This window comes from Microcaecilia unicolor, chromosome 11 (genome assembly GCF_901765095.1).
Source record: "Microcaecilia unicolor chromosome 11, aMicUni1.1, whole genome shotgun sequence".
NCBI lineage: Eukaryota > Metazoa > Chordata > Amphibia > Gymnophiona > Siphonopidae > Microcaecilia > Microcaecilia unicolor.
In genome coordinates this window covers 35,760,199-36,048,556 of record NC_044041.1, presented here as the reverse complement: position 1 = coordinate 36,048,556, position 288,358 = coordinate 35,760,199, and the positions used below count along the sequence as shown (strand labels likewise).

Sequence of the window (288,358 nt, the reverse complement as noted above, 5' to 3'; positions counted from 1 at the left end):
ACCCGGCCTGCAGCTGCACTTAAGAAGAATATATTTATTGAAACCATGTTTCTTCTTGGAGAGATCTTCAACTGCAAAATGATTTTTTTTTACTATCCTACAATTCAGGAGGGTGGTAAAGCCACCGGGACATACCCGTACCTTTTCAGCCCCAAGCCATGCAAGCATTTTTTTTAAAACTTTATATTTATTGAAACCATTTTTTAAAAAAAATGCTTGCATGGCTTGGGGCTGAAAAGGTACGGGTATGTCCCGGTGGCTTTACCACCCTCCTGAATTGTAGGATAGTAAAAAAAAATCATTTTGCAGTTGAAGATCTCTCCAAGAAGAAACACCTATACATTAAAAGTTAAAGGCTCTCTCCTTTCCCTCTCCCTCCTCCCCCAGTGATGGTATGGTCTATAGTATAACTGGCACATATTCAGAGCGAGCTGAATGGTCAAGCAGGGTATTAGAAAGCTAATATATCATGAATCTCAAGAGGGATGGACCCTTTGATTCTCACCTGTCCTTCATTGTTTTCTTCTTCCACTTCATAAGTTATGGAGGTGGTTTCACTTCTTTCCTGCACACAAAATGAATTTATTTTACGACTTCCCCGAGCAGGAAATTGTCACATGGCTTTCCCTACAATTATTTCAAACTTAACTGGCAAAATAACCATGATGGAAAAAGTTATGGACTCAAAATACGCTGGAGTGAGCTCTTTAGAAGACAGGAGTCAACAGTACAAATTCATAAAGAAACCAGATAGCAACTCGCATGCCAGTTTACTAACCAGAAGAAAGCTGGATCAAAATCACACCTGCTTAGACAAACTTATAGCATCTCAACTGAGGACCATGTTTGCTATAAACCTTAAAATTAGTCAACTATCAGATCTAGGAAGATGCATATGCATAATTAAAAGACACTGCAATAAAATGTACTGGAACTTGTCTTACAGCTAGGAAACAGCTACAAGAACAATTAAAAGGGAAAAGGAAGAGACAGCCCTCCTCTACTGGTGACTTACTGGTCAGCTGATAATAGCAGCCCCAGTCCTCCTGCCAGTACACCAACCAACCGGCTGGGAGACTAGAGGCCACCTAGTTCTCCTGCTGGTCGTGACTGGGGAACCCATAAGGCCTCTGTTTCTCCATATAAGGAGGAAACAGACCCTATTAATTCTCTCTTCCATCCCCCACCTTCTTGCCACTTATTAATTAGGCTGTAAAAGATATAAAAATCATTTCTGTAAGTACAGAATAGTATAGTCTTAAGATATGAGCATGCTACCCCTCTTGGTCAAACCATTCCCTATGATAACAAGTAGGGAGGGGGGTGGGGAAATTCATCATAGTGAATAATGATTCCCTGCAGGATTCAGCAGCCTGCGAGATCCCGGTATGATAGGTTGCTGAATCCTATGATAAAAGAATAACACTGCTTGCAAGTCATCTTGCAAGCAGCACTATATCATGTGCCTGGGAGCATCGGGCCACAAAGCTGCATCCCTATGCTCTCAGGATGCCAGAGCAGGACCCCCACCCCCCACCCCACTCGTACAAGCCCCCCCCCCCCACTTTTATGGGGTCCATGCCCCTTCAAAGGGCTACCTGACCACCATTAGTAGTCAAGGGGGGGGGGGGGGGGAGGGTCCTCTGGGTGTCTCCTGGCAGAAGCAATTTCCAGTCGCTCCTGCTCAATCCAATGCCTCATCCAAAACGGTGATTACTGCTAGGGGTCATGACCTCTCACAGTAGTTGCTGTTTTGGATGCAGTACTGGACTAGGCAGAAGCAACTGGGCATTACTCCTGCCTAAAGACCCCTGAAGACACCCCACTCCCCTTTGAGGGGGCAAGGGGGGGCATAAATCCTGCTCTGGTGTCCTGAGAGAAAAATCGAGACATGGCTTTGCTGCCTGATGCTCCTGGGCCATGAAATAATCCCCGCTTTCACTGTGATTTTTGGGCCCCTAACATTAGGTTATTTGCATAGTAATGAGATGCAAAACATACATTTGCATGTTTTGCATCTCATTACTGCCTAACCCATGGCAACTTAAATATCACCGTGGTATTAGGGCCATTTAAGCCACGTTAAGGGCTAAATAACACGTCTTAAGGCCCCAATGCTGCTTGATGATTTCCCCACTAAATATTTAAAAAGCAAAACAAGTAGAGCCGATTAAAAACCACGAGCTCAAAAACAGTAGTATGGTCTCTCTTTTCACTGTAAGTAATACATTTTCCCTCATGTCCCTCCTAAAAGATACATTTACTATTAAGACTACTGTGTTTCCCAACAAGCTCCTCTCTCACAAGTTTAAGCATCTGGGGTTATTTTAAAACATGTCCTGGTAAAGAAAGGAGTATGATCAGCAGCAAGTCTAGACACAGATGATATTGTACCTGGGGAACTGCTTCATTCCCTGTGTCCTCCCTTTCAGCGTGTTCTCCCTGAGATGATGCCATCGATGGAGAGCTGGCCGAATATGTTGAGAAAAATGGATGTGTAAAAATACTAGAAGTCTGTGACCTGGATGAGTGCACACTACTTGTGTCCATATCATCATCGGCAACCGATCCACAGTGGCACAAAACAAGATCCACCAGATCTTCTTTCTCACGACAGCTTTCTGTTGGGATGTTTCTAAGCATCAAGTACTGGCGTAGATCTTTGATTTTCAGCTGCATTAACTGGGGGCGCTGAAATGCTGTTTCTTGTAATAAGTGACATGTACAGCATCGTCGCAGATTTTCTTGCAAAACTGAGCACAGCGAGCAAAAATCCTGCTTGCATTCACGACATACATGCTGAGGAAATAAATATCAAGAAAGACGTGACATATCATGTATCTCTCCCGAATATGCTAAACCGTCAGGCTAGTTTTTGCTCAATGACTTTTTATGGCTTGCGCCTAAATATATAACACACAACAGAAAAGATACACACAAACCAGCAGCACCAGTCAAAATTACTGTTGCTATTTTTCAAATTCTTTCAGCAGTTCCATTGTGACTCAACCCCCAATCTCTGGGAGCAGCAATTCACAAACTCCCACACACTTACTGCATACGATTTGTCCATATTTGCTATGATGTTACAATTTTTGCATGCCCCGAGTACGTTGTGGGCAATTTGCCTTCAGCCTTTGAGAAGTGCATCGAATTTTTTTTCATCCACACCCTGAAATGGGCTCCTGTGCTCATTAAAAAAATACTAACTCCAAGAAATCTACATAATTAGCTTTTAAATAAAATTAAAAAAAAAGCTAACTTTTACTTTTAATCCTTTGTACTGTCTGCTCAACCAACTCAGATGAAACTTGAGTAAACCTGGAGCACATTGTGATGTCACCAACAATTGTTAAAGGTGTCTTGTAATTGGTTAAAAGTCCCTACAGTGAAGGAGTTCAGTGCAGAGTCATAGGTCAGACACATCGTGTGCTGCTAATCCATTACAGATAGTGCTATGGTTATATTAATGGAACTTTATAAGTACAGAGTACGTAAAAAGAAGGAAGACAATTCAACGACATTTACAACAGTGAGTAAAGGGAAAACAGAAGGTGCCTGTGGACACTGGCTAACATGCTGTAACTTAAGACTTGTTTGGGAGGTCATATATAGCTCTAATGTTCAGTATAAACACTTGTGCAGTATAGCAAAAGTTTATGCTTTAAAAAAAATAAAGCCTGAATAAAACATCCCTGCAGTTTTGCCCCTTGTCTTCTGCCAGTAGTCACAACTCTGGTTTATGCTTAGTAAGAGTCCAAGTAACTGGATGAGGATAAAGCACCAAGTCTTAAGAAACCACTCATTGGACAAACACTGCCATGTGAAAATACACAGCAAAGCAACCCACTCTGCTACCCAACACAGAAAAATAACTGAAGAGCAAATAATTGTTTTGAAATTATACCATGTACAGCTTCTAACAGCAGTAATCCTCTGTGGATAGAGCATTTGCTAGTGTTCCTGTGGGAGCTGTGTGGAACGGGTATAGGCTATAAAAAGGATTGGTTAACAGCTCGTTAGGGAGCTGTTCCTTTAAAAAAAAAAAAAAAACCCCCACACACACACACAACAGCCTTTATGGACCTATTTTGCCAGGAGAATTAAAGATATTGTGTGTAAATTCTATGCAAACCTGTTCATCTTTAAAGTTTTGAAGAAACTATGATTTTAATAAAAGGAGAGAAAAAGTGGTATGTCATTGCAATTTGCACTGCTCTTTAAAGGGAACAGAATACACTAAGGAGAAAAAAAATGTTTATCCTAGTCCAATATCAAAAACAGTTCATTAAACCTCAGGTATGTGCTCCTCTTAAAATCAGCCTGATGCATCAGCTCAATCCACAGCATTACTGCATTGTGCTGTATGCCAATTCATAATGGGCACATCTCATCCCAAGAACAGTATAGAGCTGGCATGACGACAGAGGCCAGAAAGGTGATTAAAAAAACATATCAAAAAGAGCCACAACTCAAAGGATTAAAACACAGCTGCACCAGGTGACACTAAGGCAGTGATTCCCCAACTCTGGGTCAGATCTTGGGAGGGGGGGGAGTCGTAGTCACTGTGGGGATATGTTTACAGGCCTTGCCCCCTCCTCCTCTGTGAGCTTCCTAGATTGCAAACCCAGATAGTGCACTGAAATCTGAGTACACAGGGGCTTGTGCGGACCAACGGCAGAAACTACTGCCACTGCTGTTGCTCATGTCTTCATACTTGGGATAAGTAGGGAGGAGAGAGGAAATGTCTGCTATTTTGTTTACACCATTCTCTTGGCTCCAACTGGATAAAAGCAGTGCTCTTTTACTAAAGTGCATTAAGCAACTAATGCAAATGCAAGGAATTAGGGAGTGCTGTTAGCACATGCTCACAAAAGCAGCTAACATAGGAGCTTGACATTTAATGCACACTTGTTCCTGAATTAAACTGACAAACATGGAATGCCACAGGAACAGTCTTACACTTAGCCTTTGGTGCAGTACCATACATTAACAGCAGATAACACAGATGTGCTTAATGCATGGCCAGTGTAGTGTCTATATTAACTATATAGTAAGATAGTGGGCATTACCCCCCCCCCCCCCCCCCCCAACAGTTACCACACATTCATTTTGGCCATTAACATGTAATAATTGCAAGTTTAAACAAACTTAGGGACTCTTCTACAAAAAAGCAGTACGTTTTGGGCTTAACACGATTTAACCTGTGGCAAGCCCCAAACTAACCCTACATCAAGAAAGGGAAAGGGAATGGGACTTAATATACTGCCTTCCTGTGGTTTTTCCAACTACATTCAAATCGGTTTACATTATATACAGGTACTTATTTGTACCTGGGACAATGGAGGGTTAAATGACTTGCCCAGAGTCACAAGGAGCTGCAGTGGGAATTGAACCCAGTTCCCCAGGATCAAAGAATGCTGCACTAACCACTAGGCTACTCCTCCACTCATTACCACTTTTTTAATTGCAAGTCATGCGTTATCATATACAGATTAACACGTGGTACTCTGCATTAACATGTGGTAACTACAATGCAGTAGCTGGATAACGCTTACATGCCCACACCATGCCCTGAAAGAAATACTCAGTAACATGCAGAAACAGGCAAATTACAAAACCCCTTAATGCGATTACGCAGTAACCATTTCTGCGAATTTACTGTGTGTTAAATGCTTATTGTCATTTAGTAGAAGGGCCCCTTAGTAAAAGGGGGCCGAGTACGGGTCAAATTTAGCACTTGTCTAATAACACCAAATATCTGAACATTTACATATATACATGGGTCAGCATACACAGATACAAGCCAAAATTCTGTTGCTACCTAGAGCTACCGAAATACCAACTTTAATTGAGCACTCCCATCAAGTCCATTCTCTGGCTATTACCAGGAAGAGGAGGCAAGGGCATCAGCAGGGCTTATGGATTCTGATTACAGGGAAAGCCAACAGAGATTTCAAAAGGTATCACAAAAAATGAATACATTTGTTAGCTGGAAGCCAAAACTAGCAAAGGCAACAAGAAACGTTTCACAATTATTCTGTACACAGGTGGCAAGTCCATGCAGAATTATCTAGATATTCTACAGTAGAAATATTTCAACTAAAATCTATAAATAAGCAATTTGACTTTGTACATGCAACCTCGTCACTACATAGTTCTAGAGTAGACTTTTAGTATGTAAACCGCTTAGATGATTTATGAAAAGCAGCATAACAAATGTTTTAACAATGTAAAAGTCATCTGAAGATGGATGCATCTGAATTTTCAAGACATCAATGTTACTACAGGCAGCAAAGAACCCTGTTTCACTATAACTACTTATATTCTGCTATGACTTGGTAAAATGCTTAAAAAAATATGGGCGATTTACCATTGCATTTTGCTGACATTTCTCTGGAACTTACTTTCAAGAATAGGTTACAAAATGGTTTCAAGCAAGAAACTGAGCTCAAAAGAAAAGGGTTGCACAAGGAAAAATATAAATGTATAATATTTCAAGAAACTCATGCTGCAGCTGTAACAAGAGAGGATGACTGTGTCTTCACTGCTACTAAAAGAATTACTTTGCCACCCTGCAAGTCTCCAGTTGTTCTACTGGCTGCTGAGGACAAGTTTGTCCTCACTGTTTCATAGCCTTCCCTGATTGTTAAATAACAGCAGTCTGAATTTTAGCACATTTACACTCACTTTACACTAGGGTTACCATTCGTCCGGATTTCCCCGGACATGTCCTCTTTTTGAGGGCATGTCCGGGGCGTCCGGCGGATTTTGCCTGCACCCACCTTTGTCCGGATTTCTGGACAAACGTGGGCGCGGGTGCGTGTGGGCGCGCGATCGGCGCCATGGGTCTGGTCTCCCGTCCCCTCCCGGTCTAGTGACGTCTTCGGGGCAGGAAAGAGCCCCCTCTTTCCTGCCCGGAGCGCTGCCTCCCCTGTCTATCATCCTCCTCGGTCTGGCTGGGAATTCAAAATGGCCACCGAGAGTTGAACTCTCGCGAGGCCGCTTCAACTCTCGGTGGCCATTTTGAATCCCCAGCCAGACCGAGGAGGATGCAGCAGGCAAGAGCAGGCAGCGCTCCGGGCAGGAAAGAGGGGGCTCTTTCCTGCCCGAAGAGAAGACGCTACTAGACCACCAGGGCTAGATAGTGAGGGGGGGGGAAGGGACTATGTGACGGGGGGGCGGGGAATAGGGGCGGTACGAGGACCCGAATGGGGCGGGGCGGGGCATGAGGCATGGCGGGGGTGGGGTAGGGGGCGTGACATGTGTCTTCTTTTTCAGAGGACACAAAATGGTAACCATACTTTACACCCCCCCCTCCCGCCACCATTAAGAGGTATTTTTACAGGATCTTTGTATTTCTTTTCTTTTTGTTCTTGCTGTTGACCCTCTGCATACTCACCTTCTTCCTAAAGATGGAAAATGCCAGACCACATGCTTTGCACACGATATTTGCCCCTCCTGATGCTGTGGGAGGATAAGCTGGAAAATCCGTATTTGGTGCAAACCTGAAGGGGCCAGTGCCTCCCCCAAACCCAGACTGCTGGCCACGGACAGCACCGGTCCCCATGACTTCATTCAACAGACCACAACATGAAGCCCACATGGAGGAGGCCCCCGCCTGGAAACACACAAGGGAGAGGATTGAGTAACAAAACATATATGGCTGAAAAACTGCTATCCACTATCCAACTCCAAAGATTTGATAAGCAAAAGAAGGGCTTGTTGAAAATATTACAACCAAGCAATACATTTTTAAAAAGTGAATTTTGATATTTAAAAATTTGATCTTACAGTGACATGTAGACCTCATATAACGAAAATACTGGCATCTAAGATATAACAGTGTTATAAGTGAATCCAGGTCATATGGAGTCTATAATGTATGTGTTTCTTGCTTATAGCCTTCTAAAACAAACATTCAATAAAAATCACGTTGAATCCATAAATCTCTATCAAAGACCGAGAAACTTTCATACAAAGATTTTACAATACTAGGTGTGAGGAGTGGCTTATTTTTTTTTTTAACTGGCTTAAGTTTATGCAGAAATCAATTTGACTGTTTCAGTTGAACAAAGATTTTTTGAAATTAATTTCTGTTGTCATAGAATGGACATTTGTAGCAAAGTATCTCCTGGTAAGCTGGAAACTAACACCTATGGAGAATACCCAGAGTTCTTGCAGAAAATCTGCAGCTCTCTCTCTGGTAATTTTCTGGATATAGTATTGAGACTCACCTTGAAAGCTGAAATGCATCTTAAGCAGAAATTAGGTCTTAACAGATAATTTTCTCTAGTCAATGACACCATTCTACACAAATGGGTGTTATGCCTTCCTACCAGCAGGTGGAGGTAGAGAAAACTGAATTCTGCCGGTGACATCAGCATAAGCAGAAGTGCTCCCTGGAACAATCCAGTATGTATCTGCCAAGTAGCAGAAGGTCCCTTTATAATGCACCCATGCCCCATCATCCACTGCAGCTGCAATGATAAAGTGAGCAAAACTCCACCGAAGTGGCACTTGCTACCCTGCTTATAACAGGATATAGCAGCCGTATTACGGGAAACCTGTATGGCTGGAAATCACAAAATGTTTTTAATTTATTTATTTAGATGTAAATGAAGGCCTTTAGTCTGTAAAAGACCCGACATGGTACCATATTTCAGCTATAATGTCTGCCTCAGGAGTCTAAAATAAATGATAAAACATACATGAAAAAAAAAAAACGATAAAATAAAGAAACACATAACACATCAAATATACATTAAAAAATACTTGAGATAAAACCACTTAAGTAATTAAGAGAATGACCAGGACAATATTCTAAGGAAACAAACTGTAAGGCAGAAGGGATCCAGATGGTCTATGTCTACTGGTTCTTGACGGAGCACACTAAGGCCCCTGGGCAGTGGAAGAGGATCCTCCACCAGGAGGCACTGGAGAACCGCATACCATGGCCTGCAAGGCCAGTCTGCCGCCACCAGAAGGATCAGATGAGGACGATGCACAATCCTGCACAAGAGAAGGCCTACCAAATGCCAAGGAAGGAAGATATAGAGGGTCTCCTCCCACGGCCGTCGTTGAACAGTCTGTTCCCTAGGCTGACTGAAGAGTTGATCCTGGACACCATTAGGTTGAACTGAGGAGGGCCACAGTGATTCCGAATGAACTGAAAGGCCCGTTGCTCCAGCTCCCACCCTCCCAGATGCAAGAGGGAGCAACTGAGAACTACTGCCTGTAATCTTGTCCTTGCCCCAAAATGTGGACTGCTGAACAGGCCTGCAGATGGGTCCCTGCCTGCTGATGGATATGCAGCCTCCAGGGCCACTGCCTGACTCCTGGCGCCACTCTGCCATTTATGTACACCACGCTATGGCAGTGTCCATCATCTCTGACTGCCTTCCCCTTGAAAAGTGGCTGAAACTCCTGCAGAGCTAGGCCTCTGTAGACTTCGCAGGACTTTAGGCAATTTATGGACCAGGACACTTCCTAGCTTCACCCAGGTGCCCTGAGACCCCCAGCCATGAAAATGAGCTCCACAACCATGAAGACTTGCATCCGTGGTGATCAGAACTCACTACGAGGGATCCAGAGGAACACCTCTCAGCAGGTGAGCCAGTCTATCCCAATAGTAGGCTACACTGAGCCTCACCTTGGGTGGCAGAGGCAGAAGGCAATGGAAGTCCTGTGAGGACGAAACCCATCGGGACAACAGAGCCCCCTGCAAAGGGCCAGAGGGCAAATACGAGTCCTTGCCCAAGGCACCACCTCCAGCATAGCTGCCACAGAGCCCAAGAGCTGAAAGTAATCAAACCATTGGTTCTGGGAGATTGCACAACCAGTGCAACTGCACCTGAACATCTCTGCCCGTTCCTCCAGAAGAAAACCCATCCCTCTGGCCTTGTCAAAGCAGACCCCGAGATACTCCAGGGACTGAGACAGGGCTGGATGGCTCTTGGACCGATTCATTACCCAGCCCAGGGATTCCAGGAAGGAAATGACTTGCAAGGTAGTCAAAATGGCCTCCAAAGCTGGGTTGGCCCGAATCAGCCAGTTATAAAGTATGAACCTGAATACCAGATGCTAGAGGTGCAGCCACCACCCCATCACCTTGGAAAAACAGTATAGGGCACCTTCGCCAGGCCAAAGTGCAAGGCCCAAAACTGAAAGTGCCGTCCCAACACACAGAAGCGCAGATTCCTCTTGTGATGATCTGCAATGGAGAAGTGGAGGTAGGCCTCCGTGAGGTCCAGGGAAGTCAAGAACACCCCTGGCAGCACCGAGGCAAACAACTGAGCAAAGCGTTTCCATCCGGAAGCACGTATCCACTTCCTTGAGGTCCAGGATAAGGTGAAAGGAACCGCCCTTCTTCAGGCCATGAAATAGATGGAGTACGTCTCCAAGCTACACTCTGCCTGCAGAAGAGATTTCACTGCTCCTATATCGCAGAGATGTCGAAGGGTAAAAGCAACAGCCTGGCACTTTTAGAGTCAAGCCACAGGGAGAGGCCAAGAAGGTGTCCGGAACTGGATAGGCGCACTCCATGAAGTACACCTCTCAACCACCTCCAGAACCCACTGTTCTGAGGTGATGCAGACCTAGTCATTGTGGAAGAGACAACCTGCCTCCCACTGTAAACAAGAGGCCCAGTGCACCCTCACTGGTCGAGTGGCTGCGATCCCGCCTGAGGGACCAACTTGCTTAGGGGCTCTAAAGGACTGTTTAAAGGGCCTACTCTGCTCCTGCCTGGGCTGATGGGCACCGAGTGGATCTGAAATCGACCTGCCCCCTTGATGCCAAGGATCGCTGCGCATCCTTGCCACAGTTCAGGGAGATGGAGAGCCACGCCTCCCCCACATCCTTCATCAACTTCTCCAAATTATCACCAAAGAGCAAGTGCCCCCTAAAGGGCAGCTAACTCAAAAGTTTCTTGGAAGTCGCATCTGCACCCAGTGGCGAAGCCACAACCAATATCGCCACTGAGTGGGAAGTCAGACAGACCAAACGTAGAGGATGTCTACCGAAAAGGGCCACCTCAGCTCCAGGTGAGAAATCTCCAGGGACCCCAGCAACTGCTGGAACCAATGCAGCATGGAGCTATGTAACCGCCACAAATATCAGCCTGAATGCTGGGGCCCCCACCGAAAATGGCAGGCGGAGCTACTGCTCCATTCTTTTCATTGAGCTCCCTAAGGACCAAGCCCCCTTGGACAGGTACAGCGATCGCCTTCATGTCTGCTGCAACCAGGGTGTCTTGGTAAGACCCAACACTTCTTAACCTCTTCAGCAAAGGCATAGACACGCTCAAGAGCCCCAGCCACTCCACCATCATCATGCAGATGAGGGCCGTACAGAGTGGAAAATGCTTCAGGGTCTCAAGGGGCATGCTGTGGGAGGCTTAAGAACTACTCTTCCACAGCCTCCCAACAGGGAGGGTTGTCGGACGTGGAGTCCATGGGGGACTGGGAGCCTGACAGGACCTCCAGGTCCTCCTCTGCTCCATCCAGAGCCTGGACCTTCCGGAATGACCAGATACGTTCTAGGGTGCCAAGACCTCAAAAATGGGTCCCCCCATTAGGGTTAGGGCTAGGATTAGGTTCCAAGAGGACCTGTATAGGGCCTGCTTAACCATCTGAGTTGAGCTCTGGAGTAAAAAAAAAAAAAAAAACACCAAACCTCTAGGATCCCCCCCCCCCCCCCCCCCCCCAATACACATACACAGAGGGACCTGGAATGGGCAGGATTGAAAATGCCGCCGGTCACATGCTCAGGAATTTATTCTCCCTGTGAACTGAAAGAGAAAGGGGGATTCTAATTGGCAATGTGCCTTGGCAAGAACACTGTCAGAGCAATGTATCCATTTCAGCTTAAGAGGAGGGGGGAAGAGCACTTGTAAAATGCTCACTGAGAAAAAAAAAAAAAAAAAAAGACTGAATGAGCCACATTTACACACTCATAAAATTAATTATCCCAGCTCAGCTGCTGACTCTTCACACTGTGCAGCTTGTGCAGATGTGCGAGGGCTTGCCTGACTGCCTCGGCCTACTGTCCCCAGCTTTCTCTGGGTGCGCCTTGAGGGAAATTCTCTACTTAGTTCTTTACAATAGCATTAGCCCCTGACAAAAGGCATAATAGCCAGGCCCAATTAATTTTTTTCTGTATATTTGCTGCTAATGCAAGCACTTTTGGAAAGTCTGGGAACTGCAGAGGGAGCAAATCCAAACAGGGTGAACGGGCAAGAGGGGTGGGGGGTGGGGACCCACACCAAGCCAAAGCCTCACACAGTGACACTAAGAAGTTCAACTGGGGGCTGCGGAGCCAAAGCTCCAAGCTCAATCAGGTACAGTTTCAAGACTGACCTGGTGAGCGGCCATTAGGCTCGAGCACAATTTGCAGCTGTGGCCAGCACAGTGGGAAGTGTAGGGATCTTAGAGGTACTTATATAATTCAGAACACAGTTAAACAGTTATCCTGGACTCGTGTCTAGGGGTGTACCTCTGAAGCCCACTGATAAGCTAACCGTGCTGGAAATGAGGAATGCCACAGGTGGAATATATTTATATATATATATATATATATATATATATATATATATATATATATATATATATATATATATATATATATATATATATATATAGTTATAGTTATTTATTAGGTAGAAAAATATATATAAATAGTTGTGAAGCAAACTGCCAAGCTAAATACAAAAATAACTTGCTAATAAAATTAGATTATCACCCAATATATTATGAACTGATTAGCCTAATGCACTAAGGGGTGATCACACAACCCAGTACAATCATGACTTCCTAATGATTGTAATAAGAACTTATCACACATCATAGGCCATACAGTAATCAGCTGAATACACAGACCCAAAAGTCCTACTGTAAACCTATCTTTCTCAGACAAAAACGAAGGACTACTATCCCATGACTATAGGTAATAAATCCTGACTCTCACCTTGCCGTCTGACAGGCCCCCAATGGTAGAGAAGCAGATTTTTCCTCTGACTCGAGCTGAAGTCTCAGCGAGTCTCAGTGCAGAGATAAGTCCAAGGGTGTATCTGAATGTACATTACACAGTCTTAGATAAGGCCTGAGGTTGTAGCTGAACAGACACTGAGTTTGTTCCACGGCACACAGTTCACTGGTGTTAGGAAAATCAGTGTCTGGCTCTTCCGAGCGTTCTGTTCACCTGCACATCTTCCGGTGTCTCTCTCTTCTGGGCTTCTTCCCACTTCTGTCCTTTCTTGTCCAAACTTTAGGTATCCAAGCGTCAGATAATACCCATGGACCAATCGCATAAGATAACATAATGTCCATCCAGCTTCAAGGCCTCCAGCTTCAAGGCCATGAAGAACGTCTTCATTATAGATGGAATGCAAACTCTCTGACTGATAACGTGCACCTGGAACCGTTTCCCACTCCTCCAATATTCCTAGGAGATAACGGCTAATTGGCAACCAAGAATGTGTCCTTGGATGAAGTAATCTTGCAAGAGTAATTTTCCTTTATTTATTTATTGCATTTGTATCCCATATTATCCCACCTCTTTGCAGGCTCAATGTGGCTTACACTTCATCATGGATACTGGAAATAGAAGAGAATATACATTTGGTTTTACAGAGGGTTTTGGGTTACATGGTGGTGAAATACATGATAGTGTTAAAGCAAAAGACGTTATAAGACATTTCTGGATATATTAAAGATTATACAATCACATGTGCTGGTCTTTGTGATATATCTTGTCGAAGTTCATAGACCGTTTTTAGGTTGCGTGGTAACGCGTTCCAGAGCTGCTTGCTCATATAGGAAAAGGTAGATGCGTGCATTAATTTGTATTTCAGACCATTACACTTGGGAGGATGAAGATTAAGGAATGTGCGAGAAGATGTTTTTGCGTTCCTGGGTGGTAATTCTATTAGGTCTGACATGTAGGCTGGGGCGTCTCCATGGATAATTTTATGGACTAGGGTACAAAGTTTGAACGTGATGTGTTCTTTAAGTGGGAGCCAGTGGAGTTTTTCTCGTAGGGGTTTCGCGCTTTCGTATTTTGATTTGCCGAAAATTAGTCTGGCTGCAGTGTTCTGGGCTGTCTGGAGTTTTTTTTGAGTATTTGCTCTTTGCAACCAGTGTAGAGTGAATTGCAATAGTCCAGATGACTGAGTACCAATGATTGTACTAGACTGCGGAAGACTGACCTTGGAAAAAATGGTCTAACTCTTTTTAGTTTCCACATTGAATGAAACATCCTTTTAGTTATGTTTTTCGCATGATTCTCAAGTGTTAGGTATTGATCAATGGTGACTCCAAGAATTTTTAGGGTGTCCGAAACTGGTAGATTTAGTTTAGGTGTGTTGATGGTGGTAAATTTATTCTTATTGTATTGCGAGGTGAGTACTCGGCATTGGGTTTTTTCAACTGAAATGCATCTGCCCAGGAATTCATGATATGTAGGCTTTGCTTGATTTCGTTGAAGATTTCCCTTAGATCTTGTTTGAATGGGATGAAGATCGTTACATCGTCAGTGTATATATATGGGTTTAGGTTCTGATTCGATAGTAGTTTGGCCAAGGGTGTCATCATTAGGTTGAATATGGTCGGTGAGAGGGGGGATCCCTGTGGAACTCCGCATTCAGGTGTCCATGTAGCTGATGTGGTCAGATTTGATGTCACTTGATATGAGCGTGTAGTTAGAAACCCCTTGAACCAATTGAGAACGTTGCCTCCGATTTCGAAGTATTCGAGGATGTGTAATAAAATTCTATGGTCAACCATGTCAAATGCGCTTGACATGTTAAATTGTAGCAGTAGTATGTTATTGCCGTTTGCTATCAATTGTTTGAGTTTGGTCATGAGCGTAACTAGTACGGTTTCGGAGCTGTGATTAGAGCGAAATCCTGACTGGGAATCATGTAATATTGAGAACTTATTTAGATACTCTGTGAGTTGTTTGGTCACGATACCTTCTGTTAATTTGGTAATTAAGGGAATGGATGCTGGTTTCTGATAGTTACAGATGGATTCAGGTCACAGGCTGCAGAATCCATATTGTTGTATAGGCCAAGACCAGCAAAGGTGAGATCTCAGGTAAATACCCCTACAGAAGCTAGGACAGGAGCACCATCAGCATGACCTACCACCTGCTAAAGGTGGAGAAAAATACTGGATTGTTCCAGGGAGCACCTCTGCTTATGCTGATGTCACTAGCAGAATTCAGCTTTCTCTTCCGCCACCTGCTAGTAGGAAGGGATAACAACCATTTGTGCAGAACAGTGAAACTGACGCTAAGAAAAGCAGTTTGTTAAAATTAACCTGAAATATCTGTAGCAAGTGAAACATGCCACAAGAGTATTGCCATTGTATTTCATCCCCTCTCATTCCCTTTTCTCTTCCCTGCTTACTCTCAGAGGAAAGTCTAACTGCCCAATTTAACTTCAGAGGTACAGACAGCCTTGAGCCTGAACAAACTTACTTTTTAAAGAAAATGGTAGCATAGAAAAGTTTGAAGAGGATGACAATGTCGGTAAACATCACAAAACATTGAGGGGAAAGGTTGAACATAGCAGAACTTGTGGGGCTCTTGCAGGTAACAGCCACCAAGTGAATTGTTAAGATCTACTGACCTTTCCAAAATTGCCACAAGATTTTTCCTAATATTCTAAAGTGCTTTAGAAGAAACAAACCACAAAAAACAAACAAAAGTTACAGGTCCAAACAGTCCCTTCCAAAAACAACTTAAGGATAAATTGGAGCCCCTGGCAATAGTCATTAAAGTGACTTGCCCAGAGAGAGTCAATGGAAAGATCTGAAGCTAGATGCTGAGGTTCCCAGTCCACTTTTCTAATGACAAGGACACCCACTCTCTTCGACTGTCTCTGGAAATGCTAAAAAACAAACAAACCCCACTATACATTTTATCACGGGACTGTGTTATACATGCTGCAAACAAGACAGTGCAACTAAAATCTCATTATAAAATGCTAAAAATGCTAGAAATAATTCTGCTCCTTGTAACCTTTCATCGTCATTACCAGTGTATTAGGTTTATGAACAAAGTTTTATGGGCCTCTTACCAAACTGTGCTAGTGATTCCCGCATAGCAATGTGAACAAAGCCCATTCAAAGTGAATGGGCTTCGTCAGCATCACTGCACTGGGCTTCTTGATAAAATCAGTGAACCACAGATGAATCATCTAATCTAAAAATCTAAAATGACACTTTTATCCCACTTATTCCCAATAAGGTCCGAAGCAGCTTACAATTAAAATCTAAATTACATACATTTATCAGAGACAAAATAAAATCAGCTCAAACAATTAATCATCTAAAAAGTTATATTCCTTAAAAAGAAACATTTTTAAATCCTTCCAAAACAATGAAGAAGAATGATGCTTTATATTTATGGTAACTTATTCCACACTTGAACAGCCTGATATGAAAAAGAACTTTGCAAACACTACACACACATACATATATCTATATTTATTATTTATATGTTCATGTGCCAGTGCTGTCATTGAAAGGAATTTCAGCAGGTTCCTCATTGGGGCTTCCAGCTCAAATCAGAAGCAGGGCTGGGATCCATCAGCATGAGCCTTCATTTATGATTACTTGAGGTAAAACATGAGGGGAAAAAAAACCAACAAACATAATGTGGTCTTTACAGGGACAGTCCTGCGTCAGGGGCCATGCACTAGAGCTTCTTCTAGAACCCTGCAATCACAAGTCTGGAGGAAAAACTAATGCTGTTACCTACAGGAATATAGCAGCCAGATCCCTGGAGAGCTGAGAGAAGAGAGAAAATGGTATGTACCTTGGGGGAGGGGCAGTAGGAGAAGTTCTACAGACTGAGGCAGGCAGGCCCAGTCAGGCAGCCTTGGCATTCCCTAAGAATCATGGGAGTTGTAGTCCCTGGCCTCCAAGGTGTGACGATACATAACAGAAGATGTCTGCATTTGTGGTACTACACAAAGCTAAGTAAATGATGTCATTGTGCATGTGATCCTCTTCCACTGCTCTGAGGTGGTTAACTGGGAGGTAGCGAATGGCACAGGGATGAGGACCCGCGGTAACCGCAGAGCAGGGACACGGCCCAAGGGGATGGGGTGGGGACAAACTCTGCTCCCGTGTCATTCTCTACTTTGAAAACTGTTAATGAACTGAACCGTTATTTATGTTTGAGCGATGCAGACAATGATTTTGATTTTTTTGGAAAAACAAGCAAACATGCTGGATACAACTGGCTTGGGGAATCCTGTACATTCCTGCGCATCTTCTACTGCAGGAAGGACTGTGGAAGACAGGAAAGCTAGACTGAATCCTGAGACTGTTGATGACTTATTTATCCACAAATTAAAAAAAAACTCATAACTGTGCTTCATAGGGCATATTTATCCTGCTAGGTCATACATACTTCCTTGGGGTAGTAGAAGTCATCTGTTGGGGTTGGAAGGGTAGAGGGTGGTGTGAGGGGGTTATTATAATTGCTTGTTATTATTTTATATTTGTGATTTATAAACAATAGTTGCACAGCATATTGTTCCTTTTTATACTTTAATAAAAAGATTTAAATATAAAATCATAATTGTTTGAGGCTTCTGCAGATAAGGACAGAAACAAACTTTGTCCCCATGTCATTCTCTACTGGGAGGTTTGTCTTGGTACCTTCTCAGTTTTATAAGTGTACTTGTACTCTTCCTGTGAGTGATGAATTTCTTCTTTTTTTTCACTCTTTTCAGAGATGAAGGCAAAAATCAGTAGAATCCTGAACAGTCAGACTAATTGTCATTCCTAACCTTGAGTCCTGAGCACATCTGGCAGGCTTCCCCTTGCCTGCTCACATTTGTACCAGAGCTCTGCTGCCACATGACCCACCTTATATGCTTGAACTTAGGAGAAATATGCTGGATGGGAGTGTCCTAAAAACTGACGCTCCCTAAGGTCTGCTCCTTAGGCTAATCCCAAGATCCATTCTAAACAATGGGACAACTTTAGGGATGCTCCTGGAGCACCATATCACTCCAAGACCTAATTGAGGGGGCTCAATTTCCTAGCAGGCTCCTCCTTCACTATCTCTTTATGTAAAAGCTGAAAGATCTAATAAAGGACACCCCCCCCCCCCCCCCCCCGATCAAAACAAGCTTCCTGCCCCAGGGTGACAATTGTTGGCTAGTTCCAACTGGAATCGCTGGCATTACTGGACAGTAGGCTTTCCAATCAGGGAGATTAAAGTCTTGGAGCAGAATGTGATGTTAAAAGAGAGGGAGGCGAGGGAATAGAACAAACAATTCCTGCAGAAAAAATTAATACAGTCTAGATCATATGAAAACCATTCTCCCTATATCAGGAAACAGCAGAGATGAAGAAGTCAAAGGTTTAGCCCAGGTGATATTTAAGGCAATTTGTTGTCCAAAACAGCAGCAAACTGAAATGGATAGTTAAAAAAAAAAAAACCTCCATTGCCTCAGGTACAAACTTAGATTGTGAGCCCTCCTGGGACAGAGAAATATCCAGTGTACCTGAATGTAACTCACCTTGAGCTGCTACTGAAAAAGGTGTGAGCAAAATCTAAATAAAAATAAATAAAAAGTTAAGAGGCCTTATTTCTTTTGAGGTTCTTATGTATGTCTATAATCTAGTATCTGCCTATGAGAGAGGTGTGTGTATGTTAAGTGACTTGCCCAAGATCACAACAGCAGCAGTGGGAATTGAACCGGCCACCTCTGAATTGCAAGACTGGTGCTCTAACCACTAGGCCACTCCTCCACTCCACATTTTAGGTCTGATAAGCAAGAATTACTTCCTTTTTTTGTGTAACTTTGGCAACCTCTCAAAACATCCTAACTTTGCCATTCATAACAATGAATCTCTATACTTACAGAATTGTGGAAGTGGCCACTACCTGTCCAAATTCATGGCTAACTTTACAATCAAAATAAAAAGGTATAACCAGATCTATTTTTGACTTCTCCAAGATATTAGATCACAATCATCCCTGGAAAGCAGCCCTTTTTTTTTTAAACCCTTTTCCATTAAACATTCTAGACCCCTTTTGTATAATTCTTTCCAGCCCATCTGTCTGGGGGCAAAATAAGTGTCCAAAAATTATAATGGAATGGGATGAGACTTGGCATGAAGAGAATACTGGCAAAAAGTCATGCATTCAAAAATAGGGAAATTGGACTAGAGGTTTCAGGACACTAATGCTAAGTAGTAGCAATGCTGTCCCCCTCCCCCCCCCCCAAAAAAAAATGGCCCAGTGCATTCCAATGGGAGAAGATTTCTGTAGCATAGAAACATATACAAAGAAACACAGCAGTTAGGGATCCCTCTTTTCAAATTGCCTCCCTGTTCTCTAATCTCCCAAACTATTTCCACCCCATAAAATGCCCCCCCCTGCACAAACTGCCCCATCCCAAAGAACCACCTCACAAACTGCCGTCTTTCCTAAAGATTACCACCAAAACTGTGTATGGTGCTGCTGGAGGAATCCAGATCTCCGGGCTAAACCTGCATCACAAGCTCAATATGGTGAAATCCAGAGATTCTACAGGCAAAGCATGGCCTCCAAGAACTCTTTCACCAGAAATCACAAAGGCATAATTTACCGCCTGGGATAGAAACTGATCCATCAGTCCAGCAGCCACAGGCTCCGGGAACACCTAGGTCTTGCCCCTGTGCTTGCTAAGGCAACTTCAGACAGAAAAAAAATGAATCTGCACAGAATGTCCATCATTCAGGATTCTCTCCCACCCCTGCCCCCAACACATACACAGCTGAACTCGGACTTAACAAAATCACATTCAATTACATCTCATGTTGGAAAACCACTTTCTATTTATAATCCACTACAGTAGATTACACAGCAGCAGCATTTACAAATCTAAATGTAGACAGAGTGTTTGTGTGTGTGTTTGGGGGGGGGGGGGGGGGTAATCTGCACAGAGTAGCAATTATAACTACTTTACTGGGTAGATTACACAGCCCATTTCAGTCTTTATTGTGTTACTATGAAATAAAACCACTTTCTTGAGAGATGCATACAGAACAGTCCCCTGGCAAAAGCAGAGACTTAAATAAGCTACTACAAAGCCCTCGACAGAATAGGGCGATACAACCTATAGGCGTTATAACCTCTTATTCCATATGTATATACACCATAAGTTTCCACTTTCCCATTCCAGACAACCCAGATAATGTCCTAAACTTGCCTTCCCTAAAGAGAAGGGGGGGGGGGGGGGGGAGAGACACTAAAAGGTGTGAGCAAAAAATCTAAATAAATAAATATGTTGACTAGAGAATAACACGGGGACAGAGCCCCTGGGGATGGGGCCAAACTTTGTCCCCATGTCATTTTCTGCTTTGAAGCCTGTTAATGAACTGGACTGTTACTTATTTTTGAGTGAAGCAGGCCACGATATTTTGATTTTTTGGAAAAACAAGCAAACATGCTGGCCACAACTAGCAAAATTTGCATGGGGGATCTTGTACATTCCTGCTACCAGCATATTTTCTATTGCAGGAAGACAGGAGAGCTAGACCGAATCCTGAAATTGTTGATGACATATTCATCCACAGATTAAAATATCGTAACAGTGCTTCATAGGGTATATTTCTCCCCAGCTAGGGCATACAGAGCATGTTGTATTTGTACCCCTAGGCATTTTAAAGGGGTAATTAGGATTTCTTGGGGTAGTAGAAATCAGCTATTGTTGGAGTTGGAAGGGTAGAGTGGTGGTGGGGTTGATCAATGTTATTGCTTTCTATTCGTGATTCATAAACAACAGTTGCACAGCATATTGTTCCTTTTTCTTTAACAAAAAGATTTAAATAATAAAATCATAAGTGTTGGAGGCTTCTGCCGATGGGGACAGAACCTGCAGGATTGGGGTAGAGATGGAGACAGAACACACGGGGCCAAACTTTGATCCCGTGTCATTCTCTAACGTTGACCTCCGATAATGTGCTAAGACCATGCTCTGGGGTATAACAGAAAGTTCTAAAGTTACTCACAGTACTTATAACGAGATAAAACGCGTCACTAGGAGACAAGAAAGAAAACGGAAGGGCAAAACGGGGCACTGACTGGACCCACAGACAGAAGGCCAGGAGAGGAATAACTAAGGTACATCTCAACTCCTCTGTGGAGCTGGCTACCATAGTCTACCACACCACAGACCCAAAGTCAACTCCCAGAGACAGTGACCTTTTACCTTCATGACAACCTCTTCCGCGGGTTCTCCTCCGGGACACGGCACTCCACCGGACGACCATCCGCCACAGCCCTCAACGTTCCATCGCGACGTCACACGTCACCACGCCTCAACAACGACCCGGACCTCTGGGCGACTGACGGCATCAGGAGCCAGTAAACAAACGACTTCCGGAAACTGGCCAACCAGAGGAGACAAGTGGATCCGCCTTTCCCTGCCCACCAAGGTGGCAGGGCTAAGGTGCGGTAGAGTCTAGAGCGAGAGACCGAGCAGACAGGTGGGGCTTGTTGCCGCGGTAACAGCTCCGGGCCCTCCCTAAGCCAGACAGGTTATTCCAGAAGCTTGAAGAGTTGCTCACCTGGGTGACTTGCCAGCAACGTACCACTGTGGGCTAATAAACTGCGGTGTCCTTAGATTTTCTCCTTCTATAGATGGAGCGGGGGTAACACCTTACTGTTGTTCTCTTCTTTCATTCTGGCCAAGAGCCCCAATAAGCCTGCAAAATGAATGAAAGCCAGCAGCAGCTATTAAGTTGCCTTTCAGAGAAGAAATGCATTAGACTGGATAAAAAGAGGGGATGGCTAAAAACAGGGAAAATGGTCAAGTTTTTATACTATCACTATAATAAATGGGTACTCTTTATATTCAGTTTCTATGTATCAATACATGTGAAACCAGAAACCATATACAATTCAATGCAATCAAATTCAAAATCATATAGACAATATAAATAAATAAATATATAATAGTTGTGTGGTCAGTTTTTTTGTGTGTATATACCAAAACTGCCACACTTTCTAAGGTAGGCAGATACAACTTAACCTTATAAGCCCATCCACACAACTTGCTCTGAAGATGATTATACCTTAAACCATGTCTCCCAAACTCCTTATACTCATCCCCCAGTCTTCTCTTTTCCATCTTCCCTACACCATACCCCTCCCAATCTCTTTCCTTTTGCCTATCATACCTTGTTTACCTTTCCATGTTCAATTCACATATTCTTAAAACCTTACTATTACTATGTTTATTACAATTTGTAATAATCTCCTTACAATACTTTGTTATTGTATTTACTATGTAAGCCGCATTGATCCTGCTGTGTGTGGGGGAAAGCGCGGGGTACAAATGTAATAATAAATAAATAAACAAACTGAACTCCTAAGCAGACGTCATGGGTCATATCCACTCCCCCTCCTCCCAATTGCCATTGACCCAGCCTTACTTCAATAGGCGCAGGCAGGGCTGCCTCTAATCTGTACCCTACTCCGAATCTCTCTAAAGGGAGGGACGTACCGCAAAGCAGACTGTTCAGCGAGCCAATCCTGATTGACTATGCGACAGCACATGACCGGAAACTCGACTGCGGTAGGCCCGGCCTTTTTGGGCGCCGCTCACCGGCACCTCTGAACCTGCGGAAATTGAGCAAGGGAAAGAGACTGGCTGTTTTCGGCCCAGTTATGGCTAGTGTCCATGAAAGCTTGTACTTTAATCCAATGATGACTAACGGAGTGGTGCACGCCAACGTGTTCGGCATCAAGGACTGGGTCACGCCTTACAAGATTGCCGTCCTTGTGCTGCTCAGTGATATGACCAAATGCACGCAGATCAGCCTTATAGAGAAAAGGCGGCTAAACAAATTAATCCTGCCGCTGCTACAGGTCAGGAGCCCTCTGATCGCTTTCTCTCTTTACTACTCAGTTTGTTCGTACGTCTGTCCGTTACCACCTCCCTGCAGACTGCAATGAATTGCCCACAACCTAGTATTCAGTACGCAAAAAATAATCTGTGTGTTCTAGAAGGAGGTGATGTTTATGCAGCCGACTCCCCGTGCATGGATAACCTGACCTGAGCTTTATCATGCTCCTATACTGGGAGACCTGATAATTAGGGCATTTGCATGTGATTATAGCTGTGTTGTAACAGCAAAGCATTTGTAGTTTTGGAGGATTATTCGGCTAGTTAATATAAGACTAGCCAATACTGGGTCAGACCAATGGAAGCAGGGTACTGGGCTAGATGGACCAACAGTGGGCAATGCAGGTCATAAATATCTGTCAGAAACCATATTAGTTGCAACATTCCATGCTACCTATCCCGGGGCAAGCAGTGGCTTCCCCCATGGCCATCTCAATAACAGACTATGGGCTTTTCCTCCAGGAACTTGTCCAAATTTTTTTTTTTTTTAAACCCAGATACGCTAACTGCTGTTACCACATCCTCTGGCTGCAAGTTCCAGAGCTTATCCAGTTGATGCTGAATCTTTCTTTTTACTGTGTACATGTGCTTTATACTATACTGTAGTTAAAACTAAGTCAGTTTTGTTGTGTGGCACATTCTGATTCCAAATCTTTCACGTTTTCATGGGCCAGGTAATACAAATTACCAAAAGGTTAATGGAAGTAGAAGGTGTAATTAAATAGGTTATAACAAATAATACTGGAATTCCAAAACTCATCTTTTAGAAATGTTCAAATCAAGTCAACTTAGTATTGTGAAACCAGAATAGCATTTCATGCTGAAGTGCCCTCTTTCACCAATATTTTGCTTTTGGCAATGTTTCTAAATTAATAGTGGTTATAGAGGTGCTACTTAATAACAAACATATACCAGCTAAATATAGGTTTTTAAAAAATTCAGTGTCACAATGGTTGCCTACCCCATCTTTATTATTGTTTCCTCCAGTATAAAATATTTTACATTTTATCTGCCATTAAACATGTTATGCTATGTTGTTCTGATCCAATTTGTTCTAGCATTGGTCTATAAAATGGAGAATACAAATCTGTTAGGACCTCTTTTATCAAGCTACTTTAGCGGTTTCTGTGCAGCAATGCCAACAAAGCCCATTCAGAGTGAATGGTCTTTGTCAGCATTACCGCACTGGTGCCCCAGTGCTCAGAAGCAAATGTCTGCGCTAGAGGCCATTAGCGCCGGACTAGAGCCTTCACTTGTTACCATCTCATGCTCGGAGGTCGCTAGCACAGTGAACAACAAGCACGCCCAAGGATAGCGCAAGAGGCATTCAAATTAGTCAAATGAAGTAGTTACCCATTCCCTCCCAATGCTCAGAAGAACACCGCACAAACCTAAGCCACCTTACTGCTGCAGAAATAACGCCAACTCGGAGCAGACGTTTGGGTGCTTCTGCCAAGCTAGAGACAATAGTACAAGGACTTGCATTTACAAAATTAAAATAAATTTTTAAAAAGGGGAGGGGTAAGAAAGCTATGATGCTTTGCAAGAAAAATGCTGTAAGATTTTCTTCTCCCACTGCCCGGATAGAGTACATCCACAACTTATACTAAACATGCTTCCAAATAGAACAAGGAAAAGTTGGTAGGGAACAACAGTACAACTGGGGGATAAATGAAATTTGAAATGTGGTGTAGGGAACTTGGGGGAGGGGGACTTGGACCCCTAATGTTGACCCTACCTGGCCCTCCAACTACCGCCCCATCTCCCTCCAACCCTTCCTCTCCAAAATACACAGCCGTTGCATTGATTTTCTCGCCTCTCATGCCATCCTTGATCCGCTTCAATCTGGCTTTCGCCCACTACACTCGACAGAAACAGCATTATCCAAAGTCTGTAATGACCTGTTCCTCGCCAAATCCAAAGGTCATTACTCCATCCTCATTCTCCTCGACCTATCCGCCGCTTTTGACACTGTCAATCACAACTTACTTCTTGACACACTGTCCTCTTTTGGGTTCCAGGGCTCTGTCCTCTCTTGGTTCTCCTCTTATCTCTCCCATCGTACCTTCAGAGTACACTCTCATGGTTCTTCCTCAACCCCATCCCGCTCTCTGTTGGAGTCCCTCAGGGTTCTGTCCTTGGACCCCTTCTTTTCTCTATCTACACCTCTTCCCTGGGCTCCCTGATCTCGTCTCATGGCTTCCACTATCATCTTTATGCTGACGACACCCAGCTTTATCTCTCCACACCTGACATCACTGCGGAAACCCTGGCCAAAGTATCGGCCTGCTTATCCGACATTGCTGCCTGGATGTCCAACCGCCACCTGAAACTGAACATGGCCAAGACCGAACTTCTTGTCTTCCCACCCAAACCCACTTCTCCTCTACCTCCACTCTCTATTTCGGTTGATAACACCCTCATTGTCCCCGTCTCATCTGCCCGCAACCTCGGTGTCATCTTCGACTCCTCCCTCTCCTTCTCTGCGCGTATCCAGCAGATAGCCAAGACCTGTCGCTTCTTCCTCTATAACATTAGCAAAATCCGCCCTTTCCTCTCTGAGCACACCACCCGAACTCTCATCCACTCTCTCGTTACCTTTCGCCTTGACTACTGCAACCTACTCCTCACTGGTCTCCCACTTAGCCACCTATCCCCCCTTCAGTCCGTTCAGAACTCTGCTGCACGTCTTATCTTCCGCCTGAACCGATACACTCATATCACCCCTCTCCTCAAGTCACTTCATTGGCTTCCGATCAGGTACCGCATTCAATTCAAGCTTCTGCTACTAACCTACAAATGTACTAGATCTGCAGCCCCTCCTTACCTCTCAACCCTCATCTCCCCTTACGTTCCTACCCGTAACCTCCGCTCTCAAGACAAATCCCTCCTTTCAGTACCCTTCTCCACCACCGCCAACTCCAGGTTCCGCCCTTTCTGCCTCGCCTCACCCCACGCATGGAACAAACTCCCCGAGCCCATACGCCAGGCCCCCTCCCTGCCCATCTTCAAATCACTGCTTAAAGCCCACCTCTTCAATGTCGCCTTCGGCACCTAACCACTACACCTCTACCCAGGAAATCTAGACTGCCCCAACTTGACATTTCGTTCTTTAGATTGTAAGCTCCTTTGAGCAGGGACCGTCCTTCTTTGTTTAATTTGTACAGCGCTGCGTAACCCTAGTAGCGCTCTAGAAATGTTAAGTAGTAGTAGTAGTATTTTCAGAACGAATAATGAAACAAGGGTTACCTGTAAGATTTATTTAATTTCCCTCCCTAATTATTCTGTGTGCTGTTTTCAATCCTTGCTAATTAGATCAGGCTGCAGGGTGACTTTGTGAAATTGTGCAAGGACAGCCATGTGTGACCCACATTTCTTCTGACTAGACTGGACCCAAAAACATATTTACGCATTTATCATGATTTGTTGGGCAAGTGATGGGAGAAGATGAGGTGGACCCTTGTGAGGGTGGAGACAGTTATAGAAGCTTGCTTAAGGTAATGGGGAGGGAGGGGCGTCTTGAGAATGGAACAAAAACCTTTTTTTTTTTAAATTTTTTTATTTTTTTATTTTTTTTTTTGCTTACCAATGTTAAGGTCATTTCTAGGGCAAGATACTGTACAAGACAGCTTAAGAATTTATTGACTGTTAGCTTTGTTAACAAGCTTTTAGTAGATAATGCATATAGAATGGTCCAATGTAATTAAGATAACCTTTAATGGATATTTAGGTTTTATATTAATCTTTGGGTCAGATTTCCTGTGTTTTATACAGTTTGAAACCACATTATATTTAGATAGTGAAAAGGGGAAGTTGGAAAAGTCTGCTAGCCAACCACAAGGTCCACTGGTACAGCAAAAATAACTTTGTTACAGTTTGGATATGTGATACAAAAAACTGCTGAAGTAGCATGGAATTTGTGAGAAAGGTATGGGTAGGAGAGAAGTTCCATATCATCATGCTGATCAATCCATAGACTGGTGGGTTGTGTCCATCTACCAGCAGGTGGAGATAGAGAGCAAACTTTTGCCTCCCTATATGTGGTCATGTGCTGCTGGAAACTCCCCAGTATGTTCTCTATCTCAGCAGGTGGTGGTCACACACAGCAGCAGCTCTGGCTAGGTCTCCAAACCTAATTTTTAGGTTTTGTTGAGTACCTGGGGTTGAGGGCTCTTCTTGAGCAAGTGCAAACCTGGTGGCGCCAGGTCCCTCCTTTTCTCCCCCCTCCCGCTGGCTCCGTTAAAAAAAAAAAAAAAAATTTGGACGTCCTTAAAGGCGTTTATTTCGACGTTTATTTAAACGTTTATTGCAGCTACTCACTGGGACACCAGGTCGTTACAGCTCGGAGCAAGAAGCAGGTAATTTTTACCTTTTTATAGCGGGCAGGGGGTTCCCCGATCGATCTCCACGTGGCCTATGGCATCGGAGGGCGAGGGCGCGAAGAATCGCTCCCCGGACCGCGTGTGCGCTTCTAGCGGGGATGGTGGGGTCTTGAAGTCTGATTCGCCCTTGTTGGGTGTCAGTTCGGAGGCCGGTCAGTGTCCCGGTTCTCCCTCCGGTGCGGCGGTTTTTCCCGCCATAAACGCCCATCCCCCGCTGCTCGCCTCCGCCATCTTGGCCGGCCACTCTGCTCGGACGGCTTCTTCTTGGACCGCCCTTGAGCTGGGAGACGTTAATGCCATGGCCGCCCTTGATTTGGGCGACGGCAAAAAAGCGGCTAAAGTTAAGCGCCGTTCTTCCCGCGCGGCTCCTTCACGAAGTGTCGCGCCGGACGCCATCTTGGATGCGCAGCATGTTTCTCCCCCGCTCTTGCGAGCGCCGGTTGAGGGTGCTCTAGGGCCGTGGCCCAGGCTGCTGAAGTGCACAGTCTGGGGGGTTTCTCCCCCGAGTTTATTTTGCTGCTGCATCAGGCCTTCCCTCCCCCTTTGGTCTTACGGCCTGGCTATTGAGCGGCAGCGTCTGAGGAGGAAGGGCTTCTCAGACAAGGTCATCGCCACTATGCTGAGAGCGAGGAAGCGCTCTACTTCTACTGCTTACGCCAGGGTTTGGCATACCTTTGCAGCGTGGTGTGAAGCAGGCTCACTTTCTCCCTTCACTGCTCCAATTTCTTCAGTGTTGGCGTTCCTGCAAGAAGGTCTGGAGAAAGGCCTGTCGCTCAGTTCCCTTAAAGTCCAGGTAGCGGCTCTGGCTTGCTTCAGGGGCCGCCTGAAGGGTGCTTCCCTGGCTTCGCAGCCAGATGTGGTGCGTTTTCTCAAGGGAGTTAATCACCTGCGCCCTCCTCTGCACTCAGTGTGCCTGCGTGGAATCTGAACCTGGTGCTAAGAGCATTGCAGAAGCCGCCTTTTGAACCCTTGTCGAGGGCATCTCTGAAAGACCTGACGTTGAAAGCAGTCTTTTTGGTGGCTATCACTTCAGCCAGAAGAGTTTCTGAGCTCCAGGCACAATCATGTCGAGAGCCTTTTCTGCAGTTCACTGAGGCAGGAGTGACTATTCGCACAGTGCCTTCCTTCCTGCCCGATTGTTTCTCGCTTCCATGTGAATCAGCAGCTCTGTCTCCCTTCCTTTCGTAGGGAGGACTACCCAGAGGAATACTCTGCTCTCAAATATCTGGATGTGAGACAAGTCATCATCAGATACTTGGAAGTGACCAATGATTTCCGGAAGTCGGATCATCTGTTTGTCCTGTTTGCAGGTCCTCGTAAGGGTCTGCAGGCTGCTAAGCCTACAGTGGCAAGATGGGTCAAGGAAGCCATTGCGGCGGCTTATGTGGCCGCGGGGAAGGTGCCGCCTATCCAGCTGAAGGCTCACTCCACTAGAGCTCAGGCGGCCTCGATGGCAGAGGCCGGGTCCGTCTCCTTAGAAGAGATATGCAAGGCGGCAACTTGGGCACCGGCCCATACATTCTCCAAGCATTACCGCTCGACTGCGGCTGCTCGGGCGGAGGCCCGGTTTGGAGCTTCAGTGTTGAGGTCAGGGATTTCAATGTCCCGCCCTGGGTGAGTACTGCTTCGGTACATCCCACCAGTCTATGGATTGATCAGCATGATGATATGGAAGGTAAAATTTTGTATCATACCTGATAATTTTCTTTCCATTAATCATAGCTGATCAATCCATAGCCCCTCCCAGATATCTGTACTGTTTATATTCTGGTTGCATTTCAGGTTCAAGTTTAGTCTTCAGTTACTTCAGGAGGACTTCGTGTTCAAGTTTTTTCAATTGGATTCTTCAAGAGTTGAGACGAGTTTGTGTTACAGTGAGCTGCTGCATTCCTCTCCCCTCCGTTTTACGGGGCTGGATTGAGACTTAAATTCTGCCGGCGCTCCCTCCCGCTTCGTGCAGCTGTAGGGCAGCTTTGTACCCCTCCCACTTCGGCGGTGTTAGGGTCAGTCAGCTCCTCCCGCGGTTGCAGGATAAGCCAGATCCCCCCGCATCGGCGGGGTGGTGTCCCTCCCCCGCTCCGCGGGGATGAGCTGGACGGATTCCCCTCCCCCACTTGTGTGGGGATGAGCTGGGTTAATTCCCCTCCCCCGTTTCGGCGGTGGTGAGCTGGGCAGAGTGTCCCTTTGTGGGTGTAATTCTCTAAGTGCTGAGTCCTGCGGATGGAGCTTTGATATTGACATACTGAGGAGTTTCTGGCAGCACATGACCACATATAGGGAGGCAAAAGTTTGCTCTCTATCTCCACCTGCTGGTAGATGGACACAACCCACCAGTCTATGGATTGATCAGCTATGATTAATGGAAAGAAAATTATCAGGTATGATACATAATTTTACCTTACTTGTAGTTGGGCAACAGAAGCAGGTGTGATCAGATGATTGGTTAGTAAGATATGGTAATTAGTTTCCAGATTATTGTGTAATATGTATTGTATAAATATGAGTGACAGACTAGGGTTCGGGGGGGCATCTTTGTTCCCAAGGCAAGTAAACTGGCTTTGAGAAAAAGGGCCTCTAATCATTTCTTTTCTGTATTTCAGACTTGCAATAAGCCTCTGCTTGAGCCACTATTTTACTTGTCTCAAGAATAAACTTTTATTTCACTTCTGAGTAGTAAGTATTATTTGTCTTATTAGTGTAAGAAATCCAGGGACGTGAGCGCTCCAGCTGTAGTCAGCTGGGATAAGTGCACGGGATGATTGTCTAACGTGTGGTAGTCGTAATCAGACCCACAGAGTGGCAGAAGGAGAAAGAGAATATCCAAATATCTGAAGGTATTGCAGTTCTCTAAAATATTAATTTGTGATCAGAAACAAAAAGGAAAAATAAGTTCACAATTCTAATAAGAAATTAGATTGACATACAAGTGTGTTTGCTTTCAACCAGGAACTCTCATATCTTGCTATAGCTGATGCCGGCACTTCTTCTTCCTCCCCCTGCTTAACAGAAAGCTCTTGGGCGCATGCCCAGGCACAATCCTCTTGCAGAAGTCCCTAATGTTGAATTCTAACAATGTGCCTAAATTTGCATGTCATTAGCATTGAGCATGAGGGAGCTGCTCAAATGTGCTGATTGGACGGTATTTCTCTGGCACTGCTTTGCATATCGGACTGTGGGAGCCGCTAGCACGGCTTGATAAAAGGCCGACTGAGAGAAGGCATTTGATCGAGTGGTTTGGGGATTTCTTTTTGCGGTGCTTCGAAGATATGGGATAACTTTTTTTCATGGATGCTGTGTGAACTCTCTATAAAGCTTCTAAAGCAAGATTACAGATTAACGCTGTCTTTTCCTCGGAATTTGAGATTCGTCAGGGGACTCGTCAAGGCTGTCCCCAGTCACCCCTGCTCTTTGTCCTGTCTTTAGACCCATTGATTAGGGAAATTGTTAGCAATCCAGACATACAAGGGGTCAGTATAGGTTCCCAAGAGTTTAAACTTTCCACATTTGCAGATGATTTATTGGTACATATTGTCAACCCCCAAGCATCTTTGGAAACGTTGATGGAGAGCTTTGGTGAATATGGGGATTTCTCGGGCTTTAAATTGAATTTGGATAAGTCCCTGGCGTTGCCTACCAGGCTTTCGGTCAAGGAGAACTGGAGGGGCCTCTTTCCTTTGAAATGGGAGGTTAACTCCTTTCGTTATTTGGGTATTCAGTTCCCTAAAAATACAGCCACTCTTTATAAGGTGAATTTTACAGCATTACTGGATCACACTGGTGTCCAATTGGCTAAGTGGGTACATCTTCCGCTGACAATTCATGGTAGAATTCAACTTTTTAATATGGTATTGTTTCCTAAGTGGTTGTATGTTTTTCAATTATTGCCCCTCAAGTTGTTGAAAAGAGATTTGGTCACGTTACAAAAATTGCTGTCTCATTTTTGCTGGGCCGGGCGGAAACCGAAATTCTTTTAAATATCTACTTGGTTCTTGGAGATACGGAGGATTAGGTCTTCCAAATTTGCACTTATATAATTACGCCTGTCTTCTTCGACACCTGGGGGATTGGATATTGGAGGAGCATAGTTATACGCCGCGCAGATACGAGGCGGGCTTTTATTCTCCTTGGCATGTCCATTCCCTCTTGTATTCCCCAACAGGCCGTTTGCCCTCAAGTGTCCGCCGCAGTGTAATATTTCAGTCATTGAGACAGGTGTGGCATTATTTGATTCCACTTTTGGGAGGCCAGCCTGAGATCTCAGATCAGCTACCGATTTTGGGTAATTTGCAGTTCTCACCAGGGCTTGATAATGTGAGCTTTAGACGATGGGTGGAGAGGGGTTATTTTCTATTACAACATGTTGGATGGGCAAGGTAGGATGTTCTCTTGGAATATATTGCACGAACGGGGGGTTGTAGAGACTAAGGATTTTATGGCATACTAGTAAAAAAAGACCCGTTTCTGGAGCCAATGAAACGGGCGCTAGCAAGGCTTTCCTGTGGGCCCCCCCACCGAACGCACCTTGGTTGTTAGTGACGGCATTGCGCCGCCATGACCGCCGTCGATGTGTGACTGTGGCCCCCCCAACCAACGCACCTTCGTCGTCAGTGGGTGGCCCATTGCGGCGCCCTGGCCGTCGTCAATGTGAGTGAATTGCTCCGCCTCCGCCCTCAACGTCATAACGTTTGACACGAGGGCAGGGCCCTGAGGCTGTGATTTTCTTGGCTTCAGAGCTTCGAACTTACGAACCTTGGCTTCAGTGACGTCATCAGACAATAGAACGTTGAGGGTGAGTTTTATATATATAGATAATGAGGTGAGGCATTATATATGTTCCCTGGATATGTCCGCTGTATCGTTTTCCCTGGGCACATGTTTACAGGCGTTTTTTGATAAGTTTCGGGATGGAGGGCTGTCAGTGTCTGGTTTATATTAAGAACAAGCCGTTGAGCCCATTAAAACGGGCAAGAAAGCGGTCGGAGCCCCGCCGGGTCCAGCCGAGCCCCTGCCCAGGAAAGCCGCCCCGGGGGATGGTGGCAGAGGAAAGTGCCCGGGTCACAGCGGCAGCAGCTCATCTGACCTGTCGGAGTGCACCTCAGAGCTTCTGTCGGACGATCCCAGCCCGGTGCTCACTGGTCACCCGTATCGCATGCGCGGCACGTCGGTCACTCTTCATTTATATAGTAGGATTGCAATCTATTTTACCACCTCAGAAATTTGGGGATCTGAGTGCTAAATGGGGTCGAGATCTGGGGTTGGCAGGCACATCTGTAGATCCATATAAGCTTATTAAGCGTATCCCAGAGATATTGGTGAGTGTGGAGCTGAGGGAATGTCAATTTCGTACGCTGCATAGAGCACACAGGAACTAAGGTGGGGGCAATAGATTCTCCGATTTGTCAAAAGTTCAGGCAAGGTCAAAATTCCTTTTTTTCATGTGTTTTGGGGTTGTCTGAAGATAGGAGTTTTTGGAATGATATATCTATTTATCTTACTAAATTGTTGGGCTGTGTGGTTCCCTTATCCCCTGTGGGGTTTTTGTTAGATAAGTATGAAACTTTCCGCATCCAAAATCGTTCACAGGCTTTGTTTCTCCGCAAAGCAGGAGTACTGGGTAAGAGAATTATTCTAGGGGTGTAGGTAGGGGAGGAGGTTCCCTCCTTTTGGGCTTGGAGGAATCGTCTGCATGCATTGATGCTCTTAGCGCGTCTGTGTGTGAGGTGCTCACCCAAGCGTCTAAAAATGTTTCTTGAAATGTGGGATGTATATATTCGGTCCCTTCCACATCGGGCCAGGAGCTTAATCCTTAATTTTTAACTAAAATTTGATTTGGGGTGTTCTAGTATGTGGTGCGAGGAGACTTCTTTCAGGATAGACTTACTGTGTTCAGGGGAATTGGACCTTGCGCGCCTACATATAAAATGGCAGTGCGCACACCACTCCTTTTCACCTTTTTTTTTTTTGTGCCGTTAAATATGTTAAAGGTGGCTGGTTATTTCGTTTTCAGGGTAGTCTAGGGGGGGGGGGGCTGTAGGGGATGTTTCACTCGTACAATACTAAGGGATATTTCTGTTCTGGATAAGTTTAAGGTTCTGTACGAGGGGCTGCGTTATGGGGGTGGGGCCGTGGGGGTGACATAGTAAAACTTTTGATGACGAGCTCCTTATTTGGCTATTATACTGTTGGTGTTATTTCTAACTTGATGTATGCTGAGCCTGTTGGCTGTATTGTTTGTGATGTCATCAATAAAAAATTGTTGGAACGGGGAAAAAAAAAGGCCCTTTCTGAATTGACATATTATGAGCAAAGGGACAGATGACTTGGCCCTGCAGTACTTTTTTTTTTTTTTTGCTGAATTTAATTATTACATCTGACTACACAATAACAACTTATAAAAAGCTGTTAGAGCTCAGTATTTGTGAAGAGGTAAATAGTCCGAAATGCCTCTGTAAGTATGTGGGAACTGGTTACATAAGACGTAGGGTTCATAATCCTCTTTAAGAGATGTATATCAGGCTGTTGATTATGCAGTGACAAAAGATTAAAACCTGTTTTTGAATCCCCCCCCCCCCCCCCCCCCGTGTCTTTTGTGTTAAAAAAAAAAAGGGCCAATTTAATTTGACATTATTTTCTGCCTATAAAAGGAATAACCAGGTTCAAGGTGGGTCAAGTTTTGACATATTAAGGTTAGGTAGTAAATATATCTTGTTTGCAGCACAGTCAAGGCCAGCCCTTCCATTAGGTGAACTAGGAGGACATCCAGAATACCAAAATTGGGAGGAAGGGTAACAAAATTCTGGAAATCTCCAAGTGCTATCCACCCACTTTTAAGGCAGGAATGATATGGACCTCTAACATTTAAAACTTGCATTGCAATGTCAGATGTGCCAGCTCATCAGTGTTAGAATGTTTCAAGTGACAGTGTTGGGCTGTTAATGGAGCTCATGTTACCAACATCTAGCATGTAGGAGGAGTCCCAGAACTGCAAAAAATAAGAAGGGCTAGAAAGAGAGGGGAATGAATGTTTGGTAGCTGTTGGGGTGGGAAAAGAGAGTGTACTGGGGCAGATGGGAGTGGGTTTAAAGAGGGTGCTGAGCTGGTGGTGTGATGGGAAGAGGGTGGGGAAGAGTAAGGCAAAGTAAAGTGCTGGTTTTGGACCGATGATTGGGTGGAGAGAGAGGTTTCTGAGTACTGTGGCAAGGGGACAAAAAATTGGGGTGATGCTGGTATACTGAACAGGGAGTGGATTGAAGAGAGAAGAGGATGCTGTGGGGAGGAGGGGAATGAAGAGATGCTGAGTACGACGAGAGAGGGGGGGATGCTGAGCGCTATGGGCAGAAGCAAAGGAAGGGGGGGTGCAGGAAAGAGGGATGCTGTGCTAGAGCTTCTGCAGCCATAGAAGGAAACACTGGTTGATTTAGTGGTCATGGCCTGTATGAGGAAGTGCTGTACTAGAATTGTGACTGTTAGGTAAGTTGATAAAGAGGGTAGCTCAAAGCTGAAGATTCATCTAAGGTGCCTAATACCCTTCCATTGACACTGACATACAGTACACCGTGTATTGTGAACATGTTGTAATACATTTTCTTTTAGTTTTCTCCCGTTTGTTGTTTGACCTGTTCCAGTCATTTTCCTTGCAAAATTAACATTTTTATATATAATATACATGAGGCACTCCTTTGAACAATTACGCTGGTTGGTCATTAAACAACTTAATGATAATGGACGTAGAGGAGATGTGTCTCGTGTTTATCAAAAGGAACAAAAATGGATCTTTAAATTACAAACTATGTCACCAAGCATATTTTCAAAGCACTTAGCCTTCCAAAGTTCCATAGAAACCTATGGAACTTTGGAAGGCTAAGTAAGTGCTTTGAAAATATGCCTCCAAGTGGGTTAAATGGCCCATTGGAATGGTAAACGTTCTACTGAATGTAATGTATTTTTTGTAGCTGATCTTATCAACCAATAAGAACTTATTGTAGTTGATGTCATGCAATGGGTTGTCCTAATGTTAGCATCTATTTATCCAGTCGCCATTTTGTTGTCTAACTACATGACTGAAAGATTCTTTTCATTGGTGGATTCCTCCTGAGGCAGAGACGAAACAGGGGGGGCCCTTTGTCAAGGATTTTTGCATGGTGCTACAGCTGACAGATTTGAAGCTAGTCCCGGTTAGATGGTTTTAGAAATCGAAGGCTGCGGTGACCACCCGGGTGGATAAGCTAAGTGGAAATAAATTTGTTCTGTGCACATGTAATAAATTCCCTATAACTTTTTTGATCTTTTTCAGGATGGAGTTGATTTTAACCTGACACATTATTAATATAATTATTTCCTCAGGTTTTTTTTTTTCTCCATTAGGGAGTTGTTTTCCTTTGCAGTTGTTTTCAGAGGATTTTTGAAACCGATGATAGGAGCCGTTAAAATTGGCAGAGACCATCTCTGTAGGCACCCTAGGCTGTTGAGGTTTCTTTTTGTTTAAAATTTATGATATATATTATGTTCTGGGTTAAAGCCAACCTTAGAGCAAATTAATATATGATAGGTTTCTGATGATTTTTTGCTTTCCAGTATATTTTTCAATTTTTGAGTATTCATGTATAATATATGCCATATATATGCCATATGAACAATAGTGAACTCGTAGGCTTTTAGATTAGAGAGTTGCACAGGACAGAAATTTCACCCATCCCCAATAGAATCTAACCCATACCCACCCGTACCCATTAAGATCCATTCCATCCCCACAATTAACCCTTTAGTGTCCAATGTTCCCATCAATCTGTTCCCATATGGCTTATTATGGGAACATTGGACACTAAAGGGAATTATTAATCTCCATTCCCACCTGTACCCATAGGATTCAGTGCTATTATTTACTTGCTCGCAGCCCTGTTTCCTCCCAACCCCAACAGATTCCTGTTGTTTTTGGATGGTATTCACTATTCAACCAGTGAGTGTTCCAAGTTCAATCTGGTGTTCTGGCTTCTCTGGGCATTCCATGCCACATTCTGTCTGCCTCTCCGTACATTCCAAGCCCCATTCTGGTGCTCCAGTTGCCTCTTTGAGTGCATTTCAAGCCTCATTCTGAAATCAACCTAGCGTTTGACTACATTCCCGTGGGAATCCCACGGCAACTGCTTCCATCCCCACAGGATTCCCACAGTACCTTTTTCCATCCCCGCAGGATTCCCACAATCCCCATTCCTGCGCAGCCCTCTATTTTAGATGTACTGTTTTACTGTGGTTTGTTTCATAGTATGACTTCAGGAGACTTTTGTGTGTGGATCCATTTTTGTTTGCTCTGCTTTTAACTTATGTTTCCTTTATCAGGGTCCTGATATGACACTTTCACGATTGCTGAAGGCTGTTGATGAATGTTGTCCCACCTTGGCCAATTCGGTGAAAATAAGGTAGAGTTTGACGATATTAACACCAGGGTGTAGGAAAAGCAAAAGCGAGTTGTATTAAAATAGAATATTTGTTTGATTTCGCCTAAACTTCATCACAGAACCTATGTTGGGAATCCACTTCTCCATGGAGTGTAGTCCCAGGTTAGAATACTGACTTTTGAATCAGAATTCTTGAATTCATTAGTCTACGTCATAGCAGCAATGCATAATCACACAATCCTATATAATAATTTCCAACTCCAACGTTCTGAAGCTGACTCCCGTGGCACTGAAGGGTTCGTAGGGTTCGTGCTACCTGTAACCATCTGTCTCACTGTCCCGCCCTCGCGTCATAATGTTATGACGTCGAGGGCTGAACACTGAGAGGGAAGGGGACGCAGCATAGTTGCCAGGCAAAGCAACGCAACGTCACAAGCATGAGGGTGTCGTCCCTCCCTCCCTCCCTCCCTCCCTTCCAGTTCCAGGCCCCCTACCTCCAATGTTTAAAAGTCATCTTCACTTACCAAGTCAGGGTTATGGCGGCCGGCAGCAGTGGTAAAACGCATGCAGCCTCGGCCCTTTTCTCTCAGCTGTGGTCCCGCCCTTGCGGAAACAGGAAATGAGGGCGGGACCACAGCTGAGAGAGAGAAGGGCCGAGCCTGCACGCCTTTTACCTCTGCTGGCGACCCTGGAACTGGGAGGGAGGGGGGGCCCTGGAACTCGGACAGAGGGAAGGACCCTGAAACTCGGACAGAGGGAGGGACCCTGAAACTCGGAGGGAGGTGGGGGGAACCTGGAGGGAGGGAGGGGACGATCCTGGAACTCGGAGGGAGGGAGGGGGACGATCCTGGAACTTGGAGGGAGGGGGGGCGCCCCTGGCACACACTCTCAATCTCACACACTCACACATTTACTCTCTCTCTCTCTCTCTCTCTCTCACACAGTCACACTCACACATTTACTCTCTCTCTCTCTCTCTCTCTCTCTCTCACACAGTCACACTCACACATTTACTCTCTCTCTCTCTCTCTCTCTCTCTCTCACACAGTCACACTCACACATTTACTCTCTCTCTCTCTCTCTCTCTCACACAGTCACACTCACACATTTACTCTCTCTCTCTCTCTCTCACACAGTCACACTCACACATTTACTCTCTCTCTCTCTCTCACACAGTCACTCTCACACACTCTTTCTCAAACAAACACACTCCGAGGAAAACCTTGCTAGTGCCCGTTTCATTTCTTTCAGAAATGGGCCTTTTTTACTAGTACAATAATATAGTGCATCAATGTTCAGGAATTTCCTCTGCCAGCGATTTTTTGTGTCCTTACACAGTTCCCTTTCTTTTCATAAGTCTCAGTTCGTACAGCTCTAATTGGACAGCACTGTTCTTTCACCTCTAAGTATTGTTGAAGTCCAGGTGTTGAAATGAATGACCACGCTGTCTAATGAAATAAAATGGCAAGCATTTGGGGATGGGGAGTTATAACAGGGGCTGTAATGTACATGGTCTTAATTGGATAAAGTAGGGCGGTGGTCTTTGTAGTCCGCTTTAAAAGTAATAAATAGAAATAAAAGAGAGGAAAATAAAGTGATACCTTTTTGTATTGGACTACCTTCATAGATTTTATTGACTAGCCTTCAAAGGTAGAGTCACCTTCTTCAGGTTGGTTATGAGCAAATGACGACAATAATAACATATATGTAATGAAACATGAAAAGCATTCCAAGGACAGGAGGAGAGGTGAATGGGTAATCAGAAGGTGACAACGCAGTCTAATTTTATGGTGTTTGTAATGTGATAGAAAATCTAGATCCTTGTCAAAATATTTAATCATTTGAACTTCAAAGGTCTTACATTCATGGATTGTTTTAAAAGTTACTGGAGTATTCTGACCATAAGATCATTAATGCGGTGTCCATGTTTTGAAAAATGCTCACCCACAGAGGTGTCACTTCTATTTGCTTTGTGGTTTCTGATGTGGTACCTTGTATGAATTGATTCTTGTCTTTAGCTTCTGGCTTATCACCCCAGTATAGCATCCTTCATATTTTCTGCATTGAATAATATATAAAACATCTTTATTGTTGTTCTTCCTTTTTAGGAAGCATCTGGAAACATTCCTTTTTGAAAAATATTTGACGTGAACTTTTTTTGTCTTGTTCTTTTTGTTTGTTTTGTAATGTAATCTTTTGCTGTGAGTCAGTTTGGACCTAAATCTAGGGATTAATTGGATTAAAAGTGATTAGAGTAGCCTAGTGGTTAGTGCAGCAAACTTTGAGCCTGGGGAACTGGGTTCGATTCCCACTGCAGCTCCTTGTGACTCTGGGCAAGTCACTTAACCCTCCATTGCCCCAGGTATAAAATAAGTAGCTGTGTATACTATGTAAACCGCTTTGAATGTAGTTGCAAAAACCACAGAAAGGCGGTATATCAAGTCCCATTTCCCTTTCCCTATTTGAGATTCTAAATGGAATGTTGAGATTCTGTGGCTACAATTGGAGATTCTACATGGAATGTTGCTATTCCACTAGCAACATTCCATGTAGAAGCCTGCCCTTGCAGATCAGCAACGCGGCTGCGCAGGCTTCTGTTTCTGTGAGTCTGATGTCCTGAATGTTGCTAGTGGAGGAGTAGCCTAGTGGTTAGTGCAGCGGACTTTGATCCTGAGGAACTGAGTTCGATTCCCACTGCAACTCCTTGTGACTCTGGGCAAGTCACTTAACCCTCCATGTCCCAGGTACAAATAAGTACCTGTATATACTATGTAAACCGCTTTGAATGTAGTTGCAAAAACCACAGAAAGGTGGTATATCAAGTCCCATTTCCCCTTTCCCCTAGATTAGAGAACATTTGAGGGAGAGCATGAGTGGGATCATTTATGTCAAATGTTTTTCCCATGTGGGAAACAGTGGGGTCCTGTGATATGTGCTGGCACGATTTACAGTTTGCTAGTGCCTTTCTCTTCTTTTTGAGCTTCTGCTGGGGGCTTGATTTTCATTAAATTTTGCTTTAGATAAAAAACCAGCACTGGTGGAACTGGGAATATCTTTCAGTAATTCATCTTCCCGGAGTAGTAGCTGTAGATACTGTATGATTTTTCTCAGTTTTTGTAGGATAGATATTGTTGAAACTGAAGCAGTTATGGGTTACAATGAATTTGATTAATTTTGTAAGGATAGATGGCATAGCTGCATGTGACAAATTCCTAAAGGCATCTGCATGGGGAATGTTGCTGTTTAGGGAAAGGGGATGAGAATTGAAATACCGCTGTTGCGGTTTACATATTATGTACAGGCTCTTATTCATTTATTTATTACATTTGTATCCCACATTTTCCCACCTCTTTGCAGGCTCAATGTGGCTTACAATACATCTTGAATAGTGGAAACATAATAGAAAATAGACATTTAGTGTTATAGAAGGATCTTGCGCAACATGGTAATGATAAAACAAGATAGTAGTATAGCAAGCAGATATAGTAAGACAGTTCTATAGATATGTGGAGGAGTTGTGTGTGTTCACATTGGTTGATCTTTGTGGTATGCCTTGTTAAAGAGATGGGTCTTCAGCAGTTTGCGGAAGTTTGTTAGTTTGTAAATCGTTTTTGAGTTTTGCGGCAATGTGTTCCATAACTGTAACATAGTAGATGACGGCAGAAAAAGACCTGCACGGTCCATCCAGTCTGCCCAACAAGATAACTCATATTTGCTGCTTTTTGTGTATACCCTACTTTGATTTGTACCTGTGCTCTTCAGGGCACAGATCGTATAAGTCTGCCCCGCACTATCCCCGCCTCCCAACCACCAGCCCCACTTCCCAACCACCGGCTCTGACACAGGCACAGACCGTATATTCTCTTTCTGAAGTGTTTTTATATCATATTCCATCTCTATGCTGTTACTGTTTGTCCTTGACTTGAAGGGTAGATAAGAACACTGCCTGTGCTCCTATAGGTCTGCTTAGAAATCTGGGGTAATTAGGTCACAGTCCCAATGATTTTCAGCTGTGTTGGTCAACATAGATTTTAAAGCTCTGTCTTTCAGAAGAGTTTTCTGGTTCTGTGTCCATGACAGAGCTCATGGGAAGGTGGATGCTCTCTTAATTCCTTCCCATTCTGTTTTTTTTTTTTTCTCTATTCTAGAATTAAACTAATGGCTGAAGGAGAACTGAAAGATATGGAGCAGTTTTTTGATGACCTTGGTGATTCATTTACAGGGACAGAACCAGAGGTCCATAAAACAAGTGTGGTAGGTAAGTAATTATGTTTTACCTCTGAAATCCAATTGTGGTGGGAAGGAAGTATGACATTTATAATTAGGCCATTGTTTAGTAAAATAGGTTTCTTATGATCTTTGACTGCCTCTACTACTAGATTTCATGCCTGTAGCATTATTAGACGTAAACATTTGGACAGTTATTTTTTTTGCCTTTGATGTAGTCTTGGTGCAGCCTTGCTTTGTGCCTTAACAGCAAACTTGAACTAGGCTTCATTAATACCTAAATCTAATTTACATCTGACGTTACCAAGTAGCTATAGGCCTGTTACTAGCATACGTTTTTGTTTTTTACAAAGCTGATAGGCAATTGTTGTTCAACAATTATCTAGCTACTTGGACAAATTCAGCATTCTTCATAGATCTCAGTTTGGATTGATAGTATGGAAAACTTTTTATTGACTCTGATCTCTGAGGTGAAAAAAATTCTAAGCTTGGGTTCTTATGCAGTTCTTCTGCAGTTTGATATTTCATCTGAATCTGATACCATTGATAGCTAAGCTGAGATAACTGGGCATTACTGGTTTCAGAAATTTTTGATGAACTGTAAATATGTATAGTAGCTCAAGGTGAGTTGGATTCAGGTACACTGGATATTTCCCTGTCCCTGGAGGGACACACTCTTAAGTTTTTGTACCTGAGGCAATGGAGGGTTAAGTGACTTGCCCAAGTTCACAAGTAGTAGCTGTGGGATTTGAACCGAGCACCTCTGGATGTCAAGACCAGTGCTCTAAGCACTAGGCCACTCCTTCACTCCCAACTGTATTAAAAAAATTAAAGATTGGGCTTTATTTCAATTGTTGAAGTTGAAAATCAACAAAAAAATTTTTGTGGTTGGGGAAGCATGATGACTTAATACCAGCTACAATTTCACTAAACACAAATGATTATTTGCCAATTGAACGTACTACCAAAGTCTTAGGCATAGTGTTGGACTACTCTTTCTATGGGGCCACAGTTAAATTATCTTATTAAAATTATTTTCTTTAAATTAAAACAATTGAGGACTGTTTAATCATTCTTTTCAGAAGAACACTTTGCATTAACGGTACAGGGTTTAATATTATCTTAGCTAGATTACTATAATTCTTTTTCTTGGAGAACAAACAAGCTTATTTATTCTCACAAGTGGGTGATGCCGACCCGCGTTGCCCGGTCCAGGACTTATAACAAGTATGTGTAAGTAGAGCTTTGTGGAGCGTGAGACATGCTGCACCACATATGCACAAGTGCCTTCCCACCCACCATGAGAACGCAGCCTGCGCAGTTCATTTTCTACTGTGGTGAGTAGAGGACGTGGTTTTTTTACCGTCTCCTCACATCGCTTGGTCCTAAAGAGCTTTTTTTCTGCCTTTCAGCAGATTTTCATCTTTAAATTGTGTTCCCAGTTATGAAACCTGCTCCCTTTTTGTCTTTTCCTTATATTTTTTTAGTTTATTTTGCCCTGTTTTAAGTTTGCTTTCTTTTTCGTCGTCTGGCCGCTTTTAGGCCTTGACTTCAGCCAGGATTTTCCCCTTCATTTTTTTGCCATGCCTTGCCCCTTTTTCAGGCACCATCGCTTCATTTAATTTAGCTGAAGAAGTTTTTCCTTCCATGTCCACGAAGGTTCCCAGTGGTTTTAAGTGCCGTATACGGTGCAGTTGGACGATCTCTGGGAAGGACACCCATTCTTGGTGTCTAGGGCCCGTCCATAACCCCACTAACTGTATTCTCTGTCTTTGCATGAAGAAAAGGTCCCAGGTTTCCAGAGAGGCTCAACGAGAGAGGATTTTTGGAGCCAAGTCCAGTTCCTCGACACTGGCATCTGCATTGACGTCGCGTGTTGAACCGGCATTGGGAACGTCGGTAAGCACGGATCCTGCTAGACACTTAGACACTGGGAGCAGTGAAGCATCGAGTGGGTCTCCATCTGCCTTGAGGCCTCCTGCTGTGCAGGGCCCCCGGGACCATCCATTGTCGGACCTGACCCCAAGGCAGTGTGTGGATTTTATGTCGTCCTCGGCACAGAGGAGCCTCAGTGACATGCTTTGGGTGAAGGTCAAGAAGCATTGTCATCGATCACCCTCAACGCATGGTGCCGGGAGCTCTGGGCATCAAAGGAAATGACTGATGCCACTTCCAGAGGACAAGCTCGAGGTCCTGGACTATACGTCTCCTCCTAGGGAGGCTGTGACTGTCCATCTCCATGAGGTACTTCAGGAAGTCCTTGTTAGGAACTGGGAGTCCCCTTTTTCAATTCTGGTCATGCCTAAGAAGATTGACACCCAGTATCAGATTCACAGTGCACCTGTTTTGATAAGCCTCAGTTGCCTCACAATTCTATGGTAGTGGAGTCCACTCTCAAAAGAGCTAACAGTTCCAGGGACTATGCCTCAGCACCCCCAGGTAGAGAACCTAGAACCGTGGATTCTTTTGGGAGGAAGATGTACCAGGTTTCAATGTTTATCTCCCGAATACAATCGTACCAGCTCTTCACGAGCATCCACTTGTGAAACTCGGTGTGCAAATTGTCTGACCTGGCTGAGCCTCTCCCTCTGGAGCAGGCCAAGTCACTTCGCCAGTTGGTCAAGCAGCAGAAGGCGTGTCAAAAGTTCTTGGCCAGGGCAATTATGACAGGATCTCTGCTCAGAGTATAGCAATGCACAGACTCTCATGGCTGTGTGTTTCTGACTTGGAACATTCTGTTCAGCAGAGGTTAGCGGATGTATCGTGCACAATGCCTAGCCACCCACCTGGGGTTACCTTGCACCCACTTAGAGGGTCTACCCCAGCACAGCTCAGGTCCTTCACCTGCCGCTTGTGCTGTACACTAGCACTCTCCTCCCACTAACTGGGTCACAACCTCTGGGCAAGTCTCCCACTCTCTAGCTATCCCCAGTGATTTCTAGGATTCTCTATCAGTCCAGACAGGCAGAACGAACAAACAAATGTGTTTATTCTCAGAACTTGGAACAGTGAACAAAAAAAATATGCAAACAGTAACAAGAAACTGAAAAATGGAGTGGAGGAGTGGCCTAATGGTTAGGGTGGTGGACTTTTGTCCTGAGGAACTGAGTTCGATTCCCACTTCAGGCACAGGCAGCTCCTTGTGACTCTGGGCAAGTCACTTAACCCTCCATTGCCCCATGTAAGCTGCATTGAGCCTGCCATGAGTGGGAAAAACGTGGGGTACAAATGTAACAAAAAAATGGATCAATTAGAAAACTAACTAAACATTTGCATACTTCCTGGAAAGTACCTGGGGAGATCAGGTCATATATCTGTTCACAGAGCTTCACCAAAGATCTCTCTCGCCCCCCCCCCCCCCCACCCCTCCTCCTGGCCTGCAGCCAGCATCTGCTGGGTAATTTCAAACTCCAGGCCAATCAGAGCCCAGAACAATCACGTTTCTAATAAAAACTGGTTACATCACTACAGGCACTTCCTATTATCTGTGTGGCAACTAAAAGAAAGAGAAATCAGTCCTCTGTGACAGCTTTAAGCATAAATATGTACCATCTGCTGGCCAAAGAGGAGAAATACACTTGACATATTTAAGACAGGGAAATATCCAATACATTTTACAGGCTTAAAACACACTGTTTCTTCACAGTACAGTACTGATACCATCTCTTCTCTCTCCCACCGGGTGCCTTCTGCATCTACCTCCTCAACTAGCCAAGTAGGAGTACCTATTACAATCAGAGAGGTAGGTACAATCCCTCAGCTCGCCAGCCTGTTCGGGGTCAATCCCAGCGTGCTCTTTCATGTCAACAGCATGTGCCAATTGCTCCTTCTGCTCCTCAGCCAAAGCAAGGGACGAGCTTTTGATTAGCTCCAGCAGAGCATAGCCACAGTAAGTGTCCGTCCCAGGTGACTTGCCCGTCGGGGGAGGGGGGGAGTGCTGAAGTTTTTCCATGAAAGGTGACCCCTTTATAACCTCTGACCGGTGGGTTCTTCAAATAGTCCATCTCAGATACGCACTCAACTTTATCTAAAACCTCCAAATTGCTTTGTCAGGACTCTTCAAAGCAGATTTGGCAGAATGCTATTTTGTCACATTTGTATCCCACATTTTCCCACCTATTTGTAGGCTCAATGTGGCTTACATAGTGCCGGAGACGCATTTGCAGACTCCGGTGTAAACAAATACAAAGTGATGTGGTAAGGTAAGGTTCAAACTAATACAAAGTTCCGCGTTAGGAGTTACGGATCAAGAAAGGGATCTGGGTGTCGTCGTCGATGATACGCTGAAACCTTCTGCTCAGTGTGCTGCTGCGGCTAGGAAAGCGAATAGAATGTTGGGTGTTATTAGGAAGGGTATGGAGTCCAGGTGTGCGGATGTTATAATGCCGTTGTATCGCTCCATGGTGCGACCGCACCTGGAGTATTGTGTTCAGTACTGGTCTCCGTATCTCAAAAAAGATATAGTAGAATTGGAAAAGGTACAGCGAAGGGTGACGAAAATGATAGTGGGGATGGGACGACTTTCCTATGAAGAGAGGCTGAGAAGGCTAGGGCTTTTCAGCTTGGAGAAGAGACGGCTGAGGGGAGATATGATAGAAGTGTATAAAATAATGAGTGGAATGGATCGGGTGGATGTGAAGCGACTGTTCACGCTATCCAAAAATACTAGGACTAGAGGGCATGAGTTGAAGCTACAGTGTGGTAAATTTAAAACGAATCGGAGAAAATTTTTCTTCACCCAACGTGTAATTAGACTCTGGAATTCGTTGCCGGAGAACGTGGTACGGGCGGTTAGCTTGACGGAGTTTAAAAAGGGGTTAGATAGATTCCTAAAGGACAAGTCCATAGACCGCTATTAAATGGACTTGGAAAAATTCCGCATTTTTAGGTATAACTTGTCTGGAATGTTTTTACGTTTGGGGAGCGTGCCAGGTGCCCTTGACCTGGATTGGCCACTGTCGGTGACAGGATGCTGGGCTAGATGGACCTTTGGTCTTTCCCAGTATGGCACTACTTATGTACTTATGTACTTATGTACTTATGGTAAGGTACAGTTCATGTGGTACAGCCACATAAGAGAATTGTACAGCGGAAGAGTTGTGTTATGTTCATTACGTATTTTAGTTTTGTCATGTTGCAGAGATTAGGCATTTATGTTGGTATATAGGAAAAACTGGATGTGTAAGTTGACTTGTATTTGAGTCCTTTATAGCTTGGGTAGTGCAGGTTTAGGTAAGTTCGTGTTGATTCGGATGTGTTTCTAGTTGGTAGGTCGATCAAGTCTCTCATGTATCCTGAGGTTTCACCATAGATGATTTTGTGAACCAGAGTGCAGATTTTGAATTCAATTCGTTCTTTGATTGGGAGCCAGTGTAGTTTTTCACGGAGGGGTTTTTCACTTTCAGATTGCGTTTTTCTGAAGATAAGTCTAGCTGCCGTGTTTTGAGCAGTCTGAAGTTTATTTAAGGTTTGTTCTTTGCATCCCGCATAAATTCCATTGCAGTAGTCTACATGGCTTAGTACCATAGATTGTATCAGGTTGTGAAATGTTTCCCTCGGGAAGAATTGTTTCACGCGTTTGAGTTTCCACATTGAGTGGAACATTTTCTTTGTTGTGGATGTCACTTGGCTCTCTAGTGTTAAGTTGCGGTCCATTGTAACGCCGAGGATTTTCAGGCTGTCTGAGATAGGGAGGGTGTAATCTGGGGTGTTGATAATTGTGGATGATAAATGTTGGACATCTAGTAGCCCATAATTCATAGATCTCAACTGACGTGATGGTCTATGAATTTTTAAAGTACAGGCAATAGTTAAATTAATATTGACACTCGACAATCTATTCAATCAAATTTAGAATGTTAAACTTAATGCACCATTCAACATGCAACCAATGCAAAGTTTTCAAAATAAGCTTTCTACATCCAAGCCATCCACTCAATTCTGTTCTGAAATACAAGTGAACCTGATTTAAAGTTGTCTGACTGGAAGTAATATACGGAATTGAATCTTGCTCTGACAGATGGATTCTTTGCTTTTCCTGTAGGTTTGTTCCTGCGTCACATGATCTTGGCGTACAACAAACTGTCCTTCAGTCAGGTCTATAAGCTGTACACTGCACTCCAGCAGTACTTTGAGGCCGAGAAGACAGCCACGAGTGCCACAGCTGCAGCAAATGAAGAGGCAGACATGGATATGACAAACTCTGAGAGCACGGACGGAAGAATGGGGAAAGAAGAGCTTGATCTTCCTTTGAGGTAGCAAGCTATTTATATAGAGTGTTCTAGCTGCAGGATTGCCTTTGAGATGTTGCAATATCATCCACTGGACTGTAAGAGTTTGTAGCACCTTGAGGGTATTTCTATAACGCAGACATATAAATACCAAAATTCTGCCTAAGCACTGTTCAGTAAATTAAATACCTGCATATCTTAACACGGTGCATATTTGAGAGCTGGGCCTGCACATAGGCAGAGCCAGGTCAGAGCGTGGATAACTTGAAAACCTGACTGGCTGGGGTGCCTCCAGGACCAGGATTAGGAACCAGCGGTGTAGTGGCTGTGCCACAGATGCACAGTGCATTAGTGACACTGCTGCCTTCCATAAAGTGCTGGGCATGTCCCCTACATTACTGCAGAGGTTTTGAACTTAAGAAGCAATTTGATTATGTAGTGCTAATATTTATATGCCCTTTACATGCCTAAATGTTTAGAATAATGGCATTTACACGTATGTGTTCACATATGCAACTAATTGCCAGAAGTCCACCTAAACAATATTCTGCAAATACCCATTTAACGTATAGCGTGGGATAAGCAGTATAAAAGGTTTTGTACATTTTTGGGATCTTGCCAGGTATTTGTGACCTGGATTGGCCACTGTTGGAAACAGGATGCTGGGCTTGATGTACCTTTGGTCTTTCCCAGTATGGCAATACTTATGTACTTATGGCAGAGCTTGGGCAGGGCTCAAACTTATGCATGTAACTTACGTAAGTAACTTGGTGTTCTGTCTCTGTCACACTTAGGTGCTAATACACCAGCTCTATGGCTGGCATAAGTGTTAAGGGAAGATTTTTATAAATGGTGCTCAAAATAGGGCACTGCAAAGGTTCGGTGCTAAGCACTGTTCTATAAGAGGCATGCACCCTTTATAAAATAATGCGTAATGCTGGTTTCCACGCCAGATTTACGGCTTCTGAAACCCTGGTGCCCAAGTTGGGCGCAGAAACCCATTATTCTATACCACTGTGTGCAACATTTTGGAATGCCCCTGATCCTCTAATGACCACTCCCCCTTTTGGATTGCGCACAGTGGGATTTAGGCATACCCAGCGTTATAGAATAGCACACAACCAGATGCGTGTGCAAATCCTAAGCGGCAATTAACATCAGTGGGTTGTTATCTAGTTATTGATGATTGGCAGCTCGTTAGCCAATTAAGTTGAATGCCTATTTTGGAAGAGCGCCCAAATCTGGGAACCATATATAGAACCCGGGGGTAAGTGTGGATATACCTGGTTACGCTTGTATTTTCTAAAGAAAAGTAGGCACCTTCTTGCCTTTATAGAATAGACTACTACCAGACCACCTATTATAGAATTACCTTTTCAACACCCCTGCATTTTAGCTGTTGCTTTGTGCTAAGTGCAAACCTTAATGCACTTAAGGATATAGGAGCTGGAATGGTGTGTAGTGTCTGAGCCAAACTGGTTAGAATACTGCAGGCTTTGGCTTATTAATGTGAGAAGTGTTGCTATTCTAGCCCTCCCTCACTCATAAGTCACCAATTACACCTTCCGTAGCATCCCTCCGGTCCGACCCAGCAACTGACTGATGGGTTGTGCATACCTTCCAGCAGGTGGAGACTGAGAATTTAGACTCATCAGAGAGAGCCAATAAGAGCCCTTGCTAGGTTGAAGAATCCAGTATTCTTAGTCTCCAGCAGGTGGAAGGTAGTGAGCCCTGTCAGTCTCTCTCTTCTTTCCCCTTTTTTTTCTGTCTTTACTTTAAAAAAAGAAGTCATATGATATTAACTGCACCTTTTACACATGCCAAATATGATTCTCTGGGTATAGTTTAGAGCAAGAGTTCTTAACCCAGTTCTTGGGACACACCCAGCCAATCATGTTGTCAGGAGATCCACAGTGAATATTTGAGAGAAATTTGCATGCACTGCGTCCATTGTATTCATTGTAGGTATCCGACTGACTTGGTTGTGTCCTGAGGACTGGATTGAGAACCCCTGGTTTAGAGTGACCTTGTTCATCTATAGCATGGGGTATACGTAAGCCCTCTGGTTGGCCATGGTTTTCCCATGGAATCCAGGTAACTTAAACTCTCCTCCTTTGCTACCCGTGTCAGTTGTTGTTTGATTTTTAAATAATGTTTATTAGTAATTAACAGCATACAAAGCATTGTAGCCAGGGCCTATAGGGCCCTGGGCAAACGTTTATGAATGGGATCCCCACCCCCACCAGGGCCAGCCAAGCAGCTTCCTTATCCTCCTGCCGACCAAGCAGCTTCCTGCTGAAACAAGTGCAGTATAAAAGCGCGTAGCTGCTGTCTAGGTCACGCTGTCCGCTGGTTCTGTACTCTAAATCAGGAAGTCCATGACAGAAGAGGCAGGATCAGCAGAGCCATCAGCTTTGCAGCCTAGACAGCAGCTCCACACCTATACTGCTTACTTATTTTTTTGTTGGAAGCAGAGTGGGGGTAAACGGCTGGAGCAGAAGGGAAGGGAGGAAAAATGCTGGACCAGAGTACAGAGAGTACAGAGTGGAGGAGTGGCCTAGTGGTTAGGGTGGTGGACTTTGATCCTGGGGAACTGAGGAACTGAGTTTGATTCCCACTTCAGGCACAGGCAGCTCCTTGTGATTCTGGGCAAGTCACTTAACCCTCCATTGCCCCATGTAAGCCGCATTGAGCCTGCCATGAGTGGGAAAGCACAGGGTACAAATGTAACAAAAATAAAATAGATACTATTGGAGATTCTACATGGAATGTTGCTACTATTGGACATTCTACATGGAATGTTGCTATTCCACTAGCAACATTCCATGTAGAAGGCTGCGCAGGCTTCTGTTTCTGTGAGTCACGTGCAGGACGTCAGACTCACAGCAGCAGAAGCCTGCGCGGCCACATTGGTGATCTGCAAGGGCCGACTTCTACATGGAATGTTGCTAGTGGAATAGCTCAAATAGTAGCAACAGTGGAGGAGTGGCCTAGTGGTGTTAGGGTGGTGGACTTCGGTCCTGTGGAACTTCTCTGAACCTGCAATTAAGAAAAATCAGTTTTCTACCGGCATCGCGGCTTCTTCTCAGAAGCGTCCCGCCTACGTGGAAAATAGGAAGTTGCAGCAGAGTGGGCGGGACGCGTCTGAGAAGAGGCTCTGACACCAGTAGAAGACTGACTTTCTTAATCACCGGTGTCGGAGAAGTATGACGATCGCAGGACAGGAGAGAGCGGGTGGAAGAAAGAGAGAGAGATGTAGGACTTGGACGGGCAGAGAAGGGAGAGAGACATACTCGGACTCAAGGAATTTACCAGTGTGCAACGGTGCAGTTGGGCTCCTTATACGCAGGGGGCCCAGGGCAGCTGCCCCCTTTGCCCATTGATAAAAGCGGCCCTGATTGTAGCAAAGCAACACAATGTTCAAAACCAACACCCAATCGTGCATACCCACTCAAATATCAACAATAGCAAACATATCACTTTCAATAAACATTAATTAAATTATCAATTCTATTAATTTTTCCATATTTTTATTTCCCCCTCTTGTCCTATCCTCTATCCCTCCCTCATTCATAAGTCACCAATTATACCTTCCGTAGCATCCCTCCGGTCCGACCCAGCAAGTGACTGATGGGTTGTGCATACCTTCCAGCAGGTGGAGACTGAGAATTCAGACTCATCAGAGAGAGCCAATAAGAGCCCTTGCTAGGTTGAAGAATCCAGTATTCTTAGTCTCCAGCAGGTGGAAAGGTAGCGAGCCCTGTCAGTCTCCCTCTTCTTTCCCCCTTTTTTTTTCTGTCTTTACTTAAAAAAAGAAGAAAAACTTCTGGGCACCTACTGCTGGGAACCTTGTTTGGAGGCAGTGGTCTGAGGGGGCCTCTTGTTGCATTCACCAATTATACCGAAACAGTGGTTGTTTCTTACACTGTATCTGGCATAGTCACATTATTATTGTTTCTTTCCCTCCCCACCCCCCCCTGCCCCAAGCGGTAGTTCAAAATCCAGCTACGTGGCAGAACCAGGCTCCCATACTTTTTTGGAAGTGTCCATCTTTGCAGATGGTTCCATCCGTCTCTGTATCGCTCCATAATCATTATGGAATATAAGAAGTTCCACCACCGAGTAACATTCAGTGCTACGTCTTGGCACCATTGAAACAAAATACTGTTATGTGTTATTACAAAACCTGTAATATAACAGGTCCTTTGTCGCTGCTTTAAATAGAAATGTCAAAACAGTATGACCAGCAAATAAGTTTAACTGCGGGAGAAACGGAAGATGTAAATCCTAAACCCTCGGCACATATGACAAAATATCTTTCCAAAATTTTTGGATTATTGGCAAGTCCAAAATAGGTACCCCAGGGCCACACCTTCGTTCCCACATTTCTGCTGCCCATGTCTGTTATCTACCTTTCTCTGTGAATGTCACTCGGCTGTAGCGCCTGATGTTTTAACATAAAAGGGGTAAAAGTAACTTCCAGTAAGCCCATCTGGTGCTATGCCATCAATGCTGCTGTTTCTGAGAACTGGGACAGACGGACTACTTTTATTCTTTGTATATTGCTGCGACTAGAAAGCAGATTATCCAACTGGAGTTTATACAGAGTTCTGTAGTCTCTATTATGTGAGGCTTGGAGTGTATGACTGCATTGCACTGGTTACCACGTGAAGCAAAGGTTCATTTTTCATCTTATGATGGTGCCAGGATACATATGAGATGAGAATTTGGTATGTCCATGTTAGATGTTTCTGTCCTTTATGAGAGGCACAGATGATTCTTCCAGATTTTAGGAGAGTTTATTAATAGAGGTGGTTAAATGGTCCTTTTCTTATGAAGACCACTCAAAAAAAATCGCAACTTTAGGAAAAGACCAACTTATTCCGGAAGGCCTACCCCCTGGATCCAACATAAAACCCAAAGTACTGCGAACCAGCATATAATTGGACCACTGTGGACTCTCATACCTTTCCTGCTTTCCCTCGACACCCTATTCTTTCTATCCTCGCTGCCTACTATAATCTATTGTATTTGTTTTCTGCTGGATTGGCAATAGCCTTTTCGGCTTATTGTAAGCCACATTGAACCTGCAAACATGGGAAAATGTGGGGTATAAATGTAATACCTTTATGTATTTCACCACCATGTAACACAAAACCCTCTGTAAACCAAATGTATATTCACTTCTATTTCCAGTATCCATGATGAATTGTAAGCCACATTGAGCCTGCAAAGAGGTGGGATAATTATTATTATTTATTGCATTTGTATCCCACATTTTCCCACCTTTTTGCGGGTTCAGTGTGGCTTACAATATGAGTTAAATGTTGGAAATACAATTTGTTACAGATTGGTTATGGATTACATTGTGCAGAGTTATGCGAAACAATTGAGGTGTCGTTAGGGAATGTAACAATGGAACATAGACATTGAAACTTTGGAAGGAAATAATGGGAGCTTAGAGGGTGATAAAAAGGCATGAGGACATATGGTATATATCTTTCTGTGAGTAAAGGTATGAGTGATGTGATATTACGGGAATGAGAGTTCAGAGGTGAATGTATGATGCATTAATGAACATTAAGTGTGGATTTTATGTGTTTTGTTTCTTTCCGTAAATTTTTTCGAAAAGATGGGTCTTCAATAATCTGCGGAAGGAAGCTTGCTCGTTGATTGTTCTTAAGTTGCGCGGCAGTGTATTCCAAAACTGCGTGCTCATGTGAGAAAAGGTTGACGCGTGTAGCGCTTTGTATTTCACGCCCTTGCAATTGGGGAAGTGGAGGTTAAGGAAGGTTCGGGATGATCTTTTGGCGTTTCTGGGTGGTAAGTCTATCAACTCATACATGTAGGCTGGGGCTTCGCCGTGAATGATTTTGTGGACTAATGTGCATATTTTAAAAGTGACGCGTTCCTTGAGTGGAAGCCAGTGCAGTTTCTCTCGTAATGGTTTTGCACTTTCATATTTTGGCTTTCCAAAGATGAGTCTGGCTGCCGTATTCTGGGCTATTTGAAGTTTCCTCATTATTTGTTCTTTGCAACCTGTGTATAGTGAGTTGCAGTAATCCAAATGGCTGAGCACGAGGGATTGCAGTAGGCTGCGAAAGACGGATCTTGGGAAGTATGGTCTTATCCTTTTCAGTTTCCACATGCTGTAAAACATCTTTTTTGTTGTGTTGTGTTGTGGGATACAAATGCAATAAATAATAATAAATAAATATAGCCCTTAAATAATTAGAATTCTCTTTCTCTGACTTTCAGATCTTGTAGGAAATGCCTTGTTTTTAGGAAATGTGAAACCGTGGTTGTTTTAATGTCCTAATTATGGCATGACTCTAGCTTAATATAGTTTAGTTTTTGGAGCTGTGTTGGGGGACAGTAATTGTTTGAACAATGTGTCTTGTTATTGTATTATTGTATTTGTTTTGTGCTTTTGCTCTTTTTTGTTTGTTTTGGCTGTTTTTACTTTTCATCCAGCCAGACCAGCCCATCTTTTGAGCGGCAGTTTATAAATTTGAAAAAAAAGGTTAAGACGTATCTCTGCTGACATGTTTAAATAATCACATTGCAGTGAAGAAGAGATGACATGTGCTGGGCCCCTCTCCCAAAAGCAAGCAGAATATTTCCTGTCTCAACAGGTACGTTACTGTTCAAACTTGCCAGGAATCTTAGTGCTGAATTGATAGGATCTATGCGGTAAGTGTAGCTACCAACTTCCAATCAAAGGCACCGCAGGGGCATTTAACTATTTTGCCATTGTAAGGTGAAATGTTGTATTTGGTCTGGATCTATGACAGGAATTAAGGGCAAGCTTTGATACAGGGTTATTGTTTGTTTTAATTATTTTTAAATATATGCTTTTATTTATTTTGTTCTGAGACTATTTGGTTTGTATTACATGTTCTGTTATTTTTGTTTAGAATTGATGATTTGTGTGTTGTAATTTTAGTGTGTAAACCTATATTTAACAAAATGTAAACCGCTTTTGTTTATACCACAGAAAGGCAGTATATCAGATGCATGACCCTTTCCTGGCATTGCCACAGTTCCACACTGCATATGATATTAGATGACTGCTTGCTTTTTATGACTGGTTTTCTTTAATGAGCTTGCTTATCACTTTACCTGCTTTATCCTCTTACTTGGTGATTCTATGCTTTACTTCTGAAATTCGCAAGTCAGTGGGATGATGTCTCATGCCAGTGATCATCAATCTGAAAATACCCTAATTTACGCTAAGATGTAGGCTCTAGAAGGATGTGATCTGCCCATTTCCCTTACCAATTGTAATCCTGCAGGTCCTGCTTTTTACCTACTCTTCCCCCTTGGTAAGGAACCTCTGTGCTTTTCCCACGTTATCTTGAACTCCAGCACTATTTCTGCCCACATCGCCTCCCTGGTGAAGCTCAAAGTGATGATAGAACTATAATCCAGTAGTAGTAGAAATATTCAGAACTCCCTCACTCATTGAAAAGAACTCTATTCAAATTGTTATACACACATTTGCAGCTAAAACATGGAATAATGCTGATAATTTAACTGTGATTCTGCTGGTTTGAGTGTTCAAAAATGTTTTCTGCAAGCAATACATTTTCCCCCAGATTCTATATATGGTGACTAAAGTTACATATGCAAATCAGCGTGCATAGCTGATTTCTGTGCACAACTTAATTGATAAGCCAGTCTGCACAATAATTGGCTGCTAACAACCAATTATTGGCATTAATTGGGAGTTATTTGCAAATTGTATTCCATAACTCTGTGCGTGTAATTTCAAAGAGGCAGAGGCATGGACAGGGGGGTTTCAGGGGGTGTTCCCAGAATTTACGCACATTGTTACAGAATAGATCAGTCAGCACAAGTTAGGCATCATTTACGCATTTAATGCTATTCTATAAAAGACGCAGATCCTTTATAGACTAGCACTCAGCGCTTACATTTTTCAGCGCCATTTATAGAATCTAGACCTTAGGTAATCTCAAAACCATTTGCTGTTTTACCTGCAGGCTTTTGGAAAATTATCCACTGTGTGCGCTCTTGCCCACATTTAGTGACAGTATTCCCAGAGGCAGGGTAGGGATCAGAACACAGGGTGCACTTTGTTTTTTTTTTTTTCAAAAGTAGGCACATTTTTTAGTACGAGCATCTAAGTGTGCTGTTTCCTTTATAGAAGTAAAAGTACCTCATGAAAACTGGTGCAAAGTTCCTGGTTAAAAAGAAACTGTGGACTTGCAGCTGTGCAGCAGTTTAAAAATCGCCTTCATATCTTCCAGGGTGTCTGAAGTTTTTCTTCCTAATAATGCTGGTATTGTTTGATTGCAGGCTTCACTGTTAAAGAGCGATGAGAACAAAGCTCTTTCTCCAGCTTCTCTGCAAAAAGAACTGAACAGTTTGCTGAAATTTAACCCAGATTTTTCAGAAGCAGTAAGTCTTTCAAGAAAATGCTTAAAATCTTTCATGCTCGGTTCCATACAGGGGCTCCCAGAGCTATCCCAGAAGCACATGAGTGCTTTTTGCTTAAATTTGCATAACTTTACACATGCTCCATGGCAGGCGCAAATATGTGTATGTACTGTCTGCATGGGTTTTATAAAACATGCATATACTTCACAGCTCTGCCCAGCTGCACCCAAATTAAAATCCCGGGAAAGCCCACATTGTCAATCTAAGTGTAGACACTGTGGGAGGAATTCTGCATAGGGTGCTCAATTGGCTAAAGTGATTATAACAATCATAATTGGCATTAAGAAGCACTTAATGGTCAGTCAGTCAGGAGTTACTCACAGATTCCTATTCTCAAAGACAGGAAAGAAGGATCAAAAATTCCCCACAATGAGGGCTGAAAATCAACAAACCCAGTGAGAAGATGGAGGCACTTTATGGAACCACCAATCTTTATTCCAACCATCAAATCAATGACCCGAAATGGCCGTGTTTCAGCAAGAAATGCTTGTGTCGGGGGGGTCTGAACACATGTAGTGGAGGAGTGGCCTAGTGGTTAGAGCACCAGTCTTGCAATTCAAAGGTGACCGGTTCAAATCCTGCTGCTGCTCCTTGTGATCTTGGGCAAGTCACTTAACCCTCCATTTCCTCAGGTACAAAATTAGATTGTGAGCCCTCCTGGGACAGAGGGCAGTTTGACTTCTGTTGTCAATCGTAACTGAGAAGTTATTGATTGGAACACTGCCTTAATGTGACTGCTGTCTTTTCACCAGCTGTGCTTGTGTTCAGACCCAGACGCAGGCATTTTTTTGCCGAAACACGGCCATGTCGGGTTGTCAACAGTTTGCTGGTTGGAATAAAGATTGGTGGTATACCATAAAGTGTCTCCATCTCCTCACTGGGTTTGTTGATTATATCCTATTCTACAATATGCATGCCTAATTTTTATAGCATGCGATTCCAAAAGGGTCATGGCTGTGAGTGGGTCATAGGCATTCCCAAAATTTTGGCGCAGTGTTATAGAACACCTGCATTGCTGCACCTAACCGTCGTTAATTGGGCGTAAGCATTTACACCAATCTTTGGCAAGTGTAAATGCACCCAAATTTAGAATCCACTAGACACTGAGGTTTCTTTTTCGCTGCACCATTTGTTTGGAATTCCTTGCCCTTAACCTAGCTGTGCTGAACAATCGTTGAAGTAATTCAAAATTGCCTTGAAGACCTGGCTTTTAACCCTGCTTAAAAGGGGTGTGGTGCCAGTCTGTTGAGTTAGCTTTTCTTTTCTGAACCTTTCCCTATACCATGGCTCCCCTTTTCCCTTCCCATGTCAAGACCTTTCTTTCTATCACCCTATTTTCCTTTTGTAGGATTCCTCATGTATGTATGAGATTTTCTTTTCTATCAAAATGTCGTAGTTCCTTTCTTTGTAAGTTTATATTGTAAACCACCTTGGTCTGCCAGTTAGCAAAGGTAAGCGGAAATAATAAATGCATGCTAAGCTATTATTTTATAAAGAAGGTGATGTGCCGTGCAGAACAGCCTTTATAGAATTCATGCTTCGCACGGATCATCCTAGTACCTAGCTTTGGACGACCTAAACAGAATGACCCTATGTGTTTCTTTGTTACTTTTTACCCATTTATACCTCTGTACAGTTTTATAATAGTCCCTTTTTTGTGTAAAACATACTTTTATAGATAGAAAATTCTTTATAAAGTTATCTCCAAATTCTGGTGACGTTTATAAATCCCTCTTGCACTTCACTGCTGAAACTTTAGGGCAGTGGTTCTCTAGGATCCCCCTCCCTCAGCTGGTTGGAGTTTCAGGATATCTATTTGCTTATGACTGCCACTTCCTTAGATCAAGCATATGCAAATATATCTTAAATATATATTAATACTGGATATCCTGAAAATCACAGTGGTTGAGGCAGGTAGAAGCCCTATAGGATTGACGTCAGACCTACTGCTGTAGGACCTTGAATCTTACCCCAGTCTTCAAACTCATCCAACCAGTTTGGTTTTCAGGATATCCTCAGTGAATATGCACGAGGGGTCTTTGCACGCAATGATGATAATCAAAGCCTAGGTACCTGATAAATATTTGAGAGATCGTTAAGTCCAGAGAGAAATGTGTTCATTTTATTTCATTGAAAGACAGGCTTATCCTTTGGAATGCCACGAGAAAACGCTGTTGAATCTTTCTCAGGAGTTTCACCTTACTGATATAAATTGACTGCTCTGTTTCATCTTGGCTTTTAGCATTATTTAAGTTACTTAAACAGTCTTCGGGTACAAGATGTCTTCAGCTCAACCCACAGTCTGCTGCATTACTTTGACCGTTTGATTCTCACCGGAGCAGAGAGCAAGAGCAGTGGCGAGGACGGCTACGGACGGAGTCTGAGATATGCGGCTCTCAACCTGGCTGCCTTGCATTGCAGATTTGGCCACTAGTAAGTTCCCCGCTCCGAACATTAGTTTTTACATTTGAAAAACAAAGGTGGGTTGCCAGCTCGTAAACGGGGAATAAAAGAGAGAGAGATGAAAAATAAACAGCTCTGAAGAGCCACTCTAATGGTAGATTGGGGGAAGAGGGTTTCTCCGCAGCAATAACCAGGCCATATTGCACCAAATACCTTTAAAAACCATGGAATACCATTTGAAATTTAAAAATCAATTTCCGGTGCACCTGCTGAGGCTGAATAACAACATTTTCACTTCCTGGTTCAACGAGATTAGAACTGAGTGAGTGATGTGAAGAGTACCTTTAAAGCCCTAGTGCCAAAAAATAAACTTTTTTTTCTGAATCAAAGGAGAGAGAATGGGTAGGGCTGGTGCAAAGGCATTAGGCTCTCTTGTCTCAGCTCCTCTGGTACTGTCCAAGTCCATTTCCTCTCTCACTTCCTCACCTCACAGCATTGTAACATTAAGTTAAATGTGGCAAGCTGCCATGTGAAAGATTCCTGATGCATTGTTGTGGATCAGTTACGGCTGGAGATGCTGCAGAGGGAACGTTCACAGCCTTGGGGGGCGGGGGGAGGTGGAGAGTTGTGATTCTTACTTAAAGACCATATTCAAGGTCTATGATTGTAAGGTTTCCTGAAGGAGGCCTGGTACATAGATGGCATTCCCACTGAAGTGTTAAAACAATAAGATGTAGTTATTACAATACAACGCTATGCCAGGAAATTTTAAAAGACAACATCATGACCAACCGACTGACCTGGACTTAGACCCTCAATGCAATGACTGGACTGAGGGGCCAATGCTCAAAGCTTACTGTGCTAGCAACGTCTGATTCTAGCCAGTCTAGTGATCGTGTTATTCAGCATCTATTGCACAAAGGGGTTCTGCGTGGTTTTACCATTGAAGGTAGTAGCTAATAATAATCCTATTCAAATGTATTTCAAAGAGCTCATTAGTATTAAAATGAGCATTCAGAGTGATGCACAGAAAGATCTGCCTATCTTTAACATGCCCAATTTTCCATCAGGTCTGGAGCTGTCATTGACTTCCGGGAGGAGCAGTCTTCTTGCATTTTTCAATAGCAAAACTTGTCAGAGAGCAGAGGGGGTAGAGAAACAGCTGGGGGGGGGCTTTCAGCAAGGAGGAGATTTTTTTCAATAGCAAACAGTGTCAGAGAACAGAGAACTTAGGGGTGAAGAAACAAGCAGAGAGTCAATCAGCTGGGGAAAGCCCCTGTGATGTCAGCTATGATGTTAGATTGGGGGATGGGGGTGGAGAAACAAGCAGACAGCCAGTCGGCTGGGGAAAGCTTCTATGATGTCAGCTGGGAAGGTTTCCAGCAAGAAGGAGATTCCCAAGCAAAATCATCAGGGGCAGAGGGAAGGCAAGTAAGCTGCAGGAAGGTGGAGCCAGTACCAGGGCCGCCGAGAGGGGGGGGGGGGGGCAGGGGGGACAAAATTCCCTGGGCCTCCGAGGAGGGCCCTGCGCTGCAGTCCCCAGTCTCATCTGGCTGCCTCCTCGGCTCCGGGCCCCCTGCATTCGAAGCGGCAGTCATAGATCGCCTTCGCTCCCTGTGTCCTGCCCTCACGGAAACCGGAAGTTACATCAGATGAGGGCGGGACACAGGGAGGGAAGGCCAGAAGAGAGGCGATCCGCGACTGCCGCTTCGAATGCAGGGTACCCGGAGCCGTGGAGGCACGCAGGTGAGACTGGGGACTGCAGCGTCGGGGGGAGTGACGGGATGGCAGGGGGAGGGCGGGGGCTGGTTTTGCCCCGGGCCCGGCCTAGTCTCTCGGCAGCCCTGGCCTGCACCAGAGCACTGCAAGGGAAAGGAGACAGACAGTGGAGCCAGCAAGTACTCTAGGGGAAAGGAAACAGAACACCAGTCCTAGCACATGCACAGAATAGGGACACTTACCGAAAGACTGTTCTGTGCATGTGCTAGGCGCTTTCCCTACTGAGCTGCTTGCTGAATTTGCATGCAGCTCATTTGCATGTGATTTTCCTTTTGAGCATTGCTCGCTATTTCCAAATCGGTAATTTCTACTGAGGATCTAAACTCATGCGATTTTTAACATGGACCTTTGTGCATTGGGCCCTAAATTGGGTTGGGAGGGATGTAAATTAAGGGGAAAAGCCACTAAGTAGTTACAAATGAAGGCTTATAGTGCTCGATCCCAGCCCTGGTTCTGACTGAGCTGGAAGTACAAAGGTAACTGCCAGGTTAGAAAAAAATTTAATATTGGTATAAGTTGGAGGCTCTGCTGTTAAGCTTGGCTTTTTTTTTTTTTTTTTAAAGAATAGTCCAGTTCTGTGTGTGGCTTGGCTGATGGTAGCCTATGTGTTATGTTGCTAGTAGAAAAAACATAAGCAAAAGCTGGAGAGAACACGGGGGGAATGTCCTTGAGACGGCCCATGTTGAGCGAGACGTGCATGTCGGGCAGTTGATCCCCTGGGTCCGACAAGTAAAAAGATAATCTAAGCTAAGTCGAAGTGTTTTTGTAAATCATTTGAAGATGTTTTGTATATCTATATATTATAAAAAAGAACCGGTGAAGAATTTGATGTGATATATATCGCGTTAGCCTAAAATTGGCAGCGATTCACATCACTGAGGTTCTTGGGAAATCTTTGTAAGATGAATTGAAAGATATAAGACCTGACTTGAAGATAAGAGTGTTTGAATACACGACACTGATTGTTCTGCAAAGAATGTGATTAAGTCTTTAAATAATTTGTGACTGGATATATAAAAGCCTTTTTGGGATAGATACATGAATCCAGTATTTGAAGATTATATATTTGCCTGAATATTGAATGTTTCTTTAGTCAGCAGGCTGAGCTCGCCCTACAGGAAGCAATCAGGATTGCGCAGGAGTCCAATGACCACGTGTGCCTGCAGCACTGCTTGGTAAGATAGCCAGGCTGAAATGCAGATATGTCGTGATAATACAGGAATCTGGGTGATGGCATCCTTTTGTCTTAGAGGTAACACTTAGCAATGTATTACCTATAGCAGAGGTTTTCAACCCAGTTCTTGGGGCACATCCAGCCAGTTGGGGTTTTCAAGATATCCCCATTTAATTCAATAGGGATATCCTGAAACTGGCTGGATGTGCCTCGAGGACTGGGTTGAAAACCTATGACCTATATTAACCTACAAGTGTTTCTGTAAGAATGCTGATATTTTACTGAGGCTCCAGGGCAGGGTCATACATTTTAGCATTTCTAAACTGTACTTATTTCAGAGAGATGTAAAAAGCTCATCACTCCCACCAATGGCCTTGAAATCTTAGTTAATTTAAAACAGCTTTTGTTTTCTAGTTAATGTATTTCTCCCTCTCTTTCCAGAGTTGGCTTTACATATTGGAGCAGAAGAAGGGCTCGGAGAGCTGTGTTCTCTTAGAACACGTGAAGAAAACAGTACACTTTGGCTTACCGGTGCGTGTTACACCAGGCTGGCTTTTACTCTCTGTTTGAATAAATTTAGTCTGCAAATGTGCCTGTTTCCTCTTCATTCCATCAGACCAGTTTAGACGAGTGGGCTATGCACTCCTACCAGTAGATGGAGACAGAAAGTACTATCCTCAAAGTGAGCCTAGAAGTACCCTGTGCAACCTCTCATTGGCCAGTATTTTCACAGTCTCAGCAGATGATAGGTACCTGTGCAGCAACACCCTCACTAGCTGATTTGCTAGCACCTTGGCTATTAACTTAGTTTCATAACACAACAACGAGATGGGTCTGTAAAATTCTGATGCGGTCGGGCCCTTGCCAGGCTTGGGAAGAGCTATGATATTAACTGTAGACAAAACATCAGGCAATGAATGCGTGGCTATGATTTTATTAAACATAGCTGTTAAGGGGGAGTCACCCTGTCTTTCAATATCTTGTAAAACTCTGCCCTATACCCATCTGGGCCGGTCGTCTTCCCTAATGGGCTGCATTGTATTGCCCAATATACCTCATCCTCACTTAAAAGGTTGTTAACCTTCTGTCTGCATTGTAGATACTCAGTAAATCTAAATTAGAGAGAGAGACTGCTATCCAGAGAGTTTGTAGTGTCTGTACACGAATAATTTTGCAAAGAAATTCCGGAATAAGGTTCCTATTTCCTAGTCTGATTTTTACAATATGCACTTGACTAGGCCCCTGCAATTGTCATCTTAACTTTCCCAATAGCGTCCCACTTTTATTACCGAACTTATAAAGTTGTTACACGTAGTATGTTCCAGATTTGAGCTCCTGCTGATGTAACAACTCATTAAGGGCTGCTTGAGTGGCTGGGTATTGGCTCTTATTATCCGTAGTAGAGGCTACCCCACACCGCCATCTCTCCTGTTGAAGCTGCTTCTCTAACAATTTTACAATCTCTACTTTTGTTTTTATGACTGGAAAAGACAATTATCTCCCCTCCGCAAACTTACCTTAGCAGTTTCTCAGTATAGAATTTCATTGCCCTCATGAGCTCGATTATTAAGTTGAAACTCATTCCACTTCTGGATAAGATAATTCCAAAATTTGTTGGACCCCTTTTTGCATAATCTATTACCTCCCTACCCTGGTTATAGGTCTTGTCCAAATCTGGGTTCATCACTCTGTTGAAGTCCCCTGCAACTATTATAGGTATGTTACCATAATTCTGTAAAGAGGCAAAGTGTGCTCTAAAAAGGTTTAGAATATACATTTGGGGCATAAATGTTACACACTTATCATCAAATGACAGGCTATGGTAAGGTGAGCTATTATATTGCGCCCATCCAGATCCACAATTACAAAATTCATCTCCACTAACAAATCTTTCCAAATTAAAATAATTACTCTTGCTTTCCTTACTACTGCCAGGGCTTCAATGTAATCTCCCACCCACCACTTTTGAAGTGTTCAATGCTCCTCTGAACTCAGATGGGTCTTCTGGAGCAACACTATTGAGGCTTGTTTCCTATTAAGTGCCTGAAGGATTTTCATAGGTGAGGAGATTCCCCCCACATTCCATTAGATGATTTTCAAATGGGTCAAGTTTCTTCCACATCTTGTTTGGTCACATACTTCTGGTACCCCAGAGGCCAATGGGAAGGTCGTCCCAGCTTCCAGCCATTCCCATTCCAATTAAGAACATCCTTTACCATAGACTCCCATTTCTCTACATCTGTCATTTTTATACTCCCTCCAAGTTTAAGCCTTCCTTCCCCTTTCCCATATCCTCTGTCTCATGAAATAACCCCTAACCATCGCTCTCCCACCCACCTTATTCCAGAACGTCCACACGAAAATGTAGTCACATTTATACCCCCCCTTTCCCCACCCACCAAACAGTTCACATATTAAAACACTATTTGAATTCCCCTCTCCCAGAAACCCAGATATTCCTTGAACAAACTTATACAAGACAAACAAGTGTCTAATGTAAGAAAGAATTGTACACCAAGACCAAATAAAAAAATTCATGGCTGGTGGATAAGAGTCTTCACGTCATTCCAACAAAAGAGGTTCTATCCTGCAAAACAAAGATATCAGGACAATTCAATACAGTCCCAGGCCCAAGATTGCAGAGCCCCTATTATTGCCAACTAGTAAATGCAGTTTCTAACATTGCTAACATTTTCCAGTCGAAGGCAGCAGCATAGTTCTGTAGCCCAGGGGAGTTAGATAGGTCAGTGATCCTCCTGAGTGAAATAGGGATGCAAACTTTGCCACTCAGTATCAAACATATAAACGGCGAGTGACCGTACTCATTCGCAAATGCGCAGTAGAGACTTCCCTCTCTGCCCCGCCTTTGCTTCAATACATGATGATGGGGGCGGGACAGAGAGGGATGTCTCTACTGGCATGCTGCAGACGTCGGAACCGCTCCCCCGGAGTCGCTGCCGCCCCTCCATCTGGCCCGAGCACTGTGAACTTGCAGCAGCAGGCACATCAGCAAAGCTGCCGTCGGGCTTCCTTCTCTGCCTTTGTCCCGCCCTCGCCGACGTTATGTCACACGAGGGCTGGACACAGGCAGAGAAGGAAGCCCGCCCCGACGGCGGCTTTGCTGATGTGCCTGCTGCTGCGTGCTGATGTAAGTTTACAGTGCTGCTCGGGCCGGGTGGAGGGGCGGCAGCAGCGACCGGGGGGGGGGGGCTCGGAAACCCCCCCCCCCCCATTCCAAAAGTAGCCCGGGCTCAACGGCTAGTGTTAAGAGAAATCAGAGCAATCTGAAGGAGAAGCAATAAAGAAGCGGCTCCTCTGCAAGCAGAAAGTCTATAAAGCAGCCTGCTCGTTGGTATGCAAGTAAAACCAAAAAAACAAACTGGTATTGCCCAACAATGGCAGGGAAATACATACAGTTCTCTCAAGTAAAACCAGTCTATCCGGTCCATCTCCGTGAAACAGCGAACTCCATTCCATGGAAATCCAGTGGTGTAATTCACCATCTATGCCAAGTGTCCCCATGTTGGCCATCTTATATGTAAACAATTTTTATTATTTAACAGGTATAAACAACAAACGGAGAACATCATTGTTTGGAAATATAATACATCAGCAAAGTAGTCATCATGACATTCAACCCACCAAATAGTACCTCCCCTTAAACTTCCCTCATACTCCTTCCCCCAACACTCTAGAGCACCAGGTCACCACTGCTGCCGTCTACGGTCTGTACTCTTATGAATGTTGGCCATCTTAAAGAAAACTCCATCTGTACCCAGCATGGTGGTTTATTTTCCTGCTGCTGATGGCATATCATCCCGAAGGCCCTGAATTTGCAAGAACCCTTGAGCCTCTGAAACTTAAGTATAGTATCTATTTTTTTCCGTTATAAAGAATTCTCAATTTTGCCAGGTACAAGAATGCAAATCTAATATTGGCCTTTACTAAGAACATGCATATGGGAGCAGAGTCTCTGCACTTTCCAGATACCCTAGTGGAATAATCTTGGAAGCAGAAATTTTTCTTCTCTGGATACATTAGTTTATTTTCTCCCTGGAGCTTACGGAGGATTTCTTTCAGATGGGCTTAGTTGAGGAGTCTAAAAATCACCACTCAGGGTTTCAGGTTGGCCTCTCTCCGTGTGCCTAGCCTATGGGCACATTGTATACTTAAAGGCCCCACACTGCTTTGAAGCTGCAAACTTTGTACCAACCATGTTTCCAGAAAGCTCTGTAGTTCTGTATCCGATATGGATTCTGGGAGGTCCAGTAGTCTTATATTACTCCTATTCTCAAAATTATCGATTTTATCCATCATTTGTAGTTGCCCTTTAAGCAGTTTATTCTCCTGTTCCACACGCTCAACCTCTGTCTCCAACGAGGGAGCGAAGGTCCTGACTCATACCCCCATCTTTTCATCCATTCCATTTAGTTTGTCCATTATTTGCTGACACCATACAGAGAAGCTTCCATCACAGCTATAGGCTCCGTGGTAATCTCGGCGGACCAGGCAGCCCCCCTGCCACGGGAGAAGACAGGCCCACTGAATCTGCCATCTTGGCTTCCCTCATGCTTGCTCTGTCCTTTTTCTTTTCTGGGCGGTTTAGTGGACATCCTTCACAAACTACTTGGTTCCGTGGACTCCGGAGATTTAGGGACGACTGCGCTGGTTCGGATGGGTCTCTGAGAAGGGTTGTTATTAAAGGTGGGTGAAGAGAGAGAGAGAGAGGTCCGGAGCTAAAAGTTCAGCCAACCTCTCGGTTCCACAGCATCACGTGACCTAAATTGTACAATTTTAAAATTACTAATCAATGTGCAGCCCTTGTATTTTAAATCGCATTCAGTGGCTCTGGCTGCCTTATTAGGTAGACTGGATGGACTGTGTGGATCTTTTATCTGCTGTCATTTACTATGTTGCTATTTTGAAGAATAGAATTTGACAATATGGAAACCTTTAAGTACTCTCACAAGCCTGAGGGTACTCCCTTAATACTCTGTTCTCAGTATTTCTAGCACTTTTACCCCTGGATTCTATATAGCTCATGGAAAGCTGGGCACGCAAATTTAAGCACTGATCGCAGGTCCACGGGCAAATTAGTTAATGAGGTACCAACAATTGATGTTAATTGGCACTAATTTAGAGTTATATATGCATCTGCCATAGATGCTATTCTATAAAATCCGCACCTCAATTTCATAGCACGCAATTCTAAATGGGTGTGGCCATGGGAGGGGCATTCTCGGAAGGTGGGTGTGACGTTACAGAATGCTATCAATTGCACGTGCAACTGCCATAAATTGGGTGTTAGCATTTTCATCTGGTTTTAGCAGGCGCAAATGCTGGTGCCCAGAGTTAGGCAGAAATCTGCATTAAGCTAGTATTCTATAACGGGTGCTCTGTGCAGAACCTAACTTTGAGCCCGTAGCAGCGGAACTTCTGCTTATTGATACTAAGAGGATTAATTTCTGTTTTAATTTGACACCTGAAGCTTTCTGTTGTGGGAAGACCTCAGGACAGGGCCGCTGAGAGGGGAGGACAAAATTCCCCGGGCCTCCGGGAGGGGGGGCGGCGCCGGTGCCGCAGTCCGGCCCGCCCTCCGTCGCTCCCTGGCATTGAATTTAAGCGCCTCACCTTCGAAAGCGCAGCAAGCAGCGGCAGACCACTCCTTCCGTGTCCCGCCCTCGCCTGAAGGAAGGAGTGGTCTGCCGCTGCTTGCTGCGCTTTCGAAGGTGAGGCACTTAAGGTTTGTGCAGAGGGCCCGGGGGTGGAGAGAGGGCCCGGTGGAGGGGGGGGGGCCTGGCGACCTCAGGTGGGGGGGGGGCCGGGGGCGGCCTTGTCCCGGGCCTGGCCCAGTCTCTCGACGGCCCTGCCTCAGTACATACCTAACCAGTCAGGTTTTGAGGATATCTACAACGAATATCCATGAGATAGATTTGCATACAGTGGAGGCCGTGCATGCAAACTTATTTCATGCATATTCATTGTGGTTGTCCTGAAAACCTGACTGGCTGGGTGTGTCACAAGGACTGGGTTGAGAATCCCTGCTGTATGGAGAAATAGAGCACAGCTGTAAAAATGACAAAGTAACTGCACTGTTAAGATCTTTGTTAGCCCTCTATAGCAGCACATGTAGAATTCAAATCTTTGTGTATGACTTTTATTGTACTTTATGGTAGCGGTCCATCTTATTTCATTAATACGTCCTAGAACGGGATGGTGTCCCAATTGTCAGATTCATAAGAACAAGTTGAGTTGGCTGTAGTCTCATCTTTGAGGCTGTCAACTTCTTATGAGAAGATATTTAGTTCCATGGTGCAGAGCTTATGGAACACTGGAGAAAAAAAATCCTGGTTGCTTCAGAAGTATTTGCACTAAATCTTTGGATAAGTTCTTCAGTCACGGATAGGCACTTCTCAGAGTTTGAGGATATTTGTTTTGTTACTCTGTTAATTGTAAACCGATCTGAGCTACAGGTTGAGACAGACAAAAATCCATTCTGGTTGTCCTTCAGTATTACAGTGATGTGAGAGGAAATGGTCCATGTGATCTCAAATGTTCACGTGTTCCGTCTTTTTGGTTCAATGCAAAGTGTAAAAGCAAAACCAAAGCTAACGGGGGGAAAAAAAACAGCTTCACAAGTTGAGAATTAGTTAATAATATTATTGTATCCAAAGTGGTCCACATTTTAACTGATGTCTGCGGTGGGGATTAAGTGATGCAAAAAAAAAAAAAAAAAGAAAAGAAATTTGACATCTCCTCTGCAAAGTGTTGTAAAGAAACAAATGCCACAGAAGGATTTACTGCAAGGTGTCAGTCTACTGAGATTCCATTTCAAAGTGCATAAATAACCCTTGGGGTAACACCATGCAGTACTCATAACTCATGAGTTAAACCCTGGTCTTTTGTTTCTGTTTACTATATATGTATTAAATTACGTCTAAAATCTTGAACATGGTTGATAATTCTACTCTGTCTTGTCCTCCCGGATCCACCCTAGTATCTGGCTTCTCTTGGGATACAGTCCTTGGTTCAGCAGAGGGCATTTGCAGGGAAGACGGCAAACAAGCTGATGGATGCGTTGAAGGATTTGGATCTGTTACACTGGAAACACAGTTTGTCAGAACTCATTGGCATTAGCATCGCACAGAAAACTGCAATTTGGCGACTTTATGGTCAAAGGTATTATCTTAATCATCAAGATCTGCCAGAGTGATTTTTCTTATGTTTGTTTGTTTGTTTTTTTTTTTGTTCTTGATATATTGCCTCATTCACAACATTTTATAAAATTGAAAAAGAAATACAAAAAAATGTTAGAAAAGTGACAAAACACAGGACTAGACAAAACAATTGTAAAACTATTGCAAACCAGCAACAACTCTCCCCTGTCATAAAATAATTGTCTTTTAAAGAAATACAGTGTAATTCTTCTCTTCATTTTGTATATATTACTTTTAGTTCAGAGTTTCAGATTAATTGTATAACTGTATTTGTGCAGAGCGAATAGAGAGGTTATAACAGCATAAAACTTAAAGTATACAGACACAAAAAGCACAACTGGGCCTTCAAGACTGAGACAACAGGAGTCCTTTATTAGTGAATGACCCGACACGGGCCGTGTTTCGGCGTCAACAACGCCTGCCTCAGGGGTCTAATAATAAAATATATAGTAACGAAAACATTAAATTAAAAATAATAATAATATTATATTAAAAACATATAATATGAGCATACAAAGCATCACCATGGGAGGTCTGCATAAAGGAGACATATTTAAACAGTGTATGTAAATAAATATATATATATGAAGCATACATTAAAAAGAAATCTATAAAATAAATAAAAATATATACAGGAACAACAATCATTATAAACCAACTATATATATATATATATATGTGTGTAAATAAACAGCCATATTCACTAATAATAAATCAATATATAGAGCTGAATTAGGATTACTGTACTATGTTTGATAGAGTAAACAAAGAAATAGACATATAACTGTAATAAAAGTGAAATCACTTCTTACAAACTTAAAATATATTCCAAAATAATTACTTGGGAAAAAAAAAATATATATATATATACTTGAAAGAATATGTATACATATACTTGAGGAAAATTATATATATCCAAATCTCATGAATTGAAAAATATAACATTCAAGTGATGGATAGAGACATTCAGAGCATCAATCATCATAAATCTATTACATTGAAAAAAGAAAAAGTGGAGGGCGTTCTTACCAAAATGTGATTGTAAAGTGCGTAAAAATGATGATGAATTTCAAATCCTGTGGAGAGAAGGGAAATATGAACGGGAGCTGAAGGGAAATACAGCACTTAGCAGTTTTGATTTTGACTTGATTAAAGAGAATGATTCCCTTTAATCCCTCATGTAAAGCCCGACCATAACAAGCACTTTTTAAAAATCTGCGTGCCTTTGAGCTAGTGGAAAACCAATGTGGATATTTTTCCCCATACACAGGTATTTATTGCCTTTGTAAAATGGGGAGTACACATGTAGATTTTAGTCCCGCCCGTACTGTGCCCCCATAATCTCTGCGTGATGTGCATTTCCACATGTAAATAGCCGCTTTCTGAAATCCAGTATCTACCTGTGTATGCCATACAAAGCATCACCATGGGAGCTCTGCATAACATTCCTTAAACCACCCAAGTACACCAAAAAACACCTCTCACACGGCCTCACCTAACACCTCTCCATCTAAACCCTCTCTCACCTCCGCTTATGATCGACTGTTTTTTTTTTTTTTAAATCATGTAACAACGTTATCATATCTATACTCTGTAAGCCACATTGAGCCTGCAAAAAGGTGGGAAAACGTGGGGTACAAATACAATAAATATATGCATATAAATGCAGCTATTTGTATTCAGATAAGTCAACCCAGCTTAAAAACTTTGTTATAGGTTTTATTTTACGTGCTTACCAGGAGTAGACTGATATGCAAAGATAATCTCAATATTCACTCTTTCTTCAGATGAACTTGGGGGCTAATGTAGCAATTTTGCTAACAGCGTTTCTTGCTTTGCAGTACCATGGCACTTCAGCAAGCCCAGATCCTGCTGAGTATGAACAGTCTGGAGGCTGTAAATGTGGGCATACACCAAAATAACACAGAGTCCTTTGCTGTGGTGCTGTGTCACCTGGCTGCACTTCATGCTGAGCAGGTGAGATGCTGAGCCGGGTAGCCGTCTTGGCAATTGGAGGGGGGGGAGGGATGTTGTCTCCCAGTTTCTAGACTTTTGGTCAGTGCTGGCTGTATGATCATCTTCTTACATTTGTTGCTCTACAATTCCCTCAGTACATTGGGTGGGAGATTTAAAAAAACAAAACAGGATGACCCTGGTAGTATTGGTGCATGAGATCTCTGAAGGGACACAACTGATTTTGGTTTCTTTCCTGTCTTACAACATTTCCCCCCAGCAAGCACTAGTTAAGCCTTTGTGACTCATCATGGAAAAAGAAAGCCATCAAATAGTCTGTAACTTTTAAGCTTAAACTGTACAGGGTGTGAAAATTTATACGAGAAAGCAGCTTAAGTGTCTGAGCTGATGAACAAGGGGATGGGAGTTGATATAACGCTTTTTTGTGGTTATAGTCAAAGCGGTTTACATTTTATATACAGGTACTTATTTTGTGCCTGGGATACTGGAGGGTTAAATGACTTGCCCAGAGTCCCAATGACCTGCAGTGGAAATTGAACCCAGTTCCCCTGGTTTTCAGGCCACTGCATTAACCATTAGGCTACTCTTGAGCACAAAGAGGGCAATTTTCAAAAGCAGTTTTCCCAGGTAAATGTCAGTCTGAAGATCATCTGTTCTTTCCCAGGTAAAAACATTCACAGAGCTTAACAATGCATGTACTTTACCCCTTGGAAGCATAGGTGGACCCAGAGGCCAGGGTTAAATCTGGGGAGCTAAGGACACATGTAGGTTTTTGAGAGAAAATGTATCCATTGAAATCTCTAGGCAGCCTTCAAAGTGAAGGAGGGTTTGTACTTACCCTTTGTGGGACTCTGTAACATTTTTTTTATAGTTTTGAAGAACAGCTTCTTTTTTTTCCTTTTAAAGCAACATTTCAACATAAGTACATAAGTAATACCGTACTGGGAAAAGACCAAAGGTCCATCGAGCCCAGCGGCCAATCCAGGTCAAGGGCACCTGGCAAGCTACCCAAACGTACAAACATTTTATGCAAGGTATTCCCGAAATTGTGAATTTTTTCCAAGTCCATTTAGTAGCGGTCTTTGTACGTGTCCTTTAGAAAACCGTCCAACCCCTTTTAAAACTCTGCCAAGCTAACCGCCTTCACTATGTTCTCTGGCAACGAATTCCAGAGTTTAATTATGCGTTGGGTGAAGACAGATTTTCTTCTATTTGTTTTACATTTACTACACTGTAGTTTCATCGCATGCCCCCTAGTCCTAGTATTTTTGGAAAGCGTGAACAGACGCTTCACATCCACCTGTTCCACTCCACTCATTATTTTATATACCTCTTATCATGTCTCCCCTCAGCCGTCTCTTCTCCAAGCTGAAAAGCCCTAGCCTCCTTAGTCTTTCTTCAGAACTGACTTAAGTTATCTGTGCTGATGTGTTCAGCTACCAGAACTGTCACTGTTCAGCACTGCGCTTTTATAGACAAGAACATCCCACCTATACTTATAAAGAGTATAAAGAGGAGCTTAGCCTAGAATGGGTGGCAGAGCTGGCGGTTGGGAGGCGGGGCTAGTGCTGGGCAGACTTATACGGTCTGTGCTGGGGCTGGTGGTTGGGAGGTGGGACTAGTGCTGGGCAGACTTATACGGTCTGTGCCGGGGCTGGTGGTGGGAGGCGGGGTTGGTGGTTGGGAGGCGGGGATAGGGCTGGACAGACTTATACGGTCTGTGCCCTGAAGAGGACCGTACAAATAAAAAAAGTAGCACATAGGAATTTATCTACTTGGGCAGACTGGATGGACCGTGCAGGTCTTTTTCTGCCGTCATCTACTATGTTACTATGTAAAGACTGTTTACATAACTTTTGCTGTGCTATATGATTATCTTCCTCTCTGGTTCTCTACTGCTTAAACCAACACCAGCTTCTACCTCATCTCCTTTTTGTCTCTTATTTCACCTCTCAACCCTGTTCTTACCCCTGCCCCATATATCAGTCCCAAGCATGCTCAACAGAAAAGCAGGCCTAAATTACGCTTATCGGCAGTGCCACGGTTGCCATTTATGATATTCAACAGTGCTATTTAAGCAGCCGACACGTCCGAATATACAGTTTTTTTGTTTGTAAACTGTTTTAGTGCTTGTTTTTCTGAAAAGGTAGTATTGCATATCTTTTAATGAACAACTAAACCAAGTGCCCACTTTCAATATGAGGCCCTTAGTACATTATGGGGCTCATTTTCAAAACAAAAAAAAAATGTCCAAAAAAGGTCATAAGTTGGCAGAAGGACGTTTTTCTCTCAAAAACATTCAACTTGTGATTTTTGAAACCTGAATTTTAGACATTTTGCTCCACCGTTCATCCAAATTTCAAGGGTGCATAATGAGGACGTGTTTTGGGGAGGAACCTGGGTGGGACATGGGTAGCCCCAAAGATAGACTTTTTTCTGTAATAATGGAACAAAATGAAAACGTCTAGGGCCAAAATTGAAACAGGTCAAGCCAAAAATGCCTTAATCATGACTAAGTGACCAAAAAGTGCCTTAAATGATCAAGTGAGCACTGGAGAGATTAAGGCATAACCCCCTACTTACTCCTCTCGTGGTCACTGACCCCCTTCCGGTCCTTAAGATGTGACAGTACATACCAGGCTATATGACAGCTTCACCTATGATAGCCATTCCTATTAGATCAGGAGTAGCATAGTGGTCAGTTCAGTGGACTGTATAGAAGGGGACCCAGGCCTATATCCCACTCCAGCTAGTACACTTGTGGTGAAATGTGTGAGCCCTTCAAAATATACTGTACCTACATATAGGTGACATCTGCAAGCTTGAGAGTTACTGTAGTGGTGAAGTCAGTAGGTATTTTTTCTCCTTCTGGAAGGTTCATCATACAATATGGCAAGATGTGTACCTGGGATCTTTTATGTGATGTCCACCGCAATGCCTCCTAGGCTGCTCCACTATCCTGCTGTGATGTCTGTGTGGCCAGTCTACTAAGAACAATGGCCACCAGACATCACAGTGGTTAGTTTTTGGGCGTTTTTCTCTTGGACGCTTTATTTTCCAAAATGGTCCCAAAAGAAAAATGCACTGAGCACAAAATGGCTAGGAAAAAGGCAATTTTTGAATCAAAAAGATAGATGTTTTACAGGTTCCAAAATGGCTACATTCAGTACTCAATCTTTGGACATTCTAGCAAAACATCCAAACTTGGACTTAGACATTTTGTCAAAAATGCTCCTCCGTGTGTATAATTTATTATATTGTTTTTAAAACCTACTTTGTAGAAATACCAGAAGGTAGTAATGAGTTGCTGGACAGCATTCAGTTTGAGTTTGAAGGTTTTATGGTGAAATTGGGTCTAAGCAAGAGAGACCTTTCAGAAGAGCTACACTCTGTTGGTCGAAGGCCAGAATAATCCCTTAACTTTAAAACAGTCCCCAGGAGTAAAGGGCTGTTTTGCTCTGCATAGTAGATATACAGAATGTGCAAGTGAGTTAAATAATTAAAAATACACATTTCGTTCTTGAAAACCATCATGGCTAGTCTGAGATTTATACCTTTCTGGTCTACCACAAAATTTGATTAGAAGATTTTTTTTAGTTACATAATTAATTGCCAAATTGGTTGTTTGAAGGTGTGGAACATTGTGGGCATGTTTTAACTGAGCAAGTTTTGGATTTACTGAAAAAGTAATTAATTTTTGTTTGTTCACAAGAAAAGGGACCATGTGTTCAGTGGAATCCCGTTGAGGGTGTCACACTGTGAATTTCCTTTTAGTTTTGTTTAAAGACTTCACCGTAGGAGTGAAGTGCTGTTGAGCTTTGCCAAAGCACATAACTGCAACTTTATATAAAGCAGAACAGAAGTTAAGAGTTCCATTGTTGAGAGGTGTGAGTCATAAAAGAGGAAGAGGAGAAGAAAAGCAAGCTGACTTTTTCCAGAAACAATTCTGATTTCACCTCAGCATAATAAAGAAATAATGGGTCTCATGTGCTCTGCAAACATTGGGATCCTTTTACTTCCCACTCCTACTGCGCTGTCATTTCCAGCGCTACAGAAATGTATTTATTTTTGTAGCGCCAGACTGCACGCGGTAATCGGGCAGTGCCGCACGCTGCCCGGTTAGCGCAGGAGCCCTTACCGCCACCTCAGTGCTTTACTTGCCCCCCGGCCATTTTCTGCAGGAAAGCGAGACCTTCCCTTTTACTAGCTATGGTAAAAGGGGGCCTCAGCATGCATGTAAAACACACGCTGATGCCAGCACTGGCCCCTTTTTGCCGCAGCTTGGCAAAAGGGGCCCATCTATATCGCCTATCTATATTTAGAATTGTCTCTTAATATCTGCTTGTACACTATTATTCTGTCTTATTATCATCATGCTGACCAAAACCCTGCAATACTAAATGTTAATTAACTAACATTCTTCCACTATTCATGATGTATTGTAAGCCACTTTGAGCCTGCAAAGAGGTGGGATAAGGTGGGATACAAATGCAACAAATAAATAAATAAATTATGCCTTCAGTGCATGTAGTACGCAAAAGTGGTTAATACAACAGAATAACACTTGCGTCAAATCAGAGAGACAGTGGTGCCAAGCCTTTGTAACAACTGCTGCTGTTTGTCCAACTGCCAGGGGTGAGGACTGAATCAAGCTAGAACAGAACAGCTCCCACGGAGAGAGCCCCGTAGTTGTCGAAAGCAAGACAGCTTAGCGTATCTGCCTATGGTTGAGAGTCAAGGGTCCACCATACAGATTAGAAGAACACTGATTCCAAGATAATTATTGAAAATCTGACAGTATGATAGCTGAAAATCCTGTTTTGTTTACCAAGGAATGCTCAGTGTTGTGTTTTTTTTGTTTGTTTGTTGCAGGGTTGCTTTGCTTCAGCTTCTGAAATTTTGAAACATTTAAAGGAAAGGTTTCCTCCTAGTAGTCAGCACTCAAAGGTAATGCCCTGTCCGCCCTGTAAAAAAAAAGCTGATAGACTGCACTTCTTGCTGGAATAGCATGGATGGAGGAGTACTTAGTAAACGATAGGCAAGAGTTTTAGTTCCTTCTGGTACAGAGCAGTTTGGGGTAGACACTGCTGGGTGTCCTCTTTGGAGGCTTCCATTTGAGATGTACTACCAGCCAGTAGCGTAGCTATGTGGGGCCTGGGCCCCCTTAGATTTGGCCATGGCCCCCCTGCCGACGATCCCCTTGAACCCCCCTCCCGCCACCAACCCTCCCCCGCTGTCGCCGCCCGACCCGCCGCCGCATCAGGTAACTTGTTTGCTGGCGGGGGTCCCCGAACCACGCCAGCCGAAGAGAGTCTTCTTCAGCGCCGGAATAGCGCCTTCATTGAACGAAGTTCCTGGTTTGATCAGCTGTTTCTGACACCTTACGTCCTGCACGGGGCTACATGCACGGTGCAGGACGTAAGGCGTCAGAAACAGCTGATCACACCAGGAACTTCATTGAACGAAGGCGCTACTCCGGCGCTGAAGAAGACTGTCTTCGGCTGGCGGGGTTCGGGGAGATAATATAGAGATGTTTAAAGAACTACATAACATAAATACACAGGAGGCGAATCTCTTTCCATTAAAAGGAAACTCTGGAATGAGAGGGCATAGGATCAAGTGTACAGCGCTGCGTATGTCTAGTAGCGCTATAGAAATGATAAGTAGTAGTAGTAAGTAGTATGAAGGTGAAAGAAGATAGACTGAGAAATAACCTGAGGAAATACTTCTTCGTGGAAAGGGTGATGAATTCGTGGCATGGCCTCCCAGTGGAGGTGGTGGATACAAAAACTTTATCTGAATTCAAGAAAGCTTGGGACAAGTACATAGGATCTCTAAGGAAGAAGAAGGGACAGGCCATACGGTCTTTATCTGCCTTCACTGTTCTGTGTGTCTTAATGAATCCATAATATTAATGTAGGGAAGGACTAGGACTAGTGCAGGCCAGATATTTTTACAGTTTTAGCCCTGAAAATGGCAAGGACGGATCGAGAGCAATTATGCGTATTTTACATTTATATCATGAGTGTGGGCAGCAGGGGTCTGGTCTGTCTCAGTGAGGGAAAGGCATTGTGTAGTGGAACTCAGCAAGTGAAATGTTGTAATAATAGTATTGGACTGTTATGCTTTGATAACGAATGTGACTGTTGGGCAGACTGGATGGACAATCTGCCATCATTTACTGTGTTACTATATTATAAGCATTTTATTGTTTGTATTTTGCGCCACTCAGGTCCCAATAGATTTGATGGCGTTTTTAACAACTTGCATTACACTAAAATGAAATAAATAAGGATTTCAGTAGGCAAACATTGGTTTAGAGGGTTTGGCAGAAACAGAGGTAGAAGCTAAAACAGCACAAATTGTTCTTGATCTTTATTGTGTAAGTGAATGGTTCTGTGTTTTTGTTTTACTTTCTGAGCTCTGGATGCTGTTTGATCAGAAAATACAATTCGACAAAGCCATGAATGATGGCAAATACCATATAGCGGAATCGCTGGTGCCAGGAATTGCAGCCCTCAATAGTATAGAGGGGATGTACAGGTATGACACAGCCATTGTTCAGCTCAATTTGTACTGAGCAACTTATTGATTGATTTGATTGACTCATTGTTTAATAGTAAGCATGGGGTACATGGGGGGGGGGGGGGAGAGCCAAAATGGGCAGCTGCCCTGGGCCCCACAGCTCCAGGGAGCCCCATGGTTCAGTATCTCTTCCCCTTCTCCTCACCACCCCGGTCAACATCTCTCTCCCTGCCCCGACCTTCTGCTCTACGTTAAAGGGCGTTTCTCTTCCTAGGGGCTCGCCAGCACAGCAGTGATTCAGATACGCTGCCTGCGGCCTCCCCAGCATTTTCCTTCTGCCACATTCTGCCCAGGCAGAAACAGGAAGTTAGGGCAGAGGGAAAGCTATGGAGAGGCCTCAGGCAGCGTATTAGAATCGCTTTCATGCAGGACACATACACACAGAAATACATTTTAAGGTAGATGGGAAGGGAGGATGATGTCAGACCGAGGTGGGTAGAAGAGGAAGAGATGCCAGATGGGGGGGGGGGGGGGGGGGGGGCTTGTAGCACCTGTTTTAAGGTAGACCAGGGGAAATGCCAGACCTGGGGGAGGAAAAGAGGAAAAACTGATAGGCCCAGAAACAGAGGGGAGGAAGGGAGAGATGCTGGATGGCAGTGCAGTCAGGAAGAAGATGTTAAATCCAGGGAGGGAGAGATGATAGGCAATGGGAGGCAGGGCAGAGAGATGGAGAAATATTGGGAAGAAAGTCAAATGCTGGATCAGGGAAGAACAGCAGAAAGAGAGAGGAAGCAATTTTGGACCATGGCAGTGGGGAGGGGGGTGGGGGAGAGATGATGGACCCACAGGATAGGGGAGGCAGGAGGAAACAGGTGGGACAGGAAGATGCTAGCATGTGGAGGGAAAGGGATGGGGAGAGGAGTTGTTGGGCTACAAGCATGGAGGGAAGAGAGATACTGGAAATGGTGGAACCATATGGTAGAGGCAGGGAGTAGCAAGGAGATGAGTGAGAGGAGGATAGTGAGTACAGAGGTAGAAATGTGGTAATGGACAGTAGATGGAAGGGAATAAGAGGTTGGGGAAGGAGTGAGATGGGAAATAGGAGAGCTTGGGCATTGAAGAAGGAGATGAAAAGTTGATAGCTGAAAAGTAGAAAGAAGGAGAAGGGTGAGAAAGAGGGTGATTTTGAGTACACACAGGTGCCTAGATGCACAAAACCTAACGAGCCAGCAACGTGGTTTTTAAACTGGTTCTAGCCAGTTTAACAAGCAAGGAGTACAGCAAGACATACGCAAAAGGGTTGTCCGAGCTCTTTTCTTATCATGGTAGCAGCTAACAAAAATGGAATGCAAAGCTATTATAATGAGCTAATTACTATACAAATGTGCATGCAAAGTGATGCACAGCTGTTTTCCGAACTGATGCACAGAAGGAGCTCCTACCTTTATCATGGAAAATTTAACGGATAGTCCGGAGCTGTCGGTACTGCCTGGCTAGAGCTGTCAGAGCTGCGGACCAGCCAGTCCTGCTGAAGGGAAACCATTTCTTCTTGATCTCCCACTGCTGCTTCTGCCACACTAGTACTATCCCCTCCCCCCGCCCAAATAAGAAACGCCAGTGCGCGAGGGAGGTCCAGGAAACACTGCCAAAAATAAATAAAGCAAGACTCCCCTGAAAGCATCAGAGCAGAAAGACAAAATACAGAAGATTATAGCCACTTTTCCTCTTACCTACAACCAGCTCCCGTGATGAGTAGGATATAAAAGACAAATCGGGTGGGCGTGTTCACTAAAAGCAGCACCTGAGGCTCGTCCCTGCCTCCCATATGATTTCCTGGCCTACAACAGCAACAAAAGTGTAGCCAAAGCTTGCAGTTTGAGTCTCTGGGGGATCAGCATCATGGATAGGCTGATGACCCCCACCATCTCATTCCTGGTACGGAGCAGGAGTGCAGCCACGCTTTCAGCCAACAGAAAGGAGTTGGGTAAGCGGAATCCCGACGGAGGGGTCAACAGGGAGGGATATCATGTGCATAGGGGTGGCACTACTCTGGTGGAGTGCCTGAAACCACACTGCACCTTGTTTTGGGCTGGGGAGCTGCCGCCGCCGCTGTTCCAATGAGGCACGGGCCAGCAGCAGGCACCAGAGTTCAGGCAGCCGAGTGGAAAACAAACAAACAAAAAAAAAAGGCTTTTTTTCATACATGCACAGCAGCCATGCTTAGCGATAGGCTACTCTTCGCATGCTCAGGTGGCCGACTGGCTTTCCCCCATTGCATGCAAATGAGCCCTGTTCGCAAAAGCAGCGGGCAGCCTATTTGCATGGGATTCTCTTTGGGAATCCCTTTGTATTTCCAAATTGGTGATTTTTACCGATTTAAAAATACAGATGGATTCTTAACGGGGATCTTTGAGCATCTGGGCCACAGGCCGCAGAAAAGAAACAGGGAAAGATCAATATGTTAGAGACAGGTGCAGTGAGGGAATTGGAACAAGACAGGAGACAAGAAAAGACAAATAGACTACAGGCACTGGAAAGAGAAGACTGTTATGGGACCTTGCTAGGTACTTGTGGATTGGCCACTGTTGGAAACAGGATACTGGGCTTGATGGACCATCGGTCTGTCCCAGTATGGCAACACTTATGTACTTATGTAGAGAAACTGGGATCAACATGTTGGAAAAATAAAATGTCCAGATAACAAAAGTAGAAAAAAAAGTTTTATTTTTAATTTATTAGCTGGAATGTTATGTTTGGGATGTGTGCATCGCAGATGCTTTTGTATTGTGTTCAGTGGCTTTGGGGGAGGGGGGATGCAGCCAGAGGGGTGGGCACCAAATTATGTACAGTATGAATACCTGAGCTGGCTGGGATCCCCAATCTCTGCCAGCTGAAGATCTCCTCTGGTCCGGCGGCCAGAGCTCTGCAGCCATCAAGTGTCCCCAAGCTGCTCCCGTCACTGTGGCCCATTTTCACTCATGCGTAAAAACCAAACACGGGTGGGGGGGGGGGGGGGGGCAGCAGCAGCTTGAGAACACTGCCGTTGGCTGCAGAGTTTGGAAAGTTCTGGCCACAAGACCGGAGGAGGAAGTGGTCTTCAGCTGGCAGGGCTTGAGAATCCTTGCCAGCTACACCGCTGATTGCGATCAGTACAAAATTAAGTGCATTTCTGTTTTTATTTCTCCTGTGTTGCAGTACTTGACAAGTTTAACTTTGGAAAGTTCCCAGTTCGGTTTTAGCCATTTAAGGTTGTTTTATATGTAATGGTGGGTAGGGAGATCGGGAGAGAGGGATCAGGGGGCATTCTCCTTAATTTCTGCCCTGGACCCTATTATGTCTAACACCATAGGGAAGTTGCAGACTAGCCAAGAGTGGGCTGAGGGAAGGAGATACTTGAAAATGAGAAATGTGTCTGTAACACACTGGCATGCTGCATAGCTTTGATGGTGCTTCATAGAAGAAAATCAAAGTAAAATCAGAGAAAAGAACAATGAACAGATGCGAGGTGGTGATGTATTTATGTAGAAATGGTATTATATACTTAGCACAAATTTTTGTTAATGATTTGATGGCTTTTAGTTTGCGCTCTCTCTCTCTCTCTCCAACAAAGCTATGCAGACTGAAACATAGTTCTTTTTGAGTTCTGATACACAGAAAGAAGCCATTATGGCCCACCAGGTCTACCAAATTGATTTTCTGCTGTAGTCCTCAGTTGATCGCTGGCTTGGCCGTAGGAAATAGGAAGCACAGCACACCAAGGCTCTGATGTCTTCAAAAGCATCTCCAGGACAGTGGAACTAAGTATAGGGCTTCACAAAACCAAGCAATAAAAAAAAAAAAACAATAGCACACCAGAGTCTTCCTTTTCACAAGCTTGCCTTTGCCAACACAGCATCTGGGGTCTCTTTTAGTTGAAATCATTTTTATTAGTTATATATAAAAATAAAACACAACAAAAACTTTTTACCACATTACTTCAGACAGATATATAAACAGCAAGGAGATCATGCATAACTCGGAGGGAGGGGGGACGACCCTGGAACTCGGATGGAGGGAGGGGGCGCCCCTGGCACACACTCTCAATCTCTCTCACACATTCTCTCTCTCTCACAGACACACTCGCACCCAGTCTCACTCTCTGTCACACACACACACTCGCACATTCACTCTCTCTCTCTCTCTCTCTCACACAGTCACTCTCACACACACTGTCTCAAACATACACACTCCGAGGAAAACCTTGCTAGTGCCCATTTCATTTCTTTCAGAAATGGGCCTTTTTTACTAGTACTATATAATTAACTATTAGGGCTAAAGATTGAGTAAGAGAAGTGTTTCAACATTCCAAAACTATGGGGAAAGGCCTTATTTCTTATAGTCTCCCACCCTAATATATCCAAGCCCTTCATCTGTCATATACCTTCCAATTGTCCCCCTTTCCCCTCCACCCGCACCCATCTAAACACCATAATGTCCCAACCTATGAGGATATAGACACATACCTACCATGTCAATGAATCCAAACTGAGTGTTATAAGTGTAATCTAATCAAGGTTAAACTCCTTATTCTCTGAGACAAAGATGACTAAAACAAAGGGGTGTGTCTGCTTAAAAGTAAAATCTGCTTCCTTAGTTTACCACATCATAAAAGTATGTAGCTGATTCTGCCATTGCCAAAATGAGGAACTATCTTTGTGCACCCACTGTTGAAGGATACACTTTTCCCTCACAAGGATCGCCTTGCGAACAAATAACGTGATCCTTACATCTTACTCCTAAATCCCCACAATCCAGAACAACTATCTCAAAAGTAGTCCAAACATGCAATCCCAACAAAGAGTTCAGGTAACTAACAATCTCATTCCAAAAGTTCTGGATTTTCAGACAAATCCAAAAGGCGTGAAATAACATACCTTCATCGTTCCCACATTTCCCACATGTAGGGAAACCAACCAACTTGCTCTCACTTAGGAAAAATAAATTCTGTGCAATATTCTATTTTGGCATCCCTGACAATCAACACTATGGGCTACCGATGGAATCCCTTTCATTAATTTAAAAAAATTAAGTATTCCCAATTGATGATCTACTTCTTGGTTCCAGGCTTGCTGCAGTAATCCATAATTCTTCAGAATACCTAAAGGTTGGTAGGACTTAGGTTGACAATTTCTGGTCTACATATCATTAGCTATGTCTATATTGAAAATTTTCTCAGTTTATTACCTATGGGATGGCGAAGATTGTTCAGGCCCCAAAGTTCATGTATAGTGCACCAACTGTAAGTATGCAAATTGATCTCTCTGGCCTGTTGGTAGTAGCTGTTGAAGATCCTGCAAAAGACTTTACTGTTCCATCCTCCCTTAAAAAATGTTGTTTAAGACTATAACCTTCCCCTTCTTAATGAACAAAAGCCTCATTGTCCAGGCCAGGAACAAAAGCTTCATTGCCTCTAATGGGGAGTTGGTTGATAACTTCTGGGTGACCCCCTCCCCATACTCTCACTAAAGTCTGCCAAGACTTCTGGAGTGGCTTCCACAAGCAACTCAGCTTCAGCCTGCTTGGTAACTTTTTGTAATGGGGTCCCTTTTAATATTTGCCAGTAAGAAAGTTTTGATTTGACAGGGGGAATATTCTGTTAACTGCGTCTGTGTGCATAATGCATCTTCTGTCGTCCTGGCGTTTTACTGCAGGAAAGCAATTGTGTTGAAGGCTCAAAACCAAACCTCTGAGGCGCACAGAATTTTACAGACTCTGTTGACTCACTGTCAGAAAATAAAGAACATCGAAATGATAATTAGGTACGTAATTTGCTGGATTCTGGAATATTAAATTTGATGCTGAAAACCTGCAGTAAGCTTACAAAACATCACTTAACTTTGTCTGCATTTCCTTTGCTGATTGCTCTTTACTCCCATATCGGGTTTTATACTGCAATGCGGCGCTAACACTGTTAATGAAAGACAACGCAATAGAGGTTGTGAAGGCAATAAAATATGAACATTATGCTGTTAAGAAATAAAAAGCATTTTCTGAGACTTTTCATGAAGTAGGCATTGGAATAAATGAAAGATTATTGTGAAATATTTTAATCTCCAGACGACAAGCCAAGACTGTAAGTGAATGTAATTTGAATTAGGACTGAAATAGTTTAACTAGGACATCTGTATTCGGTAATTTTCTCTTTCTGCTTTTCTAGTTTGTCTCCATTTGAGCAATGTTTGTGTCTGAGATCAGTGAATCCTACCATTTTCGTGGGATATATTTTTGGGGGGGGGTTTTGGAGGGGGGTGAGTTGTTTCTTGTTTTTTGGGCTTCCGGTTCAATTAGAACCGAAGCTAGGGTAAGGCACCACACACGTTTTTCATTTGTAACTCCATAGAATTTTTTAAAATCTCCCAGAGCACTTGAGGCAGCTGTGACAACCATAGTCCTGGGCTAGAAGTATGCCCTGGAGCTCTTACTGAAATCCTGCAGTTGTGGGCCCCCAATTCAGCCACCGAGTGATTCACAAGACAGGGGATCTGACCCCTGGCCAGTGTGGGAGAGTGGAAGGCCTTACCCAGGAATCAAACCCGGGTCCTCTGTGTGGCAGTTACATACATGTCACTGATGCTGGGATCCCTTTTTAATGTATAGCCTTTATTTAGGAAGTTTTTCTGATCAGAAATCATTTGCCGAGAATTAGATTTCTAAGCCATGAACTGGGACACATCACATTTACTGAACGGTTTCTCAAACTCATAGTATTGTATTGCCAAACCTGGAATATTTGGTCTGCACTTCTTCAGGGCTCTTGTTGAGGGCTTTTCACAGTTCTGCATTATATAAATAGCTGAGATTAAACAAAGCAAATATATTTTGCAATGAAAAAGACTGAGGTGCCCCTTGAAATCTTGGTTCATTTCTAAGGTAATGCAGTGAATGGTAAATGGCTGAGTATCTGAGCTTACGGTGGATATTCAGGGGATCATTTTATAAGAGGAAAGACACCTAGGGCCTAGTTTATAAAAGCAACATAACCACCTGTGTGCCTTTCCTAAACTAGCTACCTGGAATGAGCCCCAGAAGTGCTCAAATTCACACTTGCTCAAAAAAAAGTATAACCATGTGTGTGTATATGTACGTACACCACAGCTTCCCTTCACCTAGAATACCGACATGCAGATTTGCGTAAAAGGCGCGCATTTTCCACCTATGCAGCTGTTAGATGTTATAAAAGCCCCTTTCTGTGTGTAAAACAGGCTTTAAACATTGAAAAAGCTTTATAAACGTACTCTCTTGTACATACATAGAAACATGACGGCAGATAAAGGCCAAATGGCCCATCCAGTCTGCCCATCCTCCGTAACCCTTAACTCTTCCTTTTCCTAAGGGAGCCCACATGCTTGTGCCATGCTTTCTTAAACTCTGAACCTCCACCGGGAGGCCATTCCATGCTTCCACCACCCTTTCTGTAAATTAATACTTTCTTAGATGCCTCCTAAACCTATTTTCTCTTAACTTCATCATATAACCCCCTCATTCCAGAGTTTTCCTTCATTTGAGAAAGGCTCTCTTCCTGTACTTTAAAGCCCCTTAGATATTTAAATGTTTCTATCATATCTCCTTGGGGACAAGAGATTCTTGGCAAACTCATTCGGTGATGAAAATGTGAGGCCTGTCACACCAGCGGGTGAAAGGAAATTTGGGCTGAACGGTTTGGGCTGAAGTTTGGGGCAGGGTTAGCTTTTACTATTATACTGTATAAAATAACATATATATGTATATAAAATAAATCAGGAAACTTATGCATATTCTTTCCATGGGATAGTTTTCAAAGGGAAGGTATTCTTTCTGTTCCAGGGAAGACCTAAGCACCAGTGTAGAGATACAAGCTGGCAGGCTTAGGGGAAGGCACATTTTTTTTTAAACACTGTCCTTATTGAGAAACTTTTGAAATACATTTAATAAGAAAAAGGCAGGCCATGGTGTCATTCCAATTTTTCTGACAAGGAGCATGCGAATTAACAATTAGAGAATGACACAGGGATAAAATTTGTGCCTGTCCCATCCCTGTGGGTTCTATCCCTGTCTCCATCCCCACCCCATCCCCGCAGGTTCTGGCCCTATTCCCGCCCCATCCCCATGGGCTCTGGTCTCCTCTGCAGAAGCCTTGAACACATGATTTGATATTTAAATCTTTTTATTAAAGTATAAAAAGGAACAATATGCTGTGCAACTGTTGGGTATAAATTACAAATAGAAAACAATAATAAAAATGAGCAGCTATAATAAACCCTCCCACCACCCTCTACCCTTCCAACCCCAACAATAGCTGATTTCTGCTACCCCAAGGAATCCTAATCTACCCTGATAAAATGTCCAGGGGTACAAAATACAACCTGCTCTGTATGCCCTAGAGGGGAGAAATATGCCCTATGAAGCACTGTTATGATTCTTTAATCTGTGGATGAATAAGAAATCATCAACAATCTCGGGATTCAGTCTAGCTCTCCTGTTTTCCACAGTCCTTCCCGCAATAGAAGATGTCTTCTTAGAAGATGTGCTGGTAGCAGGATGTACAGGATCCCCCATTCAAATTTTGCTAGCTGTAACCAGCATGTTGTTCCAAAAAATTAAAATATTGTCACCTGCATCAAACAAAACAGTTCATTAATAGGCTTCAAAGCAGAAAGTGACATGGGGACAAAGTTGGCTCTGTCCCCGTCCCCATTCCTGCGGTTGCTGTGGGTCCCTGTCCCTGTGTCATTCTCTATTAACAATCATTTTGCTTTATAAGTATGTATTATCATCTCAGGCCTGCATCAGTTTTTCCCTGATCTTTTGCACTTCTGTTTACTCATCCTTCCTGTAAACAATTCTCTCTTCCTCACGTACCTAATACTACTACTAATAGCATTTATATAGCGCTACCTGACGCTTGCTGGCAGAGCTCTGAGAAGGGAGCTTAGGACTTCCAGAACTGAGCAAAGAAAACCATAAGGGCAGCATTATATGCAGCCCATCAAAATCCTAGATTCGGGAAAAACCATGATTTCCATAGTAGGTTATGCACACCTGCCAGCAGGTAGTGACTGAGAGTTCCTCAGTTCTACATGAACCTATAATAATCCTGTGCAGGCCCCCCCAAAACTAGTATTTCTCAAGTCTCCAGCAGGTGGGGGGGGGGGGGGGGGTTAGTAAGCCTATGCAGTGTGGTTAGTCTGGTGTGAGATTTTACTTCTCCCTTGTCCCTAAGAGAGAGAGTTGTACCGAATAGCATATTTTACTATTCGGCCAAATACAAATAATGAAAAATACTATTCAGCCTCATATAAATACTGAATAATGAGCACTGAGCTTTAACATAACAAATAAATAAAGCAACATGAAATCAGAGATTGTGTTTATTTCAGTAGGATTTAGCACAGTAAAGCCCCGGATTATTTGTATTTGAATTTAAATCACTATTTGTTCAAATATGAATATTCAGAGCCGAATTGAATCAAATATGAATATTCCGTTCAGCCCAAATATAAAGTACCTTCTCATTGCTCTGAGGCTATGTTGGTATCTGCTTAGGGGTGGAAGCCTGCAGAGGTCCCTTCTGCCTGAGGGTGTTAACACCCGGGGGGTGGCTAGGCCCCCCCCCCCCCCAGTCCTACTGTGTGATTCTTCCTACATTTGGGGCCTGGCAAGACAGCTTGTGCCTTGACTTGATTTTCCTCAGTTGAGATTGAAGAGCCTAGAGTGCCATGGGATCTAGCCTCATCCACAAAAAAAAGGATGCAGCGCTAGTCCTTGTTTTGGTCTGTCCCGAGGAAGGGAACCACTCTGGTTTTCTGGCAGTGTGCCACTGTTGCCTGGAATTGGGGCAATGTTCACTCAACTGGCAGAGAGAATTGTGCTGGGCTGCTTCGGCAGGGCAAGCTGGAAGACAGGGTACAAGTGGCAGCTCTAGCCTGTTTTTGAGGTCTAGGGAGAGGGCAAGACGATATCTTCTCATCTTGAGGGGAGTAAAGCTCATTAGGCTGTCTTGTCGCTTGTTGGTTCCTCCTGGATCTTAGGCCCTGGTTAGCGAGTCCTTTGAGCCCTTGACAGAGAGCATGCTAAAGAATGTTGTACTGAAAACGGTATTTCTCGTAGCTATTTTGTTGATTTTAGAATTGCTGGCTTTGTCATGCAGGGAACCTTTCCTGGTGTTTTCCAAAGAGAAGGTGGCTCTTCAGCCCAGTACTCTCCTTCCTCCCTAAAATAGTATTATGCTTTTATGTCAAACAGTCTTTTGCCATTGCAAAGGTTGGGAGACACCAACAGAACTGAGGAACAGAGACTTTTGCCTTGGTTAAATGTTAGGCGAGCATTTTGGGCATATTAGCATAGAACTGAGGAGTTCCGTTGTTCTGACCATCTTTTTGTTCTTATCAAAGGATGTAATCAAAGCGGTTTATATATTATATATACAGGGAGAGGAAAATCCAGTCTTGCCTATGGGCACCAACATCTTATATCCAGTCCTAGCAGTGTGTGTGATATCTAGATGTAGTGTGCTTGCTGTATGCCACTTTCTGGAAGAAAGCGATTTGGTTTTTACTGTCTTGGGGGTGGGAGACTTTTAAAGTAGCAGCACTAACAAAATCAGTTTGAATGTTTCTAGGCAGATTGTAGTTTAGACAACTCATTTTCTGCTAAGGAAATTCACTACCTGCTCCTGCCAGCAAGGGTCACTGTGGCACCACAAAGTCATCCTCTGTACCCCTTACCTCTCCATCCCCACCCCAAAATAACAAACTGAACATTTTAAATGTTTGTAAACTGGTGCATGAGAAAGCTAAAATAAAATATTTGTTTTGGTCTGCGATCACATTAAAAAACATACAGTAAGTAGTGCCCTAATCCATTCAGAGTAAATGTGGGATGAGGAGGAGTTTATTTTTAATGTGATCGAATCTCTGAAGGTATTAAAAAATCAGAAATGGCAGTTTTCTGAATAAAAGCATTTTCCTATTTCTTGTGATTAGGGTTCTTGTGGCCATTGCACAGCTATATTGGAGGTCCTCTGGCCATACCATTGCTCTGCCGGTCCTGCTGCAAGCACTGGCCCTTTCCCGGGAATACCGCTTGCAGTCCTTGGCCTCTGAGAATATACTGAACTTGGCCTTCTCACAGGTGAGCTGCTCTGTGCTGGAAAACAGAAAATCTACATGGTGTTAATTCAGTTTGGAAGTTTTTTTCACCATTCCAGGTATAAATGTTTAGCTTAAAAAGCAGTCTAAATCTGAAATACTTCAAAGACAATGTCTCCCCTTCCTGTCAGTCTACCTTCCTGATGGCTATTTCACAGTGGACTGCTGTACCACACGAGCTATGCACTTTTCTGAGTGGCCTGGCCTGTTGTACTGTGCAGGATTTATAAGAATGGTTGGTGATTATTCCCTCTGTGGGTGCTGCTTACCTGCCCGACATTTTTGACATATACTGTAGAAATGGACAGAAATCCCCAGTATTGTAATATCCACCGCTTTACTTGTCAGCCTCGCATTACACTGTGGGTCTCAGGTCAGTGAAGTGTACCATGCATACATACCAGGGGCATAGCCAGACCTCGATGGGGGGGGGGGGGGGGGACAGAGCCCAAGGTAGGGCTCCTAGCGCACCGTCATTTCCAGCGCTACAAAAATGTATTTTTTTAGCACCAGAGTGTTCCTGGCGGTAATCGGGCAGTGCAGTGTGCTGCCGGGTTACCACCGGGTTAATGCGGAAGCCCTTACCGCCACCTCAATGGGTGGCAGTAAGGGCTTCCCCCTGAAATGGCCGTGTGGCAAGTGCTTTACTTGCCGCCCGGCCATTTCCTGTAGGAAAGTAAGACTTCCCTTTATCAGCTGCAGTAAAAGGGGTCCTCAGCGCACATGTAAAACACACACCAGCGCTGTCCCCCTTTTGCCACAGCTTGGTAAAAGGGGCCCTAGGTGCTGAAGATTTCTCTTAACTGGCTGTGTTTTCACCTTCTCCGTAAACCCGGAAATTCAGTGCCAGAGTCTAGACATTGTCCGGCATTGAATTTCCAGGGATATCACTGCCAGATGAATATCAGGCCCTTGATGCTTTCAAGGATCATTTCTTCTGCCTTCCTACTTGCCAATAAGGTACTGGGCTGTTGGCCATCAAACAAGTTAGATGCCAAAGGACCCGTGTCATTGTAGATGATACGCTGAAATCTTCTGTCCAGTGTGCAGCGGTGGCCAAAAAAGTGAACAGGATACTAGGAATTATTAGGAAAGGGATGCTAAATAAGACCAAGAATATTATAATGCCTCTGTATCACTCCATGGTGTGACCTCACCTCGAGTATTGCCCTCAATTCTGGTCGTCATATCTCAAAAAAGATAGAGTGGAATTAGAAAAGGTTCAAAAAGAGTGACCAACGTGGTAAAGGAAATGAAGCTCCTCCCATATGAGGAAAGGCTAAAGAGGTTAAGCCTCTTCAGCTTGGTAAACAGACAGCTGAGGAAGGGGGGGATATGATTGAGATCTATAAAATCCTGACTGGAGTAGAACAGGTAAAAGTGCATCAATTTTTCACTCTTTCAAAAAATACAAAGACCGTGAAATTACATAGAAATACTTTGAAAACAAATAGGAGGAAATATTTTTTCACTCACAGAATAGTTAAGCTCTGGAACTCGTTGCCGGAGGATGTGGTAACAGCAGCATATTTGGGTTTAAAACTGGTTTGGACAAGTTTCTGAAGGAAAAGTCTATATATAGTCTCTTATTGAGATGGACATGGGGGAAGCCACTGGTTGCCCCAGGATTGGTAGCATAGAATGTGGCTACTATAAGTTTCTGCCAGGTACTTGTGACCTGGATTGGCCACTGTTGGAAGCAAGTTACTGGGCTAGACAGACCATTGGTCTGACCCAGTATGGCTATTCTTATGTTCACTCTTGAGTGTGGACGAGACGCATCAGATGTTTAGTTCAGAGGGACTATAATCCTTATCCTCTTCCTGTAAAAAACATTTTGAAAGACGTTCTAAAGATCCACAGGTATTAATGAAGTCTTTATCTTTGTGCAGTTAATACTTGGTATACCTGAGCAAGCTCTGAACATTCTGCACATGGCAATAGAACCAATCCTCGCTCACGGGTCTGTACTGGACAAAGGCCGGGCCATGTTTCTAGTGGCCAAATGTCAGATTGCGTCGGCAGCTTCCTGTAGTCCAGAAAAGAAAACGGAAGGTACTGTACAATATATTACACCAGAACTGAAGGTTTGAAATGTGTTGGGATTTTGTAAATGCATACCCCTTAAAAGTAAGTGGGGCAACAAATGTACCTGGTGAATGGAAACCAGCATGTAAAGAAGATAACATCCAAGTGTGAATGGAACTAAGTTTGTTAAGAGGCATAGGTCTGATCTTATGAGTCCATAATTACACTAGAAAGGAGATTCTGCATTGTGCTCCTGACTTTATAGACCCCTGCAACAAGAAAGAAAGTATAAAATCCAAGCACTTTTATTAGAGGTGTATTCAAGTTTTGACTTCAGGGGAAGCAGACATTTGTAAAATAGGCACCAGTGCAAGGCTTAAGGGCCGGGGGAGAGGGGAGGGTTAAAATCTGCATATGCGGTGGGTCGGTGACTCAACTGTTTGGAGAGGCTAAGGTGGGTGAGGTTGGGGCAGGGCGTTAAAATCCTTAGTAAAAGAACAGTAGGGGTAGTTTTTTTGAGCACAGCAGTGAAGGACACCTTCACTGTGTCTCTGATGCAGATACACCAGCTATTTCCTCCTAGTATCTCTGTTACTGATGGTATTATGCACACTGAATACACTCCAGAGAGGTATGTGCCAGAAACATCCAAATAATGTACCACAATAATGCAAATTATGAAACAGAATAGTATTTGCAGTATTGTGGAAATATAAGCAGGTATTCCATATCATCATGCTGATCAATCCATAGACTGGTGGGTTGTGTCCATCTACCAGCAGGTGGAGATAGAGAGCAAACTTTGCCTCCCTATATGTGGTCATGTGCTGCCGGAAACTCCTCAGTATGTTCTCTATCTCAGCAGGTGGTGGTCACACACAGCAGCAGCTCTGGCTAGGCCTCCAAGCCTAATTTTTAGGTTTTGTTGAGTGCCTGGGGTTGAGGGCTCTTCTTGAGCAAGTGCAAACCTGGTGGCGCCAGGTCCCTCCTTTTCTCCCCCCTCCCGCTGGCTCCGTTTAAAAAAAAAAAAAATTTTGAATGTCCTTAAAGGCGTTTATTTTGACGTTTATTTAAACGTTTATTGCAGCTACTCACTGGGACACCAGGTCGTTACAGCTCGGAGCGGACAGCAGGTAATTTTTACCTTTTATAGCGGGCAGGGGGTTCCCCGATTGGTCTCCACGTGGCCTATGGCGTCGGAGGGCGAGGGCGCAAAGAGTCGCTCCCCGGATCGCGTGTGCGCTTCCAGAGGGGTTGCGGGGGTCTTAAAGTCTGATTCGCCCTTGTTGGGTGACAGTTTCGTGACCGATGAGTGTCCCGGTCCTTCCTCCGGTGTGGCGGTTTTTCCCGCCATAAACGCCCATCCCCCGCGGCTCGCCTCCGCCATATTGGCCGGCCACGCGGCTCGGACGGCTTCTTGGGCCGCCCTTGAGGTGGGAGACATTGATGCCATGAACGCCTTTAATTTGGGCGACGGCACAAAAGCGGCTAAAGTTAAGCGCCGTTCTTCCCGCGCGGCTCCTTCGTGGAGTGTCGCGCCGGACGCCATCTTGGATGCGCAGCATGTCTCTCCCCCGCTCTTGCGAGCGCCGGTTGAGGGTGCGTCTAGGGCTGTAGCCCAGGCTGCGGAAGTGCACAGTATGCGGGGTTTCTCCCCCGAGTTTGTTTTGCTGCTGCATCAGGCCTTCCTTATGCAAAACGCTGCCCCTGCTCCCTCGTCTGGTAAAGAGGTTGAGGCCCCCGGAGGTAAACGCCCTCGGGTTGATTCCCAGGCCTTGGAGGACTTTGTCTCCTCCGATGTAGATGAGGGCAGCGTATCTGAGTTCTCCCAACGGTCCTTTGCGGATTCCTTGGAGGAGACGGATCCCCGCTCGGATGGAGAGGATGACCCCTCTGCAGCGCGGCTCTTTAGCTCAGAGGATTTGCCCAACCTGTTAATGCAGGCCATGGGCATTTTGAAGATTTCCTCTCCGGAGGACGTCTCTCCCTCAGCCCCTGTTGGCTCTGCCATTATGCTGGGGACGAAGCGCCCGCATAGAACCTTCCACGTGCATGATGCCATGCACACCTCAATTTCGGCTCAGTGGGATGTCCCGGAAGCGAGCCTTAAAGTGGTTAGGGCTATGTCCCGCCTCTATCCTTTGCCTGAAAGTGAACGTGAGGCCTATCTGTGGCCTACCGTGGTTTCTTTAATCACTGCGGTGACTAAGAAAACGGCATTGCCGGTGGAAGGTGGCACGGCCCTATAGGACGCCCAAGACAGAAGATTGGAGGCGGCCTTAAGGTCGTCCTTTGAGGCGGCTGCTTTAAGTTTGCAGGCCTCAGTTTGCGGTTCCTATGTGGCCAGGGCGTGCCTGACTATGGTGCAGCGGGCTTCCCCCTCGGATCATTCCTTGAGGGCTGATTGGCCGGCCCTGGAATCGGGCTTAGCCTATTTGGCAGACTTGCTGTATGATGTCTTGAGGGCCTCAGCTAAAGGCATGGCTCAGACAATCTCTGCGCGGCGGTGGCTTTGGCTGAAGCATAGGTCTGCTGACCACGCCTCTAAATCCCGCCTGGCTAGATTGCCTTTTAAAGGCAAGCTGCTCTTTGGGGTCGAGCTGGACAAAATCGTGACCGATCTCGGCACGTCTAAGGGCAAGAGGTTACCAGAGGTCAGGGCTCGGGCTAGTGCTCGCCCCGGTACCTCCAGAGGACGGTTTCAGGAAGCCCGTCGGTACCGCCCGGGCAGGTCGGGCTCCTCTGCCCCCTCTTCCTTCAAGAGGAAATTCTCCCCCAAGCAGCATTCCTTTCGCAGAGACCGCCGTCCCGGAGGTGCTCCCTCCGGTCCTCCCCTAGGGTCTCGTACCCAATGACGGGGCCTTGGTCCACGCCCCAGTGCAGATTGGAGGACGGCTGTCCTCGTTTCTGGGCGAGTGGATCACAATAACTTCAGACGCTTGGGTGCTGGAAGTCATCAGAGACGGCTACAAGCTAGAGTTCTGCCGACCCTTAAGAGACGGGTTTGTACTCTCTCCCTGCAAGTCTCCGGTCAAGCTGTGGCAGTGCAGCAGACCTTGGACAATCTGATCCGCCTGGGTGCGGTCGTTCCGGTGCCAGAAAATCAGCTTGGCAAGGGACGTTACTCCATTTACTTTGTGGTACCAAAGAAAGGAGGTTCTGTTCGGCCTATCCTCGACCTCAAGGGGTCAATCAGGCTCTTTCGCATGGAGACCCTCCGCTCTGTTATAGCGGCAGTGCAGGCAGGAGAGTTCCTGGCATCCTTGGACATCAAGGAAGCGTACTTGCATATTCCCATCTGGCCGCCTCATCAACGCTTTCTGCGTTTTGCAGTACTGGGCCGACACTTCCAGTTCAGAGCCCTTCCGTTCGGGTTGGCTACTGCTCCGCGGACCTTCTCCAAAGTAATGGTGGTCATCGCGGCCTTCCTGAGGAAGGAAGGAGTACAAGTCCATCCTTATCTGGACGACTGGTTGATCCGAGCCCCCTCTTATGCAGAGTGTGGCAAAGCTGTGAACCGGGTGGTTGCTCTTTTGAGCTCCCTGGGGTGGATCATCAACTGGGAGTCAGTCCCTGGAGTATCTGGGAGTTCGATTCGACACCCAAGTGGGCAGAGTGTTCCTGCCAGACAATTGGATTGTCAAGCTTCAGGCTCAGATGGACCAGTTCCTAGTAGCCTCTCCTCTTCAGGCTTGGGACTATGTGCAGCTGTTGGGCTCTATGACGGCCACGATGGAAGTAGTGCCCTGGGCCAGGGCTCATATGAGACCACTACAACACTCTCTGCTGCAGCGCTGGACTCTGATGTCGGAGGTTTATGCTGTGCGCCTTCCCTTGGACCCAGCAGTGCACAAGGCGCTGAGCTGGTGGACGCAGACAGACAAGTTGTCTGCAGGAATGCCTCTGGTGACCCCGGAGTGGATTGTCGTCACGACGGACGCCTCTTTGTCGGGCTGGGGAGCCCACTGCTTGGGAAGGAGAGCGCAGGGGCTCTGGTCTCCTGCAGAGGTAAAGTGGTCTATCAACCTCCTGGAACTCAGAGCCATTCGGTTGGCGCTTTTGGAGTTCATCCCGGTACTGGCATTGAAGCCTGTACGGGTCCTGTCGGACAATGCCACGGCTGTGGCCTATGTCAACTGCCAGGGAGGTACCAAGAGCGCCCATCTAGCCAAGGAGGCCATGAATCTATGCCAGTGGGCGGAAGCGAACCTGGAACAGCTGTCAGCGGCCCACATTGCCGGAGTCATGAATGTCAAGGCGGACTTTCTCAGTCGCCATACCTTGGAGCCTGGAGAGTGGCAGCTATCTGCTCAGGCGTTCTTGGACATCACGAAGCGCTGGGGCCAGCCGAGCCTAGATCTGATGGCGTCATCGGCCAATTGCCAAGTGCCGCGCTTTTTCAGCAGAGGACGGGACCCTCGATCCCTGGGAGTAGATGCTCTTCTCCAACAGTGGCCGACACAAGAGCTTCTCTATGTGCCCATGTTGGGCAGGGTGCTAGACCGGGTGGCAAAGCATCCGGGCCGGATAATCCTGGTGTGTCCGGATTGGCCCAGACGTCCCTGGTATGCGGACTTGATCAGGCTCTCAGTGGACGAACCTCTGCGACTGCCAGTGGAGCAGGGCCTGTTACATCAGGGTCCCGTGGTGATGGAGGATCCCTCCCCCCTTTGGTCTTACGGCCTGGCTATTGAGCGGCAGAGTCTGAGGAAGAAGGGCTTCTCAGACAAGGTCATCGCCACTCTGCTGAGAGCGAGGAAGCGCTCTACTTCTACTGCTTACGCCAGGGTTTGGCGTACCTTTGCAGCGTGGTGTGAAGCAGGTTCACTTTCTCCATTTACTGCTCCAATTTCTTCAGTGCTGGCGTTCCTGCAAGAAGGTCTGGAGAAAGGCCTGTCGCTCAGTTCCCTGAAAGTCCAGGTAGCGGCCCTGGCTTGCTTCAGGGGCCGCCTGAAGGGTGCTTCCCTGGCTTTGCAGCCAGATGTGGTGCGTTTCCTAAAGGGAGTTAATCACCTGCGCCCTCCTCTGCACTCAGTGGTGCCTGCGTGGAATCTCAACCTGGTGCTAAGAGCCTTACAAAGCCGCCTTTTGAACCCTTGTCGAGGGCATCTCTGAAAGACCTGACGTTGAAAGCAGTCTTTTTGGTGGCTATCACTTCAGCCAGAAGAGTTTCCGAGCTCCAGGCACTCTCTTGTCGAGAGCTTTTTTCTGTAGTTCACTGAGGCAGGAGTGACTATTCGCACAGTGCCTTCCTTCCTACCCAAGATTGTTTCTCGCTTCCATGTGAGTCAGCAGCTCTGTCTCCCTTCCTTTCGTAGGGAGGACTACCCAGAAGAGTATTCTGCTCTCAAATATCTGGATGTGAGACGGGTCATCATCAGATACTTGGAAGTGACCAATGATTTCCGGAAGTCGGATCATCTGTTTGTCCTGTTTGCAGGTCCTCGTAAGGGTCTGCAGGCTGCTAAGCCTACAGTGGCAAGATGGGTCAAGGAAGCCATTGCAGCGGCTTATGTGGCCGCGGGGAAGGTGCCGCCTATTCAGTTGAAGGCCCACTCCACTAGAGCTCAGGCGGCCTCGATGGCAGAGGCCGGGTCCGTCTCCTTGGAAGAGATTTGCAAGGCGGCAACTTGGGCGTCGGCCCATACCTTCTCCAGACATTACCGCTTGACTGTGGCTGCTCGGGCGGAGGCCCGGTTTGGAGCTTCAGTGTTGAGTTCAGGGATTTCAATGTCCCGCCCTGGGTGAGTACTGCTTCGGTACATCCCACCAGTCTATGGATTGATCAGCATGATGATATGGAAGGTAAAATTATGTATCATACCTGATAATTTTCTTTCCATTAATCATAGCTGATCAATCCATAGCCCCTCCCAGATATCTGTACTGTTTATATTCTGGTTGAATTTTAGGTTCAAGTTTAGTCTTCAGTTACTTCAGGAGGACTTCGTGTTCAAGTTTTTTCACTTGGATTCTTCAAGAGTTGAGACGAGTTTGTGTTACAGTGAGCTGCTGCATTCCTCTCCCCTCCGTTTTACGGGGCTGGATTGAGACTTAAATTCTGCCGGCACTCCCTCCCGCTTCGTGCGGCTGTAGGGCAGCTTTGTACCCCTCCCGCTTCGGCGGTGTTAGGGTCAGTCAGCTCCTCTTGCGGTTGCAGGATAAGCCAGATACCCCCGCATCGGCGGGGTGGTGTCCCTCCCCCGCTCCGCGGGGATGAGCTGGACGGATTCCCCTCCCCCACTTGTGTGGGGATGAGCTGGGTTAATTCCCCTCCCCCGTTTCGGCGGTGGTGAGCTGGGCAGAGTGTCCCTTTGTGGGTGTAATTCTCTAAGTGCTGAGTCCTGCGGATGGAGCTTTGATATCGACATACTGAGGAGTTTCCGGCAGCACATGACCACATATAGGGAGGCAAAGTTTGCTCTCTATCTCCACCTGCTGGTAGATGGACACAACCCACCAGTCTATGGATTGATCAGCTATGATTAATGGAAAGAAAATTATCAGGTATGATACATAATTTTACCTTTTAACACTTGACTCCCAGTCAGCCCTAGCTCCCCAGTCCAGCATCTTCCTGTGAACAGTGGTGATCAGCAGCATTGTAACAGAAATCCTGTGGTCACTGGCAACCATAAAATTATTTACCTATCAAATTTTTTGGTAAGTTGCCAAACCTGCTGGTCTTTAGTTTCCTGCAGAGTTACCAAACGTGTCTGGAAAAAGTATTATCTCTATTAGCTGTATCTAATGGTTAGAGAAGCGGGTTGAGAATCAGGGAAGCCAGGGATTAAATCCCACTGCTGCTCCTTGAGAGCTTGAGCAAGTCGCTTAACTCTCCATTACCTCCACTACAAACCGATCCCCCTGTTTACCAAGCCGTGCTAGCAGCTGCCATGCACTACCAACACAGCCCATTCACTTTGAATGGGCTGCGTCGGCATTGCCACATAGCAGCCACTAGCGCAGCTTAGTAAACAGGGGGTTAAACTTTAAGCCTCCAAACACAGGAAAATGCCTGTTGTACCTGAATGCAACTCAGCTTCAGCTACTATGAGAGGTATGAGCTAAATGCAAATCCAGCATCAAGTACCAGCCATATTGTAAAGTAATTCAAACACTTGCAAAAGTCATTCAGCAACTCTACCATACCATAATAGCACTAATTTCTAGGAATCGCACAACAAGGGCCTACCTAGGAAAAGGCAGCACCGTAAATATTGTAGTGGACACTAGAACATTAATATACCTATTGAAAAAAAATAAACAAACAAGTTGGATTAGTACAGATTGATCCTACACGGACATTCAGTGCTTAACAGAATACCTGGCCTCTTTCACACACAGAGACCCTCATTAAACACAGAATAAATAACCATAACCTAAAAATAGAAATATATAGACAAAAAACTAATCTGAAACCCCAAGAAAGCAGTCTCTGCATACATTGCAACACCAGAGAAAAAGAAACAGTGATGCATGTCCTGTACTATGCAAAACAAAGATAGCAGATGCAGATTTCAAAATCTGACATATTCCAATCACATTAGACATTAACAACAACAACAAAACAGAAAATAAGTTGATGTGTTTCTATTGCACTTATTTAATATATTTCTATTAGCTTTCAAAGGCCAAAACCTCTTTCCTCAGACCAGGGTAGTATAATGCTTTTATGGTATACTGTCCCGACGTGAGGAAGGTGGTATTGGCCTCTGAAAACTGATCAAAAATGTATTAAGCTGGTCCAATAAAAAGTATCACCTAATTTTCCATTTTTTTGTTTTATTTTTATTAACCTTTAAAGTGGATTAACATGGCTATCACACTCATTTATTCTGAATTAAAAATATATATATTTTTTTTACCTTTCTTGCCTGGCCATTTAGTTTCTCTGGTTTCTGCTTTCTTCTGTCTTCTCTTTACTCTCTTACCAGGGTTTTCTGTCTATTTTTCTTTCTCTCTCTCTCTCCTGTCTTCTTCACTTCCTCCACTACATCCATCTGACACTCATCTTTCTCTTTCAGCTTCTTCTATTTTTCTTCCTTTCTATCCATTTAGATTTTATTCATTCTTATTCAGTCTTTAAGCTCCATTTTTTTTCACCAAATCAACCTACAGCCTTCCATATCTTTCCCTCACCCGAGCCCATCCATTCCCCTTTCTCTAACTCTTCCCCTTTGTCATTTCACATCTTCTCTCTGTTTCTATCTCTCTCTCCTTCTCCCCCTGCCATGCAGCATCTCATCTCTCTCTCTCTCCCACCTGCCATGCAGCATCTCCACTCTTTCTGACTTTCTCCCCCTGCCAACCAGCATCATCCCGTCTCTTTCTCTCTCTTCCTTCTGTCCAACATCGCCCCATCTTTCTCTCTCTTCCCCATTATCCAGAATCACCCCGTCTCTCTCTCTCTCCTATTCAGCATTACATCCTATCTCGCTTTCTCTTCTCCATCCAGTATCATGCTCTCTTCCCTCCATCCAGCATCGCTCTGTCTCTCTCTCTCTCCCACCCAAATCAGTATCACCCCATGTATCTCTTTCCCCCATCCAGCATCACCCTGTTTGTCTCTCTTCCTGCCCCCCACCCAGCATCATTCTATCTCCCTTTCATTCCCAAAATCTATCTTTCTCCCCATCCAGCATCACCCCATCTCTTTGTTCTCTGTTTCATCATCATCCTGTCTCTCTCTCCATACAGTCTCCCTTCTCTCTGCTACCCCATCCAGCATCATGCTGTGTCTCCCCACTCCCATCAAGCATTACCCCATTTCTATCTATCTTTCTCCATCCAGCATTACTGGATGTTATAATGCCGTTGTATCGCTCCATGATGCGACCGCACCTTGAGTATTGTGTTCAATTCTGGTCGCCGCGTCTCAAGAAAAATATAGTAGAATTGGAAAAGGTGCAGCGAAGGGCGACTAAAATGATAGCAGGGATGGGACAACTTCCCTATGAAGAAAGACTAAGGAGGCTAGGGCTTTTCAGCTTGGAGAAGAGACGGCTGAGGGGAGGCATGATAGAGGTATATAAAATAATGAGTGGAGTGGAACAGGTGGATGTGAAGCATCTGTTCACGCTTTCCAAAAATACTAGGACTAGGGGACATGCAATGAAACTACAGTGTAGTAAATTTAAAACAAATCGGAGAAAATTTTTCTTCACCCAACGCATAATTAAACTCTGGAATTCGTTGCCGGAGAACGTGGTGAAGGCAGTTAGCTTGGCAGAGTTTAAAAAGGGGTTAGACCACTACTAAATGGACTTGGGAAAAATCCACAATTCCAGGAATAACATGTATAGAATATTTGTACGTTTGGAAGCTTGCCAGGTGCCCTTGGCCTGGATTGGCCGCTGTCGTGGACAGGATGCAGGGCTCAATGGACCCTTGGTCTTTTCCCAGTGTGGCATTACTTATGTACTTATATATATGTACTTATGTACTCTGTCTCCCTCCCCTCTCTCTCCTACCCCATCCAGCATTGTGCTGTGTCTGTCTCTCCCTTCCCCCAAATCAAGCATCACCTCGTCTCTATATCTTTCTTCCCCCATCCAGCATCACCTCATTTCTCAATCTTTTATCCCTCTCCCTTATCCAGCATGACCCCCCTTGTGTCTTTCTCTTCCCGCTAACATCCATAGTTATCCTGTTTCTCTCTTCCCCCTTCTGTCCCGATCATTATCTTACAGGAGGAGAGCAGAAGCAGTATTAGCAGGAAAAACAAAGTGAAAGCACGTGCAGGACCATTTTCCTGCATGCAGTGCTGCAACTTTGCCAGTCATGCTCCTTCTGACCCAGGAAGTTTACATTGGAGGGGGCATGACTAGCAGAGCAGCAATGGCGCATGCAGGAAAATGGTCCCACGTTCTTTCACTTTGTTTTTATAACTGATATCACTGCTGCTTTGCCGCCAAACTTAAAATGGTTTGAGGAGAGGAAAAGAGAGACTGTGAAGGGAGTGGGCCAGCAGCAGGAGAGTTGGGCTCTATTTCTTATTCAAAATCTGTTTGGGGAGCAGTTGCTCCCCTTGCGCCTCCTCTAGCTACGCCTCTGACTTTTATACTGTAGCTTTGACTAGTTTAATTTGAATAAAGCAAGTCGACAGCACTAGTTCAAAGTTTTCAGAAATAGCCTTCCTGTTTCTTAATTCTGCATTCTTAAATCTCCTGCTTTTTTTTTTTCTCCTAACACATTGCCTTTCTTGTGTTTTGGAATAAGTGGTCTGAGCATTTTCTTCACTACCACACTCCTTGGTTTAAAAGGTGCCTGAGCTCTGACCTTTCCTGCAGTCATGCTTTCCTTGTACTTATGACGCCCGAATGGGGCTCTTGAGAGAGAACCACACAACCGTGCCCCATAGACTCGACTCATGAGTGGGAAGGAAGCAATGTAAAAGAGACCCTTACATTCTAATATCTCCTTAGCAACAAAATATATATCTAAATTCCAAGGAGAATCTTTGCTTTACATTTTTGTTCTACCTATAACCAAGTGTCTAAAATTTGACGTTTGTGCTGATATTACTGACTGAGATTAGGGCATCATATGGGCTCCAAGCTGTAACACAGTTTTATGTTGATGCCTTTGTAACTGGTCACACTGGAGCACCTTCTCGAACCATTTTTATACCGTAATTTATCCTACTCGGAGCTTTCAGATATCAACAAGTTCCATGGAACCCATATTCTGGGGCAAAGTTTTCAGGATGTCCAAGAGGATTTTGTTTTTTGAAACACAAGCGGTTAGGACAATAAACCCAAGTCTTCCCTTCAGAAAATAGATTATAATAGTCCTCTCAAAAGGTAAATCATTTGAAGCTTATGAACTTTTTCTTATTTTTATCTTTGTCTGACAGCCCTAAATTCAGCAGTTCTGAATTTGAATGAAGCCAAAACGTATTTTGCTAAAGTGGACTGCAAAGCACAAATCCGTGACGTTCTCTACGTTCAGGCCAGGCTCTTTAATACCCTGGGAAGGATGCAAGAGAGAAACCAGTGCGCCATGCTTTTTCGCCAGCTGCATCAGGAGCTTCCTTCTCATGGTGTATCTTTAATAAACTGCCTTTGAGGAATAAATGTGAAATTAGGCTTTCTTGGATTTTCCTTCTTTAATTGCTTTGTATATTTGGCAAATAAAAAACAATTTGATATCTGAATAAACAGCTACAGTGTTTGGTGTGTATATGATGTTTTCATTAGCCTAGTATTTGTGATGAAAGATAGACTTATGTCATTTATGAATAGTTGTTAAAGTATTTTTGCATTTTGGGCTTTGAGGATATGTACATAGCAAAAATATTGAAAGATACATTTCATGTCAGTGTGGCCATCTTGTCTCAGAAACAGCATGCAAGCCTACATCCTCGACCTAGGGTTTGGCATTAGCGTCAGCCATCTTGTAGTCTGAATCCCAAAAAGCCAGGTAGTCTAGTAAGACTATTGGCAGCTGTGCAGAACTGGCGCCATGGAGGTAGAAGGGAGTTGGAGGACCCTTATGGGAGGTGGCAGGAACATTTCCTTTTGATCCATTGCCCATTCCCCTCCATTCAGTTCCTTGGACCACTAACAGCTGAAAGAGAGAATCGCTCACTGTTCAGAAACCAACTCCTCCTCCCATGCCTTTGTCTCTTTTCCCTTTGCTCCATGCTTTCCTGCTTTTATTTTTCCCTTTTTGGCTCACTGCTGGGTTCTTTGTTTACTTAATTTATTTTCTCTGCCTCTCTCTTGCCCAGATTCCCCCTTCCCCTCTTTTCTTGCGGCCTCCCCATGTTTGATTTGGTTCTCTGGAGCCTCTATGTAAGCTGGACTGGCTTGGATCCGGCTGCAGTTCTGATCATGGGAGGTGGGAGCTCAAGGACAGTACATAAGTGTTGCCTTACTGGGACAGACCGAAGGTCCATCAAGCCCAGTATCCTGTAACAGTGGCCAGATCCCAAAACAGTACAATACATTTAATGCTGCTTATCCCAGAAATTTAATGCTGCTTATCCCAGAAATAAGCAGTGGATTTTCCCAAATCCATTTTAATAATGGCTTGTGGACTTTTCTTTTAGGAAGCTATCCAAACCTTTTTTTAATCCCCGCTAAGCTAACTGCTTTTACTACATTCTCTGGCAACGAATTCCAGAGTTTAATTACACGTTGAGTGAAGAAATATTTTTTCCAATTCGTTTTAAATTTACTACTTTGTTGCTTCATTGCATGCCCCCTAGTCCTAGTATTTTTGGAAAGAGTAAACAAGCAATTGAAGTCTACCCGTTCCACTCCACTCAGTATTTTATATACCTCTATCCTATCTCCCCTCAGCCATCTTTTCTCTAAGCTGAAGACCCCAAGCAGTTTCAGCCTTTCCTCATAGGGAAGTCGTCTAATCTCCTTTATCATTTTCGTTGCCCTTCTTATTTATTTATTTTTGTTACATTTGTACCCCACGCTTTCCCACTCATGGCAGGCTTACATGGGGCAATGGAGGGTTAAGTGACTTGCCCAGAGTCACAAGGAGCTGCCTGTGCCGGGAATCGAACTCAGTTCCCCAGGACCAAAGTCCACCACCCTATCCACTAGGCCACTCCTCCAGCTTCTCTGCACCTTTTCTAATTCCACTATATCTTTTTTGAGATTAGGTGACCAGAATTGCACATACTATTATTCAAGGTGTGGTCACACCATGGAGCAATACAAAGGCATTATAACACCATTGTTTTTATTTTCCATTCCTTTCCTAAATATACCTAACATTCTATTTGCTTTCTTTGCACACTGAGCAAAAGGTTTCAAAGTATCCTCAACGATGACGCCTAGATCCTTTTCCTTGTCGGTGACTCCTAACGTGGAACCTTGCATCACATAGCTATAGTTCGGGTTCCTCTTTCCCACATGCATCACTTTGCACTTGGTCACACTGAACATCATCTGCCATTTGGATGCCCAGTCTCCCAGTCTCGTAAGGTTATCTTGCAATTTTTCACAATCCTCTTGCAATTTAACAATTTTGAGTAAGTTTGTGTCGTCGGCAAATTCAATTACATCACTAGTTATTCCCATATCTAGGTCATTTACAAATGTTAAAAAGCAGCGGGTCCATTTGATAATACTGACCATTTAACCCTACTCTTTGTTTTCTATCCTTTAACCAGTTTTTAAAACAAAATAGAACACTAACTCCTATCCCATGACTTTCCAATTTCCTCTGGAGTCTTTCATGAGGTACTTTGTCAAATATGCCTTCTGAAAATCCAGATACACAATTAGTATCGACCAACTCACCTTTATCCACATGTTCGTTCACCCATTTAAAGAAATGTAATAGATTAGTGAATCAAGATTTCCCTTCACTAAATCCTTGTTGGCTTTGTGTCATTATCCATGCTTTTGAATATGCTTTGTAATTTTGTTCTTTATAATAGTCTCTACCATTTTGTCCCGCACTGATGTCAGGCTCACTGGTCTCTAATTTCCCGGATCACCTCTGTTACTCTTTTTAAAAATCGGCGTTACATTGGCCACCGTCCAATCTTCTGGCACCATGCATATTATTAACAATAGTTCTGCAAGTTCATTTTTCAGTTCTATCAATACTCTGGGATGTATACCATCCAGTCCTGGCGATTTGCTACTCTTCAATTAGTCAAATTGCCCCATTACATCTTCCAGGTTTACAGAGATTTGGTTCAGTTTCTCTGACTCATCAGCATTGAATACCATTTCTGGCACCGGTATCTCTCCGACATCTTCCTTGGTGAAGACCGAAGCAAAGAATTCATTTAATCTCTCTGTTATGGCCTTGTCTTCCCTGGTTGCCCCTTTTACCCTTCGATCATCTAGCGGTCCAACTGATTATTTTGCCGGCTTCTTGCTTTTAATATACCTAAAAAAGTTTTTACTATTCGTTTTTGCCTCCAATGCAATCTTTTTTCCAAAGTCTCTCTTTGCCTTCCTTATCAGCGCTTTGCATTTGATTTGCTATTCTTTATGTAGTTTCCTATTATTTTCAGTCGGATCCTTCTTCCATGTTCTGAAGGATTTTCTTTTAGCTCTAATAGCTTCCTTCACCTCACTTTTTAACCATGCCGTCTGTTGTTTGGTCTTTCTTCCTCCTTTTTTAATAGACGGAATATATTTGGCCTGGGCTTCCAGGATGGTATTTTTGAACAGCACAGAAGAACAAAATCTTTGCAAGTTCAAACACACAAAGAGCACAGCGAAAATGACTCAAAGAGTGGATCTTCAGACGATGTGTAAACAGTTCAATTTATTGATGAGTCCAAATCAATAAAATAATTCAAAGGGACTCGACATGGCTGTGTTTTGGCCAACTGGCCTGCCTCAGGCGTCCTTATACTATAAATAAAAACACACAAAACATTGTTTTTACATATACAGTCATAAAAAACTAAAAAAAGACACAACCAAATAATTTTATACAAAAGAACATAAAAGTAAATAATCCTATGTACAAAAGAACATAAAAGTAAAAATAAAAGATTGAAAGATAAAATGCAACATGATATGAAATATATATATATATATATAACAGAAATAAAATGTATAATATAAATCTGCATAATATTACTTGGGCACAAAAATAACTAACAAATTGGCCAAACAAATCATCATCTCTTATATTGGTAGTCCCATCTTAACATGCAAAATGCTTCAAATAAACTAATATTTAAAATGCAAATCATATTGGATATCAAGGAACACATAAATACCAACTGTGAATAAAAGCCAATTGCTTTTTTTTTTTTAAGGTCTCCTTAATTTACAACTCTTCTGTAAATTGTCATCTACCCTGGCATCCTAAAGAAAAATGTAAACAACAATATAACTGAAGTAACAGCAAATGTCTATATATGAACACTAGATAGCTTACATTGTTCTGTCAAACATTTTGGTCATTACATAACATAGTAACATAAAACTGATACACAGAGACATCCTTTCCTTTTTGCCGTGGATTTCTTTTTTCCTGTTTAAAACAAGCTATTTGGGGTTTTATGTGTGCAGTACCACTTACTGCCTCCTATTTAGGAGGTGTTAAGTGGTCCCACATTAAATCTTCTTATTTATTTATAATAGCGTTTATACCCCACATTATCCAGAGAGGTCTGGTTCAATGTGGCTTACAAAAATAGTTACCAGATAAAAATCTGTTGATGAAGATAGTCATAATTGGGCTCGATTAGCTGTTGAGGGTGGAGGCATAGTGGAAGAGGGAGTTCTCCGAGGACAAGCAGGCTGCTTGTTCTCACACTTGGGTTGACGTCCACGGTGGCCCAGGAACCGGAAATTTTCCTTAGCAAAATTTTAAAAGTTTTGCTAGAGCCTTCTAGCGTGCGCACCTCGCATGTGTGGCTGTCTTCCCGCTCGCCGCATGAGCGTTCCAGCTCAGTTTTTTCTCTTTCCGCGACAGAGAGTGGCTGTGTTTTGCGGTCTGTGTCTCAGACCCAGGAGAAGAGTCTTGCGGTCGGAACCCTCTGGGGTTTTCTTTTTTCTTTTTCTCTAACCAAGTTTTAACAAAAAAAAAAAACCCAAAACCAAATTCCCTATATTTCTTAGTTTTTTCTTTGTCCTTTAAGTTTCGTCACTGTCTTTTTAGCCGTGCGTATGGTTCCCCCCCCCCCCCTTTTTTTGTGCTCCTCTTTTAGGCACAATCACAGATTTTGACTTCACCGCCGCTATTTTTCCGTCGATGTCAGAGGACTCCCAGCGGCTTCAAGAAGTGTACTTTGTGCAGCCAGTCTATCTCAGGCACTGACCCCCACGCGTGGTGTCTTCAATGCCTTGGGCCCGACCATCGCCCAGATGCTTGTAAGTTGTGTCTTAGCTTGAAAAAGCGGACATAGGCGTCAAGAAAAGCTCTTCAAGACTGTCTTTTTGGAGCTTCGAATGGTTCCTCGGCATCGGCACCGGGGATTGCATCGACTTCAGGAGCGCAGGTAATGGCTGTCCGTAGACCAACACACGCTGGGAGCAGTGAAGTGTCGAACGGGTCTCCACCTGTCTAGAAGCCTCCTGCTGTGCAGGCCCCATGGGGACCGACCAGTCTCGGACCCGACCCCGAGGAGGCGTGTGGATTCCACATCCTCCTCGTCGGTACCGAGGAGTCTAGATGACGTGCATCGAGCGAAGGCGAAGAAGCACCATCATCGGTCTCCTTCCAAACATGGTACCGGGAGCTCCAGGGCATTGAGAGATTCGGCACCCGTGAAGCGTCTGCACCGAGAGGATCGCTCACCCTCTATTAAAAGCAGGGAGCTGGCAAAAGAATCAGTTGGACCGCTAGATGACCGAGGAGTAAAAGGGGCAATCAGGGAAGACAAAGCTGTAGCGGAGAGATTAAATGAATTCTTTGCTTTGGTCTTCACCGAGGAAGATTTGGGTGGGATACCGGTGCCGAAAATGGTATTCGAAGCTGACAAGTCGGAGAAACTTAATGAATTCTCTCTAAACCTGGAGGATGTAATGGGGGCAGTTCTACAAACTGAAGAGTAGCAAATCTCCTGGACCGGATGGTATTCATCCCAGAGTACTGATAGAACTGAAAAATACTGAAAGATTGGAGGGTGGCCAATGTAACGCCGATTTTTTAAAAAGGTTCCAGAGGAGATCCACATCCTACCCTCAGTGAACATTGGCTTCAAGATTCTATAGTTTACAAGATACATAATTCAGGTATTCCACTTTATCCAGATTATTAATTCCATATACTCCCAGAAGACCACTTAGTTCTCTCTCACAAAATCAATTAATAATCCCATCATTGGAGGCAATATTTTTTCATTGATATCCTTATAAGTACTTGATTTATTTTGCTGGGTTAAATATCTGTTCTACGTTCCAAAACAGATAAGGTCTTTTCTTGATTTAAAGCATTGATTCCACCAGCTAATCCTATGCTTTTTTTAGAGACCGAAAAATAGTAGGGAAGAATGTAACATTGTCTTATCCTTGTTTATTAAATCCACTGTTTCTATCTCTGCCCCTCTGTAGAACTGAGGGAATATATATTTTTTTATTTTTTCATGTATGATAATTTTTTAAAATATTATGCTTTTTCTCCTTATCAAAATTTCTGTATGCAAATGATACTTGTAATTTTGCATAATTATGCTCAACACCTTAACGGTCAAGATATTTAATGTTTCTGGTCCCTCTCTTTGGAATACAATTCCATCATCTTTATGGTTAGAGACAGCTTTACCTATTTTTATTTATTTATTTTGGTGTTTATATCTGCCTAGACCTAAGTGGTTTACACTTTTAAGAAACAAAAGCTTTTTTTATTCAAAGATACCTTTGGAACCTAGTTCTCTTATCCCTAAAATCCCCCCAACTTGCTGGGTCTGGACTGAGTGACTCCACTGAATATGTAGGCATCTTTATTCGCTAGTGTTTGTTTTATTTTTGCATTTAGAGCTACTCATAACTGTCTAGGATAGCTCTTTTATCCTTTCATTCTAGTCTCTTCAATTTCTTCTTTCCTGTTCTATAAAGATAGCGTTCCTTTCTCTTTTGATTATTTTTTAGTGTTGTAAACTGCCTAGAAGGCTTCAATTGGGCGGTATATTGCATTTTAATTAAACTTTGAAAAAAATATAAACAGGATGGAGTTGGTCCAGAGGGTGGGTACTAAAATTGGCAGTAGTCTTCATCATAAAGCATATGGAGATGGATTTAAAAGATCTCAATATTTACAATTTGGAAGAAAGGCGGGAGACATCTAAATTTTGTGTGTGGCATAAATGCACAGGAAGTGAGTCTCTTTCAATTGAAAGGGAGCTCTGGAATGAAAGGAGGTACATAAGTATATGTGTTGCCATACTGGGACGGACCAAAGGCCCATCAAGCCCAGCATCCTGTTTCCAACAGTGGCCAATCCAGGTCACAAGTACCTGGCAAGATCCTATAACAGTACAATCCATTTTATGCTGCTTATTTTAGAAATAAGCAGTGGATTTTCCCTAAGTCCATTTTAATAACGGTCTATGGACTTTTCCTTTAGGAAGACATCCAAACCTTTTTTAAAACCCTGCCAAGCTAACTGCTTTTACTACATTCTCTGGCAACGAATTCCAGAGTTTAATTACGCGTTGAGTGAATAAATATTTTCTCTGATTCGTTTTAAATTTACTGCTTTGTAGCTTCATTGTGTGCCCCCTAGTCCTAGTATTTTTGGAAAGAGTAAACAAGCGATTCACATCTACCTGTTCCACTGCACTCATTATTTTATAGACCTCTATCATATCTCCCCTCAGATGTCTTTTCTCCAAGCTGAAGAGCCCTAGCTGCTTTAGCCTTTCCTCATAGGTAAGTCGTCCCACCCCCTTTATCATTTTTGTCACCTTTCTCTGTACCTTTTCTAATTCCACTATATCTTTTTTGAGATTCGGTGACCAGAATTGAACACAGTATTTGAGGTGCGGTCGTACCGTGGAGCGATACAAAGGCATTATAGCGTCCTCATTTTGTTTTCCATTCCTGTCCTAATAATTCCTAACATTCTATTTGTTTTCTTAGCCACCGCCGCACACTGAGCAGAGGGTTTCAACATTTCATCAACAATGACGCCTAGAATAGATCCCTTTCCTGGTCGGTGACTCCTAATGTGGAACCTTGCATTACGTGGCTATAATTCGGGTTCCTTTTTCCCAAATGCATCACTTTGTACTTGCTCACATTAAACGTCATCTGTCATTTAGATGCCTAGTCTCCCAGTCTTGTAAGGTCCTCTTGTAATTTTTCATAATCCTCTCGTGATTTAACAACATTGAATAACTGTGTCGTCAGCAAATTTAATTACCTCACTAGTTACTCCCATCTCTAGATCATTTGCAGCAGTCCCAGCACAGACCCCAGGGAAACCCCACTATCCTTCATTGAGAATACTGACCATTTAACCATACTCTGTTTTCTATCTTTTAGCCAGTTTTTAATCCACAAAAGGAAACTACCTCCTATCCCTTGAGTCTCCAATTTCCTCTGGAATCTTTCATGAGGTACTTTGTCAAACACCTTTTGAAAATCCAGATACACAATATCGACCGGCTCACCTTGATCCACAGTTTTGTTCACCCCTTCAAAGAAATGTAATAGATTGGTGAGGCAAGATTTCCCTTCAATAAATCCTGGCTGGCTTTGTCTCATTAATCCATGATTTTGAATATGGGGACAGACTCAGAAATAACCTGAGGAAATACTTTTTCATAGAAAGGATGGTGATTTCCTAGAATGGTTTCCCGGTAGAGGTGGGGGAGACAAAAACTGTTTCTGAATTCAAGAAAGCTTGAGACAAGTGCACCCAGTCTGCGGCTCCTCACTACCTCTCTACCCTCATCTCCCCCTATGTTCCCGCTCGTAACCTCCGCTCCCAGGACAAATCCCTCCTTTCAGTTCCCTTCTCCACCACTGCCAGCTCGAGGCTCCGCTCATTCTGCCTTGCCTCGCCCTATGCCTGGAACAATCTTCCTCAACCCCTACGCCAAGCCCCCTCCCTACCCATCTTCAAATCTCTGCTTAAAACTCACCTCTTCAATGCTGCTTTCGGCACCTAACCTTTCGTGAAATATAGTATGCCCTATTAGACGGACTCTACACTTGTCTTTGACTGTACACTTGTCTCTAGATTGTACACCTGTCTTTTAGATTGTAAGCTCCTTGAGCAGAGACTGTCCTTCTATGTTTAAATTGTACAGCGCTGCGTAACCCTGGTAGCACTTTAGAAATGTTAAGTAGTAGTACCGTGTTTCCCTGAATATAAGACACTGTCTTATATTCATTTTTGCTCCCAAAACGGCGCTAGGTCTTATTTTCAGGGGATGTCTTATTTCGGGGAAACACGGTTGGCCCGCCCACCCTCCCTCCATCACTCCTGCAACTAACCCCCCACCCGAGATGGCCCCCCCACCCGAAGTCGCCGGGCCACCCCTCCGTCGCTCCGGAACTAACCTGAAGCCTCCTTTCACTTGCCTTCCAGTTCGCATCGCAGCAAGCAGCAGGGCAGGCCTCTCCTTCCTTCCGTGCCCCGCCCTCGCCTGACGTTACGTTACGTCAGGCGAGGGCGGGACACGGAAGGAAGGTGTGGCCTGCCCTGCTGCTTGCTGCGATGCGAACTGGAAGGCAAGTGAAAGGTTACTTTCGGAGCGACGGAGGGGTGGCCCGGCGACTTCGGGTGGGGGGGCCATCTCGGGTGGGGGGTTAGTTGCAGGAGTGATGGAGGGAGGGTGAGCGGGCCAACCGTTACTTTCGGAGCGACGGGGGGGGGGCGGCGATCTCGGGTGGGGGGTTAGTTGCAGGAGCGACGGAGGGAGGGTGGGCGGACCAACCGTGTTTCCCCGAAATAAGACATCCCCTGAAAATAAGACTTTGCTAGGCCTTACTTTCAGGGGAGGCCTTATATTTACTAAGGGCACCAAAACCTGGGTAGGTCTTATTTTCGGGGGATGTCCTATTTTCGGGGAAACACAGTAGTAGTAGTAAGTATATAGGATCTTTAAGGAAGAAGAAAGGATAGTAGATGGCACGGATGGGCAGACTGGATCGGCTACATGGTCTTTATCTGCCTTCATTTTTCTATGTAGAAGCAACTGTTACGGTTCTAATGCTCTTGGCTCATATTCTCTGTAAACTGCAGTTCTGGCTAAAAAAAGATTGTCACCTGCAAGGAAAAAACTGAGGGTGATATGAAATAAACAACAACATGTGCTTTCAAGTTAGCTTGAATGAGCACAGCTTTTTTTTTTTGCTTACACAAGCTGATGACTTCAGCATTTATAGACAGTGATTAAGAATATTGTATGGTAGCAGTATGTGAGAAAGAGCCTAAGGCAGCTTTTACTAGAGAGGCAAAAAGGGAATCTTTTTCCCCAGAGGAAAGAACGTAGTATCCATTGATTCCTGAATTGGAAAATACCCGGTGAAGGCTCACCAACCATTAACAGTCCACCACAGAGGACAGAGAGAGACAAACCCTAATCAGTAACCAGGTTCAAACTAAGGAAATACTGCCCGATCAGCGCATGTGAACAACTCTCTCATACTCAGTGTTAATGAGATGCAAATATAGCAACGCCTGGCGCATGTGCTCAAGAGTTGTACATTAAGCACAGTTCATGCCCGGAACACCAGAGGGAGATGTGGGAAGGAGGAGGTAAGTGCAGCTGAAGGCAGGGGCATAGCCAGACCTCAGTGGGAGGGGGGTCCAGAGCCTGAGGAGGGGGGGCACGGTTTAGCCCACCTATCCTAGCCGCCGACTCCCCCCTCCGCCGCCAGGTACCTTTGCTGGCGGGGTTCCCCAACGTCTGCCAGCCGAAGAGTCTTCAGTGCCGGTCGACTCCGGCGCTGATTATCTCTTTCTAACTCCTTATGATGTGCACGCAGGACGTAAGGAGTCAGAAACATCATCAGCGAAGGCGGCGCTGAAGAAGACTGTTCGGCTGATGGGGGTTGGGGACCCCCGCCAGCAAAGTTACCTGAGGGGGGTCAGCGGTGAAGGCGGGGGGTTAAATGTAGAGGGGGCCAGGGCTTAATCTGTGGGGGCCCATGACCCCACCTAGCTACACCCCTGGGTGAAGGGGAATAATCCAGCCCTTAAAAGTTAGGTGGCTTCTCTTGTAATATGTGCTTATGTAAATGACCCTAATGCAGCAGTGAGGTGTGACAGAGAGAAATGAGGCCCTGATGATCAAAACTGAGATGATAAAAATACCTTTTAAGACATAGCTGCACGATTTTCCTTCAGGAGAACAAGATCGTGTCTTGGTAATCAGCTATTGTGTTCTATCTCGTCTTCCGCCAGGGTCGCTTTACTTATACTACCCCTCTCCTTAAGTCGTTTCACTGGCTCCCTATCCGTTTTCGCATCCTGTTCAAACTTCTTCTACTAACCTATAAATGTACTCACTCTGCTGCTCCCCAGTATCTCTCCACACTCGTCCTTCCTTACACCCCTTACCGTGCACTCCGCTCCATGGATAAATCTTTCTTATCTGTTCCCTTCTCCACTACTGCCAACTCCAGACTTCGCGCCTTCTGTCTTGCTGCACCCTACGCCTGGAATAAACTTCCTGAGCCCCTACGTCTTGCCCCATCCTTGACCACCTTTAAATCTAGACTGAAAGCCCACCTATTTAATATTGCTTTTGACTCGTAACCACTCGCCTCCACCTACCCTCCTCTCCTCCATCCTGTACACATTAATTGATTTGATTTGCTTACTTTTTTTTTGTCTCTTAGATTGTAAGCTCTTTGAGCAGGGACTGTCTTTCTTCTATGTTTGTGCAGCGCTGCGTACGCCTTGTAGCGCTATAGAAATGCTAAATAGTAGTAGTAGTATGCTGGAGCTGTCTTTTTAAAGCCTCTTCAGACACCTAACGCTAGCTCTGAGTTGACATTAGGTTCCCGGCGTTAAGGGCGCCCATGTTCAGAGCGCTCTTCATTCAGCATCAGAGGGAATACCAAATCGCCTTCGTTAAATTGTATTTGCATGATATTTACAATATGCTTTGGCGCACTCATTGTTCCCCGCTCAGGAGCCGTCTGTGCATTCTGCAGTAGCAAATGAAAGCGGTAGTTGGGCGCTAATGGCCTCTGGTGCCTTCATTTTCTTCTGTGCCTCAGAGCCTAATTGTTCTACCTACCCTCTGGACTAAGCTGTTCTTTCTACAGTGTTATAAGCACCAGTAAGAGGTGGTATTGCAGAGAACATTCAGCTTAATATCTTAAAGTAATTTCTAAATGTTGACAATAGAAATCAAACAAAATAAAACATGGAAAAGAAAATAAGATGTTACCTTTTTATTGGACATAACTTAATACATTAAGTTATGTCCAATAAAAAAAAGGTATCATTTTCTTTTCCATGTTTTATTTTGTTTGATTTCTATTGATAACCTTAAGAGTGGGCTAACACGGCTACCACACCTCTCTACTTAAATGTTGACACAATTTCCCACCAGAATTACCTTTGCCCATGTAAAGAATTTTGTGATATTTTTTTTCCTCTCACCACTTTTTATAAGCTGCTCTTCAGGTTTTCATTCTAAAATGGCTGCTTTACTGATCTGCTTGCCATGTTAGATTTAACTGGTTTGTTTTGATTACTCTGTGCTGCTGTCCCCAGTCCAGCCTCATTTCCTCTGACAGTGAGTTCTCTGTTTTATTTTCTTGAGTGAAGAATTTAATGCTCAGAGGAATCACTTGGACTGTTTTGTGTTAGTCCTGTGCAGGACTTCCTGCCAGAAATTGCTCAAGTAGATAATATTACAAAACAGAATGAACCAGTGTTCCTCTGTCTGTTTTAACTTTTGAAACACATGTTTCTTTCACAACATACTGCTGTTTCTCAGATGGTCTAACTAGCCCAGTATCCTGCTTCCCACAAATACCTGGCAGAAACCCAATTAGTAGCAACATTACATCAGTGGCGTAGCCACAGGTGGGCCTGGGCCCATCCACTTAGAGCTCAGGCCCACCCAACAGCAGCACATATTTAGTGTTAGCTAGTGGGGATCCCAAGCTTCGCCAGCTGTCCACCTCCCCTGATGGTGCTGAAAACACTGCTTTCCACTTCAGCAGTCTAAGCTTCCTAAGCTGCTGATACTGGCTCATCGCATTGGGGGGGGGGGGGGGGGGGGGGGGGGGAAGGAGAACACTTGGTGCCCACCCACTTCTTGACTAGACCCACCCAAAATCGGCTGTCTGGCTACGCCCCTGCGATTACATGCTACCAATCCCGGGGCAAGAAATGGCTTCCTCCTTGTCCATCTCAATAAGAGACTATGGGCTTTTCCTCCAGGAACTTGTCCAAACCTTTTAAAACCCAGATACAGTAACTGCTGTTACCATTCACTTCAGCAAAGAGTTCCAGAGCTTAGCTATTCTTTGAGTGAAAAAAAAAATATTTCCTCCTATTTGTTTCAAAAGTATTTCCATGTAATTTCGTTGCGTGTCCCCTGGTGTTTGTACATTTTGAAAGAGTGAAAAATCAAGTCACTTCTATCTGTTCTACACCACTCAGCCTTTTATACACCTCAACACCTTCACCCCCATGGCCTATGCTGGCCCGGTAGCCCTACAGGCTTCCCTCTGCTGCATCCTACCCTCAGTGATTGCACTTCCTGTTTCCTGTCTGGCAGGACATGGCAGAGGGAAGCCTCTGAGGCTGGCGCAAGCAGCAGATGTGTGTCACTGGTGCCACCTGCAAAGGTGCTGAAGTAGATGGGGAGGGGGATTGTTGGGCTGCGGCCAAGAGACAAACGCCAGATGCAGGGGTGGAATAGAGGGTGAGAGAGGACGGGGGGGGGGGGGGGTAGTTTTGTAAGGCCAGTCCATCTTAATGGTGGGCTCTCCCAAAATGACAGGTCTGACTACACCACTGCCCTGAACAATCCCTGGTATTTAGTGGCACCCTCTCTAAAACAATCATCCCCTCCCCTCCCCTGTCCTGAGCCCCAAGCCAAATAGTGTCTCCCTCTCAATGTGGGCTCATGTCCCCTCCTAAACTCCATTCTCCTGAATGGCTGGTAGGGTTGCCCAAGCTCCGCCAGCTGAAGAGCTCCGGGGCCTGAACCTTCCTCCCTCCCCTCCCATGGGAGAAAGTCAGCAATGTGCTTTTCAGCTGCTGATGTCAGCATATGCTCCGTTTGTGTGCATGAACTTAGCATGGGCTTGAATGCCGGTGTCGACAGCTTGAAAGCACATTGCTGAGTTCTTCACAGTGGAGGTGCTCTTTGGCTGGAGGGGCTTGGACATCCCTGCTATCAAAGGCAACATTTTTAACGGGGGGGGGGGGGGGGAAGCAGGGAGGGTGCCCCCCCCCCAAAAAAAAAAAAACTGGGCTGTTGGCTATGCTCTTGGAAAAAAAGCAAAATGAAAACCAAGGTAAAGAGAGAGAGATCACTTGCTGCCCCTTGTCAGACTGATGAAATGAACTAAGGAGGCCAGAGTAGAGGGGCGTGCTAGGGAGGGAGCATTCGCAGTCGCACATGCCCAGAGGCTGTTTCTGGTCTCTTCTGGGCTTTGGGAGAGAGGGTCCGGTCTGCTGCTGTCGGGATGACGTCAACCCATATTTGTGGCTGATTTATACTGCTTGTCCATGGAGAATCTTTTTCCCCACTTTCTGTGTATTCAGCAACCTGATCCGAACGGGCTCAGAGAGCTCCATGAGCTGAGCGTAGATTCCCATCCTGTGCTAAACGGTGCCTGTCGCACTGATGGAGGGGAGGCCGCTCAGCATCTTTTACTCCCCCGGAGGAGGGGTTTGGCAGCCAGAGGCGGCGGGGACCAATCGCGGCGCCGCTTCCACTGGCTGCACATCTGGGCTATTCTGGGCAGCGGCAGGAGGCTGAAATCTGACTCCGGGAAATAAGGGGCAGCCAATGAGCGGCCGATTCTCGTCGGGGCCGCAGAACCGCTGCTCCTGGACTGCGATCGCCCGCTTAGCGGCAAAGTTCGGCCACGGCCGCTGCTGGGGCACTGCAGGCAAGGTAAGAGGGGAGGCTGCGATGGTGCCCGTGTTACGCCGGGGGTGAAGGGAGAGCGGATAGGGACGTAGGATGTCCCTGCCTCAGTCCGATCGCATGCAGGTGGTTGGGAAGAAGGGCCTGAGACCGGAGGAGGAGTGGGTAGGGGGACTCTTCGAGCCTGTAGAAAGCACAGAAACAGCCCTGGCTCTGGGTTTCGGGGACGTATCCCCCCTGCTCTAGATCAGGTTTAACCGGCTTTGCCCACTCTCCCCATAATGCTTGTGTTGTGCAAATGATCAGTGTGAAAATCAGTACTAGGGGCTGAACGCCAGATGTTCACCTTTGACTAGACTTTTCAGTGTAAGCTTCTGTATTCTGTAGATATTCACCGGGGACACTGAATCCACCGAAATCACGGCTGAGATTTTATATATTATTAGCATTTAATTGGGGGAGGGGGAGCGTGCAAAGTTTAGATAATAAAGGATTCTCTGCATAGGGTTGTATCTTCCATCAAAAGGCGTTGTTTTTAACGTTTCAGTGTACGCTGCTGAAAGGACGTGGGAGGTGCAATTTAGCATTTGAAGCCCCCACATTGCAATTTTCCGTCTGAATTTCTCTCCGCTATAATATTTGCATATGCACATCGGAAAGCAGCGCGTTCTTTAGTGATTTATTTTGTTTCTAATGATTGCAGTGCATCGTGTGTGTAAAACTTGAGCTCTTCAAATCCTATAGTTATCGAGCACTGAGAAATGTGAGTTGAAAACAGTTTATAGAGCCTGAACTCAGGTCCGAGGACCTGCTAGTGCTGGACAGTGCCATTTAGGCCACTCTATAAGTGAAAGTCTGATTGCCTCAAAATATGGCCTTTATTCCGATGAGCTATTAATGACATTTCTGGAGATTGATGTGCAATTAAGGCACTTACCACCACCAGTTGTACCCAGGTTGTATGTCCCTAGTAGTGTAGAAAGGGATTGAACATAAGTGTTAACTCTCACAAAATACATTTATTTATTAGGATTTCTATACTGCCTGTTTGGAAAAAGAAAAAAAAAAAAGAAAGCATTCACCCATGCCCGCATATTGCATTAAAATGAATGCAGATGAGGCCATTAAAGTATTCTGCAGCAATGCATAGGAGGAACCAGGGAAATTTGAAATGTGGTACTTCAAGAAGGAAGCGTAGCCCAACCTGACTCCCCTGCCCCAATAGCTTTCTGCACCCAGCACCCTGAGCCAATCACCTTCCCTCCCCACCCCCAAAAATTAAAAAAAAAAAGTTCCCTGCTGTTTAGCAATCTCTTTCTTTTGAATATCTTTATTGAGTCAGAGCAGAGGTTTAATACCAAAACATCAGCAAAACAACATTCAAACTGCTTATTACAACACTGTCGCCCATATCCAACAAGTATGCAGAACCAACATCCTTGGTGACTAGCTGCACCCCCTCCACCCAACAAGATCCCCCTTCCCCACCTCTGACTCAAAAAAAAAAAAAACAATCAGTGGTAATCTGGTGAACCCCACCCTGACCCCAACTTTCAAAAACTAAAATTCCTTGGTGTCTAGCGGCACCCGACCCTTCTCCTCCCAGGTAGTAAAGAGGGAGGAGCAATGCCCATTCACTCCCTCCTCTAGTACTGCCATCTTGAAAAATGGAAATGCAGAACCCCCGAGCAGAGCAGGCAGAAAGTGGTTGGGGGGGAGGGGCACTGGCATTTTTAGCCAAAACTGAAGCATGGCTAAACTCAGATTTTGGGCCAGTTTTGGCGTCAAAGCTGAAACTGAAATTTGGTCAACCTGTGGTCAGCACAGTACAGATGACACACCTTAAAAGGCATGCATTAGAAATTCAAACAGCATAAATTTGATACTCATAATGTTAGTACTATACAGTGAAACATCTTGAAATGCTGCCCCCAGGGACAAGTGCAGTTGAAACATATAGATGGGACAAGTCATTGGGATAAATAACATAGTAATATAGTAGATGACGGCAGAAAAAGACCTGCACGGTCCATCCAGTCTGCCCAACAAGATAACTCATATTTGCTGCTTTTTGTGTATACCCTACTTTGATTTGTACCTGTGCTCTTCAGGGCACAGACCGTATAAGCCTGCCCCGCACTATCCCCGCCTCCCAACCACCAGCCCCACCTCCCAACCACCGGCTCTGGCACAGGCACAGACCATATAAGTCTGCCCAGCACTATCCTCACCTCCCCACCACCAGCCCTGCCTCCCAACCACCGGCTCTGGCACAGACCGTACAAGTCTGTCCAGCACTATCCCCGCCTCCCAACCACCAGTCCCGCTTCCCACCACCGGCTCTGGCACAGACCGTATAAGTCTGCCCAGCCCTATCCCCGCCTCCCAACCACCAGCCCCGCCTCCCGATCTTGACTAAGCTCCTGAGGATCCATTCCTTCGGCACAGGATTCCTTTATGCTTATCCCACGCATGTTTGAATTCCGTTACCGTTTTCATGTCCACCACCTCCCATGGGAGGGCATTCCAAGCATCCACTACTCTCTCTGTGAAAAAATACTTCCTGACATTTTTCTTGAGTCTGCCCCCCTTCAATCTCATTTCATGTCCTCTCGTTCTACCACCTTCCCATCTCCGGAAAAGGTTCATTTGCGGATTAATACCTTTCAAATATTTGAACGTCTGTATCATATCACCCCTGTTTCTCCTTTCCTCCAGAGTATACATGTTTAGTTCAGCAAGTCTCTCCTCATACGTCTTGTAACGCAAATCCCATACCATTCTCGTAGCTTTTCTTTGCACCGCTTCAATTCTTTTTACATCCTTAACAAGATACGGCCTCCAAAACTGAACACAATACTCCAGGTGGGGCCTCACCAACGACTTATACAGGGGCATCAACACCCCCTTTCTTCTGCTGGTCACACCTCTCTTTATACAGCCTAACAACCTTCTAGCTACGGCCACCGCCTAAACTGGCTGCCTAAACTGGAGACAAAATTATATGTTTAATTGAATAAGATGTGTGGATCTGGTCTCAGTTACAAGATATGTGGCAAGCTAGTCCAGATGTGGAGTGAGTGGATAACCTGCCTCCACGTGTATTAAAGGTGAGGGAGAAGAACCAGGCTTTCATCTGCTTTCTGTAGTCTTGAGTAGAGAATGACATGGGGATGGGGACATACAGTTAACCACGGGGACGGAGACAGAGTTCGTGGGGACGGGACAAGGACAGAGCCCACGGGGATGGGGCAGGGGCGGGGACAGAGCCTGTGGGGATGGGAACAAACTTTGTCCCTGTGTCATTCTCTAATGCTGACAGCGTTTTGATTTTTTGGGAAAAACAAGCAAAAGTGCTGGCCAAAACTGGCAAAACTTGCATGGGGGATCCTGTGAATTCCTGCTACCAGCACATCTTCTGAGAGGACATTTTCTATTGAGGGAAGGACTGTGGAAGACAGGAGAGCTAGACTGAATCCTAAGATTGCTGATGACTTCTTATTCATCCACAGGTTAAAACGTAACATTTCTTCATAGGGCATATTTCTCCCCTGCTAGGGCATTCAGAACAGGTTGTATTTTGTCCCCCTGGACATTTTAACAGGGTGGATTAGGATTCCTTGGGGTAGTAGAAGTCAGCTATTGTTGGGGTTGGAAGGGCAGAGGGTGGTGGTGGGAAGAGTTATTATAGCTGCTTGCTGTTATTATTGTTTTCTATTTGTGATTTATAAACAGCATATTGTTCCTTTTTATACTTTAATAAAAAGATTTAAATATAAAGTCATAAATGTTCAAGGCTTGTACAGATGAGGACAGAGCCTGGGGGAGATGGGTCAGGGATGGAGATAGAACCCGCGGAGATAGGGCAGGGATGGGGCCAGAGCTCATGGGGACAGGACAAGAACAGAGCCTGCGGGGACATGGACAAACTTTGTCCCTGTGTCTTTTCTAGTCTTGAGTTTGATGTAGCCTCTCTGAGAGTACGTTCCAGGGTATGGGGCTGCTCCTGAGAAGGCTCGCTGGTAGATATCACATTGTACAATTTATTTTGATGTGAATGTGATGTTCTTTGAGAAGGCCTTAGAGGCTTAAAAGTGTGCAGAGGGCTAACTTATTCTTTAGGTACTCTGACCCTTTTCTCAGAACCTTGAAAATCAAAGATAGAGCTTTAAATTCAGCCCTGTAAAGTACCAGTACTCAGTGTAGTTTTTGCCAGTGGCGTAGCCAAGGGTGGGCCCAGGCCCACCAACTTTGGGCTCAGGCCCACCCAGTAGCAGCACACCTATGATGTGGCTGGCAGGGATCCCCAAGCCCCACCAGCTGAAAACTCCCAACAACTGTCTCTCCTGCATACCTTGTAAATAGCAGATCATCACCTGCAGTGGGCAGCGACTGATACATACTGTTCACACCTGCCCCACAGCCTTTCCTCTGATGTATTCTCGCCTACGTAGAAACAGGAAGTTGCATCAGAGGGAAGGGTGTGGGGCCAACATGAGCAGTATGTATTAGTTGCTGCTCGCTACCAGTGAAAATCTGCTATTTAAAAGGTATGCTGGGGGGGGGGGGGGCAGGGTGAGAGACCATGAGGCTCATTTTCAAAGCACTTAGCCTCCCAAAGTTCCATAGAAACCTATGGAACTTAGCCTCCCAAAGTGCTTTGAAAATATGCCTCCATGTTACCACATGGATAGGTGAGAGAGGGAGAGACCAAATCACTTGTGGGAAAAGGCAGAGTTCTGCCCACCCATCTTGTGCCCAGGCCCACCCAAAATTGGGTGTCTGGCTACGCCCCTGGTTTTTGCATGCCACTTACAGTCCTCTTGGAGCTGTTGCAGACTCTTTTTAGGGTGACATCACAGTTGTGACATTATCATGGCCTGGACTGCGTGGTGAGACTCATCTTTTCAGTATATGGAGAGAGATTTTGTTGTTGCTGCAGGTGATAGAAGCAGTTTGTAAAGGTTGTTTGAATTTATGGGATCAAAGTGATGAGTTGAGCAGTATCCCAAGATTCCTGAGATGTGATTTTAGAGTGAGTTCATACTTCCCAAAAGGTATTTTGAAATCAGGTACTTGTTTACTTGTCTTAGGAAGTGGGTTCAGGCAAAGTTTGTTGTTTGTTTGTTCTTTCCTGACATTCAGATGTGTCGGAGGAGTATCCTAACGGTTAGTGCAAGGGAACTGGGTTTGATTCCCACTGCAGCTCCTTTTGACTCTGGGCAAGTCACTTAACTCTACCTTGCCTCAGGTAGAACATAAATAAATAGCTGTATATAATATAGAAACTGCTTTGATTGTAATCACAGCGAGGCAGTTTATCAAATCCCTTTCCCTTTGCTCAAAGCTGTGGGAGGATCTTGTTCAATGTGTATGAGTCATTCTACATATTTATTTATTTATTTGTAGCCCACATTTTCCCACCAGTTTGTAGGCTCAATGTGGCTTACATTTGCCGTAATGGCGGTTGCCATTTCCGGATAACAGAATCACAAATGGTATTGCGTTAAGGTGCATCCATACATGGTAACATACATGGAACAAAATATAAATGGAACAGATCATGGTATATATATTTATATATATACCATGTGCATACATACATGGTAAAGAAGAATGCATTATGGTATTGCATGAAGGTTCCTGAGTAATACATTGGATTGTAACATACATTAGATCATCGACTATAGAGAGACCCTATTCGACATAAGGTTTAAAGTGGTAGTGCTTGATCTTTGAAAGTAAAGAGGTTAAGAGTCACTCGCTAAAAGTTCGGTTTTGTATAGATCGTGTATAATGTTGTTATTTGGTATTTAACATGGATGTTTATTGTATGCCTTCTTGAAAAGATCTGTTTTCAGTAGCATAGGTATAGAATTTTTTGTCCATCGACCAGGCACAGGCTCAGCTAGAGGCTTGAGGTAGATATGGAATAAAAACAGTCACAGTGTGGATCGCTGTGATATACAGTACAGTTCCCAAGCTGATGATGTGCCGTTGCTGAACAGAAATGATTTGTACCATGTAATTACTGTTGCCACCAATACCTGTTTCTGTCAACTGTGCAAGCATGATTTTACAGGGGATGGGACGGCTTCCCTATCAGGATAGGCTGAAGAGGCTGGGGCTCTTCAGCTTGGAGAAAAGGGGGCTGAGGGGAGATGTGATAGAGGTCTATAAGATAATGAGTGGAATGGAACGGGTCGATGTGGAGCGTCTGTTTACGCTTTCCAAAAATACTAGGACAAGGGGGCATGCGACGAAGTTGCAGTGTAGTAAATTTAAAACGAATCGGAGGAAATGTTTCTTCACTCGACGCGTAGTTAAACTGCCGGAAAAGGTGGTTAAGGCGGTTAACTTAGCGGACTTCAAAAAAGGGTTGGACGGCTTCCTGGAGGAAAAAGCCATAGAATGTTATTGAATGGATGAGGGAATAATACAGTATTTCTAGGATGGGTGGGACAAACTGCTTGTTCTTTTGGCTGCTGTCGGTGACGGGGTGCTGGGCTCGATGGACCCTTGGTCTGTCCCAGCATGGCGATGCTTATGTACGTATGTACTTATGTACTTTTTGGGGATCTTGCCAGGTATTTGTGACCTGAATTGACCACTGTTGGAAACAGGATGCTGGGCTCGATGGACCTTTGGTCTGTCCCAGCATGGCGATGCTTATGTACATATGTACTTTTTGAGGATCTTGCCAGGTATTTGTGACCTGAATTGACCACTGTTGGAAACAGGATGCTGGGCTTGATGGACCTTTGGTCTGTCCCAGTATGGTGATGCTTATGTACTTATATGGTGCATGTTGTCGAAGGCTGCTAAGAAATCCAGCAACATATATTTATATTTATTTATTTATTTGTAGCATTTGTATCCCACATTTTCCCACCAATTTGCAGGCTCAATGTGGCTTACATTTGCCGTAATGGCGGTTGCCATTTCCGGATAACAGATTACAAGTGGTAATGCGTTAAGTTGCATATATACATGGTAACATACATTTAGCATAACATATATATCATGTGCAGTACATGATAAGGAAGAATAAATTATGGTAATACATGAAAGTTCCTGAGTAAGAAATTGGGTTGTATCATACTTTAGAACATCGGCTATGGAGTGACCATATTCGACATAAAGTTTGAAGTGGTAATGCTTCTTTATTAATGGCAAAGAGGTTAATCAGTCAAGTGATATGTGGTTTGTTGTAGAATTGCATAACTTGAAAATTAAAGTTATATAAATTCAAAGAATCCCCTCCTTCTTCTGGGATGCCTCTTTTTATATGCTAATTACAAATCGGCACATGTGTTTCTAGATGACTGAAAATCCACTATATTACCCAGCTCTCAATATACTTCAAACATGCTTTTATATTCATGAAAGGGTATTACTTGCATTTTTTAGGATCCTTCAGATTTTCCTATCACCATCACACAGGCTAATAACGTGAGCCAGGCACTTTTGTGGTGGGTAGGTATTCCTCATTTGATCCATTTTAATTTTACTTTAATTTTAGCAACTTTTTCTCTGATATTTTATAAAAATCAAGTTCAAATTTCAGATATTCAAAAACAAGCACTTAGCTTCGAAACTGGAGCATCACTTTACATTTCTTCTTTCATTTCAAAAGATTTTAACACAGCTGATCGCTCATCTCGGAGATTTGCACCGACATGAATTCACGTTTCGCAACTAGTGCTGTATCAAGGTATATCTCCTCAAACGAGTCTGGAAACAATTCCCTGCTTTCTCTTTCATGTTTCAAAGATGGCCGCGGCGTTCTAGCTGTTTAAATAGAGGATTTCTCAAATTTTACGTCAGTATTTTGCTAGCACCAGTCCCTTTCATGAATATAAAAGCATGTTTGAAGAATATTGAGAGCTGGGTAATATTTTGTGAGTTATAGTAATACCCCCTCTATTAAATATAAATAAAAGGGATACCATAGTAGGTGAAAATCCACTATGGCACAGATAAGAAACTTATTTGTGTAACTCCTTGGGTTTTTTTTTTAGTTGGATAAGTGTTGACTAAGTTTTAGAAAATGTGTGCCAGAGTTGGCCCAGTGCTGCTGTATGTGAAAGGTCCTGGATTCAATTGCCAAATGGGTGTTTCAGTCTGAGATCCTCTAGCAGCGGTTTTCACAGTCCCAGGGAGGGGAGGGGAAAGGGAGTTCTGATGGCTGCATTCAGGGTTACAGAAAGAGCCCTGATTCCTTACCCCCAGCCTATCACTGTGATGATCAAACTGAGTGCACTGGGGGTAGAGGGGATATAATAGGATAAAAAAAATAATCTCAGGTAGTTGGAAATGAAAGTTCCTGGCATTGAGATTGCTTGTGACAGAGCTGAAAGTGTGAAGCAGGAGGAGGAGGAGGAGGAAATTGCTCCTTAATCAGAAACAGAATGTGTCCTTAAATATCTAAAAATGATGTGCTTTTGTTGATAAGGAATAACAAACAGTTGTCATGACCACAGGTGATGGACTTTCATCTGCCCAGCAGTTTTAAGCTTAATCATTCAGACATTACATGCTGTACTTGGGGAATAACGTAATTTGAAGGTGGTGTTTTAAGTGTTGTTTGAAATGCCAGAGTGATGCAGAATCCTGTCGCTGGTCCACGAGTGCGAAAGACCATACAAATGTCACAATTTATCTCCTTTTGGATCTTTCTAATTGGTTCTTGCACATACTGTGCTGTTTTGAAACTCCCAGGAACCTAGTATATGTAAGAACAAAGCAGGTAATTACAAGAGGTGAAGTATTACAGTTATGCTGTGCTTAGGAAAGAGAATTATGGCTGTTCTGCAGTCTGTGAGTTTGAACTGAACAAACTGTGCTTCAGGACATTTCTGTTTTGGACTTTGTATGCAATTTGGGCCCAGGCCCTCTACAGTCTGATTTTGGTGAGCCAAGAGAGGATGTTTCAGAGTTGCTACTAATAATTTCTATAGCATTGCTAGACATGTGCAGTGCTGTACACATTGTATGCCGGTACTTTCTCTGTCCCTAGTGGGCTCACAATCTAATTTTTTTGTACCTTGGGTAATAGAGGGTTAAGGGGGTCTTTTACTAATGATTAGCTTATCTGCAGCAGGGCCCATAGGAATAAAATGGGACCTGATGCAAATAACTCGAGCTAACCTTTAGTAAAAGACCCCCTAAGTGACTTGCACAGGGACACAAGGAGTTGCAGTGAGAACTGAACCCAGTTCCCCAGGATTTCAGTCCACTGCTCTAACCAGTCAACAAGAGTGGAGGAGTGGCCTAATTAGGCCACTCCTCCACTCTTGTTGAATATGTCTTATGGTGTCGAATATGTCTTATGGTGTCATGGCTTTCTCATTAATTGATTTTTTTGTTGTTGTTGGCATTAAGGGAGCTCTTTTTTGGAAGGTGGGGAAGGAGGGGCACCTGGCAGCACCTGTTGGTAACAAAATACTGGAAGGAACAGAGGAGACTGAGAATTAAGGTCCATAGGCAGGCAGCATCCACATCATCTGTATAAAGCATCCCATTTTGCTTTTGATAAGATCCGTGAAACTATGGGAATAGGCAGTGCATTTCTTCTAGCGAAAAAGGTGCCGGTACTCAAATGCCAGGCCACCCTTCAGGGGTGGGATGATCACTGAGGGACCCACCCCACAATAGCAAGGGCCCCTACAACCAGTCACAGAATCTATGACAAGGCAGAATTGGTGTGTAGAGCCTGAGCTCTTTCATTAAAACTTGGGGACCATGGGTCAAATTTTAGCAGCCAATGGAAAAGGTGCCGGTACTCAGTACCCCCAAGTACCCCCTCAAATAAAAGCCCTGGGAATAGGTTTCTTCACACAGTGAGCGATTAGGATTTGCTAACAGGCAGAACAAGAAAGGAACCAATTACAAAAAATAGGGCCTCAGTTTTTAAACTGATTTTCATATAGGCACAAACTTTGTTTTTAAGAGAGGATGCATCTGATTCATAAAAAAAAACACTGAAGATGTTCTCCAGGGCCTTGTCCGAGTAAAGATTGTTGTACACTGATGCACAGCTCCTCAATCAACCTTCATCATGCCGTTGGCACTCATACAGCAAATCCACCTCCTTCATTTCACCATAATTTCTTCATTAGATGTCAGTGATATCACTGTCAGAATGGGGGTATGTGCAGATATCTGCCTCCCCTTCTGTCTGAAAGAGCACAGAGCCTTCCACTGGTTTCAATGTACAGGTGTATGACAAAAGTGAAATGAAATAAATTAGAAACACAGCTACTTCTGGAAGCCATGAAATAGCTTTTCTTCTGAGAGAGAGAACCAGCAATACATAAGTACATAAGTATTGCCATACTGGGAAAGACCAAAGGTCCATCGAGCCCAGCATCCTGTTTCCAACAGTGGCCACTCCAGGTCACAAATACCCGGCAAGATCCCAAAAATATACAAAACATTTTATACTGCTTATCCCAGAAATAGTGGATTTTCCCCAAGTCCATTTAATAATGGTCTATGGACTTATCCTTTAAGGAAGCCGTCCAAACCTTTTTTTAAACTCTGCTAAGCTAACCGCCTTTACCACATTCTCTGGCAACGAATTCCAGAGTTTAATTACACGTTGAGTGAAGAAAAATTTTCTCCGATTGGTTTTAAATTTACTACATTGTAGCTTCATCACATGCCCCCTAGTCCTAGTATTTTTGGAAAGCGAGAACAAAAATACTAGTGATTGGATATTCTTTAGCAGACAGATACCAGTGAGGCATATTTTCAAAGCACTTAGCCTTCCAAAGTTCCATAGAAACCTATGGAACTTTGGAAGGCTAAGTGCTTTGAAAATATGCCTCTTTCTGTCCTAAGGTTGTCCAGCAGATCTTTCAGGCTCATCGTTCTAAAACTGCCTGAGCTGAGGAATCCATAACAGGATCAGAAACCCCTTTCCAAATCAGATGGCTTTACCTAAAAGACTTGGCACTGACGGAGAACAGTGCCACTGGGCAGCTCAAGTGTTGACAGTAACTCTAATAAAATGGAATGACATGAATAGCTCCGTGAAAAAGAGCTGATACTAGCTGCTAGCTTACGGATTCCCATACAGGAGAAGGCAGTGAAGGAGAAAGTGCTGTCAGGTGAGGACAGTGAGGCCTAGCCAATCTTAGCCTGTTTTCATTCCTTGTGCGTTGCTGCGGACCCTAGTGATCTGACCTTCTTTTCACAGCTAGAGACCTTCTGTGTGTATCTTAGGCTGTTCCATGTTACCCTAAACACGTTGGTTACCTTACAGTTTTGTCATCTAGATCAGTGGTTCTCAAATCTATCCTGGGGGACCGCTAACCGTTCGGGTTTTCAGGACATCCTTGATTTGCATGAGACAGATTTGCATGCCTGTCACCTCCGTATTCATTAGGGATATCCTGAATAACTGACTGGCTGGTGCAGGGGCGTATCTGCGTGGGGCCACAGGGGCCTGGGCCCCCGCAGATTTCGCCCTGGCCCCCCGCAGATTTCGCCCTGGCCCCCCTCCCCGCCGTCAACCCTCCCCCGCTGCTTACTTTTGCTGGCGGGGGGCCCCAACCCCCGCCAGCCAAGGTCCGACCCGCAATCTCCATATTTCGTCTTCCTCCGTGGCCATGTGCTTCCAGGAAGTAACGCTGCAGTGCTGATTCGTTGAATCCAGTTCACGTCAGACGCCGAACTGGATTCAACGAATCAGCACTGCAGCGTTACTTCCTGGAAGCACATGGCCACGGAGGAAGACGAAATATGGAGATTGCGGGTCGGACCTTGGCTGGCGGGGGTTGGGGCCCCCCGCCAGCAAAAGTAAGCAGCGGGGGAGGGTTGACGGCGGGGAGGGGGTGGAGAGAGGCGGCGGCGGGGGGGGGGGAGGGAGGCAAAAATGTGCCCCCCCTCTCTGGCCCCCCCTACCGCCGGATTCCAGATACGCCCCTGGGCTGGTGGTCCCGCAGGATAGGTTTGAGAGCCCCTGATCTAGAAGATGCTTATTTATTTATTATTACATTTGTACCCCGCGCTTTCCCACTCAAAGCAGGTTCAATGCGGCTTACATAATAATATGGATTGCAGAGTATTGATAGAGAAAGTGTAAGTGGCTATGTGTTGGGTAGATACTATTTACTACTACTTAACATTTCTGAAGCGCTACCAGGGTTGCGCAGCGCTGTACAATTAACAAAGAAGGACAGTCCCTGCTCAAAAGAGCTTACAATCTAAAGGACAAAAAGTGCAGTCAATCAAGATTGAGGCAGTCTAGATTTCCTGGATAGAGGTACAATGTTTAGGTGCCGAAAGCGACATTGAAGAGGTGGGCTTTGAGCAAGGATTTGAATATGGGTAGGGAGGGGGCTTGGCATATGGGCTCAGAGAGTTTAAAGGATTAGTTTGGATCATTTGGGTAGGCTTGCTTGAACAGATGGGTTTTTAGTGATTTCCGGAAGGGTAGATATTCTCTGATAGATTGGATAGGTCTGGGGAGGGCATTCCCGAGTTGGCTGCCTAAGAAGGGGAAGCTGGATCCATGGTAGGTTTTTGTACTTGAGTCCTTTGCAATTGGGGTAATGCAGGTTGAGATAAGTTTGTGAAGTTTCAGACATATTTCTGATGGGAAGGTTAATCAGATTGTTGAGCATATAGCCCGGAGAATCACCGTGGATAATCCTGTGGATTAATGTGTGGACCTTGAATTTGATTCGTTCTCTGATAGGGAGCCAGTGAAGTTTTTTGCCAAAAATGAGTCTTGCTGCCGTATTCTGGGCAGTCTGAAGTTTTATAGCACCTTGCACTGGCCTGAGAGACTTTGATTCCTTAGTGGCTTCTGCAGATTGGACTGGTGAGGGCTAGAGAGCTTGTAAGGCAGAATTTACAGCAGGGCTTTCAAGTTTTCCCAGTTCCAGGAGGGAGATTTGAGTCTGGTCCTGGATTTTTGACAAACTCGTCCTGATGCATTATGGGACTTGCAGCACAGATTTCAATAGGGAGAAATAAAGAACTCCAAGCTCCACAGTGCTTTGAGGATGTATGTTTGAAACCAGGACTGGTTCTCGTGTGCATCTTTCTTTAAATTAGCCACCTTATTCTCTAACTCCTCTTACCTATATTATATATGTTCCATCTTTGCTTATACCCTACACTGTCAATTAAAATGTTCTATTACCTATTGTGTTGACATTGTAAGTAATAGGCTGTGCCATACTTTGTATTGTTATTTGAATATTTTTACTGCTGTAATTGCCTATTGCTCATGTTTGATTTATTCTTACTGTACACCTCCTTGAGTGAATTCCTCCAAAAAGGTGGTAAATAAATCCAAGCAGATAAATTAGTCTCTTTCCTGGGGCTGAGTAACTTGGCAGCTCTGTTGTAAAAGCAGGACCTTGGGGGGGGGGGGGGGGGGAAATTAATATCTGAGTGATCACCAATCAAAGTGGCTTGCAGATAACACGCAGTGACCCTTGCATTTGGAAATTGGGGTGATGCATACCAGGTTCTGAAGGAAGCAGTTGTCTGGGGTCCCTTACTAATGACTGGGGAGGGTGACTGCAGAAGGCCAGGTGCTTCTCATTTATGAATGAAAGCTCATGGTATCATAGCTGTAGTAGGTTCTGGTTTTTGATTGAACTGGAGGAAGAAGAAGCAGGAAGGTGCAGACTGTGGGTTACCATATGGCTCCAGAAAAAGGAGGACGGATTGAGCCAGCCGGGTTTTACTTCCATTGCTTTCCATTGAAAGCAATGGAAGTAAAACCCGGCTGGCTCAATTACTTCCATTGAAAGCAATGGAAGTAAAACCTGGCTGGCTCAATCCGTCCTCCTTTTTCTGGAGCCATATGGTAACCCACAGAGCAAAGAAGACAGTGCTTGGTATAACGGGAACTCTTTTTATTTACAGTACTTCTGGTTTCTTTTCTTTATTTGATCATTTTTGTGGATTTTCTTTCTCTCTGTGTGTTGGTGAACTGCCAGCCTCATGTGGCACCGTGATCTGTTGCAGTTCACAGTTATTAAAACTTCTCCAAGGATTGGCGCTTTTTTAGTCTGCACCAGTAATCCAGAGACTGTAATCCAGATTTATTCAAAGATGAACTCTGGCGGACAAGAGATACCAGACTCCTGTTTTCCAAAGCTTATGCCTCAGTAATCTATAGGGTGCTACCAGCCCTCCCGTCAGGGTCGCCCCTGGTATGTTCAAAGCCAAATCCCTTTGAAGACACTGCCCCCTGAGAGCAGAAGTAGACAGATTTCACAGGGGATTCATGGATGTTTCTGAAAGTAATAAAGGGTTCAGGAGCAGCAGTTTGAAATACCTTAAGCAGTGGGCTGAGGACCAGGGAAGCCCAGTTCAAATCCTAGTGCTGCTTGTTGTGACCTTGGGCAAGTCAATTAACCCTCCATTGTCTAAGGCAGTGGTTTTCAACCCAGTCCTGTCCGGTTGGGTTTTCAGGATATCCACAATGAATATGCATAAGAGATTTGCATGTCAAAAGGCCGTGCATACAGATCTATCTCATGCATATTCATTGTAGGTATCATGAAAACCTGACTGACCAGGTGGTCCCTGAGAACTGAGTTGAAAACCACTGATCTGAGGTACAGACTTGCATTCTAATCCCTCTGAGGACAGGAAAATACCTACAGTACCTGAATGTAACTCGCTTTGAGCTACAACTGAAAAAAGAGAAATGTGAGCTAAATTGATTTTTATATTGATGCATAAAATTATGTGGCAGAATCCAGAAAAGACTTGAACCTCTGTGAGTGGATAGGAAGGACCCAAAGAACTAGTGCTGTCACACCCATCATAGCATGAAAAAGACCAAGTATACAAATCTAATTAAATTGGGGGGGAGGAGGGGAAGAAATGGATTTTAAGGAGTGGAGGAGTGGCCTAACGGTTAGTGCAGAGGGCTTTGATCCTGGCAACCTGGGTTTGATTCCCACTGCAATTCCTTGTGTCCTTGGGCCAGTCACTTAATCCTCCATTGCCCCAGGTACAAAGACTTAGATTGGGAGCCCTCTAGGGACAGAGAAGGTACCTGCATATAATGTGTACGGCGCTGCGTAAATCTAGTAGCACTATAGAAATGATTAGTAGTAGTAGTAGTAAGGCCCAGCCAGCCACCCCACTGGGGACACAGCCATTACCCAAAAGTAGAATTAAACTTCCTGTTAAAAGAAGAAAATGAACCACTTAGCAAACATGTCAGGCCTCTACTCAGACTGGTCCGAACAGTCTTCTGCATGTAGGACTAGATTTTATCAATGGCACCTAAAATCGCTGAAAGAAATAGTGCTTAGCACTATTCTATAAACTATGCTTTTAGTTAAGATGTGGTTTATAGAATAGCACTTGACCCAGGAATTGTGACTACATTTAGGCATGACCATTTACACTAGTGAAAACCTGGTGTAAATAAAGTGCAGATCCTCCTAATTCTATAACAACGTGCATAAATTTTAGGATGCTCCAGACCCGCCCATGCTCCCTCATGGTCACGCCCCCTTTTCAGATCCATGCACTAGAATTTACGCCCACCTGTTTATAGAATGTGCCTAAAAGAATGCATGTGTAAATTCTAATTAATGCCAGTTAGTGCCGATAATTACATAAGTATTGCCACACTGGGACAGTCCAAAGGTCCATGAAGCCCAACATCCTGTTTCCAACTGTGGCCAATCCAGGTCACAAACGCCTGGCAAGATCCCAAAAAAGTTCAATACATTTTATGCTGCTTATCCCAGAAATAAGCAGTGGATTTTCCCCAAGTCAATTTAATAATGGTCTATCAACGCATGTCCAAATTTGCACGCACAACTCAAAGCACCATATATAGAATCCAGGCGATAGGGTGCAAAACTCGAGGACACAACAGAAAATGACCATCTATTGCAAGGGTCCTCAAGGCACTCGTCAGGATACCTCAAGCCAGTCAGTTTTTCAGGATATCCATAATAAATATGCTTGAGAGAGGTTTGCATTTCCTGCCTGCACTGAATGCATAAGTTCATAAGTAATACCACACTGGGAAAAGACCAAAGGTCCATCGAGCCCAGCATCCTGTCCCCGACAGCGGCCAATCCAGGCCAAGGGCACCTGGCGAGCTTCCCAAACGTACAAACATTCTATACAATCAAGCCATTGTGACATCACTAATGAGGTTGGCTCTTATTGGTGGAATGAGCCACTATGACATCACAATAGGTTAAATCACTGCTCTATGTAATAAAAGTGAGCCAAGTAGAGGACCTAAGTACATAAGTAATGCCACACTGGGAAAGGACCAAGGGTCCTGTCCCCGACAGCGGCCAATCCAGGCCAAGGGCACCTGGCGAGCTTCCCAAACGTACAAACATTCTATACATGTTACGCGCTTTCCCACTCATGGCAGGCTCAATGCGGCTTACATGAGGCAATGGAGGGTTAAGTGACTTGCCCAGAGTCACAAGGAGCTGCCTGTGCCTGAAGTGGGAATCGAACTCAGTTCCTCAGGACCAAAGTCCACCACCCTAACCACTAGGCCACTCCTTCACTGTTGCTACTATTTGAGATTCTACATGGATCACCAATGTGGCCGCGTAGGCTTCTGCTTCTGTGAGTCTGACGTCCTGCACGTACGTGCAGGACGTCAGACTCACAGAAACAGAAGCCTGCGCAGCCTTCTACATGGAATGTTGCTAGTGGAATAGCTATAAACTAAAAATATATCAGTAGGAAACTGGTTCAATCTAATAAATCATGAAACCATATAAATACAGAACCCAGTTACTAAATATGAGGTTACTCTTTTCAAATAAAGGAGGAAAAAAAAGGAGGAAAAAACGCCTCAAGAAAAAGCTTTTCCCACGGTTGTGAGTGGGATAAAAGCTATCATTTCATCATCATGGGCGATACAAAAAAACCTCCTCTACTTAATTATTTAAATTGTATCTTTTTAAATTAATTATATTCTTACTATCCACTTTGCCAGAGATAAAGCAAAGATTGTCCACTCTGCCATCAAAAATTGAATAAATTCTTTTACTTAGCTTAGGCAGATCTTAAGTTTTCTCCTTCTGAGACCGAAATAGAAATAGAACTGTGGTCAACAGGTCCCGTTTCACATTATGCTGCTTCAGGACCACAGCTATTTGTTTACTTCTCAAAAGTCTCGTATTCTAAACAAAGGAGAAAAAACAATAAACAAAAAAGGTTTTATCTTAACTTAATCATCTATTAAATTGTAACCTTCCTTACAGTCCGTTCAATACGCCGACGGTCGCATGGCAGTTCAGAATAAACATGGCGGCCTTTAAATAAAGGACGTGACGTCACACGCTGCCAGTGTTATCCAATCATCTTCCTTTAGTCCTAGAGAACACTGACAAATCACAATTCTTCTGACATATATATATATGTGTTTTAGACGAAATATGTTCAAAAAGAAATTTGTTCAAAAGAAATGTATCCACTCAATCTTCCCATTTAATCCTAGAGGAGACATTGACTTTAATCGAAAAATCCATTTTTGTTCTTTTCTTAACAGCCATAAACGAGCCTCTTCTTTTTTGAGACTGCTGTCAACCTGTTGTAAAACAAAACAGCTGAGGGAATTGAAATCATGCAAAAATTCCGTGCAGTGTATAGCTAATGGAGACGTAGTCTTCTTAGTTGAGATGACACTTCTATGTTCTATAAGTCTGACATATAAATGTCGGATCGTTTGTCCGACATAAATTCTTTCACAGGGACATTTAATGCAATAAATTACTCCCTTGGATTTGCATGTGGTATTCGTATACAAAATAAATTTCTGTCCTGTGCTTGGATTCACAAATTCATTTGTCTCTATCATAATGGAACACATCTGACATTCACCACAACGTTTGTGTCCATTATATATTCTATCTGTTTGAAAATTAGATTTAGTTGAATACAGCATCTCTTTTAAGTTATTGCCTCTACTATACGCCATTCTTACAGTTGAATCAATGAAAGCAGGTAAAGTCTGAACAATGTTCCAATGTCTCCTGATGATGTTGGAGACACTGCTGGCTTGCAAGGTGTGCTTTAATACATACGTAAACACCTTCTCTTCTTGATTATCTTCTTTCTGAGAAGGCTGTAGCAACAATTGTCTATCTATGTATTTAGCCCTCTTATAGGCAGACCTCACTACATTTTTAGGGTACCCTCTTTCCAAGAGGCAATCCTGTAATTTTCGTGCTTGATGGCAAAAATCTTTTTTATTTGAACAAATCCTTCGATATCTCAAAAATTGTGCAAATGGTAGATTATTTTTCAGAGGCTTTGGATGGCAACTTGTATAATATAGCAGCGTATTTCGATCTGTATTTTTCTTAAATATTGAAGTATCAAAATGGTCAGATTCTTTACGCACTATTACATCTAAAAATGTAATCTGATCAGACTGTACATTCAGGGTGAATTTAATGTTGGAATGACAATTGTTTAAATAAATTACAAATTGATCCAACAATTTTTGGTCACCTTGCCAAATTAAAAACACGTCATCTATAAAACGTACCCAGATCTTAATACTCTCTTTAAACGTACAGTCATATACATGCAGATCTTCAAATTCTCTCATAAATAAATTAGCTATCGAGGGAGCCATGGTCGCACCCATGGCTACTCCCGATGTTTGTTGAAAAATCTTGTCTTCATAGGAAAAATAATTTTTCTCCATTGCCAGCGACGCTAATGCTATCACAAAGGAAATTAGCTGTTCTGTAAATAGTGAAGATCTGACCAAAAATCTCTTTATTACTGCCAACGCTTCTTTCTGTGGAATAACTGTATAAAGAGACACCACATCCAAAGTTACCAACCTCACATCAGCCAAGGATCCAGACCAATCTGCAAGAATATTCATAAACTGTGTTGAATCTCTTATATAGGATTGTCCTTCTTGAACCATCGGTCTCAGAAATGTATCCACGTATGTGGACAGTGGCTCTAAGACAGACCCCCGTCCAGAGACTATTGGTCGTCCTGGGGGATTTTCTAATGTTTTATGTATTTTAGGCAAGGTGTATAAGAGAGGAATCTTATTCGTTTTGGAATTTAAAAAATGAAATTCTTTCTGTGTTATCAAGCTTGCAGCAAAGGCTTCACCTGTTATTTGCAAAATCTCTCCTTTTAAGCTGTCCGTAGGATCAGTATATAATTCCTTATAGTCTGTCCTATTATTTAATTGTCTGCAGATTTCTCTATCATAGGAGGTACGATCTTGAACTACTACAGCACCTCCTTTATCAGCCCTTCTTATAACTATACTGGAGTTCTGAGCTAATGACTTAAGGGCTTCTCTTTCCTCAATGGGCAAATTAATATGAGAGGTAAAAGGACGTTCTTCCATTGTTAATAAATCCCTTAAAACAACTTGTTTAAAAGTGGACAGAATCGGGTCCAAAGGACCCGGTGGAACCCATGTAGATTTCAATTTTACCCTGGACCTATCTGGGACTGGAGCACTCGATTGTTCAGAAAAAAACAATTTAATTTGCAGTTTTCTAATAAATTTCTCTAATTCTACTCGACTGTAAAATTTATCATGTTTCTGAGATGGAACAAATGACAGCCCTTTCGATAATAACGCTAATTCTGAGTCTGTCAACAACTGAGATGATAAATTGATCACATTAGTTTTTTCTACGTCTGCGACCGTGTTCGCGGGTAAGCTTGTTGATATCCCACACCTTCCATTGGGTCTCCTCTCTGTGTCCCTCTTCGTCCTCTTCTTGTTCGAGCGTTCCACCCTCTGCCACGCCGACCGCGTCCTTTGCCTCTGCCTAAAAAAGCCCCCTCTGCACTTGACGAACTTGATTCAGAGCGCTCTTCATCTTCGTCTTCACCCTCAAAAGGAGGGCGCTGTTCTACAGGTTTGTCCTTGATAAGCCAAGGATAAACTGCTTGATTCTTATAATCTTTTTCATCCCTTTGATATTTTTTAATCTTAGTGGCTTGTAAAGACTGTCTAAAAAGATCTATTTTCATTTTTAATTCCTCATGTTGTTTATTAAAGGTATCAATTGTACTCTGTGTCTTCAAAGATTCAAGCAAACCTTGAATTTCTGTAGTAATTGATGTTGCAACTGATTTCGTTTTGTCTATAATCAAAACCATTAGATCTAATGAACATTTGTTCAGAATGCCCGCCCATTGTGCTAAAAATTCAACATCTTCATTGAACATCTTAGGGGGTTTTATAATTCTTAATCCTCGTGGGATTATTTCATTTCTACAGTATTCAATTAACGTAGCTCCATGCAACTCTGCTCTAGTTAAACGTCTCATTAGAGTGTTAATACCTGTCCATGATACTGATAACGCAATTGACGGGTCAATTTGCATTAAAGAAGGTCCCTGCAGGGTATCCAATATATGTTCAGAAGTGAAACAATGGCCGGTTTTCCATGTCTGTTCTGCCATTTTTTCTCCCACACCTTAATAAATGTATAGATATAAACTAAAAATATATCAGTAGGAAACTGGTTCAATCTAATAAATCATGAAACCATATAAATACAGAACCCAGTTACTAAATATGAGGTTACTCTTTTCAAATAAAGGAGGAAAAAACGCCTCAAGAAAAAGCTTTTCCCACGGTTGTGAGTGGGATAAAAGCTATCATTTCATCATCATGGGCGATACAAAAAAACCTCCTCTACTTAATTATTTAAATTGTATCTTTTTAAATTAATTATATTCTTACTATCCACTTTGCCAGAGATAAAGCAAAGATTGTCCACTCTGCCATCAAAAATTGAATAAATTCTTTTACTTAGCTTAGGCAGATCTTAAGTTTTCTCCTTCTGAGACCGAAATAGAAATAGAACTGTGGTCAACAGGTCCCGTTTCACATTATGCTGCTTCAGGACCACAGCTATTTGTTTACTTCTCAAAAGTCTCGTATTCTAAACAAAGGAGAAAAAACAATAAACAAAAAAGGTTTTATCTTAACTTAATCATCTATTAAATTGTAACCTTCCTTACAGTCCGTTCAATACGCCGACGGTCGCATGGCAGTTCAGAATAAACATGGCGGCCTTTAAATAAAGGACGTGACGTCACACGCTGCCAGTGTTATCCAATCATCTTCCTTTAGTCCTAGAGAACACTGACAAATCACAATTCTTCTGACATATATATATGTGTTTTAGACGAAATATGTTCAAAAAGAAATTTGTTCAAAAGAAATGTATCCACTCAATCTTCCCATTTAATCCTAGAGGAGACATTGACTTTAATCGAAAAATCCATTTTTGTTCTTTTCTTAACAGCCATAAACGAGCCTCTTCTTTTTTGAGACTGCTGTCAACCTGTTGTAAAACAAAACAGCTGAGGGAATTGAAATCATGCAAAAATTCCGTGCAGTGTATAGCTAATGGAGACGTAGTCTTCTTAGTTGAGATGACACTTCTATGTTCTATAAGTCTGACATATAAATGTCGGATCGTTTGTCCGACATAAATTCTTTCACAGGGACATTTAATGCAATAAATTACTCCCTTGGATTTGCATGTGGTATTCGTATACAAAATAAATTTCTGTCCTGTGCTTGGATTCACAAATTCATTTGTCTCTATCATAATGGAACACATCTGACATTCACCACAACGTTTGTGTCCATTATATATTCTATCTGTTTGAAAATTAGATTTAGTTGAATACAGCATCTCTTTTAAGTTATTGCCTCTACTATACGCCATTCTTACAGTTGAATCAATGAAAGCAGGTAAAGTCTGAACAATGTTCCAATGTCTCCTGATGATGTTGGAGACACTGCTGGCTTGCAAGGTGTGCTTTAATACATACGTAAACACCTTCTCTTCTTGATTATCTTCTTTCTGAGAAGGCTGTAGCAACAATTGTCTATCTATGTATTTAGCCCTCTTATAGGCAGACCTCACTACATTTTTAGGGTACCCTCTTTCCAAGAGGCAATCCTGTAATTTTCGTGCTTGATGGCAAAAATCTTTTTATTTGAACAAATCCTTCGATATCTCAAAAATTGTGCAAATGGTAGATTATTTTTCAGAGGCTTTGGATGGCAACTTGTATAATATAGCAGCGTATTTCGATCTGTATTTTTCTTAAATATTGAAGTATCAAAATGGTCAGATTCTTTACGCACTATTACATCTAAAAATGTAATCTGATCAGACTGTACATTCAGGGTGAATTTAATGTTGGAATGACAATTGTTTAAATAAATTACAAATTGATCCAACAATTTTTGGTCACCTTGCCAAATTAAAAACACGTCATCTATAAAACGTACCCAGATCTTAATACTCTCTTTAAACGTACAGTCATATACATGCAGATCTTCAAATTCTCTCATAAATAAATTAGCTATCGAGGGAGCCATGGTCGCACCCATGGCTACTCCCGATGTTTGTTGAAAAATCTTGTCTTCATAGGAAAAATAATTTTTCTCCATTGCCAGCGACGCTAATGCTATCACAAAGGAAATTAGCTGTTCTGTAAATAGTGAAGATCTGACCAAAAATCTCTTTATTACTGCCAACGCTTCTTTCTGTGGAATAACTGTATAAAGAGACACCACATCCAAAGTTACCAACCTCACATCAGCCAAGGATCCAGACCAATCTGCAAGAATATTCATAAACTGTGTTGAATCTCTTATATAGGATTGTCCTTCTTGAACCATCGGTCTCAGAAATGTATCCACGTATGTGGACAGTGGCTCTAAGACAGACCCCCGTCCAGAGACTATTGGTCGTCCTGGGGGATTTTCTAATGTTTTATGTATTTTAGGCAAGGTGTATAAGAGAGGAATCTTATTCGTTTTGGAATTTAAAAAATGAAATTCTTTCTGTGTTATCAAGCTTGCAGCAAAGGCTTCACCTGTTATTTGCAAAATCTCTCCTTTTAAGCTGTCCGTAGGATCAGTATATAATTCCTTATAGTCTGTCCTATTATTTAATTGTCTGCAGATTTCTCTATCATAGGAGGTACGATCTTGAACTACTACAGCACCTCCTTTATCAGCCCTTCTTATAACTATACTGGAGTTCTGAGCTAATGACTTAAGGGCTTCTCTTTCCTCAATGGGCAAATTAATATGAGAGGTAAAAGGACGTTCTTCCATTGTTAATAAATCCCTTAAAACAACTTGTTTAAAAGTGGACAGAATCGGGTCCAAAGGACCCGGTGGAACCCATGTAGATTTCAATTTTACCCTGGACCTATCTGGGACTGGAGCACTCGATTGTTCAGAAAAAAACAATTTAATTTGCAGTTTTCTAATAAATTTCTCTAATTCTACTCGACTGTAAAATTTATCATGTTTCTGAGATGGAACAAATGACAGCCCTTTCGATAATAACGCTAATTCTGAGTCTGTCAACAACTGAGATGATAAATTGATCACATTAGTTTTTTCTACGTCTGCGACCGTGTTCGCGGGTAAGCTTGTTGATATCCCACACCTTCCATTGGGTCTCCTCTCTGTGTCCCTCTTCGTCCTCTTCTTGTTCGAGCGTTCCACCCTCTGCCACGCCGACCGCGTCCTTTGCCTCTGCCTAAAAAAGCCCCCTCTGCACTTGACGAACTTGATTCACTTGACGAACTTGATACATGGAATAGCAACATTCCATGTAGAATCTCCAATAGTATCTATTTTATTTTTGTTACATTTGTACCCTGCGCTTTCCCACTCATGGCAGGCTCAATGCGGCTTACATGGGGCAATGGAGGGTTAAGTGACTTGCCCAGAGTCACAAGGAGCTGCCTGTGCCTGAAGTGGGAATCGAACTCAGTTCCTCAGGACCAAAGTCCACCACCCTAACCACTAGGCCACTCCTTCACTGTTGCTACTATTTGAGATTCTACATGGATCACCAATGTGGCCGCGTAGGCTTCTGCTTCTGTGAGTCTGACGTCCTGCACGTACGTGCAGGACGTCAGACTCACAGAAACAGAAGCCTGCGCAGCCTTCTACATGGAATGTTGCTAGTGGAATAGCAACATTCCATGTAGAATCTCCAATAGTATCTATTTTATTTTTGTTACATTTGTACCCCGCGCTTTCCCACTCATGGCAGGCTCAATGCGGCTTACATGGGGCAATGGAGGGTTAAGTGACTTGCCCAGAGTCACAAGGAGCTGCCTGTGCCTGAAGTGGGAATCGAACTCAGTTCCTCAGGACCAAAGTCCACCACCCTAACCACTAGGCCACTCCTCCATCAGCTTAATGCACGTGAACAAAATGTACATTAACAAATGTGCATCCTTAGTGACAATGCTGCAGTTTGAGGGGGTCTGAGCTTTAAGTTAGCAGAAAATGAGCCTCCCTAAGCAAGGGGAGTTTGTTGCTGAGAGGGAATCTCTCTTGAATAGTATCTGTGTGGGATAAACAGACTGTGCCAAACACACTGAAAACCTGAAAAGGCTGGGATGCTAAGAGCCTGTCTCTTCAGCCAATCCTTCTTGTTTGGGCCATTCAGAAGGTGCAAAGAAAAGCTACGAGAATGGTATGGGATTTGCGTAACAAGACGTATGAGGAGAGACTTGCTGACCTGAACATGTATACCCTGGAGGAAAGGAGGAACAGGGGTGATATGATACAGACGTTCAAATATTTGAAAGGTATTAATCCGCAAACGAACCTTTTCCGGAGATACGAAGGCGGTAGAACGAGAGGACATGAAATGAGATTGAAGGGGGGCAGACTCAGGAAAGATGTCAGGAATTATTTCTTCACGGAGAGGGTGGTGAACGCTTGGAATGCTGTCCCGCGGGAGGTGGTGGAGATGAAAACGGTAACGGAATTCAAACATGCGTGGGATAAACATAAAGGAATCCTGTGCAGAAGGAATGGATCCTCAGGAGCTTAACCGAGATTGGATAGCAGAGCCGGTAGTGGGAGGCGGGGCTGGAGGTTGGGAGGCGGGGATAGTGCTGGGCAGACTTATACGGTCTGTGCCAGAGCCAGTGGTGGGAGACGGGACTGGAGGTTGGGAGGCGGGGATAGTGCTGGGCAGACTTATACGGTCTGTGCCCTGAAGAGCATAGGTACAAATCAAAGTAGGGTATATACACAAAAAGTAGCACTCATGAGTTGTCTTGTTGGGCAGACTGGATGGACCGTGCAGGTCTTTTTCTGCCGTCATCTACCATGTTACTATGTTCCTGGAATTGTGGATTTTTCCCAAGTCCATTTAGTAGCGGTTTATGGACTTGTCCTTTAGGAAACCATCTAACCCATTTTTAAACTCTGCCAAGCTAACCGCCTTCACCACGTTCTCCAGCAATGAATTCCAGAGTTTAATTATGCGTTGGGTGAAGAAACATTTTCTCTGATTTGCTTTAAATTTACTACACTGTACTTTCATCGCATGCCCCCTAGTCCTAGTATTTTTGAAAAGCGTGAACAGACGCTTCACATCCACCTGTTCCACTCCACTCAATATTTTATATACCTCTATCATGTCTCCCCTCAGCCGTCTCTTCTCCAATGCAGATCTATCTCATGTATATTCATTATGGGTATCTTGAAAACCAGACTGGCCAGTGTCACGAGGACTGGGTTGAGACCCCTGATCTGTAGAAAGACACAGTTCTGTAATTGTGTTACACATATAAACACATCATGCCTGATTAATCTAAATTGTCTACTAAACTAGAGATCTGTAGACAGGGCTAAAAGTTATAATTACCCCATCTTTTACATTTCTAAAGGCTGCTCATTAATTTTAATAGCTGGCCCACCCTGAGACCGTTTTGCTGCTACCAGAGACTACAGCAATTAACGTGACAGGAGCTAATGTGAGCTTGTGAAAGCAGTTTATGCGAGGGACAATCTTAGGAAGAACTTCATTTTCTTTATTTATTTGTAAAGTCCACTTTAAATGCTCAGTTAATGAACGCAGTCTTAGAAGCTGAAGACTGAACAATATTTGTACATCTTATATTCTGTATATTACTGTTGTTGTATCTCTCACCCATAAAATTACAAAAGAAGGAAAAAAGATCTCAAATGTCCCAGCATGGCAGCAGGCTATAAAATCTTTATGCCAGCATATTTCGGACTCCAATCATATCACTGGTCTAAAATAAAAATCTCCTGCTAGGTAGTCCTGAAATACCACTGGAGTTGTGGTGACCAGTTTCATTGAGGAACCTTGAGGGGCAGGAGCGAGTGGGGTTCTTTCCTTCTGTATGGACCACTAGACCCAGCAGGGAGGCCTGGGGGGGTGTCCTGCTGGGGCTCGGGGTGGGGGCAGGAGAGGGGTTCTGATAGTGATTGAGAGGGCAGGAGGGGGGTTCAGACGTTGTTGGGGGGGCAAAGGTGAGCTTCAGGCCACCACTGACAGCTATAGAGATACCAGCCAATATGCAGGTTTGGCCCTCAGGTAAGTGACCAAAGCTAAAATTGTTATTTAAACAGTCCTCTTTGGTCACTTAGGTATGTGCACACTGACACTGAGTATTCCTGGCACCCACATAGCTCCTGGCTCCTCCTTGACTCCACCTCCAGAATTCCCTTCTGTCCACTTTTAGAAGGAAGTAACTAACTTGTTAGTCTCACTCACACACACACAAGGAGTGACATGGGCTGCACATACTGCAGCAGGACATGTTTATCCACTCCTACCCTAGCTGAGGTCATATTTAACCATCTCTCTGACTTAATGTGCACCTCTTTTTAAATTAATCACCTTATTTTCTAACTCCTCTTACTCTCCTACCTATCTATATATGCTCCATCTTTGCTTATAGTCTACACTGTCTATTAAAATGTTCTACTATGTATTGTGTTGGCATACTTTGTATTATTTGAATATTTTTACTGCTGTAATTGTCTAAGCTTATGTTTGATGTATTCCTACTGTACACCACCTTGAGTGAATTCCTTCAAAAAGGCGGTAAATAATTCCTAATAAATAAATATATATTTTATTCACCCTTTAGACACACCGTCAGTGATAGCAAACATTAAACATACAGGGAAGAAAATTACAGTAGTCATCCACCCTGTAGAAACTCCCTTTCCCAGAAGCCCCTGCCCACTTTTAAAATGGTTGGTTAGGGTCGATATTTAGCGGCACCGCCCTCCTGAGTGCGACTTAAGGGGGAAGGAGCCTCTCCTGCCCTGCTTAAATCACTTTGAATATCGACCCCATTGTTTTTATGTGATGCATTTCTGTGGATATTTTGGGGCCGATATTCAGACTGGGGGAGGCAGTGAGACCGGGTATTCAATATTGTGTGACTTGGGCATTCCCGTTCTATTCTGTTCTTTTGTGTACTGTGTTGGGGTGGAGGTGGGGGAATTGAGATGGGGTATTGCTTTCGCTACTCAACAGTCGAGGTATATCCCTTGTTGGCGTATGATGTTTGTGTTTTTGTTTTGCTATCACTCTACAAATTGTGGGACCCTTTTACTAAGCCGCATACGTGTCTACGTTCGCCCAACGCGCCAAAATGGAGTTGCCGCCAGACTACCGTGTGGCTCTTGCGGTAATTTCACTTTTAGCATGCTTCCGATACACGCGTGTGAAAAATATTTTTTATTTTCGGGCGCACGTAACGGACGTATGCCAGGTGGCATTTGGCACGCTTAGGTCATTACCGCGTGAGTCTTTACCACCAGGTCAATGGCCGGTGGTAAGGTCTCAGACCCAAAATGGACACACGGCAATTTTCATTTTGCGGCACTTCCGTTTTCAGCAAAAAAAAAAAAAAAAAAAAGGCCTGGTTTGGACCGGTGTGCGCCCAAAACCCGTGCCTACACTACCGCAAGCCATTTTTTCAGCGCACCTTAATAAAAGGACCCCTGTAACTGTAGTCATGGTATGTTTTGGGTATAATTTTCAGTAAACCTATTTTTAAATAAAAAGGGGAGGAGAAGATGGATCAACCACACGCAGAGTTTAAAAAGGAGTTAGATGGTTTCCTAAAGGACAAGTCCATAAACCACTACTAATGGACTTGGGAAAATCCACAATTCCAGGAATAACATGTATAGAATGTTGTACGTTTGGGAAGCTCGCCAGGTGCCCTTGGCCTGGATTGGCCGCTGTCGTGGACAGGATGCTGGGCTCGATGGACCCTTGGTCTTTTCCCAGTGTGGCATTACTTATGTAGCACATCTCCAGCTGTATACACCAGCAAAAATAGATGTGGATTTTGGTCCTGAAAACTGGCCACTGGCTACGTAGCTGACTGAAAGGTTTGGCTTTAAATGTTATGGATTTGAGCAGGGACCTTCAGCCTCCTACTGGAGGAGGTGGAATGGTAGGCTGGACTAGCGTTAGAGGCAGTGTGACATGAGAACAACCCATACACTACACAGAAAAGACAGTTCTTGGGGAAGAAGGGGGCTCCCCTAAATGCTGGGATGGTACGATCATTTGCCACTGTTTGGAACAGCTGGTGCTGAGGTTGGGGCACATGATGAAGAAAGAGGTGGAGGCATCCAGTTTGGCGACAAACAAAAAGAGAATTTTTTTAAAATGTGGATATAATGAGATAGAAGAGTAGGGATGTGTTCCAGGGATATTGTACAAAGGGAACATTTTTTATTTACTTATTTTTATTTTGTAAAACTTGTGCATCACATTCCTGTAAATTATTCAATGCCATTTACACAGACAATACATATATATATTTTTTTATTTAAACAGGAAGTGTTTATTAAAAAGTAAAACTGCAAATGCAAAACCAAAGGGAAAAATTCCCAAATGAACAGACAAAATTTCCATTTTATGTAAAGTTTTTGAAAAAGTAAAACAGACCCCACCCCAAAGTAGAGAAACCCCCCCAACCGAACATACAGATTTAACACATAAACTCTAGAAATCCCCCCTCCCCATACGCTATATGATCCAAAGGGATAAAGATGCCACACCTCAGGCGCTTTGCTATAGTGGAAACAGAAATGCCAGGAAGGGCTAAGACATTAGTTTCACTCTTCAAGACAAATGGAAGCATAGTAACATAGTAGATGATGGCAGAAAAAGACCTGCACGGTCCATCTAGTCTGCCCAAGATAAACTCATATGTGTATACCTTACCTTGATTTGTACCTGTCTTTTCCAGGGCACAGACCGTATAAGTCTGTCCAGCAGTATTTCCCGCCTCCCAACCACCAGTCCCGCCTCCCATCACTGGCGCTGGCACAGACCCCGTATAAGTCTGCCCTCCCTATCCTAGCCTCTCAACCACCAACCCCTCTTCGCCCCGCCACCCAATTTCAGCTAAGCTTCTGTGGATCCATTCCTTCTGCACAGGATTCCTTTATGCCTATCCCACGCATGTTTGAATTCCGTTACCATTTTCATCTCCACCACCTCCCGCGGGAGGGCATTCCAAGCGTTCACCACCCTCTCTGTGAAGAAATACTTCCTGACATCTTTCCTGAGTCTGCCCCCCTTCAATCTCATTTCATGTCCTCTCGTTCTACCGCCTTCCCATCTCTGGAAAAGATTCGTTTGCAGATTAATACCTTTCAAATATTTGAACATCTGTATCATATCACCCCTGTTCCTCCTTTCCTCCAGAGTATACATGTTCAGGTCAGCAGGTCTCTCTTCATACGTCTTGGAAGCGAATTCCAAGTTACTGGCAGTAGAGGAGTGTGGTAGCCGTGTTAGTCCACTCTTAAGGTTATCAATAGAAATCAAACAAAATAAAACATGGAAAAGAAAATAAGATGATACCTTTTTTATTGGACATAGCTTAATACATTTCTTGATTAGCTTTCGAAGGTTGCCCTTCTTCGTCAGATCGGAAATAAGCAAATGTGCTAGCTGACAGTGTATCAGTGGGGTGATCAACAGAGACATACAGCTTTATGGTTTATAATGGGCTAGGAACCCCAGGTCCTTGTTAAGTCCTTTCTGTTGGGTGTTAAAATATTCAATCAATGATCACCCCACCTCTCACCTATCCACACCCATCCTGTTAGAATATCAATGATATGCTTTGATGTCCCCATGCATACCTCCTACCCACCCCCATCCTCCCACCCTGTCAGACTGTCATAGTAATGCTTGAATGTTTTCACTTATATACACTGTCAGCTAGCACATTTGCTTATTTCCGATCTGATGAAGAAGGGCAACCTTCGAAAGCTAATCAAGAAATGTATTAAGTTATGTCCAATAAAAAAGGTATCAAGTTACTGGCACAATCAGTGGATAGGCCTGGGACCTCCAGCATTCGGTGTTCCTGCAATGTAGTCTAGGTGGCTAATATCAGTCTGGGTTCCCCCCCCCCCCCCCCCCCGAGGTACTGATTTCTTCCCATTTGGAGCACCTTAAGAAGCATTACCAGCTTAACCCTAAGCTCCACCAGTGCTGGGCCAGCATTCTCACTCTGCCCCAGTCCAGCAATCATTCAAGCCATTGTATTCGGAACCAACCACAACTGTCTCGAGCCCTCCATAGATGAGACTGCAGTAGTCCAAAATACTCACAAGTAAATCTCCCTAAATGTACACAGTACAGAGCTGGTCAAGAAAGGTTTCAGCTGCCTGACTAAGCACAAAAGTACAAAGACTAGGGGACACGCTAGGAAGTTACATGGAAATACTTTTGAAACAAATAGGAGGAAATATTTTTTCGCTCAACGAATAGTTAAACTCTGGAACTCTTTGCCGGAGGATGTGGTAACAGCGGTTACTGTATCTGGGTTTTAAAAAGTTTGGGACAAATTCCTGGAGGAAAAGTCCACAGTCTGCTATTGAGACAGACATGGGGAAGCAACTGCTTGCCCTGGGATTTGTAGTATGGAGCGTTGCCACGATTTGGATTTCTGCCAGGTACTTGTGACCTGGCTTGGCCACTGTTTGGAAAACAGGATACTGGGCTAGATGGACCATTGGTCTAACCCAGTTGGCCTAACTCTTATGTTCTTATGTACTAAGCACAAATTAACCTGGGCATAACACATTACCAGAAAGGTCTGCAATGGAAGAGAAGCACCCATATTTAAGAACTACCCCTGAATCTCTTAGGGAATCTTTCAAGGGAACTGACTTGTGTTTGCTCAGTGATCTAAATAGACACTGAAGACCAATCTAGACTTCCAAAAGTCCATATATCTGTTTTTCTCAGTATTAATCCCAGGATTCTATATATGGCGCCCAAAAGTGGTGCCAATCCAAATAAATTGTCTAAGGAGCCAATTAGTGGCAATAATTGGCACCAATCTTGCTACACGTTATTCTACAACCATGTGCACCCAAATCCCATAGCGCAGAACCCAAAAGGGGGCGTGGCCATGGGAGGTGCATGGGTGAGATGGGGCAGTCCTAAAATTTGCACCAGTGTTATAGAATACCGGGGACGTGCAGCCAAATTGGGTGCGAGTTCTGGTGCCCAGATTTAAGCTCTAAAATCAGCACTAGGTGCTATTCTGTAATGAGCGCTTGTCTTTCTTTGAGTGCCGACTTTTTTTTTGGTGGAGATTTTTGAGCACCATTTTCTGAACCTAGCCTTAAAAGAGCAGTTCTATAACTGGATACCCATGGTTATGCGCACTGTTCTATAAGGTAGCATGTAAGTGCCTAAGCGCGGAAGTGCAAGAGGTTGAACACAAGGGCGGAGTAGGGGAGGGGCTTGGGTGTGTCTCCAATTTACAGAATCCTATAAATCAGTGGTTCTCAAACCTGGTCCTGGAGGCACCCCAGCCAGTCAGGTTTTCAGGATACCCACAATGGATATTCATGAGAGAGATTTGCATGCACTGCCTCCACTGCATGCAAATCTAGCTCATGAATATTCATTGTGGGTATCCTGAAAACCTGACTGGCTGGGGTGCCTCCAGGATCAGGTTTTGGAACCATTGCTATAACTTATGCACATTGCATGGTGCCCTTAGGCAGGGCCAGCATTAGGGGGTGGGGAAGCAGGGCAAGTGCCTTGGGCCCCCGTATCATAGAGGACCCCAAGTCTGGCTTAAGTTGAAGGAGTCATAGTCTGAAGTCCAGCTTTCAGACCCCCTCCTCAGTTTCTGCCCTGGGCCCCTGAATGACTAACACCAGCCCTGCCCTTAGGTTCTCCCATTCATGCCTGCAGTTCACCTGGCATAAATGGTTTTGCTTAATGTTGGCATGCCAGTTTGGGTTTACGCTAGTGTTCTAGACCAGCTTCCTGGCACACAGAATTGTTCTTACCAATCTGCTGTCCTTAAGCCAAGGTGCCGTCACAAATATGCATTGATTACATCTGGAGCAGACCCTAACAGGACAATTATTTCAATGTCATCAGCATATGCAAAGAATGTGAAGCCAGAGGTACCATCAGGGAGCCCAGGGGGGGTGAAGAAAGATAGTAAGATGGATTACCTACATCTTCGCTCCATTTCTCTGATGAGGCTCAGAGGGCGAGGATCAGGGCTAGTAAACTCCTTTCTAGTAAGTGTTGCCATAGTGGTTTGGACATAACTGTAGGAATGATTTTTAATGAGACTGTCAACCAGTGTTTGTGTGGAAATGATGGCCTGGTTCTGTCTCCATGTTGGGGTAGGTGGTGCACTTAAGTGACGCTACTGTTTATTGTGACGTGCATAAAGCAGACTTCTGCCCTATTTTAATAAAGGTAAAGTCAATTTTTAAAAAGTAAAAGTATATAACACTGGTTGGAGGGTTTAGTGGGGCTCCTGTTGGCCCTGACTGTTTGAATGACGCAGCTGTCAGTACCTTGCTGTGGTTTCACTAGTCCAGTACAGGGAATGAACTTAGTATGTCTGAGTCCACTGCAAGTCACACTGAAGGCTCAATACAGGCACACATGCTGTGTATTAGGGCAAAAGGTTTCGCAATCCACAGGCATCTGGTCTTTTTTTTATTTTTTTGTGGTTCTTGGGCTGGGAAATGTCTTTGCTTCACAGCCCTTTCCCTTTGCCCTTTGAGAAGGAAAAACCCAGGAGCTTCCTTTTTTGGTTGGGGTTCTTACAGGGCAGGGGTTGGAGGACTAAAACAGAGTATTTTTGGGAGCGTTTCTCAGTTAAGTGAGCTGGCATAATTCCTGAGACAAACTCAAACCAAGTGGGAATAAAAGTTTATGATTCTTCTTAAAGAAAACCCACACAGTGACTGGTAGATTAATGTGCTAACTGGGACGTTTACTTGATTGAGTCTGCGACTGAAGGATTGCGTTTGTTCAATCAAAATTTCTTTTCATTTTGAGTGAAGGGGATCACACGGCGTTGCAGTATATTATTTCTCAAAAATTGAATTGTTCTCACAATATTGCCCGCATGCTGTCAGCTATTACTTGCGAGCCCCAACGCAGGCGCTGGGCGCCAAAACACGGACCGTGTCGGGTCCATTCAAGCATTGTATCATCAACGTATATGATTAAAGACTTTATCCCCCTTTTTTTGAAGGCCCTTGGTGCTTTTTGTTTTATTTCTGTTTTTTTGTGCTTCGCTCCCTCCCTCTGTTATACTAACTGGGACATAAACATATATTTTCTTAAAATTTTTATACCGTCTTTCCCAATGAAGGCTACAAAGCAGTATATAACGATTAAAATCACATAAACATTTCACTAATTTAAAAACAACCTTAGGGGCCCTTTTACTCAGCTGCGGACAGTAAGCACTAACGCGTACGTACCGCAGGGTAAAACGCACTACTGCGGGGTACACTCGGGCATGCCGCGATAGTTTTGTTTTTGGCGCACACTTCCCTTGCGTTAAAAAATAGAAAATATTTTTTTTAGCGCTGGGGGTGGAGAGTAGGCTTACCCAGTGTAATCGGTTAGCGCAGCTACATTGCGCACTAAACAATTAGCATGTGGTTAGTTCGGGACATGGCATGGGGGAGGGGAAGGCAGGGGAGAGAGGAGGTTTGCTGGACATGGATGATGAAGGTGAGAATTATTACATTTTGCAAAACACAAATCTCGCCCGTTTTAACGGGCTTAACGGCTAGTTATTATATAGATGACTTGTTACCCGCCATATACTTTAACAGTTCAAGGCGGGTTATACAAACAAAGAAAACCAGAAACAATAATTCTGGGAGTTAAACTCATTGCCATTTACCCTGATCTTGGAATAGATGAAGCCCTGTCTCACCTCTTTGTTCATGGAACAACCTGTTCAGCACATCTTCTTCTGTTGATTATATTTTCCTATTTAATTATGCGGACGTTTGATTTGTACAGGGGCAGTGAAAACATCTTTTTCTTAGAGTGGCCAAACAAACCAATCTTCAGCCCTGCCCCAAAGCTCTTCAGTTGCTGGTGCTGTTTTGGGTAGAATATTGACGGGGTCATGGACCCGGTGGCCCCTCCCCATTCTGTTGCCTATGGATTTCTACTAACTTAATTCAGAGTAGTAAAGGAACCTAATGTACCGATGGCTTTCTGAGGCTGTGGATAAACTTGCAAAACCAGGGCCGTGCCAACACGGTAAGCAAGGTAAGCATGCCGCGCCATGCTTACCTCGCCCTCCTGCATCCCAACTGCTCGCCCTCTTCTCCCCCCCAACAAGATCCCTTTGAAATTTACCTCCATCCGGCAGCGAAGGCGCGCCGCAGTGAAGGAGGCGGCGCTCCCGACATCTCTACTAGTCTTCCCTTCGCTCAGTGTTCCGCCTTCTTCTGATGTCAAGGAAATGACATCAGAAGAAGGCGGGACATTGAGCGAAGGGAAGACTAGTAGAGACGTCGGGAGCGCCACCTCCTTCACTGATGCTGTGGCACGCCTTCGCTGCTGGATGGAGGTAAATTTCAAAGGGATCTTGGGGGGGAGAAGAGGGCAGGCAGTTGGGACATGGGAGCGGGAAGGCAGCGATCATTTTCACGGAGGAGGGGAGGGGGGCATGCGCGCGCGCCAACTGTTCATCTGTGGGGGGGGGGGCGCCAACTGATCTCCTGCAGGGGGGGCGCCACAGACCCTTGGCACGGCCCTGTGCAAAACAGTTGTTATTGTTCATTTTTACAGTGTTTGCCACCCAGGAAAATAATTTGATATCAGCAAAGAATAGGAGATGGGACTTGATATACCACCTTTCTCTGGTTACAGTCAAAGCAGTTTACATATTATATACAGGTACTTATTAATAGGTTTCAGCCCAGAGACTCAGAAATTAAAGTCTCACAGTTCTCTTCTGATGATCTAAAAACTGTCTCTGACCTCTGACCTCACATAGTCGTCGTTGATTATACACTGAAACCTTCTGCTCAGTGTGCTGCTGCGGCTAGGAAAGCGAATAGAATGTTGGGTATTATTAGGAAATGTATAAAAAACAGATGTGAGGATGTTATAATGCCGTTGTATCGTTCCATGGTGCGACTGCACCTTGAGTATTGTATCCAATTCTGGTCGCTGCATCTCAAGAAAGCTATAGTGGAATTGGAAAAGGTGCAGTGAAGGGTGTCGAAAATGATAGCAGGGATGGGACGACTTCCCTATGAAGAAAGACTAAGGAGGCTAGGGCTTTTCAGCTTGGAGAAGAGACGGCTGAGGGGAGACATGATAGAGGTATATAAAATAATGAGTGGAGTGGAACAGGTGGATGTGAAGCGTCTGTTCACGCTTTCCAAAAATAGTAGGACTAGGGGGCATGCGATGAAACTACAGTTTATTACATTTAAAACAAATCGTAGAAAATGTTTCTTCACCTAACGCATAATTAAACTCTGGAATTCGTTGCCGGAGAACGTGGTGAAGGCGGTTAGCTTGGCAGAGTTTAAAAAGGGTTTGGACGGTTTCCTAAGGGACAAGTCCATAGACCGCTACTAAATGGACTTGGGAAAAATCCACAATTTCGGGAATAACATGTATAAAATGTTTGTACGTTTGGGAAGCTGCCAGGTGCCCTTGACCTGGATTGGCCGCTGTCGGGGACAGGATGGTGGGCTTGATGGGCCTTTGGTCTTTTCCCAGTGTGGCATTACTTATGTACTTATGTACCTCAAGCAACACATATCAGATGGTGCAAGACTTCCCTTGACCTATTTACTGTGCGGCCCTTTTACAAAGGCGCATTGAAAAATTGCCTGCGGTAGTGTAGACGCGTGTTTTGGGCGCACGCAGAATCATTTTTCAGCGCACCTGTAAAAAATGTCTTTTTAAAAGTATTGCCGAAAATGGACATGCGGCAAAATGAAAATTTCCGCACGCCCATTTTGGGTCTGAGACCTTACCGCCAGCCATTGACCTAGCGGTAAAGTCTCACGCGGTAACCAGGCGGTAATGACCTATGCGCGTCAAATGCCACTCACCCAATACGTGCGTGCGGAAACAGGAAATGAGGGCGGGACCAGAGTCAGAGCTGAGAGCGAAGAGAAGGGAAGGCAGCAGACTCGCGAGGCTCTTCACTGCTGCCGCCAGGACCCCGGTAAGAGGGGGGGAGGGGAGGGTAGCAGAGGGGGGTTGGCGATTTTGGAGGGGGGGGGCGACGTGCACGTAGGGATGGGCGGGGCCAGTGTCGGGGAGGGGAGGGCCGCGGGTGGAGGCATTGCAAGGACGTGTCTGTGAGACAGAGAGGAGGGGGGCTGGAACTCGGGGGAGGGACAGAGGGAAGGAGAAAGAGAGAGGTAGGGAGGGCCTGGAAATCGGAAGGGAAGAAAGGGGGCCGTGGGACTTGGAGGGGACAGAGGGAGGGAGAGAGGGATAACCTTGCTAGTGCCCATTTCATTTCATACCGAAACGGGCCTTTTTTACTAGTACATAATAAAACACCTTTAAGAGACATCACAGGGTATAAACGGAAGTGGAACACGTAGAGTAACAGGAGTAAGACTAATTTAATGAAAGTTGCAAGTGAAGTCAGAAAAGAGTATGAATATAATCTCAGCTAGGGTAGGAGTGAATAAACCCTGCTACATTCTGTGCAGTCAGTGTTAGTCTTTGTATGTGAGACTAGCAAGTACGTTGCTTCTTTCCATTAAAGGCTTGGGAGAAGAGCCAAGCTTTCACCTGCTTCCTGAAGTAGAGATAGTCTTGCCTTGAGCGAAGCCTTTCAGGGAATGTGTTCCAGACTGTGGAGGCTACTCCGGAGAAGGCAGTGGTTAGGGATGCACCTCGGGATGACCTTCGCAACCTTGGAGGTTATGTAGAGGGAGATTGTATTCTTCATTTATCCCTGCTTACGGATGTGAAATTATGAATAACTTATTTTACTGCTTTGTATCTCTGTCTTTACTGCCAGTACTTTTGCCCACAAGGAAAACATTCGTAGCACAACATTTGCACATATGGCAAGGTCCCAAATACTCTAAACGCTTTAGATAGGAGTAGAACTGGGTGGTGTGTGTTTTGGGTTGGTTTTTTTTTTTTTTTTGGAGGGGGAGGATAATAATTCCAGGCTAACGTTGTTGGGCTGAAGTGGAACCTGTTTCATATCCGGCTGCTGCTTCCTGATCATGTGAAAAATGCCATCAGAGACTGATGAGACATGTGCCAAAGCTGTGAGCTCACACTGGGACTTTTCTCTGTCCTCCAGGCACATCCCAGTTAGGAAATGCATCATGCAGTTTGCAGTTTTATGGATCCTCTTGCCTTTGTGGGATTGCCACAAAATCTATGGTGCGGCGTTCTTTCTAACAGAAACAATTTTAATTTCACTACGCTCAAATTCTTGTTTAACTGATATAAAGAAATGTTTGTTTCAAAATGTAATGTTATTGTTTTATTTTTTTTTCTAAAGCATATTCTTTTATGAGATCATGTAGCTTTAAACTGTATAATACTTTTACTGTAGGCTAAGAATGTTTAGCGGATAAACTTGGGTATTTAATTTGGTGGAAAACAAAAGAAAGGAGATTTATGGACATTTTGAGAGACTTAATTTCTGCATCAAAGGATTTTGGTTCTGACTGTTACCCAATGGCAGGGAACTGAGCTACAGGAAATGAAAGGATGAAGGGAATCTAAGTGTTGTGGCATGGGTGTAGGGCAGTGCTTTTTTTGTAGGAAAAAAGGTACCGATACTCATTATGGGTGGGGTCACCACCTATGGCTCCGCTTATATGGTAGCCACAACCACATTAGCCACACCCCTTCTACCAGCCATGGTGCATATAAACAGGTATCTTTGAAAATACTATACCAGTATAGGAGGAAAAAATAACTTGTGATTTTTTTTCATTATAAATAATTTCTGTAAGCTGTTACAGCTCCAGTATACCCAGTGCAAAAAAAGACAGATGCAAATTCTCAAATTGGACATATTCCAAACACTAAAATGAAAATAAAATTATTTTTCTACCTTTGTTGACCAGTGACTTTGTTTTTCTGATCATGTTGGTCCCAGTCTCTGATTCTGCTGCTCTCTATCTGTTCCCTTAACTCCATTTCCAGGGCTTCCTTTCCATTTATTTCTTTACTTTCCTCCTTTCTTCTTCATCTCTTGCTCTACATCCATAGGTAAAAGTTGGGTCCTCCACAGACTTGACTGGAGGAGGTATAGAGTGGATCTAGTTCTTGCTTATTTTCCCCATCCATGTGCAGTTTTTCTCCTCTTCTCCCTTTCCCTCATCTCCATCAGTATGCATCTCCTTCCTATTCTTCCCTCCCCTCCATCCATATGCGTCTCCTTCCTCTCTCTTCCCTTTCCTCCATCCATGTTCATCTCACTTCCTCTCTCTTCCCTCCCCTCCATCCATGTTCATCTCACTTCCTCTCTCTTCCCTCTCCTCCATCCATGTTCATCTCATTTCCTCTCTCTTCCCTCCCCTCCATCTATGTCCAGCATTTCAACTCTTTCTCCTCCCCTCCACCGGTGTCCAGAATTTCTCATCTCCCCTAAACCATGTGCATCTCCTCCTCTGTCTTCCCTCCCCTCCATCCATTTACAGGATTTCTCCTCTCCCCATCCCCTCCATCCATGTTCATCTCACTTCCTCTCTTTCTCCTCTCCATCCATGTCCAGCATTTCAACTCTCTCCCCTCCCCTCCATGTGCATCTCCTTCCTCTGTCTTCCCTCTCCTCCGTCCATGTCCAGCATTTCTCCTCTCTCCCTTCCCCTCTATCAGTGTGCATCTCCTTCCTCTGTCTTTCCTTCCCTCCAACATTTCTCTTTCCTGCCCTCCACTCCATCCATGTCCAGCATTTCTCCTCTCCACACTCCCCTCCATCCATGTTCATCTCCTTCCTGTCTTCCCTCTCCTCAATCCATGTCCAGCATTTCTCCTGCCTTCCCCTCCATCCATCCATGTCCAGCAGCTCTCCTTTCTCCCCTGTCCTCCCCTTTCATCCATGTCCAGCAATTCTCCTTTGCCCCTATCCTTGCCTCGCATCCATGTCCAGTGATTCTTCTCTCTCCCCTTCCCTCCCCTCCCATCAATGTCCAGCGATTCCCCTCTGACCTCCCTTCCCATCCATGTCCAGCGATTCTCCTCTGGCCTCCCCTCCCATCCATGTCCAGCGATTCTCCTTTGCCCCTATCCTTCCCTCCCATCCATGTCCAGCAACTCTCCTCTCTCCCTTGCCCTCCCCTCCATGTCCAGCAATTCTCCTTTGCCCCTATTCTTCCCTCCCATCTATGTCCAGTGATTTTCCTCTCTCCTCTGCCCTCCCATCCCATCCATGTCCAGCGATTCTCCTCTACCCTCCCCGCCCATCCATGTCCAGTGATTCTTCTTTGCCCCTATCCTTCCCTCCCATCCATGTCCAGCGATTCTCTTTTGCCCCTATCCTCCCCCTCCCTTCCAAGTCCATTGACTCGCCCCAGCCTCCACCTGCCCCCGAGATTGTTCCAACCCCAGCCCCACCTGCCTGTCCTCAGCTCCCCGACTTTCCATTCGTGCCCCCTGCATTGAAATCTTCTGTTTACCCGAAGTCGCAGCGGCAAACTGGCAGTGAAAGCAGCAGGCAGGCAGACTTGCCTCCTCATTGCTTCCCTTCCCCCTCAGCACGTCCCGCCCTCACAGAAAGGAAATTACATCAGAGGAAGGCGGGACGCTGAGAGGGAAGGGAAGCGACGAGGAGGCGAGCCTGCCTGCCTGCTGCTTTCACTGCTGGTTTGCCGCGACTTCGGGTAAATAGAAGATTTCAATGCAGGGAGCACAAATGGAAAGTCGGGGAGCTGAAGGCGGGCAGGTGAGCCGGCCCTCAGAAAAAAGGTGCCGGTACACCTTACCGGTGTGTACCGGCACAAAAAAAGCACTGGTGTAGGGTGTTGTTTACTGCTGGTGGCAGACTTGTGAATGAAATTTAATGAACAGTTCAAAAATTATTAGGGTATGTAGGGTTGGGGGCAGACCTATAGGCAAATGTGTTAATCTTATAAAGGTAGTTTCTGGGGGGGTGCATTCATGAGCACACATTCGTTCCACGTGGGCGCTTAAAAATGCAAATTGTCCGTAAATGACTTGTAAACTCATAAACCTGTGAATTAACGTGTGTACAGTCAAATGCACATATACAATGCGTGCTTTTAAAAAATGAACAGGTGAAACAAACACACAGAAGAAAATTCATTTTGAACAAACCCGAGCCAAAGTTTTGGTTTTTTTTTTATCATGTTGTTAGCTCTCTGCTATCACCATTGCAGTTTCTTTGTAGGATACTAGGCTAAAAAAGATATGATGTAGATATAGAATCAAGACGTCTCTCCTGTTGGAATACTATCATTCATTGATTATTGTTTTTCTAGATTGGGTATCTCTGATGGAAGCAAATTAAGAGTTTGGATGAATCTGGGAGATGCACCATGTCATCATGTGTTTCCAACAGGCCTACTGCTGCTGAAAGGGCCCTTTGTCAAGATGAACCTTTCAAAGATACTCCGAAACAGCCCGATATAGTGTGCAGTTTTTCTTCGTTGAACATTGAGTTGGACATGGAGTCCTTCGTTGTGGTCACAGAGTATGACCAAAGTGCTACTGATGGAGAAAAAGGGCAGAATGGTCAGGAAGTGGAACACTGCAGGCAAGACACAGTGCCCAGTTGCAATAGACCTGTTGAAGGAGGTGCTACTGGAGACCGTACAGAAGGACCCTCCAAGGAGACGAAAGAACCAAGAACTCGACTAAGCATATCGAGCAGAAAGCTATCTCTTCAAGAGAGGTCTCAGTCCAGTCAGTGCCCCAACAATAACTTAAGTATGAATGGTCGCTACATTTATCCTTCCCTCCCCTATTCTCCGGTTACATCCCCGCATTCCTCACCTCGATTGCCACGGAGACCGACGGTAGAATCTCACCGGGTTTCTATTACAGATTTACAGGTAGGAGAACAATTGTTGAATGTAATACAAAAATACACAGTTTCGTTCCTGAAAGAATGTCTTCCATTACAGATGCTGGGCCACATTAGCAACGTCTTTTCTTCCAGCCATAGGAGGAGAAAAAAAATCATCAATACTGTTAGCAGTCCATCATGTGGCCATATAGAGATTTTTTTATTTCTTTTATATTTCTGTTACATTGACATATTTTGTAATCTAGGCTTAGGAAGATGTTAGTGATTAAAACTCCAGTTGGGATCCAGCATTCCCAAATGTTGCTAAGTTGGTGACACTTGAGTTTATGGTGTCTTCTGCGTTTTGTCAACTATCAGGCTCCCAGGGTCCACTTTTACAAAAGGTTTTTATGAAGCAAATCAAGTGGTTAAATGCCACCTCAAAAGTACAGAAGGTTTGTCATGCACTTGATTTACACACAAAATCTGGACAATTACTCCCCTGAAACACTGCTTTATAGATACAATTTTAACACACATACTTTTGGGGCCACACAACCAACCTGATCTTAAACGTGTGGTATATTTAAAGATTAGATTTTCTGTGAACTTTGATTTTCTGTTGGGAATATTCCAAAAATACTGGCCTTGCTTATAGAGCATAGAACCATTTCAAGTCAGGAGCCTCAATTTTTGTTTCTAAGAGGAAGTGTTACTTGGAGAGATGCAACTGCTATGAAAATCTACTTTGAGCTTCTCTGTGAAAAGGAGGTGGGATAGAACTCATTAACACTAAATTGTTCAACGTCTCTTTACTAGTGAAAAAGAAATTCATCTCTATGCTCCTTGGTTGGATTAATAATATAAGAATATAGTAAGAATTTCACATAGAGATCTGGGGTGACATGGCGTGTGCACTGTTAGGAGAGAATGAATGTTTTCTCTGTTTTTTTCGTTGTTTGTGTTTTTGAAAGTGAGGCATGCTTGCATTCATGTTGACTGTTTTCTAGAAATGAGACTACTAATTTTAAACAAGTGATGAAAAATATATAATCTATTAGTTTTTATAGAGGTGCTATTTGCAATAACTGCCAGATGGCTATATGTGTTCTCTCGCTAATCTCATGAGAGAACCGACAGCTTGAATTCTAAAAAAGAAAATGCAGCTTTGCAGCCCTGAAAGCAGGCCACAGTTTGATTGTATAGGACGGTCTGAAATGCAGGTACCTTTGTCGCTGTGCAAGGTGCATTGAAATTGGCTGTTGATTTGAGGCTTATTTGAAAGCGGCATTTCACTCATTTTGTCAGTCAGAGCTGAGATGAGAATCTCATTTCAGGTTCTACATACTCCTAGAAAGGTACAATAAATGTTAGAACAGTATAAAAAAATATAAAACATCTAACTTAATCATAAAACCGTCCTGGAGACAACTATATTTTCTCCGAGGACAAGCAGGCTGCTTGTTCTCACTGATGGGTGACGTCCACGGCAGCCCCTCCAATCGGAAACTTCACTAGCAAAGTCCTTTGCTAGCCCTCGCGCGCCCGCGCGCACCGCGCATGCGCGGCCGTCTTCCCGCCCGAAACCGGCTCGAGCCGGCCAGTCTTCTTTTGTCCGCACTCGGTACGGTCGTGTTTTCGCCGTGTCGAGCCCCGGAAAGTCGACCTCGCGCGTCCAATTTGTTTTGAACGTGTTTTTTTCCTTCGGGAAAGCTTTGTCCTAGTCGGGAAGTGCTCCGGAAACCCCCCGCCGGGTTTCGTGTAAATCCTCCCCGTACTTCCAGCTTTTTTGCCCCGGTAAGTTTTCTTTCGTCGTCGGGGTAGGCCTCTTTTCGGCCTCGGTCGAGATTTTTTCTCCCTCTAAATTTGGTGCTTCAAATTTCGCCATTTCGGCTTTTGATTTCGCCGGCGTGATTTTTCCGCCCATGACATCGAAGCCTTCCAGCGGCTTCAAGAAGTGCACCCAGTGCGCCCGGGTTATCTCGCTCACTGATCGACACTCGTCGTGTCTTCAGTGTCTGGGGGCCGAGCACCGCCCTCAGAACTGCAGTCTGTGTTCCCTGCTTCAAAGGCGGACTCAGGTAGCGAGACTAGCCCAGTGGAACGTGTTGTTCTCGGGCTCTTCGTCGGCATCGGCACCGGGATCTTCGAGTGCATCGACGTCGTCAGCGTCCAGACCTTCTTCCTCGGCCGCCCCTGCATCGAGTGCATCGAGGCATCGGGCCTCTGCATCGGCGCCGAGACATCGGATAGCTGCATCGACGTCGGTGGTACCAGGACCTCGTCTGCTGATGTCGTCGGACGGTGGTGCATCGGGTGGAGTGCAGGTGAGGGCTGTCCATTCCCCTGCTGGTGGCGGTGAGCCCTCGGGTGGGTCTCCGCCTACCCTGAGGGCTCCTGCGGTACAGCCCCCCCCCGAGATCGACCTTCTTCAGTCTCGGCCCCGAGGAAGCGACGGATGGATTCGACGTCCTCCTCGTCGGTGCCGGGGAGCTCCGGTGACATGCTTCGGAAGAAATCGAAGAAGCATCGACACCGGTCTCCTCCCCGTGTCGGCACCGAGAGCTCTGGGTCGCCGAGGGATTCGGCACCCAGCAGGCATCGGCACCGAGAGGACCGCTCACCCTCTGTTCAGGAGGTGTCGATGCGCTCCGCTCTGGACAGCCCGGAACAGCCTCCACGCCCGGAACAGGTACTGACGTCGACGCCTGCATCGACCTCTCAGCCTTTCTCTGCAGCCGCTCTAAACGAGAGCCTCCGGGCCGTTCTCCCAGAGATTCTGGGAGAGCTGTTGCGCCCTAAGCACCCCGACGTCGGTACCGCGTGCGGTACCGACCGCGGCCACCTCCCAGGAAGGCTCCCCGACTACGTCGGCGGAGGGAGCTTCGCCGATGCGGGCGAGGGAGTCTACCTCTCGACGCCCCCATCGTGGACGGGGTTCCACGGAGTCGAGCAGGGCGAGGTTGCAGACACAGGTCCGTGAACTTGTGTCTGACACCGAGGGTGAGGCCTCGTGGGAGGAAGAGGAAGATCCCAGATATTTCTCTGACGAGGAGTCTGAGGGTCTTCCGTCTGATCCCACTCCCTCTCCTGAGAGACAGCTTTCTCCTCCCGAGAGTCTGTCTTTTGCCTCCTTTGTCCGGGAGATGTCTACGGCCATCCCCTTCCCGGTGGTTGTGGAGGACGAGCCCAGGGCTGAAATGTTTGAGCTCCTGGACTATCCTTCTCCACCTAAGGAAGCGTCCACTGTTCCCTTGCACCATGTCCTGAAGAAGACATTGCTTGCGAACTGGACCAAGCCATTAACTAATCCCCACATTCCCAAGAAGATCGAGTCCCAGTACCGGATCCATGGGGACCCAGAGCTGATGCGCACTCAGTTGCCTCATGACTCTGGAGTTGTGGATTTGGCCCTAAAGAAGGCTAAGAGTTCTAGGGAACATGCTTCGGCGCCCCCGGGCAAGGACGCTAGAACCTTAGACTCCTTTGGGAGGAAGGCCTACCATTCCTCTATGCTCGTGTCCAAGATCCAGTCTTACCAGCTCTACACGAGCATACACATGCGGAATAATGTGCGGCAGTTGGCGGGCTTGGTTGATGCTCTTCCCCCTGAGCAAGCCAAGCCTTTTCAGGAGGTGGTCAGGCAGCTGAAGGCGTGCAGAAAATTCCTGGCCAGAGGAGTTTATGACACTTTTGATGTTGCGTCCAGGGCCGCTGCTCAAGGTGTGGTGATGCGCAGGCTCTCATGGCTGCGTGCCGCCGACCTGGAGAATAGAATCCAGCAGCGGATTGCGGACTCGCCTTGCCGTGCGGATAACATTTTTGGCGAAAAAGTCGAGCAGGTGGTAGAGTCTCTCCACCAGCGGGACACCGCATTCGACAAGTTCGCCCGCCGGCAGCCTTCAGCTTCTACCTCTACAGGTAGACGATTTTTCGGGGGAAGGAAGACTGTTCCCTATACTTCTGGCAAGCGTAGGTACAATCCTCCTTCCCGACAGCCTGCGGCCCAGGCTAAGCCCCAGCGCGCTCGCTCTCGTCAGCAGCGTGCGAATCAGCAAGGCCCCGCGGCTCCCCAGCAAAAGCAAGGGGCGAGCTTTTGACTGGCTCCAGCAGAGCATAGCCGACATCCAAGTGTCAGTGCCGGGCGACCTGCCTGTCGGAGGGAGGTTGAAAGCTTTTCACCAAAGGTGGCCTCTCATAACCTCCGATCAGTGGGTTCTCCAAATAGTCCGGCAAGGATACACCCTCAATTTGGCCTCACAACCTCCAAATTGTCCACCGGGAGCTCAGTCCTACAGCTTCCAGCACAAGCAGGTACTTGCAGAGGAACTCTCCGCCCTTCTCAGCGCCAATGCGGTCGAGCCCGTGCCATCCGGGCAAGAAGGGCTGGGGTTCTATTCCAGGTACTTCCTTGTGGAAAAGAAAACAGGGGGGATGCGTCCCATCCTAGACCTAAGGGCCCTGAACAAATATCTCGTAAAAGAAAAGTTCAGGATGCTTTCCCTGGGCACCCTTCTCCCCATGATTCAGCAAAACGATTGGCTATGCTCTCTGGACTTGAAGGATGCCTACACACACATCCCGATACTGCCAGCTCACAGACAGTATCTGCGATTTCAGCTGGGCGCACGCCACTTCCAGTACTGTGTGCTACCCTTTGGGCTCGCCTCTGCGCCCAGGGTGTTCACAAAGTGCCTAGCTGTGGTAGCAGCGGCGCTTCGCAGGCTGGGGGTGCACGTGTTCCCATATCTCGACGATTGGCTGGTGAAGAACACATCCGAGGCAGGAGCCCTGCAGTCCATGCAGATGACTATTCGCCTCCTGGAGCTACTGGGGTTTGTGATAAATTACCCAAAGTCCCATCTTCTCCCAGTGCAGAAACTCGAATTCATCGGAGCCCTGCTGGATTCTCGGACGGCTCGCGCCTATCTCCCAGAGGCGAGGGCCAACAACTTGTTGTCCCTCGTCTCGCGGGTGCGAGCGTCCCAGCAGATCACAGCTCGGCAGATGTTGAGATTGCTGGGCCACATGGCTTCCACAGTTCATGTGACTCCCATGGCCCGCCTTCACATGAGATCTGCTCAATGGACCCTAGCCTCCCAGTGGTATCAGGCCGCCGGGGGTTTAGAGGACGTGATCCACCTGTCCACGAGTTTTCTCGAATCCCTGTATTGGTGGACGATTTGCTCCAATTTGACTCTGGGACGTCCCTTCCAAATTCCTCAGCCTCAAAAAGTGCTGACCACGGATGCGTCTCTCCTGGGATGGGGAGCTCATGTCGATGGGCTTCACACCCAAGGAAGGTGGTCCCTCCAAGAAAGCGATCTACAGATCAATCTTCTGGAGTTGCGAGCGATCTGGAACGCTCTGAAGGCTTTCAGAGATCGGCTGTCCCACCAAATTATCCAAATTCAGACAGACAATCAGGTTGCCATGTACTATGTCAACAAGCAGGGGGGCACCGGATCTCGCCCCCTGTGTCAGGAAGCCGTCAGCATGTGGCTCTGGGCTCGCCGTCAAGGCATGGTGCTCCAAGCCACATATCTGGCAGGCGTAAACAACAGTCTGGCCGACAGGTTGAGCAGGATTATGCAACCTCACGAGTGGTCGCTCAATTCCCGTGTGGTGCGACAGATCTTCCAGGCGTGGGGCACCCCCCTGGTGGATCTCTTCGCATCTCAAGTGAACCACAAGGTCCCTCAGTTCTGTTCCAGGCTTCAGGCCCACGGCAGACTGGCGTCGGATGCCTTCCTCCTGGATTGGGGGGAAGGTCTGCTGTATGCTTATCCTCCCATTCCTCTGGTGGGGAAGACTTTGTTGAAACTCAAGCAAGACCGAGGCACCATGATTCTGATTGCTCCCTTTTGGCCGCGTCAGATCTGGTTCCCTCTTCTTCTGGAGTTATCCTCCGAAGAACCGTGGAGATTGGAGTGTTTTCCGACCCTCATCACGCAGGACGAAGGGGCTCTTCTGCATCCCAACCTCCAGTCCCTGGCTCTCACGGCCTGGATGTTGAGGGCGTAGACTTTGCCTCTTTGGGTCTGCCAGAGGGTGTCTCCCGCATCTTGCTTGCTTCCAGGAAAGACTCCACTAAGAGAAGTTACTTCTTTCATTGGAGGAGGTTTGCCGTCTGGTGTGACAGCAAGGCCCTAGATCCTCGCTCTTGTCCTACACAGACCCTGCTTGAATACCTTCTCCACTTGTCTGAGTCTGGTCTGAAGACCAACTCCGTAAGGGTTCACCTTAGTGCAATCAGTGCATACCATTACCAAGTGGAAGGTAAGCCGATCTCAGGACAGCCTTTAGTTGTTCGCTTCATGAGAGGTTTGCTTTTGTCAAAGCCCCCTGTCAAGCCTCCTACAGTGTCATGGGATCTCAATGTCGTTCTCACCCAGCTGATGAAACCTCCTTTCGAGCCACTGAATTCCTGCCATCCGAAGTACTTGACCTGGAAGGTCATTTTCTTGGTGGCAGTTACCTCGGCTCGTAGAGTCAGTGAGCTTCAGGCCCTGGTAGCCCAGGCCCCTTACACCAAATTTCATCACAACAGAGTAGTCCTCCGCACTCACCCTAAGTTTCTGCCAAAGGTTGTGTCGGAGTTCCATCTGAACCAGTCAATTGTCTTGCCAACATTCTTTCCCCGTCCTCATTCCTGCCCTGCTGAACGTCAGCTGCACACATTGGACTGCAAGAGAGCATTGGCCTTCTATCTGGAGCGGACACAGCCCCACAGACAGTCCGCCCAATTGTTTGTTTCTTTTGATCCCAACAAGAGGGGAGTGGCTGTAGGGAAACGCACCATATCCAATTGGCTAGCAGATTGCATTTCCTTCACTTACGCCCAGGCTGGGCTGGCTCTTGAGGGTCATGTCACGGCTCATAATGTTAGAGCCATGGCAGCGTCGGTAGCCCACTTGAAGTCAGCCACCATGGAGGAAATTTGCAAAGCTGCGACGTGGTCATCTGTCCACACATTCACATCTCATTACTGCCTGCAGCAGGATACCCGACGTGACAGTCGGTTCGGGCAGTCAGTTCTTCAGAACCTGTTTGGGCTTTAGGATCCAACTCCACCCCCGAGGGCCCTGTTTGTTCTGTTCCAGGCTACACTCTCAGTTAGTTGGTAAATTTTTTAGGTCAATCTCAGTTATGTCCTCGCCGTTGCGAGGCCCAATTGACCAATGTTGTTGTTTTGAGTGAGCCTGGGGGCTAGGGATACCCCATCAGTGAGAACAAGCAGCCTGCTTGTCCTCGGAGAAAGCGAATGCTACATACCTGTAGAAGGTATTCTCCGAGGACAGCAGGCTGATTGTTCTCACAAACCCGCCCGCCTCCCCTTTGGAGTTGTGTCTTCCCTTGAAGTGTATTGTCTTGCTACATACTGGACTGGCCGGCTCGAGCCGGTTTCGGGCGGGAAGACGGCCGCGCATGCGCGGTGCGCGCGGGCGCGCGAGGGCTAGCAAAGGACTTTGCTAGTGAAGTTTCCGATTGGAGGGGCTGCCGTGGACGTCACCCATCAGTGAGAACAATCAGCCTGCTGTCCTCGGAGAATACCTTCTACAGGTATGTAGCATTCGCTAAAACCTACAAGCAGATTCTCTTCCTCTCTACGATCCCCAAATGTGTCTGTACACACAAACCTTATTCTACCACAACATTACTGTATTTGTTCATACCGGAATTGGCGAACGCCTTTACGGTACTATGTAAGCCACATTGAGCCTGCAAATAGGTGGGAAATGTGGGATACAAATGTAACAAATAAATCCTATAAAAACATTAATAACAAATCATACCAGACTAATACAAACCATTCAGAGATGACTCACTTAACTCTAGAGATTTAATAAGTTCTGATGACCCTGAGAAAATTAATATTAAATCTGCATAAATAAGCCATTCATCTTCTTTCCTGTCTATAAACAGAAGAAACAGGAATATGGGGGTGTTTATTAATCATAGCAGTGCTGATAGCAAACAGCAGCCTCTGTTTTTCCATGATACATGTAGAGAAATAATTGGTTGTTTCCTGTTGTAAAACCATTTTCACTTGTCCAAATACAGTACAGGATGTGATGCTTCTTAGTATGTGTTAATACAAGAGTCTAATGTTCCTTTTATATCTGTTTCTCACATAACTCCTGCCAGGGCCCCTTTTACAAAGCGGCGATAAGCCCAATGCAGGCTTACCGCTCGCTAAAAGGGAAGTACCACCGGGCTACTGCAGCAGCCCGGTGGTACTTCCTGCCCCCAGTGCACCATAATATCCGGCGCTACAAAAATATATTTATTTTTGTAGCGCCAGCGTGTACCCGGCGGTAATCAGGCAGTGCCGTGCGCTGCCCAGTTACCACCAGGTTAGTGTGGGAGCCCTTACCGCCACCTCAATGGGTGGCGGTAAGGGCACCCCCCCCCCCCCCCCCGAAATGGCCATGCGGCTAGTGCTTCACTTGCCACATGGCCATTTCCTGAAAAAAAAAAAAAGAAAGACCAGCCTTTTACCCACTGTGGTAAAAGGGGGCCTTGGCGTACATCCAAAACATGCTCCAACACCAGCGCAGGCCCCCTTTTGCCGCAGCTTGGTAAAAGGGGCCCTAGTCATTGAAAGAGAAGGGCGACCTGACTCATTCAGCTTTGCCCAGTAACTGAAAACATCTTATGACACCAGTATAAAATTTATTTCACAGATTACCGTATTTTCGCATCTATGACCAAAACCGAGCTTCTCATTTTCCTCCCCAAACCCACCTCCCCGCTCCCCCCGTTTTCTGTTTCTGTTGATGGCTCTCTCATTCTCCCTGTCTCCTCAGCTCGAAACCTTGGGGTCATCTTTGACTCTTCTCTCTCCTTCTCTGCTCATATCCAGCAGATTGCCAAGACCTGTCGTTTCTTTCTTTACAACATCCGTAAAATCCGCTCCTTTCTTTCCGAGCACTCTACCAAAACCCTCATCCACACCCTTGTCACCTCTCGTTTAGACTACTGCAATCTGCTTCTTGCTGGCCTCCCACTTAGTCACCTCTCCCCTCTCCAGTTGGTTCAAAACTCTGCTGCCCGTCTCATCTTCCGCCAGGGTCGCTTTACTCATACTACCCCTCTCCTCAAGACCCTTCACTGGCTCCCTATCTGTTTTCGCATCCTGTTCAAACTTCTTCTACTAACCTATAAATGTACTCACTCTGCTGCTCCACAGTATCTCTCCACACTCGTCCTTCCCTACACCCCTTCCCGTGCACTCCGCTCCATGGATAAATCCTTCTTATCTGTTCCCTTCTCCACTACTGCCAACTCCAGACTTCGCGCCTTCTGTCTCGCTGCACCCTACGTTTGGAATAAACTTCCTGAGCCCCTACTTCTTGCCCCATCCTTGGCCACCTTTAAATCTAGACTGAAAGCCCACCTCTTTAACATTGCTTTTGACTCGTAACCACTTGTAACCACTCGCCTCCACCTACCCTCCTCTCTTCCTTCCCGTTCACATTAATTGATTTGATTTGCTTACTTTATTTATTTTTTGTCTATTAGATTGTAAGCTCTTTGAGCAGGGACTGTCTTTCTTCTATGTTTGTGCAGCGCTGCGTATGCCTTGTAGCGCTATAGAAATGCTAAATAGTAGTAGTAGTAGTAGTAGTATGACCTGCAGGTTATACACGATTTTACAATTTTTTTGCAAGAGGTGTGGGGTATACACAAGTGCGGGTTATACACAAATTTATGTACAAAATCAGTGCTTTTCAATAGGAGTAATATGCAATTTTACATTTTATTGTAGTAAATGTGGGGTGTATACATGGGTGCAAGGTATATATGTGAGCGGGTTATACGTGCGAAAATACAGTAATACAGAACTAAGGCTAAGGGGATAGCAAACATGTTTTGTGTTTGTGTCATTAAAGCTTTTTTTCTGCATTTGGGGTGGGGGGCACAGTTTTCACTAATGGGGATAATGGAGACACTACATTTCACTTTGAGTCTCTTGTAATATGGATTAACTCTAAAGAAATCCTGCTTCGATTAGTTCAGTGTAAACAGACGGGAGGCAGCTGAAGGAAGGAGGCGGAGATAGAGTGGGCCAGTTATAACAACTCAGAAATATGGAAGGGCCCCTCAACCCTCTCGTGAGTGGATGGGAGTGATGTAATATTTGCGTCAATGACCTCTACCTGACTTCTTTTTTTTTCCCCCAGTTTACTTTGGAAGTCATCTGAGGAAAATATAAACAGAGTTTGACGCTTATTAACCCGCCTTGAGCTAGACTGGAAATTCCTCAGGAACACCTCTCTCCTGTGGTGGGCCAAATGTGCAGATGAGCAATTCTCACTCAGGAGCAAAGAGATGATTTGATGTGTTTTTCCTTTTTGTATAGTTGACCAGCAAAGGTCAAAGAAACAGAAGATTCTGCACGGACAACACCTTAGTCTTAATCATGTCTGTGTGAATCTAAAGCATGCTTAGTATTTGAAAATAGAAGGGATCTAGCAAATGCCAATACTAGAGGTGGACTGAGGGTGCTCTGGGCCACCGGGCACTGGGGGTGGTCTGGGCCCCCACCCGGCCGCTGCCCTACACCCCCCTGCTGCTGCTGCAGCCACCGCACTCGCTGCCCCGGTCCTACCTGAGGGGTCCTGGTAATCTAGTGGCCTCTGCAGGGGGGGGATGTTCTTTCCTGCCCGCTGTGCTGCCCCTATTCCCCCACCTGCCGATGCTGCTGTGATTTCAAAATGGCAGCTGAGACTTCCCGCGGTACTCTCATGGGTCTCAACAGTCTCGCGAGACTTCTGCAGGGATTCTCGGCCGCCATTTTCTAAATATAGTGATGCCGGGCGGGGGGAAAAGCGGCAGCTAAGGGGACTGGGCAGGAAAGAACATGTTCCCCCTCCCTAGCTGAGGCCACTAGATCACCAGTGATGCGCCTGGCATCCGAGCAGAGCTTCTGGGTCCTCGGGCACTGCCTGAATGGTCAGTCTGCCCCTGGCAACTACGAGTGTGTTCACTGTAATTCTAGGTCGAGATACGGCTGCTGATCTGCTGAGGGAAACCTCTGCTGCTTGTTCAGTAAGAACGCTGACCCGAGCCCAGTGGAGGTGCATTAGATGCAAGGAAAGAAATGTGCTGGAGACGGAGACTCATGCTGACCCTTGGCAAGGTGCTAGGATCCTTGAAAAATTTGCTACTTCCTCTGGCTCATTCATTGCCATGTGTTTTTTTTTTTTTTGCACTTCAAGCCTTCAGCTAATAGTATACCACATTCTCATGCTTTCTGATGGGTTGCGAATACCAGACTCTGTTAGTAGTACCCTGAAGTCTGGTACTAATTGAAGTGAATAAGAAATTCAGAAGTGGCAATTAGGATGCAAGACACAATCTCCTGCAACAGGAATTCCAAGAGTTGCCATGGAAATATAATTAACACCCCTTTCCTTATTCAGTTCATGTGTCCATTATGAAAATATATTAATGTGAATACAGTATATCCCTTGGGGGAGCAATGTCTCCAAGGGGGAGATTCTGTATATGGCGTCTGAAAAATCCACACGGAAATCATTTTTGCCTAAGCGTATTCTATGAGATTTAGGCGCGGTATATAGAATACGCATAGTTCATATCCCAGCGCCTAAAACTAAAAGCCTGAAGTATAAATCAACATACGCGTCACGTTTCTCTTACATATGCACACAGCTCTGGAATTCTCTACCAAAACGCCTGAAATCTACGAATAATCATCTAGAATTCCCCCCACAGTATCTGACATAAATACCGAATAATGAAATATGGCATTTTAATCAGGAAACGGACAGTTTTCAACCCCGACGCATGATCACACCCTAACGTTTTGTCTGAATCACCCCAACCTATTTACCAATACTTCTTTACTGTATATCGACAAGATATACCACAAAGACCAAAACATGTGAAATCCCCACATATATCTAGTAATGTTAAGAATGCCTTATGTTATTGTCATTTCACTACCATGTATTCCACTACCATGCAACCAAAATACTTCTGTAACACTAAATGTCAATTCTCCTCTCATTTCAATATCCATGATATATTGTAAGCCACATTGAGCCTGCAAAGAGGTGGGATAATGTGGGATACAAATACTACCCCTCTCCTCAAGACCCTTCACTGGCTCCCTATCCGTTTTCGCATCCTGTTCAAACTTCTTCTACTAACCTATAAATGTACTCACTCTGCTACTCCCCAGTATCTCTCCACACTCGTCCTTCCATACACCCCTTCCCGTGCACTCCACTCCATGGATAAATCCTTCTTATCTGTTCCCTTCTCCACTACTGCCAACTCCAGACTTCGTGCCTTCTGTCTCGCTGCACCCTACGCCTGGAATAAACTTCCTGAGCCCCTACGTCTTGCCCCATCCTTGGCCACCTTTAAATCTAGACTGAAAGCCCACCTCTTTAACATTGCTTTTGACTCGTAACCACTTGTAACCACTCGCCTCCACCTACCCTCCTCTCTTCCTTCCCGTTCACATTAATTGATTTGATTTGCTTACTTTATTTATTTTTTGTCTATTAGATTGTAAGCTCTTTGAGCAGGGACTGTCTTTCTTCTATGTTTGTGCAGCGCTGCGTACACCTTGTAGCGCTATAGAAATGCTAAATAGTAGTAGTAGTAGTAGTAATAAATAATAATAATACTTGTCACTGTAATAGTACCCCTATACTGTATTTGTTCACACCAGAGTCTGTAACCACCTCTCCGGAACTATGTAAGCCACTTTGAGCCTACTAATAAGTGGGGAAAGATGGGATACAAATGTAATAAATAAATAAAATACACCAATGAAAACGTGGCATAAATCCCTGCGCATAGATGTACACGGACTGGGCCATATTCTAAAACAATGTGTGTAAATTTGGGAATGCCCATGAAGTGCCCACTTCCCCGCTCATAACCACGCCCCTTTTTGGATGTGCGCATTGGAATTTAGGCGCAGTGAGTTACAGCACGCGCTTAGCGAGTTATGCACATGAGTTCTAATTATTGCCAATTAGTGCTCATTATTGATTGTTAAGTGCTGTTAACAATGCTGATTGGCTTGTTAAGCCAATTAAGTTACACTCATTGTTATGGAATACACTTAGAATTAGGCGCAGAACTCTAGGTGCGATATATAGAATCCGGCAGCAAATGGGTTAATGATAAATCGGCAAACAGATTTACAACTGTAAACCACACAGTCCAATGTAAGTCTTAGTAAATCTAGTTTTGTGCATGCCATGACAGTAGTGAACCTCAGTCCTGAGCCAGGGTATGTGGAGTACGATCTCAGTTTGGAGTATGATCTCTCAATTTACTGCTAATACTTGCTGTAATACTTGTATCGTGCCAAATAAAGTTTCCTTCTGGAGTTCATAAGATATAACATGTATAGTCAAGCTATCAAGATGTGCTTGAAAATTCTTCTTAATCAAGCCTGTGGCTCCCAATATCCCCTGTAAGGTGACCATGAGACTTCGGCGTGGTCTTTCTCCAGTATCGCTATGCTCATATTAGCCCTCTCCTCAAGTCACTTCATTGGCTCCCAATCTGTTTCCGCATACTGTTCAAACTCCTCTTATTGACTTACAAGTGCATTCACTCTGCAGCTCCTCAGTACCTCTACACTCTTATCTCTCCCTACACCCCTCCCCGGGAACTCCATTCACTGGGTAAATCTCTCTTATCTGCACCCTTCTCCTCCACCGCTAACTCCAGACTCCGTTCCTTTTATCTTGCTGCACCATATGCCTGGAATAAATTTCCTGAGCCGGTCCGTCAACCTCCATCTCTGGCCGTCTTCAAATCTAGGCTAAAAGCCCACCTTTTTGATGCTGCTTTTAACCCCTAACCCTTACTCACTTGTTCAGTACCCATGTTTATCATTCCCACCTTAGTAATTCCCTTATCCCTTATTTGTCGTGTTTGTCTGTCCTAACTGTCGAGCAGGGACTGTCTCTTCATGTCCAGTGTACAGCACGGCATACGTCTAGTAGCACTATAGAAATGATAAGTAGTAGTAGTAGCCTTTCTCCAGACTTCCTCTGGAGAGGTGAAATTGGCAGTCTTCTGTCTGCTTAATACTCAAAAGTACTTTTCAGAGTAACAGCACCTGCTGGCTTTAGATATTACACAGAGATTATGTGTTGAACTCCAGGGCAGTGGCGTACCGAGGGCAGGGCGGTGGGGGTGGTCCGCCCCAGGTGCACGCTGCTGGAGGGCTGCAGAGAGCAGCCACGCACTTGTCAGCTCCGCTGGTTCCCTGCTCCCTCTGCCCCGGATCAGGTTACTTCCTGTTCCGGGGCAGAGGGAGCAGGGAGCCAGCGGAGCCGACAGCTGTGCGGCTGCTCCCAGCAGCTAAGAATGCACCCGGGGGGGGGGGGGGTTGATGCCCCGGGAGGGTGTCATTGCACCAGGGGAGTGTCGTGCTGCACCCTGGGGGGACGGACACCGCTGCACCCAGGGGGCGGTGCGCAGCGGCAATCCACCCCGGGTGGCAGCCGACCTAGGATCGTCACTGCTCCAGGGGACGAGGAGGGCAAAGAGGACCCCAATAACTCGAGAGTGGTTCTGGTTTCAGTCATAGATGAGCCTCTTCCAAGGCTGCCCATGGCCAGCGAAGGGTCCAGCAGTCATTCTAAGAAGAACCAGCCTGATATTCTCTTTTCATATCAGGCGGTTCGTTTGGTTAAGGTTATTAAGGATATCTTAATGTCTGAAATCTGTTATAACCAATTCCGCAAATAGATTAAAACTTACCTATATAGAACATTTGTGCTAAATAATGTTAAATAGAGTATGTAGCTCAGGGATGTTCTGTTTTTGTTAGGTTATGTTTTCTTATTCTTGGAAATGTCCATTCTTCGATATGTGATCCGCATTGAACTGAAAGGTATATGGCGGAATATAAATTTATTGTTAATGTGAATGCTAAAATGTTCTTTGTGCTTTCCTATTTTTAACGGAGTCCCTTTCACTTACATGTTTTTTTGACTGTATATTGCCTTGTCCTGTTTGTTCAGTAAAAGTGATGTAGTAAATGTTAATAAACTGTAAAAGGTGATTTTAGAAATGCATTGTAGTTGTTTTAAGCCTGTTAGCATCATTTCATGGAGGCAGTACATCTGTCCTGCCTTCAGTGTGTTTGCAAAATGCCTGCTCATTGTTTCATGCTGATGATTGTTTTTACATTTCTTTTGGTTCTTGTTTTGTAGGACTGCGTGCAGCTTAACCAGTATAAACTAAAAGATGAAATCGGAAAGGTAACATCACATCATAAAAATATTTTCTCCATTTCTTATTACCTACTTCCTACAGTGGGGGAAATAAGTATTTGATCCCTTGCTGATTTTGTAAGTTTGCCCACTGACAAAGACATGAGCAGCCCATAATTGAAGGGTAGGTTATTGGTAACAGTGAGAGATAGCACATCACAAATTAAATCCGGAAAATCACATTGTGGAAAGTATATGAATTTATTTGCATTCTGCAGAGGGAAATAAGTATTTAATCCCTCTGGCAAACAAGACCTAATACTTGGTGGCAAAACCCTTGTTGGCAAGCACAGCGGTCAGACGTCTTCTGTAGTTGATGATGAGGTTTGCACACATGTCAGGAGGAATTTTGGTCCACTCCTCTTTGCAGATCATCTCTAAATCATTAAGAGTTCTGGGCTGTCGCTTGGCAACTCGCAGCTTCAGCTCCCTCCATAAGTTTTCAATGGGATTAAGGTCTGGTGACTGGCTAGGCCACTCCATGACCCTAATGTGCTTCTTCCTGAGCCACTCCTTTGTTGCCTTGGCTGTATGTTTTGGGTCATTGTCGTGCTGGAAGACCCAGCCACGACCCATTTTTAAGGCCCTGGCGGAGGGAAGGAGGTTGTCACTCAGAATTGTACGGTACATGGCCCCATCCATTCTCCCATTGATGCGGTGAAGTAGTCCTTTGCCCTTAGCAGAGAAACACCCCCAAAACATAACATTTCCACCTCCATGCTTGACAGTGGGGACGGTGTTCTTTGGGTCATAGGCAGCATTTCTCTTCCTCCAAACACGGCGAGTTGAGTTCATGCCAAAGAGCTCAATTTTTGTCTCATCTGACCACAGCACCTTCTCCCAATCACTCTCGGCATCATCCAGGTGTTCACTGGCAAACTTCAGACGGGCCGTCACATGTGCCTTCCGGAGCAGGGGGACCTTGCGGGCACTGCAGGATTGCAATCCGTTATGTCGTAATGTGTTACCAATGGTTTTCGTGGTGACAGTGGTCCCAGCTGCCTTGAGATCATTGACAAGTTCCCCCCTTGTAGTTGTAGGCTGATTTCTAACCTTCCTCATGATCAAGGATACCCCACGAGGTGAGATTTTGCGTGGAGCCCCAGATCTTTGTCGATTGACAGTCATTTTGTACTTCTTCCATTTTCTTACTATGGCACCAACAGTTGTCTCCTTCTCGCCCAGCGTCTTACTGATGGTTTTGTAGCCCATTCCAGCCTTGTGCAGGTGTATGATCTTGTCCCTGACATCCTTAGACAGCTCCTTGCTCTTGGCCATTTTGTAGAGGTTAGAGTCTGACTGATTCACTGAGTCTGTGGACAGGTGTCTTTCATACAGGTGACCATTGCCGACAGCTGTCTGTCATGCAGGTAACGAGTTGATTTGGAGCATCTACCTGGTCTGTAGGGGCCAGATCTCTTACTGGTTGGTGGGGGATCAAATACTTATTTCCCTCTGCAGAATGCAAATAAATTCATATACTTTCCACAATGTGATTTTCCGGATTTAATTTGTGATGTGCTATCTCTCACTGTTACCAATAACCTACCCTTCAATTATGGGCTGCTCATGTCTTTGTCAGTGGGCAAACTTACAAAATCAGCAAGGGATCAAATACTTATTTCCCCCACTGTATATCATAAAGAGTCTAAAATATGCATGCCAGAAGAGCCTGGACTGGAGAATGTACATAGGAACCCAGTAATATAGTACAGTGGTTCCCAACCCAGGTCCTGGAGGCACCCCAGCCAGTCAGGTTTTCAGGATATCCACAATGCATGCAAATCTCTCTCATGAATATTCATAGTGGATATCCTGAAAACCTGACTGGCTGGGGTGCCTCCAGGACCTGGTTTGGGAATCACTGACATAGTAGATGACGGTGGAAAAAGACCAAATGACCCAGCCAGTCTGCCCGTACCATTATTTATGTATTTATTTGTTACATTTGTATCCCACATTTTCCCACCTATTTGCAGGCTGTGTGGGTCAGTAGGAGATCCTCCTCCTTTTTTCTTTTGAATATTTCAACATTTTTATGGATGATAAACATAGAAAATCACTACAGTCAGTACCTGGCATAAACAAATTTGCCACCATCAAAAATTGCAAAATATAAATACAGTGTTAAAGTCCATCATCAACCGATTTAACATTTTCTCCCTTCCCCCCTACCCCACCCACCTTCCCTGTGCCTGTAAGATCACCCTAATAGTCATAATGTACCATAAACAAATATGCAGTCCCTTAACTACCTATCAAGTCCTTCAATGAACTGCATACAAACTACCTGCCCTCCACTCAGTCGAGTCCTAGCCTCCCCCCCCCCCCCCCCCCCCACATCCCAACCTTCCCTACCCCAGTGCAACGCTCAATAAAGCCGGACACCTGCAATTACCTATTCCAAGGTAGTTTATTCAGAATTTGACTACGTGCCTTTGGCGATATTATATTAAGGTATGCTCCCCATACCGCTAGAAACCTCCGCTGCCTTCCTGGTGACAAACCCGCAACCCTAGCTTCCCACAGTATTAATTCATGCAGCTTATTTCTCCAGTGCCAGAAGGAGGGAGGGTGATCTTGTATCCAATAGATAAATATTCATTTCTTCCCCAGAACACATGCCTTCCCCAGGAACAACTTTTCTCCTCTTGTACCCATTCGCCAAAGACAGGGTGTGATGGAGAGAAATGAAAAATAGACTTTTACTTCAGCAGATTTAGCCCATACGCAGCAGAGCTTTAGAAGTGTTAACTCCCATTTTTTTTTTTTATTTCTCTCTCTCTCTTTCACACAGACTCTTGAATAAAAGATTCAATTACTCTCTCTTCTTTAACTTCCAAACAAAAATGATGTTTACTTACAGTTTCTTCAGATAACTATTTACATCATACTTGCAGTAGACATGGTAAAACTACTGAATAAAAAAAATTCTGTCAGTTGGTTATCATACAGCTTGAAGAGAGATTGCTAACACCGTCTTATGCTGACACAGACTGACTCACTCTCAGAGCAACTAGAGTGACTCGGACACACCCACAAGACATTACACTATATCCAATGACATCATAGCTCATAGAATTGTTGACAGTTAATGCATCCAGCACTTGTCTTTCACATATTCCTACAGGGTGCACTAAAGAGTGCTCTCTCATAAGTTAACCCAAATGTTCGTCCCAATACTTCCTGTAAAAAGTGAGAGATTGCTGACCAGTATGCAGAGATCCTTCTACATTGCCACAGACCATGAAAAAGTGTGGCTTCAACTCTTTTGCGTTTAGGACAACACTGAGAATTTGTTACCCCCACGTAGAAGGCCAGGAGATCCTCCTTTATCCACGACAGCAGAGTATAAAAAGAGAAAAACAACCCAAACTATCTGGGGCAGCTGAGCCTGCACAAGCCCCTGTGGAGGTCACCCGCCCTGCATTCCCTTATCTAACCACGATGCTGACAAGCATATGGCTGCTGCCCGAACTTCTAGGTCTCCAAGGCCTTTCCGGATGGTATCCCAACACCACCGGCCAGTTGCACTGATCCTGGGCATCTGTAACTTTATTGACATAATTGGAGAATTAACAATTACCATTATGGTGCCTGTCACATTACATTTCTGTGTACAGCAGTCAGACCTTCCGGCTATGGCTCCTTGTTTTGTTTCATTTATTTGTTCTGTACTACACTCCCAGTGCAAGACAGTGTATTGCCATGACAACAAAATGTAAAAAGCAATCACATACCAAAAGCTGTTAAAAATGTAGCTCCCCCCCCCAAACATACACAAATGACAGAGACTTCCATCATTCGCTCGCTTCTGTTAACAAACTCCCCACGGTTAACAGCATTCCCCCTCCTATCAGAAAGCCATATTTTGAGCTTTTTCCAGCTTTCTTCCTGCTTCATATCCTAGGGCATGCTATTCTGAACTTCTGGCCCTCTCACAGAGAAGGTTAACCCAAACCCTGCTTTTCCCCAACACCCCTCCTGAGAAGAGCATAGTGCCTTACCTGGCCGATACCAAGTCACCTTCTTTTACAAAGCTAACCAAACCTTTTCTAAACCCTGCTAAGCTAACTGCTTTTACCACATTCTCTGGCAACGAATTCCAGAGTTTAATTACTCATTGAGTGAAGAAATGTTTTCTCTGATTCATTTTAAATTTACTACTTAGTAGCTTCTTTGCGTGCCCCCCAGTCCTAGTATTTTTGGAAAGAGTAAATAAGCGATTCACGTCTACCCATTCCACTCCACTCAGTATTTTATAGACCTCTGTCATATCTCCCCTCAGCTTTCTCGTCCCCAAGCTGAAGAGCCCTAGCCGCTTTAGCTGTTCCTGGGAGGGACGTTGTCACATCCCCTTTATTTATTATATAGGATTTGATGCTGCCATTATGATACATTTTGGACTGAATTTGCAGAATTATAATAGGAAAAATGTAGACATCTTTTAAAGACTGTTGTCTTTAGCCTCTTCAAAATATTTGTTTACCATGGTGACAGTTCTCACTGTATGCATTATCTAATCCAAAATGAAGTCAAATTCTATTGTGCAAGCATTTATCAGAAAGGGTAAAATTGACACCTGGAATCCATGACAGAAGACCAATGCAAACAAGAAGATGCTAACTTACCCAAAGGAATCCATTACCAATGACAAGTTAGCAAAGTTAATAATCCATGTCTCATACATTTTACTAGCAGCAAACTATGTATGTAGGTCATACTTGAGAGAATACCCCAATATTGTAAACTCAGCTTATAAGGAACTATCACAAAAAAAAAAAAAAAGAAATCTGAACATACACATTTCATTCAAACTCTTTCTTTAGTGCATGTAAAGAAGTCAAAGTATACATTATAAAAGGGCAAGCAATTGTATGTATCCACACAAACAGATATAAATGAGGTACCTCATACCTTATAACCACAGAAGTCTAACAGAAGTAGCCACAAACTGCCGACTCCACAGCTAAAACATTGTCAGAAGTGACAAGCATTTCTTTCTACCTTGGTTGAGAATCCTCATTTTCACATTTTAGTTCAAATGCCCCTAATGTAGCTCTAAAACCCGACTAAACATGACTGTCAGGCACTGGTTTGAAATTGAATTTGTGTTGTAGTATGATAAACCGGGCTGTCTATAATAAAAACTGGAAACCTCACAACAGAGATTTTCTCTAATCTCTCAACCACCACTCTGCATAGAAGGCGAGAACTAACAATAATAGAACCAGGGGACACAAGATGAAATTAGAATGTGGTAGGTTTAAAACAGATTGGAGAAAGTTTTTCTTTACTCAGCGCGTGGTTAGACTCTGGAACTCATTGCCGGAGAAGGTACTGACGGCAGCCGGCCTTGCTGAGTTTAAAGGGGGTCTGGACAGATTCCTGAAGGAAAAGTCCATTGATCGGCATTAAAATTTGGGTCTTTCCCAGGTTCTTGGGGCCTGGATTGGCTGCTGTCGGAGATAGAGTGCTGGGCTTGATGGACCTTTGGTCTTTTCCCAGCGTGGCAGTGTTAAGTACTTATAACCCTACTTATGCCCTTCTCTGTACCTTTTCGAATTCCACTATACCTTTTTTGAGATGCAATGACCAGAACTGCACATATTATTCGAGATGCAGTCATGCACAGTTTGCAGAATCCCAGCTGAAGGCAGTTATGCCTGTAATTGCCAATTAGCACCAATTATAGCCAATAATTGATAATGCCAATTAACAGCTAATTATTAGTTTAAGTAATGCACATAACTGACTGTATTGTATAACCTTCACCCATTAAATTGCCTGAACAAGGTTATAGAACTAGGGGTTACTGTTCATCTGTCTACTGTGAGCCACCGTGGGTTAAGTGGAATAGAAATGTTGGATTAAGTTCAACTAAATTGTTGATTCCACAGCCTAAATCCAGTAGAACAGCATAAATTCTACACAGCCTACCAGAGACACCCAGCTGCAGCTGACCTGTGAGGCATTCCAGGCAAACCCTGCCAACTCACTAATTTGTATCCCATTAGACCATCCTGGTAATACATTCTTTTTTTTTTAAGGATTTTATTCCAATGATATCATCGAATGGTTTGACCCTTCACCCCCCCTTCCCCTTCCCCTACCCCTCCCCCTGTCCCTCCCTCCCCTAGCCCCCTCCGGGCTTGTGTTCTGATAGCCCCAGGGAGATCCCTCCCCCCTTCTGTCTGTTAACTACGAAATTGATATCATTGGAAAGAAGAGAGGAGGGTGAAAAGAAAACAGTGTTAGATTCTGATAATCAACACAGATGACAATTGCTTTTGTAGATTCATTTGTGAAAACTTTGTGAAAAATGTTGAAACATAAAGGATTTTATTCCAAATGAAAAGCAATACAATAGCTTCAACATTTGACATCCACACTAGCCAACAACAAAATGTCTTTACCAGCCCTCTTTGGTACAATGCATTAAGAAGCTCTTGCAATGCCAAAATGCTCTCTTTCTCCTCCCCAAATCCCTCCCTCCTTCCCATAAGGCAATCCTCCTTAGGAAATTAAGACAACTACGTAAATATTTTCAGGAAGATCATTTTGAGCCAACTGGATTATTGTAACATCATATATTTGGGATGTTCAAAAAAGGCTCCAAACAATTCAATACACGGCACTTCATTTGATTTTCTTTTCGTTGAAGAAATTTGACAGCTTATCTCAATACTATATTAAGCTGCATTGGTTGCCGATTGGTGCCAGAAATTTATTCAGATTGTCATGTTTTCTTTACAAGACCTCATATGGTTTTGGTTCCATCTTATTTTTATGGACATTTTAAATTAGCCAGAAATAATTTTTATTTATTTATTTATTTATTGCATTTGTATCCCACATTTTCCCACCTTTTTGCGGGCTCAGTGTGGCTTACAATACGATATGAATGATGGAAATACAATTTGTTACAACTTGGTTATGGAGTACATTGTGAAGAGTTATGCGAGACATAATAATAATAATAGGGATACTAGGAAGTAGCATAATATTTTTTTTTTCTTTTCCCTCCCCTAGAGGTATAAAAAGGCTGAAATTCTTTGAATATTTATTATCTTTCCAGGCAGCTAGGTTTGGACAAGAAATTTCACCTTGAATTAGATCATCTGGCTCCTACATAGAATTTCATCACAGTATTAAAACATTTCTAGTTAGGAAATACGTATTGAATTCAGTATAGTGTGAATTAGATGGCTGAAGATTAGGATATATATATTTTTTATTTTGTCATTTGTTTTTATTATTGAGAGGTCCTTTTTCAAAGCTGTGGTAAAAAGTGGCCTGCGGTAGTGCGAGCGTGTCTTTTGGGCCATTTTTTTTACCGCATCTAGGAAAAGGGCCATTTTTAAGGGCCGGAAAATGCACGTGCACTAAAATTGAAACCAGCGCCCGTCCGTTTTCAGCCTGAGACCTTACCATCACTCATTGACCTAGCGGTAAGGTCTTATGCGCTACCTACGCGGTAAGCGTGCAGCGCATGCCAAGTGCTGCTTACCGCACACGCCAAATTCAGAATTATTACATAGGGTTGGGGGGCGTGGCAAGATGGCGGATGCAACCTGCGGTTTGGGGAAGCGCTCCTAGATCTTCGGAGCCTCTTTGTGAAAGCTTTACCTTTTCTCTTTTTTTTTGATATCGCTAAACAAATGCCGCACACAAAGAGGAAAGGCGCGACGAGGATGAAAATCCCGCCTGCCTCATCTTCAACTCCGCTACAGTCGACTCTTGAGCGCTACTTAACCGCCGGATCCCAACTCGGAACGAAAGGGACGGGACCCGCAGTAGAGAGCCCGGGAGAAGAGGACTCTCTACGGGCCAACGAAACATCTTTATCCCCTCCCCCGGCTTCAAAAATACCTCCGCATCCAGTAGCGATTGCAGTAAGAGAAGGAGATTCGAGCTCCACCGGAAGTGTGAGTAGCGAGAACCCTGAGCGGGATCCCGAACTGCAACAGAAACGCCTGGAACAAGCTCCCCCAGTATTGGTGGAGAGCGTAGAAAGAGCTGCAGAGGTGAATCTGGAGACTATCTGGCAGGTGTTGAAGAAAATGGAGGTTTGTTTACAGGAGTCCCGAGGTGAGGTTACAATTTTAACCACTAAGGTTGGAGAACTTCAAGGTTCAGTAGAAAAGATCCAAGCTGAACTCTCAGATAGAGTTAAACATTTACAGCAAGAATCAGAACAACTAACTGAATTTAAGGCAACTGTTGTAAAAGATAAACTATTTTTGCATAACAAAATAGAACAACTTGAAAACTACAACAGGCGCCTAAACTTAAGGGTTTTGAACTTTCCAAGACTCCCAGGGATATCACCTTTGGACATGTTTAAATGATATTCTTTTGAGATATTAAAGTTACCCCAGGAAGTTTTTCCTCCCATAAGTAAAATTTTTTATTTACCCCAGAAGAAAGGAATAGAGCCGGGTGAACCAGGCGGTCTAGGAGAGAAAAGTCTGGACTTGGCGAATATATCCGAAATATTAGAACAAACTTTGGACGCTAATACGGAGCGAAGGACTTTATTAATCTCATTTACTTTTGAGCAAGATCTTAATGCAATTTTACGTCTTTATTTTCGAAATTCAGTTACTCTATTTGCGGGTGCCAAGGTTTGGATGTTTCAAAATGTTACTAAAACTACTCAACAGAGAAGAAAACTTTTTCTGGAATTAAAACAAAAAACTTTGGACTTGGGTGGATCTTTCCTACTGGCCTACCCATGTAAATGTATAGTTCGGTTAGGTTCAACAAAGTATGTCTTTTTTTCGCCTGACCAATTGAGAGTCTTCTTAGATTCTAAAAAGCCTGCTATGATATGAGTTTGGGATTGCATCAGTTCTTCTTAAAATTGAATATAATAAGTAACTTCTCTAATATGTTTGCCCGCCCCCCTCTTCTATATGTGGTCTAAGGAAGCAATATAACTGAATGTTACAGATTAATAGTTTAGTGGATACTGATGGTAAAGAAAAAGAACAGAGGAAGGAAGGAAAAGGAGGGAGAAAAGAAAAAGAAAAATGTTAGTTGCTAGGGGGAAAGAAAAATTTTCCTTTTTTTTTTTTTTCTTTCTCTTCCCTTTATATTTATATTTGAGTTGTATCCATATACCTTATATAACATTATGATGCTGTATTTCATAACAATGTAAAATTTACGTGTCAATTTAAATTGAAATTAATAAATAAATAATTTAAAAAAATTCAGAATTACCGCCTGGCTCATTCGATAGCTGGGCGGTAGTGCCGATTTGGCTCGTGCTGTACGCATGTAGGCCTTGTGCAACTTAGTAAAAGGGCTCTAAGTGAATAGTGTGGTAGGAAAGGTTTTCAAATTTTTTATGATTGTAATTCCTGGGGATTCACCAGAATCTTAACTTTGTAAAGTGCTCTGAACTGGAAGGCTAGTGCGGGTTATAAATTTTGCTATGATTATTATTATTAATTTTTTTTTTCTGATCATCTTTAGCGATGTAGCCTGCTGGCACCAACTTAATGAACCAACATTATAAAAACGTCTTGCGAATCATAAAGAATTTACTGTGCTCAGCTGTAGGATAGCGAATGTATATTTGTTTTCCACTAGCATCCTGTTCAGCAAATCTCAACCGTAATCCAGGACAAAATTTCATCCTGCTTGTCCAAAATTCTGCAGCACGACTTATTTTCCGCCAAAATCGTTATACCCACACTAGCCCGCTCCTCAAGTCACTTCACTGGCTCCCTGTCCGCTCCCGCATACAGTTCAAACTTCTCTTACTGACCTTTAAATGCATCCATTCTGCAGCCCCCCATTACCTCTCCACTCTCATCTCTCCCTACATTCCTCCCCGTGAACTCCGCTCACTGGACAAATCTCTCTTGTCGTCCCCCTTTTCCTCCACTGCTAACTCTAGGCTTCGCTCCTTTTCCCTTGCGGCACCTTATGCCTGGAATAGACTTCCTGGACCTATACATCTAGCTCCATCCCTACCTGTTTTCAAATCTATGCTGAAAACCCACCTTTTCACCACTGCCTTTGGCTCCTAGCCACTACTCAATTGCCCTCCCCTTGTTCCTTCTCACCCAGTACTTCCCTCACCCTTAATTGTCTTGTCTGTCAGTATTTTTAGATTGTAAGCTCTATTGAGCAGGGACTGTCTCTCTGTGTCAGGTGTTCAGCGTTGCGTGCGTCTGGTAGCGCTATACAAATGCTAATAATAATAATAATGTGCCCTTATAATGTGACTGTGATACCTTTCTCCAGGGTTCCTATGGTGTGGTGAAACTGGCATACAATGAAGCTGACAACACCTACTATGTAAGAAATCAATTCTGCTTTAACTTTTCTTTAGCTGAAGATTCAGTTTTTTTCCTCTGATGTAGGAATTCTCCCCCTTTAAAAAATGTGCACTCCACATGCTGAAATGTTGACTAGATTTTTCTTCAGCAAGTAAATTTTGTTTACATTTTTGCTGCATGAAAATTACCTCCACATTAGGCCATCCAGGGGATTAAAAGTTTTGCTGAGTAACATTCTATACAGCTCTTACATGTGTTTGTATATATTGGGGCTCATTTTCAAAACAGAAAGATGTCCAAAAAGTGGCACAAAATGGCAGACGTTTTTTTTTTTTTTCCAAAACGTCCAAATTGCTATTTTTCGAACCCTGTTTTTAAGATGCTTTTCTATGCAGTTAATCTGCAGTGCATCCAGATCACAAGGGGGTGTGTTGGGGGCGGGATTTGGGTGGTCCCAAAACTTGGATGTTTTTGTGCCATAGTGGAACAAAGCATGGCACCTCCTTACTCCCCCAGTAGTCACTTACCCCCTCCCATCCCCCCCCCAAAGATGTGAAAGAAACGGTACATACCAGCCTGTATGACAGCTTCAGATGATATAGCTAGTCCTGTTAGAGCAGCGAGCAGGTCCCTGGAATAGCCTAGTGGTCAGTTAAGTGCACTGTAGAGAAGGGAACCCAGGCCTGTATCCCATTGTGTGAGCACTCCAAATCTCACCAAAAACCTACTGTACCCACATATAGGTGATACCTGCAAGCAAAAGGGCTATTGTAGTAGTGTACAGTTGGGTACGTTTGGTTTTTGGTGGGTTTTGGAGGGCTCATCATACAATATAAGGGGGTATAACGGTGAGATGTGTTCCTGGGACCTATATGAAGTTCAGTGCATGCCCACTAGGGTGCCCTACTGCTCTGCTGGGATGTCTTTGTGACCAGTCTACTATGAATGCTGCCCCTCCCCCCCCCCCCCCATATATCCCAATGGCATGTTTTTGTGCATTTTTCCCTTGGACGTTTTAAAAAATGGTCACAAAAGAAAAATGCACTGGGCACAAAACTTTTAGGAAATGGCCGTTTTCGAAAAGAGAGATAGACCCTTTTCTGGTTTGAAAATTGTTATATTCAGCATTTGATTTTTGGATGTTTTCAGCAAAACGTCCAAAATCAGATTTAGTCGTCATATTGAAAATTCCCTCCAAGTCTTCTGAAGGGAGATAAGTCCTCAGCAGGAGGTCAGGTCTTGTGGTGGAGCACTGTCTGACAACGCAGGTTCCGTCTTGGGACACAGGTTCAAGCCTCACCTCTGCTGTTAGCAGTGGCTTTTAATCACCTGGTGCCACTGGGAAGCAACTGAGAACCAGATGGTTGTCTTAAACTGGATCTCCCAGTCAACCACTTTTATATTATTCTCATAAATATCAATAGAAATCAAACAAAATAAAACATGGAAAAGAAAATAAGATGATATCTTTTTTTATTGGACATAACTTAATACATTTCTTGATTAGCTTTCGAAGGTTGCCCTTCTTCGTCAGATCGGAAATAAGCAAATGTGCTAGCTGACAGTGTATATAAATGAAAACATTCAAGCATTACTATGACAGTAAAATAGATACCATTGGAGATTCTACATGGAATGTTGCTACTATTGGAGATTCTACATGGAATGTTGCTATTCCACTAGCAACATTCCATGTAGAAGCCTGCGCGGCCACATTGGTGATCTACAAGGGCCGACTTCTACATGGAATGTTGCTAGTGGAATAGCAACATTCCATGTAGAATCTATAGAAATCAAACAAAATAAAACATGGAAAAGAAAATAAGATGATACCTTTTTTATTGGACATAACTTAATACATTTCTTGATTAGCTTTCGAAGGTTGCCCTTCTTCCTCAGATCGGAAATAAGCAAATGTGCTAGCTGACAGTGTATATAAGTGAAAACATTCAAGCATTACTATGACAGTCTGACAGGGTGGGAGGAGGGGGGTGGGTCGGAGGTATGCATGGGGACATCAAAGCATATCACTGATATTCTAACAGGATGAGTGTGGATAGGTAAAGCTGTATGTCTCTGTTGATCACCCCATCCCTCACCTATCCACACCCATCCTGTTAGAATATCAATGATATGCTTTGATGTCCCCATGCATACCTCCGACCCACCCCCATCCTCTCACCCTGTCAGACTGTCATAGTAATGCTTGAAGGTTTTCACTTATATACACTGTCAGCTAGCACATTTGCTTATTTCCGATCTGAGGAAGAAGGGCAACCTTCGAAAGCTAATCAAGAAATGTATTAAGTTATGTCCAATAAAAAAGGTATCATCTTATTTTCTTTTCCAAGTTTTATTTTGTTTGATTTCTATTGATAACCTTAAGAGTGGACTAACACGGCTACCACACTCCTCTTCTCATAAATAGAAACTCCTTTGGCATTACAAGTATGTTCTGACCCTGGTAACGCACTCTCCTTTGTCTCATTATCTCACAGGCAATGAAGGTGCTTTCCAAAAAGAAGCTAATGAGGCAAGCAGGCTTTCCACGTAAGTGATGCACAATTTTGTAAAACAACAGTAGGCAAAATCCCTCTGATTCTATAAAAGTCACCAAAAATTGTGTGCGCAAATTTAGGCACACCTCTGATTTATGTGTTCAGTTTAATAGAATGAGTCAATTAATGCCAATACTTTGCTTTTTAACAAGCAATAATTGGCACCAATTAGATTTAATTGGGATTAACACGTGTAAATTTAGGCACAGGATCCACACCTAAAATTTACTTGTGGCCCGAAAAAGGGGGCGTGGAAATGGGAGGATCATGAGCGTTTTGGGGCGACTCGGAGGTGTGGTTATGAGTTATACATGTAATTATAGAATATGGGTACTTTGCACATAAATTTAGATGCAAGCATTAGCACCACGTTTTCGTTGGTGCAAATGGCAGTTCCTAAATTTACGCACAACCTCTCTGGTTACTCGCTAATTATATAAACCTCGCCGAACTTTAGGTGCGGCTTATAGAATACCGCTTAAGCGTTTTTTCGATGCCGATTTGTAGGCGCCATTTATAGAATCTAGTCCAATGAAGGCAGTTCTATAAGTTGGGCCCCACATTTGTACGCCATGGTGTGTGTAAATGTTTATGTTTACTTTGTCTCGATGTATTGCTTTTGCTGATGGGCCGATCAAAGCGGTTGACAAATAAAATAATGAATGTAGAAAAGAACCAGTCATACCAATTACCAGTCAAACTGCAAACTGGGTAAGATCAAGCACCAGGACAAGCCATCTAACTCGAATCACTTACTAAAAGCAGTTTTAAAAAAAATGAGTCTGAAGTAAAATTTTAAATTTCTGATGAGATGGTTTGGAGCGGATATATCCTGGGAGATCATTCCATAACTCGGGCGACAAAATAAAAAGCCAAATGATGTGTTATCTCATAATGGGCCTGCTTGGGTCTGGGTAAATGTACAGAAAACCAGCACTTTCATGGCTAAGTGGCAGCTAAGTGACTAAGTTCTATTCTGTAAAGGCACCTAAGTGGTATAGCGTGTAAATGCAAAGGGAGTTCACATGGATGAAGCATGGGAGGGGCATGAGTGGAGCATGGGAGGGGCATGGGCAGAGCATGAGAGTCATGGGTGGAGCATGAGAGGGGCATGGGTAGAGCATGGGCAGAGCATGGGAGGGGCTTGTGTGAAACTGTCACTTACACATACAGCTTACAGAATACTGTAACTTACTCTTGCCCTTCCCACATTTATAGACCAGGGGTGTAGCCAGACACCCAAATTTGGGTGGGCAGAAGAACTCTGCCTTGTCCCACAAGTGATTTGGTCTCTCCCTCTCTTGCCTGCATCCAAATGGTCTCTCAAACATCCGCCCTTCCCTGAATACCTTTTAAATAGCAGGTTTTCACCAAAAGGGAGCAGCAACTAATACACACTGCTCATGTTGGCCCCACAGCCTTTCCTCTGATGCAACTTCCTGTTTCCGCATAGGCGGGAATACATCAGAGGGAAGGCCTCGGGGACGGTGTGAACAGTATGTATCAGTCGTTGCTTGCTGCAGGCAAAGATGTGCTATTTAAAAAGTATGCAGGAGGGACAGTTGGGAGTTTTTGGCTGGTAGGGCTTGAGAATCCTTGCCAGCCACGTTATAGATGTGTTGCTACTGGGTTGGCCTGAAACCAAAGTGGATGGGCCTGGGCCCACCTGAGCCCACCCTTGGCTACGCCACTGTTATAGACTGCAGTTATGCCAGGTCTGTGAATAATGTACTTGTGAATATGTAAATCTTAGGCACACCAATACAGGGTTACCACAGATTGACTCGGTTATTCGGCCATTGGTATTTTCTCTCCACTGTATTCGTTCAGTTCGCCTCTTCCTTCCAATTTCTTCGTCCACTTATTTTGGCCCTAGCCATATCTCACCTCGATTATTGTAACTGTCTTTATGCCGGCATCCCTCTTCAATCTTTGAAGCGCCTTCAGCTCATTCAATCTACATCATTCAAGATGCTCTACAATGTATACAGTTTTGACCATGTTACCCCTCTGCTTAAGCTTGAACACTGGTTTCCAGTTACTGCAGGTGTCACTTTTAAACTTCTCACTTTGGTTTACAAATTGCGCTCACCCTCTGCTCCTGCTTATCTCAATAAACATTTCATCCCCTACGCTCCCCTCCATTTCCTCCGTTCTGCTGGTCACAGTCTTCTCCGGCTGCCGTCACCCTCAGAACTTTATCTAACCTCTTTGCACTGTACTGCTTTCCGCTTTATTGGCTCCAAATTTTGAAAGGACTACATCAGGAACCAATCAACTCTCTCAGCATTTAAGAGATGGCTCAAATCTCATTTGTTTACTCACGGTTTTGGTCCAGATAACAATGAGTTGTACTTTTTTTTTTCCTTTCTCGTCTCCATTTCTCCCCTTTTCTTTTATTGCATTTTAAACCGCTTTCCAGCCTAATACAGGACAGTATAGCAAATAAAATATTCTGTAATAAAATCTGGGCACCCAGATGCCATTATAGAAGAAGCTGTCTCATATAGAATTGCCCTCAGTCATTGGTGCCAACTCTGTGAGTGCTGTGGGTGCTCGAGCACCCCCAATATTTCCCCGCCGGAACCGGAAGTTCCCCAGGACAGGAGCCAGCCCACTGCCCGACCTCTTCTCCCACTCCCACAACAGTCCTTCGCCTGCCCCTCGCCTTCCTGCATGCCGCCCATAACTTAAAAGTCATCTTACCGGGGTCCCGGTGGCAGCAGTAGTGAAAGACAAGCAGGCTCAGCGAGTCGGCGCTTCAGCCTGCCTTCCCTTCTCGTTGCTCTCAGCTTTGCCTCTGGTCCCGCCCTCATTTCCTGTTTCCTGCTTGTGCTCGCCTTTCATTACTGCTGCTGCTGGGACCCCGGTAAGATGACTTTTAAGTTATGGGCGGCATGCAGGAAGGCGAGGGGCAGGCGAAGGACTGTTGTGGGAGTGGGAGAAGAGGTCGAGCTGGAACTCGAGTCGGAGGGAGGGAGGGAGGGATTGGGGTCTGGAACTCTGAGGAGAGGGGGGGCTGGAACTCTGAGGAGAGGGAGGGGGGTCTGGAACTCTGAGGAGAGGGGGGCCTGGAACTGAGGAGGGGGGCTGGAACTCTGAGGAGAGGGAGGGGGGCCTGGAACTCTGAGGAGAGGGGGCGAGGGGAGGGGGAGAAATGCACCACCTGTAAAAAAATAAAAATTAAGCACTCCCAATCATTTTGAAAAGTTGGCTCCTATGCCCACAGTGAGGGTAATTTTATAACAGAACAAGCGCTATTGAAGGCACTTACTGTAAGCCTACTTTTTCTTTATAAAACACTAGCGGAGCTGGCTGAAAATGCACCTTAAGGTTGGTGTAAATGTCCCCATCTAGATGGTAGCCTGAACACATATACAGGGGAATTCTTTAAATGGCACTGTGAGACCCCCAGGCGAGTTTTCTGGGGTGGCACTGGGAATAACTCAGCCAGACAATGTGTATAAAGGTGAAAATAAATGTTTTTATTCACCTGAGCTCTGGGACCTGTTACCTCACAGGCGAGGAATCACAGATGCAACAGTTTCTCTGGGTTAGTAAGTCTTGAGTAGGCCTCTGGCTAGCGGGCCAAGCAGTCTGTGGCTATTGGGGCCGCCCCACCCCCAAACACAGCTGTAAGTAACAAGGAGCAAAGTCAGCCAGGTCACAGCAGCTAAATGTATTCAGTAAGGCATAGACTTGAGCTTCTGTTCTTCCTTCCTTGGTGGGCCTCCTTAGTCTGGCCCTGTCTTATAAACTCCCAGGTATTGACTCTGCCCCTCCTGGATCACTTCCTCCCAGGGCAGGATCGGTGCTCTTAAGGTGGGCCAGGCTAGTTGAAGAGGGACTTTTTTAAGGGTTAGGGGCGGTGTTCTTAAAATTGCGTGTGCAAATTGAATTGAGTAATGAACCTATCAGCGGCATTAATTGGGCGCTAACAATCAATTATTGGCATTAATTGCCAACAAATTGGATTTACGCACGCATCTTGCCAAGTGCTATTCCATAGACATGCAAAACAAAAAAAGGGGGGAAAAAAGGCTTCCACACAATCAAGCGGAGTAACAAAAGAGTGGAAGGCTCCCAAAGAGAGGTTCCAAGAAGACCAGAAGTCCAAAATGCTTTAGAAAAGGTTTATTCTCCACAATAACAATATAAGATGCATAAACGATCCTGACCCAACACTGGGTGTTTCGGCAGTAAGCCTTCCTCAGGGGTCTTGACTTTTTATAGCACTCTGAAAATGAGGAGAATAGCCTTCTTGAGCCAAATAAGCAGAGAAATCAATAGCCTCTTGGGTAGACAACACACAGAACAACAGACAGCACAGAGCGTCAGCTACAATCGGCAAAATAGTCCATAGACTTTGAAAAAACCTTTTCCATGGGATAGGTTTGGTTTTCGAAATATCCATAGTGAATAGCTACACGATCCATTTGCAGATATTTGATATCCCCTAGGAACAAGTAACACGAAACCAGAAGCTCTAAATATACACCAATAAACACGAGTGCTTCAAAATGTGGCTTCCCTGAAAACCTGATCTGTTTGGGGACTGTCATCGAAACCCCCCCACCACCACCATGGATCACGTGAGCGCCCAAGGGGACGCCTTACAATCAGATGTAGATGTAACGGGGATGGTGTTCAATATGACCGATGCTTTGGTAGCTTATTCTCCAGCTGCTCTGCTTTTTGCTACAATCTTGTGTGGTTTGCATGAGACAAAGCCTTCATTAGTAATAAGAAAAAAAGACATAAACCTACCATCTGCATCTGGAAGTTTTAGGTTTATGCTTTAAAGTGTTTTTTGACTTGCATGTTTATATTTTTTGAGGAACAGTTTAAAGTTGTGTCAGCCCGGCTTCAATTTATAGCTGTGAGACGGTTTCAGTATTTATTCCACTTTGTGAATGTTCTGTGCTTCTTTATCTCGTTTGTGTGTTAAACAGGTCGACCACCACCTCGAGGTGCCAAAGCAGTGGCAGAAGGTTTACAACTCAAAGGACCTATTGAACGAGTTTATCAAGAAATTGCCATTTTAAAGAAGTTGGATCACCCCAACATAGTGAAGCTAGTTGAGGTGAGACCGGATCCAGCTTGTAAGTATTTGTTATTGACAAGTACTTACACACAAACTCGTGAAACAGATGTTGAAGGGTGGCTCCATTATTTTGACAAAACTACAGAGGTTTACAACAGAAATTCCTTGCCAGCTGTTTCAGGAAGAGGTCTGTAGTGCTCATTTTTATTTACGTGAATGCCAACATTACACTCGGCACAGTCAAAGGCTTCTCTTACAGAAGTCTTACACAGTGTACATTGTACAGGGAGGCTAAGAGATGGCTTGAAGCTTGTATAGTAAATGGTTGATAGAAGACTTGCACGAAGGGTTGACAGCTCTCTACCATCACCACTGCCAGCCCTGGAAATACCTCTTCTAAGGATCAAAATGTAGCATTCATATGTGCTTTTCATTCCCAGTTACTACGGTGACCTCCTGTGGTTGCGGGGGGGGGGGGGGGGGGGGGGGGGGGGGGTAGGGTGCAGCACCTGCAAGAGCTACTTCTTCTCAAGCTTTTCTTCAGCTGGCCATGTACTGAATGACATTTTAAAAGCCTTTGAGGGCAGAGGAAAGGAAGGATGCAGCTCAAGCTTAAATTTCATTGTTTTGTGGTAAAGGAGGAGTTGGGGGAGGGAAGAAATGAAATTTTTGTTCACATTAGAGAAGGGAAGAAGAGCTGGTAACTCCTAAGAAGCCTCCGTCCACAAAGTGATCAATTTCCTAAAGGCAGAGCTATTTTTGACTCGTTTCCCCTTCCAGAGGTCATATACACTGCATTAGTGTGTCTAGCTTCAGTCAATATCAGGAACCGGCCAGAGCTAGGAGTGGCACTCAGGGCTCACATGCGACAAGGTATCATTGACCTTCCCCTGGGCTAATGCCGGAGGCTGGAGCCCAGCAGGCATGGAAGAACCTCTCTGGGAAGATCTCCTTGGTATTATATGCACGAGAAATTCTTTGCCTGCTTTGTTCTTAAAAGATTAATTATGACACCTTTCAGCAGCCGCACACAGATACTGCATCTGTTTCCTAGGAAACATGCAAACCCTCTGTGATATTTGCAGAACGTGAAGAATTAAAATCCTGTTAACCTGAGGTTTGAAAGGGAGAGGTGTAAAGTGAGCTGCAGTTCCCTGTATCGAAATGATAGTAGGATCTTTTGTATGTTAAGTACTGGAACTGCTTAGGTCTGTGTTCTTTTGCCAGTATTTCCTTTAAGAGTGGCTTTATGCAGAGGGAAGTTTACCTGATTAGAAAATTATTCCTTTAAAGTCAGCAATTTTGAAAGATTTTTCTGTGCATAATGCTGGTCTGACCCAGTGAAGGAGCCTTTTATAATACTGCGCGGTCACTTAGGGTCCCTTTTACCAAGCTGCGGCAAAAGGGGGCCGGCGCTGACATTGGTGCGCGTTTTACATGCGTGCCAAGGCCCCCTTTTACCGCAGCTGGTAAAAGGGAAATCTCGTCTTAAGAACATAAGCACTGCCATACTGGGAAAACACCAAGGGTCCATCATGCCCAGCATCCTGTCTCCGACAGCAGCCAATCCAGGCTTCAAGAACCCGGCAACCCCCCCCCCCCACACACACACACACACACACACACACAAAAAAAAAAAAATTTAATAATGTTCAATGGACTTTTCCCTCAGGAATCTGTCCAAACCCCCTTTAAACTCCTACAGGAAATGGCCGGGCGGCTGACCGTTTCGGGGAGGAGCCCTTACCACTACCCATTGTGGTGGCGGTCAGGGCTCCCGCGTTAACCTGGTGGTAACCAGGCAGCGCGCAGCACTGCCCAATTACTGCCGGGTACACTCCGGCGCTACATAAATAAATTTTATAGCGCTGGAAGTGACGGCGCGCTAGGAGTGGGAAGTACCGCTGGGCTGCTGCAGTAGCCCGGCAGTACTTCCTGTACAGTGAGCGGTAGGCCCGCGTTGGGCTTACTGCCGCTTAGTAAAAGGAGCTCTTAGATTGTAAGCTCTGTCGAGCAGGGACTGTCTCTTCATGTTCAAGTGTACAGCGCTGCGTACATCTAGTAGCACTATAGAAATGATAAGTAGTAGTAGTAGTAGTCTTGGGATTCCGGAATCTTGCTACTCTTTGGGATTCTGCACAGAATCTTGCTACTATGGGATTCCGGAATCTTGCTACTCTTTAGGGTTCTGCACGGAATCTTGCTACTCTTTGTCCTTATCCCTTATTTGTTCTGTTTGTCTGTCCTAATTAGATTGTAAGTTCTGTCGAGCAGGGACTGTCTCTTCATGTTCAAGTGTACAGCACTGCGTACGTCTAGTAGCGCTATAGAAATGATAAGTAGTAGTAGTAGTATGTGTGCCTGCGGGATTACGTAGACGAATACATGTGTAGGCATTCCTGGAGGTGTTGTTTGGGCACAGCTGGATATACGCGTGTTTTATGTAAAATACACGGGAGCACATGTAGAGTACATGCAGACATTTACACCAACTATGGAGCAGGTGCTGTGGAGACGGTACCACACCACACCTGCAGTGAAAACATTTTGTGCTACAAATGGGAAAGGCACAAACCAAACAAGCACTGTGTTGCATAAAAGTTGAAATAAGTGACTCCCAGCGCGTTATTTCAGAGAGGGAAAAAAGAGATCTCAGCGACCACGGCTTATAGAAGTGTTTAAACTTTCAACCTGTGGTAACTGCCTTTCAAAGGCCATCTTAAAAACCTTTCATTTATGTATTTAGTTTTCAAATTTAACAGTATTCAAGCAAAGCACTCGATGGAAGAGATGAAAACATAATGAAACTAGGAAACATAAACAGAAAGAAAATCTTTAGTAATATACATCGAGGCACCCACTAATAATGAGGAGCAGGACAATGGAAAATAAGAAATGATATCTGAAGAAAATTATCATTCCATCATCTGTTATGAGGCATTTTTTTTTCTGTACTTAGAGGAGATGAGGTAACTGTCGGCCTAAGGGACATCCTAGCTCCTAAAAAACTTTGCTAATCTGAAGGTTCTATAAACACAAAATTTTGAGACTGAAATTTAACAAAAGATTTACAAGGAAACTAGGAAAAATGTGGCTTCTAGGGTTAGTATACGCTGACGTGTAGCCAAAAAGGCTTTCCGTCTAGCTTGTGTTGCCTTAGACAGATCAGGAAATACCATCACATTTCAATCACAAAAGGAACCAATTTGAAATGAAAATTCAATCGTATCCAATTTCTATGTGGCTGTAGCGCAAATGTTTATATTACAGTAGATTTCACAAACAAAATAGATTCAGAACTTTCTAAAAAAGCTGTCAAGTCCATGGATTCATCTTCTTTTTTTCTGATAGATACCTTCAGATTCTAATCTTCCCATAGGGCCATAAAAAGCCCTGATAAATGTTGGTAACATTTCCTTAGTACAGTGCCATAGCGAGGGTGCCTGACATCCGTGGCGGGTCACCGCTGCGCACCCCCCCCCCCCCCGAAACGCACCCTACCTTGCAGCGGGGGGCAGGCGGGAGGGCCGATCCGCCCCCAGTGCACGTCACTGGGAGCTGCGTCGGCTCTGCTGCTTCCCTGCTTTCTCTGCAAACCTGTTCCAGGGCAGAAAGAGCAGAGAACCAGCGAGCCGACACCCCCCCCCCCCCCCCAGCGCGTGCACCTGGGGCGGACCGCCCCACCGCCCCCCCCCCCTTCCTACACCACTGCCTTAGTAATCTGAAGAACTCCATGAAAGTATTTCTTTATCATATCCACGGGAGATATTAAAGGAGATTTGGTAAAATTGATGAATCGCAAGTTCTGTCTCTTATTATAGTTCTCAACTATCTCCAGATTTTTATCTTTGATAAGAGTAGTCTGACCTTCCTTCATTTCTCCCACCATTTTCTCCAGAGTTTTTAATCTTTTATTGTGGGAGTCTAATAACTTTTCATTCTTTTTGCTTAGAGTCAGACTCAAACTCCATAAACTTGTCCATCTTAAGAGCCACGGAACGTTCCAAACAACCAAATGCTTCCCTCATATCTCCTATTGTAACATCTTTCTTCATCTTTCTAACTCCTAGATTTAAAGCGGCCTGTTTCTCAGCTTCAAACACAACCTGCTGGGTTGCATTTCTTCTCACACTCACCCCCAATAGCTTTTTCCTCGGTTCCCTTCTGGTACACAGGGGGTGGAATATAGGGGAGCCATCGCAGAAACCCCGCCAAAACAGCCTCGAGCAGCAGCGACTTGTGCATCTGATCCCGGCTGTGAGACTGCTCCGGGTCCATCTAGGCCAGGTCGCTAAGGAGTCTCATGGCGGTCTGGTTCAGTGAGGTTTCAGAAATGCTGATGGCAAGCTCGTCAGTCTCAGCACTCTCTCGATTCGCTACTGCACCTGTGTAGGATACAATTGTTCACTGAGAAAATGGGGTCGATGTGCTCTTTGATGGGTTAGTGTGAACCTCACCCTTACGCTTCTCCTTAGTGGAACTGTGTCTTCGCAGAGATTGTCACTCTGCGTGGTCTGCTTCCTCACGCCATCTTGTCTCCTCTCATTTATTTTTAAGGTGTTGCTTGTAGTGATTACTGCGTCAAAAACTTTATTCCTGACATTTTTTGCAATTGCCAAATCAAAAAAACAATGTTCCTGCACTTTACACGATCAAAGCAAAAATGAGCACTTATCTGAAAATCCCGTCACCGTTTCACTCAGCAGTTGCTGGCTTCCTCAGGGGTTCAAAGTTTCTTTCAATTTATGCTCGCTTTTAATTTTGTCTTCTCTAGAAAAAAAAAAATGGTTAGCCTGAAATCCACAAATTATTCAACGTATTTTCTGAATGCGGAACACTTAACACCAACGATCTCTGTACCCAGTCTTAAAAAATGACACTGCTTGTGTCAGATGTCCAAGACTCTCACATGTCACTTGCTGTTTGTTTCATTCACAAAAACACATCAAACTTGATGCCAACCAATCAGATCAGTCAGTCCCGCTTTGGGAACTGTGGGTCACATTTGGTGGTTCTGCCCTAAAGCCAAAGCATACTGGAGAGCAGTGCAATCTCGAATGCAGCATTGGATTGGCCGCCCTGTGCAGTGGCATCCTACGGTGTTCTTGTTGGTTAAGAAGTCACTGGGACTCAGTGGCGTAGCTCTCTTCCTCCTTTCCTCCGCGGCATCCTTGCATCTGTGCGCTGGTCTCTGAACCCCTTCCCTCCCCGGTGGTGGTACAGGTGTCTTCGGCGCCTGCAGCGATGGATTCTTGTTGTTTATACCAGCCCCACTGACTTCCATCTGCTGCTTTCCACCAGACAGGAAACAAGCAATGACATCAGCAAGGGCGGGACATGGCAGATGGAAGCCAGTGCAAGCAGCGAGAATGAATCGCTGCAGGCATTGAGGATGCCTGTACTGACATCGGGGAGGGACGGAGTTCAGAGACTGGAGTGCAGATGCCAGGACGCTGTAGAGGAGAGGGAGAAGATGTGGGGTAGGTGAAAAAAAAACCCTCTTATGTTCTTAAAAAATATCTCCAGGAAGATATTTGTGGTGTGTGTGGTTGGTTGGTGGGGGGGGGAGTGGGCACTTGCGCGTGGAAAGGCCCATCCAATTTACCTCTGGGCCCATCCAAAATACTGAGTCTGGCTGTGCCTCTGGTGGGACTTACCCTTCAACAATCTTTGTTGGTCCACCAGGCACGCCTCTGAAAGCATCATGCAGTACCTTCTATGACACATTGGCTTAATAAGTTGTGCTACATTTGCGATATGGACCTCCTGGTGGCTATGAAGCTGTGGACCCTTTCTAAGTGGGAGGGTGTTTGGGCCTCCTTTTTAACTGCTTCTGCTCCATGAGGGGCTCTCTTTTATTGCTTGGTGTGCTCAGTGCCTTATGAACCCAGGTTTATTTATTTATTTATTTATGTATTTATTTATTGCATTTGTATCCCACATTTTCCCACCTCTTTGCAGGCTCAATGTGGCTTACAATACATGAATGGTGGAAATATATTAGAAAATAAACATTTAGTGTTACAGAAGGATCTTGGTCAACATGATAATGTTAGCACATGGTAGTAGTGTTGCAAGCAGATATTGTAAGAAGTCCTGAATATATGTGGAGGAGTTGTGTGTATTCACATTGGTTGATCTTTGTGGTATGCCTTGTTAAAGAGATGGGTCTTCAGTAGTTTGCGGAAGCTCGTTAGTTCGTGGATCGTTTTTAAGTTGCGCGGCAATGCGTTCCATAACTGTGTGCTCAAGTAGGTAAAGTTTGATGCGTGCATTAGTTTGTATTTTAGACCTTATTTATTTATTGCATTTGTATCCCACATTCCATTCACTGGGGTGGTGGAGGGGAGATGGGTACGGTGAGGGGGCTTTGTTTATTTGAAATATTAAATATGGAACTTTGTATATTGAGTATTTGTCTTTTGGATTACCTTGACACTGTGGAGTTACCCTTATGTACCTTTGAGTTTTGTTTGTACTTTTAATTTGTTGGTTGTTGTATTTTTCAGTGTTGTGGGATTTTCAATAAATAACTTCTATTAAAAATAAAAACCCTTTCCAATCTACTTCTGTGTTTAAACCCTTAGGTTCTACAGTATGCAATCTCACAATCCATCGCAACTCCCGTTGCTGTAATTTATTGAATCTATCACCACCTCATACTCGAACTGGCTCTCTATTCATAATAAAACATTTTTAATCTTTATAATTGTGGCGAAATTGTTCTCAATGAAGTGCTAAAGGTTCCTGGATTAATTCCCTCTTCATGTTTGACTTGTGCTCCACATTCTAATCTTGAATACTCGCAATGTTATTTTCCTGTTTCCTTTTAGATTGTGTATGTATATATATATATATATATATATATATATATATCCCATGTATAATTTAGAACAAGGCATAATACAGCGTACACAACAAAATCTGACTTGCAGTTTGTGGAACGGTTGCCCCGCCAGGTTTTTCAGATACGTGCTCGTTTCTGCTTTGATCCTGGAAAGTGCAGGTGCTTTGTTTTTGAGCTGGAAATTGTAACTTTAGATCCAGGACAAAAATAGATAGATACTAGGGCTGCATTTCGATTAAAATTTTTAATTGCAATTAATCACGTGATTAAAGGCAGGGCATAGCCAGCAGTCCATTGGCGGAGGCACGGGGTGGACTAGGGTGGGAGCATACATTTCCTCCCCCCACCCCCCCCCACCCCCGGTATCATATCTTTGGGGATGCCAAAGCCCCACTAGTTGAAGAAATCCACTGCCAAAGCGGCCCCCTTCCTCTTTGTTCTGCCTTAGGAGCGAGAAAGCAAGCGGGATGCCTCCATCCATCAGTCCCCGAGCATGCTCAGTTCATGCACAAACTTGGGGAGTGCAAACGTCAGTGGCTGGAGGCTTGTCACTGACTGCCTCGTTTTTGAGGCCGTACAAGGAGGAAAGGGTGTCTCAGGCAGTGGATTTCTTTGGCTGGCAGGATTTCAGCAGCCCCACTACCCCACTCCAGGTCCTTTATCTCTCTCCCCTCCCTCCCTTTCCTCCTTCCACTTCCCTCCCTCAGGTCCATTATCTCTCTCTCTTTCTTCTCTCCCAACTGCCCCCATCTCTTTTTATTCCTTCTCTCCACCCTCTCCATCCTTCCCTCCACCTCAGGTCCATTATCTTTCTCCCTCTCCCCTCCCTCTGAGCCCTTTCTCTTCTTCCTGTACTACCCTCCCTCCCTCCTTCTCTCTCTCAATTTGGCTTTCTTCCCTATTTCCACCTTCCCGTCTGCACAATCCACCATCTCTTCCTCCCCTTTTAGCCCTATCTGTGCTTCTGTCTCAATTCCTCTCTTCCCTCCAAGGTCCAGCATCTCTCCTTTCCCCCACTCCTGGCTCTCTCAATTCCCCCCTCCTCCCTGTGGCTCACTGAAGCCCCCCTGTAGCTCTCTCGTCCCCCCCCCCCCCCCCCCCGTGGCTCACTCAAGACCCCCTGCAGCTCTCTCAAGGACCCCTCCCCCATGCAGCTCTCTCAAGCCCCACCTCCCCTTCAGCTCTCTAAAGCCCCTCTTCCCCCGCAGATCTCTCAAGCCCTCCTCTCCTTTGTACCTGCCTGCAGCGCATTCTCCCCCACCCCGCACCTGCAGTACATTTTTAAACAAAGTCTTCAGCTTCTCTCTCCTTCCCTCTCCTCTGGACCTGACCATGGGTCTCCCTCCTTTCTCCTTCCCTCTCCACCCGCACCTGCTCCCTCTCCCCCTCTTGAAAAAGCAAATCTTTAGCCCTGCAGGTCAGCTGCAGCCATACTATAAGTCTGCCTGTGGCCTGCACTGGGCCTTTCCCTCTGACCAGGCCCGCCCCTTCTGACGCAACTTCCTGTTTGCAGAAGAGGCAGGCCAGGTCAGAGGGCAGGCCCGGTGCATGCCGCAGGCAGCCTTTTAGTATGGCTGCCACTGGCCTGCAGGACTGAATACTTGTTGTTTCTAAAGGTACTGTTGGGGGGGGGAGCAGGGGGCGGGAGTGAGAGCTATGGGAAGGTCCGGGAGGGAACGAGTGATGCTGGGCAGCACGCGATTAATTATTAACTGTAATTATATTTAACCATCTCTCTGACCTCATGTGCAACTTTCTTCAAATCAGTCACCTTAATTCTTCCTACTTTCTTACTCATCTATATGTTACAACCAGGGCCTGTCTTAGGCCGAGGCGGCCGCATAGGGCCTCGTGCTTAAGGAGGCCCTGTGCAGCGCGCCTCAGTCAGCCTGAGCCTCCTCCGCTCCATCCACAGCACTTTAAATTTACCTCGCTCCGCCTCCGACGTCTGCACAGCGTCAGTGAAAGTGCTGCCTGCCTGACGTCTCTCCACCAACCTTCCCTTCGCGTGTTCATTCCCTCTGTGTCCCGCCCTCAAGGAAATGACGTCAGAAGAAGGCGGGGCACTGAGGGAACGAACGAGTGAAGGGAAGGCTGGTGGAGAGACGTCAGACAGGCAGCGCTTTCACTGACGCTGCACAGACGGAGGCGGAGCGAGGTAAATTTAAATAGTTGAACTAGAAGAGAGAAGAGGGCAGGCAGATGGACATGGGAGCGGGAGGGATGGGGAGAGAGGAGCATTGACAAGGATGGACATGGATGGGAGGGCAGGTCCCAGGGAGAGAGGATTAATTGCTGGACATGGAGGGGAGGGAGGAGAATTGCTGGATATGGATAGATGGAGAGGGGCAGGGGAGAGACGAGCATTGATGGACATGGATGGAGTGCAGGGCCCAGGGAGAGAGGAGAAATTGCTGGACATGGAGGGGAGGACAGGGGAGAGGAGAATTGCTGGATATGGATGGATGGAGGAGGGATGGGGAGAGAGGAGCATCGATGGACAAGGATGGACATGGATGGGATGGCAGGGCCCAAGGAGAGAAGAGAAATTGCTGAACATGGAGGGGAGGGCAGGGGAGAGAGGAGAATTGCTGGATATGGATGGATGGAGGAGAGAAGGGGAGAGAGGAGCACCGATGGATAAGGATGGACTTGGATGGGAGGGCAGGGCCCAGGTAGAGAGGAGAAATTGCTGGGCATGGAGGGAAGGGCAGGGGAGAGAGGAGAATTGCTGGATATGGGTGGATGGAAGAGGGAAGGGGAGAGAGGAGCATGGATGGATATGGATAGGAGGGCAGGGCCCAGGGAGAGAGGAGAAATTGCTGGACATGGAGGGGAGGGCAGGGGAGAGAGGAGAAATGTTGGGCAGGAATGGAGAGAAGGAAAGACAAAGGAAGGAGATGCACATGGATGGAGGGGAGTGAGGAGAAATGCTGGATATGGATGGAGGGAAAATTGCTGAATTTAAGGGCTGGATCGGAACACTTTGAAGGCATATGCTGAAACTGGAGAAAGGATAGGGACAGGGCTACAGATGGTAGACAGGACACATAAGGACACAGGATGATGGTGGACAAGGTGAGAGAAAAAATATCAAATAGAAAGAAGACACTGCATAAAACAGAAGACACTGGGACCAAAGCGAATAGAAAAACTAAATGATCAGACAACAAAGGTAGAAAAAAAGTATTTTATTCAGAATTTATTAATTGGAATATGTCAGCTTTTGGAAGTGCAAAGTAACGTTTTTTTTTTTTTTAAACCGGAGCCTTAAAGCAGTACAAATATAAATTCTTGATATCCAGTCTAGCTTCAGTTGTTATTTAGATAAATATTCTTTACATATCAGATCATAGTTTTAAGACTATCAATTCTTAAATCAGATCATACAATTTCCCCAAGAACCTCAGTGATGTTAATCGCCAACAACTTCAATGTTTAGCGATATATACAAACATCAACATCTTCACCGGTTCATTTATAAATATATTGCTAAACATTGAAGTTGTTGGCGATTAACATCACTGAGGTTCTTGGGGAAACTGTATGATCTGATTTAAGAATTGATAGTCTTAAAACTGCTTTTGGAAATGTGCATCTGTGATGTTTTGCATGTAAGTTTCAATTTTTCTAGTATTGCTGCATGCTGAGTCTGACTTCTTGAAGTAACTTTCCAGTTCAGTATTTTGCCTTCATATCTGTTGTGTCATGTGTTTTTCATGTGTGATCAAGGTGCAGTATCCTGCTAGCGTGTAGTATTTGCAGCCCTTTTTGTTTTGCTTTTTTCACGAGGTAGTGTATTGGTGTTTTAGAGCCTGGCGTAATTACAGTTCTGCCTTTCCACGCATAAGGTTGTAGCTCGTCCTGTCCTTGGAATTAGTGCTGTTATGGTTTGGTAAGGTTATGAGTGTGTTTTTGCACAAGTTTGTGTATAGTGTTTTGCAGTGGAGAGATTATGTGTCCGCACCTCTGACCCCCCGGGGTTATGAGAATTGGAACTACTAATTGTAGTGGACTTGAACTGAATAATTTCTGGGGGGGTGGGTTTCATGATAGCATTGTGCTTATTATTTCAATCAGTTTTTCTGTACAAGTTTAGCTTCATTTGTCTTTATTTGAAATTTCATAAATAAAAAATTTTCTAAAAATTGAATAATCTTATCAATAGGGTGGAGCTGGGGTGGGGGCGTGGCTAGGGCAGAGGCGTGGCTAGGATGGGGCCTTACCAAATTGGTCTGCAGAGGGCCCCGCATTTGCTAAGACCGGCCCTGGTTACAACTTTGCCTTACCCTTCACTACCAATTATAATGTTCTATTACGTATTATTGACATTGCAAATCGTATACCATGCCATACTTTGTATTGTTACTTGAATATTTTTACTGCTGTAATTGCCTATTGCTCATGTTTGATCTATTCTTATTGTACACCACCTTGAGTGAATTCCTTCAAAAAGGCGGTAAATAAATCCTAATAAATAAATACATTAATTAATTAACAGTTAATGTGTCAATTGTGGTGTTATCTATTAACGTGCAGCCCTAATATATAAAGTTTAAAATGATAAATTTACCATTTATTATAATACTTTTTTATTTTGAAGCTGGAGTTGGAGTCAGTACATTTTTACCGACTGTACCCAAAATTGCTTCGAACTCCAACTCCACAGCCCTGCTTTGGAGCAGATGTAAATGTGTGCATCAGGATTTTCATGGAACGGGGAGGGGTGGGGGATGTTGTGGGAGCTTCTCCTCATCACTCTTACAAATAGTGGTTGTAGAGCACATACCGGTAGATGCTTTCAGCACACATTTTGCACTTGCTTGTTACAGTTCCCCTTAGAACATGAATGTAAGGTGTGTGTGCTGAAAGCGCCCCGTAAGCGGAAGCTACGCAGCTGTTTGTAACAAGTCCTCATGAAGGTTAGCGTAGCAGAGTGGAGGAGTAGCCTAATAATACAGTGGGCTGAGAGCCAGGGGAACTGGGTTCAATTCCTACTGCAGCTCCTTGTGATCCTTAATCCTTCATTGCCCCGGGAACAGAGAAAGTACCTGGCACCCCGACATAATAGACCATGACAAAAAAAGCCTGACAAAAAAAATCCCAACAAAACAGACTAAAACCAAAACAGACCATGACAAAAAAAAAACCTCCCCCCCCCCAAAAACCAAGACAAAATAGACTCTACACAAAACAGGACAGGGAAACCTCCTTAATCAAGCTGGATTATCTTGTCAAGCAGATTTATGATTCTCACTAGATACCAAGTGTGGGTAGTGAAGTCAAGCCCTAGGCAGGTGCCAGGACTTTCACGTGACAAGCAGTGAATTTTCTCAGTAAATCTATTTCATCAGGCCCTTTTGTCAGGAGTCTAGTCTGTCAGGGACTTTTATGTCGGGAACTTTTTTTGTTTGGAACTTTTTTGTCTGGTTTCTTTTGATCGGTTTCTTTTGAGACCATGACAAAAAACCCCAACAAAACAGACTAAAATCAAAATATACATAAACCCAGGGACTGAGCAACTGAGCAGTGCCTGGGGGCCCAGAAGGTCTGCCCAGTTCCCCGCCACCATACACTACAGGTGTCCCCCCCCCCCCCCCCCCCCCGGCCCTGGCAGTCTAGTGGCTGCTGTTGCTATTCTCCCCGTTGCCACCGTGTTTTAAAAATGGCTGCCGAGACTCCCTGCAGCAGTCTCGTGAGACTGTCAAGACCCACGAGACTACTGCAGGAAGTCTCGGTAGCCATTTTGAAAATATGGCGCTGGGCAGAGTAGCAGCAGCAGGTGGGCAGGAAAGAGTGAGGTTCTTTCCTGTCCCTGAAGAAGCCACTCGACCACCAGGGCCCTTCAAGGTGGAGGGGGGTAGTGAGTGTGTGTGTGGGGGAAGGTGACATGTGTGTGGGGGCGACGGCAGTGTGTGTAGGAGGTGGCGGCAGCAGCAGCAGCGTGGGCACTGTGGGGAGGTGTCCAGAATACTCTCACTGCCCAGGGGCCCAGTCTGCCCCTGCATAAACTTCTTTGGTTGTAACACAGAAAGGTGGTATTTCAAATGCATTACCCCTTCTTATCATCTAGGTTTGCTTCTGGAATCTGTATAAGTTCCACAAATGATACACCATTTCACACACCTCATTATCTCCATTCCTTGGGCCAACAAGTTATTGGGTTCACTATGTGCTGAATGTCAGGCCCTGTATGAGACCCTGACTTTGGGGCTTACCAAATGGCATGCTACGTCTGCCAGCATGGGCCAGATGTGTCTGCTGAAGGGGCTGATGGACTCAGTTCCGCCCTGCTGGTAATACAGCTGATGCCAAACGACTAGGACACACAGTGCTTGCCCTTAGCCCTAACAAATACTTAATTGTGCTGTGGGAATGGGAAAGGACCAAATGTCTAAGATGAGAATATATCATTTTGTTTTCTTAGGTGTTAGATGATCCCAGTGAAGACCACCTCTACATGGGTATGTAAGCCAGCAAGGCCCAAACCCTAATTACATGAATATCCTGCATCTTTTTCCAAAATGTTTTAACTGGCTAGAAATTGAAAAATGTAGTTGTGCTTTTTCCCTGTGATGTGTGTGTAGAACAGTGACAATTAACAGGTTTTGTAAGCAATTCTGTGACTCCGTACTAAGATCCTGATGGCTGAAGCAGCATTGTAGCATTTCACGTGGTGGGGAGAGAAGGGGTGCATGCAGCTGGCACATCCAGCACTGGCCGGCACTGGTGTATGTGCCGCTCCAGAGGAGCAGATGGGAGCCAACCCACCATGGTACAAGTGTTATCCGCCTTGGGATTCTTTGGATTAAAGGCTAAATTGTAGGGAAAAAAGTAGTTTCCATGGTGATATCTCCGGCTTACTCTCCTCCAGCCATCCTGTGGTCTGATTATGTGGACTGGCCAATACATCCCTATTCAATCATGGAGATCATTACAAGTTCATTACATCCCAGCCCCCTCTCTTATAGAATATACATTTTTTTTAAAAATTTGGACAGTTTTAGTTGATGAAAGTCATATATGCTACCTAAAAGAAAGAAACAAGAAATAATTATTCCAGTGCCCTTAAGAAAGAAACTTTTTAATGATAAGGACCCTAATTTGGCCAAAAGCTCCCTCTCAAATAAGGGTCACCTGGCTGGCATGAAGTAGACGGTCCTGTTTTGCAGGGGAGGGTCTGGCAGATCTCCTTCCGAGGTTCTGATGATGGACTCTGTGTGTGTTGTAGTCACATTGGACTCTGAGCTAGCACAGTGGGCTTTTATCATTACAGAGTCAAGCAAAGGATTTGTTCACCAGAAGGACTGTTGACTCTGTCCCAGATAAGTTAGCACTAAGGATGGGCCGTTGTGTGCAACACGAATATTAAAGGAGTAGATGATGACTCGTGACTTCCACATGAATGGAGAACAGAAGACCTTTATTGAAGCACCAAATCAAGATTCGACATGGGGCTGTGTTGCGGCGGTCAGTCCGCCTGTATCGGGGGGGGTCTCATACAAACCCTCTAGAGATCAATGCACTGCATATGGTGCTGGAATGGTAGAAGGAGATCAAAAGGTAACAGAAGTACCGAAAAACTCTGCCCGCCAAGGTTTAATTTCTCAGGGCTGAAACTCAGAAAGTCGAAATTGAGTCGTGCTGCCAGATGCATGTGCAGATTTTAATGAGTGCCAGTTAACTTCAATAATTGGTGTTGTGGCACCCAACTATTGATAGTTAAGGGCTCGTTACGCAATAGAATCCAGGGGTTTGTGTTTTTCTTTCATTTGCTGATACTAGTGCACACTGTTTGGAACCGTCTTGCATGCGCGGATCAGCAGGAAAGAGTATGCACTTTGTCTAAAATAGTGGTGTACTCTTAAGGACATTGACCCAAAACGAAAATGAAGACTAACCAAAACAAAACAATGCACAATGCTGCCAATGACACGGGAAACCAAATCAAACCGGCTTCCCACCTCTAGTTAGCACCAGTGTGATGTGTCTACTTCAATGTGTGGAGGAGTGGAGTGGAGGAGTGGCCTAGTGGTTAGAGCACCAGTCTTGACATTCAGAGGTGGCCAGTCAAATCCCACTGCTGCTCCTTGTAATTTTGGGCAAGTCACTTAACCCTCCATTGCCTCAGGTACAAAATTAGATTGTGAGCCCTCCAGGGACAGAGAAATACCCAGTGTATCTGAATGTAACTCATCTTGAGCTACTATTGAAAAAAGGTGTGAGCAAAATCTAGATAAATGTCATTTTAATCAGTATAGAGGTACAATAGTTAATTGACTCTTGTACAATCTCTCTCTCTCTCTCTCTCTCTCTCTTTGCATTGCAGTGTTTGAATTAGTAAAACAAGGGTAAGTTTCAATATGTTGTCTGGATAATGATAAAACTGTATGTTTGATGTATTGGCAGAAAGGTTGAAGGGAAAATGAAGCACTGATTTGTCAGATTCCACCATGTGATATTGTATGTCTGTCTTTTAATGCACAGGCATACGCCAGTGGCTGAGTGGCTTTAACACTACCTAATAACATCTTGTATTCTATCCCTGCGGAATACAAATTCACATTTTATTTAAAAAAAAAACAACAAATTTGCAGGTCTTGGGGCTTTTTGTACATGGACATGGTTTGCTGTCAAGGATTTTGGTGTAATTCCCAGAGCATACAGTAAAGTCATTTAGAAGAGCAACTTTCAAAGGCCATTGTCTTTGAAAGTAGCCCGTTTGAAAATTGTCCACCTTGTATATATCCTGGGGCATGAGCCTTCATTTGAAACTACCCAGGGACAGTCCTTGGCCCAGGGACCACACACCAGGACTCCTAGAACCCTGCAATCATGGGTCTAAATCCAGCCACTAGGTGTCACCCTTGAGTGACAATAACAACAAAAAGTACAGGACCTCAACTCTTCACATTAAAGACAAGTTTTTCGTGTAAAATAGAAAGATGTTGTATAAAAAATGTACCAAATATTTAATTACATATTTACAAGATTTTCTAGCCCACTCAGCTAGTGGAAAAACCTTACTCTCAGTGGGTTGCAATCACAATAAAATAAAACTGTTAAATATGCTTGTTGAAAGCACTTTTATCTTGATTAAACATGACCATCTTTTTTCATATGGTTTCCCAGAACGTGCATATGATAAATCATATCACTGAAACATATTGCATGAAGTCCAAAGATGGTTGTCTTGCAAAAGAATAAATTATGTGTTCTTAAGAACAGCTCACTTATCTGATCTTGGTGGAAAAAAAAACCACTGGGCTTGACATCTGATATCTGTTCAACATCAAAGGACCTCTAATACAGCAAACATCCAGTTTCTTCTCTACCTGACATCAGCAAGGGGTCATTGGTCTTTTGGCGATTCCATGCTTATATTGGGGGTCAATCTACACTTTTCAAAAACAAGCACATATAGTCTTTTCAACAAAAAAAGTGATGACCAGGACTTCCCCTTCCTCCTGCCCTCAGTATCCCCAGGCCACAGCCAATGCTGGAAACATATGAGAGTCATTTTCAAAGGGATTTCTGTAGGTAAAAAGATTTGTATTTACGTAAATTAACTATCTGAAACTTGTCCACCCTGGATGTAGGTAAAACTCTGCATGTATAGCCACAACAGATACATACATGTTTATGCACATTTGGGGGTGAAGTTCCCAGGGTAGGGTAGGGATTGCAAAAATAAAAAGTACCACACGCAAAAAAAGAGAGTTGCAAATATCTGCCGATACTTGCAAATAGGTGCAAAGCTTGTGGATATGGATCAAACCAGTGGTTCCCAAACCTGGTCCTGGAGGCTTCCCAGCCAGTCAGGTTTCAGTATATCCACAATGAATATTCATGAGATAGATATGCATGCAGTGGAGGCAGTTATCAGATATTTTTCCAGGAAATAACAATAGTACAGCTGAAATGAGATAATATATCACAAGCTCGCTCTTTGGCATTTATCTGTTTATTTTGGAGGTAAGTGTACAATGTTCTCAGAATGGGGTTGTCATGACTACTGGTTATAGCAGGGAAGACATCTTGAAACTAAGATTTTCTTCATATGCGTGTGTGTGTGTGTATTTTTCCTCTCCCTCACCCCAATATCTTCTGAGATACAGAAGGAGGGGAACCAAATGGCTCCTGGCTAGATCCTCTAGCTGGTAAAAAAAGACACAGGGAATGGTTTTAGGATGGAAATCCCACATAAAGGATGTTCTCACGCCACTTTGCTTGTTAAATACCCAAAATAATCATTCTCAGACCATTCATTAACTCAGATAAGTGGAAGTACACCTAAGATGATCATAAAGAGAGAATTTGTACAAAATGTTTTTTTTTTGTTCATATTAGCAATTAGATGTGTTCTGATGTTTCGTTCTAGGCCTGTGATGGAAATTCCAACCAATACACCCTCAACAGAAGATCAGGCACGATTCTACTTCCAGGATCTGATCAAAGGCATCGAATACTGTGAGTTCTTCTTATTAGTAAATATGTGTCTGCCCTTTCCCTTATCATATTGCTGTTGTGTGGAGACAGGGATTTAACACGGCGCACTACCGCAGACAACGCCTTACTGCTCTTTCCAATCCTATCCTCAAAGCGGGCTCTAAGGTCCTTTTCGACTCCACTGTAAAGGTTCCGGGCGTATTGCAGCATCAGGCCTTAACTCTCCAGCCACACATCTTTAGCGAGGTCAGGCATGGCTTCTTCCGTATGAAACCTTTGTACTAAAAAAGCTCTCGTCATCAGTAATCTTGAATATTGTAATCAGTACGTTTTTTCTAGCAAAAAATGTGCCGGTAAAATGCCAGGGGCAGGGTGAGGCGAACACTGAGGGACCTACCCCACAATAGCCAGGCCCCTTGCAACTCACCACAGAAATCTATAGAAAGGCAGAATTGGCATGCAGAGCCTGGGCTCTTCCATTAATACTTGGGGACAATGGATTAATTTTAACAGACAACGGAAAGGGTGCCAGTACTCAGCACCCCCGTGTATCCCCTGAAAAAAAAAAGCCCTGATTGTAATACTCTCATGAACAGGCTACAGGTCAGTGACATCGAGCACTTACAACTCATTCACAGCATAGCAGTTAAATGTGTGACCGGGACTAGGAAGTTTGATCATGTGATCCCCATTACTTCATGAGGACACTAGTTGCCTATGGGGCTCATTTTCAAAGCACTTAGACTTATAAAGTTCCACCCTATGGGGGTTATACACATGCCAGGCAGTGAGCGGGGCATTGGTGTTTCAACCACTTATGTGTAGGACTTTCAGAAAACAGTTACACACTCCCTTGCCACATTTGCATGACCCCAGTGATGTCGGGTTACATTAGTATTCTGTAACAGAATCCGGGCACCCAGATGCAATCATAGAATACGATTTCAGTGCCTAAAAGGAGGTGCCCCAGTTATAGAATTGCCCCCTTTATGCGAGTGGATTCAAGACATAGAGATGTGTATGTAGATCCTAGGTCTGCACATATGTCCAAGCATACATAGGCTAACAGCAGTATATAATTGATGTGACAAGTAACTGATAAACAGTCTTTAAAAACCTATTTTTTTCAAACAGTCATACGCAGACAGACATGGTTCTGTATTATCTGTGATGGTCTGTCAAATGCAGATTTTTATATGATAGGCGCATTTTGGCTGATATATTATTATGGCTGTATTTTCTTTTTCCTTTTCTTTTTAATATCTTTTATTTGCTTTTGTTATTTTATGTATTTTCAGTTGTTTTAATGATGTTTGTATTTATGTATTAATGTGGTAGATTATATATTTTTATTTTATGTTCGTTATATTTACCTGCCAAAAATGGTAGATTGCGTAGTCCAACTTTTCACATCGTTGAGAATTAACTGCAGAGCCCCAGCTTCCACTTTCCTCACATATATGAAATCTGTAATGAAACGGGGTTAGGAAAAGTTGGAAATAGGCTAGCGGTTCTACTTTTGAAAGACTTTGAGAGTCTTTTACAAAGGCACACTAGCATTTTTAGCACGCGCTAGAGTCGCCCATAGGAATATATGCAAGGGACAAATGCAATTATTTCCATGCTACATTGGATTCATCTTCTTATTTGACTGTTGCAGTGCATTACCAGAAGATAATACATCGGGACATTAAACCTTCCAACCTTTTGGTTGGTGAAGATGGTCACATTAAAATCGCTGACTTTGGAGTGAGTAACCAGTTTGAAGGCACCGATGCCTTCTTGACAAACACAGTCGGCACCCCTGCGTTTATGGCTCCAGAAACCCTTTCTGAAACCAGGAAAATATTTTCTGGAAAGGTATCTTACTATCAGTTTTACTGTCCTTAATTTAACGTTTCATGATTTAGATGTTTGAAGACTAATAAGGAAAGGTTAGCAGAGGTTGAAGGTATGAATAATGCACAGTGTCACTCATATCTTATGGATCAGTGCATGTTGCAAAAAAAAAACGGATGGAAACAAACACAATGCAAAGTACATTTGAAGGAATCAGTGAGTGGGTCAGTCTCATGGCTCTGGCTGTAGTACTATGATCTGTTCTGAAGGCTGACAAGATTTGAATGTGCCACACTTTGAGCCAGGGATGGAGGGAAGATGAGTATGTTGTGTTGCTTGATATTGTATCTCCTTCCTTAAATTATAGTTCAGCAAAGGGGCTCATTTTCAAAGCACTTAGAATTACAAAGTTCCATAGGTACTGTGTAACTTCGTGAGTCTAAGTGCTTTGAAAATACGCTGCAAAGGAATCAAATGCACCAAAAGATATAAAAGCTTACAGTAATTACATCAATAATCTGAAAATATATCAAGTAAATAGAATGAGAAAAACACAAACAATAATAAATATCTTAAAAATCTGATCAGATCAAACTTCCTAAATGGACTTGGTAGAGCTCACCGTACACAATGTAGAAACAAAATAAACCAAATCAGGCACAGGCCTTCAGCAAACCCTCTAAACTACACGATAACTTGTCCCACGCTGCTAGCTCCATAAAAGTACCGCATCAACTGCCTAATTACCCATAATCACTCTCTAAGGAGCTTCCCAAGGGGCAAGCCCCTTTGGAACATCTTGCCTCTCCTGCAGGTTAGCTTTTGATTCAGCCAATAATGACATCAACAAGGGATGGAGTCATAGCATTCTGTAGTTAGCCCAGGCAGGGAAACCAAGAGAGCATCTGTGTTTCATGGAAAAGGAAGGAGCAGAGTAGACAAGGATCATCTCCTGTGGCACTTCCCTTGCCGATTCCAGGTGTACTGCTACTGTGGCAGCCATGAGTATTTGTAGGGAAGCAGTGAGTGCTGGGCTGGAAGAGACATCCTTTTAGCCTTCGGGGCTAACAGAGACACTTGATCCATCCAGCCATGCCATGAGAAGATGGGGATGGAGAGTTGAAAATGAGAGAAAATGGGAAGGAGGGAGAATTAGTGAATGTGTGAAACACAATGTGAGTGAAAGAAAAGAAGACACTTGACAGACACCAGGCTTTCTTTTATTTTTGGTTGTAGGCTTTAGATGTGTGGGCGATCGGTATTACTCTCTACTGTTTTGTTTTTGGACAGGTAATGAACTATTTCTATCATTGTGATGTATATTCTGCATGCTATAGCTAGATAAACACCCATGAATGCTAAAAAGAATGTATCTAAAAAGCATGCACTTCCGGTACATAAATCTACTACACACACTTTGTTATACTCTAAACAAGGCCATTGGAAGGGGTGGGCAAGATGGGCACCATGTATTGCACTGCCACTGGCAAAAGTAAATATCCGTGTTTTTGCCTGGCTGGCTAAGTTATTGAAGTGCTCCCCCTACAGGCCAGCCTGGTCATTGGAGGAGTTCCCTACCGTTCCAACGTCCAGGATTCTATTTAGCTCTGTGACAGTCTTGACTATTGAAATAAGCAGCAGTAATTAGTCTCATCAGGGCAGAATATTGTGCACACAGCACTCCATGTGAATTGAAAATGTTATTGAGTCATTATTTTGAAAATCCCAAATTTAAGCAGCAGCACTGGAGGTGGCCATCTTAATAAGACTGATTAGCCTGTACTGACTTTGGTGTCCAATGACCCCATTTGGTCTGCAAGAACCCATCAGCTCTCGGTCCAAGTGAGGACATTTTGGGTCACGGAGCCTGATTTGAGAATCTTTCCCTTTCAGGCCCAGTGCTGCAAAATATCCGAACAGTTAATTTTTCTTACTGAAGTGATAACAATCAGCAAACCCTCTTTAAAACAATTTGCTTTTCTGTTATTCAGTGCCCTTTTATGGATGAGAGGATTTTAAGTTTACATAGTAAAATTAAAAGTCAAGCCCTGGAATTCCCAGATCAGTAAGTACATTTCTTTTCCTGCTTTTTTTTTACTCAGTGCATGAACAATGGCGATGTGAGGTTTTTTTTCCAGTTTTGTTATTTCACAGAGCATAACTGTGATATACTACAAGGAAGCTGCAGCTGGTATGGCATGGTTTCCTGGTAATAGACAGGGCCGGTGCAGCCATTAGGCAAGACTAGGCATTTGCCTAGGGCTGCAGCTTCTTGGAGGCAGCAATGAGCAGCTGCTGGGTAGGCAAAGCAATAAGTCCGGACAGCTACATAATACAAAATAACTGTCAGCATAGGAGCCAACTTTTCAAAATTATTGGGGGTGCTAAGCCCAATGGAAATAATCCCTCCCTGGACACATACAAGGAAGTTTTCCAATATTGGGGGTGCTCAAGCACCCACAGCACCCACAGAGTCGGCTCCAATGACTGTCAGCACATACTTTAACCAGGATGTTTGTGATCATCCTGATTGCTGATTTTAGTTATCAAAATGTTGAAGGGGGGCTGAAGGCTAGGGGCTTGACAGTTAATTGAAGGGCGGGTGAAGGTTCGCTTAGGATGTCCACTACCCTTGCACCGGCTCTGGTAATAGAACATCTTATACATTCACCAGTGGCCAGTGAACATATAACTTCACAATCCATGTATTTTGTAAATTTATATGGATGGTATCAGGCCAGATATCTGAATGAGGTGATATTTTCTGTATAAGCAGGGGATGGGCTTGGGGCAGGGTGAGATGAGGATGAGCTAAAATGTTATTCAGTGAGTGGTGATATTCATCTGCTAAACAGATATGGGTCAATATTCAAAGTGATTTAAGTGGATAGAAACGGCTCCTGGCCAGTTAAATCGCTTGTTTGGGGTAACCAGTCATTTTCAGTTGCGCTTAAACAGTTAACACCTATCTCAAAACCGGCTATTTTGGGGGCATTCTGGGGACAGTCTGTGCCCTGAAAATGCCAAGGACAAATCAAGATCAGATATATACATGAAGTATGGCATCATACCATATGTAATGAGTTTATCTTGTTGGGCAGACTGGATGGACCATACTGGTCGTTATCTGCTGTCATCTACTATGTTACTATGAGTCAGTACTTGGCTGGTTAAGCGCCAGTATTCAGCGCTTAACTGGCCAAGGTAACCACATAAATAGGATCGCAATAAAAGTCAGTCCTATCTTTATGCTGTGCCCCATAGCTGGTTGAGTACTGAATAGTGCACTTAACCGACTATGCTTTAGCTGTGTCCGCAAACCTAGAAATTCATTGTTGGCGCTTGGACATGGCTTAGCATTGATGGTCTGATGATCAGAAGAAAACACAGGTGCTAGAGGCTGTTAGCACCGTACTAGCGCCTGCGTTTGCTACCGCCCCATGATCAGAGCCCCCGAGCGCATGAAACAATGCACTCGAGGGCTCAACACAACTAGCATGCAAATGCATTCAAAACAGGGCTCTAAGCACAAGTAGCATGCAAATGCATGCAAAACAGGGCTCTTGGCACAAGTAGCGTGCAAATGCACGCAAAACAGGGCTCTTAGCACAAGTAGCATGCAAATGCATGCAAAACAGGGCTCTTAGCACAACTAACTTGCAAATGCACGCAAAACAGGGCTCTTAGCACAACTAGCTTGCAAATGCATGCTAACTGTGTTCCTCCCCAATGATCAGCGAGCAGCGCACCAAACATTGGCGCACTCTCTGCAGCAAACCTACTCCAGCTCAGATCTGGTGTTAGGGTTTGCAGACCATTGGGGAGGAATGGTGATCCCTGTTCAACATGCATTTGCATGCTAGCAGGTCCCCCATTCCCCCCAATGCAGCAGCAGGAACCCCGGCCCGGACTCAAATTCCAGCAACACGGGGGCTAGAGGTCCAGTGGACCTCCAGCCCCCCTGACCCAAGATCAGGGGGGGCTGGAGATCCAGTAGATCTCCAGCCCCCCTAATATCCCCTCAAATGGCCCTGGTGGCCCAGTGGGCCGCTAGTCAATCTCCCCCCCCCCCAACCTGGTGGTCTAGTGGCCCTTTCCCCCCCCTCCCCCGCCCAATAATTTATACATTTGGTTTAGGCCTGTACTTGCCATGCGTTCAGTGCTGCTATGGATTAAGTTAAACTCTATAGCCAGCATTTAATTTATTCTAGTTACTGGGGTAAGTGAAAATTGATCCCCTGATGTAATCTCTGGGCACTTGCTGTTCTCTTCAGAGTAGTCGTCCCCTATGGATGACGTACTGCTAATTCAAAGGATGGAGAAAGCCAAGCAGGGCTCCTGTGACTAGGGTACGGTGCCGAGTGCCAGCTCAGAGATGGACTCTCTCTTACATATTTGTGCATTGCTCCATTAAAGCTTTATATTCCCTTAAAAAGAGGAAGTAACTTTTGGATAAAAGTATGGATTTTCCAGTTTGGGCAGATGTAAGGTCTGTTTAAAAGAGCTTTGCAAATGGTAACTGGGACATTTCCGTTTTTTAAGGCCAGACATTGGAGATGATTTGAAAGATCTGATTACACACATGCTGGATAAGAATCCAGAGTCCCGGATTTCAGTACCAGAGATCAAGGTGAGTGAGAAATGGGGACTCCCTGGTGAGGCTTCAGTTTTAGGGGGTCTTTTACTAAACATTAGCTCGAGTTATCTGCAGCAGGGCCCATAGGAATAAAATGAGACCTGCTGCAGATAACTCGAGCTAACCTTTAGTAAAAGACCCCCTTAGGTAACAAAATCAGATTGCACATTTATTTCAAATGGAGTAGCCAGCTCAAGGGCGTATCTGGAATCCGGCGGTAGGGGGGGCCAGAGCCAGAGAGGGGGGGCACATTTTAGCCTCCCTTCCCCCCGCCGCCGCCTCTCTCCACCCCCCTCCCCGCCGTCAACCCTCCCCCGCTGCTTACTTTTGCTGGCGGGGGGGCCCCAACCCCCGCCAGCCGAGGTCCGACCCGCAGTCTTCATATTTCGTCTTCCTCCGTGGCCATGCTGCAAGGAAGTAACGCTGCAGTGCTGATTCGTTGAATCCAGTTCAGAGTCTGACGTCGCAGCACGTTGTACGCGCGTACAACGTGCTGCGACGTCAGACTCCGAACTGGATTCAACGAATCAGCACTGCAGCGTTACTTCCTTGCAGCATGGCCACGGAGGTGTCGGAGGAAGACGAAATATGAAGACTGCTGGTCGGACCTCGGCTGGCGGGGGTTGGGGCCCCCCGCCAGCAAAAGTAAGCAGCGGGGGAGGGTTGACGGCGGGGAGGGGGGCCAGGGCGAAATCTGCGGGGGCCCAGGCCCCTGTGGCCCCCACGCAGATACGCCCCTGAGCCAGCTGTAGTTGTGTTAGCTTTATTTTATTCTGTAGCTGTGCGTGTTGTGAGACTTCTTCAAGGTTGGTACATGTAAATGAGTTTATCTTGTTGGGCAGACTGGATGGACCGTACAGGTCTTTATCTGCCGTCATTTACTATGTATATGTTTATGATGGAGCAAGCATTAAGAGGAGGCCTGGGAAATACATCTGTCTTCTAGTGTCAAACGCAGAGTGTGGTCATGATTTGAACCTGATCTTTCACATAAATGTCAGTGAGGCTAAAGTGCTTTAAAATCAACAAGATTCTGATCAGGGACGAAGCAGGGTTTAACTTTTAAATCAGGTTTGTCCAAGTTCAGTCCTCAAGGGCTGCAAGCCATCCAAATTTTCAGGACTTCCCTAATGAATAAGCATACACTTATCAATCACAGCTATGAACAGTTGTAAACCTTTATTGTGATCAGTTATATAAACATTATAATACTAAATACATAAAATCTATAAAATACTCCATACACACACTACGCTCTCACCACTCATACCACCACTCATCAAACGTACATCAACTCCTACCATCAAATATTTATGACAACAATATAACCAGTGAATATTGTCGTATAATGGTGGACATAACTGGCAGTGGAGCACAGAGAGACTTATAATATATCAGTAGCAATTGTCCAGCCTAAGACACACTCGCTGGAATACTATCAATGTGTTACCAGTTCTTCCTTAGTTATCTATCCAAGTGCAGATTTGGCCGATTAAACAGTTCTAAAAAGTCCCACTGTAGATGTTGCAAGCTCCAAACGCTGTGCAAATCCACACAAAACCGCATCAAATCAGCACATCAGTTAGTAATCTTCTGTCGCTGCCAGCAACGTCTCCCAGAATGTGACTGTTATCCGTCAACGGACCGTTATCGTTACCCAGTTTTGGATATTTTGTTCATGAATAAGCATGAGATGGATTTGCATGCCCACAACCTGAATAGTATACAAACAGATCTCATGCATATTCATTAGGGAAGTCCTGAAAATCTGGCCAGTTTGCAGCCCTCGAAGACTGAACTTGGACGTGCCTGATTTAAAACAACTTCAGAAAGGGTGGAGCAGGGGTGTCCAACCTCCTTTCAGGATTTCCACAAGGTGGTTAGCTTAGCAGAGTTTAAAAAGGGGTTAGACGGTTTCCTAAAGGACAAGTCCATAAACCACTACTAAATGGACTTGGGAAAAATCCACAGTTCCAGGAATAACATGTATAGAATGTTTGTACGTTTGGGAAGCTTGCCAGGTGCCCTTGGCCTGCATTGGCCGCTGTCGTGGACAGGATGCTGGGCTCGATGGATCTTTGGTCTTTTCCCAGTGTGACATTACTTATGTTCTTATGTACTTAATATGCATGAGATCTATTTGCATACAGTAGAGGCAGTGCATGCAAATAGATCTCATGCATATTTCTTGGGGAAAACCTGACTGGGTTGTGGCCCTCGAGGATTGAGGTTGAGGTACCTGGGGGTAGAGAGAGACGCTGATGCACCGAGGCATTTGAAAATCATGTGGCCAGGATAGGTGATGGAGGAGACTGGCTTAGAATAGCACAAGAGAAGCCACAGTCAGAACAGGACTGCTGGCTACTCCCTGTCTGATCGTGTCATAAATCTTACCACTTAATAGGCCCAGTTGTGAAATGAACGGGGCTGCCCAGTAGTCAGTGGCGTACCAAGGAGGGGGCAGTGGGGGCGGTCTGCCCTGGGTGCACGCCGCTTGGGGGGTGCCGCGTGCCTGTCGGCTCCGTTCATTCCATGCTCCCTCTGCCCTGGAACAGGTTACCTCCTGTTCCAGGGCAGAGGGAGCATGGAACGAGTGAAGCCGACAGGCGCGCGGCACCCCCCCCCCCCCCCCCAGCAGGTAAAAATGCACCCGGGGGGGGGGGTGTCCTTTCGCCAGGGGTGGGGGGGTCGCGCTGCACCCAGAAGGGGGGGGGGGCGCATCGGCGATCCGCCCCAGGTGTCATCCACCCTAGGAACGCCACTGCCAGTAGTCACACTTGGACAAAATCAGCAGTTGTAGAATATTGTTAAATCGCAATGATCCTTACTCACCGCCTGATCTATCAATGCAGTGGCAGCCTCATTCTGAAGACCATCTGTAGATTTCAGTTGAGGAAATGAGGCCCTACGAAGCTTTGAAAAAGAACAACATTGAACTTCTAGGTTAGGTAGGATGTAAGACTGAAGATTTATCTGTACTCTGTCAGCCACACAGTTTACATCCATCAGCTACCACTTCCTGTGAGATAATCTGCAGCCCTTCTGCCAGTGTGGCTGTTAACGTACAGTATACTGCATGGCAGGTTAAAGTGACATTATACAGGGTGGCTATTGCTACTGTGGAGTTGCAGCCTGGCACAGGGCTTGGGGGTGGGGAGGGGGTGAGAATGGTTTATAGTTTCCAGCTCTGAGGGGGCTTAACACCCCCAGTAAGGAGCAAAATTCCTTCATTTTGTCCAAGGAGGGGTAGTTTGTGATGAATTTAGTGCCCCAATCATTCCGAAAAGTTGGCTTCTATGCAGTGGCGTTCCTACTACTACTTAACATTTCTAAAGCGCTACTAGGGTTACGCAGCGCTGTAGTTTAACATGGAAGGACGGTCCCTGCTCGAAAAGTTGGCTTCTATGCAGTGGCGTTCCTAGGGGGGCTGACACCCGGGGCGGATTGTCGATGCGCTCCCCGCCCGGTGCAGCGCAACCCCCCCCCCCCCGGGTGCACGCCACTGGGGTGGTGCCGTGCGCCGGTCAGCTTCCTTCGTTTCCATGCTCCCTCTGCCCCGGAACAGGTTACTTCCTGTTCCGGGGCAGAGGGAGCATGGAAACGAAGGAAGCTGACCGGCGCGCGGCACCCCCCCAGCGGTGTGCACCCTGGGCGGACCGCCCCCCCCCCCCCCCCTTGGTACGCCACTGCTTCTATGGAATGTTTTTTTCAATCGTTGTAATTAGGTAGAGGGAGATCAGGGGTGTAGTAAATGAATCTGTGATGGCAGTTTTCCAGTGAGCTTGTAAAGCTAGAGGGAGGGCAGTTTAAAAGCTATTTCCCTGGATAAAACAGTGTATTGCAAACATGAGCTGGTATAAACTCACCTGTTCTCTGTGTAGGTGAAATGAAGCCTGCAGTACCATTGTGCACGTAGGTTTTTAGCTGTTGTAGGGGGAGAGAGTCCTAGAAGCAGGATTTGGAATGGAACCATATACATACGCGTGAGTTTTCCAAAGCGTGCAGGTTCTTTAATTCAGAATGGGGGCTGGTGTTAAACATTCAAGGGCCCAGGGCAGAAACCGGGGAGGGAACCCTAAGGCTCAACTGCAGGCTATGATTCCTTCAGCTGAGGCGGGCTCGGGGGCTCCCTGTAGCATAGTAACATAGTAGATGACGGCAGAAAAAGACCTGCACGGTCCATCTAGTCTGCCCACGATAAACTCATATGTGTATACCTTATGTGTATAAACTCATATGTGTGATTTGTACCTGTCTTTTTCAGGGCACAGATCGTATAAGTCTGTCCAGCAGTATTTCCCGCCTCCCAACCACCAGTCCCACCTCCCATCACCGGCTCTGGCACAGACCCCGTATAAGTCTGCCCTCCCCTATCCTAGCCTCTCAACCACCAACCCCTCTTCCCCCCGCTACCCAATTTCAGCTAAGCTTCTGTGGATCCATTCCTTCATGAGGGCTCTGTGTGCCAGCCCTGATTCAGAAGTCTCAACAAGCTAATAAGGGTTTAAGTTTGGAGTATTGTGTTCAGTACTGGTCTCCGTATCTCAAAAAAGATATAGTAGAATTGGAAAAGGTACAGCGAAGGGCGACGAAAATGATAGTGGGGATGGGACGACTTTCCTATGAAGAGAGGCTGAGAAGGCTAGGGCTTTTTAGCTTGGAGAAGAGACGGCTGAGGGGAGATATGATAGACGTGTATAAAATAATGAGTGGAATGGATCGGGTGGATGTGAAGCGACTGTTCACGCTATCCAAAAATACTAGGACTAGAGGGCATGAGTTGAAGCTACAGTGTGGTAAATTTAAAACGAATCGGAGAAAATTTTTCTTCACCCAACGTGTAATTAGACTCTGGAATTCGTTGCCGGAGAACGTGGTACGGGCGGTTAGCTTGACGGAGTTTAAAAAGGGGTTAGATAGATTCCTAAAGGACAAGTCCATAGACCGCTATTAAATGGACTTGGAAAAATTCCGCATTTTTAGGTATAACTTGTCTGGAATGTTTTTACGTTTGGGGAGCGTGCCAGGTGCCCTTGACCTGGATTGGCCACTGTCAGTGACAGGATGCTGGGCTAGATGGACCTTTGGTCTTTCCCAGTATGGCACTACTTATGTACTTATGTACTTAAGTGAAAAATGCATGTATACATTTACTTTGAAAATCTGGCAAGTTCACAGAGTGAAAAGGCCACATGTATTGTCAGTTCTATAGCTTATAGCCTAATCACGGGCTTCTGACATGCTGTTCTCACTGTGCTTAAAAATCACAGCTGAGCCACACAGTACACAGTCCAGACCTTGCCTGACAGAGAGCTCAGACCTGGTCCTTGCTATCTCCCTGGTGCTTAAATATCTCTATGTAGAAAGACTTTCCTGATCTCCTGTGTTATTTTTCACTGAAGCAACATCCCTGGGTGACCAAACATGGAGCCGAGCTGCTGCCAAGCGAGGATGAGAACTGCACCCTTATCGAAGTAACAGAGGAGGAGGTGGAGAACTCCGTCAAACACATCCCCAGCCTGGCTACTGTGGTGAGGGGTCATCTTTTTCATAGTTATCTTAGGGACATTTCATAGAAGGTTGATTTAAAATGTACAGGCCTGAGGTCAGAGCAAAGAAAATCCCCCCCCCCCCCCCAAACTTTATTTTTTCATATTCACGTGAAAGGCAATTCTATAACTGGGCATGTAAGTGCACAGAAAAGTGCCACATGGGGTGTACAACAGAACTGGAACCAGTTTAAGGAAAAGTGTTGGCTACGGGCTGGAAACACACAGTTCCTGTAGACACTGAAACACTGTTAATTGTATCACTGCCCTTGTTCTGCCAGATCCTGGTGAAGACGATGCTACGGAAACGCTCCTTTGGAAATCCTTTCGATGGGAGCAGGAAAGAAGAGAGGCCTCCGTTCGCTCCAGGAAATTTTCTGATGTAAGTCTTCTCTTTAACTAACATTTTTACTGCTGTAATAGTCTATTACATAGTAACATAGTAGATGACGGCAGAAAAAGACCTGCATGGTCCATCCAGTCTGCCCAAGACAAACTCATATGTGTATACCTTACCTTGAATTTGTACCTGTCCTTTTCAAGGCACAGACCGTATAAGTCTGCCCAGCAGTATTTCTCATTATTCAGTATTGCTCATGTTTGATTTATTCAAAAAGGCGGTAAATCAATCATAATAAATAAATTTTATTTTTAAAGATCAGGAAACAATAGCATTCCTTGTTATCAAGCAGATGAAGCCATTACATATGGGTTGTGTCCATCAACCAGCAGGGGGAGATAGAGAGCACTCAATTTTTCACAGTGCCTCATGGCCAGCCAGCTCCACTGCCTCTTCAGTATTCTCTATCTCCCCAAGCAGGGTGGCTGCAGCTTCTTCGAGCTCCATCAGAAATCTGCCTGGGGGTGGCTCCTGGCTTGCCAGTTGTTAGCCAGGGTGTTAGAGGCTATAGCAGCTTCACTTTGAAGGCAGATAGGTCAGCCCATTCCCTGCCTTACCCATGCCCTCGTGGATGTGGACATATTAGCTTGCTTTTCCCTGTCCTTTCCCACTCTTTGCAGAAAGAGAGGCAGTACTGTAAGTGTGTCATTTTAGCCTAGAGAAATAGCTGACATCTATCACTTCATCTGCAAGAATGTTTCTTACCTAGCTGATGCCCCTCTATCCTAAAGTAACTCATTCATAAAGCAAAAATGACATTAATCTGAAAGTTTGGCATTTATCTGAAAAGAACTCTGACCTTTATTTTGAAAAAAATGTATTTACTGTATACATTTCACTTCAGCTCCCCATCCTTCTAGCAAAACCAAGTCTGGAAATACAAAATCCAGCTAAAGGCCTAGCCGTCAAAGGTAAAATGCTGTGAACTAACAGTAGCTGGAGCCTACGCCAGATGGATGTTTTTCTCGCAAAAACATCAAAAGTTGTGCTTTTCAAAACTCAGATTTGGGACATTTTACTCCGCCGTTTGTCTAAATCTCAAGGGGGGGTGGGTATTGGAGGCATGTTTTGGGCAGGCTTAAAATCTAGATGTTTTTCAGCAATAACGGAACAGCAAAAACCATCCAGGGCAAAAAAAAGTACATGTTTATCTAGACCTCATTCAGTCATGATTAAGTCACAAAAAGGTGCCTTAACTGACCAGCTGACCACTGGATGAATTAAGGTATGACTCTTGTTAATCCCCCAGTGCTCACTGACCCCCTCCCCCCCCCCCCCTAAATATATGACAGTAGATACCAGGCTCTATGACAGCTCCAAATATTATGGCCATGTCTAAGAAAGCAGAAAGCAAGTGGATGGAGTAGCCTAGTGGGCAGTGAACAACGGGACCCAAGGTTCAGTTCCCTCTATAACTCATTTCAGTATAAATATGTGAACCCTCCCTCCTGAAACATAGAAATACCTCCTGTACCTAAATATGTAAGTGACCTGCAAGCCTGAGGGCCGGACCTTTAGGTACAGTAAGTTTTCTTGGTTCCTGGAGAGCTCACCATACAATATGAAGGGGTTTAGGTGGGATAGTTGGGTCCCTTTATGTGAAGTTCACTGCACTGACCACTAGGCTGCCCCTCTGCACTGCTGGGATGTCTGTGTGGCCAGTGTAGTAGGAATGCTGCCAGACATCCCTATAGCTTTCCTGGGATGTTCCCCCCCCCCCCCCCCAAAAAAAAAAAAAAAAATAGTACTTACAGATACCATAAAAACGTAGAAATTTAGATGTTTTTCTGGTTTGATAATGGCTGTGAGCTAGATGTTTTTTTGAGACGTTTTTAGCAAAATATATGTCATATTGAAGTGTTTTTGGGGGTTAGTGGGTTTTCATTGTATGGTTTTGTTCTTAATAAATTTAAATTAAAAAAAAGACATCATATTGAAAATGCCCATCTGTGTGCTTAGAAATGCAGTTTCACATCTGGAAAGGTGGACTGTAGTATCTGGAAGGATTGGGCAAGAGAATGGTGAGAGAAGGGTTAGAAGGGAAAGAAATAAGGGATGTGTGATATGAGCAGGAGGACGGCAGCTATGTGAGAAAACATTTCTTCACTCAACGTGTAACTAAACTCTGGCATTTGTTGCCAAAGAATGTGGTAAAAGCAGTTAGCTTAGCAGGCTTTAAAAAAGATTTGGATAATTTCCTAAAAGAAAAGTCCATAAGCCATTATTAAGATGCACTTGGGAAAATCCACTGCTTACTTCTAGGATAAGCAGCTTAAAATGTGTTTTACGCTTTGGGGATCTTGCCAGGTACTTGTAACCTGGATTGGCCACTGTTAGAAACAGGATACTGGGCTTGATGGACCTTTGGTCTGTCCCAGTATGGCAATGCTTATGTTCTTATATTATGTTATGCTCTTAAGGGAGGCTAAGTGCTGGGATGGAGAAGTGCAAGGGGCTATCAGAGTAGAAAAGAAAATGGTACAGGTAGGCTAAAGATAGACCACAAAAAAGAAAAAACCCATACAGGAATGATTTAAGAAATACAGTAAAATCTAGTGAAAAGGCTCACAGAAAGAGGAGAGGGAGGAGAGGGAGCAGAAAAACAAGGAAAGACTAAAGAAACGAAAACCAGGAAACTAAATCAAGAGAGAAATTGAAAGATCAAGAAAGAAAAATACAGGGAAAACCCCAAAAAGATTAAAAACCACTAATGTTTGAAAATACTTTAATTTTTCTTCAATTGCACTGTTGGAAGGGCAGCAGCTGGTGTGATTGGGCCTAGGGATATTTCTCCAAATATCTTACCCAACACTAAGTCATTCTCTGCTTTTCCTTCTTTTCGGACCCCCCCCCCCCCCCCCCCCAATAAGAATTTCAGCAACAGATGGATCAGGCCAAGGAATTTTGGGGAAAGATACCCTGGAGATCTGATATGCTCAAAATTTGCTCTGAAGAGATCAGAACATGGCGTTTGTGATGGTTGATGGAGCCTCCCTCCCCCTCACTGCCAATACAAACCATTGGATCCATGTGCATGTCAGATTCCCCATAATTAACAAAGCAGCAGTGGCGTACCAAGGGGAGGGCGGTGGGGGCGGTCAGCCCCGGGTGCATGCCGCTGGGGGGGTGCCGCAGCGCGTGCCTGTCGGCTGCGAGTTCAAATCGCTATGCTAAATTCTCTCGTTCGCTGCAGCTCCCTCCCTCTGCCCCGGAACAGGTTACTTCCTGTTCCGGGGCAGAGGGAGGGAGCTGCAGCAAACAAGAGAATTTAGCGTAGCAATTCGAACTTGCAGCCGACAGGCATGTGCCGCGGCACCCCCCCCCCCAGCAGCGTGCACCCGGGGGGGGGGGTCATTTCACCAGGGGGGGGCGCTGCACCCGGGGGGGGGGGCGCATCGACGATCCGCCCCGGGTGTCGTCGAGGCTAGGAACGCCACTGCAAAGCAGTATACTGAATGCCCCAGCAGACAATAAATCAACTTCTAGCTCCAGAGTGCTCTGGACTGGTGAGCAATCAACATTATCCAAGTACTGAATCAGAGGATCTACACATGAGGGCAAACACTTTCCTCTCTTACCAGCTCAGGGCTAATGAATACTACTGCTGCATCTTATTTCTATAACGCTACTAGATGTACACAGCGCTGTACATAAAACATGTACGAGACGCTCAACAGAGCTTACAATTTATTCGGGACAGATAAACAAGACAAATAAGGGATTAGGGAATTACTTATTGTGGGAATGATTACAATGATAAATCAAACAGCGCTGTGGACGTAGGTGAGCAGGGAGGGGCTCTCATCAGATAACCAGTCCTCAGGACACACTTAGCCAGTCAGGTTTTCAGGATACCCACAAATCATATATAAGAACAAAGGAATAGCCATACTGGGTCAGACCAGTGGTCCATCTAGCTCAGTATCCTGTTTCCAACAGTGGCCAAGCCAGGTCACATGTACCTGGCAGAATCCCAAAAAGTAGCAAAATTCCATGCTAATGGCTCCTGGGATAAGTAGTGGCTTTCCGCAGGTCTATCAAGAGCAGATTGTGGGCTTTTCCTCCAGGAACTTGTCCAAACCTGTTTTAAACCCAGATATGCTAACCACTGTTATCACATCCTCCAGCAACAAAGATGCTGTTGAGAATTTAGGGGTCCCGAGCCCCCCCAAGAAGGCTAGAGTGACCTTAATCTGACTCCATCTCTAAATAACACTAGTACTGGGGTAATCAAGGAGTTATTGCCTCTAAGGGAGATTTAGATTACAAGTTATACAATGCATTTATACTTACAGCCTTTCATCATTAAGTGAAGCCCACAAATCATCATTTGGAATGAGGAGTTTATTTGCCAAGGTATAAGTCAAATCAATAATTGACAACAGGCATGTACAATTAATTCATTATAGGAATATGATAAGCTGCAAACAGGTGTTAATTATTTGCTAATCTTTTATAATTTCTTTTACCAATTAGGGGTTTTACAAGGGAAAGCAATTAGGTAATTTGTTAATTCTGCTGGACACATTGGTTTCCCTTGGAGAGAGAGTGGCAACCCTTGTCTCTCTAACTTAAACCAGGAAATACCCTGAGTTTTATAGGTGCCCTTAGGATATGGGTAATATGACAGTAGATATACCTGATTGGATCTATGCTAATGTCATGGTTGTTACTGATTGGCTCATGCTAATGAGTAGCTTCTATCTTGCTAACATGGTTTTATCTTTAGCTCGCTTCTTAAGCAAGACCCTTTTTTTCTTAATATTGCCCAATCTATGAGTCATTTCTGGCAGATGTTCATCTGTACCATCTGTACCATCTTCTTTCCTGTTCTAGCTATTTTAAGTTATTGTGCAACTTCCTTTTTTGTCAACATTTCCCTAGATACGGACATCCAAACATCAAAACATGGACATCTCTGTCTTATATCATCTTGTGATCTGACTTAGGATTTTAGCCATCAATTCCTTGATCTTGGCTTTTGCACTGCTTTTGAATGTCACACTAAATTCTAATGAGGCCTAGTCAGTGCCTTTTAGTAGTTTAAGCTGTTTAAGGTATGTAAATTGACACACCACTATTCCAGTGGATGGATCCCAAACAGGGACGCATATTACTTTACAGGAAAAGCACGTCCTTGCTCAGCCAGTCATGGATTTTTAAACCAAGCTGGTATTTTTACAGCCTGAGTCCTAAAATCTGGCCTTCCACCCTTCCGGTGGGCATCCAGTGAGGACCTCTTGCTGTACTATAATTATACATTCCCCACTTGTCACCCCCTCTGAGGAGGGGTGACACAAAGCTCGTCAAACTTGTCATCATCCATTCCAGAAGGTGGCAAGCTATCAAACGAGAGGGCGAGTTTTGGTCTTAGAAATTGCTAGAAGGTATGGTGCAAGATAGGAAACTTCATCCTCAGGTGACATATTATTTGGGCATATGGAATCCCCTTTATATTACCCAACCCCTTGGGCTTTATCCTGATGTCATTTCTCTTGAGACTTACTCAAACCTGTAGTGAGAGAGGTTTTATGAATGGGACAAATCCATGAGTTCATCCACAAAATCCCATGAAGTATAGGTATGCGGGTAATAGCAATTTCAGGTGGATCATACTAATAAACACTTTCAGGTCTTTCTATGGCTTCTATTATATCTGTAGCATAGTACATGGGGAGATAATCTAATGTATGTATCTCAGTGGTCTTGGGAAGGAATAGTGGTTTTGATAAGCATTGTTATGGTGGCTCAACAAATATATGGTTAGTACTCAGATTGCAGACTGGTTTAGGTTGTAGGTATTCAGAATCCTTAAACAGGTATGAGGTTGTCTTATACAGCAAAAAGGGTCAATCCTAGGAAAATTTATATTTAACAAAGGTCATGCATGGATTTTGACATATGCATAATGACCTGGAAGTATGGGAAGCATTTCATATATCCGTTACCCCACTTGGAGCTTAGTCAAACCTACAGAAAGACATGCAGCTTAAGTAAGCTTAAGTAAGCCTACACCAAAGTTAAACAATTGCATAACTGGTTGATACCAACAGGTTTTACACCTACATTATGATATCATAGCCAGTATTAGGGTTTGATGTTACCCCTGTATCTGAGCAATATCAACTTCAATTTAAATTACATTAACAGAAATAACGGGGAAACTCTTAGAAAAACAATTAGAACAATAAAGGAAATAATAGGAAAATAAAAATAAAACCTTTTCATTATATAGACAGGATTACTGCTAAACTGAAAATAAAACAAAATATGAATCTATAATGTCCATAAACAGCAACAGTAAATCTCAAATGAAGTATCAGTTCTTAATTCTCTTTCATCTGGGTTTTCAGGCTGGCCTGCTGAAGGAAGTGGCTGGTCTTGAGATGGTCTTTCACATGGAGCCAAAACTTGTGATCCAGTAGTTTGCAAGGTGTAAAGATTATTGCCACAACCTTGGGGGATCTAACATCATTTGGGCCTAGATAGATCTTGAAGACGTACTTGTGGTGTACACACTTGGATCTTTTCATGTCTTTATTCTAGGCATGCACCATCATAATCAGTCCATCAAGAGTCAGAGGTTGGCAAAGGAATAAGCAAAATGACTGTATGCCTGAATGATACATTGCTATATCTTGGTGGGCATAATCAGCGTGAACTGAATAAGCAAAAATAATATATAGATGTCAAGAATATAAACATGGAGAAAACAGTGCTAATTAAGTGCAAAAGCAAAAGCGAAACCATAAGGGTTCAATAATGAAAAGCCAATTATATCTCCTGATTGGTAGGGGTCAGAGCTTCAACTTCAACCCTCTTAATACTAGGAATTGGGATTTGCATAATATATCCCCACTTCTGGCTTGCATAATGTGCAAGACAGATTGGTAATTATTACGAAGACATGATCAAATAACAATGGTTAAGTATATGGAACAAAAGAAAAGAGTACAAAAAAACTAACAATAAAAATTGATTGTTCGAATTATTGATGTAAATATGGTGAACAAAAAATAGTCTAAAGGCACGGATAATGCGTTGCAATCTATGGCCAGTAGGTATGGAATCTTCACCTGCGATGACTAACATTCACCAAGGGTTGGCTTAGGAAATAGTCATATTCAGAGCAGAAGTCTAATGTGCAGGAATTTAAAACTCATAACTAGTCCAGGTGATGGAAGTATCTTCTGAAATCACGGTCGCTGTCTGTTGTAATAGAGAGCTCATATGTAAAGTGTCATGTAGGTTCTGGAAAAGAGGAGCCTGCAAAAATATTTAATACAACAGAATATTTAAGAGCATAACCAAGAAGGTCTAAATTAAGGACATCATTTGGACAAAAGAAAATTCTCATTGGAGAAGTTGGTGCTCCTTTTTCTTGCCAGAGGTCAGTAGCAGCAGAAGTACCAAACTGGAATAGAGGCGGTAGATCAGGAATTGGATTTTCAGTCTTCACTCAACCTACAGGACTTAATAAATAGAGATGAGATACGAGTAATGCCTAGTAGTTAAATCTTAGCACAGAATCATTAGAAAGGAAAGTCAAAGAATGCATTGTTAGTTCCTTGGGGCACCAATAGGTGAAGCATAGTTTCAATATATAAAATCATAAGTTACAAGTAGAAAACAATTTTTCTCTGTAGATTAGATCTTGCTGGCACAGGAAGTCAACAGAGTCTGAGGAAACATTGTGGTCAGAGTCTGCTCCAGGAAAATACAGCCTTCAATATTATATTCAGAGAGATAGAGAAAAGCCAATATCAGAAAACAAAGATGTAAAAACTATATATGTCTATGAGGCCTCCTCACGTGACCTTTACAAGGTTTAAATAGGTCATATGAGAAGGACAATAATCTATAGTCCTCTGTAATAATTCACAGCCAATTTGGAAAATGAAAATTATATTAAATATTAAACTGATCCTTTCTATGCTTTCACAATTTGGGCCCTAAATTATGACAGCATATCAAGATTCACATTCAGAGGGATTGCTAAAAAGAAGCTCATATATTCCCAGGAAATGGCCGCCGAGAGTTGAAGTCTCGCGAGGCTGCTTCAACTCTCGGCGGCCATTTTGAAACGCCGAGAGCCGGACTCACACAGGATGCAGCAGGGCAGCTAGCAGCAGCGCTCCGGCCAGGAACGCAGGGGCTCTTTCTTTCCTGCCCCGAGCGAAGAGGTACCTCTAGACCACCAGGGATAGTAGCGTAAGGGGAGGGGATGTGACAGGGGGGAGGGAAGGTGATGGGGGGAAGAGGGGGCGACCGGGGGCGGGGCGGTAGCGTGAACGGGGCGTGGCGATGGGGCGAAAGGGGCGGGGTGATGGGCACGTCCTCGGCAGCTTATTTTTGTTTGGCTGTGTGCAGCGATTCGTTTGAAGGGGAGGAGTAGGGAAACACTCCTCCCTGTTCCTTCATTGGCGTTGTTGTGTACTTGTTCCGCCCTCGACGTCATCACGTGTGACGCGAGGGCGGGGCATGGAGACATGGTGAGTGTTGTGGCTTCACCACCATGAACTTACAAACCGGTGTCTGAGTGGCTGCAGTGACGTCAGTGTCTTCAGAATGTTGAGGGTGCGTTTTATTATAGTAGATACCTGCATAGATGACATTACAAGAGCCAAGCCGTGACTTTAGAATCTGTTTCTGAATGTATGTGTGCTCCCTCAGTAAGTCAGAAATCCTTTGGGGTCTGTGCAGTACAGGTTTTGCCACAGACACAGAATGAAAGTGTATCCTTACTGATAGAGAGGTGGTATGAGATTCTGGTGGGCCAATGTCCTCTCCCTGCTGGATATTTTACTGTCTTTATGGGACACATTAATAGACAACAAAATGTTGTCGTCTCAACAAATGAAATGCATAAAATTTAAATTGCATAATCAGAGGAGGGGCAGCTGTGAAGGTCAAAACTTTATATCAGGCGTAGATGCTGTTCAAAAATACCATCCAGGAAGCCCAGGCCAAATATATCCCATGTATTAAAAAAGGAGGAAGGAAGACCACACAGCCAGCACGGTTAAAAAGTGAGGTGAAGGAAGCTATTAGAAATTCCTTCAGAACATGGAAGAAGGATCCGACTGAAAATAATAGGAAACAGCATAAAGAATGGCAAGTCAAATGCAAAGCGCTGATAAGGAAGGCAAAGAGGGACTTTGGAAAGAAGATTGCATTGGAGGCAAAAACTCATAGTAAAAACTTTTTTAGGTATATTAAAAGTAAGAAGCTGGCAAAAGAATTGCTTGGACCGCTAGATGACATGGATTTAGTGAAGGCAAATCTTGCCTCACCAATCTACTACATTTCTTTGAAGGAGTGAACGAACATGTGGATAAAGGTGAGCCAGTCGATACTGTGTATCTGGATTTTCAAAAGGCATTTGACGAAGTACCTCCAGAGGAAATTGGAAAGTCATGGGATAGGGGGTAATGTTCTACTCTGGATTAAAAACTGGTTAAAGGATAGAAAACAGTGAGTAGAGTTAAATGGTCAGTATTCGTAATGGAGAAGGGTAGATAGTGGGGTTCCGCAGGGATCGGTGCTGTGACCACTTCTCTTTAACATATTTATAAATGATCTAGATATTGGACTAGTGAGGTAATTAATTTTACTTGATGACACAAAGTTATTCAAAGTTGTTAAATCGCAAGAGGATTGTGAAAAATTACAAGAGGTCCTTATGAGACTGGGCACCCAAATGGCAGATGATGTTTAATGTGAGCAAGTGCAAAGTGATGCATGTGGGAAAGAGGAACCCGAACTATAGCTATGTGATGCAAGGTTACGCATTAGGAGTCGCCGACCAGGAAAAGGATCTAGGAGTCATCGTTGACGATACTTTGAAAACCTCTGCTCAATGTGCTGCGGCGGCAAAGAAAGCAAATAAACATCGCATCTCAAAAAAGATATAGTGGGATTAGAAAAGGTACAGAGAAGGGCAACGAAGATGGAAAAGAGGATGGGACGACTTCCCTATCAGGAAAGGCTGAAACGGCTAGGGCTCTTCAGCTTGGAGAAAAGATGGATGAGGGGAGATACGATAGAGGTATATAAAATAATGAGTGGAATGGAACAGGTAGACGTGAGATGCTTGTTTACTCTTTCCAAAAATACTAGGACTAGGGAGCATGTAATGAAGCTACAAAGTAGTAAATTTAAAACGAATCAGAGAAAATATTTCTTCACTCAACGTCTAATTAAACTCTGGAATTCATTGCCAGAGGATATGGTAAAAGCAGTTAGCTTAGCGGGGTTTAAAAATGGTTTGACTATCTTCCTAAAAGAAAAGTTCATAAGCCATTATTAAAATGGACTTGGGAAAATCCACTTCTTATTTCTAGGATAAGCAGCATAAAATGTATTGTATTATTTTGGGATCTTGTCAGGTACTTGTGACCTGGATTGGCCACTGTTGGAAAAAGGATACTAGGCTTGATGGACCTTCAGTCTGTCCCAGTATGGCAATACTTATGTACTTATGTAAGAGAGAAGAGGGAGAAGCACCTTAAACATTATGATAAAATGATTCAGCCATTATTAGATGGGGGAGAATTATTCTCAGAGTAGTGCCGGGCCTTTATTACAGCATTCAGTGAATGACAGCTTACATAAAAGGTGCCTTTTTATTATAAGAATCCTTCAAGCTGATTCTCTAATAGAAAGTGACATGATCAGTTGTACACCACAGACATGGAATGGACTTTTACCAGGAAACTAACCGTCTGCATTACAGGCTCTCTTTGCTTGTTTCCTCATGCTTTGGCTTTTTTATGCTTGTAAGACTGACACAGCTAAACTTAACAGACTATCAACTTGAAACACCTGGAGGACTAATGCAATTATCTGGCACTTTTTGTTAAATCTTTTTTTTTAAATCTACTTAAGACAACTAAAGAGAGAGAGAACTCGGAGTCACAATTATCTTTTGTGGTCTATCAACATGCATATGACTGGGTTGAGAACCATTGCTCTAGGCCAGGGGTTCTCAACCTAGTCCTCAGGTCACACCTAGCCAGTCAGGTTTCAGGAAATCCACACTGAATATGCATGAGTTAAATTTGCATACAATGGAGGTAGGGCATGCAAATTTATCTCATGCATATTCATTGTAGGTATCCTAAAAACCTGACTGTCTAGGTGTGTCCTGAGGCCTGGGTCGAGAACCTCTGCTCTAGTCCCTTAGGACATACCTAGCAGATCAGTTTTTCAGGATACCCACAATGAATATGGCAAGAGAGAGATCTGCATTCAGTGGGTGTAGATCATGCAAATTTCTCTCATGCACATTTCCTGTGGGTATCCTGAAAACTTGACTAGCTGGGTGTGGCCCAATGACTGGGTTGAGAACTCCTGGTCTTGAGGGTGTTGATAGTGAATAGATGTTAAGTGAAGCTTTGCCTTTGAATTGACGGTGCCCTGTGAATTAATCGTTTGCGTTTTTTTTTTGAAGCAGAAAAGAAGGCAGCGAGGAGGACATTGACGTGGGGAGCAGCGACTTAGCCAAGGTCGGGGAAGATGAAGCCCTGTCCTGAACGCGGCCACCTGTTTGCCATAAGGTTCTTGCAAATGGAAGCTTTCGCTTTCGCAGATCAAGCGGGGATCTGAGCAACCTTCATGTTGCATGGGCATGACATCTTTAATGCCAGTGTAATGCCAAGTGAAGAGCTTAGCTTTACCGCATGCTGTAAAGAAACTCACCACGTTTATCATCCCCTGAGCACACTGACATCCGTCACTCTTGTGGTCTATGCAGAACTTTCTGACTGGTGCTGGAGTGGGGACTCAAAAACTGCAACCCTCCACCCCCCTCCTAGAAAACGAAGGCTTTTAATAAGGTCTAAATGCCAAATACTGAACGACTACCTTCCAGGCATCATGGTGAGGGATTAACAGAAATTGACATCTGTGCCAAAAACACACAGCACATATCAGAATTATTATTTTCTTTTAAATGGATGCATTTTCTACATAGATACAGTAACTCATAAGCAGCGTCAGCTCCTGAACAATGTCAGCGTTTGCACAGTGTCTGATGGGTGATGGCTTTGGATACCCAACTCATCTTTGCCAACCTGTTGACAGAGTCTGAATGTTGCAGACTGAGGACAGGGATGGCCCAAAGGTGTGAGGCTGACACAGCCAAGCCAAATGTAAATTTTAAAATGAGGGGACACCACATCTGCTTCCATGTGGTGAGAAATACAAAAAGGATGGTTACGAAACCACAGTTTCTAGCATATCTTGGGAGATGATATTTAATCATTTCCAGGGTAAAATCATTAGACTTCCATTGATGTTAACATGGGTTAAAGATGCTTTATCTTTCTTTAAAACAGCAAACTTGTTTTTTTTATTTTTTTTTTATTATGTTAATAGACTAGGAAACATTTTGGACTACTACTAAAAAAAAAAAAAAAGTATCTTCTCTGGATTGTGCGATGTTTCTATAATCTATATGTTACTGGTGTGCAGGGTCGGAGAAAAGTATGCCACATCGTAACTTTAGATGCGCCATCAAAACACGCGTGTTCTTGAGGGAAATGCCGCCACTTTCCAAAAGAAGCAGGAAAAAGCAGCGTTAGTTGCGTATGACTAGAAATTGATAGAGCGCCACCTCCACCTTACTGGTTCAGCATCAGCTGCAACCACAGGAAGTGTGGAGCTGTACGTACAATGGTTTTTATTTTAAGGTGGGGTAGAGTAACCAAGAGACCATAATTTCCATGATTGTGTTTTATCAGAAAAGTTTAGATAAATTGTATTATACTTGAAAGAATTGCAGACTGCACTTTAGCTAATAACGTACCATCCTTCTGAGCAACAAGCCGAAGCTTGCATTTGTAAATCAAATTTTAAAAAGCATTCATACCCATGCTTACATTAAGGCTTTTTGCATTTTAAGATAAAAACAGCTTGCTGAGCAGTTGCTACTCTTTCTGGAGTTGTTTGCATGGGGTTGGGGGAAAACATCTGCAGGTCCGGCTGCAGCAGCTCAATGCCATTCATTAGTTCTTCTGTGCTCTTACGCATTCCTCTACCCTCCTTGCATGAAGTGTTTTATTTATAAAGTTGAGCCAGTGCAGCCCTGCCTGTTTTTTAATGTATGTTTACAATAACTACTTCTCTGAAATATAGTGTGAAAATATATTAAGATGCTTATAAATTGGGTTCTTTACCACTAAGCTGGTCCTACATGACTTTTTAAAATATAAAACTGTGGACCATAGAGTTAGGCTTTATTCTTTTATACAGACATTAACCATTTTTGAAGTGAAGGTTTTTAAAAATGTAAACAGATTTTTTCAGTACCTTAAGTGTATATTGCAAGGCTTAACAGCATGCAGAGGACGGGGATGGAGTGTAATTAACATGACAGTTGCAGCTGCTCTCTCTGTATTGTAGAGGAAGCATTTACAGAGATGATCTACCCAAATAGTTCAGACTCCAACAAAAATCCTATAAAGATTCCTATGCATGCCTTAGCACTGTATTAGGTCCCAGCTGAATCATTTATAGGACAGAAGAGTGAGCAGATATGAATAATACACGGAAGGGGTATTACCGTGAAAGGAAGCAGCGTACGAGGCTGAAAGGGATTAAGTCTGAGTGTAACATAAGGAATTCTCCACTACCTGCAACCGTCTTCCTGAGGATGTGCTAGAAATAAAAGCAGGGACAGATATCAAGAGTTCAGAAAGGGAAGGGATATGTAAATAGAGTCACTGGGTGGCCAAGGAGCAGGATGAGATGGTTCTTATAGTCCCTTATCTGCCAAAGCCATTCCATGGCACTAAGGAGGGACGGGGATATGGAAGCCCTAGTGGGCAGTATGCACCCGATCGTGGGATTTAGCTCACGCAGTAGCATTTCTGAATGAAAGCCCTTAGGATTTCACCTTCCGGCTTTCTTCTCCCAGCCTGTGCGCCAGGCAAGACACAATTTAGGTATAAGTAAGGTAGGGCTTACAATTTAAAGATAGCTCTCTTTTGCCACAAGGAGCATCAGTGGGTGAAGCAGGATTTGAACCCCACTTCCCTGTAGGTCAGCACTAAGCACCAGCTACCCCTCCAATCTCAGCTGCTGTTTGAGCAGGTCTACAGAATGTATACAAACTGAAAAATCTAACAGGAAAATTATATTGACAAGGATATTTCAAAACAAGTGCCCTTCCCCCACCAACGACAAAGTGGTTAGAGCTCTTCAGGTTGAGTAAGACATGGCTGAAGGGAAATGTGAGATACGTCAAAGTGGATGACAAGTATTAAAACTAAAGCTCAAACAAGGCCACAGAACATAAACACAGGAACTCCAATATTTAGATAGGATAGAACAGACAAGACAATAACAAACCTAAAAAGACCCAAACACTATCCACGAAAACATATAAAAAAAAATAATAAAAAAGAGACACTGCAGCTACATTTGGTTTTTAAAGGCCATACTTTAAAAAACATGTGATTTAAGGGCAACCTCAAGTTTTACCCAAGACTGTTCTGCTCGTAGGAGAGAAAGTTCATTAGAAGAGTCGAGCTGATGGGCCGGGCCTATAAGGGACTAATAGAGACGACAAATAAGATGGGGTATCCCAGATCACCACAGGTAGAGTGGAGTGTGGAACAGAATGTGTTAATCCAAGTCAATTGTTTACTCTTCAAAAAGTACGAAGACTAGGGAACACCTCATCAATTTTCAAAGCGATACACTTAAGCTTTTTACACTGCTCTGAAATCTATTGCTGGAGGATGTGGACAAGTTTCTGCTACGATTAATGTAGACCTGAGGAAGGCCAGTAACATGGAATCTAATTTCCTTTCTGGGATCCTGCCAGGTACTTGTGGCCTGGATTGGGCACTGTTAGAAACAGGATACTGGGCTGGATGGATCTTTGGCCTGAGGCAAGATGGTCAGGACACAGCAAGCCAGTCTGGTTTTCAGGATATCCAGGGTGAATATATGGGAGATAAAATGTGCATGCATTGCCTTCATTGTAAGCAAACCTATCTCATGAATATTTATTTTGGGTTTCCTGAGGACTGGGTTGAAAACCTCTGATCTAAAAGCGCATGGTCCTGAAAGCCCAAACGGAGGAGGAAAGAATTTAAAACCTTTGCATCCGCTTTCTGTGCATAGTAAAGCTGTTTTTAAGATTTACTGCTTTCTGTGAAGTCTTCTACCCTGTGTTAGCCTTGAGGCCTAAATACTGCTGTTTTAATTTCTGGTCCTGCCTCTGCATTTGATTTTACAAGTGTATAATGCCCAAGAACTGTGTTTTATCATTTAAATTATATTACAATGAAATAAGTACTTTTCAGTGCCATTTAAGCTTTTCTGTAAGTTTGAAATAAACAGGCAACACCTTACCACATACCCTGATTTGTGCATGGTCTTTAGCCATAGAGGGTACCTAGTAGATACGATACACCCGCCAACACGAGGAAAGGTGCACTGTGGCATGGCACAAGGATGTTGCAGGAGTTTACAACAAACAGGAAGGGAACCTCTACAGAGAAGAAAGTCAATCTTTTATTCAAAGCGCCAGGACAAGAACGCGACACGAGCTAGAGCAACTGGTTGTACGGCTGGTGCTGGTAGGAACAGTAGCGACAGCAGGATAAAAGTGTAAAACGCAGTGTCCAAACAACCATGTCCTTGTTCTGGTACTTTGAATAAACGGGATTTTCAAGCAACATCTCCTGAGTTGGCTCGTCATTGGGTCAACCTCTACTTCATCCTGTTTTGGCAGGAGTTTACGTACACGGGAGTTACACTTACTTATTCCTCTCATTGCCAAAATAGCCACCATCTGGCATTCCAGTTCTCTTCTTCCGTCTACCTCTCCCTGCCCTCTGCGGTCTGACTGAGGCATGCAGGGGGGTCCTTTGGAGCTCACTGGACTTTCAAGGTCTTTGTTATCCTGAAGAGTTTTCTCCCACCACTCTGTAGTATTATATTTCATTTTAGAAGGTTTAAAAAAAAAACATTTTTAAAGAAAGGTCACTTATCTGTGCAGTTTGGAGATTGAATAGCTGGAAAATATCTGGAAGATTGTGGGTGGCACCACAGGGACCTGAAAGCTAGACCCAATCGAGCATAAGAATGTTTTAGAGAGATGTGCATTTTCTAGAGATACATAGTGCTATACCCACAGGGAACCTCAGGGAGCAGAAAGTCCATCTTTCCAAAAAGGCTTACAGCATTTGTAAAACTGTAGATTTCATCAGAAGTTCCTGCTTCAAAGAGCTTACAATCCTACATGAGGGGCAACAGGAGATAAAGGGCAAGATATGCTAGCGTTTCTTGAATAGACACACAAAGTAAATTTTATAACAGGTCACTTAGGGGGAGAGACCAAGTACATACCTAAGTTACTTTCAACATTATTTTATTGATGAATTTCAATTTTTGAACATACAATCAATAAAACCAAAGTGAAACAAACCTTCATCAATCTTTTAACAATATAGCCCTATCCCATCCCCCAAATTATATCAAATTAGCAATCGCTGTTGATTCAGTAGATCATTCTACCTGTTTACCCCTCCCTGTCCCCACCTCCCCTCCCCTCTCTCCCCCTCCCCAAGTCAGCCTTTGCTTAGATCATTCAATGGTCATTACAAGTGTCTGAAATGTCCAATCAATCCACTTGTCTCTTATTGTCCCTTCATATTCTTGTTATCCACCTCTCCTCTCCTCCCAGTATTCATCCAGTCATCTCCCCCCCACCAAAAAAAAAAAGGAAAAGAGGGGGGAGCGAGAAGGAGGGAAAGAAAGGAGAGTCCATCAGTTCACACCCATCCTATGTCAACGGAGCATCCTCATTCCACTTCAGCCCTCAACTGGGATTCAACAGCAGACTCCTAGCCCTGTGCGGAAGGGATGCAACATAGTCGCCCCACACTGCCTGGAACTGCTTCCTCCTTTTAGGTGTGTGCCTAGCATATTGGCATTCCCAAGTCATCAGGGCATGTAACTTATTTCTCCATACCCAAAACGATGGCGAGTCGTCTCCAACCCACACTCCTAAAATCATTTTCTTCCCCAGAATCCCCGCCATCCTTGCCAGCAGTGTATGCGATCTATTGGACAGGTGATTATTTATTTATTTTTATTTTATTTATTGCATTTGTATCCCACATTTTCCCACCTATTTGCGGGTTCAGTGTGGCTTACAATACATTGTGAATGGTGGAAATACAGTTTGTTACAACTCGGTTATGGATTACATTGTGAGTGGTTATGCGAAAACAAAGTTAAAGTGTCGTTAAGGGAATAGAACAATGGAGAAGAACAATGGAACGATGGAAAAGAAACAGCGGGAACTAATAGGGCAACTGAACAGTAGTAGAACAACAATTCGGTATAACATTTTTCTATGAGTAGAGGTATAAATGTGGTAAAAAATTCCGGGGGATGGGAATTCAGAAGAGAATGTATTGTTGCATTACTAACAGTGTGTGCGGACTTAATGTGTTTTGATTCTTTCAGTAAATTTTATCAAAGAGAGGTGATAATGCTCATAGTAATCTAATAATATTGCTGTTGGGGAGATTGGTATGACACATCCCAGTAATTTCTCCAGATACTTAAATACTTCCCTCCAGAAAACCTGGGTTTTATAGCACTCCCACAATGAATGAAAGAAGGAATTTACTCCCTGTTTACATTTTGAACACACCGGGGTATCTATCGCTCCTATCTTAAACAACCGTGCTTGAGTGAAATATGCCCTATGTATAATTCGGAATTGGCATTCTCGCAATGTAGCGTTAACTGAGATCTCTGGAATTCTTTTTAATAGTTTTAATGGAAGTACATGACTAAGTTATAAAGATACAATACTAGCACAAACCCTACAGAAATCACAGCTAAAATAAACCCGCCTACATTTACAGTGGCTGGTGCCACTAGATGTGCGCCCAGTACAGCCAACCACATCTATTTTGACAAAAAAAAAAAACCGCACTAAATCATGACTTTGCCCACATCTGCCCCCAAACATGCTTTCAATACAGCCACATACAAAACACCTGTTCTTGTCATTGCACATACTTTAACGTGGGGGTAAATACTATAAAAGCAGACCAAGGGTGGAAGAAAAACAAAATCCAAATGACCGGCCCACACAAGGAAGTAAGAGCCTCAGAACAAGTTTACTGGGACCCAACACAGTCCGTGTTTCGGCAACAAGCCTTCCTCAGGGGTCTGTCTGATGTTGGCCGGCAGCTTGCTCCAGGGATAGTTGTGTCGGATGTGAAACTCCACGTCAATGTTCAATGGAGTGGAGGAGTGGCCTAGTGGTTAGAGTGGTGGACTTTGGTCCTGGGGAACTGGGTTTGATTCCCACTTCAGGCACAGGCAGCTCCTTGTGACTCTGGGCAAGTCACTTAACCCTCCATTGCCCCAGGTACAAATAAGTACCTGTATATAATATGTAAGCCGCATTGAGCCTGCCATGAGTGGCAAAGCGTGGGGTACAAATGTAATAAAAATAAAATAAATGGCAAGCACCTCACTCCATCCAGGGTACAGCCGGGTCCCTCCACACCAACCGTCACCAGCTTAGCTCAACTCGGCCCAGCCGCCCCTCGGGTAAGCATAAAGCGCCTTCCAGCAATCTTTTGTCTGATTTGTATTTTTATTTAAGGACACCTGATCTACTACTGTCTCTTTTGCAACCTCACTGTCAGGATACCCTAGCTTCCCTGTTTTGGTGATATCTTTGAAAGATACCTTATCCCAAACCATGTGCATTTGAGTGACTGTCGGCCTTCCCCCTGTTTCTAGTTTAAAAGCTGCTCTATCTCCTTTTTAAATGCCGATGCCAAGCAGCCTGGTCCCACCCTGGTTAAGGTGGAGCCCATCGTTTCGGAATAGGCTCCCCCTTCCCCAGAATGTTGCCCAGTTCCTAACAAATCTAAAACCCTCCTCCCTGCACCAACGTCTCATTCAAGCATTGAGACTCCGGAGCTCTGCCTGTCTCTTGGGCCCTGCGTGTGGAACGGGTAGCATTTCAGAAAATGCTACCCTAGAGGATCTGGATTTGAGCTTTCTACCTAAGAGCCTAAATTTGGCTTCCAGAACATCTCTCCCACATTTTCCTATGTCATTGGTACCCACATGTACCAAGACAGCCAGCTCCTCCCCAGCACTATCTAAAATCCTATCTAGGTGACGCGTGAGGTCCGCCATCTTCGTAACAGGCAGGCAAGTCACCAGGCGATCCTCACGTCCACCGGCCACCCAGCTATCTATATGCCTAATGATCCAATCACCAACTACAACAGCCGTCCTAACATTTCCCTACCGGTCAGCACTTGGAGACATATCCTCGGTGCGAGAGGATAGTACATCCCCTGGTGGAAGGTCCTGGCTACAGTACTTCCTACTTCACCAGGGTGATGCTCTCCTTCTAGGAGACCTCTGTCCTCCAAGGTAGCACAGGGGCTACCAGACTGGAGGTAGGACTTCTCTACAACATCCCTGTAGGTCTCCTCTATGTACCTCTCTGTCTCCCTCAGCTCCACCAAGTCTGCTACTGTAGCCTCACGAGAACGGACATGTTCTCTGAGAGCTAGGAGCTCACTGCATCAGGCACACACATATGACATCTCACCAACTGGGAGATTATCATACATGTGACACTCAATGCAAAAGACTGGATAGCACCCCTCTCGCTGCTGGACTGCTGACTCCATGTTTGTGTTTTTGAGTTTTTCAATAATTTAAAACTTGCTACATTATTAAGGATATTAGCCTAACATAAAAGTGTCTTTTAGGTTATATAGTATATTGTATGATTTATTTAGTATTTCCTTCTTAGATGGCAATGAAATGTATTTAAAACTCTGTAAGAGCACTCCTTGCTTGTTACCTTAATTACAATAACTGACTATAAATGAAGAGTTGTCCTAGGGGTGGGTGGAAAGACTAAACCAGATCCTGCAGTGCCTGCTAGATTCTGTTAATACTGTGGTACAAAGTTTTTAAAACTAAGTGGAAAAGACTATGGAGATAAAAATATAAAAAGCAAATTTTATCAACTAATTTTGCCTAACACTAACCTACAATTCCTCCTTTAAACCCCAGTCTTTAAGTTCCCAAAGCACAAAGCAAAATAGCGTTCACTTACCAGAGAAATGTCCTCTGAATGAAGTTACTAAAATGCACATATGCAAACACATAGCCCAAGTTCAATAGCAAGATTTAACTGCTGAAAATGTGTTTACACTTGAACCTCCATATTAATGTAATAATGTTAAATTATTAATTTCACATTTCTACAAAACACAGTTATGTTATTAAATGCATTCAAACTCCAATCATTTGCAAAATGCATACAGCAGATTCAAAGTGCTGCAAATTCTCAAAACCGTATTTCTCTAAGGGAAAAGATGGAATGAAGAAAGCTCCGGAATGTCACAGCATAAGCTTCTGAATGACCAGCATGGCGGCTGGGGGGTGTGAGACAGAAAGAGAATTTATTTCACAGGAAAGGCAACAGAGGCCTAGTCCATTCTGCTACCAACCCCCAAATGCCTTCCCATTCACACCCCCCAAATGTTTAAAGCACAACTGTTCCCCTGCTGGTTAGCTTGTACTGGGGGTAACCCCTCTGGCTTCCAGCTGGACTGAGACCTTCTTACATGAAAAGGGGACACAGGCACAGAACCTAGTAACTCACCAGAACTTTGACTACTTATTCCTTGTTTGTGTCTATTGACGTGTGGTTTGCATAAATAAAGATGGAAAAAAATGAACATAACTGAACGGCCGACAGAGCCAGTTCTATTCAGGTAAGTTTTCACTTTGTTAGCGACACACAATTCTACAAGAACAGAGAAATTCCCATTTAATAGCAAAATCAATCAGTTAAAATAAAGGATTTATGTAAATAGCTGAAAAGGTTGATGATGTTTATACAATGACAAAAGCAGTGTGCGTGCCAATGACCAAATTACAACGCTAAAGAACCATTTTCACCAGTGCAAAATTTGGGTAGCAGCTGAAGAATGCAGATAGTGCTCTGAAACCAAGATGAGAGCACCAACTTCTCCTGATATCGGGGCCAAAGCATTGACCGTGGCAATAAAAGCTAAGGCGCCCCCCCCCCCCCCCCAGGCTACAGACAGGTGCAAGCTGTCGAATGAGGCCTGATCTCAGGTTCACAGACCGCGCCTCTTCCTCAAACACTAGTCCCAACTCTCAGGAGAAAAACCATTTCTTCACCTCCATTGTTAAGTTTGACCCTCTCTTTTGTTTTTTCTTGTTTCTTTGAGTATTCCCCTCCCCCCCCCCCCCCCCCAAAAAAAAAAAAAAAAAAAACACGACAAGCACATCTAGCAGATATTGGCTCCGGAGTTTGGACTGGTTAAGATCTGTAACAAATATAGCTAGTATTATTACCATGGAATAAGTAGACAAAGGTATAAGAGCAAAATAAGGGAGGGGGGAGGGGGACATGTAAAATAATGATGATGTTAGACTTGATGCATATGTATAATTTTGATATGACTGAATATTTACACAGTGTTTGATTTTCTTGGCTTTGTTTGACATGATATATCATCAATAAAAACCGTTAAAAATTTAAAAAAAAACACGACAAGCTATGAGGTTGTGTTACTTTAGCTAAGTGAGGCACAGGAACATGTTATCTGTGGCTGAAACTTATCGAGAATTGTGTCCAGTTAAACAGCTTTTATCACTGCACAGCAGAAATGTTTAGTGTTCACTGTGATAGACAGAACTAGAATAACCCAGCTGCAGTACTGTCTACCAAAGGCTTCTCCAAGTTCAGTCCTCAAGAGCCGCAAACAGGCCAGGTTTTCTGGATATTCCTAATGAATATGCAGATCTCTCTCATGCATATTCAGTCGGGATATCCTGAAAACCTGGTCTGCTTTTAGCCCTCAAGGACCGAACTTGAACCACCCTGGTCTAAATCAAGCACTAATTATTCGAAATAATTCAAGCTCTTTTAATTCAAAGGATTCTTTATAAATCAAAATTCATCCACCGTAGCAGCAAATGTCAGATACGGAAAGTTTCTGAAATGATCTAGACTAAGAGGATGAGTAAAAAGTCTTCTTCCACCATAAAATTACAGTTCTGGATAATGCAACATAGCCATTGTAACAGTCTGACTTCCGGGAAACACACTTGCTGCTTAAGAGCTTTCTTGCATAGGTCAGTGTTTTAAAACTCCTGATGCAGGTAGGACGTGGAACAGCAAGGATTTATTTAGAGTAGCACCTGAACCAGGGACACTTTTCTGCCAAACCTCAGCTGGCTGGAGTCACCCTGGCACATCTGTGGTTAGGGCTGCGAGCCGTAGTTATTGTTGGGTCCCTGCAATTTTCAGAAAAGAAGAGAGTCTCACTCGCAACACAAAAGACAACAGCCTGTCTTATGGGTGGTGGTGGGGGTCTCGAGCCAGTCTGGCTTTCAGGATACCTGTAATGAATGTGCAAATCTCTCTCATGCATATTCATTGCAGATATCCTGAAAGCCAGAGTGGCTAAGAGGTACTCTAGAACCCGCTTCAGAAACGCTGCCCTACAGAATACAACTCACGTAAGAGACAGACTAATTATTTATTTTTTTTTTTTGTAGCCCTGTAAATCAAGCCAAGCCTCCAAACTCACAGAATACAATCCAGTCCACCCTAAAACAAGGACAGAGCCAGTGGCGTAGCAAGGGGGGGGGCCAGAGGGGCGGTCCGCCCCGGGTGTCAGCTCGGGGGGGGGGGGGGGGTGCTCCCTGCCAGCTCCCCCCCTCGGTGCATCGACACCCCCCCCCCAGTGCCCACCCTCCTCCGTCCAAACCAGCTCCCCCTACCTTTAAAAAAATATCGGAATCCGAAGCGAGGTGCAGCGCCTCGCGCCTGCACGTAAAAGAAATGTGCAGCGTCTCATTGGACCTTCTCTCGCTCTGTCTGTCCCGCCCTTGCGGAAATAGGAAGTTGCGTCAACGGAGGGCGGGACAGACAGAGCGAGAGAAGGCCCGAAGAGACGGTGCACATTTCTTTTACATGCAGGCGCGAGGCGCTGCGCCTTGCTTCGGATTCAGATATATTTTTAAAGGTAGGGAGCTGGTTGGACGGAAGAGGGTGGGCACTGGGTCGGGGGGGGAGGGGTGTCGATTCGCCGAGGGGGGGTATGCCATCGTGCTGCACCCGGGGGGGGGGGGTGTGCAACGGCGAACCGCCCCGCCCCGGGTGGCAGCCCCCCTCGCTACGCCACTGGACAGAGCAAACTCTAAACAGAGTCCCAGTTTCTTAACATTGGCTTCATTTTATACTAAACAATCCAGGAAAAAAAAAAAAGAGCATGCTCAAAAAAACTCCGTTGGGGGGGGGGGGGGTGGGGGGGAACTTCCCTGGAGAAAAAAATGAACGCTTCCCTAAAAAAGTGGACATATATCCAAATCACATGCAGTTTGTAACAAACATAAAATAAAAATCTAATAATCTAAAGATCTTTTCAATCAGTTTCCAAATATTGCAAATACATTGATGCACATAAACAGAAAATTAAAAAAAAAAAAAAGTAGTAGTAATTCACCACACTTAGCTTATAGGAGCAGGAGGAAACATGCCAATGCATCACGAATCTTCACAAGTCAAACCAAAAGAGGGGGGTGAATGCTTCCACATCAATCAACTAAACGAACACAGAGTGGAAGAACAAAGTTCCAAGAACCACCAGAAGTTCAATATTTTCAAAACCTAAAAAAGTTTTATTCTCCAATAAAGACTGCATAAACAGTCCAGACCCAACACGGGCTGTGTTTTGGCAATGAGCCTTCCTCAGGGGTTGTAACTTTGTGTGAATGATAAAACCGTATGGAGAATAACCTCAATGTCAGCGAACAACGCTAGAAAGAAAACAACAGCACAGCATGGGTGTCCAAAAGACTGACTCCATATGGTTTTATCATTCACACAAAGTTACGACCCCTGAGGAAGGCACTTGCCAAAACATGGCCTGTGTTATATCTAGACTGTTTATGCAACCTTTATTGGAGAATAAAGCTTTTTTATGGCTTGAAGATATTGAACTTCTGGTAATTCTTGGAACTTTGTTCTTCCACTGTGTTCGTTCATGGATCTTCAAACCATTCTCAAAGGAACCTAAACAAACATGTCGACACAGTCCAAATGGCTCCAAGGAAAAACAAACATCAGCTGCTCCTATACAATCGGACAAGGGTGCATTGGCAGGTTTCTTCCTGTTCCTATAAGCCTAAGTATGATGAATTACTACTACGTTTTTGGATTTTCTGTTCATGCACATCAGCGTGTTTGCAGTATTTGAGAACTGACTGAAAAGATCTTTAGATTTTTGTCTTATATGTTTGATACAGACTGCAAGTGATTTGGCTATACGTCCATTTTTTGGGGACGCATTCATTTTTTCTCCAGGGGAGTCCCCCCTCCCCCCAATGGAGTTTTTTGAGCATGCTCTTTTTTTTTCTGGATTGTTTAATATGAAATGAAGCCAATGGTAAGAATTCTGGGACTCTGTTTAGCTTTTGCTCTGTCCTTGTTTTAGGGTGGACTGGATTGCATTCTGCGAGTGTTGAGGCTTTGCTTGAATAACTTTTTTGAATTTTGTAGCCCCTGTAGTCTGTTTCTTACATGAGTTATTAGAAAACAAATTGTTTATACTTGGAGTGATAAATAATTTGCTTTCTCCTCTTTTGTGTTGTATTCTGTGAATACAACACCATGGTCTGTGTACTGAGACATCAAACTGCACCTCAGAAACAACAGAACACAAAAACACAAATTGAGCCAGCTGTACAAAATTAGGCAGCATTTCTACAAGAAAATGCCTTATGTCCTGGTCATAACCATCCATCTGTGTGACCACTGAGCTGCAGTACTCTGGGCTATGGGATACTCTGTGACAAGGAGGTTTCATAACAGGAAGGCATGATGTGCTGAAGACTGTCTTCACCCAAGGAGGTTTTAATTCTCCCCATGCAGTTGCCGCCATCTTGGTACACTCAAAACAATGAAACTAATACAGTGACAAGCTCTGCCTACTGGCATCAGCCCACATAATAAGCCAGAGAGGCTCATGCTGTCTCCTGTTATCAAACCATCTTGCTCTGGGAGTACTGTGCCAAAGGCAGCTTGGATACTGGAGATGTCAGGCATATAAATGACCTGAAATAGGACACACCAGAGGGAACTGTGACAGGATGAGGCCAGTGCTGGCATCCAGAGCTTATGATTAATCATCTTGTGGGCAAGTATGCTATGAGATGGGGAGGATGGAGGGAATGCTAGCACCAGCAAACAACCAGAAGGATCATGTGGCCTGGGGATAGCTACCTTTAGAGGGCACTGTGACAGGACGATCGGTTGACAGGCTGTGGGAATCTGGGGAATGTTGCTTGTACCTGAGCAACCTCTGGCCAGATGGCCTTTCCACACTATTTCCATAATCCTAAACCCAGTATGTAGCTTAAAATACAATTTAAGGATTTAATATAGCTCCATTAATTCGGGAACAGAAAAGCTATTTACAATTCAAATTAAAACATTAGAAAAAAAAAAACACATAAAACACAATCAAAACACAGAGCACCACCAGAGAATTGACAGACACACTTCCCCGAAGGCCAGAAAGACTGACTAAGTCTAAAGGCTTTTTTTTTTTTTTTAACAAAGGGGATGACTTATTCCACAGAAATGGAGCACAATAGATGTGGTATAGATGTTCTGGCCGTGGCCCTGCCCCCCCCCCCCCCCCCCCATCTCACTCATCACACCAACCAATCAGAAAGCCACTGTAATGCACATTGTGTTCTTATTTAGCACAAATGGAGGAAGTAGAAAAATGTATTTGCATATTTTCAAGCAGATAATGGCACTTGCTGTACTGCTTACCAGTTCATAATCTTCCACATACTTATATTTCTTCTCTCTGTAATAATTCCTTTTTTGAAGGATGTGAAGGACAATGAAGTCACATAAATATGTTGCCTTAAAAAAAACAAACAACATATAATGACCAAGATGAATCCACAGCTACAGTTGAAAACAAATATTCTTGGGAGGAAGTGACATCACTGACTACGATGGTTGGTTGAGCTTTTAGCTCTGCACACCAGATCAGCAGAGATGGGCAGAAACAAAGTACTTGTACTTAGTTACAATACTTAAGTACAATTAGCAGTACTTTAACTTGTAACTAGTTAAAAAAAATTTCCATACTTTTTACTTGTAATAAGTTACATTTAAGCTGTACTTTCGTACTTAGTAACAAAGTACAAATCTGAAAAAGAAATTTAAAAAAAAAAGTATTTTCCATCTTCTGCTTCTCCCCTCTACAGGCTTTCCAAGCAATGTCAGACGCAGCTTGCAGTTGATTGGGCCCGAACTTCCAGTGCAAAAAGCAGCTGAGGATCGGACGTTTGGGTCCAATCAGATGCAAGCCAGGATCTGACATCACTGGAAACCCTAGTCCCTGCCAAGGAGTTTTAATAAGACAGGAGACGGCATGACGTCAAAAAGCTGAAGCTGGTTTTCCCCCAGCAGCTGCCATATTGGTAAACCCAAAACAAACCCCTCATAAAACTCCCCAAACCTCCCTGCCCCCAATTCCCCTCCTAACAGAAAGAATGCAAAACCAAGGAAATTTAATAAAACAACATAAACCTCACAAGTTTGCTATTGTTTTTCAATAGCATCTGCAAACGTTTTGGATCACTCAATATGGCGGCAAGCTTCAGCCCACATAATGGGCCAGATAGGCTCCCTCCTGTCATATTAAACCTCCTTGGTCCCCCACCCTCTACATCTACCCAGAACAGCTGTTGACTGGCTATTACTTTGTTGTTGTCAGGCTCAGCTGCCTCCCTAGCCTGAACCGCACTGTCACTGTGTGCAGGACCTGCTCCCTCTCTCCTCTCATTCTCCATGGCCCTGCAGTACAATTTTGCTCCCTTCCTCCTGTTGCATCTCTGCTGGGCTCACGCTATTAAACTATCTTGGGAAACTAATGAAACCCAGCTTTCTGCAGCGTTACTACTGCTTCCTGCAGCAGCAGGCCTGTCTCCTCTGATGTAAACTTCCAGGACTGGCACAGGAAGCATTAGTAGTGCTGCAGAGAGCTGGGTCCTACGTGTCTTCCATGGTAGTTTATTAGCGTGGGCCCAGTGAAGGTGAATGGGAGGGAGAGAGAACGAAAGACTGTGCCGCAGGGCCGCAGTGGATGGGAGGGGACAGAGAGAGAGAGAGAGAGGAATTAGACAAGACTGGATGGGTGGGGGGAGAGAGAGAGTGACAGGGAGATGGGGTAATACTGGATAAATGGGGGGAGACAGAAACGAGGCAAGACTGGATGGGAAGGGAGGAAGAGAGAAACAAGGCAAAATGGGAGGGGAGGGAGATTGGAAGACAGTGAGAGACGGGGCGATTCTGGATAAGGGGGTGGAGGTGACCCTCAGGGGGAGGAATGCTGGCTTCGGCCTAACCCCTGGTAAGCCTTTCCTCAGCTGAGAGGTGCCCAGCTCTACCACCAGCTGCCTTTCAGGTGCTATGGAGGACTTGCAGCTCATCTGCATATCCTTACAGCCTTCTCCGGGGTGACACCCAGGTCCACTCCGATCCACCCAGGGCCTCCGCTCTGGGTGCCGCGCGCCGGAGCATTTTTCTCTTTGCATCTAATCTTCTTCCCAGTTGCTAAAGTACCTCAGTCATTTATGGCCCCTATTCACATTCTCTTCCTAGCCCTGTCCCTTCCTAATCTTTTCCCTCACCCCCTACCTCTCTCCGCTACAGGACCTCACTGCCCATCCATCGACTTCATCACCTCACCTTCTCTCCTACCCTCTTCCTCCTTCTTGGCTTTTAATCTCCGTCTCTTTCTTCCCTCCATTTTGCCTTCCCCATTCCACCTAAATACCTCTCGCCTTCGACGCCTGCGTGGCCACACCTCTCCTACTCTCCTCCGCTCTCTTTTACTCCTTCTCTTACTCTCAGCCGGTGACATCAATCCCAATCCTGGCCCTCCTCACCAACTATTATCCCAACTCTACAGATCTCACCGCAACCTCTCTAACCTCATCTCTATTCCTCTACTCCCCTCCTTTTCTCTGCCCTTCTCTTGCGCCCTATGGAATGCCCGCTCTATCTGTAACAAACTCCCCTATATCCAGGACCTCTTTATCTCGCGTCACCCTCGCATCCTCCTTTAATCTCCAACTATGCTCCACCTCCCCCACTCATCAAAATGGTCACTGTCTTGATCTCATCTTCTCCTCCAACTGTTCACCCTCTAGTTTCCTTGCCTCTGATCTTCCCCTCTCTGATCACCATCTTATAACTTTCACACTTAAATCTCCTCCCTCCCAGTCCCGTCCTATTATATCTAATTTATCTAGGAATCTTCACGATATTGACCCTTCATCTCTATCCTCCCATGTTTCAAACCTCCTCTCTACTGTGGCACCATCCACGTCTGTCAATGAGGCTGTTTCTTCTTATAACAATACTCTATCCTCTGCCTTAGACACTCTTGCACCTTTGATGACCCGCCCTATAAGGCGCACAAAACCCCAACCTTGGCTGACTTCTAATATCCGCTACCTACGTTCCTGTACCCGCTCCGCCGAACGCCTCTGGCGGAAATCTCGGGCCCTTGCTGATTTCCTACACTTTAAGTTCATGCTGACCTCCTTCCAATCTGCTCTTTTACGCGCCAAACAGGATTATTATATCCAACTGACCAACTCTCTTGGCTCTAACCCTCGACTTCTCTTCACCACATTGAACTCTCTCCTCAAGGTGCCCCCTCCCCCAACTCCCCCTTCATTATCTCCTCAGACCCTTGCTGAATTCTTTCACGACAAGGTTCAAAAGATAAACCTTGAATTCTCTACCTCGCCACCTCTCCCTCCACTAGTCCGTTCCCCTCTCTCTCCTTCCCCTCATTCTTTTTCCTCCTTTCCTGAAGTTACTATAGAGGAAACTACATTTCTCCTTTCTTCCTCAAAATGTACCACCTGTTCCTCTGATCCCATTCCCACCCACCTTCTTAATGCCATCTCACCTGCTCTTATTCCTTTTATCTGTCACATTCTCAACCTCTCACTTTCCACTGCAACTGTCCCTACTGCCTTTAAACATGCTGTGGTCACACCTCTCCTTAAGAAGCCTTCACTCGACCCTACTTGTCCCTCTAATTACCGACCCATCTCCCTCCTCCCTTTTCTCTCCAAATTACTTGAGCGTGCTGTTCACCGCCGCTGCCTTGATTTTCTCTCCTCACATGCTATTCTTGACCCACTACAATCTGGTTTTCGCCCTCTCCACTCAACCGAAACTGCTCTTACTAAAGTCTCCAATGACCTATTACTGGCTAAATCCATAGGTCTCTATTCCATCCTCATTCTTCTTGATCTTTCCGCTGCTTTTGACACTGTCAATCACAGCATACTCCTTGATCTCCTGTCCTCACTTGGATTCCAGGGCTCTGTCCTTTCCTGGTTCTCTTCCTACCTCTCCCTCCGCACCTTTAGTGTTCACTCTGGTGGATCCTCTTCTACTTCTATCCCTCTGCCTGTCGGCGTACCTCAGGGTTCTGTTCTTGGTCCCCTCCTCTTTTCTATCTACACTTCTTCCCTTGGTTCATTAATCTCATCCCATGGCTTTTCCTACCATCTCTATGCTGATGACTCCCAAATCTACCTTTCTACCCCTGATATCTCACCTTGCATCCAAACCAAAGTTTCAGCATGCTTGTCTGACATTGCTATCTGGATGTCTCAACGCCACCTGAAATTAAACATGACCAAAACCAAACTTCTCATTTTTCCCCCCAAACCCACCTCCCCACTCCCCCCCGTTTTCTATTTCTGTTGATGGCTCTCTCATTCTCCCTGTCTCCTCGGCTCGAAACCTTGGGGTCATCTTTGACTCTTCTCTCTCCTTCTCTGCTCACATCCAGCAGATTGCCAAGACCTGTCGTTTCTTTCTTTACAACATCCGTAAAATCCGCCTCTTTCTTTCCGAGCACTCTACCAAAACCCTCATCCACACCCTTGTCACCTCTCGTTTAGACTACTGCAATCTGCTTCTTGCTGGCCTCCCACTTAGTCACCTCTCCCCTCTCCAGTCGGTTCAAAACTCTGCTGCCCGTCTCATCTTCCGCCAGGGTCGCTTTACTCATACTACCCCTCTCCTCAAGACCCTTCACTGGCTCCCTATCCGTTTTCGCATCCTGTTCAAACTTCTTCTACTAACCTATAAATGTACTCACTCTGCTGCTCCCCAGTATCTCTCCACACTCGTCCTTCCCTACACCCCTTCCCGTGCACTCCGCTCCATGGATAAATCCTTCTTATCTGTTCCCTTCTCCACTACTGCCAACTCCAGACTTCGCGCCTTCTGTCTCGCTGCACCCTACGCCTGGAATAAACTTCCTGAGCCCCCTTTAAATCTAGACTGAAAGCCCACCTCTTTAACATTGCTTTTGACTCATAACCACTTGTAACCACCTGCCTCCACCTACCCTCCCTCCTTCCTGTACACAATAATTGATTTGATTTGCTTACTTTATTTCTTGTCTATTAGATTGTAAGCTCTTTGAGCGGGGACTGTCTTTCTTCTATGTTTGTGCAGCGCTGCGTATGCCTTGTAGCGCTATAGAAATGCTAAATAGTAGTAGTAGTAGTAGTGGGGGAAGAGACAGGGGCTATGAGCTGGGGAAAGTAAGCAAGACTGGATAGGTGAGGACATAGGAATCAACTTTTCAAAATGATTGGGGATGCTAAATCCAATAGAAATTACCCCTCCATGGACATAGTCAAGGGTTTGCTGAAGATCAGTGTTGGAGTTGGTTATAGTGGAAAAGGTGAAGACAGAAGAAGAGGAAAAAAAATGACACATTGTCAGGCGACCCTTGGAAACAGAGTTAAAAGACGAAAGGAAAGCAGTAACCAAAGACTGGGACCAACACAATTAGAAAATGTAAATGGCCAGACAGCAATGGTAGAATTTTTTTTTTAAATTTAGGATAAAGTAATGCAGTAGCCGTGTTAGTCCACTTAAAAAGTTAATATAAAGAAAAGAAAAAAAACAAAAAATTAAAGTGACACATTTATATTGGACTATATACATTTTTGACTAACTTTGCACTGTTAGTCCAATAAAAATGTATCACCTTATTTTCTGTTTTTATCTGTTAATTTGTGAAATGTAGCAATTGGAATATGTAAGTTTTTGGAATTTACATTTGCTCTCTTTATATTTTGAATGGTGCAAAGGAAAGTGTCACTGTTTGTTTCTTTGGTTTTGCACTGTATGCCGAGTATGGCTTCTTGGGGGTTCAGTTTAATTTTTAATCTACATATTTCTATTTTTAGTTTGTGATTACTTATTCTATACTTCATGAGGGGCTACTTCTGTTCTTGTTTGCTAAAAACCTACGTGCCTTTTTTTTTTCCACGTTTTTGGGTTGGATCCATGAAAAATTAAACCTCCTGTGGAGTTTTTAGCAAAATTTTGAAAGGTTTTTTTTTTTATGCCGATGAAGAAAGTTTGACCCGATTTATATCCTCTTTGAATATTGGGAGGAGGCTTTTTCTATTTCTCATATATTGTTGGCACTCCACAGGAGTTATAGTATTACAATAAGCACTTTGCAGTTTACACAAGAGAGGTTTTTATTATTTATTTATTTTATTTATTGCATATGAATCCCACATTATCCCACCTCTTTGCAGGCTCAATACATCATGAATAGTGGAAGCATCTGAGAAGATATACATTTAGCATTATAGAAGGATCTTGAGTACATGAAAAAGATTGAACATCATAGTAGTTTAGCAAGCAAATATTGTGAGGCAGTTTTGGATATTTGTATTGGAGTTCATATTTGTTGGTCTTTGTGGTATGCCTTGTTAAAGAGATGGGTTTTCAGTAGTTTGCGGACGTTGGTTAGTTCATAGATCGTTTTTAAGTTGCGCAGTAGCGTGTTCCAGAATTGTGTGCTCACGTAGGAAAAGGGGAAAAGGTTGAATCATGCATTAGTTTGTATTTTAGACCTTTGCAGTTGGGAAAGTGAAGATTAAGGAACGTGCGGGATGATTTTTTGGCGTTCCTGCGTGGAAGGTCTATCAGGTCTGACATGTAGGCTGGGGTGTCTCTGTGGATGGTTTTGTGAACTAGGGTACATATTTTGAACGTGATGCGTTCTTTGAGTGGGAGCCAATGTAGCTTTTCTCGTAGGGGTTTAGCACTTTCATATTTTGATTTGCCGAATATGAGTCTAGCTGCAGTATTCTCAGCTGTCTGAAGTTTCTTGATTATTTGCTCTTTGCAGCCAGCGTACAGTGCATTGCAGTAATCTAAATGACTGAGTACCACTGATTGTACCAGGTTGCGGAAGACGGTCCTTGGGAAGAAAGGTCTTACTCTTTTTAATTTCCACATTGAGTGGAACATTTTCTTGGTAGTGTTTTTCACGTGATTCTGAAGTGTTAAGTGGCGGTCAATGGTAACTCCAAGAATTTTGCCTTTGTGCCTTGTGATTTATACAAACTCTCCTATCCTCCTATTTGCTAACTTTAGATTAATACACTTCTGCTGGTATCTAAACCTTAGCGTCTGCATTCAGTCGACTGGCACAGTAACGTACTTAGCGATGACACAGGGCACTATGGAGGCTCCATATTGTTTAAAATTTATTACATTTATATCCCACATTATCCTGAAAATAGACTCGAGTTCAATGTGACTTGCAGTTAAACTTATAAACACATAGTTTGACTTACAGCAATATTGATGTAGAATGAAGAAACAGCTGAGAAAAACATATCTTTGATGGACTGTACAGGTCTTTATCTGCCGTCATTTACTATGTTATAAGCTGCAGGTGACGTACATAATTCATGATAGAGAACCAACCTTGTTGTGTTTCTTTTTGCATTCGAAATAATACAAAAACACACAAAGAGGAAATCACTTCAGTTCTATCCTTTTATCGCAATTAAGTGGAAATAAAAGAATGAAATAAAGACCAAAGCTTTTTCCACGCAGGAAGACTGAGAAGCACAGATGCACTGCACCTATTAACTTATTAAAACAGTACAAAATGCATCAGAGATGCAAATGCTATATAAAATCTGAGGAGGAAAAACAATACCAAAGCAGTCTATCGATAAATACATCTCTCTATTTAACCAATATAACATTCAACACATAAAACCCAACATGACCATGTTTCACCCAAAAGGGCTGCACCAGGAGACGTAAAGCTCATCCACCAAAGTATCTTCACAAACTGAATATCACTTCTAGACGTCCCACATTATTAATATAATACTTATATATGTATTATGGGCTCCTTTTACTATGCAGAAGTAAGCCCAACGTGGCCTTACTGCTCGCTGTACAGGAAGTACCGCTGGTTTACCACAGCAGCCCGGTAGTACTTCCCATCCCTAATGTGACATCATTTCCGGCGCTACAAAATTTTATTTTTGTAGCCTCGGAGTGTACCTGGCGGCACTGTCCAGTTACCGCTGGGTTAACGCGGGAGCCCTTACCGCCAACCTTAATGGGTGACGGTAAGGACTCCCCCCCCCCCCCCTGAAATGGCCGCGCGGCAAGTGCTTTACTACTACTACTTATTTCTATAGCACTACTAGACGTACGCAGCGCTGTACACTTGAACATGAAGAGACTGTTGGAATAATGTATTGTATTTTACATGCATTGTCTGTCAGCTATTATTTCTCTGTGATTACTCTGTGACCTCTGATGTGAATTACCTAGAGAGGTCACACCCATACAACTTCCTGTGGGGGTGATTAGGCACAGCACATGGAGCTCATGATCTCTCCTAAGCTGAGGATCTATGGTGTGAGCATCCATTACCATCTAAGCACATGGAAAGAGCTGATAATCCAAATGTATAGTATTATGTATATATAAGCCTGTCTGAATATAAATCTAACTACAAACTGTGAGTAAACAGATGTTTTGTTACTTCAACTTTAAAGTGACTCGGCAGTGAATTATTCTGGGGTGTATGTGAGAGAGATGAAGAAAAGAAATTAACATTTCTAAAGCTGAAGCTGTGTGTATAAAATCTGCTAATTATTTACTACAAATAATCCAACAAAAGGGTTATGGGCCCAGCCCAGGAATTGAAAAAGGGAGAAATATTACCAGGCAGTGAAAAAGCCAAATTTTTTCTCTTAAGTTTTAAAAGAAAGATTCAGTCTGTCTCTCTCTCCCCCCCCACACACACTAAACAGAAGGCAAGGCTAAGAAATGGCTGAGGGAGGAAATTCACCATTTTTCTACTCTCTCAAGGTGCCTAAATTAACTGAATTTAATTATCAGCAGTGGGAACTAAGATTCAGATGTCTCCTTCAAGCAAAGAAATTAAGTATATGTTTAGACCAAAACAGAACAGCTGAAAATATGGCTGAATGGGACAATGCAAACTATTATGTGAAGTGCATGTTTTTTGAAGCTCTCTCAGAGAAACAAGCCATATTGGTGGAGGCAAAAGATACAGCAAACGAAATTTTATATAAACTAAGAACTATGTATGCAACTACATATGCAAAACAGCAACCAATTTGGTTAGCAGAGTTAAATGAGACCAAATTAAGGGATAAAAGTAAATGTAATGATCACATTATGCATCTTATGTCTTCATTTCAAAAGTTAGAACTTTCTGGAATTCCCATGTGTGATGCATTGAAAAGAGCATTTCTTTTTACCTCACTATCAAAGGAGTTTGATGTTTTTAGGTCTGTAAATGAAGCCATTGAAGGGCAATCTTTTGAACAGGCAGCATCAAAACTGAGGCAGGAATGCATAATTAATGATTCTGAGGAGATGTGTTCTCAAAGACAGTCAGAGAGAAATGAAACAAATTTCTTGGCAAAGAATAGAGGAAGGCGGAGCTATGGGAAAACTCCACCCAAGGGCAAGCTGATTTGCTACTCATGTGGAAAGGAGGGACATGTATCTAAATGGTGTAAGGAAACACAAAACACCCCCTCTAGCTCACCTAAGCCAATGGAACAAAAGAATTTTCCAAGCAGAAAATGTATGAAAGACAATGATAAACATAAGAGCTTTCTAATGGCAGAAAAATCTTTGACTATGGTAAATAATAATTCAAATGAAAGTACTTGGATTTTGGATTCGGGGAGCACATGCCATTTAACCAATTGTAAGGATTTCTTTCAGGAAATGAGTCCAGAAGAAGATGTTCTTCATACTGCAAACGCAGGGACTACTCAGATCCAAGCAAAAGGCATTGGATTCTTAAAATGCAAAGTGTCTAATGAAGTTAAAGAAATTCCTGTAAGTGATGTCTTGTATATTCCCCAAGCAGTTTGCAATATGCTTAGTGTATCTACATTAGATAAGAAGGGATTTGCGATTCATTTTGAAAACAATAAGTGCACGATCTCTAAAAATGATGAAGTGTATGCTGAAGCTTTTATGCATAATGATGTTTATAAACTGAGCATTTCAGGTGAAGCCTCACATATGGCGCAAGTAAGGAAGAATGATGGTAAATGTAGTCTGGAAATCTGGCACCGCCGCCTGGGACATCGTGATTTTAAGGTGATCCAGGATCTTCACAGTGGGCAACTAGCCACAGGCATTCAGATAAGTGCAGATGCTGGTAAAATGGAGAAATGCATAGACTGTGTTACTCAAAAAGGTGTAAGACCCTCATTTCCTGCATACACAGGAAATAGGAGTAATAAAGTACTGGACTTAATACACAGTGACTTATGTGGACCGTTTAATATCCCATCATTGGGAAATAACAGATTTGTGCTAATATTCTTGGATGATTTCTCTAGATATTGTGTGGCCTATTTGCTGAAAGAAAAAAGTCAAGTCACAGACATGCTGAAGAAATACGTAGCCATGGTGAGCAATAAATTTGAAAGAAAACCAAAGGTTCTTCAGACCGACAATGGTGGTGAGTTCACTTCACAAAGCATGCGCACATTTCTAGAACAAGAAGGCATTCAGCATATCAGAACAGTAGCTTATACACCAGAGCAAAATTCTGTTGCAGAGAGAAAATTTAGGTCACTTGTGGAAATGACCAGATGTATGCTGTCAGATAGCAATCTCCCTAAAAGACTATGGGGGGAAGCCATTCTCACAGCAGTGTACCTACAAAACAGAATGCCAACCAAAGGCGCTGAGCGCACACCACATGAGACATGGCATGGTAGGAAGCCAAACCTGTCACACATAAGAACATTTGGAAGTACAGCATATGCTCATATCTCCATGATGTGAACATAGTACTAAGAGGGGCAAAGAGGGGGGAGGGACATGTCACCCAGTCTAGAAGAGATTAAAAAAAAAAAACCTTACCACGCCCAGTAGGGCCACTCCAGAGCCAATGTTTATCATCGTTGGAATGATGTCAAATTTTCCTGCCTAATGGGAAAAAAAGTTATATTCAAGTAAAATTTCCAGTCAGCAGACTTTCAACATGATATATAGCAACAAACCGATTGGAAAAACCAGTAGGCAGATGAGGTGAAAAGGAGATTAAGAAGAGGACAAGTGAACGGGAGGACGAGAATAAAATCAAATGGACAAGTAAAAAAAAAAAAAAGGCAGTGGCAGACAGTTGTAGAGAAGGAAAAGATGACAAGAGGAAAGAGAAGAAATGGAAAGGCAAACCTGGAAAATAATTTAGAAGACTGAAACAAGGAAATTTGGGGGGGGGGGGGGGGGGGAAGAGACTGGGACCAGCCCAACTTCAAAAATAAAATACCCAAAGGTAGAAAAGAAAAATGTTTAAGGATTGGGATGTGTTTGCTTTTTGAAATACGCATGTTTTCTATTTACGTTTTGCAACGTACAGGAGAAAACGCATGTTTCTCTTACCGGGGGGGGGGGGGGGGGGGGGGTCTCTATTTCAGTTTTTGTCTGTATTCTTATTTTGCATCAGGTGAGGGTCTGTTTGTATTCTGCATGTGAGATTCAGGTGAAGGATTCTGCTAGCATGTAGTGTCTGTACAGGAATCTAAACAGTACAGTTTGATCTACCTTCCCAGTAGTAAGTATATTGATGCTCTAGGGCCCAGTGTAATATTTCTAGCACTGTCTTTTCATAGGTATGTTAGAACCATTTTTTCTGCAAGATGGAAGACTTATGCATGCGTCTGTGGAATAGAGCGAGTGTGAATGTACATGTATGTGAGTTTATGCAAGAGCAGAGGATGTCTGTATATTGGTACATATGTCAAAGGAACTTTGTGTGTGTGTTCTTGACAGCTTTTGGGCCCTGTTTACTAAGGTGCGTTAGTGTTTTTAGCTCACCTACACTTAGAATGTGCACTAACCATGTAGGCGCCTGTAGGGATACTGTAGGCAAATACATGGTTAAAGCGCATTAAGTACATAAGTAATGCCACACTGGGAAAAGACCAAGGGTTCATCGAGCCCAGCATCCTGTCCCCGTTAATGCATCTATAATGCTGTTAGTAAACAGGGCCCTTATTTTTAATGCATTCACTTAACTTTCCTGTACTGATCAATTTACATGCATAAGTTCTAGTGCACAGGGAAAAAACCCTACACATTACGAGGACTGACATGAGAACGGACCCATTCTGCTGCTTGAAAGCTGAAGGGCATGACCAGTTTTCTAATGGCTCAGAACTGAAAACATGTAGTTATGAAAATGAGACTAAAGTGGAAAAAACAAAAAAAGACATGGATGGAAACTGGCATCAAAAGGAGAGGTCCGTCTCCACTGTATAAGGGGGCTTTAGAGTCATTAGTCAAAAAAGAAACTCAGGCATAAATGGGCTTTGGCCCCCAACAAGGAGAGAAACCATGGTGGACAAGGTAAAACTAAGTGATCATTTTGCTTTCACAACTTTGGCTCAAAATAATATATGATAAGGAATCTAAAGTACCGTTCCAAAAACCAGGATATCAAAGCGAATGCCATAGGCCTTAATGAATGTCCGCATCTCCACGCCAGTCTCACCTTTAAAGTATTTTGCAAACCTAAAATCAAGAATATAAGGAAAATATGCTATGTTCTCTCTCTTTGCAGGGCCTACATACATGATTCCAGTTACAAATTATTTATTTAAGGTCTATTAACTACCTTTATGAACCAGGGGCTTAGCCAGACTTCGGCAGGAGGGGGGTCCAGAGCCCGAGGTGAGAGGGCACATTTTAGCCCCCCCCCCCCCCCCCCCCCCGGCGCCACTGTCCCTCCCTTTCGACCCCCCTCCCATTGCTGGGTGCCTTATTGTAAAAATTACACCCACCCCTCACAAGCACAGCTTTCAAAAGGGATTTAGCAGAGTGACCAGAGCCAATTGCTGTGCTGAAAATGGCTAAAAGCAGGCTTGGGCATTCACAAGAAGCTTTTAGCCCAGGTTAAAGCAGGATATTTTCAGAAGTGCAGAGAGGTGAAGAGAGTGAACACCTCGTATACATTTGGCTTCCAAAATGTACATACAGTGATTTGCCCTCAGTTGGCTACCCACCACTAACAGTAAGGGTAAGGGTCATGTATTTGATATACCGGCTTTCTGTGGTACAACCAAAGCGGTTTGTGTGTATTATATACAGGTACTTTCTCTGTTCCTAGTGGGCTCAAAATCTAAGTTTTTGTACCTGGGGCAATGGAGGGTCAAGTGACTTGCCCAAGATTGCCCTTTGAAAAGTTAGTGACAAGGTGCCCATGTAGGTTATAACAAAGTGGGCTACTCCAAAATTATCCCTTGCATTTCTGAGCAGACTACACAGGTTTGTTTGTTTTTAAATCATGGACAGATGTGACCGACATTGTACCTATTATCTGCAATAACCATTTCATTAACCTGGGTGGTGCTCCTACAGAACTGGGCCAAGGCTACTGGTCATTCCACTTAGACCATCCATCAAGATACCATCTACTACCATCTGATCCTGAAGCAACAATGAAATCTGCCTCATTCTCTCAAGCCAAATTCTACCAGATCATTGCGAAAAGGCATTACCTGAAGTTATATCCAGGAGAAACATCATGATCTATTTCTCGGTTGTCAAGCCGGCGGAAGGAGTACCGTGGGAGGCAGTAAGAGTCCCTCCGATCGAGGTTGCAATCCCATCTGATCTGGATTCCCATCACTGCACCCTAAACAAACCAGAATTGGAAGATATATATATAAGTAGAGTTACCATGCCTGTTAACAGGACCACAAAATCCAAAAAAGTGTCACATTTAACTCTCGCCTCATTTCAATTCCACAAATAGTGGGGTAGATGCTCAAAGGGGTTTAAACAGGCAGGAGAGGCTCCTGACCACTTAAACCTCAAATCAGCAGGCTAGGAGGGGATATTTAATGGCCCTTAGTCTGACTGTAGCAGCAGTGCTCAGTTAATGGGCCAGTTAGCACCAAGGTGGTCCATAGGCAGAATCAGGGAGAACCTGAAGATATACAGGCTCTAGTGATATTTGGTGCCAGCACCCTCTCACCTAACCTGGTTACTGGCACTGAATGTCGGCTGATGCCTGCATATCTTCTGGGTCTGCCAAGGACCTGGATACTCCCCTCAATTAAAAAAAAATAGTTAATAGTTAAAAAATAGTTTATCAATTTGATATACCACTTCTTTCGAAGCAAGAATCAAGGTGGTTTACATATAACCTGTCCCTGACAGGCCCACAATCTAAGTATATTGTACCTGGGGCAATTGAGGGCTAAATGACTTGCCCAGGGTCATACAGAGCTGCAGAGGAAATTGAACCTGGTTCCCCTGAATCTTAACTCACTGCCGACCGTTAGGAAGCAGTGCGAAAGAAACCTGGTTCCCCAGGTCCAAAACCCGCTGCACTAATCCTTAGGCTAGTCCTCCAGAAGCAGCAGCAGCAGCACCAACGCGTCTATACAAGGAAAAACCTGGAGGAGAGTAAATATTTGAAAATCATCAGCAAACAGCTTTGCTGCGATGAGTTAAAGACGATAAAGGAAACTGATTAAACAAAAGTTAACTCTCAAACTCTCTCATCAATCTCCAAGTTCGCCAGTTATGGTATAGGACTACAATCATGTTACCAGTTTATGTGTTTTTCTGTTCTCCATAAAATGATGTTTATTGATGATTCTCAACTGATTGTACTCCGCCTAGAATTTAACAATTAAGCAGACTATAAATGCCCAAATTAAATAATTATACCCCAGAGAGGATGAAAAACATTGCATGCTAATACCTGAACTGGGAGTTAATTGACCAGGCCTCTGAAATGTCTGAACGCACAAAGCAAGCGATAGAGCCATCAGTTATGGAGATGTGTTTATAGCAGAAAACAAAACAGCGAAGATGACTCGCAAGAACAAAAATAAAAAAATAAAAATGTAAAAATAATCACAAATTATGTATTTAAAAATATACATATAAAAGGCGACACTTTTGATTATAAAAATTAAAAATAATAATCAACTTTATTAGCCAAAGGGTAGCAGGGAGAAACGGACTCGACACAGCTGTGTTTCGGCCATACAGGCCTGCGTCAGGAGTCTTCTCACTGTGTGCTGATTACTAATTCTATCCAAATATAGAGGAAATATGTGTGTCTCTTTTTAATGTTGTAGCGCTAAATCATGCCAGAAGCAAAGTCGAGCAAGGAAAATCGGAGCAGCAATCTTTTTTTCGAAGTCCCTCTTAGCCTTCCTTATCAGTGCTTTGCATTTGACTTGACATTCCTTATGCTGTTTCTTATTATTTTCAGTCGGTTCCTTCTTCCATTTTCTGAAGGATTTTCTTTTAGCTCTAATAGCTTCCTTCACCTCACTTTTTAACCACACTGGCTGTCGTTTGGTCTTCCGTCCTCCTTTTTTAATACGCGGAATATATTTGGCCTGGGCTTCCAAGAAGGTGTTTTTGAACAGCATCCACACCTGATGTAAATTTTTGACCCTCGTAGCTGCACCTCTAAGTTTTTTTTTCACTGTTCTTCTCAATACTTTACAATACTACACGACTCACAATCAGGATTTTGCCCCCTACACAGTACCGAAACAGTACTACTTACTCTCCTAACTAAATTCAAGCAGGAAATAGCAATAGGCAAAAGCATTCTTCTCCTCCAATTTGACATTTCCAGCGCGTTCGACATGGTCAACCACAACATACTACTAAGACTCCTAGAGTACTTCGGAATTGAAGGAAACCCTCTCAAATGGATCAAAGGTTTCCTAACCACCAGAACATACCAAGTGAAATCAATTAAAAATATATCATCACCTTATAAACCAGAGACTGCAGAGTACCGCAAGGATCACCACTATCACCGATCCTCTTCAACCTCATGATGACCCCACTAGCCAAGGCCTTAACCCATTCATCTAGCTGACAACATTACAATATACATCCCCTACAAACACGATCTGGCAGAAATCACTATTGAAATCAACCTCAGTTTAAACATCATGAACTCATGGGCAAATGCATTCCAACTAAAACTCAACACAGAAAAAACACATTGTCTCAATATCTCATCCCAATACAATACGTACAAACACACAAACATCAAACACCCCAGATTACACCCTCCCTATCTCAGACAGCCTGAAAATTCTCGGAGTAACACTCGACCGGAACCTCTCAATAGAGAACCAAGCGAAATTCATCATAAAGAAAATGTTTCACTCAATGTGGAAACTCACAACGTGTGAAACCATTCCTTCCAACGGAAGTATTTCGCAACTTGGTACAATCAATGGTATTAAGCCACGCAGATTATGACAATGGAATCTATGCGGGATGCAAAGAACAAATCATAAAGAAACTTCAGACCGCACAAAACACAGCAGCCAGGCTTATATTCGGAAAAACGCGTTTTGAAAGCGCCAAACCCCTCCGATAACTGGCTCCCAATCAAAGAACGTATTGCTTTCAAAATCTGCACAATAGTTCCGGGATATATGACAGACCTCATTGACCTGCCAACTAGAAACACTACAAGATCATCACGTTCATACCTAAATCTCCACTACCCAAGCAGCAAAGGACTCAACTACAAATCAACTTGCGCATCCAGCTTTTCCTATTTAAGTGCACAACTATGGAACTGCCAAAAAGTACTAAAAACTATGCTGGACCACTTAAATTTCCGAAAGGCCCTAAAAACAAACCTGTTCAGAAAGGCATACCCCACCGACCCAACTTAAAAACATGGATATCTGCGACTAACGAAACCAAAGACTGTAATGGACATACCCAAACGCTTCCTCTTCCCCCCTAAATTCCCCCAAAGTACTCATCATACCTGAACCTTATTCTACCATATCACCTTGTATTTGTTCATACCGGAACTGGCAAACGCCGTTACGGTACCATGTAAGCCACATTAAGCCTGCAAATAAGTGGGAAAATGTGGGATACAAATGTAACAAATAAAAATTTTCTCATAGTCTCCTTTTTTAAAGTTAAACGCTAACGTATTTGATTGTCTATGTATACTTACTTCAAAGTTAATATCAAATCTGATCATACTACGATCACTGTTATCAAGTGGCCCCAGCACCATTACCTCCCGCACCAGATCATGCGCTCCACTAAGGACTAGGTCTAGAATTTTTCCTTCTCTCGTCGGTTCCTGTACCAACTGCTCCATAAAGCTGTCCTTGATTTCATCAAGGAATTTTACCTCCCTAGCGTGCCCCGATGTTACATTTACCCAGTCAATATCGGGGTAATTGAAATCACCCATTATTATTGTGTTGCCCAGGTTGTTTGCGTCCCTAATTTCCTTTAACATTTCTGCATCCGTCTGTTCATCCTGGCTAGGCGAACGGTAGTACACTCCTATCACTCTCCTTTTCCCCTTTACAGTGGAATTTCAATCCACAGTAATTCCAAGAAATGTTTTGTTTCCTGCAGAATTTTCAATCTATTTGATTCAAGGCTCTCGTTAATATACAATGCTACCCCTCCAACAATTTGATCCACCCTATCACTACGATATAATTTGTAGCCTGGTATGACTGGTTATCCTCCTTCCACCAGGTCTCAGAGATGCCTATTATATCTAATTTTTCTTTTAGTGCAATATATTCTAACTCTACCATCATATTTCTTAGGCTCCTGGCATTCGCATATAGACATTTCAAAATATGTTTGTTGTTCCTATTTACATCATGCTTAGTACTTGACAGTATTAATCTGCAATCTTTTGTCTGATTTTTATTTAAGGACACCTTAAAGACATCTCTCTCTTATGCCCCCTCCAGACATTACTCACAGCACTGCCTGAAACCCCTTCTCTCCCCCTGCACAACAACTGGGCTCTGCAGATACTTGAGCCACATGGTGCAGGAAGTTGGGGAAATCTTGTGGTTTCAAGTCCCGCGAGACTTCCCCAACTTCCTACACTGCCAAGAATCTGAAGAGGCAATGCTGAGGAGCGAAATAAACCCCACATCAGAGGTATGAAATTCCAGGCACCAGGATGAAATTTCTAGGTGTCACAGTGACCTGGCACCCGGGATTTGTCAAGCTCTGACCTCTTTATGTTCCCCCTGAGACAAAAGGTTAAGGAAGAGACCTGAAGCTTGGAAGAGTCTGAAACCATCTACATGAGACCTACTTTATTGGAATCCAAATCGAGCCCTTAAATCCTTCATTATGCTAGAATGGAAGTCAGGGTTTTTCCAGACTCTGAGCTACTCATGCTAGGTGAAGAGGGTGTCTGAACCCAAGACACTGTGTTCTGGACCTGAAGGGTACGTATGCTCTTAGCTTTCCTGCAAAACATACTGTCAGTTTAAACAGGGCTAGTTATTCTTTTTTGGAGGTGGAACGCCTGAAGAGAACTGGGAATTCGAACTAAAAAGACCAAATGACTTCTAATATTTCATGATTACTGGTGGGGTGGTTGCTGATGGTTTGGCTGGTTTGAATTGTATTTGATTTAGTAGGTGGATTTAGTCATCTTTTCTTCCTTCTGGGTATTTGATTTATCATTGTTTTAGTTTGAATTTGCACTAGAAGGTGACCAAAATCAGTTTCTCTGGTTTCAGTGGCCAAAATTTGCTGCTCGATTTAGGCCGAACCTTCTAGGGCCCAGCCTCTATATGGAACACGCCCCACTCTCTCCCCCCCCCCCCCCCATGCACAATATGAACCCCCCCCCCTTGGGCACTCCCATAGGGCCCCCCCTTACGCACAGTATGAGCTCCCTCTTTTGGGCTCTCCCACCTCCCACAGGGCCCATCCCCGGGCCTAGTGCTCCTCCCCTGGTGGTCTAGTGGGTAGTTGGGGGGAGGAGTAATCCGTAATCACACTTTCCTGTACCAGTTCCAACCTCAAAATGGCTGTCACGACCTCCAGTGGCAATCTCATAAGACTGCTGCTAGAGATCACAGCAGCCATTTTGGCAGAGAGGATATGGGCAGGAGTGACTGGGTATTGTTCCTGTTTTCACTATCTACTAGACCACCAGGGGATGACAGCCCAGACTAAATATTTTTGGTTCCAGCCGAAAATTTAACAGTGTTTTCGGCCAAAACCAAAACTCGGTTGGCCTATAATTTGCAGCGTCTCTTCCGTTATTGATGGGCTGGACCACCTGAGGATTATTCTTTTTCCTTTTTATTTTCTAATTCTCAGATCCATTTTCCAGCAACATGTTGTCAAATTGTTAAATTATTTTGAAAAAAAATAATACACTCCCATCCTTCCTTCACCCCATCCCTTCCCACAGGTGCTTGAATACCAGGCCTGACCGTCACAGCCATGTCTTGGAAATCCTGACCAGCCTCGCTCACGATACTGCCAAGTCGGAAAATGGGACAGAAGGGATCAGTAAAACGATTGTACACACACTGCTTCAAGTACGCTGTGCTGACGTTGGAGAGGATGTTTCGCCTGAAGAGGAGGGACAGAACAGGGGACCGCAGTTACCAGACATCACAAGTGTCGGAGCACATTACGTCAAATGCAAGACAGTAGAGCATGACGACTGTCAGCTTGCTGATACTTACTTACTGAAGTTGAACTTTGGATACCAGATGTTGTTTTTTATCAAAACAGTAAAGTTTTCAGCATCTTTCAGAAAAGCAGGCCTGAAAGAAAGAAAAAGTGTCCGGTTACACACTAAAACACAAAACCCTCTCCACAGAGCTTCATTAATCTGAGAACAGCAGCCAAGAATTCCCAAATGGCAGAGATAAAGAACAAGATTTTGGGGGAGAGGAGGGTGATGAAGTGGAAAATCCCATTTATTTTTTATCTTTCACTTGCTCATCTTCCAATGTGGTATATATCATTCAGTGTAAAAAATGTAACGAAGGATGCTATATTGGAGAAACAGGCCAGATGCTTAACACAAGGTTCAATTTACATAGACATCACATGAACAATACTGGTGCCAGTAGGGCTCCCACACCTGTTGGTCAACATTTTACAGGACCAGGACACTGTACCAGTGACATCACAGTGAGAATCCTGAAAGGTAACTTTAAAACCATACAAGAACATAAGACCTTTGAAGTCAGAATGACTGAATATTTTAACACCCAACAGAAAGGACTTAACAAGGACCTGGGGTTCCTAGCCCATTATAAACCATAAAGCTGTATGTCTCTGTTGATCACCCCATCCCTCACCTATCCACACCCATCCTGTTAGAATATCAATGATATGCTTTGATGTCCCCATGCATACCTCCTACCCACCCCCATCCTCTCACCCTGTCAGACTGTCATAGTAATGCTTGAATGTTTTCACTTATATACACTGTCAGCTAGCACATTTGCTTATTTCCGATCTGACGAAGTAGGGCAACCTTCGAAAGCTAATCAAGAAATGTATTAAGTTATGTCCAATAAAAAAGGTATCATCTTATTTTCTTTTCCATGTTTTATTTTGTTTGATTTCTACTGATAACAGTGGTTTCAGAAATCCTACTTCATAGCACCTGTATCAGCAGCATTATCATTTCTCGGGGAGTCTGAAGACATTTATTAGACCTCACCTCTTTCATGCCCTGTGAAGTAGCACAAATGTGTTGCTTTGACAAAACTGAAGGAAAAAAAAATTCCAAAGCCTGACCCTGTGTGTTTGTGTATAAGGCTCTAACACACCTGACTTAAGCCAATCCTGTTTACATCCTGCACCATCTCAAGCTTCTCTCCTTGTGCACATTAACTAGGGAAACCTCATTCCTCTATGAAACCCAGGGTAGAAATCCGAAGTTTCCATCCTGTGGTACAAGCGAGGTTTCACTTTTAATTTAAAAACTCTCATTAATGTAGGCGAGAATTTTGAAAAGGGTTTGGGTGCCCAACTTTGGAAGCTAGAAGTCTATCAACTCCTCTGGAAATTGAATAGGGCTGAGCTCCTAAATTTAGGCTTTTAAATTTCACTAGCTGCCAGTCTGGTTTTGCCCAGCTTAGGGCCACTAGACAGATAAACACTTGGGGCAGCAGCAGGGACTTTTTCTTTTCTGTCTGTCCTATTAATTGCCATTTTTCTTTCATTCTTTTTTTGTAGCCTATACCCCGCCTTGTACATTTATTCATTTAGGCAGTATTAGCAAATACTTAACAAAACAATGGAGCAACATCATTAGAAGGGGAGACTTGCCAGCAGACTGCTTCACCTGAGGGACCCTGCCCCACCCTCCAAACAGCCATGGCTACCAGCTGGCTCGACGCAACCAACGCACATGGAAAGCTGTAGCGGTCATCAACAATCCCTCACGTTAAATCAGCAGCAGTACCAGAAAGAGAACCAAATGCCAGGTAGGACTGCTGAGGAATCCTGGTGTTACCCTTGCATCTTTTTTCTGTTTAGTTCTTTATGAAAATACGACAAGCAGCGTCGTTTATTCAACTTGATAAACCACCTGTCCTAAAAAATCAGACCAGTAGATACGCCCAGGCTGTAGCTGGGGGATATTTAGGTCTGCAATTCTCAGACAACTCATAACTACAACCCCACAGGAGAGGTAACAGGAGACTACTCTATATTGTAAATCAGTGGAGATGAATAATTTATTGCTATTTCAGAGTTGCCATCCCTTTAAACTGAAGTTTAATCTTCCGATAGGCCAATTACTACACCTACCAATGGAACAGACAAGGTGAAGACTTTAAACCTGAGTCTGAATTATTGAAAGAACATTTTCTAGCATAAGGATATCCTTCGAAAGCAGTGAGTCAAGCACATTTGAGAGCACATTTTGCACAAAGGGATTTGATACTTGCAGAACGTCAGTCAAATAAGGAAGAGACTAATGTGTATTAACTTTTTTATTTATCGGTGGTGTATAAATTTGTACAACATATGAGGTCCCATTTCCTATTTTTATTTATTTTCCTATTATAGATTATAAAACCAGGTAAAACTTTGGAGGAAAATATTTTAAGTCATCATTATGGTGGAAGGACAGATGATGATATGCAATTATCTGTCCACTGGGCTTGTGGTCGTTGCCAATGGGGGCCCCGATTGGGTAGAACCAAGGATGCAGCGTAAGATAATATCTCATACAGATACTACTTGTGCTAGTAACAATGTACTTTTATATGATATTGCCCCTGTAATCTCATTTATGTTGGAAGAAGCAGTCGCCCTATAAAAATAAGTCTTAATGAACATAATGACTAAGAATGTACAAGCTCCTTTGGTCCAACATTGGTTGGATAAGGGTCATCAGGTGCATGGTATTCAATGGAGGATATTAGATCAGGTAATAGTAGGGTGGGGGAAGGGGGGTGGTTATACCAAGAAAATGTTAAACTCTAAAGAGCAACCCTGGATTTTTCAGTTAGGTACTGTACATCCAGATGTTTTAAAATACAGAAAGAGTGGATGACTTTGGTTTAGCTTGAAGGTTCTGCCCACTGGCTTCTTTGAGTTAAAAGGGCAAAAAGAATGCCGTGGCCATCTTGGAAGGATTGTTAGTTACCAGTCAGGATGGCGTAGTCGGCATGTTGTGGTAATAGAATTTTTTTCAATTGTTTTAATGTAATGGTTAGAGATTACTTAGCATTATAATAATGATGCTTTCTTTTTCCAGGGGATGTTCCTTGATACAGCCTTGTGATGAACCATGTTGGGACAGACCGAAGGTCCATCAAGCCCAGTATCCCGATTCCAACAGTGGCCAATCTAGGTCACAAGTACCTGGCAAGATCCCAAAACAGTACAATATATTTTATGCTGCTTATCCTAGTAATAAGCAGTGGACTTTCCCCAAGTCTATCTTAATAATGGCTTATGGACTTTTCTTTGAAGATATCCAAACCTTTTTTAAACTCCTCTAAGCTAACCGCTTTTACCATGTCCTCCGGCAATGAATTCCAGAGTTACTTACACGTTGAATGAAGAAATATTTTCTCCAATTTGTTTTAAATTTACTACTTTGTAGCTTCATTGTGTGCCCCCTAGTCCTAGTATTTTTGGAAAGAGTAAACAAGCGATCTACTTCTACATGTTCCAATCTACTCATTATTTTATACACCTCTATCATCTCCCCTCAGTCGTCTTTTCTCCAACCTGAAGAGCCCTAGCCACTTCAGCCTTTCCTCAAAGTCATCCCATCCCCTTTATCATTTTCATCACCCTTCTCTGTATCTTTTCTAATTCTACTATATCTTTTTTCAGATGCGGTGGCCAGAATTGCAGACAGTATTCAAGGTGCAGTCACACCATGGAGCGATACAAAAGCATTACAACTGTCTCATTTTTGTTTTCCATTCGTTTCCTAATAATACCTAATTCTCTATTTGCTTTCTTCACCACCGCCACCGCACACTGATCAGAGGGTTTCAACATATTGTCAATGATGACACCTAGATCCTTTTCCTGGTCAGCAACTCCTAACGTGGAACCTTGCATCACACAGCTATAGTTCGGGTTCCTCTTTCCCACATGCATTACTTTGTACTTGTTCATATTGGAGGAGTAGCCTAGCGGTTAGTGCAGTGGACTTTGATACTGGGGAACTGGGTTTGATTCCCACTACAGCTCCTTATGATTCTGGGCAAGTCACTTAACCCTCCATTGCCCCAGGTACAAATATGTATTTGTATACACTATCCTGCTTATAATCGAACGAGAAAAACGCCCAAGTTCCGACCTAAATCGGGAGATGGACGTTCATCTCACAAAAACGAATAAAGCGGTATAATCGAAAGCCGATTTTTGGACGTTTTCAACTGCACTCCGTCGCGGATGCGGACAAAGTTGATGGGGGCGTGTCAGAGGTGTGGCGAAGGCGGAACTGGGGCGTGGTTATCTGCCGAACAAAGATGGGCGCATTTCACTGATAATGGGAAAAAAGTATGCGTTTTTAGCTAGAATTTAGGACACTTTTCCTGGACCCTGTTTTTTCACGAATAAGGCCCCAAAAAGTGCCCTAAATGACCAGATGACCACTGGAGGGAATCGGGGATGACCTCCCCTGACTCCCCCAGTGGTCACTAACCCCCTCCCACCACAAAAAAATGATGTGTCACACATTTTTATTTTCACCCTCAAATGTCATACCCAGCTCCCTGGCAGCAGTATGCAGGTCACTGGAGGAGTTGTTAGGGGGTGCAGTGGACTTCAGGCAGGTGGACCCAGGCCCATCCCCCCTACCTGTTACAATTGTGCTGCTTAATGCTTATTAGTCGTCCAACCCCCCCCAAACCCACTGTACCCATATGTAGGTGCCCCCCTTCACCCCTTAGGGCTATAGTAATGGTGTAGACTTGTGGGCAGTGGGTTTTGAGGGGGATTTGGGGGGCTCAACACACAAGGGAAGGGTGCTATGCACCTGGGAGCTCTTTTACCTGTTTTTTTTGTTTTGTAAAAGTGCCCCCTAGGGTGCCCGGTTGATGTCCTGGCATGTGAGGGGGACCAGTGCACTATGAATCCTGGCCCCTCCCACGAATAAATGTCTTGGATTTATTCGTTTTTGAGCTGGGCGCTTTCATTTTCTATTATCGCTGAAAAACAAAAACGCCCAGCTCACACATTGTTGAATAAAACATGGGCGTCTATTTTTTCCCAAAATACGGTTCGGTCCGCCCCTTCACGGACCCGTTCTCGGAGATAAACGCCCATGGAGATAGGCGTTTTCGTTCAATTATGCCCCTCTATGTAAACTGCTTTGAATGTTGTTGAAAAACCACAGAAAGGCGGTATATCAAGTCCCATTTCCCTTTCATCTGCCATATGGATTCCCAGTCTTGTAAGGTCCTCTTGCAACTTTTCACATTCCTCTTTTGATTTAACAACTTTGAAAAAAACTTTGTGCTGTCAGCAAATTTAATTACCTCACTAGTTATTCCCATATCTAGATCATTTATTAATATGTTAAAAAGCAGACCCCTGAGGAACCCTAATATCAACCCTTTTCCATTGAGAATACTGACCATTTAACCCTACTCTCTGTTTTCTAATCTTTTAACCAGTTTTTAATCCACAATAGGACACTACCTCCTATCCCATGACTCTCCAATTTCCTCTGGAGTCTTTCATGAGGTACTTTGTCAAACGCCTTCTGAAAATCCTGATACACAATATCAACCGGCTCACCTTTATCCACATGTTTGTTCACCTCATCAAAGAAATGTAGTAGATTGAAGAGGCAAGATTTCCCTTCACTAAACCCATGTTGACTTTGTCTCATTAATCCATGTTTATATATATGCTCTGAAAAGTTTGCTCTTTATAATAATCTCCACCACTGTGCCCGGCACCTACACAGACTCACTAGTCTGTAATTTCCCGGATCACCTCTGGAACCCTTTTAAAAAAAATCGGTGTTACATTGGCTTTTTCAACACTTAAAGATGAGTATTTATTTTGTTAGAATTTTTCAATAGTTCTATAATTTAAGCTCTTGAAAATAAAATATCTAATAGACGTTTTGATATTGCACTAATGGGTTAGATGCTATTGGAGATGGGCATGGATGGGTGAAGTTTCTGTCCCTGTGCAACTCTCTATTCTACAGCGTGGGAACTCTGTCTCAGCTACCTACATCTAGTAATCAGAGTGGGCAAACCATTAGACAAAAGCGGGCAATCGCCTAGGGCAGCAGCTTCTGGGGGAGCAGCAATGAGAAGTTGCAGGCAGAGCAAAACAGGTTCAACACAGCTATACAAACTCTAGAAATCATCACCAGGTACTTTTATTTCCTTCAGGAAGAAAGGACAATCCTTAAACAGAAAGAAAAAAGTGAGACACCCCTATGTATAAGTTCAAAAACACCAAAGTAGGGACATAAAACAGCCAGGGCCGTGCCAAGGGTCTGTGGTGCCCCCCCTGCAGGAGATCAGTTGGCGCCCCCCCCCCCCCCCGCAGACAAACAGTTGGTGCGCGCGCGCCCCTCCTCCCCCCCCGTGAAAATGATCGCTGCCCTCCCGCTCCCATATCCCAACTGCCCGCCCTCTTCTCCCCCCCCCCCCCACAAGATCCCTTTTAAATTTACCTCCGTCCGGCAGCGAAGGCGCGCCGCAGCGTCAGTGAAGGAGGCGGCGCTCCCGTCTCTACTAGTCTTCCCTTCGCTCAATGTCCCGCCTTCTTCTGACGTCAGAAGAAGGCGGAACACTGAGCGAAGGGAACACTAGTAGAGACGTCGGGAGTGCCGCCTCCTTCACTGACACTGCGCCTTCGGAGGTAAATTTCAAAGGGATCTTGTTGGGGGGGGAGAAGAGAGCGGGCAGTTGGGACGCGGGAGGGCGAGGTAAGCATGGCGTGGCAGGGCGCCCCCCCAGAGGTCTGCGCTCTCCTGCCGTGTTTGCCTCGCTTACCGTGTTGGCACGGCCCTGCAAACAGCCTTCCAAAACAAACCCAAAAAAGAAACTCCAAAAGTAAATACAAAAGTCAACCTTTATTCCAACATCAAGCTAAACCAGGATTCAACATGGAGCCACGTTCTGGCGTGAAATGCCTGCCTGAGGAGTCAAAGCTTCTTGGTCACGCCTCTGTAAATGCACTGAAAATGCCAACAGGTATTACAGCAAGAAGGAGAAATGTGTGTGGACATTGGTTCCACTGGTTCTCTTCAAAGACCCTGTGCAGAGCTCAGCTTCCTCCACAGCCCTTGCAGCAGGGCTCTGTGTCCAGTCCTGGTTTAACTTGATGGTCAATAAAGGTTGACTTATGTTTACATTTGGAGCCTCCTCTGACATCCCTTCAATTTTGTTTTTGTTACATTTGTACCCCGCGCTTTCCCACTCATGGCAGGCTCAATGCGGCTTACATGGGGCAATGGAGGGTTAAGTGACTTGCCCAGAGTCACAAGGAGCTGCCTGTGCCTGAAGTGGGAATCAAACTCAGTTCCTCAGGAGCAAAGTCCACCACCCTAACCACTAGGCCACTCCTCCACTGTTGCTACTATTTGAGCTATTCCACTAGCAACATTCCATGTAGAAGTCGGCCCTTGCAGATCACCAATGTGGCCGCACAGGCTTCTGCTTCTGTGAGTCTTGACGTCAGACTCACAGAAACAGAAGCCTGCGCAGCCTTCTACATGGAATATTGCTAGTGGAATAGCAACATTCCATGTAGAATCTCCAATAGTAGCAACATTCCATGTAGAATCTCCAATAGTATCCATTTTATTTTTGTTACATTTGTACCCCGTGCTTTCCCACTCATGGCAGGCTCAATGCGGCTTACATGGGGGCAATGGAGGGTTAAGTGACTTGCCCAGAGTCACAAGGAGCTGCCTGTGCCTGAAGTGGGAATTGAACTCAGTTCCTCAGTTCCCCAGGACCAGAGTCCACCACCCTAACCACTAGGCCACTCCTCCACTCCTATGTTCAAATAGACCATTTAACCTTGTAAATGTTTTTTATTTTTTTTTAAATTGCCTTCATTATTGATATATTTACCAAACAAAATAGTTTTCTGGGAAGGGTGGTGTTCATATGATCACGTTTGCTAAGTTTAATTACCAAAATCTTGGAGGGGGTGAAAAGGATCTAAAAGTTAACTGGAGAGGCAAGACTGAAAACTCACTTACGGTACCTAAAACCCCTGCTAGTAACACTATATGAATTATTAGGTTGCAGAAAAGAACGCACTTAGGAACAGCGGTGTCATTTTCCACAGGACACCAGGCAAAGACTTGGCAGGTCTTCTCAGAGCTGTTATCAAATGCTACACATTTTCCTGTCTGGAATCCTAAGGAGATGTGAACAAGAAAGGATATAAAATGTTAAAAACAAAACAGGACCCCCATATAAAACTCAAGTAAAAAAAAACAAAAAGTGAAAACAACAAAAAAATCCACCACAAAACAGGCCACACAACACGCCGTCTGATAACTGTAATGTGACATTGCCCAAGTTACAGTGACGTACCAAGGGGGGGGGGGGTGGGGGCGGTCCGCCCCGGGTGCCGCGCACCTGTCGGCTCTTCGTTTTCATGCTCCCTCTGCCCCGGAACAGGTTACTTCCTGTTCCGGGGCAGAGGGAGAATGAAAACGAAGAGCCGGCAGGCACACGGCAGCTCCCCCCCCCCCAGTGGCGTGCACCCGAGGGGGGGGGGTGTCGCACTGTTCCGGGGGGCGGGGCGCATCGGCGATCCGTCCCGGGTGTCAGCCCCCCTAGGAACACCACTGCCAAGTTAACATGAGCCCCTTACCTGTGTCTTTCACTCCCCAAGCAATTCAGTTCCTAGACTTACCAATTTCATTGTCACCCATCCTGCCCCCTCCTCCTCAGAACCCAGTGTAGGATTCCCAGCGTAAGGATGAACTAAACGATTCTTGTCCTATTCTTACTGGAAAGGAACACACATACACTCCCCAGGACATCCTCACAAATATGCCAAAGTAACACTTGAACACCTAAAATATAAATAGGTTTTATTTTATGCATCTACACTACTCGTTACTGTGAACATTTTTTTGGGGGGGGGAACAGCAGCATATAAATGTCAGATATTACTAATACATAAAATGAAGATCCAGGATCTGCCGAGCATCTCTGCTGGCACTAAACCCTCCGCTCTTGAGAGCTTTAATCCTCTCTATACCCACTCCCCTTAACCCAGGTTTTCCCAGCTAGGATTTTGATGTGCAGTGACATTTTAGAAATTATTTTCAAATCGGAATCGAGACGTCCAGGTCAGGCCCAAAGTACAGCCTGTTCTAAAACAGGTACAGAAATGGTTATTTACGGGCTGGTTACAAGCAGCATGAACATTCGTTTAAAAAAAAGTCTTAAGTATTAACGGGTAAAAACACATCCGAACATAAACCAAACATGAACTCCAAGCGGTCCACCTCTGTTCGCTTGCTCTCTTACACCCACGTATATGATCATGTTACTCCTCCTCCTAATTCATCATCACCAGCTCCCTGTTCCCCAAAGTATCCAGTACGAGTTCTTGACATTAACTTACAAAACACTCCACTCTGGGAATCCATAGTCTTTCCTCCCTTATAGGCCTACTCATACCCTTCGCTCAATGTCTGAACATTGTCTGTTAAAGATTAGAATCAACCCGATACTTCACATGTTTAAAAATTGTTCCATCCTTATGGAACTCTCTTCCACTGGACGTTAAAACAGAGTACTCCTGAAGACGCACCTTTTTATCCAAGCTTTCGGCTAGACCATGTGGGGCTGGTGTCTGGGGAGTTGCCTGCTGCTCTGAGAATAAAGAAGTACTTTTTTACTTACTTTTTTTTCCCATCTGTTCCATTATTGTCCCTTTCCTTTTTTATCATTTTAGGGGTCCTTTGAATGATAAGATGCCCATTATATTCCTATGGGCTTCTTATTTAGCATGCACTAAGAGGGTCTTTCACTAAGACGCACTCACGTTTTTGGCGCAAGCTACAACTGTGGGCACGCTAAACATTAGAGACGCCAATGCATTCCTATGGACGTCTGTAACGTTTATCGCACCCACAATTTTACCACGTGTCAAAAACATGAGCGTGCCTTAGTAAAAGACGCCCTAAATCTGTTAACACACCTTAGTAAAAGGACCCCTTCATTTGTTAACCGTTTGAATCTAGTCCCGAAATACGGTACATCAAGTCCTGGAAAAAAAAAAAAACTTTTTTTTTCTTGATGTATCCTTTGTCAGTGTGGCTTTTTTTTTGGGGGGGGGGGCATCAAGCACAGGGGATTAAGGAGGAGACCGCCCCTAATCCCTGTAATAGAGTGCCGTTCAACGGCAACACTTTTCCAAAATCTAGATTTTCTAGGTGGCAGGTGCAATGCAAACATTGTTCTGTTAGGACATTCATTCTCCTCCTGAAATGGGGAAAAATGTTCATTTTTTAGGCCCACCCTAGTCAAGTTTCTTCAATATCTACTATCCCGCCTACAGGAGGAACCATCAAGGCGGCTTACGTTCTACATTAAACATAAATTAGCAAAAAAAGGACAAATTTTTTAAAGACAAGACTTGAGACAATGGGAGAGGGGAGTAGAGTTACAATTTAGATAGCAAAGATGGAAAGGTTAAAACAGAAGGTATATGCCTTTGTATTCACAGTCACAGCGGAACCCACAAAGTCCCAGAAAGAGAAAAAAAACTTAATGAATAGAAAATGAATCCTAAAAAGAAAAGTTTTAAACTCAGTTTTAAATGTATTAAAAAAAATGACATTGCCATAAATGTACTTTGCAGCGAATTCCGGCGTTCTGGAGCTTGAACTGAGAAAACACTGTGTCTGGTACATTCATGGTTTACTTCTCTATAAGTAGGAACATTTGGGTGGGGGGGGGCGGTGTCACGTGATGACCTACTTCCTAAACAGGCGCCTTGTGTCTGCTCTCCTCTCTCACCCCCTAGAAATCTGCAATATTCACCTTGCCGAACTAACGTTACTATTCTATGCTGCATTAAAAGTGCTTCTCATACGGTCTAGCTTTCCGCACAGGGGCTTAGTTCAAGATTGGCAGGCGGAGATTGGTGGAATGCCGATCAAAACGCCCAAGACTGCAGAAAGCGCGCATGCCTCAAGTTGGCGGCAGACTCGATGGGGTCTCCCTTCGCTGGGCCTGCTCCGGTTGTGGAGCTCTAGGAGGCAGCGATTAAAGAGATAACTCAACGTGTGTCGGGAATCCTTGATGACCGATTGGCAAAGCTTCATGCAGTGATAGAAGATATTAAAAGTAGTGTGGATGCCAGACTCAATGGGGTCTCCCTTCGCTGGGCCTGCTCCGGTTGTGGAGCTCTAGGAGGCGGCGATTGTGTCGGGAATCCTTGATGACCGACTGGCAAAGCTTCATGCGGTGATAGAAGATGTTAAAAGTAGTGTGGATGCCTAGGCGAGCCATCTGCATCAAGTGGAGGACCGGATTTCCTGCCAGAAGGATCACACGCAGGACGTTGCCGGCCAGGTCTTGGAGTTGGAAAAACGCTGGAAGCCCTCGAGAACCCGATAGAAGATCAAGAGAACCGGGGACGACGCAACATCCGCCTAATCAGGGTGCCCCCGTCGGTGAAGGATAAAGATCTGTGGGATTTGGTGGAACTTTGGCTGCCCCAAGAACTGGGCCTGGAGCTGGATGGGTCATGCCTGAAAGTGGAGCGAGTACACTGCATTGGTGTCTTCAAAGAGGATTGGATTAAGCCCAGGCTAGTCACTGTCCGAATCTTCAACTTTGCGGAGAAGGCCCAGTTAACGTCACGCTACAAAGCTAAGTGGACGAGATCTTACAAAGGAATATTACGATGGTGATGTACTACTCCTCATGCTTTCTTAGATCTGCTCAACAATTTTGTATGTTAGTGGTGTGTTACTGGTATCCAATGAGCATTTATCAAATGAGGTGTAAAAAAATTTTTAAGACCATTTATAATCTTAATGGCTGTATTTTGAACAATTTGTAACCGTTGACGATCCTTAACGCAAAGAGCCATATATAAAGAGTTGCAGTACAGCTGTAACCAATGAGTGCGTAAGAATATTCAATGCCGAGGGATAAATCAAGGACTAAAAAGATCTAATCAGCCTAAGCCTATAAAATGAGCACTGTACGACTCCTGAAATCTGTAAAATGAAAGGTTATCATCTAAAATTGGACTCCAAGAAGCCAAGTGGACTGCACCAAGGGGACAATATCATCTAGGAGTATAAGAAAGGGAAGAACAGTTTGACCCTGATTAGAAAAAAGAATGTTTAGACTTATGAGGGTTTGGAACTAATTTGTTTATATGAAACCAAATAGTAATACAGTACGCTGAAGTTTTGCATTTAGTTCTTATATGTCATTTTGTTGTAAGGATTCCAGTGTTGCAAAAATTTGGATATCGTTAGCACATACAAATGCTGTGAGACCTAAACTTTGTATTAATGTTAATAAGGAAGCCATAAAAATATTGAAGAGAGTAGGGAAAGTATTAAACCTTGGGTATGGTGTACAGCGCTGCGTATGCCTTGTAGCGCTATAGAAATGATAAATAGTAGTAGGGTACTCCCGACTGAATTGTAAGAGAGTTAAAAATACTGTCATTTGACAAATATGCCTTGGCCATGCCCCCCTTCCATCCACATGCCCTTCAGCTTTAGGCATGTAAAGTTCTGATCTTAGAAAAGCCTAACAAAATGTTTAAGTACATAAGAACATAAGAATAGCCAAACTGGGTCAGACCAATGATCCATTTAGTCCAGTATCCTCTTTCCAACAGTGGCCAATCCAGGTCAGTACCTGGAAGAAACCCAAATAGTAGCAACATTCCATGTTACCAATCCCAGGGTAAGCAGTGGCTTCCCCATGTCTATGGACTTTTCCTCCAGGAACTTGTCCAAACTTTAAGCCCAGATACACTAACCACTGATACCACATCCTCCAAAGAGTTCCAGAGCTTAACTATTCTGTGAGTGAAAAAGTATTTCCTCCTATTTTGTTTTAAAAGTATTCCCATGTAACTTCCATTGAGTGTCCCCTAGTCTTTGTACTGTACTCTTTTTTTGAAAGAGTAAAAAAATTGATTCACTTCTACTCGTTCTACACCACTCAGGATTTTGTAGGCCTCAATTATATCTCCCCTCAGCCATCTCTTTTCCAAGCTGAAGAGCCCTAACCTCTTTAGCCTTTCCTCATATAAGAGGAAATCCATCCCGTTTATCATTTTGGTTGTTTTTCTTTGAACCTTTTCTAATTCTGCTATATCTTTTTTGAGACGTGGTGACCAGAATTTGACTCAATATTTAAGGTGAGGTCACACCATGGAGTGATAGAGAGGCATTATAGAATTCTTGGTCTTATTTACCAATCTCTTTCCTAATAATCCCTAGTATCCCGTTTGCTTTTTTGGCCACCACTGCACACTGGGCAAAAGATTTCAGAGTATTGTCAACAATGACACCTAGATCTTTTTCTTGGGTGCTGACTCCCAAGGTGGACCCTAGCATCAGGTATCTATGTTTCAGATTATTCTTCCAAATGTGCATCACTTTGTATTTGTCCACATTCAATTTCATCTGCAATTTGGATGACCAGTTTTCCAGTTTCCTAAGGTCTTCCTGCAATTTTTCACAGGCCACATGTGTTTTGACAACTTTAAATTTGCAGATGAGAAAAAAATAGTCAATCACCTCACTTGTTGTCCCATTTTCCAGATCATTTATAAATATATGTTAAATAGCACCAGTCCCAGTATAGATCCCTGCGGCATTCCACTATTCTCCACTGAGAAAAATGGCCAATTAACCCTGCCCTCTGTTTTCTGTTCAATAACCAATTCCTAATCCACAATAGAACATTGCCTCCTATCTCATGATTCTTTAAATTTTCTGAGGAGTCTCTCATGAGAAATACCTTTATTTATTTAATACCTTTCAAATATATGATACAGACGTTCAAATATTTGAAAGGTATTATTCTGCAAACAAACCTTTTCCCGGAGACGGGAAGGCGGTAGAACTAGAGGACATGAAATGAGGTTCAAGGGGGGCAGACTCAAGAAAAATGTCAGGAAGTATTTTTTTCACGGAGAGAGTGGTGGATACTTGGAATGCCCTCCCGCGGAAGGTGGTAGAGATGTAAACAGTAACAGAATTCAAAAATGCATGGGATAAACAAAGGAATTCTGTTCAGAAGGAATGGATCCTCAGAAGTTTAGCAAAGACTGGGTGGCAGCTCCGGTGGTTGGGAGGCGGGGCTAGTGCTGGGCAGACTTCTACGGTCTGTGCTCTGAAAATGGCACATACAAATCAAGGTCAGGTATACATATAAAGTAGCACATATGAGTTTATCTTGCTGGGCAGACTGGATGGACCGTTCAGGTCTTTCTCTGTTGTCACCTACTATGTTACTAGTGGGCTTATTTTCAAAAGAGAAGGACGCCCATCTTTCGACATAAATCGGAAGATGGACGTCCTTCTCAGAGAAATGTACAAATCGGTATAATCGAAAGCCGATTTTGGATGTCCCCAACTGCACTCCATCGCAGGGACGGTCAAAGTTCAAGGGAACGAGTCAGAGGTGTAGCGAGGGCAGGACTTGGGCGTGCCTAGCACTTGGATGTCCTTGACCCATAATCGAAAAAAAGAAGGACATCCCTGACGAGCAGTTGGATGTTTTCACACGGACCTGTTTTTCTTACAACTAAGGCACAAAAAGGTGCCCGAAATGACCAGATGACCACCGGAGAATATCGGGGATGACCTCCTGTTACTCCCCCAGTGGTCACTAACCTCCTCCAACTCTCAAAAAACATCTGTAAAAATAAATCGTGCCAGCCTCTATGCCAGCCTCAGATGTCATACTAAGTTCTGTGACAGCAGTATGCAGGTCCCTGGAGCACTTTGTGGGTGCAGTGCACTTCAGGCAGGCGGACCCAGCACTATTCCCCCCCCCCCCCCACCACCTGTTACGTTTGTGGAGGAAATAGCGAGCCCTGGAAAACCCACCACAAACCCATTGTACCCACATATAGGTGCCCCCCTTCACCCGTAAGGGCTATAATAGTGGTGTACAGTTGAGGGGAGTGGGTTTTGGGGGGCTCAGCACACAAGGTAAGGGTGCTATGTACCTAGGAGCAATTTATGAAGTCCACTGCAGTGCCCCCTAGGGTGCCCGTTTGGTGTCCTGGCATGTCAGGGGGACCAGTGCACTACAAATGCTGGCTCCTCCCACGACCAAATGGCTTGCATTTGGTCGTTTCTGAGATGGATGTCCTTAGTTTTGAAAATCGCCAAAAATCAGAAACGTCCATGTCTAGGGACATCCAAATTTAAGGATTTGGACGTCCCTGACGGTATTTTCAAAACGAAAGATGGACGTCCATCTTGTTTCGAAAATACAGGTTTGCCCGCCCCTGGATTGGGACGTTTTGCAAAGACGTCCAAATCGAAACTTGGGCATCCCTTTCGAAAATGCCCCTCCACGTGGAACTCTGTCAAAAGCTTTCTGACAATTTATGCACTACTAAAATGCAAATGGCGCTTCGAAATTAAGCACTTTTGTATCTTGGCATGGTAGCAGCCTATCACAAGATTTTATTTTATTTTAAATTTCTTATATACTGCCTGTAAGCCCAAAACCGATTAAAGTGTTTTCCAATCAAGTACAGTAGGTATTTTGATGCACTTGGAGGGCTCTTTCTACAAAGACGAGCTACCGAATAGCAGCGAGCTGAAAGGAAAAAAAAGCCCATTCAATTCCCTTGGGCTTCTTCGTATTCAGCACACGCTAATCAGTAGCACCACTTTGCCAAAGGAGCCCTAAGTTTGTACCTGAGGGTTAAGTGACTTGCCCATATACAAGTAAAGGGGGGAGGGAATATAATATGGAGTGGAGGAGTGGCCTAGTGGTTAGGGTGGTGGACTAGGGAACTGAGTTCCTGGGGAACTGAGGAACTGAGTTCGATTCCCACTTCAGGCACAGGCAGCTCCTTGTGACTCTGGGCAAGTCACTTAACCCTCCATTGCCCCATGTAAGCCGCATTGAGCCTGCCATGAGTGGGAAAGTGCGGGGTAGAAATGTCTTTTTCTGCCGTCATCTACTATGTTACTATGTAAAATAGATACTATTGGAGATTCTACATGGAATGTTGCTACTATTGGAGATTCTACATGGAATGTTGCTATTCCACTAGCAACATTCCATGTAGAAGCCTGCGCGGCCACATTGGTGATCTGCAAGGGCCGACTTCTACATGGAATGTTGCTAGTGGAATAGCTCAAATAGTAGCAACAGTGGAGGAGTGGCCTAGTGGTTAGGGTGGTGGACTTTGGTCCTGGGGAACTGAGGAACTGAGTTCGATTCCCACTTCAGGCACAGGCAGCTCCTCGTGACTCTGGGCAACTCACTTAACCCTCCATTGCCCCATGTAAGCCGCATTGAGCCTGCCATGAGTGGGAAAGCGCGGGGTACAAATGTAACAAAAATAAAAATATGGGCTACCATTAGGACATGTTATTTTAGTGTTAACCTTCAGATATTAGTAACTAGGGGAGCTGTGCTAAAATAGAACAAAGTGGTGGTCAAACATCACATCTTAATGGTGCTCCAATAAAAATACCCCTACACGTTTTAAAGTCAATTTTACCTGTGTTAAAGGGCTAACTGCACGGTAAACTGTGTGTTAAGTGCTTTTTGGGTTAGAGTTAGAGGGTGTGTCATGGAAGGCGTTTGTGCAGGACCACTGAAATAGGATGTTCTAAGTGCTTCTGTGCTAACTCCAAGCAAAGCACTGCAGCACAGTAGTAGCTGTAATGGCAAATGCTGAGAGTGCCCCCTGCAGTTACTGCATGGTAAAGTCCCATGTTAAGCCGCAGTAATTGCAAATTTTACTGTGGTTTAGTAAAAGGGCCCCTTAACCCAGTCCCTGAAGCAACCTTAACCCAGTCCCTGAAGCAAGGGCCCTCCGCCATGGATCATACACCAAGACTCCTTCCAGAACCCTGAGGCCAAGGTACTCTGACCAACCCCCTCCCTGCAGGACTATGCATGCTGCTTCTGCCGTGTCCTTATAAGAAACCATTCCAGAGAAAGGAGACTCATGAAGGGAATCAAACCTAGGTCCCGCTACATGACAATGCGCTGCCACCAGGTCAATTTTAATATTAATACTTTCAGGCAAATGGGGACAGTAAGTTTTAAGGCCTCATTACTGTCCTTAACATTGTGAATTTAAGAAACTAATAAAGCCATTTTACAGGGAGAGAGAGAGAAGAGGCGTAGGAAATGCATTTGGGTCACAAGTCTGAATAATGTGACTGAAAATACATCAACATTTAAAAATACATACTTTCATCAAGGTATAAATTATCAACACTTGCATGTCTTATTTTAGAAAGCTATTTTATTTTCTGTTGTACTTGAAGGAAATGTTAAATAGGCAGTATTCACAATGGAGAAGGGTAGTTAGTGGGGTTCCTCAGGGGTCTGTGCTAGGACCGCTGCTTTTTAATATATTTATAAATGATTTAGAGATGGGGTATTATTAGGAAAGGTATGGCAAACAGGTGTGAGGATTTTATAATGCCGTTGTACGCTCCATGGTGCGACCGCACCTTGAGTATTGTGTTCAATTCCGGTCGCCGCATCTCAAGAAAGATATAGTGGAATTGGAAAAGGTGCAGCGAAGGGCAACTAAAATGATAGCGGGGATGGGATGACTTCCCTATGAAGAAAGACTAAGGAGGCTAGGGCTATTCAGCTTGGAGAAGAGACGGCTGAGGGGAGACATGATAGAGGTATATAAAATAATGAGTGGAGTGGAACAGGTGGATGTGAAGCGTCTGTTCACGCTTTCCAAAAATACTAGGACTAGGGAGCACGCGATGAAACTACAGTGTAGTAAATTTAAAACAAATCGGAGAAACCTTTTCTTCACCCAACGCATAATTAAACTCTGGAATTCGTTGCCGGAGAACGTGGTGAAGGCGGTTAGCTTGGCAGAGTTTAAAAAGGGGTTAGACGGTTTCCTAAAGGACAAGTCCATAAACCGCTACTAAATGGACTTGGGAAAAATCCACAATTCCGGGAATAACATATATAGAATGTTTGTATGTTTGGGAAGCTTGCCAGGTGCCCTTGGCCTGGATTGGCCGCTGTCGTGGACAGGATGCTGGGCTCGATGGACCCTTGGTCTTTTCCCAGTGTGGCATTACTTATGTACTTATGTCAAAGGATGAACCATTCCCAGTATGTTAAATGAGGACCATTAAAAACAGGTACTTTATTTAAAAAAAAAAAAAAAACTTGCATGCATATTTCAATGGAAAGAAAGTTTTAGAACAAGAAGTCAGGATACAAGCCAAGAAAGGAAAAAGTAATGGGAAGAGTGAATGAATAGAAAGGATTTCCAGTTAAGGCAGGGCCGCCGAGAGGGGGGGCCCAGCACCGCCGCCACACTCCGGCCCGCCCGCCCTCCGTCGCTCCCTGGCATTGAACTTAAGCGCCTCACCTTTGAAAGCGCAGCGGCAGACCACTCCTTCCTTCCGTGTCCCGCCGTCGCCTGACGTAACTTCCGCGAGGGCAGGACACGGAAGGAAGGAGTGGTGTGCCGCTGCTTGCTGCACTTTCGAAGGCGAGGCGCTTAAGGTCAGTGCAGAGGGCCCGGGGGTGGCCTTGTCTCGGGCCTGGCCCAGTCTCTCGGCGGCCCTGAGTTAAGGAACAGACAAAATACAAAGAGAATCCAAGAAAAACAAACAGAGATAAGCACACGGGATCCCAATCTACAAAGGAGAGAAGGATGGACAAGACCAACCCGCATCTGTGGAACTGCAGCTGAGAGATAAAGGCAAACTAGATGGGCCCTGCTGTCATATTCTGTTTAGGACCACCAGACCAGAGAAGGGAAGTTAAAAAAAAACAAAAAAAAAAAACAGAAATCAAGATAAGTTGGCCAACCACATGAACAGATGAGGCACCGAGTTACAGTGGTCAGAGATTTACCCTCACTCTCATCATGTTTTGCAAGTCTGAGCACTACAAACCTTGTTACCCCTGTGCAGTGTTACCTTGGCAAATAAGTGCTGAAAAGATTCCCAAAATAAGCCAGCTTACAATTTCCCCTAACCAGCAATGCCTCATACAAGAAGTTTGTGGTCAAGCCTATAAACATTAGGGGAACGAAACTAGCAGGACCACACAACATACCCTGAACACACAAGGTACACTGCTGTATAAGAAAAGCCAAGTGGGTCTGTCTCATACCATTACTGTGAGTGCCCACGTAGCCCTTGACACAGTCACTGTCCGATTTACACCGCGTGGTGTCATCTGGAAACTGCAAGACAGAAAAAACAAAAACATTACGGTAAAACGCATACATTACAAAGCAGCAGCATACAGACTCCATACACCAAAGAAAGGTCTAGAAGTCAATAAGGCGCCCTTTAATCCACTGTCCTGTAGGTGCTTTTTTTTTCTGGTCTAATTTACAGGTTGCAGTATTTCCAATTTTTACAGCAATATGTAGCTTTGTTGCTATAATTGTACATGCAGCTAACGTTTCTTTTAATTTTGTCAAAAACTTGTTTTTGACGTGTGTATTTAATGCAAATAATAAGAAAAATATATATATACACAAGACCTGTTATCAAACACATAAACGGCAAGTGACCGACTCACCTGCAAATGCGCAGTAGAGACTTCCCTCTCTGTCCCGCCCTCGCGTCAAGACGTGATGACGTCAGAGGGCGGAACAGAGAGGGAAACGGAGTCGGAGTCACTGTTGGACGCTGCCGCCTGGAAACGAACATCGCGCGCACCAACCTCCCCCCTCCCCCCCTGCTCTCGCCCTCCTCCATATCGGGCCCCCTGCACTGACCTGACAGCGCCTCTCACCTCCATGTCGAAGCGCTGCAGGCAGCAGCAGAGCTTTCACACGGAGGTGAGAGGCACTGTCAGGTCAGTGCAGGGGGCCCGGCACGGAGGGGGGAGGGAGCGGCGGCGACGAGGGTAGCTGGACATCTCGCCCGTTTTAACGGGCTTAACGGCTAGTAGTAACATAACTGATGGAAGAAAGGCCAACCGACTTATCCAGTGTGTCCCCTTACTTCCTGTCCACACTGCTGGGGATATAGCCCAGCGGCCGTCCAGAGTATGACCACTTGTAGGATATTATGCCTTATGTAAGACAGTATGGTCATGTTCCTGATCAGTGCTCTACCCTCTTAGGCAGATGAGGGTATGAGCCCCCCCCCCCCCCCACCCTTCCCATGTCTAGTCAAGGCTTTGCTAGCATTGGTCACTATTTAGATTATTACACAGTTGTTGTCTCCTTATGTAACCTGGCAGACAGACCCGATGATGAGAACACCTGCATTTCCTAAGGAAGTCTAAGGAATACTGTTCCTGGTTGCATGGGTGCCTTGGCCCCCACTAGGATGCTAACACATGCCATTCATTCCAGCAGAACTTTTCAAATCATTCAAATAAGGCACTTTAATCACTTTAAGCCAGCCAGGGGTTCTCAATCCAAGCCTCAGGACACACCAAGACGTCGACAATGAATATGCATGAAATACATTTGCATGTACTGCCACCACTCTATACAAAGCTCTCATGCATATTCATTGTTGGTATCCTGAAAGCCTGACTGGCTGGGTGTGTCCCATGGACTGGGTTGAGAAGCCCTGGATTAAAGTGCCTTAAACACGTGTGGCTAGCTCATGCCTCTGCTTTCCCTTTTGCAATTAAGTCTTCTGTGTCTACCCCAGTCATTTCTACCGCGATCTACTTCTTTGCCCTGTTGAAGACCAATAAAGTTTTAGCCTCCACCTCTTCCTCCAGGACCATTGGACCCACCATAAAACTAACAAGTAGATTTAAACCAAATTGGAGAAACCTCATTTTCCTCAATGATCAATCAAGCTGTTGATTTTTTTTTTGGCAGAGAATATGGTCTTAATATCTGGTGTAGCTACTACTACTACTTATTTCTATAGCGCTACTAGACGTACGCAGCGCTGTACACTTGAACATGAAGAGACAGTCCCCGCTCAACAGAGCTTACAATCTAATTAGGACAGACAAACAGAACAAACGAGAGATAAGGGAATATTAAAGTGAGGATGATAAAATAAGGGCAGGGCCGTGCCTAGGGTCTCTGGCGCCCCCCTGCAGAGACCATCAGTTGGCGCACCCCGCGCTTTAAATTTACCTCTCTTCCTCCGGCTCTGACGTCTGCACAGCGTCAGTGAAAGCGCTGCCTGTCTGACGTCTCTCCACCAGCCTTCCCTTCGCTCGTTCGTTCCCTCTGTGTCCCGCCTTCTTCTGACGTCATATCCTTGAGGGCGGGACACAGAGGGAACGAACAAGCGAAGGGAAGGCTGGTGGAGAGACGTCAGACAGGCAGCGCTTTCACTGACGCTGCGCAGACGTTGGAGGCGGAGCGAGGTAAATTTAAAGGGCTGGGGAATCGGGGATGGAGCGGAGGAGTAAGGTTTTTTTAAATACAACTTGACGGCGCGGCGCCCTTGAAGGCAGGCGCCCCCCCTGCGGCGCTTACCGTGCTTACTGTGTTGGCACGGCCCTGAATAAGGGTTCTGGACAAGTGAATAAGGGTTAGGAGTTAAAAGCAGCATCAAAAAGGTGGGCTTTTAGCTGAGATTTTCAGATGGGCAGAGATGCTGGGTTTAAATGGGCTTTGGACAAATTCCTGAATGAAAAAAAAAGTCTATAAATAATTATTAGCCAGGTATACTTGGGAAAACCACCGTTTATCCCTGAAGGAAAGCAGGAAGGGATGTATCTAATTCCCAGATCCTGCCAGGAAATTTCCCATGACCTGGACTGGCCACTCCAGAGATAGGATGCTGGACTACAGCACATGGTAATCTGACCTAGTATTGCCTAGCATTTCTTATGGGAGCATATTCCATACAACTGTCACCCCCTTCCATGAAAAATATATCTCAACAATGCTCCCGACTACTCCCTTGGAGCCTCATTGTCCTAAATCTTCTTTTCTGCTGAAAAAAAGATGAGTTTCTTCCAGGGCCACTGAGAGACTGAGCCAGGCCCGGAGCAGGACCACCACTGCCGCTGGCCCCCAAGATGCCGCAACTGCTGCCGCCCCCCTCCCCCCCCACCGCGTAGCCAGGCCAGATTGGGGGGCTGGAACCCAAAGTGGGGGGGCACATTTTGCCCCATCTCCCTGCCCCGCCCCCCGCAGCAACTCCACATACCCAAGCCCCGTCAGCAGAAGCTTTCCCTCCAGCGCTGCTCTCCGCTGCACTGCCTTACAAGTACGGCTGCTTCTCCTCACATCGCACGTGCTCAGTTTCATCAAAACCGAGCATGCACGACGTGAGCGGAAGCAGGGCAGGCAATGCGGCGAACAGCGCTGGAGGAAAGGCTTCTGTTGGTGGGGCTTGGGGACCACCGCCAGCCAAACTAGGGGTCCCGAATCCAACCTGTCTACTCCTCCCCCCAGGCCTCTAAGGGGTCCGTCTCTCTCCTGCTCCTGTCAGGACCCGGGTGATTGCATTAACGCAATCACCCAGGTCTTGTCAGGAGCAGGAGAGAGAGAGACCCTGGCACCGGGCCCCCCTTGGGGGCCAGGCCTGGGGAAATTTTGCCTTCCCCCCCCCCCCCCCCCCCCCCCCAGCCCTGGTTTCTTCTGCACTGTTAATACCTTTCATATGTTTGAATGTCTCTCTCATATCCTCTCCTTTAGGGCACACATATTTAGATCTCAAAGTTACACTTCACAAAACATTCAGTGCACATCCCGTGCTGTTTCAGTGGCCCTTCTCTGAACTACTTCCACCTTCAGGAGACGTTTCTGGACGTACAGTATGGCCTCCAAGTGAGGATGCGCCAATCACATGTAGGGCAACAATATCACTTTTTGCCTTACTACTTATATCACTCCCCTCATGCGCCTTAACATCCTTCCTGAACTGGGCGGTGACTTGTCACCCAGTTTTACTACCTTAAAATTGGACATAAATCACTACTTTCCTGCTCTGGGAACATCAGTGTCTCCCGGCATTCCATACCTCTCCTTTATATTTCTGCATTCCCAAATGCTTAACTCTCCAGATTTTACAGTTGAAATTTCTTAGGTCACTTCTTGTACTGTTCACTTTATTGCAGATCAAAAGGCAAAAAAAACTTGTCCTCCTCACCCCCAACGGCTTATTAGTTCTCTGTGGCAAATGCTACTTCAGTGCACTGTCTACTGCTTACCTCAGGACACAAACCTTGCTTTTGATTTTGTGTAATGATTACATTTGTCATGACAAAAAATGCATTTTCTTCCTAAATAGAATAAAACAGAACAAAAATTAATGTAAGCACATACAGCAGTAGCACTGCCAGAACCACATTTTGGGGGAGGCCTGCTTCCCACTCCTCTGCCTCAACTCCCTTATCTTCCTCCCAAATTTTAATTACCTAAGCTGGCAGGGAACCCCAAGCCCCGTCAGCTGAAGAAATATGGAGCTGCCCCAATCAGCTTAAGTGTGGCTGGCAGTGGCTCAAAGCGCAGTCGCCAACGGTGGCACCTCGAGCATGCTTACTGCCAGCATCAACATATTATCTTTGATCTGCTGATAGCTACAATTTCAGCTTATAATATTAGCCTGAGGGGAAAAGGTTAGTCACTCACTGGACTGGAGGGAGCCACCTAATGATTAGTGCAGTGGGCTAAGAACCTGGGGAACCAGGTTCGATTCCCACTGCAGTTCCTTGTGACCCTGGGCAAGTCATTTGACCCTCCATTGCCCCAGGTACAAAAAAGTCCTGTGTATAATATGGAAACTGTTTTGACTAAGTGCAGAAGGGCGGTATATCAAATCCCTTTTCTTTCTGAAGTGCTGAGACCTGTGCAGACTTGAAAGTTCTCATACCAGGTCTCCCTTTTCAACTGGTACCATAAAATATTTTTGCCCAACCTCCAAAATCTCCAGAAGCTTTTGTGACATCATTGCATAAAGAGACGCTATGAGGTGCATTTTCAAAGCACTTAGACTTACAAAGTTACGTGGAGGGGCATTTTCAATATGACATCTAAGACCGACTTTGGACGTTTTGTAAAAAACATGTCCAAAATCTGAATAGCAAAGAAGGACATTTAAAAAAAAAAAAAAGAAAAAT

At 44.2% G+C, this 288,358-nt stretch overlaps 4 protein-coding genes across 9 annotated transcripts in view; 2 read left to right on the top strand and 2 right to left on the bottom strand.

The window, feature by feature from the left end:
- RNF34 (ring finger protein 34) overlaps nt 1-22,574 on the bottom strand; it is a 49,456-nt gene extending 26,882 nt beyond the window's left edge. The window contains exons 1-6 of one of the 4 annotated variants that reach the window (XM_030219895.1): nt 22,517-22,574; nt 21,579-21,716; nt 21,221-21,472; nt 7,403-7,621; nt 2,395-2,799; nt 506-565 (exon numbers count right to left, since the gene is read on the bottom strand). In XM_030219895.1, the coding sequence (XP_030075755.1) occupies nt 506-565; nt 2,395-2,799; nt 7,403-7,621; nt 21,221-21,226 (690 nt within the window). In that variant the 5' untranslated portion in view covers nt 21,227-21,472; nt 21,579-21,716; nt 22,517-22,574. Of the gene's footprint in view, nt 1-505; nt 566-2,394; nt 2,800-7,402; nt 7,622-12,966; nt 13,549-21,220; nt 21,473-21,578; nt 21,717-22,445; nt 22,485-22,516 lie in introns of those variants that run through there. The other 3 variants (XM_030219894.1, XM_030219897.1, XM_030219896.1) reach the window with 3 other exon arrangements.
- Nucleotides 22,575-22,594: 20 nt separating this feature from the next.
- Nucleotides 22,595-101,041, top strand: ANAPC5 (anaphase promoting complex subunit 5). 2 transcript variants are annotated; one of them, XM_030219891.1, is made up of 17 exons: nt 22,595-22,881; nt 36,637-36,716; nt 40,844-40,953; nt 46,966-47,176; nt 53,721-53,787; nt 55,472-55,573; nt 57,855-58,045; nt 60,888-60,969; nt 61,410-61,499; nt 67,966-68,147; nt 70,027-70,162; nt 75,032-75,106; nt 76,581-76,702; nt 82,375-82,482; nt 87,685-87,832; nt 89,742-89,904; nt 100,736-101,041. In XM_030219891.1, exons 1-17 carry the CDS (start codon nt 22,681-22,683, stop codon nt 100,945-100,947), a joined length of 2,280 nt encoding a protein of 759 aa, XP_030075751.1. In that variant the 5' UTR covers nt 22,595-22,680; the 3' UTR covers nt 100,948-101,041. The 2 variants fall into 2 exon arrangements, with proteins under 2 accessions (XP_030075751.1, XP_030075753.1); XM_030219893.1 differs by lacking the exon at nt 22,595-22,881 and adding an exon at nt 29,902-29,973.
- A 14,199-nt stretch (nt 101,042-115,240) lies between these two features.
- On the top strand, nt 115,241-234,482 carry CAMKK2 (calcium/calmodulin dependent protein kinase kinase 2). 2 transcript variants are annotated; one of them, XM_030217756.1, is made up of 16 exons: nt 115,241-115,366; nt 155,928-156,500; nt 171,676-171,723; nt 181,996-182,049; nt 184,529-184,580; nt 189,541-189,671; nt 202,907-202,943; nt 204,809-204,830; nt 206,861-206,949; nt 208,589-208,788; nt 210,004-210,057; nt 210,759-210,832; nt 213,310-213,397; nt 218,806-218,934; nt 219,234-219,334; nt 230,805-234,482. In XM_030217756.1, exons 2-16 carry the CDS (start codon nt 155,985-155,987, stop codon nt 230,884-230,886), a joined length of 1,677 nt encoding a protein of 558 aa, XP_030073616.1. In that variant the 5' UTR covers nt 115,241-115,366; nt 155,928-155,984; the 3' UTR covers nt 230,887-234,482. The 2 variants fall into 2 exon arrangements, with proteins under 2 accessions (XP_030073616.1, XP_030073617.1); XM_030217757.1 differs by having other exon boundaries at nt 115,242-115,366; nt 230,808-234,482.
- A 6,835-nt stretch (nt 234,483-241,317) lies between these two features.
- The window catches only part of P2RX4 (purinergic receptor P2X 4), a 60,955-nt gene continuing 13,914 nt past the window's right edge, over nt 241,318-288,358 (bottom strand). The window contains exons 3-12 of the mRNA XM_030219463.1: nt 287,450-287,521; nt 283,466-283,538; nt 272,411-272,510; nt 264,365-264,445; nt 264,107-264,248; nt 258,377-258,513; nt 257,297-257,390; nt 255,738-255,803; nt 245,253-245,348; nt 241,318-241,702 (exon numbers count right to left, since the gene is read on the bottom strand). Coding sequence (XP_030075323.1) covers nt 241,670-241,702; nt 245,253-245,348; nt 255,738-255,803; nt 257,297-257,390; nt 258,377-258,513; nt 264,107-264,248; nt 264,365-264,445; nt 272,411-272,510; nt 283,466-283,538; nt 287,450-287,521 — 894 coding nt within the window. The 3' untranslated portion in view covers nt 241,318-241,669. The remainder of the gene's footprint in view (nt 241,703-245,252; nt 245,349-255,737; nt 255,804-257,296; nt 257,391-258,376; nt 258,514-264,106; nt 264,249-264,364; nt 264,446-272,410; nt 272,511-283,465; nt 283,539-287,449; nt 287,522-288,358) is intronic.

Coding starts and splice junctions, on each gene's coding strand:
- ANAPC5 (XM_030219891.1), top strand. CDS start 22,681: ATGGCTAGTGTCCATGAAAGCTTGTACTTTAATCCAATGATGACTAAC. Junction 53,788..55,471: donor AATATTTCCTGTCTCAACAG/GTACGTTACTGT, acceptor GTTTGATTGCAG/GCTTCACTGTTAAAGAGCGA. Junction 76,703..82,374: donor AGTATAGAGGGGATGTACAG/GTATGACACAGC, acceptor GTTTTACTGCAG/GAAAGCAATTGTGTTGAAGG.
- CAMKK2 (XM_030217756.1), top strand. CDS start 155,985: ATGTCATCATGTGTTTCCAACAGGCCTACTGCTGCTGAAAGGGCCCTT. Junction 171,724..181,995: donor TAAAAGATGAAATCGGAAAG/GTAACATCACAT, acceptor ACCTTTCTCCAG/GGTTCCTATGGTGTGGTGAA. Junction 184,581..189,540: donor GAGGCAAGCAGGCTTTCCAC/GTAAGTGATGCA, acceptor TGTGTTAAACAG/GTCGACCACCACCTCGAGGT.